The following is a 288,358-nucleotide window of genomic DNA, read 5'->3' as shown; positions in this document are numbered from 1 at the left end:
CAAGAGAGAGAGAGAGAGAAATCTCTATAAACTTGATGGTCTACATATATATTGCTGTCTAACAAATTGTCAAGAATGAGGATAGATGGTTGAAAATAGTAGATTTTTCTTAAACAAAATAATTATTAATATTGCTTATGAATCTTCAGTTTGGCCAAGTCTCAGCAGGGACAGCTTATCTGTGTTCTACGTCAACTGGAATAGCTCTACTAAGGATGGAAGAGCCACGATGTCTGGCAATTCAGTGTTGAATTGGGACAACTAAGTCAGTCATGGCTGAGGGCTGGGGGGCTTAGCTCCTTTCCACATGGGCCCATCCATAGGAGCAGCTCTATGGGCCGCTTGGGCTTCCTTGAGACTGACGATTTGGTTTCAAGTGTGAACATCCCAAGAAAGCCGGAAAAAGCTGTGTGAAGCTTCATGACCATCTTCAGAAGTCACATACTGTCACTTCTCTTATATATTGTAGTTATGAGAGCACTCAGATTCAAGGGGAGGAAGGTAGGGAGACACCACTTCTCAAAACGATGTCTCAAAATCACCTTGTAGGAAGAATATTGGGGCCACCTTTAGAAAATATCTTCAACAATTGGTGTTGGCAATTTTCTTTATTCAGAAAGGTAATTTGTGCTTTGTGTTTGCTGGTTATGGTGATGCCAGTTGGGCAGCAGAAAGTACAAGTAAGTAAAATTAAATAACAGCTTTTGCCACCCATTTGGACTGAGCTTTAAATAAGGAAATGAAAGCAGCAGTTGCCAAAGATAATCTAAGATTGACTTTTTGTTCATTGTGAACATTCTGTTTTAAAATCAAGTTTTTCCTGGGTGCAGTCTTGCTGTATATACATTTTAAAAGCATCTAGTTGAAGGTTGCAAGTTTTTATATTCCCAACAGTACGTGTGTTACTTCTTTCAGGAACATGCCTAGTGGACAATATGAATATTATTTCTGCCAAGGTTTCTTTAAATCATAAATTTTCTTTTTGGGATAGCATTGAACTGATTTTAAACTGATTTCATTATGCTCCACTTAGGACCCTGGACACTGCCTTGCACACCTGGGTGCTTAATAATGTGATTCGGTGATGAACTTCTATTAAAAAACCTTTCTAGAAGTCAAAATATTTCACTGTATTGTTTGGGTTACAGCATTTGACTAAAGTATTTTTTCTCTTTTATTCATTTAATAAATATTTATTAAGTATCCCCAAGGTCACAGTTTTTAATTATAGGCTTTAGGGGTGGAATAGAGGGAATCTCATAAATATATGATCTTTTTTTATTTTTGGAATTATGTAAGGTCCAGGGCAGATGATATCATTTAAATCTAGCTATTCAACTTAAAAATATACAAGGCTGGGCATAAAAGCCATACCCTTGGACTTTGAGAAAAGGGGCAGTATGTTGATGTCACGTTGGAATATAAGACAATTACACAAATGGTCAGTTCAGCAAGCACTGCTTCACAAATATCAATGTCTCCTATGAATATCCTCCTGTCTTCATGTCAGGGAGTCTGTTCTGTTACTCTGGTCAGAATCATGTTTTCTGCGTGTATTTTTTTTGTTTGTTTTGGAATGAAATTTCTCTCGTTGCACAGGCTGGAGCGCAATGGCGCAATCTCAGCTCACTGCAACCTTTGCCTCCCGGGTTCAAACGATTCTCCTGCCTCAGCCTCCTGAGTAGCTGGGATTACAGGCGCCTGCCACCACGCCTGGCTAATTTTTGTATATTTAGTAGAGACAGGGTTTCACCATGTTGACCAGGCTGGTCTTGAACTTCTGACCTCAGGTGATCCACCCACCTCGGCCTCCCACAGTGTTGGGATTACAGGCGTAAGCCACCACGCCCGGCTTCTGTGTCTGTTTTTAAAATTCAAAACACATTTTTACAATTGAAAAGTATTGTGATCACTTTAATGTTCCTTTCATTTATCTATTAAAATTGGATTTGGGCAACAAACTAAGATTACTTACGAGAGAAGCTTTTGTGTATTTAAAACACCACTTGCCTCACTGTTTGAAATAATCATATTCCCAGGTATCCCATAGAGACCAATCCTGCTTAGGCCCCTGCGAGTGACATGACCATTATAAATTATTCTTTCTTTAATGGGTAATTTTCTAGAATGCATTTCTAAATCCATGTAGAGTATCGACCTGAAAGCAATAAGGTTGCATTTCTGTAGCTATAAATTAAATAATTCAATTTTCACCATATCAGTCAGACACTGAGTCTTTTCTCCAGTCTCCAAGTCAGATATTTTGAATTTCTAATGATATTATAGTGTCTATGTTACCCCCTCCCCCAAGGGTCTCCTTTAATTTTGAAGAGAAAGAGTGTGTGGCTTGTCTATCCCTAATCCTTGTCCTGCCAGTGGTTTGCCTGTGTTTATGGCCAGTGCTCACACGCACCAACTGGGCACATCTCGATTCTGCTCCCCGTGAAGGTGGCATGCTACTTTAGTGGTGTAAGGTGAACTGGCCATTTATTTTACCTCAGCTGATATGCTAAGAAAGAACTTTATTTCTCCTACAAGCAAATGCTTTTTTTCTTCAACTAAAAAAATGGTAATAAGCTATATTTAATTGCTTGTTTTCTTTTTAATTTATTGTACTAAATAAACATTGTCATACATATCCGGGCAGTGCAGGTACTGCCTTGGCACCGTCCCTTAAATATGGATTATGTTTCTAATGGCCTCTAAATCTTTCAGTGGGAGAACACTTACTCAGCTGGAGGTTAGGTGAGATTAATGTTCTTTTGCCTACATTAATTTCTCTTATTAATCCAAATATGCATTTTTTTCCTTGCAACTTACTTGAATTGCTATTTGGATACAAGTGAAGTTAGAAACTTGATTTTGTAGTGACCCACATCAACCTGAAATGATAAGATGAGAGCCAAGATGTTATAGTTTCATTAATTTGCTCATAAAATGTGTTACTGAAGCTTGTGTTGTTGTTGCCATATGTTGAATTGTTTACTGCTGTAGTGAACAATCTACATGAACCAATGAAGTCTCCTGCCTATGATGGAAAAACAAGGTCTCTGGAGAAATTTATGTGGATAAAGGGATTGTTATTGGGGTGATGATTAGATCAGAGGGCAAAAGTGGGTGTATTGGCATTTAAGATGTAAAAAAAATAGAGATCCTTTGTGAAGTTTATTCCTTGTACTTAATAAATTATCATTATACTAAAATTCACTTGTAGAACAGGGATTTGTTCATCCCGTTCTCCATTCTCCATTTTCTGAGTTCACCTGTCCCTGTATCTTCTCTAATCCCATTGGATACAGCCTTTCTCACTCTCTGGCAGTAAGTATACAGCACCAACACACACACTGACTCTTTACAATCATCACGGATTATTTTGAAATAATTGGCAATAAATACACCAGATGTCTAAATTACTTACTAATAATTTAGAATAGAAATGGAAACTGTATTGACTCACTGACCTTGTAAAACTCCTGGAGATCGTTAAAGTGAAATAGGTGAAAACGATTAATTCACTGTTACCAGGTAACATCAGACAGAGTAAGTCATCTATCCCTAGAAGAACTGAGTTAAAATAAAAAATTATATTTAAAATCCTACTCTTCTCTCCAAATAATTAACGTGGTAGGGTGTAAACTGATATTTATTTTCACACAAGCTGTTTTCCTTAAACTGCATAATATTTTCTTATAAATAGTTACAAATCTCAGGAAATATGACTATTTTCTTTGTTTATAAATTCTGTGTAAATAACTTATTTAGCTAATTTTTAAATTTCTAACTTTCATACAACAATTTTGTTTCTTATTTCTCTAAAAGGTAGCAAACAATCCAATAACCTGAAAATTGTCCTGCTCCTTTCGAATTAGCTTTTGCTTCCATGTGTGAGAAAGCAACTTGTTTGTGCTTAGGGAATACTGTTGAGCAACAGTTGTTTCTTTCGTCCCTGTCAAATCAATCAGCAAATTCCGTAAAAGATGCAGCCTAGTCAATTGCATCAATTAGGGTTGTCATGAGGTGTGAAGTTGGAGGCAATGTTCACATTTGAACAGAAACAGTGAAAAATACACATTATTTCAGAATGTTACGATTTCATCATTGTATTTCTAACTTGAATTTCAAATAGAAACTACAAAACACTGTAGTCCCAGCTACTTGGGAGGCTGAGTCTGTAATGCACTATGCTTGTGCCCGTGAATAGCCATGGCACTCCAGCCTGGGCAACATAGCAAGGCCCTGTCTCTAAAAAAATTTTTAAAGAAACTACAAGACAAAAGCAGAAAAAGTATGGTCAATAGCTTTGCTTTCTACCATTACAAAGTATATTTTTAACTTTTCCTAAGAAATATTAATTGGATAAAATAAGGCTACCACAGGATGAATGAATGATTTTATTCTTTGTTAGGGTTTTGCACTAATATCTTAAATCAGATATAAAACCATATAGCAAAATGAATTTTAGCAAGAAGTGGCATGTGTTTTAGAAGAGTATTGTAACATCTTTGAAGTAATGTGCTTCTTCATCCTGACTTGGGAGTTGTCTTTTCAGTTTGGTTTATATTTATATTTAAAATAAAATATTAATGTTATACATAACATTTACATTTTAGCCACAATTGCATTCATTAATTTTGTTTTATTAAAAGTTGCGAACACTGAACTTAACGTTAAAAATGTATTTCAACTTGACCTGCAATTGTGAAGAGATTTTCTACCTGCTTCCTTTTAGTTACTTTATGCCAGGTGTGGTTTGGAGCACCTCATATGTTAACTCCTTTAATCCCAATGAGCATTGTGAGAAACTAACTATAGAAATCACTGCATTAGGTAAGGAGAAGCAGAGAAGGCTCCTCGGTCACCAAGTGAGTGGCAAAAATGAGATTTGAAACCAGGCAGCCCCATTCTGGAATCTCTGTTTAATGCTAAATAGGGCCACCTCTCAGGGTGCAGAATAATTATAGCTACAATTTTGTACTTCCTATCACTTGGCCAGAAAATGTAATTTCTCTGCAATAGTTCGCTTAATCCTCACAGCAGACCCGCTAAGGAAATTAGTTTTCCTTAAAGACAAGAAAATGTTGGTTCAGAATGCTGCATGACTTTACCACTTGCCCTAAATTATGTCATCAAGTGCCAAACATAGAATAGAAATTTGAGCTACACTACCCTTAGCCCTTAGATGCTTCGATCAATTATTCCAAAAGTTTCAAATGTTACTATTATTATTTTCCCTTTTAAAAAGTTACAGTGCATGTGAAATACAGATTGTGAGCAGACATCAGCAAGAAGAGGATGAAGGAGCAATGGAAGCTATTGTTGCAAACCACATGAAGGGCGCCATTTTGAGTAACTGCAGATTGATGCCAGGAACAACACCCACAAAATGAAAGTAATTCAGTAAATTCTTATAATTTTTTGTTGCCTTGACGTTCGTTTTGAATGTGGTTTGGCTTTCTCATATCAGAAGCAAGACTCAGTTACCCTTTTTTTTATACTACACCCAAATGGCTCAAGCTGGTGGCCAGAGATGAAAACTTACAGGTTCCCCATTTCCTCTAGTCTCGATGGATTACCTGGTAGCCTGACCAGGCCCTCATTTCTGAGGGGTCTGAGCCCTGGTCACCATGCCATGGTTGCCACATTAGCCAATTCATCAGCAGCAGCAGTTAAAGAGAAGTAAGAAAGGCTCCAGTGGGTCATCTGTCCCTAACCCATGACTATTTTCCTGATTGTAATACAGCAGCAGTATTTCCTTCCGATGATGAGGATCAACCACTCTTACCATGATAGTGTCTCATTTTCTTGTCTGTTATTCACAAGACACAAAGACTCCAACTGTTTGCAACCTGGTAATGTAGTTTTCTTGTAACTTTAGGTTCAATCCTGGATATAACATTCAGACTTACAATAGATTATGGCAGGGTTCACCTAACCTGTAAGCTTACTAGAAGTCAGCTCATGATGGGCAGCTCTGGCTGTTTGGTCATTTGGTGCCCCCTGTTCGAGAGCTCCATTTCAACCAGGGCCTACTAGTATACCAGGTATAGGTTGTCAAAGGTGTTTAACCATTTGCTGCAGCTGTATGGCTAGTGCATCAGATACTTACGAGGCTGTGTTGTTAGTTTCCCATTAGAGATTTGAATAAATACCACATGGCGCTATTCTCCCACCATCAATACCTCTAAAGCATTGGTTTTCAACCGGGATAAGTTGCCATTTATGGGAAATTGGAGAATGTCTAAAGATACTTTAGATTGTTACAACTTGGGAGGAGAGTGATATACTGGGATAAGTTGCCATTTATGGGAAATTGGAGAATGTCTAAAGATACTTTAGATTGTTACAACTTGGGAGGAGAGTGATATCACCACATAATGGGTGGAGGCCAAGAATGCCACTAACCATGTGACAATGCTCAGGCCAGCCCACCCAGGACTATAAATCAGCCAGCCTGAAATGTTGGTAGTGCCAAGGTTGAAAAACCCTGCTCTTATGCCATAGGAACTACCAGCTTTTGTGACTGAAGTGTCACTTTTACTCTGGACAAGTCAGGATTTGTGGCAGAGACCTTTCTGCTCTGGGTCCCACACAAAGCTGGCAGCCCTTCACGCTGTCTGGCTAGTGAGCAATGGCAGTGCCCCCGGGTTCTGGATTTGCTGCTTTACTGACCCTAAGAGGCCTGCCACATGCCGTGAGTCTTTCCTTGTGGTGGGAGTTGCCTGAGCCAGCAATGATTGGACTTTTATTTAAGGTAAACGTCAATATGCTCTTAAAAATTTATAAAATGAGAAAAATATATTTTATTATTTTCCTATATATTTATCTATTTGGCTTTCTTCATTCCTTTAAATAGACTCAAACTTCCATCTGGTATCATTTTCCTTCTGCCTGAAAAGTTTCTTTTGACATTACCTATAGAATAAGTCAGCCGGCAATGAACTCTCTGAATTTCTGTTTATTCAAATATACTTTTAATTGCCTTGATTACTGAAGGAGACTTTTTCTGCATGTGTAATCCTAAGTTAATTTTTTTCTAGCACCTTAAAGATGTGATTTAGTATCTAATATTTTTTGGCTTGAGTATATTCTAATAAAAGATCCGCAGTAAATATTGTCTTTGTTTAGCTGGATATGTTTCTGTTTTTCTTCCAAATGACCTTAAGGGTTTCTATCTTATTCTGTGTTTTTAGGCATTTAAAGTGTTTTAGGCAATATAAAAGTTGCCTAAAGCCATTGTGGAGAGCATGATCGTTATGAGCAAAAACAAAAGTGATCCAATGATGATATTGAACTTTCAAGCCTTAAAAAAATGCAATTAAATAAATATTCTACCTATAATGGAACTTTCTTGAGGTAAAGATAGATTTGAATCTGAAGATCAAATAGTCATATCACATGGCAGGAGATACAGGTTGGTGGTGAGGATTCCAAGACAGACCTGGCAACAAAGAGACATGTCTTGGTTAGATGATAAGGATTCACATATTGAGGGAAATATTAGTGTGGCCCCCAAAATAGCTCCACATTCTGAAAAAGGAGAAAGGCATCTATTTTATTTTTACTTTTATTTTAAGTTCGGGGGGTACATGTGTAGGTTTGTTACAGAGGTAAACATGTGTCACAGGGGTTTGTTATACAGATTATTTCATCACTTAGGTATTAAGTCTAGAACCCAATAGTTATCTTTCCTGATCCTCTCCCTCCTCTCACCCTCCAGCCTCCAATAGGCCCCAGGGTGTGTTGTTCCTCTCTGTGTGTCCATGCGTTCTCATAGCTTCCACTTCTAAGTGGGAACATGCGGTATTTGGTTTTCTGTTCCTGCATTCGTTTGCTAAGGATAATGATCTACAAATTTCTGAGGAAAGTGCATCCAAGGAGTTTTATATTCATCCCAATTATCCTTCAAATGTTAATTCAAAAGACATTCCCTGTCAGTGTTTTATGATTTTAGGGATACTTGATAATCAATATGGAATATAATAATGTGATGACTGATAAAAAATGTTACATGCTTTCAAAGAGAGAGCTAAGGCTAAATAATTGTATTTTTATATAGTACAATGTACACAGTATAGATAATGAGAGCAAGATAATTATATAAATAAAATTGGTTTCAATGTAACAAAAGGTTGAAATAAGTATAAATGCAATTGTTTCTCCGTTTATCATAGCAGGGAGCTAGGCACTAAGTAGTGCCTAAAATTAAAAATTTTGATCCCTTGATTTTTTTTGTCAATCTTTTTTTTAACTCTAAGGAGATCCCCTAGTAACTAATATTTTACTTAATAAAAAATAATAGACATTTAATTATGAGGTGCACCTTTGCCACTAAACAACAACAACAACAACAAAACTACAAGAAAACCAGGACATATTATCAAAACACCTGTGACTGTAAGAGGTACTCTCATCTCAAAGAGCATAAAATGTGAGTAATCGGAAGTCTTTAACGGATGGAAAAGTCCTTTTGGTGAAGAAATATTTAGCCGAAGTTCAGAAATTCCTTTAATTCTACATTAACATCTACATATTATATTTGAGTAACCTTAAGTGTACACTTAAGTGTAAGCTCTTTATTTACATTAATATTGTATAATGCTGTGCATATTTATTCATTTACTCCTATGTGTTAAATGGGTCTATCTGTCTTCCGACCTCTCTGTCTATACATTCATCTAGCTTTCTATCTCTCTATATATTTCTAGTCATAGAAAAACGTGTGCTAATTGCCTTTATCACATAATAACAAAGATTGTCTTGTGTGGTTGTCTCTAATGCAGTGTAATGCAATTTTTGTTTCCTTTGATTTTTTTCCTTGCCTTGAAATTTTTGTGATAAACAGCTACCAAATTTGCAAAAACATCATTATTCCTTGAAAAATTTCTTTCTATACAAGAATAACAATATAAAAAGATGTGTCACCATTTTTTCTCACAAGGCATTAGTGCATTAAGTACCAATTGCAGAGATTTGTTCTGATTTGAATAGGTGTGACACTTGCATATCTAATTTGGTGTTCAGACAATTTCTTTACTGTTTTTGCCTCATAACATTTTGAGATATGTTCACATGTGTGTGGACAAACACATACTCTTTTTTTCCACTGTTCTATATCTGGAAAATCACTGTGAAACAATTCTCAGAAAGCTGCAAAGAAGTGGCTGAATATAGAGTATAGTGTTTTCAGGCTGCTGAAATGCTGACGGACATTTTTATTGCTTTATCTTCTTGCTGATAGATTGATTGCTCAGTCTAAGGCAAATTATAAGAATCTCTGATCCCAGTTAGTCAGTCAATGTACTGCCTCAGAGAAATAACTGTCAAATGAAGGTTATCATTGATAAATGACTTCTGTGAGTAATAATCAAACTTTAATCACAAGTACATAAACCAATGAACAAATAATTATTGGTCTACCTAATTAACTTTAAATTTCAGCCAAATCAGGGGGGACATGAGAAACAGAATTCTCGTGTTGCCACTTATTAAAAATGCATTCCTGGGGAATTTCATTATAGAGAACATACTTTATATGATTTCTATTTTTAAAATATGTTTAATGTCTCAAAATATTGTCTATCTTGGTGAATGTTCCATGTGAGCTTGGGAAGAATGATTAACCTCTGTTGTTGGATGAATTATTTTATAAATGCAAATTAGGTTCAACTGATTAATGGTGCTGTTCAGTTCAACTATATCCTTACTGGTTTTCTATCTGCTGGATCTTTCAATGACTGTTGGAGGGATGTTTAAGTGTCCAAGTGTAATAGTGCATTTGTCTATTTATCTTTGAATTTCTATCCATTTTTGTCTCACTTATTTTGACATTCTTTTATTAAGTGCATAAACATTAAAAATAGTTATATCTTCCTAAAGAACAGATCTCTTTACATTCTGTAATTTTCCTCTTTATCTTTGTTAATTCTTCTTGTTTTAAAGTCTGCTTTGCATAAAATTAATATAGCTACCCCAACTTGCTTTTGATAAGTGTTAGCGTGGTAGATCTTTCTTTATCGATTTACTTTTAATCTGTTTGCTTCTTTATATTTTAAAAAATGTAGACAAGATAGGGCTGAGTCTTGATTTAATATATACTCTGACAATCTCCATCTTTTAATTGTTGTACTTAGACCGTTAATTTAACATTATTATTTATATTTTTGAATTAATATCTCCATCTTTATAACTGTTTTGTATTCATTGAGCTTATTATTTTTCTTTTCTGCTTTCACCTTTTAAAAAATACTTTTTCTAGTTTTAATTGGTCAATTGATGATTTTATTTTCTCTCCCCTCTTAGCAATATTATTTATAATTCTTGTAAGAAGTTTTTATAGAGTTGTCCTAGTGTTTGTGATATACATTTACAACTAATCTAAATTAAAGTCCATTTTAAACAACACATACCACTTCACGGGTGGCACAGATAACTCTTAACAAAACATCCCAATTTTCTCCATTGGGTCTCTTATAACATTCACTTATTTATCTCTAGGTCAGTTAAGAACAGGAAAAATAAAGTATTTTTTAACCTAATTTATTTCTCCTTTGATATTCTCCCTTTAGTTTTTAAAGCTTTATTCAATTATAACAGATATACAAAAGCTTCACATACTTAATGCATACATGTGATGAGTGTGAACATAGGTATATACCTAATATACCATCACTACAATCAAGGCACTAAACATATCCTTCACCTTTAAAATATTTTCTTGTGTTCTTTTGTGTGTGTGCGTGTTGCTGGTGATGGTGGGAACACTTAACATGAGATCTATTCTTTTAATGTCTTTTAAAATACACAATACCATGTTGTTAACTATAGGTACTATGTTGTAAAGCAGATCTATAAAACTAATTTATCTTGCATAAATTGAAACTTCATAACAACTGAACAAAAATTCCTCTTCCTCCTTCCTCTCTGCTCCTGGCAACTACAGTTCAATTCTCTGCTTCTATGAATTTGATTGCTTGAAATACCTCATATAAGTAGTTTCATACAGTATTTGTCCTTCTGGAATTGCTTATTTGACTTAGCATAACTTCCTCTAGGTTCATCCATGTTGTTGCTAATGTCAGGATTTCCTTTTTTTAAAGAGTGAATAATATTGTATTGTATGTAAATACCTTGTTTTCTTTATCCAGTTATCTATTGACGGACATTTATCCAGAGAAGACATAAATGGTCACCAGGTGTATGAAAATGTGCTCCATATCACTAGTCATTAGGGAAATGCAGATCAAAACCACAATAAGATATCATCTCACTTCTGTTAAGATGGGTATTATAAAAATAAAACTCACAAACACAGCAAGTACTGGTGAGGATGTGGAGAAACTGGAACTCTCATACAGTGTTGAAGGGAATGTGAATTGGCGCAGCCACTATGAAAAACAAGATGGAAATTCTAATTTTAAAATATTAAAATTAGGACTGCCAGGTGATCCAACCATCTTATTTCTGAGTATTTATCCCACATAACTGAAATCAGGATTTTAAAAAGACATCTGCTCCCCCATATTCATTAAAGTACTTTTTACAATAGCCAAGATACGTTCTTCTTTGCTTTATGTAGATTTAAGTTTCTGACACATACCATTTTACTCCTCTCTGAAGAACTTCTTTTAACATTTCTTGCTGGGCAGGGATACTGGTGACAAATTTCCACAATTTTCATTAGGTTGATAATGGACCAGGCAGAATATTAATCAGAAAAATAGCAACAACTTTATTTATTTGAAATAAGATCATTTAAAGCAATAATTTGTAAAATATATGATGGAAAATTGAGAAGCCAAATGAGGGCAAGTGTTGCCACCAGAGAGAGCAGTGAGCCTCTGTGACCGCGGGACTGGTCTTTGGAACTCAGAGGACTGTTAAACAGGGGGCGAATCCAAGGAGCATATGCTACTCCTGACAGAGACACGGTTTGGATAAAGAGGGAGGGGAAGAGACATGCTAGTTTCTCCCCCCACCTACTCTGCATTTTTTTATCGGACACTTACAAAAGTCCCTGGCAAAAGACCAGGGAAACATGCCCTTTCAGCAGCCAGGCATCTGTTTTACAGAGCAGCGTGGGCAAAGCACGCTGAGGAATCAATCTAAGGGCAAATGGCCCAGAGGCACTTAAATGTTATATTTGTTTATATTTCAGATACATTTACTCCTTCAGAAAAACATCTTTGAACACGATACTATGCCAGATGCAACTGTGTCCGGAATTGGTGGGTTCTTGGTCTCACTGACTTCAAGAATGAAGCCGAGGACCCTCGCAGTGAGTGTTACAGCTCTTAAGGTGGCGCGTCTGGAGTTGTTTGTTCCTTCTGATGTTCGGATGTGTTCGGAGTTTCTTCCTTCTGGTGGGTTCGTGGTCTTGCTGGTTCAGGAGTGAAGCTGCAGACCTTCGCGGTCAGTGTTACAGCTCTTAAGGTGGCGCGTCTGGAGTTGTTCGTTTCCTCCCGGTGGGCTCGTGGTCTCGCTGGCTTCAGGAGTGAAGCCGCAGACCTTCGCGGTGAGTGTTACAGCTCATAAAAGCAGTGTGGACCCAGAGAGTGGGCAGTAGCAAGATTTATTGCAAAGAGCGAAAGAACAAACCTTCCACAGTGTGGAAGCGGACTCGAGCAGGTTGCCGCTGCTGGCTTGGGCAGCCTGCTTTTATTCTCTTATCTGGCCCCACATCCTGCTGGTTGGTAGAGCTGAGTGGTCTGTTTTGACAGGGTGCTGATTGGTGCGTTTACAATCCCTGAGCTAGACATAAAGGTTCTCCACGTCCCCATCAGATCAGTTAGATACTGAGTATGGACACAAAGGTTCACCAAGGCCCCACCAGAGCAGCTAGATACGGAGTGTCGATTGGTGCACTCACAAACCCTGAGCTAGACGCAGGGTGCTGATTGGTGTGTTTACAAACTTGAGCTAGACAGAGTGCCCACTGGTGTATCTACAATCCCTGAGCTAGACATAAAGGCTCTCCAAGGCCCCACCAGACTCAGGAGCCCAGCTGGCTTCACCCAGTGGATCCCGCACCGGGGCTGCAGGTGGAGCTGCCTGCCAGTCCCACGCCGTGCGCGCCCGCACTCCTCAGCCCTTGGGTGGTCGATGGGACTGGGCGCCGTGGAGCAGGGGGCGGCGCTCATTGGGGAGGCTCGGGCCGCACAGGAGCCCACAGAGCGGGTGGGAGGCTCAGGCATGGCGGGCTGCAGGTCCGGAGCCCTGCCCCGCGGGAAGGCAGCTAAGGCCCGGTGAGAAATCGAGCGCAGCACCGGTAGGCTGACACTGCTGGAGGACCCAGTACACCCTCCGCAGCCGCTGGCCCGGGTGCTAAGTCCCTCATTGCCCGGGGCCTGCAGGGCTGGCCGGCTGCTCCGAGTGCGGGGCACCAAGCCCACGCCCACCCGGAAGTCCAGCTGGCCCGCAAGCGCCGCGCGCAGCCCCGGTTCCCGCTCGCGCCGCTCCCTCCACACCTCCCTGCAAACTGAGGGAGCCGGCTCCGGCCTTGGCCAGCCCAGAAAGGCACTTCCACAGTGCAGCGGTGGGCTGAAGGGCTCCTCAATTGCCGCCAAAGTGGGAGCCCAGGCAGAGGAGGCGCCAAGAGCCAGGGCTGTGAGGACTGCCAGCATGCTGTCACCTCTCACAATCAAGGTAGGTGCTGGGGAATAAAAGGACTAAGGAAATTAAGCAAATGCTTGTAAGAGTGTTGGATTGTTACAAAAGTGGAGAGCCTGTGTTGTGTGGCTCTATATCAGGGGAGTTAATTCTAGAATCTGGTCAGGGAGTTAACATATTTTGCTCCTTCCTACCCTCCCAAAGAAGTGAACTTTATTCTTCCATGTGTAGGTTAGCTAGGAGAAAATGAGGAAAACTGAGTGAGGAAGAAAGTCCTAAGTAGAAGGAAAACCACATGTGAATGAAAGAAGGTCAGAGAGTATAATCCATTAGGAGGTTAAAGTAATAAAACTATGGCTTAAGTCTCTTGAGAGAATGAGAGAGAATTTCCTAGAACATCAGTGGTATGCGGAGGCCAGGTTGTGCAACTCTTTGAAACCTTTGTCTCAAAGGTTTGAATATTCTCAGATGAGTAAAGCAAGGAAAAAAAATGAAGTTATGACGATATAGATTTGTAAGGGATTTCGCTTACTGCAGGTGGTAACCTGACCACAAAACTTCTGAAAGCAATATAGAAAACATGGCAGTGGTTTGTGAAGAAGGGAGTGGTTCATGAAAGAGGCAGTGGCTCAGAAGAGATGATGGGAGCCTGGACTTTGGAGACTGACGTAAGAAAAACAGTCTGAATGAATTCCAGAAATATTTATTCAGAAAAATAAACAAGGGTTAGTGATGTCTGCTTATTCAGTTATTTAGCTATTCAACAATATTTGTTGAACAATGGCTGCGTGAAGTGTACAAGATAAGCTGAAGGGAACGAGATAAGCAGGAGTTTATAGAGTAGTTTAGATATGTTAAAATATGCTACTATTATATATAATTATAAATAGATATCGTTATTTTTGTGTTGCTATAAAGGCCAAATATATATTTTTTGGAAAGTGTTTTAATAGAGAATAGTGAAAGAGAGGAGATTAAGATTGTCATGTGGCATTAATTAGAATTCAAATAGATGCACAGATTTCTGGAAGAATTGCATTAAAATGATCATCAAAACCACGAAAGTGGATAAAATGCCTCTGGAGAGAAAGGGTTCCCGAGTGAGAGAAGAGGAGGCCCTAAAAAGATGAAAGTGAAAGAGGATAAATGGTTCCTCTCCTCCCCCAATGTTCCCACGCCTCACTAGCAAATCAAGACAAGATTTCAGAGAAATCTTTTCATTTTCCTGTCAATGAAAGAAATTTAGACCCTCATTTGCTATAATAATTTCTTCAATAACAAAAGAATGCTAGGACCATGGTCCAAAGGGTGGAGAGAACCAGTACATGATCAAGGGTGCCGCCGAAAGGAGACCTAGTTCAGAGTGCAAATGCCTTATGGATTTCAGCCAGGTCTCTCTTGCTCTGGTGACTTCCACACCACCTTTTCTCTGCCCTAATCTTCCTGGATAGGCCCAAATTTGCTTTTTATGGTGCTGTGTTCACTCATGGAAATCTTATGATATATGTATCCTAAAAACTGTGTTGAAATGCTCTAATGTAACAAATAGGATTCCTGGACCAGGAATCATAAGTTATTTTCCTTTACTTTGATGGCACTGAAAATATTGCATTAGCCTCACTATATTAAAAAAAAAAGTTACTCAAAACATCAGTATTGCTACGGAGCCTGGAGAAGCACTGTTTGCCAAATATTAAATATCATCATGCATAAACTGCTATGAAGGTAGAAAATATTTATTTAAAGGAAAATGTTTTAGATCTCAAATAAGAGAAATACAAAATATTGTGGAAAATTCAATTTTTTTTTTTTTTTCTCGGCTGAAGCCATTGGGGGATTGTGGAAAGAAGACAGATTCAACTCCCTGCCTGGCAGCCCCCACTGATTGTGTGAACTATTGCAAGTTGCCGAACTTGTTTAACCTAAAGTAATGTTGATAAGAATCCACTTTCCTCATTTAATGTAGATGAGAATCAGCTTTTTCAACTATGTAACCCATAGCAGTGCTATGAGGATGAGGAAGATGAAACATAATATACTTAAACAATGATGGTGATTATTATTGTATGAATAGGAACTGTTATTTCAGGCATGGCATGGTTATTTTTAATATAAAATGATATTACAACTATAAAACCCAGTTGGCCAATGTTTTATGAAATTTTCTATGGCGTTAACAGTATCTTGACATATCAAGATTCGTTCATTTAAAAAGTCACATATTTGTGAGAGTATTAATTGAGGATATTGATTTAGCATAAGGTTGTGGAAAGAAAGCAAAATACAGCTGGTTTATAAAAAGATACGTTTGAACATTCTGCCATTGCCTTTATCTAGTGAGCTTACCTCATTTAGTCGATGTAAGAATATGATCCAACTTTAAGCAGTTAATATCAATGACTATCATATATTAAATATACAATTAGTAAAGAAATTTTACAATCAGAAACAACTGTATTTCTTTAATACCTAAAATAGACCTTATGAAGACTTTCTAGTTTCAAATGGCATGAATAATAGCTATCTAAGGCTGGACTTTTATATGTCATAGGAAAGATGATGCTAGCTAGCTATAGACTTATTTTCTGTTAAAACGTGATCACAGTAACAACGCCCCTAGACTTCCAAAAATACACTTAGTGATATATCTAAATGCTGCAATAAAAAATAAAATTCGTAAGTTTGAAAATATAAAATCAGACTTTTCATCTATAAATATTAAGCAAAAAAGTGACGAGTTATACAATTACAAACATTGCCTTCAATATTGTAAAAAGTAAAACATGAATGAATAATCTAGGATTCCTCATTCCAAGTTCTGTTGATTAAAATGTAATTCCATATCCAGTAGTACATCCACTGTAGAAATAAATGCTTCTTCAATAAATTCCTGCTGGACAATTGCAAATTTGATGGCTAAATTACTATCGGGAGAAATGACACATTTACAATGTGATTGCCACATATTTTGGCAGATAAGTGAAAAATTTATCATAAATATGAAGTACTTAGAGCTAGAAATATATTTTTATGTCTTAGACATAAGGTAATAATAGATAATTATATTCATGCAAGTGATATTTTCTTTTTCTCTATTCTGATTAGTAAATTCCTCTAATAATTCTGAGTTTACCCAATGTCCTGTTAGCTGGATGGATTTGAGCGATGCCTTCTGGTAGGTCTTCTAGGTATTCCCAATAGGCTCAAATCAGTCTGTTTCTGCACAAGAAATGCTTGCCTAACTTTCAGGTGGTAGATAATTATGGGCTTCAGAATAAAGACAACAATTCTTAAAACTTAGCTGTGTTACTTACTAGCTTTTCCAAGTTCATACAATGTGTCACTCATAAGCCACCATTTTTAAATATAAAATGATTTGATGGTAATTATATCTCTGAAGATTAACTAACATAGTATATGTGACTAGTCCTACAAAATATAAACTGTATTTTCTTCCTTCTTCTTTGTTAAAAATTTGCATCAGATATTGTGTGAAGCTCTGAGGATTCAAATGCACAACTCTAATACCTTTTGCCCAATATTTTATTATGAATATTTTCAAATATACAGAAATAGTTGGGCAAGGAGCACCATATACTCCCTGTCTAGATTCTACAATAAACATTTTGCTTTGGTTGCATTACTTATCTATACGTCTGTCGATTTCTCAATCTATCTTATTTTGTATTCATTTCCAAATAAATTTTAGAAAATATGTTTCACCCCTGAACTCTTGAGCATGCATAACATTACCTAGAGTTCAAATATCTATTTACTATTTTTCTAAAATTTACCCAAATGAAATGTACACATTTTAAATATATTATTTGATAATTTTTGACAAATGTCTTTCTGAACCCCAAATCCTGTTAAGGTACAGAATATTACTGTCACCCCAGGAAGCTTTCAGTCTTTCATGTAACCCTTCCTAGTCAATTTACGGCCACATCCTTCCTACAGGTAAACACTGTTCTGACTTTCTTTCACTATAGATTGAATTGCACAACTCTAATTCTCACGAAGCTCACATCCTATATACACAAAGAACAGGTACATACCTGGTATGTTATATGGATACCACATTTTTAATCCATGTCATCTGTTGATGGACACTTAGATTGTCTCCATACCTTGGTTACTGTGAGTAATACTCAGTGGAATATTATTCAGCCTTAAAAAAGAAGGAGAACCCAAGTCCCTGCTAGTTCATCCCCCTTGCTCCTCTCTCCATTGAGTTTTGTGTTCCTCAGAGCTCACTTAGTCTGTGGCTCATCCCTCTCTGCACTTTCACAGGACTTTACATTCCCAAGGCTTTAATTATCCAGAAAATATTTAATAGATCTTAATTTCTATTTATATTGCAGACTTTCATTCCAAAATCTGGAGTTATATAGCTAATGTGCTATTTGACATTTGAATTTAAGGAGATGACAGGTATCACAGACTAACATTTCTGATAAGAGCCTTGATATCTCCTCCCAAATCAGGTTTTCCCTCATTAGTCACCATTTCAGTAAACAGTACCACCATCTACCATGTGACTTGATCTAGAAACTTGACCCTTCCTCATCTGTTCTCTTTCTATTAGCATCCACATTACAACCACCAAGCAGATCAGATAACCTTGTCTTGAAATTATACCTGGAATTTTTTCATTTATTACCTTCTCTGCTGCTACAACTTAATCCAAATCAGTGTCATATCTTGCCTTCAGTATTTATGCAACTTTCTGCTTTTATTCTTTTATTGTTCCTCACAACTCCCAAATCCTCAAAATAATATGAGTCAAGAGTCAACTCTTGAAAATGTAAGCTATTAAAATGGCTTTCCATTGAATTTAGAATGAAATGCAAAATATATCACTTGGCATGCACAAATGTATATACTCCATTCCTATTTTCCTCTGTAACTTTATTTTTCACCACCTATTCATGTAATGAGTATTCTTTAGTTACCTAGGTCTTAATACAGCAAGCTTGTTCTAACTTTAGGACATTTGCCCTCTGGCCTCTACCTTTGCAAGTGTATGGCTCTTTCTCATTCATCTGGTTTTACCACAAACACTTCCTTAGGGAGACCTTCTACAAATATCTGAGGTAGCTCTCAGTGCATGATTGGTAGATGAGGGTTCAGCATTCCTTTCAACTTTCTTCTAATGTCCATTTAAATAAGGCAGAGGGTTGGGCATGGTGGCTCATGCGTGTAATCCCAGCACTCTGGGAGGCTGAGGCAGGTGGCTCACCTGAGGTCACGAGTTTGAGATCAGCCTGACTAACATGATGAAACCCCGTCTCTACTAAAATACAAAATTAACCAGGTGTGGTGGCACATGCCTCTAGTCCCAGCTACTTGGGAGGCTGAGACAGGAGAATCACTTGAACCTGGGAGGTGGAGGTTGCATTGAGCAAAGATAGCAACACTGCACTCCAGCCTGGGCGAGACAGAGCGAGACTTCATCTCAAAAAAAAAAAAAAAAAAAAAAAAAGGCAGAGAAAAGAAAGCCAAAAATAGCATTTTTGAGATAAATCTTAGGTAATAGGATCATAGTGGGAGGAGTGTTTGCAACTTTCGGGTGGTTTACATACAAGAGAAAAGGTGCAGGCTAGTATGAGGAGGTTCTGGCATACCATTTCAGAAAATGTGGATGAGTAAATCCCTTAGGAATGATGGAGCTGTTTACTGCTGTTTTGTGAACCACACACACACACACACACACACACACATATTCTTATATATACACACATATATTCACACACACACATGTTCTTAATAAAACCAGTGTTATCTAGGTATCTCTAGAGTAGCATTTGATCCTACACCTTACTAATATAGCCCTGCCATTCTTTTCTGTCTCTGAGCTCTGTTTACTTCCCTCCCATTTTACAGTTATTAGCTTGTTTGCTTGTCAAATATATATTATCACTGCTAGACAAGATAAAGACAGGAACTTTTGTTGCTATGCTGATTACTGGATATCCAATGTCTATTTCAATCATTAGTTAACAATAGACCTGCAATACATATTTGTGAATGTATGGATGAAGGGGAATGGAAGAATAATTTAATTGGGTAAATACTTTGAAATTATTATTTTTACAATTCCTTCAGGTTAAAACTCCAGAAATTAACAAAGGAGATTTAATTCTGATGAAATTGACTGGGCCAGGGTCTCTGCAACTGAACATCAGGAGGTCCCCAGATGATTCCAAAGTGCAGCCAAAGTAGAAAATCTCTATCATGGAAGATTCCCAGAAAAACACAATTTTTCATCAAAACTGATAAAACATTGACTACTGAGGTATTTGGGGATTTAGCATGCAACCATCTGTCATATTTTGACAAGATAATTGATCCTATGCATGGACAGTAGAACCATGTAGAAAGAAGTTTTGAATGTCAAATAGTTATCAAAGCAATAAGAATATTGGGCAAAATTTAAAACACAAATAAAAATTTATATTTAGTATATACATATTTTAGTTATATGTTAACATATACTAAGCCATTTATTCAAATACAATCACGGGATGGTTGAGATCATCCAATAGAAATGTATAATCTTAAATTCACTGAGTTTACTCCATTTCTTTATGTAAAATAATGTGAAGTACATGGGCCTTGGAATTCTAATGATAAGCCAAATCCAGACATTGCTTTTGGGGATTTCAAGGATAAAGTACATAAACATAATGTATGAGAATGCATTGGCCCCCTCAACAAAATATCCTGCTATTTTTACATAGAAAGAAAAAATTACCAATTCTCCAGTTGGATGGACAAGTGAAATATATGTAATTCCACATATACGTAGCACAATTGTATACAATTGTATACATATAATTATTATATTAACAAAGATACATAAAATTATTGACCATATAATAATTTTATATAATGACATATATATATATATATATATATATATATAAAATAACCACGCCTACTTAACATTTTATCCAGCTATGTGAAAACATTTACTATGTTGAGTTGTAGGGTGACAAGTTGAGGGTAATGAGTGGATCTGTAGTATCAAGATTAAATTTAATAAGTACTCTGCATGCAACCAAATAAACAAATGAAAACAAGTAGATAGAAGCTGATTGTGTGCCTTGATATCACTGATCCAGGCTATAGGATATAGATATAACATCAACTTTTGGTAAACCTTTCATTTTCAACACCTTGCAGATGAATTATCACATACATTTCGAAAGAAATCCCAATGGCACTCCTTAAAACATTTCTGGGTTTTCAAAAGTGAGGCTTTTGCAAAAATTCTCACCTCTCAATATGTGTAATTACTCTCTTTGTGCATTGAGACCTACCAGGCTCTTTCAAGATTCAAAGCTAAAGTTAGAAACTCAATTTCAAATGATATCAAAGCCTGTTCTGATCAGCACTTTGGTTTTTAATATACAATGAAATGCTTGAAAATCTAGGCAAATTATCATGTTAAATCATAGGCACCTGTCAATGTTTCAGCCTTTTAATCACATTTTATTGCAACTTACTGAGATTATAGCAGTTAACTGTGAATTTTCAGTTTTACATTTGTATGAAAATTAGAAACAAATTAAATACTAGAGACAAAATGTGTTGGTTTGTTTTTATGAGATATAAGTATTATTTGGTATCTTATACTCAGTAGTGTATCTGCATTTCATCACTTACAGCATTTTTACTTTGATTCGTCTGAAACACAAACACAAACACTCACACACACAGTGAAACTATGAATGGTGATATGACTGGTAAAAAAAATCTCTGATTATGCCTTGGAATCAAATCTGTCATTTACTCAAAAGAATCTTGTTCTTGTACATAATTGCATTCATTTATGACTAGCAAAACGCTATTAACATATTTGTACGTTCTTTTAATTTCAGAAAAAAAATATTGTGTGGGACATACTTTTACTAAAATTTCTTCTTTGTTAATCTCAAGTTCTAATTTAACAAGAATCCTGTATGTTATTTGCTAAATCTGACAAACCTACTAATGGTAGAGAAACTTTGGAAGCCACTTAGATATTCATCGATGGAATATTTTAATACAGCAAACACATATATAGAACTTAAAACATGTCAGACACCATTCCAATCACTTTGCACATTTCTCTAGTAAATTTCTTACACCTTGAATCCTATTTTGGTGTGTGCTTCTCAGAAGATCCAAACTAACACGGAAAATCTCTTTGTCCAGCTCGTCTAGAATGTTGCTCGTAATGTTAGTTATACTTCTTATGCTATGAATTAATTACAGCTCTATAACCATGCCTTGAAAACTTTGGACAATACTGGAGGTTAGTGGTGTATGTTATTCTTTTCCCCTCTTCTAATGAGTTCTCCACCTGGGAAATAAGCCGGAATTAGCAAAGCATATTTCCACCTGACTTGGGTATTATACTAGTGATTTTTGCCTTATATATCATATGCCTCGATATTTATTGTCATGAGATTTTATGCATTTCATCACTACCAATCATCCCAGATGTAAAATAAAAGAGTGTGGTGGAACACCTGGCAAAGGGTAACAGCGATCATGTTTCCTTAACTCTACTGGGATATCCATAAACTTCAAACACTAGGGGGCAGTAAGGCAGTGTTATTCATTTCTACAGATTTGAAACAATTCAGGGGAAGAGATTTTACAAGCAGGTGGTCAAGAGAGCTATTTTGATGAGGTTTAATTTAATTATTATTTGACACTATTTCGTGTGAAAGGTACAAAAATTTTTTTTTTTATTATTATACTTTAAGTTTTAGGGTACATGTGCACAATGTGCAGGTTTGTTACATATGTATCCATGTGCCATGTTGGTTTGCTGCACCCATTAACTCGTCATTTAGCATTAGGTATATCTCCTAATGCTGTCCCTCCCCCCTCCAACAGTCCCTGGAGTGTGATGTTCCCCTTCCTGTGTCCATGTGTTCTCATTGTTCAATTTCCACCTATGAGTGAGAACGTGTGGTGTTTGGTTTTTTGTCCTTGCGATAGTTTACTGAGAATGATGGTTTCCAGTTTCATCCATGTCCCTACAAAGGACATGAACCCATAATTTTTTATGGCTGCATAGTATTCCATGGTGTATATGTGCCACATTTTCTTAATCTGGTCTATTGTTGTTGGACATTTGGGTTGGTTCCAAGTCTTTGCTATTGTGAATAGTGCCGCAATAAAAATACATGTGCATGAGTCTTTATAGCAGCATGATTTATAGTCCTTTGGGTATATACCCAGTAATGAGATGGCTGGGTCAAATGGTATTTCTAGTTCGAGATCCCTGAGGAATCGCCACACTGACTTCCACAATGGTTGAACTAGTTTACAGTCCCACCAACAGTGTAGAAGTGTTCCTATTTCTCCACATCCTCTCCAGCACCTGTTGTTTCCTGACTTTTTAATGATCGCCATTCTAACTGGTGTGAGATGGTATCTCATTGTGGTTTTGATTTGCATTTCTCTGATGGCCAGTGATGATGAGCATTTTTTCATGTGTTTTTTGGCTGCATAAATGTCTTCTTTTGAGAAGTGTCTGTTCATGTCCTTTGCCCACTTTTTGATGGGGTTGTTTGTTTTTTTATTGTAAATTTGTTTGAGTTCATTGTAGATTCTGGATATTAGCCCTTTGTCAGATGAGTAGGTTGCGAAAATTTTCTCCCATTTTGTAGGTTGCCTGTTCACTCTGATGGTAGTTTCTTTTGCTGTGCAGAAGCTCTTTAGTTTAATTAGATCCCATTTGTCAATTTTGGCTTTTGTTGCCATTGCTTTTGGTGTTTTAGACATGAAGTCTTTGCCCATGCCTATGTCCTGAATGGTATTGCCTAGGTTTTCTTCTAGGGTTTTTATGGTTTTAGGTCTAACATTTAAGTCTTTAACCCATCTTGAATTAATTTTTGTACAAAGTGTAAGGAAGGGATCCAGTTTCAGCTTTCTACATATGGCTAGCCAGTTTTCCCAGCACCATCAATGCCATCCCCATCAAGCTACCGATGACTTTCTTCACAGAATTGGAAAAAACTACTTTAAAGTTCATATGGAACCAAAAAAAAGCCCCCATCGCCAAGTCAATCCTAAGCCAAAAGAACAAAGCTGGAGGCATCACACTACCTGACTTCAAACTATACTACAAGGCTACAGTAACCAAAACAGCATGGTACTGGTACCACAACAGAGACATAGATCAATGGATCAGAACAGAGCCCTCAGAAATAATGCCGCATATCTACAACTATCTGATCTTTGACAAACCTGACAAAAAAATTTTTACAAGCACCCTTCTAAATGGTTCTATCATTTGGAATTCTGTAATTTCATTTGTTAATAAAAAATAATGTATTGATTAATTTGAAGACGTGAGGAGAAATTCATCTTTAATTTTCAAAGAAAAAAGTACTTGTTTTTTTTTCAAAAAATCATCTTTTAAAAGTCATGTAGAGTTATTCCAATAATATAGCATTCTGGAAAAGCAAACTAATTGGTACTGAGAACAGATTTGGTGTCTAGAGGATGGAAGTGGAAGGAAAGAAACTTTGGAGATAATGAAACGTCTGTATTCTAATTGTGGTGGTGAGTATACAACTATAGTTTCGTCTAAACCTACAGAATGTACACTTGAAAGGGTAATTTTACTGTATATATGTAAAAAATAAATTAATAGACGCATATATGTTGTTTGTTGCCCAACAATTGTATATTTTGATATTTATTGAAATAGTGCTACAAGATTGCTACTAGAAGAATTTACCAGCAATTAAAGCACAGTTAGCCCTGTATATATCAAAAGAGGGAATTTCATATCCAAGAAAGAAGATACAATTGTGCAATATGAAAAGTCTATGAAATAATTAAATCATCATTTGAATAAGATGAGTTTATTTATAAAATAAAAGAAAGAAAACTTGAAAATAATTATATGAAAATCCTGGAAATGATAGTATAATATTTAAAGTAAGAAATATCTTTTCCTAACTGATTGTTGTGTGTTGAAATATTACTTCTAAGTTACTAAAGATTGTTTTAAATTGAATCCCACTTTCTAGCCAAAACAAAATATAACAATTACTGAACAAAAACAAAAACAAAACAAAACTCAGCTTGGTAAGCTTGTGGACTTGGTCAGAGTTCATTGCAAATCTAATTCATAGGGATTATACCACGAGAGAGACAAGTGCAATTACCATGGATGCTCTTGCTGAAAGTATAAAGCATCTGAAAGAATCCACAGCTGTGACATATAGAAAGCAACAGCCTAGGATATTTCATGCCTCAAAAATAAGATGAAATAATATGAAAAGCATTGAAATAGGTCTAAGCATGATTTGTATAAGAAAATATTATTAAAAGGAAAGAAATTGAAAGTCATACAGTTATCCCTGGATGTGAGAATTTAATATTTGAAATAAATATATTGTATGAATCAACTAATAAACACGGTTAAATATACACTCAGTGAATTGGAAAACTGATGTGAAGAAATCACACAAAACGCTGAAATATAAAAAGAAAACATTAGAGATATTAAGTTGTAAGAGATATGAAAAGATAAAAAATATATTCCAAAATTAATAATTCAGAATGTTGGTGTGTGCTGCTCACTGTGGATGTTAGCAACTACTCCAGTTCTCTTGCTTCCAGGATGCTCGTAACACTTGCTTATATTGACTTGCTTTGGCTCATTATGTGAGAAACATTTTGTACTTCTGTTTGTAGCTATGACAGAATACTTTGCATCAGAACAATTTTGAAAGGAGAACAAGAAGCAAAGCTGGGTGGGTGTGAAAGCTGTGTAAAATCTTAAGTTATCTAGGGCTTGAGGAACTATAACCTTGGAGTGCACAGAGTTTGAGCCTCAAATTTAGCTCTAATTTGCTTCTTGAAACATGAATGGATCCCTAGCAGTAACTGAAAGACTGAGAATCTGAGCATAGTTCTTGAGAGTATCATGTATTTGGGAAGAAAAATCCGTAAGGTCAGGGCAAGCAAATAAAGGATGTACCTGGTAAACATGCCAGATTTTTAGTTGGAAATTGTGTAGGTTTACCTCATAAAGGAAGAAATACCAAAAGTAGAACACCTTTACAAAAAGTAAATTCCAGTTACCAATCAGCTCAATCTCTGATCAAAACCACAGGAAAAACAACAACAACAACAAATTTTCCAATTAGAAAATGGGCAAAAGATATAAACATATTTTACAAAACAGGATATGCAGATGGAAAATAAGCACGGGTCAGAAGAAAAAATAATAATTTCTCTTTATAGAAAGGTAATATCTATAAATTAATATGTCTTTACTATTTTTAAGTTAAATGTTTTATTTTGAGATATAAGTTTACATTTTACTGTAAGAAATAAAATGGAGACATCCTATACACATTTTACTCAGTTTCCCCAGAAGTAACATCTTGTGAACCTATAGTACAAGATCACAAATAAAATATTTACATCACAACAAGTATTTCTTATTTGCCCTGAAATAACCATAAATATGTCCCTCTTGTTCCTCCCTACAACTTAACCTGACAACTTCTCTGTTTTCTATTTCCATAACTTTGTTACTCAAGAATATGACATAAATGGAATCATATAGTAGGCACATTTTGGTATTGGCTTTTTTCACCATAATTCTTTGGAGATACATGCAGGTTGGTTGCATTTACCAATAGTTTGTTCATTTGTATAGCTTAGTTTATCAATCCATGTTATGGATGTACCACTATTTGTAACACATTGAAGGATATCTAGGTTATTTTCAGAATTTGGCTATTATGGATAAAGATACTATAAATATTCAGATACAGAATTTTGTGTGAATGTAAGTATTAATTTCTCTGGATAAAGTGCTGAAAATTTATCCATTTAATTGCTTGGTCACATGGTCATTACATGTTGAGTTAGTTAAGAAACTGCAAAACTATTTTCTACATGGAGCGGTACCATTTTATAGTCCCACAAGAAGTGTAGGAATAATCCAATTATACACATCTTTGCAGGCATTTGTTTTAATAAATTGTTTATTATAGCCAAACAAATATGTGTGTGGTTGGTATCAAATTGTGATTTTAATTAGTATTTTTCTAATTTCTAATGACCCTGGGTATTTTTTCATGTGGTTATTTGCCATATGCATATCCTGTTTTGTAAAATATGTTTATAACTTGTGTCCATTTTCTAATTGGACCGTTTGATTTTTCCTATTGAGTTTTGCGAGGAAAAGGTAGCAGATATATATGTAAAGATGAAACACTATATATGTGTATAGCTACAACTACCACACCAAAAGGAGAGATGAGAAAGATGATTTGAGATGGAAAATGTTTTGAAGACAATATTGATTATTTTTCCAAAATTGAAAATATAATCAGAATACACTTACAGGGAACACTATGTAACACATGCAAGATGGATACAAACACAACCATCATACGTATATTTTTATTTATAACTTATAAATAATAATTGCATGTATTTTGCGGTCACAGTATGGTGTTCCAATACATGTATACAATGTGTAATGATCAAATTATGGTAATTAGCATATTCATCAGCTCAAAGATTTATCATTTATTTGTGGTGAGAATATTCAAAATAATCTCTTCTAGCAATTTTGGAATATACAATATATTATGGTTAACTATAGTTATCCTACTGTGCAATGGAATACTACAGCTTGTTCCTCTTATCTAACTGTAACTTTGTACCCATTGAGCAATCTCTCCTCATTCTTCCTCCTCCCTACTCTCCCCAGCCTCTGATAACCACTATTCTGTAGGGAGACCCCCTGAAACTATTGCTACAGAATAAAAGATGAAATGCTCCTGATTATTGTAAATACAAAATTGCGTGCAGGATTGTGTAAAGACAATGCCAGGTTTGACTGCCAGAATAAGCCAACAGCGCTTGATGTGCTTCCCCTTGCAGAGAACCTATGAATGGACATGCAGTCAAGGAGGTTTCACATCACCAAGATTCCTATCCCAGAAAAGCAGATGTTCATAGCTCTGGGAATGGAATGCGACCCTTGTGGAGAGCCTATAAATGGACGCATGAGGGGCGCCTGTCCATATGGATAAGATAGGGCTATAGATGCCCTCATCTTGCCACGGCTCTTCTAGGCCTCTTTAGGGTTACGGCATACTCCCTTCTGAGAGTTTCTGGTCTAACCAGTTGTCTAACTTCACGTCCTGTTTCTATGGATTGTTTGTAACCAGCTTTTGCTGCAACTGTTACTGCTGATTAATATCCTGCTAATCATAGGTTATGGAAAGACTGTGTTTCTGTTTTAAGGCTCTGTTAGAAATTACTGATGCACACACTATATTGTAAATTCTTACCTCTGTATACTGTACTTCTGCATACAGATGTTATGTTAAAGAATTACTTCATCCCTGTGTGACCATCTCACCTCATAATCAGATGATCCTAAATCCCTCACTAACCTACCCCTGCCCTCACTAAATAATAATAAATGCTGGTATATCCAGTGCATCGTTGGCACTGCGGGACCAGAAGGCAGTGACCCCCCTGGACCTAGATTTCACTATCTTGTGTGTGTCTATTATTTCTCGACCTGCCAATCCACCTGGGAACAAAGAGAGCCCCATTGCATTGTGGGCTGCTGGCCAGATCCTGCAATACTATTCTACTCTTTAGTTTTATGAGATAAACTGTTTTAGATTTCATGTATGAGTGAGGTAATGCAGTATTTATCCTTCTGTGCTTGGCTTATTTCACTTAACATAATGTCCTCCAGACTCATCTAACCTGTAAAAAATGACAAGATTTCATTCTTTTTTACAGCTGAACAGTATTTCATTGTGTAAATATACCACATTTTCTTTATTTATTCATCCATTCATGGACACTTAGGTTAATTCCCTATCTTGGATATTTTGAATAGTGTTGCAATAACATGACAGTGTACACATCTCTTTGAAAAACTGATATCAGTTCCTTTGGTTATATACCCAGTAGTGGGATTACTGGATGCTATGGTAGTCCTATTTTTACTTTTTGAAGAACATCTATACTGTTTTCCATAATGGCTACACAAGTTTGCATTCCCAACAATAGCGGGTAGGTTTCCTTTAATTCATATCTTTGCCAGCATTTGTTACCATTTTTCTTTTTGACAATAGCTTTTCTACCTAGGATGAGATGCTGTTTCACTGAGGTCTTGATTTATATTTTCCTGATGATTAGTGGTACGGAGCATTTTTTTCATATACCTCTTGGCCAGTTATATGTCTTCTTCTGAGAAATGTCTATTCAGATCATTTACCCATTTTTAAATTAGATTATAGTTTTTATATTGAGTTGTTTGAGTTCCTTACATATTCTGAATGTTAACCCCTTGTCAGATGTGTAGTTTGCAGATTTTTTTTTTTTTTTATTCTCTAGGTCATCTCTTCACTCCGTTGCTTGGTTCCTTTACTGTGCAGAAACATTTTTATGTATTTTCATTTGTCTGTTTTTTATTTTGTTGCCTGTGCCTTTGAGTTCTTATTAAAAAATTCTTTGCCAAGACCAATGCCATGAAGCCTTTCCTCTAGGTTTTCTTCTGGTAGTTTTAGGAATGTAATCAATTTTAAGTTAATTTTTGTCACTGGTGAGAGATAAGGGTCTAGTTCCACTCTTTTTATGTGGATATCCAGTTTACCCCAGAACCACTTATTGAAAAGACTGACGTTTCCCTATGTGTGTTTTTGGTGCCTTTTTTGAAATGCTGTTGTCTGTGAATGTGTGGATTTATTTCTGGCTTCTCTATTCTGTTCCATTAGTCTGTGTGTCTGTTTTTATGCCAATACCATGATGTTTTAGTTGAAATAGTTATGTAGTATATTTTCAAGTCAGGTAGCTTGATGCCTCCAACTTTGTGCTTTTTGATCAGGATGGCTTTGGTTATTTGTGGGACTTTTGTTGTTCCATACAAATTTTAAGATTTTTTTTTCTGTATATCTAAAGATTAGCTTTGGTAATTTGATAGAGTTTGCGCTGAATCTGTAGGTAACTTTGGATCATATGGACATTTTAACAATATTAATTCTTCCAATACATAAACATGAAATATGTTCATATTTATTTGTGTTTTCTTCAATTTGTTTTATCAATGTTTTATAGTTTTCATTGTAGAGATGTTCTCATTGGTTAAATTATTCCAGGATATTTTGTATTTTTGTAGCTATTATAAAAGAAGTTGCTTTCTTGATTTCTTATTCAGGTAGTTCATACTGGTGTATAGAAATGCTAATGATTTCCATATGTTGATTTTGTATCCTGTGAGTTTATTGACTTTATTTCTTAATTCAAACACTTTTTTGGTAGTGTCATTAGACTTTTCTGTATATACAATCATGCTCTTTGCAAATAGAGACAATTTTACCTCCTCCTATCCAATATAAATATCCTTTATTTATTTCTCTTACCTAATTGCTCTGGCTAGGACTTCCAGTAGTATGTCAAATAGTAGCAGTAGACATCCTTGTTGTGTTTCAGAATTTAGAAGAAAAGCTTTCAACTGTTTCCCATTCAGTATGATGTTAACTGTGGGTTTGCCACATATGGCCTTTGTTGTGTTGAGGTAAATTCCTTCTATATCTAATTTGTTGAAAATTTTTCTAATAAAAGCATGTTAAATTGTATCAAACACTTTTCCTACATCTATTGAGATTACAATATGTTTTTTTTTCTCATTCTATTGATGAAATGTATCTCATGTATTGATTTGCATATGTTGAGGTATCTTTGGAATGCTGGAATAAGTCCTACTTGATTATGGGTAAATAATATTTTTGATGTGCTGTTTTATTTGCTTTGCTGTATGTTTTGGTGTCAGGGTAATGCACGTCTTGAAGAATGAGTTTGAAAGAATTTTCTCCCATTTCATTTTTTTGGAATAGTTTGAGAAAAATTGACATTGGTACTTCTTTAAATGTTTGGTAGAATTCAGCAGTGAAGACATCAGGTCTTGGGCTTTGCTTTGATGCGAGATTTTTAAATTTTTAACTCAATTCTATTACGTGATATTGGTCTTTCCAGATTTTCTGTTTCTCTGATATTCAATATTGGTAGGTTTTATGTGTCCCAGAATTATCCATTTTTCTAGGTATTCTGGTTTGTTGGGTTATAGTTGCTCACAATGTTTTCTAATAGCAAAAATATGGAACAGTTTACAAATTTTTATGTTATCCTTGCAGAGGGGCCACACTATTCGTCTCTGTATCAGTCCAATTTAATATACGTGCTGCTAAAGGAAGCAAGCATCATACATACATTTTAGATGATAGAAACCTAAAAGAAATGGAAAACTCAAAAATTATCCAAGAAAAAGCTTATTCATTAACTTCAAAGATTAAAAATAAGATTGATTGCTGACTTCTCAAAAATGATTAAAGCCAGGACAAAATACATTTAAAGTGATAAAAGAAAATATTGGCTAACCTAAAATTCTAAACCCTTTAAAAAAGTATAAAAATGAAGACAAATATTGTGTAAAATAATAGATTACATCCTTTATAAAAGGCAAAGACAGACTGAATATCTAGTTTATATTAACAGATTAAAAAATGTGAGAACTGAGTGCAATATGAAATCCTGTTGTGGATACTTCACAAAAATAAATGTGAAAATCCAACAAGAGGCTATAGCAGTCATGAATTCATATGTATCTGCAGTTAGAATACAAAAGATATAAAGCAAAATTCAACATATTTACAAGCCATAATAATAGTGCACTATCTCATTTCTTTCAGAAAATTTTGTAATAGTAAATGAAAAACAAATTAGATTACATGATATTTTGAATATTATGTTAAATTATTTGAATTTTTGTAACTGTATTATTTGAACACAGTTAAAATAAGCAATCTCCATTGCATTTGCTAGAAGGGATTCCTCTGGCTACTATATCCCTCCTTCATATATTTTCATTTTCTGAGGCAGAGAGACATACAAGTTTAAGAGATTGGGAGGGAAAACTGAGTAGGCTTCTTCACCTTTTAAGGATTCATCTGCATTTAGAGATTCTACACTCTGCTCCATTGCCCTCCTTTATGCCAAATTGGTTTAGTGAAGCCCCCACAGTAAAGCAGCATTGCCAGTGATTCTACCTGTGTAAGTCTGCCTAATTCAGAAGTCATATACTAATAAGCCATTGCCAAGGACAACTAAGTCATATTTCTCATGGTCAATTTAACAATTATAAACTAGCTTTTTGTCTCTACTTGCCTGTCTGTCGTGACTAACTCTTAACTGGCTGAAATTATGGTAGAGGGAAAAAGAAGTGCTATTGTGTATGGGATACTTATGATCCCTTTTTGCATTTATAATTATATCATTCTACATAAAAATTTAAAATTCATTTTTAAGCAGACAAAACTCATGCACTATAATAGAAATATTAAAATTTTAATGAATTTACTAATATTGAATATGCCATTGGATCAATGAATTTGAAAATACCAATAAAATGATTGCAAAACCATGGTAAAAGAAAAATTTCACTGATGAGTAAATCAAAATTATTTCGAAAAAACTTCCACAAATCTTATGTATTAAAGAAGAAATTACAAGAGAGATTATGCAATATTTAAAGCACAATAATAATACTGCAGATTAAAATGTATGAAGATCAAGATGCCTGAGTAGAGTTATTCAATGCTTCTCTTTTACTCAAAAAAGGACCCCAAACAGGAAATACATACTGCACTTCAAGTAGAGTGGCTAAAAGCAGAGTAAATTGCAGAATACAAGAATTCAGCAAGAAAGTGACAAGATTCTCTGGGGTACACTAACTTAGGATAACAGCATAGAGAGGGAAGTGAAGCACCCAGCCAGATTGTCCCAGAGCCAGGATGAGCTACCCATTGTGGGAAAAAGGTAAGCAAGAGACCCCTAGCAGTCCTGGTTACCACTCTGAATGCCTCCAATACTAGCTACATGAAAGACTCATAGTCCTCACAGGCCAAGCTCAGGATAAGGAGCTGTCTAGAGTTCAGATGGCTGTATTGTTCCAGAGAGGGAACTCATGCTGGGTGTATCTCACTCCTTAGGATCTAATCTGCTGTGGTACATCATTTTGAAAGCAGAGTCACTGCTGAAGAACATTCTCTCCTAGGGCTCATTAGCCCCTACATCTCCACATCCCTAGAGTCCTACTGTTTTCCCATTATGCCTACAAAAATGGATGTAATACCATGACTCCAGCTTGACCCAGCAATTGTGACCCTGTCACCTGAGCACATGCAGCATCATTTGCCCCAAGGAGAAGTACCATGCCTGCCTACTTACCTGGGGAACCAACAGCCTCTAATGGTGTCAACCACAATCCCTCAATTGGTACAGTAGCTAAGCACTGTGTGTGCTCCCTGAGAGACTGAGGAGAGACCCATAGGTGTTCACTGCTGCTGGTGACCCTAACCCTGTGACTGGCAGCACCACAGCTGCTGAGGGTGGTATATATGCTCCCCTGGGTCTGATGACAGGCCCACCTGGTGGCTGCTGGTGGCAGTGACCATTCCCTTGCTATTGATAGAGCTGTGGAATGCTACATGTAACCTGTTCCCCTAGAAACTAATGACTATCCCTCTTGTTGACTAGTGCTGCTGATGACCCCAACTCAGCAAAGACACACTAATGCCTTCACAAATGCTCACAGTCTAGGCCACTGAGGAACCTGATGACACTGACGACTGGATTACAACCAATAAAATCACAGAGACTACACTACTGCACCTCCTAAGCACTCTACCCAAATGCAACAATAGTCACATGTTTGGAAAAAATCTTCTCTTATGAAAGCTGTGCTGTAAAATTGCAAAGGCAATTGTATGACAAGGTGTGTAGATATCAACATAGGACCACAGAAATATAAAAAGCAAGAAGGTATGACACCTCCAAAAGAAAACAGTAATTCTCTAGTAAACAACCCCAAAGGAAAGGAAGTAAATGAAATGCCTGCAAAAGAATTCAAAATAATGATACTAAGGAAACTCAGGAAGATACAAGAGAATAAAGAGAGAAAATCCAACAAAACCAGGATAGCAATTTATATTATGAATGATAAATTCAACAAAAAGATAAATATCATAAAAAAGAATCACACAGAAATCTTGGAGCTGAAAATTTAATGAATGAAATAAAAAATGATCAAAAGCATCAACAATAAAGTAGATCAAGCAGAAGAAAGACGTTCTAAACTTGAAGACATGTCTTATGAAATAACCAAGTCAGCTAAAACAAAACAAAACTAAACTAAAAAGAAAACTAAAAAGAAAAAACTAAAAAGAAAACCTAAACTAAAACTAAAAAGAAAAAATGGTAAAGAAAGTCTATAGGATGTATGGGACACCATTATGATAAGAAATATTCATATTATGGGTATTCCAGAAAGAGACATGGGAAAAGGCATAGAAAACCTATGTAATAAAATAATAGCTGAAAAATTCCCACATCTTGGGAGAAACATGGACATTCAGATCAAGGTAGATGAAAGATTTCTAAACAGATTCAACCTAAAGTACCCTCTAAGACACATTCTTGTCAAAATGTCAAAAGTCAAAGACAAAGAAAGAATCTTTAACTAGCAAGAGATAAGCAACAAGAGATACAAGGGAATCCTCATTAGCATATTTCACAGGGAAACACTTGTAGGCCAGGAGAAAATGAAATTATATATTCATAATACTAAAAGAAAAGCAAAATTCTGCCATTCAAGAATACTAGACCCAACAAAGGTGTTCTTCAGAAATGAAGAAATAAAGGCTTTCCCAGAAAAGCAAAAACTGAGGAAACTTATTACCACTGGGCTGGCAGAAGAAATGCTTAAAAAGTCTTACATCTGGAAGCAAATGGGCAGTAACTATCACCATAAAAGCACACAAAAGTATAAAATGCACTGATAGAGCAGAAATAGAAATGAGAATGGGATGAGAATCAAACCTTATCAACATAACACAAAATCACAGAACTGCAAAGATGAACAATAAGAGAGGAGGAAAATAACAAAGAATATACAAAAAAAGTCAGATAACAATTAACAAAATGACAGGAATAAATCCACAGCTATTAATAGTCTTGAATGTAAATGGATTAAATTCCCTAAATATGAGATATAAACCAGTAGAGTGGATTAAAAAAGCAAGATCCAACTCTATGCTGCCTACCGGAAACTCACTCCATCTTTAAAAACATACATAGGCTGAAAGTAGTGGGATAAAAAAGATATTTGATATGGTTTGAATTTGTCCTTGCCCAAATCTCATGTCAAATTTTAATCCCCAATGTTGGAGGAGGGGCCTTATGGGACGTGATTGGGTCATGGGGGCAGATTTTCCCCTTACTGTTCTCATGATAATGAGCTCTTATGAGACCTGGGTGTTTAAAGGTGTGTAGCACCTCCCCCTTTCTTCTCTTCCTCCTGTTCTGGCCATGTAACATGTGCCTCCTTCCTCTTTGCCTACTGCTATGATTGTAAGTCTCCTGAGGCCTCCCCAACAATGCTCCCTGTACAGCATATGGAACTGTGAGCAAATTAAACCTCTTTTCTTTATAAAGCGTATTTCTTTATAGCAGTGTGACAATGGACAAATGAAATACTTCATGCCAATGGAAAGGCAAAATGAGCAGGATTAGCTATTAGATAAAATAGGCCTTAAGTCAAAAAGCATAAAAAAAGACAAAGAAGGTCATTAAAGAGATGATTTTAGCAGGAGTACATAATACTTGTAAATATATATGCACCAAACACTGGAACACACAACAAAAAAGGAAAATATTATTATATCTGAAAAGAGTGATAGATTGTAGCACAGAAATATTTGGGGACTTCAACACTTTATTCATAGCATTGGTCAGTTCATTTAGAAAGAAAGTCAACATGGAAACATCAGTTGAAACTACAGTATAGACCAAATGGACCAAACATTTCCTTCAATAGTTGCAGAAAACACATTCTTCCCATCAGCACATGTAACATTCTCCAGGATAGATGGTATATTATGCCATTACCCAACTTTCAAATAATTTGGAAAATCTGAAATAATATTAAGTACCTTTTCTGGCCAGAATGAAATATAAGTAGAAATTAGTAACAAGGGAAACCTAAGAAAGTGTGTAAATACATAGAAACTAAAGAACATGCTCCTGAATGACAAATGGGTCAATAAAAAAAATTAAGAAGAAAATTTTAAAAAAACTGAAACACATTAAAATAGAAAGACAACATACAAAATCTTATGGGATATAGAAAGAGCAGCACTAAGAGGGAAATTTATACCAATGAACACCTACAACAGAAAATAGAAAGATTTCAAATAAGATAACAATATACCTCAATTACCTAGAATGAACTAAATTCAACATTACTAGAAGGAAATAAATAATAAAGACAAATATCTCCCAAATGGAGACTAGAAAAAATACAAAAGATCAATAAAATGAAAAGTTGGTTCCTTGAAAGATAAATACAATTGGCAAACCTGTATCTATTGTAATAGTTCATTCTTGCATTGGCACAATGACATACCTCAGACTGGGTAATTTATACAGAAAAGAGGTTTAATTGGCTTATAGTTCTGTAGGCTGAGGCCTGATGCTGGTATCTGCCTGGGTACTCGAGAGGTGCAGGAAACTTATAATGATGGCAGAGGGCAAAAGGGAAGCTGGCACACACATGGTGGCAAGAGGAATAAGAAAGAGAGAGTGAGGGGGAAGGTGGCACACACTTTTAAATGGCCAGATCTCATGAGAACTCACTGTCTTGAGGACCGTGCCAAGAGGGATGTTGCTAAACCATTCATGAGAAATCCACCCCCATGATCCAATCACCTTCCATCAGGCTCCACTTCCAACACTGGAAATTACAACTGGACAAGAGATTTAGTGGGATCACAGATCCAAATCATATCAGGTAAGATAACTACAAAAAAAGAGGAGCCAAATAAGCAAAAACAGAAAAAACAGAGACATTACATCTGATAATACAGAAATACAAAGGATCATTGGTAACTATTATGAACAACTATATGCAAACAAATTAGAAAACCAAGAAGAAATAGATAAGTTCCTAGATACATGAAACCTACCAAAATATAAGGTCTCCCGTCAAAAAACGCCAAGAAATGGATGGGTTCATTGCTGAATTTTACTAAGTTCTTAGATAAGAACTAACATCAATTCTTTTCAAACTATTTCAGAAAGTTAAATGGGGGAAAATTCTAAGTCTATTCTATGAAGCCAGCATTATTCTGATGACACAACCAGAGAAGCGCACAAGAGAAGAAGACAGCCGGGCGTGGTGGCTCATGCTTGTAATCCCAGCACTTTGGGAGGCCGAGGCAGGCGGATCACGAGGTCAGGAGATTGAGACCACGGTGAAACCCTGTCTCTACTAAAAATACAAAAAAGTTAGCCGGGCGTGGTGGCGGGTGCCTGTAGTCCCAGCTACTCGGAGAGGCTGAGGCAGGAGAGTGGCGTGAACCTGGGAGGCGGAGCTTGCAGTGAGCCGAGATTGCGCCACTGCACTCCAGCCTGGGTGACAGAGCGAGACTCCGTCTCAAAAAAAAAAAAAAAAAAAAAAAAGAGAAGAAGACAACTGCAGACAAAAATTCCTTATGAACATAGATGCAAAAATCCTCCACAAAATACTAGCAAACTAAGTCCAACAGCACAATAAAAAATGTATACACTGTGATCAGTAGGGACATATCCTAGGGAGCCAAGGATGATTCATAATATGAAAATCAAAAAAAATGAGCTACATTACACAGCAGAATGAAAGACAAAATCATTATGATCATCTTAACAGACACAGAAAAAGTGTTTGATAAAATTTAACATCTTTCCGTGATAAACACTCTCAACAAATTAGGTATAGAAGAAACCTTCCTCAACACAGCAAAGGCCATAGATGAAAAACTCACAGCTAATATTACACTGAATGCGAACAAGCTGAAAGACTCTAAGAACTGGAATAAGAAGAGGGTGCCCATTTTTTTACCACTCGTTCCACATAGTATTGGAACTATGTTGCCGGAGCAACTAGGCAAGAGAAAAAAATAAAGGGCATCCAGATTGGAAAGGAGGAAGTTAAATTGTTCCTGTTTGCAAATGACATGGTTTATTTATAGAAAATCCTGAAGATTCCAGCAGAAAACTCTTACAATTGATAAACAAATTCAGTAAACTGGCTGGATACAAAATCAGCTTACAAAAACATGTAGTATTTCTGTACACTAATAACAAATTATCTGAAAAAGAAATCAAAAGAAGCAATCCCATTCACAAGAACTACAAAAAATCTCTTAACAGTAAATTTAACCAAAGAGGTAAAAGATCACAACCATGAAAACTACAAAATAGTGATTAAAAAAAAATGGGGGAGGACACACAAAAATTGGGAAGGCATCCTATATTCGTAGATTGGAAGAATTAATTTGTTAAAATAAGCATACTACCCAAAGTTATCTATTTGAAAACTACCACTTTCAAATTACCAATGCCATTTTTGTCACAGAAATAGAAAAAGAATCCTAAAATTTTTATAGAACCACATAAATCTCTAAATAGCCAAAGCAATCTTAAGCTCTGCTCCCCCGCAAAAAATGCAAAGCTGGAAGGAGGGATCACAGTACTTGACTTCAAAATATACTAGAAAGCTATTTTAACTGAAAGAGTATGAGACTTGCATAAAAACAGATAACAGACCAATGGAATAGAATAGAGAGCCCAGAAACAAATCCATATATATGGAACCAACTGATTATCAATGAATGCTCAAAAAACAAACACTGGGGAAAAGGCTGTCTCATCAATAAATGGTGGTGGGAAAATTGGATGTTCTTATGTAGAATATTAAACTAGACAACTTCTCTCCCTGTATATAAAAGTGAACCCGAAATGCATTGGTTATTTAAATGTAAATAATTAAAACTGAATTATTTACATTTAAATATGTAGCTATGAAACTAAGAGAAGAAAGCAGGGGACATGCTTCAGGACATTGATCTGAGCAAATACTTTACGGATAAGACCTTGAAAGCACAGACAACAAAGAAAAAAATAGACAAATGGGGATATATAAAACTAAAAAGCTTTCACACAGAGAAGGAAACAACAGAATATAAAGACAACCTGCAAAATGAGAGAAAATATTTACACACTATTGATCCAACATGGATTCATATTTGGAGCATACAAGGAACTCAGACTACTCAGCAGCAAAAACAAAATAATTTCATTAAAAATTGGGCAATTGATCTATTCAGATTTCTTAACCCATTAATGCCAGAAGTTACAATTTTGTGTGTGTGTGAAAAATTAGACCTTGGCGATGACCTTGAGCAGTAGGATATAAATAACTCCCGCTAGCTTAGCGTTCCAATAATGAAATACTAGGCATTAAGAGAAGATTTAGAAATGATCATTGAGTATATAAGGAAATGCTCAGCTTCACTAATCATCAGGGAAATGCAAATAAAAATGACAATAAGATCATCTCACCCCAGGTAAAATGGCTATTACCAAAAAGATTAAAAAGTAACAAATGCTAGTCATGGTGTGGAGAAAAGGAAACTCTTATACACTGTTGGTAAAAATATAAATTAGGTCCGCTATTATGAAAACCACGTGGAGGGTCCTCAAAATGTTAAAAAGAGAACTCCCACGTGGTTCAGCAGTCTCACTACTCGGTGTACATCCAAAGCAAATGAAATAAGTACATCAAACAGATATGTGCAGTCTCATGTTTATTGCAGCACTACTCCCAACAGCTAGGATTTGAAAGCAGCCTGTGTCCATCAAGAAATGAATGGGTAAAGAAAATATAGTATACATACACGATGGAAATACTTAAGCCATAAGAAAATAATGAAATTCCGTCATTTTTGGTAATATAGGTGAGCCTGGAGGACATGTTAAGTGGAATAAGCCAGGCACAGAAAAGACAAATACTGCATTTTCTTACTTATGTGTGGAATCTAAATAAGTTAATCTCACGGAAGTAGAACGTAGACCAGTGGTTACCAGAGGCTGGAAAGGGGACTAGAGGATAGAGAGAGCTGGCTTAACAGGTATAAAATTATAGCTAGATATGAAAAATAATTTCTAGTGTTCTATAGCATTGTAGGGTAAGTATAATTAATAATTTGTTGTATATTTTCAAATAACTAGAAGAGAGGATTTTTATTCCCAAAACAAAGAAATAATAAATGTTTGAGGTGATGGATACAATAATTACCCTGATTTGATCATTATACATTGTATACATGTATTGAAATGTCACTCTGTACCACACAAATATATACAGTTATATGTCAATTAAGAAGAATAAAATGTGTGGTTGCAGAAGCTGGATTCATCTACTACTCTATGATGGATAGCTTTCTACTTAGATCAAGCCACATTTTGTACTTTTGATCATTTCCTTCATTTTTTTCTTGTAGAAAAAGTGATAGCAATTTATATGAAGAGGAATAACTTTACAGTTGATTGGTGCCAGTTGTAGATCACTAATCAGCTGCTTCAAATAGGAAACCAGTTCAGTCTAATGTTTAATTTTTTCCATCCAGTTTATGAAATCAAAGTAAAACTGTTGAAATGTATCCTCCTGAAGGTTAAATACAAAAAATTCTGAGTATTATTCTATAATAAATTTAAAATGTCAACACTGAAGAGAAACGATTAATTTTCTGGTGACATTATGAATACATCTACAGTTGGAGATCTGCTTGCATTTGGATGTGGTGCACACGTCATTCATAATTACATTCATACTGTCAGAAAGCAAAATGTGTTTATCGCAAAAAATTATAATTGCCAAAATTTGTAAATGCTTGTTCATATGTACAGAATACTAAATTACAAAATCTTATGATAATGCTGATGTTGAATATAAAAAAATACTTCAGAATGGCATTAGGTGTTTTCCCTCTTTGTTGCTTGTCATCAATCTGATGCTGAAAAAAGTCTGAGCCTTCGATATCTATTTTGTAAACCAATATAAGTATTTTATCACACTGAACTCTTTATAAACAAATACTCTAAATTTTGGCTGTACATTGTTCACAACTAGTTGGAATTTGTTTGCTCTCTTTTGTTTATCAAGATAATATGTATATTAATTTTAAGTGTCCAGATTGGTGAATTTCGGTAATTGTGTGAAGTCATTTAGCCACCATGATTGAAGTAGAGCAATTTATCACCACTTCCTCATACCTGTATGCTCATACCTGAATGCTTCCTCATACCTGTATGTATTCCATAATCTTTCTTCACCCTCACTCCAGGCAACCTTTGGTTTGCTGTCGGTCATAGTTTTACATATTATAGAATTTCATACAAGTGGACTTACAGAGTATGGAGTCTTTTATGATTGACTTATTTCTCTTAATGTAATGTTTTTGAGATGAATCTGTGTTACTGTCTATATTAATATTTCTTGTCTTTTTATTGCTGAGTTTTCCACAGTATGAATTTACCACACTTTGTTTATTCATTTAATAGTGATGGCCACTTGTGTTGTTGCCAGGGGGCTAATATGAATAATGCTACTATGAACATTTATGTACTTGTTTTTGTTTGAATGTATGTTTTCAATTCTCTTGGGTAAATACCTGGAAGTAGAATTTCTGAATTACATAGTAATGAATCTAACTTTATAATGTAATGCCATACTCATCACCAGTTACTGTACTATTTTGCATTCCTACAAGCAATGTATATGAGTTCTGAATGCATCACATCCTTGTCAACACTTGGTAGTGTCAGTCTTTATGACTTTATCTATTCTGGTATGTAGTGATATCTCACTGTGATTTTAATTGACATTTTTCTGCTAATAAAGTTGAACACCTTTTGCTAAAATTTGTAAAAAAAGATAAAATTTTTCATAAACATTAAAATAGCATTTAAACCTAAGTGCTAAGTGAACTTTTTAAAATATGAGCAAAAAACAAAAAAAAAAAGAAAAGAAAAAAAGAAAAAAGTTTGAAAATAAGTATCTGAAAATAGGGAAAATAAATCATCATAACCTAAAAAAAAAAGTAAAAGAATGGGTATAATGAACAGGAGAAATTAATACAATAGACCAGGCTGGGAAACATAGTGAGACCCCATCTCTCCAGAAAAAAATGAAATTAGCCAGGTATAGTGGTGTGCACTTGTCACAGCTACTCCAGGGTGCTGAGTTGGGAGGATCATTTGAGCCTGGGAGATTGAAGCTGTGGTGAGCCGTGATCATGCCACTGCACTCCAGCCTGGATGGCAGAGCAAGACCCTGTCTCAAAAAAAATAAATAAAATTAAATTAAAAGATAAAGGAACACAGGAAATAATATAATAATAGAGAAAATTGTAAACCTCTAAAAACATGAAAAGAATAATGCAAGAGACCAACTTTAGGAAGATGTAACAAGTTAAAATGAGAGAGAAAAATAACACAATGAAGTGACAGGAAGACTGACACACACAGGAAGTGAAAATAATGATATGAGCAGCTACATGCATTACAATTTAAATTTTTAAAATGAGAAAATTTCTAAAATATTATAATTAAAAATTACTCAAATTACCCAGAATTAAGACAACATGATTAGACCAGTAAACATAAGAAATTTGATTGCTACTCAAGTCTCATCACTCTCAAGACAGGAGACCTAGATAATTTACAGGAAAATTTAACCAAAACATGAAGAAAACATAATATATCATTTCAAATCTCTTACAGAAATTAGAAAAGGCAATAATCCTCCCTAACTCAATTTCTATAGCTAGTATATTATCAATATCAAAACCACACAATTAAAATTCAATTAAGATGAGCACTATAAGGCAGCAGTATCTTTGCTTATTTATATGAAAATTCTAACTATGTGAGATGATGGAAATGCTAGTTAGCCTGATTGCCTGTGATGATCATTTCACAATATATATGTATATAAATCTATCAAGTTGTATACCTTACTTTACACATTTTTTGTCAAATATACCTCAATAAAGCTACAAAAATCTTAAGTAAATTATGAATGACTTAACATAACATTTAACCCAATACAATGATTATTGTGGTTTATTATAGCCATGCAAGTTTGTTTTAGTGTTAGATAGTCACAATAGCTTCAGGCTAAAGTAGAAAAACAAAATGATTATCTCTGCAGAGCCATAAAAAAGTATTTCATGAATTCATATTTAAGAAAATTTGGCTAAGTGGAACAGAATGAAATGCCATTAAATTGATTTTAAAATCTTAGCTAACTAGTAACAGAATGAAACTCCATTAGTAAGGTTCTCTCAAAATCCTACAACAAGCAATGTGCCCATTTATGAAATTTATTCAAATCTTTGGACATAAAGCCAAAGGTGGCTATAAATGTGTATTAGTTCATTTTCACACTGCTATAAAGACACACGTGAGACTGGGTAATCTATGAAGAAAAAAGGCTTGACTCACAGTTCCACAGGTTGTACAGGAAGCGTGGCTGTCGAGGCCTTAGGAAATTTATAATTACGGCAGAAGGCGAAGGAGAAACAGTCACTGTCTTCACATGGACAGTGGGAGACAGACAGTGGTGGGGGAAGTACTCCACACTTTTAAACAACCAGATCTTGTGAGAACCCACTATCATGAGAACAGCAAGGAGGAAATCTGCCCCCATGACCAAATCACCTCCCAGTAGTTCCCTCCCCCAACATTGGGAATTACAATTTGACATGAGATTTGGGTGGGGACACAAAGCTAAACTATATCAAAATTCTTTCAATTTCATTGGCTTATTCAAGGACTATTTTATTATTAAGAAGAATGCAACTATATTTGTCTCGTTTTCCACTAACTGATTAGAGCTCAGAAACTGAAATTACGTGTGCACTCATAGATTACTGTCTGTAGAAAAGGCCATCCCCAAAGTAAAAATTTTCTGCTGGTAGGGCATTGACTAGCTTTGTTTCTATGGGTAAATTCATTTTAGGCTTACTTCATTATATATATATATATATGAATTTACTTATGAACCTAACTTACCATTTGGCAGGTTTTGTCACTAATTAATGAATTGAATAAAATTTTGACACATGTTATTTTACATTTGTGTAGAAGCCATGGTTTTAATTTTAAAAATTGTACCTTATCAGTAGTTAAAATAGAAACTTTAGAGACATTTATACTTAAGTTGGGAATAGTACATACATGCTAGCGTCACCTTTATTATACAAGATTAAACTGTAAATTTATAGTTCGGTTCATTTATAAACATTTGTATAAAATAAATAAATGAACAATTAGATAAAGGATTTGATATGTAGGTGTTCATTTTGAAATATACTGGGCCCACTATCCTCCTGGCACAAATAAAAACATTCCATTAGTCCAATGGCTATTATGTCTTCATAATACACAAACCACAACCATGGAGTTTCATCCAAAGTGTATTCTTCTATTAGCAGTGACTTTAAAAAATGGAATAGCTTACATATTTTATAATATCTTGAAACCATGGATAATTTAAGTTGAAAAAATTTACATCTTTAATAGAAATTTTGTCATCACTTAATTCATTTTACAGATATTTATCAAACGGTCTTTCTGCATCAGGCACTTGCTATTAGGATGATGGCCAGCTGTAAGTACCTCCTTTAAAAGGAACATAGTCTGATCCAGCTGGTTGTCTAGGGAAAGCTGACAGATTGATTACAACTACAAGAAGATTTGAAAACCACTAAGTGTCTGTCTTCCAATAACTTGACTTCTAATATTTCTTATTCAGAAAAATGGTAAAACCACCAACACAAATGCTCAGACCTGAAACCTAGAGCTCATGCTGACATTCCCTTCATGATCCTTTCAAGTCATCAACATTTCCCACATTTTACCACTTCTCTATCAACCTTGTAGAAGGCTCCATCAATTCTAGCCAGGAAAACCAAATGGGTTTTCTCAAGAAGCTGAACACACAGCCATAGGAAGATCTTTTAAAAGTAAATGTCTTGTGCTATTATCTAACTGAAATACTAATCCCAATAAAACAAAATAAGCACAAAAAAAACTCTAGAATGTGTCAACGTGTACAATGGTAATAATAAATTAAAACATCTAGTTTTCTCATAATGATATCTATCTTATTCTGCTCAAGGTGTAGACGATGCACTACTCCTTGTCCTTAAAATATTCGTTAATGGTCCAAACTAGACAGGTATACAGAATTTAAGAGTAATATTTTAGAAATTGTATAGCAATTTGATATTGTTGTGATTATTTCTCTTATTTTACAAAAGTATCTTGCTGGAGAGAGTGAAAAAGATTTTTTTTAAAACAAAACAGTATTTCACCAAATATATTTTAAGAAGCATAATCTAGCTTATAAAACTACCAAAATTTTGTTAGACGATGGCAAAAATTGCCAGTTTAATATGTTTTACAAGCTAGAAATTCAATAAATATTTATTTTGACTCACATTCTCATATTATATGTAGAAATATTAACAGCCTTGAGTGTTCTATCTTTGGAAATAGTCAGGGAAACACTTCATAACCACCAGTCCAGTAAGGATTCCAAAGTATATTGGAGATAGGCTTATATAATCTTACATGTCTTCCAGTTTTACCCTTGTATGTACCAAACGATAACGTCTAAGCAGTATTTTCATTTATTTTCCTTACATTTCTTCCCAAGTAATAAAATTTGCTTCAATTTATGTATGTAACAGCTGCATATTTAAGCTTTGGTGGTAGCATACAAATTGGGTTTCTTTGCCAAAAAGGGCAAATGTGGTTTATCAACATTTCTGTGAGTTCTTATTATGATGAACCAATTGTTTTCACCTTTCTAATGAGAAAACTCACATGTGAATTTGTTAGGTTAGCTTGATTTGTAACATAGACATCTGTTAACCAGAAACAAAAATCTGTCTGGGTCAGGAACCCAATTATTTTCACACTTTCTTCTTCAGAACTGCCAAACAATGAACATTTTTTACTTCTAATAAGAAAATAGACATTTAACCAATGTTTATTTAGTTTGTAATAAGTTTCACCTTTGCCTTGTTTTCCAGCTTATATCTTGCCATTTCATTCTACTAATTTGAATTGCCGTTGTTGCTTCAAGCTTGAATGCATTTACTTTTTCTTACTGTTGGAAAATGAATCCTCCTAGTCCTGGCACTGTGTACTAGGAACGGTAATGCAATATATAATCAGGGTATTGCTTTTTATTGCCCCAAAGGGATTTATTTCCTTATTAAAAATTAGAGGTAGCAATACGATTTGTTTCCTTTTAAGTAAAAATATTTTTATCTCAGATCTCAGTCATACTGAGTACCTATGGCCATTATTTATTATAAATCAGTTACCATATAGTAATTGAAATAAAAGTGAGGTTAAGAAGTCTAAATTCATGTCACACATTCCAAGGAGAGTCAAGTTTTAGATGCAAAGTGAAGATTTTTTATATGGACTTATACTGTATATCTGTGAATTAGTCAAGACACTTTCATGGCATTCCTTGCATGCACAGTACTGTGGAAGGCACACTGGAAGATATAAAGTTACTAAAGGTGTTACCAGCCATTCAATTTGTAAAATGAGAAATATTTTTATTCAAATGAAAATGGATTTTGCAGGGAGTCTCCTAGGTCCATGCATAGAAAATGTATGGTATCAGACTCGGTAAAAGAGAGAAATCAAGGTGGGAATGGTTAAGTAACTTTTTGCAGTGGAGAAGACTTTGAAGAAAGAGTAAAATTTATAAAGAATTTTTAGTCAAATGAAACATTTGTTATGACTCTATCAAAAAAAAGAAATGTCTAACTTCTAATGGGATAATATCAAGTATCCTTGAGGACATAGATACACATATAGATGCCTGAAGATTTTTTCATTCAACCACCTACCTTTCCTGTATAGACTCTGCATTCCTTAAGTGAAACACAACATAGACAAGTAAAAATATGACAATAAAAGGTACCAAATTTAGCCCTGAAAAGTATACAACTTAACTTCAAATTTTGATGCTACAATTTGTCCAAACAATAACATAACCTTCTAGCATGTTTGCTAGAAGCTTGAAGCAATGTATTATTTGATCCACCCCAATCTTGAGGTTTGATGTTGTTATATATATTTTGAACTTTCCTTCGTATCACTTATTTTATATAGGTGGGAAGACTATCTGTTTTTTTTTTCACATGTATGGTGTGAAAAGTGGGCATTGAGAGTAGATTTTTAAATAGTTTCAAAATACTAAGTATTTTTAAAAACAGCTTTATGAAGATATAATTGATATAAAATCTGCCCATTTAAAGGATATAATTCAATGATAGCAATCCAGCATAATCTAATTTTCAAGCATTTTCATTGCCCCTAAAGAAATCCTGTACCCTCTAGCAGTTGCTTTCCCTTTGTGGCCAGCCCTTCTAGCCCTACGCAATCACGTCTCCTTTCTATATACATAGACTTTTCTGTTCTGAACATTTTGTATGAGTGAAATAATACAAGCACGATCTTTTATGACTGATTTGTTTGCTTAGCATGATATTTTTAAGGTTCATCCATGTCATAGCATGTGTCAGCACTTCATTCCTTGTTATGACTGAATTTCTTATGATGTATCCAAGGTGTGGATACATCACATCTTGTTTATCCTCTTTCATCAGTTAATGAACATTTGGATTGTTTCCACTTTTTGACTATTATGAATAATGCTGTGGGTTAACCCTGAGGACATTATACTAATTGGAAGAAGCCAGTCACAGAAAGACAAATACTGCATGAGTTCATGTACGTGAAGTATTATAACAGTCAAACTCATAAAGTCAAAGTGTGGAATAGTGGTTGTCAGGGGGTGGAGGAGAGGAAGAAGTGGGGAGTTAATAATCAATGGGTATGAAGTTTTAGTTAAGCAAGGTGAATAAGCTCGAAAGATCTGCTGTATAATATGGTACCTATAGTCATCAGTAATGTATTATACAATTAAAAATTTAACAGGGCATATCTCTTGTTAAAAGTTCTTACCAAAGTAAAATATCTTTTAGAAAGAAAACAGATCCATACAAACGCTTTTACATGAATGATCATTACTGCTTAGGTTTTTTTTTTTTTTTTTTTTTGACACAATATGCTGAAATAGTGACCGAGTCAATATGAATGGTACTGTAGGGTTGAGGGAAATTTTTAAAGAAAAGGTTAACAGGAAAATCCTTGAATGAACCCAGAGAAATTTTCTTTTGTGTATTCTTGCCTCTGAGAATCTGTTTCTTCAATGAGAAATAATGGTGGAGGGAGCCCACTTAGCACAGCCGACGGTCTGTCAGTCTCATAATCTTAAATAATAGTGAAAAACAGATAATTTTTTAAATAAATAATATGGAAAACAGATTCTAGAGAATCCACTAATGTCAATGATTAAATATTAGCCCAGAGGTTAGACATTTATTTTTCATCTAGAATAATGTCATGTAACTTTTATAAGTGAAAATATTATTCAGTGACTTAGTATGTATTGAGTTATGATGAATAGGATTGTTAGAACTTCTTGTCATTTGAAATTAGCAGAAAAGTACTACTTTTTAAAATCTCACAGAAAATAATATCCAGATGAATATAGGCTCATAGTGTCTACTTACATTAATAAAATCCATTAAGAAGTCCCTAAATTTTTCATGTTTTTTGTGTTAGATTTTTAAATTATGAGCATGTAAGAATATTTATCTGTTTCAAATCTTTCCAAGGGTAAGACCAGATAATAAAATTACAGTTTTCCAAATGTGAGGGAGGTATTGAAACCTGTATATTAATATAATATACAAAAAGAATATCAGAGCTAAGGAAAGGGTCTGATAATAGTGGTCTGATGAGACAAGTGTAATGAAATTGGTCAACTCTCCTAAACTATGGTGCTGGCTTTTTCAATAAAAAGTACCATTATTTGCTCTAAAATCACAAAATTGTATTTGAATTAACTAACTTAAAAATTGTCTTATTTCTCATGGTCTTGGTTATTGTCTGGATTCCTTCTAACTCTAAATTTTTATAATGTAATGTCATATAGTTCATGTATAAATACTAAGACTAGGTATAATATTTAATATGCCTAATACATCTATATGTGTTGTATAACATGTAGTTTAGTAATTAAAGAATTTAACCACGTAATTTTGCTTTGGGTTCTATTCATGAGTTGTTCTGCATGAAATACATTGTGGTTAAAGGAAAGGTAACACGTGCGGATTTGATTATGCCTCATCTGTCAGTAATCAAATGCCTGCACTGGCAATGCCAACATTTTTGAATGACTCCAGGGCACATGTTTCCACAAAACTGAAGTCCTGTGTTCCCAATTTGCATCTGATATACCAGTCAGGAACCTAATTACGAGCAGCACACATAGTTTGTGCTTTTATGCTGTAAGTATTCCAAACATCAGGCTAATGAAGGTGAATAAGTACATAAAGAGGGAGATGCATTTTGTTTGTCTTTGGAAATCACTTTATAAGATTTTGGCAGCAGATTTGCCTACCGCTTCATTTTTTGGATAATGTTTAACATACTTTACATTTTCTTTCTATTTATTGATATGAGGAGGCCAAGAAGTACTCTGAGAGGCTAAAAGAATCCAAATTTGGATTCAAATTTTGCTACAGAAAATGGGAAGTGGGAAAAATGCGTAGACAAGTAATTGGAGAAGTGAGAATTTACTCCCTGTGTGTTAATATAATGCATGATCTGTCAGAGATTCATCTTCTAGTTTTGTAGATGAGCCAAAAATTCTTTTTGAATTCTCATACACTCCTCAGCTTTGCATTCTGTTTGATTTTTCTCCCTGCAAATAGTTCAATAATTTTAATATTTAATATTAAGTTTTCAGAATGGTTTCATTGGCATTCCAGTCACTTATGGGCAAGGTAATAGGGTAAATCTTTCATTCTCCAAAGAGCACTGCATGCAATTGCTGCTGTTAGAAATTTAGTTCCTTTGAAAGCTATCACTTGGTGTTGCAATAATATTTTAGAAATACAGTCTTTTAAATGTGGTCTTCTTTACTGCCAGGCAAACATGGCTCCAAGAGTATTATTTATCAGGGGCATGACTCCAATTAATAGAATTGTGGTTCTTGCCTTTTTTAGAAACTATAATAATATTGCTTTTAATGTTTATAGTATTAATCTTACTTTGTAATATTTTAATGCTGTTTTGGCTTATAATGAAGTTACAGAAAAATAAACTCTATTTGGGGCCTGATGACTTCAATTCAAGTCTGTTCCCCACTACTTAAAAACTATGTAACTTTTGGTAAGGTATTTGGGTTCTCAGAATGAATGTTAAACTGTTTATCAAATGAGATTAAAATGACCTTTGATAATCTCTTATGACTGTAAACTAGATCACAATAGACAATGAATGTGCAATTCTACTCAAACTTACAAGCTATATTACAAATTTAACTTCACTTCCAATTAACACATATGAAGTTTACAGAATGTGTAATAATAATTATAATTAAATCCATAGTTCCCACTCTAAAGTAACGTGTTCATTAGAATTCATCGATCATATTATATAATCTTGATAATTTTATAGATGCTTTAGGGGATTCAATATAAAACACCCATATTAGTGCACATTCATGACTGTATGTGTGCACACAACACACACATGCTCTACAACTGCCATAAGAAATTTACAATCCAGCTGCAAGTGAAAAATCAACATTCACATAAGATCTCTACAGAATCCCATATATTTAAATGTTAACTTGTGTAGTGCACCTAGATCATATGCAGTATAAAATTTCAAGGTAGAGGAAAGTTCTGTGGGTAGTAGTGTCTCAGGTAATTTTATAGAAATTTTTGAGTAATAGAATAATTTAGGTTTGTAATTCAACCTGGGCCTTTCTGTACATACCTCCCACCAATCTCTTCCTTGTTTTCTGATCTCCAAACTCTGGAATCTCAAGGTTACTCTTGCCTGGGGCACCTTCTCTCTGCCTCAACCATTCTTTCTCAAGAGAGTCACATTACTCACTTCCTCCCATTATGCAGGTCTCTGTTCCTATGCCTGTTGTGTACAGGACCTTTCTAGACCACCTTAAATAAATATCTGCTCCTCCCTGACCAAGCCTACTCTCTGGTTTTTACCCTACACTGTCTTAGCACTGATCACTCAGTATGTGCTACATACTCCAGGCATTTGAGGTAGTGCTATGACCTGCAGATCAAGTTACTGAGACACAGAATAATTAAGTGAATTCTCGAGGTGACATATTTGACATCAGAGCCAAAATGTGAGCCCCTTCAGACAGATTCCATATTTTTACAATTTATCCAGCTTTTCTAGCTGACGTTAATGGACACAGGCCTTGCTGGACATACTCTCATCCACAGACAGACATTTCTAATTTCCCATTACATTTATGTAAGTGAAATGGCTTCTGAGTTAACAATTCTATTTCTTTAAAACTAATGTTTGGGAAGAATACCTCCAAATTTTATCTGACATTTCAACTTTTATGTTCCTGCCTGTATTGAATTGCTCAAACCTGTCACTTCAGAAGAGTAAGAAGAAAAATGTGACACTTGAAAGAAGGAACTGTGGAGCCAGCAGCGAAGGTGAAAACTTTTGCTGTTCAGCTTAGGGAGGGCATCTTGGGAAATTCATTTTCTTTCTGGGCCTAAATTTCATCTGTGAAAGAATATCTAGTCCATTGAATTGTTGTGAGGGTATGGTTAATTGATACATTTAATTACTTAGTCTAGTTTTTCATAAGCACTATATACTTGCTGGTGTAAAAATAAGAGTACATTGCTTTGTACCGTATATATTTGACATATTTTAAAAATTATGTTTATTTGGGGATAATTTTAGATTTACATAAAAGTGGCAAAGATAGTAAAGAGATTCTCTGTGTATCCATGACCCAGTTTCCCTTAGTGTTAACATCTCACATAAACATGGCTCTTTTACTGGAGATTGGCAGTTAGAGATCAGTATCTGTGTGTCATCTCTCTGGTTTCTTTTGAAGTTTCATTTCATCTAAGCTTTCTCCCAGTGGACCAAGTTAGGAAATACATGTATATATACTGATATCTATATGCAGCATATCTATGTTGATTTCTATATTTATCTGTATGCATATATGTATATCTATCTATCCACCTCATCTATCCATTTCAAAATTAACATTAGTTCACACCAATATCTCTTAATCTAAATATAAGTTTTAAAAGAGACACTATCTATATACTTTTGTGACTTTAATAGAAGTGAAATTAATATTTTCATTTAAAATATTATTTGCTCTAAAGTTTTGCTGCTTTGTATACTTGACTATGTGGTTTTTAAAATCTCCCTGCACTATGAACAATATAAAATCTCCCTGCTTTATGAACAATAGTATAAGATTTCCTAAAAGAAATAAAAATGAAATTACCACAGGATTAAAAAATCCCCACTACTGCATATATATCCAAAGAAATGAAATCGGCATGTCAAAGAAATATCTCCACTCCCGTGTTATTGCAGCTCTATTCACAATAGTCAAGGTGTAAAATCAGTTTAAGTATTCATCAGTGGATGAATAGATAAAAAATGTGGTGTGTATACACAATGTAATACAATTCCGCCATAAAAATGAATAAAATCCTGTTATTTGTATGACCTGAATGAACCTAGAGGTCATTATGTTAAGTGAAATAAACCAAGCACAGAAGGACAAATACCACTCATAGGTAGAATCTGAAAAGGCTGATCTTATGGAAATAGGCTGGGGAAGGTGTGGGAGGGTGAGATTATGGTGAGAGGTTGGGTAATGGTACAAAGTTACAGTTAGGTAGAAGGAATATGTTCCACTGTTCTATTGCACAGTAGGGTGATTATAATTAACAATAATACATTGTATATTTCAAAAGATCTAGAAGAGAGAATTTGGAATGTTCTCACCTAAAAGACAGGTGTTTGAGGTGATGTATATGCTAATTATCCTGATTTGATTATTATATAATATACACATATATTGAAACATCACACTGTCTCATAAATATCAACAAATATGTAATTAATAACAAAATAAAATATTTTAAAATCCAAATTTAATTAAAATAATGCCTTTCTCACTTTTTTCTTTTTTTTTTTTTTGAGACAGGGTCCCTCTGTCACCCAGGCTGGAGTCCAGTGGTGCAATCTTGGCTCACTACAGCCTTGAGCTCCTGGGCTCAAGCAAAATGTCCTCCCACCTCAGCCTCCGAAGTAACCAGGGTTACGAGAACATGCCACCAGGACTGGATAATTTGAAAATGTTCCTTATTTATTTTATTTTATTTTTTGTAGAGACAGGGATTAGCTATGTTGACCAGGTTGGTCTCAAACTCCTGACCTTAAGTGATCCTCCCACCTTGGCCTCCCAAAGTGCTAGGATTACCGGGGTGACACACCACACATGGCCACTTTTATCATTTTTAATAGCAACATTTGTTTACAAAGTGAGTTGGAAAGTGCTATACTAAAATATATATGCTGAATAAAAATACACATTTACAGACATACATATACATATGCATTGACTCTTGACAACATGGATGTCAATTCTGTATGTCTATTTATTTAACTTTCATTTTAAGTTCAGGGGTACATGTGCAGGTTTGTTATATAGGTAAACTCATGTAATAGGGGTTTGTTGTACAGATTATTTCATCACTCAGGTATTAAGATTAGCATCCATTAGTTATTTTTCCTGATCCTCCCCCTCCTCCCACCCTCCATCCTCCACCCTCCAATAGACGCCTCCAACAGAAAGCCACTGTGTGTTGCTCCTCTCTATGTGTCCATGTGTTCTCATCATTTAGCTCCCACTTATAAGTGAGAAGATGCAATATTTGGTTTTCTGTTCCCATGTTAGTTTGCTAAGAATGATGGTCTCCAGCTCCATCTGTGTTCCTACAAAGGACATGATCATGTTCTTTTTTACGGCTGCATAGTATTCCATGGTATGTATGTACTACATTTTATTTATCCAGTCTGAGTCTCGCTCTGTCACCCAGGCTCGAGTGCAGTGGCGCAATCTTGACTCAGTGAAACCTCCGCCTCCCATATTCAAGCAATTCTCCCGCCTCAGCTTCCTGACTAGATGGGATTACAGGCACCCCCCCACCCCATCAGGCTAATTTTTGTATTTTTAGTAGAGACAGGGTTTCACCATGTTGATCAAGCTGGTCTCGAACTCCTGACATCGTGGTCCCCCTACCTGGGACTCCCCAAGTGCTGGGATTACATGCCTGAGCCACGACACCTGGCCTGTGTGCCTATTTTTTATACCAGTACCATCCTGTTTTGGAGACTACAGCCATGTAATATAGTTTGAAGTCAGGTAATGGGATGCCTCCAGATTTGTCCTTTTCGCTTTTTTAAGGAAAATGTGTAAATATATTACTAAACCTCCTGAGAACCTCTTTGGAAAAAAACAGCCATAGATGTGTCTGTAACTTCTGTTTTTCCTGGGTACATCCTCAGGCTCGCTCAAGAAAACTCAATGAGTTGGGAATGATGCCTCAGTCACTCATTTTGATTGCCACACACAATGCGATATTTTTTGGCTGTGCAAAGGAATGAAGTATTAATATCTACAATAACATGGATAAACCTAAAAATGCTATGCTAAATAAAAGAAGCTAGTCAAAAAAGACCACATATTTCATTCCAGTGCAATGCTTAGAACAGGAAACTATACAGAGACAGAAAGTAGATTAGTAATTGCTAGGGGCTGGTATATATATGTGGGGATGGGGATAATAGCTGAAGTGCACAAAGTTTCTTTTTGCAATGAGGAAGATATTCTAACATTAACTGTGGCGGTATTTTTCCTTATCTGTGAATATACTAAAAAGATCCTTAACATTTAAATGTACACTTTATATTGTTGAAAATTATCTCAATAATGCTATTTAAAAATAAGAAGTTAGTTACCCCTAAAATGAATTTAAATGCTGATATGTATGATCAGATCAGGTGAATCAGATTTTGCAATCAGACAGAGTAACATGGCTATTGAGTTACAGAAAGGACTGAAGAAATCGATGTGAAGTGACCAAAAGAGAAAATACTTAGGAAATACGGGTTTTTAAATATGTATTCATAATTTAGGAAAGTGATTAATGTAATGTTCCCCAATAGTAGTGACACATTATTATAATAGAAAGCAGGAGATAGTAAAGGGGAATATGGCATGATGGGTTCTCTGAATCCATAAGCACCAGGCAGGGGATGGCTAGAAGTCTGTTTATGTGTAGGCCTTCCACAGCCAGAAGTTCAAGAAAGAAATTTTATCTTCAGGCAGAAAAAGAAGAAAAGACAAAGCTGGGGAATTCTTTTTTGCAGGAAATACTTAGTTTTGCAGTGTATTAAAATGAAAAATGAAAAGTCAGTCCTCAGGCTAAAATCGAGTTATGCTAATCAAGGGTTTTGTCAGGGGAGAAAAAACCTTAACATTTACTGAGTGCTCACTTTGCTGCCTATTGTGCTTACAGAAGAGAAAGGTCAGGCACAGTGTTACCAGGTTCCAGAAACTTTGCATCACAACTTGGTAATGATAGAGGAAAGAGGGCAAGGAATTAAACAGTGTGAGATCTTCTTATTATAATTAGACGTAAACTAATTAAGATTTACTAGAGGCTAGGGGAAGACTATTAGGGAGAGAAAGGGATTAGTCAAAGTGGCTTGCTTGTAAACCCACTTAAAATATTAGGAATGTATTTTTTTTTAAGAAATCACTTTTAAATCATTTATTTCTCGTTATTATCTCACTATTAAAGTGGTGTTTCTTAATCACTTAATTATAGCTATGTAATTTTTGTATATTTTAGTACTTAAAAACCCTATTGACAATAGTGAATTGTCCTCAATAATATACAAATGTTTAAATAAATCTGAAATTAAATTTTTGAATCACATTATTGTTGGGAGGAATATATTCATATGACTGATGTATTATCTGGTGGAAAATAGAATTATTAGTTAGAGAATAAGATTTAGTATAGAATTAAAAGTTGTTTTTATTATTTTAATGCAAATAAAATAGCGCTCTGGAACCTGAAAATAACCAGTAACTAATCAGGTTTTTTCATTTACAGCTATTTAACGTAATATTTTCCACAAAGATTGAGTCAACTAAATGCATCCAGAAGGATGAAACATTACCGCTTTAATAATTATTTAGCAGTGTATTTTAGGTCCCACAAAGATCAATTTATATTCAAATAAAACCATGACCCTGATTGTTAGTATGATTTATTAGAAATCTTCCTGATTGTTAGTATGATTTATTTTTTCTCACTTACTTAAAGCAAGATAATTCCTCTTGAAAAAACTCAAGTAATAATTTTGTGCTAAAATTCTCACCTAATTTAGGTATTCAGAATTTTGCAAAGATGGTTAGAAAAATGAAAAGTAAAGTTTGCTTCATTTTCAATTGCTTTAATGTCCTAAAGTGTCATCTATAAAAAACATGATTATTTTCTGTGTGTTGTATAAGATAATGATACTTGTGATCTAATATTGTAAAATTTTTTTAGATGTTTTACCTTTCCGTATCTGAATGACCTTAACTGTTTCTCTGATTGGCTGGGTGACATAAGACAATTTGATCTTAATTAGGGGTTAGAGCTTTCTTCTTATTCATGTCAGTTGTAAACATTATAATTATAAAATTGGTATAGTGGGGAAGGAAAAATAAAAGCTCATTGGTATGATTTAAGGAAAGTAATTTATTCTGGGTTGCTTAAGGTTAGTGTAAAAAAAGACAGAGACATAGGATACATGGTAATGTAGATACATGAATATGCAGGGCTAAAAATATTGCTTTGGTATAATTTAAAATAGTGTATTTGAAACATATTTTCTGTTAATAAGAACAAAAGGGAAGATTAAAATATATCCCATAGGATATATGATGTAGGCTATTTTAATAAAAATATTGTATCTGAAGGTAGTTATATCTCTATCTTGTAAAATTGACTTTCCATGTTTTTACATATTTACATGGATAAGTTTAAAAATAACGTAAGACTTCATTGGCGTTTGCATCCTTTTTTTGTATTGTCTAATATATCCATGCTAATTCTGGTTGGGGTATTGGCAATATAGTATTATTTTTCCTTCTTTCTATTTTTTGGATTCTTTAAAAACTAATCACGTATAAAATATTATACTTTATTACAATCTGTTGGGTACAAACTGTGCAAAATTTTATATTTGTTCACTGCTATCTGCCCTATCTCCATTGACATGTGCTCCTTTACAAGCATTATATTGAGTAGCGTTTTACTTAGTTCAAATGTACAAAAAAGCACAGAGTGAATCATCAGTACGTGAACACAACTATGTATCCTCCACTCAAGTTGCCTAAGGTTAGATTCCCCAGAAACAGAGATGGGCACAGGGATGTGAGTACCCATGGTTATGGGTGAAGTGCTCTTTGGGCAAATCTGTGAGCAAAAGGGTGAAGCTTGAGAGGGAGTTAAATAAGGACATACCCTCAAGAAAAGTTTAGGCATGGCTGCATCAATAGGAAAAGGCCCCTGGAACATCAACTGCAGGTGTTTTCCTCTTTGAAGCAGGGTAACTGGCCGTGAATAATGTGAAAAGCCTTCTTGGTAGGATGGCTCCTTTCATATAAAGGTAGGTTTCTGGAGAAGAGTTGAAGCTGGCAGCAATAGGAAGTCAATATTTCCAGCAACTGAGTAACGAGTGGACCAGGATCTGGGCAGGGCCCTACAATGTCCTCTCCAGAGGTAAATAAGTAGAATTATTTGAGGGAGCTGTATTGGGCTTCCTTATATTATGGTGATCTCAGGGTGTGGGACTACTTATGTTGCAGTTGCCTCCACTTAGGGGAGGTGGAAGCCTCACATTTCTTAAAGACTTGGTCCTTTATTGGCACAGTATCACTTTCAATACATTGTATTAATCAAATAATGTCACAAGGCCTGCCTTAAATCAAGGCAGGAATTATTGCAACTATTTTAGATACTGTCAGAAATATTAAGTACAGTGTTTATTGCAAATGTTTTGTAGATGACCTTTTATTTCCAGGTGAAAAAGCAAGCACTGATTTGGGTCAAAGAGACCTAGCCCAACCCAAGGTAATATTATCTTCCCTTCCTAATTGTGAATCTTAGCCAACCCCCATGGATTGAATCAAAGGCCTCCGTCCTTCTTAGGGCTGGGTAGGATAGTGAGCTAAACACCTGTATTCAATGTAGGGATAGAAATTCGATTCTGATTCCTTGCCAAGATTCCCCAGCATACTCATACAGATGCATGTGGCGTTTAGTCCCTTCTCTCCTTAAGGAAGCTCATGTTAGGGTAGGGAAGGGTAGAGGGATCAGGAAATGTACAAGTAAGTGAACTCTTTCAGATTCGAATGTCATGGAGGCTGCACGTAGCTTGAACAAATGAAATTCATTCATCCCACCAGAAACTCTGTATCAGGTAGAAATATAATCATTACTGAACTCATCTATTTCAGCTTTGTGGACCCTTTTATTCAATAGTAACACCCACTTTGTTCTCTGGTTGGCTCCTGTATACCCGTTAGCTAACTCAGGCTCAGCTCATACAGAAGGAGGCATTTTTTAATGACCACAATTAAAGAAATACACTTTAATTGGGGTTTTTGCTGCCCATTTTTCATACATCTCTTATCTTTTTCCCAGTTTTATTATGAGGATGAGAGGAGTTTTCCAAAGCAGTAGAGACGACTACAAATATTTATACAGATATCTTGACTCAATTTCTCCTTCTCCAGTAGGTAACCTCATCAATATTGTAATTCTAATCTAGGTCAGTAAGAGCCAGCTATTAGTGTCTCATCTTCCTGTGGGAGTTTGTCTGTCTCATGGAAATCTCCCTGAGAAGGTCAATGTTCCTTCACATCTCAGTGCTTTTTGTTTGTTTGTTTGTTTTTTGTTTTTTTGAGACGGAGTCAGAGTCTCCCTCTGTCGCCCAGGCTGCGCGATATCGGCTCATTGCAACCTCCACCTCCCAGGTTCAAGTGATTCTCCTGCCTCAGCCTCTCGAGTATCTGGGATTGCAGGCGCCCGCCACCACACCTGGCTAATTTTTGTATTTTTCGTAGAGACGGGGTTTCTCCATGTTGGCCAGGCTGGTCTTGAACCCCTGACCTCAGGTGATCTGCCCTCCTCAGCCTCCCAAAGTGCTGGGACTACAGGCGTGAGCCACCTCACCTGGCCATATCTCAGGTCTTTAATGAAATAAAAGTGTTTTTCTTGTTCTTAAAACCATCCACTATGAAATATGTTGGTTAGGTGTTATCTTTCAAATGTTGATTCAGAAATGGGGTCTCTTCTATCTTAATTCCTGTGGCTTAAACAACTGTAAATATTATTTCTACCAAGGTAACTGCTACCAAAGTTTGAATATGTTTTCCTTCCAAAACTCATGTTGAAATTTAATTGCCATTGTAACAATATTAAGAGGCAGGACCTTTAAGAGGTGATTAAGCCATAAGAACTTCACTATTAAGGGTGGGATTGGTGCCGTTATTAGAGTGAGTTCAGCCTTTCTTACTCTCTCTTGTCCTTCTGTCTTCTCTCATGGGGTGATTCAGCAGGAAGACCCTCATCATATGTCAGCTCCTTTATCTTCCACTTCTGAGGCCTGGGAGACAATAAATTTCTGTTCATTATAAATTATCCAGTCTCAGGTAATCTGTGAGACCAGCAAAAACAAACAAAGACAGTAACCTTGGAAGTCATGTCCATTTTAAGGATGATAAACACGGAGAATCACACATGGGAGATTTTGATGTGATGAGTCTGCAAGTAGCTGACATAACTTTTACCTTTATTTATTGGCCTAGACTCAGTCATTTTCCCAAACTATAATTGCAAAGGAGACTGGTAAACATAGTCTAGCTCTGTGCACAGGAAGAATAAGCAAATTTGGTTGATCACACATTGATAGTCAAAGTCTGGTAACAAATAGCATTTCACCCTTCCCAATCCCAGTGACAACACCTATGTCCTTTGTCCAATCAAAAGAATAGATTTTGAATGATGCAGGTTGTCTCTATTTTCAGATACAGAGCTTCTAAGTCTGGTGACCTAAATAATTGAAGAGTTAAATTATGTGCACTCCCCTACATTTATTCATATACACCCTATTAAATCAGGGACAGTGTATTTGAACTAAATTTCTTTTTTATTTCTTTTGTTCCATGACCTCTTGGTTTTTCTTTCAATTTAATGGCAGCTCCCTTGAGTCTATTAGAAATAATTCCATCAGGTGAGAAGAAAATATTCATGTCTGAGGGTGAATATTAATATCTTTATCACTTAAAGTGCCTTGTGTTTTATTTTATACCTCTGAACTATAGAGGCAATCAGGTTTTCCAACCTTTTAAATACCTAAATTATTATTTGTATTTACTTTCATTTCTTCATGTAAATAGGCTAATTCTTTCCTGAATTTTTTTTCATGATGAGAGGAAAAGCCAAAACACATTAGTACTCCAAATCTTTGAAGTCTTTTCACGTAGATGTAGGCTGAGTGATCTCATTTCTGTAGGTACTCATTTCTTCTGCCATTACATAACATTGTTCCCTATCTTTCCATCCACTGATATCCAGATGTCACTTGGTAAAAAGGGGCCTCTTAAAGAGAGATTAGATTTGATGGAAATTTCAACATATCTTCAGTCTTGGAAACTTCCTTGTTAAAATATGTCTTACCATCACCTTTTCTACATACCTGATTTATTATCATATCAATGATTACTGAAGGCATACAGAGGAGGCCACAACTCAGTGAAAGACCTGTCTTCTAATCCTAGAAGTCTGATCATTGTTTATAGTCAGTTTCCCTCAGATAGCTGAGAGAGAAGTCAAAACCTCTCTGCTTGGAGTCCTGCAGGTCAGAATGTGTTGGAATACCTTTCTGTTACTGATATCCAGTGTACTGAAAAGACAGATTGGGCAGAGACTTCCCAGAGGTAACCCATCACATGTATTAGCATCCTATTTTAATTATTTTTTATTATCCAGTTTGGTCACCATCATCAACAGAAACAGTCCAGTAATCTGGACATTTTCCTTTGTCTTAGAGAAAACATTTTTCAACTTCTGGTGGTATTACTCCAAGATTGCACTCTTAAACATGGTAATTAAAAAATAAATACATATAATCTATGTATGATGACAGTAATTAAAATTTGATCGATTATTTCATTTTTTGGTGTTGCCTAGTCCAGCCTTAACTCCCAAGAAAAGTTAACCGATGCATGTTGTTATGACTCCATGAAGGTTATTTCAAGTTTTCGGTTGGATTTAATATGGTGACCAACTTCCAGCCCTGCTTACTTAAGTGCTTTCTCTTATTTCATGAAGTTAGTTATTAACGCAGAGAAAACATCACTGAGTACTGAATATGGTGCATTTATAGACCTTGCCAACTTGCTTGGCAACAGCCACCATGCCTGGAATAATTAGGACCATCAACCTCTGTACCATTGCCCATAAATCTCATCAACCTTTGCATAAATTCCACTTCAGTACCCTTCTTTGTTATTCTTACATTCTTATGACTATGACAATCACTTCATTTATTCATTCTACATTATGCCTACATTCTAGCTTACTAGCCAAGACGTATTCTTCCTGTTGAGCAAAAAATGGCCATCTACTATTTTACTAATGAAATGCATTTCTTTTTAGCCATTGAAATATTATAATAAATATAAATATATTAATGAATACAGATATTTTACAAGGCACATTTCCAACCTGCAAAGATGGAGCTAAAGGTGCAGCTATAAAAATACCTCAATACATTCTTACAATTTTATAAGATTAATATTTCTCCTGATAAGTCTTAACAATTAACATTATGTTGAAAGAGATGCAGTATAAACGTCCCACTGAAAACATTGAATGTTGTTCATGTGTAAATGTGTTTGATTTTACTCTTGAAAACCAATTACAAATACGTAGACATACATATATAAAGAGCCAGAACTTACAATAGCTTAATTCCATAATACATAATAAGATACAACTAAGACTAATAATTTTGTTCATAAATGTTTCTCATATTTATGGCTGCCTTTTTTATTATATGACAAGCAAACTAGCCTCCCCCTGCATTATATCGAAAAATAAAACAACTCTGCAAAGAAAACAAAGCAAAAATTTCCCATAATTGGGAACAATTATTCTTTAAATTACTCTATAAAAGTAAATAAATGTTACATACCTGCTAAACTGATATTTACAAATAACTTTGAATTGCAAACCTAAAAATATCATGACACAAAAATTTCTATGTATATTTTTATTTGTTATTTAATGAATGGTAAAATTATTTTATTATTTTTTATTCCATACATTCCTGATATAGCTATAGAAACATATACATTATACTCATAACCAACAAATCTTAATAAAATAATGTATTTGTATTTATATTATAGTTTCCTGAATTTAAAAAAAAGCAGGGGATTAATAAGCCGCTTTCTTAAATCCCAAATATCCGTTTTCCACAGATTGACTCAACAGGAGCATGATATAGCATATATTTTATTTTCTTCTGTCATTGGATAGGCAAGAAAATTACTGTGAAATGACAGTAGCTTTCCTGTCTTCTTCTCACATAGGCCAGAGCTCATCTGCAGGTCTCTGAACTCACTGGGCACTCCCGGTACAGAGCATAGAGAAATGCCTCTGGCCCCAATAGAGAGTTCGACCCTGGCAAAATCCCTGCCTCAGCCAACTGAGCTTGCAGACCTGTGGGTTACTGGGCACAGATTGCCTGTCTTGAACTGCATTATCCCCTACACTCCTTCTGCTTAATGTCTTCTGGAAGTCGTGATCCTTTGGGTCATGCCTGACATAAGACCTTAAATCCTGTAACTGAAATATGCAGTGAAATCTTCTGGGGATATATAGCTGAAAGCAAAATAAGTAACATTTAAAATAACCAGAAAATAATATTGACCTTCTTTTTTGATTGACACAAGATTGTCATGACGAGTAAAATATGTATTTGACTTCAGAAATAGTATATCTTTCTTATTTATATAGTTTGATAATTTTGATCATTAAGTATATCTCTGTTCCTTTCTATATAACACTCTAGAGTCATTTTTTTTTAATGTACAATCAAGAGGGAAAGCTTTACAATCCAAGTAGCAATAGTAGGCATCGTCTTAACATCTTTAGTCAGGTTTGGTTACATTTATTGTCCAAAAGAATAGGATGCAATGTGTAATTAGTGACAAGGAAATGTGGCAACTTTGTATTACGGCATTCTTCTCCCAGGCATTTAATAGTTGTTAAAAGTCTCCAAGGCGATTGGTCTCCAATGTAATTAGTTCTTAAGTTTAAGAAAAATAAACTTCATAATTTACGTCTCAAAACTGTAATTTAGAATAAGAATGATGTTAACGAATTATGCACATAATTGGAATAAGTTTGATTTTGTAGCGAGGCATGTGGAAAGAAGAATCTAGACAATCACTGGAGGGAAAACAACATTTTTGGAGAGAAATAGGTAGACAGCATTTGAAAAAGCACACGTCTAAACAACAGTGAATTGAAATCATGCTGTGTATTTTTATAATCTAGTTTTATATTGAGTATTAAAAGTAATACAGAAAGTTACTCTGACACATAATTTTATTGTTTCTTATGGAAGATAAGAATCCTGTTTATCAAGGAATACCTCAAGTAATACCAATCACTATCCAAAATGAACGGCAAAATCACAATCTAAATTCAGGGCTATGGACAAAACTCAATACCTCAGTATTTAAAACAATTTTACTCCCAATTTGTCCAGCAAGTGCTAGAAAACAATAAAAATAACAGAATTGTTCTCCTTATGAAATCCCTGAAGACATTAGATTCATAAATCAATTATTTCCTATGCACCAGAACATTTTGTTTCTGCCACTGGAGACACTAATGTGGTGCGAAAGGGAACTGAATTATTAAATTACAAGTGCAAATTAATAATAACCTGCCTGTTAGTCTGTTTTCAGTGTTTCTTCTCCCATCTCTTTTCTTAGCCCATGTACTTTTTTTTGATGCCTGCTATTTTTTACCTGTGTTTTGGGCATTGTGATTTGGTGCTCTGTATGATGTTTCTGTTTTTCAGAGATTATTTATTTTTGCACTGGGTTGTCTATTATGTAGTGACAGATCCCTCTAATCCAAGCAAAGATTGAGCAGATCTGTGGGGGCTAATTTATGTTTAGTTCCCCTTTACTTCTAGTATATATCCCTTGTTATTCCTAAATAATTACCCTGGAGTTTGTACGGGTCCTGAATTCCAAATTTGTCCCTTTATTCCTTGGAGCCAGCCAAAAGCCTCAGGTGAAAAATGATATTAAATACTGATCTTGTGTCCCTGTATGCCTCTCCCCTCTCAGACTTTGGTCTTTCAAAACTTTTGTCACTTGCAGCCTTACCAATACTTTTAAATAGGTGTGTGTGTGTGTGTGTGTGTGTTCACGTGTGTGTTCATATGTGTGTGTTCATGCATATGTACAAGGATATGTGTATGTTCTATCCACCTTCTCTTCTTCTTCTCTTTGGGAAGTTTAGCTGAAATTAAAATAGTCTGCAATTTTGAGAAGACATTCCTTGTTAGGAAGTAAGTTGTAGTAGAGCAGTGTGCCTGGAATTGTGCATAAACCTAAGAGAACTGGCAGGCAATTAGTCACATAGCTATGACAAGTTCTATGCACATGCATAGAAATGCATCACTAGGCAATTTTGTCATGCGAACATTATAAAGTGTACTTACACAAACCTAAATTGTATGGCCTATTGCACACCGAAACTATACATTGTAGCCTATTGCTCCTATGCTTTCGGAAGCTCAATAAGGAATGATGTCAAGAAGGAGAGACACCTCTGCCAAAGCTGATGGTAGATCCAGAAAGATGACTGCCTAAAATTGACCACTAAATTTATAATATAAAGAAATAAATATTTCTGTGCTCCTATGCCACAAACTGGTACAGCATGTAACTGTACTAAATGCTGTAGGCAACTGTAACACAATGATAAATAATTGCGTATTTAAACATACCTAAGTGTAGAAAAGGTACAGTAAAATTATAGTATAAAAGATAAAGAATGGTATACCTGTATAAGACATTTACCATGAATGGAGCTTGCATGACTGGAGATTGCTCTGGGTGAGTCAATGAGAGAGAATTGAGTGAATGAGAAGGCCTAGGACGTGACACACACTATTGTAGATTTTATAAACACTGAATATTCAGGCTACACTAAATTTATTAAAAACTTTTTTCTTTCTTCAATAATATATTTACCTTAGCTTATTGTAACATCTTTATTCTATGAACTTTTATATTTTTTAACTTTTGGGCTTTTTGTAAGAATATTTAGCTTAAAACACATATACATTGTGCAGTTGTACAAGAATATTTATATTTTGATTTTATAAGATTTTTTTTCCGTTTTTAAAATTTTTTATATTTATTTTTAAAATTTTAAGCTTTCTTTTTGTCTGTTTGTTTGTTTTTTTAAAAACTATGACATAAACAGATTTGCCTAGAACTACACAGGGTCAGGAGAATCTGTATCACTGTCTTCCATTTGTACATCTTGTCCTGCTGGAAGGTCTTCTAGGTCAATAACACGCATGGAGCTGACATCTGCTATGACAACAATGCTTTCCCCTGGAATATCTCCTGAAGGACCTGCCTGAGGTTGTTTTACAGTTAACTTTTTTTCTTCTTTTTTTGTAGAGACGGAGTCTTGTTCTGTTGCCCAGGCTGGAGCACAGTGGCATCATCTCTGCTCACTGCAACCTCCACCTCCCAGGTTCAAGCAATTCTCCTGCCACAGCCTCCCAAGTAGCTGGGACTACAGGTGCACGCCGCCCTGCCTGGCTAATTTCTTTTGTATTTTAGTAGAGACGGGATTTCACTGTGTTGCCCAGGCTGGTCTCGAACTCCTGAGCCCAGGCAATTTGCCCGCCTCAGCCTCCCAAAGTGCTAGGATTACATGCATGAGCCACCAAGCCCTGCCTTTTTTTTTTTTTTTTTTTGTATGTGTGTAAGTAGAAGGAACACACTCTAAAATAATGATAAAAAGTATAACAAAGTAAATACATAAACCAGCAACATTGTCATTTATTATCATTTTCAAGTATTATTTACTGTACATAATTGTATGTGCTACACTTTTATATGACTGGAAGTGTAGTAGGTTTGTTTACATCAGCATTACCACGAGCCCATGAGTAATGAGTGCCACAACATTATGATGTCACTAGGCAATAGGAATTTTTCAGCTTCCTTAGACTTTGTGGGACCACTCCCATTTTATACACAGTCTGTTGTTGACTGAAACATAGCTGTGCATCACACGGCTGTATATTTTACCTGTACTTTCCTCTACATTGTTTGCTTACCCAAGCCACGCTATTTTTTCATTTCATTATAGATGTGAGCAGAGACCATATTCTCCTTGTCATAGAGAATGGGGCATTATACACACACACACACACACACACACACACACACACACATATATTTCAGAGATAATGTATGTGAGAGAGAAAATATACCATTTTCTCATCCATCTTGTGATTTCACAAAATTACTTTGTGCAAGATTACATTAAATTGGGGGACAACCCTATTAAGTGTAAAATTAAAATACATTTCTATTTTATGTCTGTGACTAGGTAAACATTTATGAAGATTTTAAGTTAAAGTTTGTCGTTGGACCTCTTGTTTTTCTACTGTTAAAGATTAGGACTCTGGACCGGGCACTGTGTCTCATGCCTGTAATCCCAGCAGTTTTTGAGAGGCTGAGGCGGGCGGATCACAAGGTCAGGAGATCGAGACCATCCTAGCTAACACGGCGAAACCCCGTCTCTACTAAAAATACAAAAAATTAGCCGGGCGTGGTGGTGGGCGCCTGTAGTCCCAGCTACTCGGGAGGCTGAGGCAGAAGAATGGTGTGAACCCAGGAGAAGGAGCTTGCAGTGCGCCGAGATCGCGCGCCGCTGCACTCCAGACTGGGCGACAGAGCCAGACTCCATCTCAACAACAACAACAAAAAGATTAGGAGTGGTTAATTGGTCATAAATGAGCATTGATTTACAAAAGGAAATAAACGGAGTAAGAAAGTAGACAGTGTGATATTAGAAACAGCTTTGGCAGTGGGAGCAACAGCTGCAGTGAAGATTATTGGGTAGTACACAACACAGGCAGCCTAAATTCCTAAGAGAGTTCTCACAACAGATTGTCTTTTGTTTCTGGAAGTGCCTGGAAATGAGCTGAGGGCAGGAGAAGAGAGAGGTACACTATCCAGACACACAGGAGTGATGTTAGGTCAGAATCCCCGGCTGTTTGTATTGCACTCTTCCAGAAAATAAAAACCTCACGGGTGTGAGCATACCAGGACACCCTGTCTGCTAAGAGTAATAACTACTACTTCTTACCCCAGGGTCTCCACAGTTGACCGTCCTGGAGGAGAAGAGGTTAATTGCTCTAAGAGATGTGGCTGACCCTATCCTACAGGCTTGTCTGAAAACCTTTCCGGTGTATTGAGGACCTTATAAATCCCAAAGTATCCTTGGAACTTCTTTTACAGTTTCCCAAATTGAGCAAGTTTGGATTTCTAAGAGAATTGACATGCAATTTCAAATGGATGAATTTATCAGGAAAATGCAAAGATAAAGGAGGAAAGCTACCTGCATAGTATATATTTATATATACTGCATGTTAGTATAATCTGTGAATATTTCCCTATGTGACCCAATACTTATCATAAAATTAGAGAAGCAAATGAACAAATTAATGATTGTATTAGTGCTAAAATTTATAATCTTTCTATTTTGTCATTTAAACAATAAAACAGCTCATTCTGATTTATCAATAATAAGTACCTGTGTGTATAGTTTATTATTACCAGTGGAGAGCTGGCCTATAATAAAATTATAACAATTTATAAAGCTATAGTTAACTATGTAGAAAAGAATGGTTTAAGCTCAATAAAAATCCAATTTAATTACTGCCTCAGCACTGTAATAGTAAGCAACAAATGCACTCTAGTGAGTGCATATAGCGATTTAAAAAGCTATTCAATCTATATAAAACCAGGTTTTTCATTTGTCTTCTTTTAAATATTTACAAGTATTATTAAAACACATTAGAAACTTTGTTCTTAGAGCAATATCCTTGTATGGCTCTTCAGTCATATTCATCCATACCTTATAGAATCAACAATTCTATTTTTCCTAAATCATTTCATAGGCAAAACAAACTGGCTTGTCTATTCAAATAAAACAAGGATAAACAAGAAAGGGAGAAGGGTAGAAGGAATATATTGCAACTGATATAGAAGTGAGCTTAAGTTTTGAGCCTGGACTCTCTTTAAATTCATGGTCATTGTATTAGTTTGTTTTCACACTGCCGATAAAGACATACCCGAGACTAAGTAATTTATAAAGAAAAAGAGGTTTAATGCACTCACAGTTCCATGTGACTGGGAAGCCTCACAATCATAGTGGAGGCCAAAAGCATGTCTTACATGGTGGCAGGCAAGAGAGAATGAGAGCCAAGAGAAAAGGGAAACTCTTTATAAAACCATCAGATCTCGTGAGACTTATTCACTACCATGAAAACAGTATGGGGGGAACCCATAATTCAATTATCTCCCACTGGGTCCCTCCCACAACACTTGGGAATCATGCGAGCTACAATTCAAGATGAAATTTAGGTGGGGACACAGCCAAACCCTATCAGTCACTAACCTCAAGAGTACCCTTCATTCTACTTAGCAAATGTGCCTCTTTTTTTTACGTTCCCATATTCTTTGGAAATTTCATACTTTGACTTTTTCATAAACCTTCAGCATCTTTCCCCAACATCCTCACATTTAACTTTCTATCATTTCCTCTTCTCCATGTAAATTGAAGTTCTTAGAAAATAGATTTCATAAACTCTCATGATCACAACTCTTGACTCCACATTTCCCGGCACTTGCATCTACGTATTCTACCTGCCTGCCTAAAATTTCTTATAGGCCTATGCTTTCCAATACAATAGCTGCTGTCCACATGCGGCTGTGGAACATAGGAAGTGAATGAGGCTAGTTCAAAGTGAGATGTGCTGTCAGGTAAAAAACACATTAGATTCACAGAGAGTATAAAATTAAATGTAAAATATCTCATTCAATTTGTTATATTAAGAAGCTATCCTTCAAAAATGAAGCAGAAATAAAATCTTTCCCACACAAATAGAAACCGAGGTAATTCATCACCACTAGATCAGCCCTACAAGATATGCTTAAGGGAGTCCTACATCTGGCAGCAAAAGGACAATATCTATCTTCATAAAACACAGAAAAATAGAAAACTCACTAGCACAGAAGAAACAAAAGAATAACATTTTAGATATATTGGGTTAAATCACATATTAGAGTGAATTCCACATGCTTCTTTTACCTTTTTTTTTAGTGCAGCTGTTAGAAAATTTAAAATGACCTACGCTGTTCATATTATAGTTCTATTAGGCAACATTTCTGTTAGAACTCTTCAAACTTCAATCTTAAGCCAATCTCTCCAATTTTGTAGATTTTTTAAAAGCCGACTTTAGTTAGGAACATTGTTCTAGCACATTTCCTATCTCCTACATTGCCAGTTTATTTTCTCTCCCACATCTTTTCCGATTGTATGTAGATATGTTATTCTCCAGTTTTTAAAAAGACATTCACATAATTCTTCTTTCCAATGAGAATCCCATTTCTCCAGTTTCCTTTTTAGTAAAACTTTTCAAGAGTGTCCCAAATTCTTAGTGTTTGCATTCTCCTTTTCTCATTCTTTCTTAAGCTTACTTTTATTTGGCTTTTGCCCTTTCCTGGTCGTTCTCTGCTTCTCAACAACAAAAAACTTCGATGACAACAAGCTGTTTTTCTTATGGTCACTATTGGCTCTCATATGGTATAAATTTAGTGGTCAATTTTAGGCAGTCATCTTTCTGGACCTACCATCAGCTTTGGCAGAGGTATCTCTCCTTGACATCATTCCTTATTGAGCTTCCAAAACACCACATACTCTTGGCTTCCCTTCAGTGTTCTGCTGTTACTCCTTCTCGGTCTCTGTTTCTGGAATATTCTTTTCCCCCTGAGCACTTATGTTTTACATATTCTCTTTTAGTCTTTTCTTTATGCATATTTCTTGGTGATCTCATAAAACCCCAAGAATTCTCAACTTTTATCTTCTGCCAGACCTCTGCAAGAACTCCAGACTAATACATACAAATGCCTGTTAGATATCTCTTTTTATGTTTCTAATTAGCCAATCAAACGTACACTTCTAAAACTGATATTCTGATCTCCCTTACTCCAAAACTGCTCCAGTGGCAGTTACTTCATCATCTCAGCTGATAAAATCTCTTTTCCTATTGCTGAGACTGAAAATCTCTGTGGAGTCAATTTTAAGCCTCTGGGTCTCCTCTTACCGATCGTATTCTATTGGGCACCAAAACTTGTCTTTCATTTCGAAACACAATACAAATTCCAGCCATTTCCCACCACCACCATTTCTACCACTGGGAATGTACCTCGCTGGCCCCAATTCTTGCATAGCTCTTTAACTGTGCTCTCTGGTTCTACACTTGCTCACCTTATTGTGTTCGTATCATAGAAAGTGGAGTGACCCTTTTAGGACACAAATTAGATCATGTCGAACTTCTCCTTAAAGCTCTGCAATGGTTCTCCATCACACCAAAATAAAAGCCCAAAGTGCTTGCAGTGGTGTGGCTGTAAAACCCACATCATCTCTTTTCCTCCAACACTCTCCTGCTGTTTTCTTTTACACGTTTTTTACTAACCTTTCTTTGTTCTAAGTTGGCTGAAGCTACACTGGTTTCATTTTTGTTCTTGGATAAAAGAAAGTTCATGCTTTAAAAGTTGGCACTGGTCGTTTGCTCTCCCTGAAACGTTTCTCCTCTGGTTATGACATAAGAATAACATTGTTACCTACTACCAGTCTTTGTTCACGTGTCAACTTCCTGATAAGGCCCCTGAGACAATTAATCAGAATCCCCTTGCCATTCCCATGTCTTTGTCCCATGCCGTTGTAATAAACTATTCTTTAATTAAAATATGGAAAACTTGATCTTTCAAAATTCAAATATGTGCATTAAAACACTTAGATTAATCATTCGCCCACTCCCCACTTCTCTGATGAGTGACAAGATTTCCTCTTTGCTTGACTGCCAACTTTATCCCAGGAATCTAGAATAAATAATGAATATTTTCAGTCATAATGTTCATTTGAACTTCTCAGGGAAGAATCTGAGGTAAGAGAGAAAAGCAGAAAGAAAAATTGGGTATTTAATTAACAATGGCATGTGAAGAGAGAAAGAAGATTGATTACACTGTAGAAAGGCTTCTATTGGATTTTGTATATTTTTCTGTTGCCTGAAATGCCAGAAGCAAAATCTGTATCTCCTGGTGGATGCTGCACTAAATAATGAGGTGCAGACACTTGTGGACACAGAGACTCAGGCCAAAATCACAGAGGATTTTATTTCCTTGTTACTTAAAAAAAAAAAAAGAATGTTTTTGAACACACAGTATCCCTAATAGTACAGGCTATTGTTTTTTTCTTTAACTAATTATTATTATTACTATTATTATTATTGTTTGCAGACAGGGTCTAGCTCTGTTGCTCCGGCTGGAGAGCAATGGCACAGTCATAGCTCACTGCAGCCTCGGACTCCTGAGCTCTAGTGATTCTTCTATCTCAGCCTCCAGAATAACTGAGACTTACAGGTGTGCCCACTGTGCCTGGACTGGTGGTTTTTGTAGAGTCAATTTTATTCCCATTAGGTTAAAGAAGTCGCTAAAAGAAAATATTTTAAAAATACAAATGAGAAGAGACTGAGTCAGTCTCTTCTCATTTTGTCTGTGATTAGCAGAAGTAACCTTTGGAGTATTTTGTGTTTCCTTAGTGAAACACAATTATTTCACCTATAAATAACACTCATAACTTGCCTTTTTACCCTCTCTTTTTGTCCCATTGATTCTTCTGTTGCTCATATCATTGGTTTGTGGTTTATTTGTTTCTTTTGGTAATGTTTGATCTCTTTCCAAGTCTATAGTAAAAGTGAATTAAGTATCATTCAGAGCTTTTCTTGAATCAAGGACAAGGTAAGAGTAATTTCTTGTAACTCCATTAAATTAATTGGACCAGACATACTGGGATCTTTAGGGAACTATAATGTTTGATCAGATCAAAGACTGTATACCAAAGGCATGCTCTTAAAATTCTCTAAATCTAAACACGGTGAGCTGGCTTTCTGTGGTATTATTTACTATTTTAAAAAGTTGGCTATGTTAGTTCTTCCTATACTAGAATAATTTTTAAAAACCATAAAATGGTAGACCTAGCTTATTCTATATAATTTGATCATTTCTGCTGGTTATCTGTACTTTTTCAGATAAGGCTTCTACCATCTCCAATCTCATATGTACATTCTGCATATACTTAGTATTTTTTCTAATCATTTTATGGACCAATGTGGATATACAAAATAGGATTTCAGACATACACTGGCCATTGTACTTCTTTCTTTGATTGCTAAGTGGAATAGGGCTCTCTCAAAATAATTTACATTGCTGTGTTTATTCCAGGAATAGCTTCAGCAGTTTTGGTGTGGATTGCCTTTAAATCTGTATCACAATGCTGTTGCTACAGATAATCATAATTGAAATTAATTGTAGCCTGAAAACAATTTCTATTAAAATAATAGTCTACATCAGCAATTTCTTTGATGCATAAAACCAATAATAATTTATGTAATTTCATTTGTTTCATTCTAAATGGAAATTTTATTGTTAGGTTGAACAAGGGGATATATTTGCCTATATTATCACAGTTTTTTAGAATAAAATAAATGGTTCTAGAGACTTTCCCTAAATGATCAAAAATGTATCAAAAATTGATATTTATCATTTTGTGCTTTTATGATAATCATTCAACTATGAAGATGCAGCTATATTGTGACCAGCAGTGAAGAGTTTTTAAAAAGATAAGGTTAAAAATTTGTATACATAGGAAAGATTCATAGCAGTGTCTGCTTTTAAAGCTCTCAGGATGGCATCAAGTATCATTAACATCCCTGACAGTATTTCTTTATATATGTCATGGACAAGTATAGATTTTGATATGTAGTCACCTTCTGGATCAATATTTAATAAGAAATTAAATAGCTTTAATGATAGAAAACTACTCTGGACAGTTTCATCTTTTTGTAATGAAGTTTTTAAATTATAAAAGTAATTATTTATTGTAATTAGAAATTACAGTGCTAAGAAATTTAATTTTTGTTAATTTCATTACTCATATTTTTCACTTTTTTGTGACAATGCAGTGCACTGCAATTTGGCATTTTATGTCAGTATATATTATGGGAAGGTTTGCACATTCTTAAAACATTGAGATCTTATCTTTGGAAATTTTGAGTCCAGGTTTTGTCTTGTTTACTAAATCCTTTCTGATACTGAAATCACTAGGACATTTTTCTGTTTTTTTTTCTAACACTTTTAAGTTTATTCTCCTAAATTTCATCCTTTAATTAGTCTGGAGTATATTTTTGCACAATGCACAATATGGATTCTCTTAAATATATGCCATCTAATTTATATTTTCCAATAGTATATTGTAAACATTTTTAATTTTTAAAAAAATGAATGAATTTGCATGCCCTCAGGGTTCTATAATTAAGATTTTATCATATTGTTTTGTCAGACACTTTTAATTTATTGATCTTTCATCCATTAACACATTTCATTTTTGAATAAATTTCAATGTATATTGAAGATCTCAATACATTTCCCCTTGAATACTTTGCATATTATTAACTTGAGTCTGCAATATGATTATAGACTATAGCTTTTATGTAAAATTGCATACAATGAAATAAATAAATATTACATGTATTAAATGTATGTATTAATCCTAGTCCTGACTCAGAGCCACGTCTTTAGGTCTAGTTATGTTGCTTGTTTTATCTACTGAGAACAGGTTGTTTTCTTCTTGCCTTTTTGTGTATCCCATGTTTGGTTGAAAGCCAGACACTATTTGTAGAAGAATGCTAGGAACTGAGGTAAATGATAATTACACAGAGAAATGAGCACACATTTTCATCTGTCAGTCAGTCAGCGTGAGGAATTCTGTCTTGTCATGAGTCGAACTAGGTTTGGGTTGTTTTGTTTTTGTCATTTTCAGTGCTCCACAGACATCAAATTCCCAGTGTCTGTGTGTGCATGTGTGTGTGTGTTTTTTTTTTTTTTTTTGAGACAGAGTCTGGCTCTGTCGCCCAGGCTGGAGTGCAGTGGCACGATCTCGGCTCACTGCAAGCTCCACCTCCCAGGTTCACGCCATTCTCCTGCCTCAGCCTCCCGAGTAGCTGGGACCACAGGCGCCTGCCGCCACGCCCGGCTAATTTTTTGTATTTTTCGTAGAGACGGAGTTTCACCGTGTCAGCCAGGATGATCTCAATCTCCTGACCTTGTGATCTGCCCACCTTGGCCTCCCAAAGTGCTGGGATTACAGGCATGAGCCACCGCGCCCGGCCCCCAGTGTGGTTTTAATCAAAGATGGGCTGCTGTTGCTTTGGGCTTAGAGTGATGCTTAGATCTTTCTTCTGAGTTCCTGCTTTGTCCCTAATTTTCTTCCGTCCCTGGACACTTGGTGCAAAAGTAGGGATCTTATCTTTATTCTTGACTCTTCCCCAGCAGCAAGCTTCTCTTGCTTCTTTCTCTGAGTTAGGCTGCTGAGTGGTGGTGGTGGGGATCTAATTCTACTGTCTGGACCACTGGAACTCTGCACCTGGGATTTAAAACTAGGCTTTCTCAGCAACCCCCACTCCCCAGCAGCAAACCTTTGTTCTGCATTAGCTCAGAATGTGCTGGCAGATAATGGTTTTGTATCTTTTGCTGCCAGGCAAAGCACTTTTGTTTCTACTTTCCATCAGGATAAATGGATCTTATCTCAATGGTTATATTTGAAAATAAAGGTATGAATTTTACATTACTAAAGAGAATTAAAACTAAATTTAACAGAAATCATTGCAATATTTATATTTAAGTTTCTTGAGGACACACTTAAATATTACATTTGTAATTTGCCATGTTGACTTTTAATTTATAAGAACTATATTGCTGGATTAAAGATAGTTTGAAATGCTCTGCATCCTAATTCTAATAATTCCATATATATATATTTCTTTCTTCTGGATCAAATATTCTTGTACAAATTTTAATTTTTAAGTAGTTTTAAAAAATATTTGGAGTTATGACTTACCTTCCCACACAAAACTTTTAGGTGATTATGATGATACTAAATTTACCAGGTCTTCTACTTGTGCATTGCTTTTCTTTTTCTTTGGATAAGAAAAAATAATGCTCACTCTATCTTACTGGCTCATCTATCTAGAATATATGTACACAAACACACAGACACTTGCATTTTCTTTCAGAAACCAAATTCTAGAAATTTTTGAAACTATAATTTTCTTCTTCATGCAGTTTTTTTTTTTTTTTTTTTTTTTTGCCATAAACACGTTGATAAGTTGTGGACATTAGTAACAAATCAGGTATGTCATGGCATTATGAAGTTTAAAAGTATCTGTATGAAATAAACTCTGTACCTCATTGACTCACTTCAGCTATTTCCTCATTAATTAACTGAAAAGTTCTACCCAAATCATACAGTCATAAAGCCTCTCTTTTCATCTTTCACCATCATGCAATACTAAATTTCCTTCTCTACTACCAGAAATCCAGTGTTTACTAGTATTAAAGCTCAGACTCAGAAGCTAAGGTATTTTTCCAGCAATCCTTAGGGACCCTTTCTCAAGTATTCCAGATGCACATTACAAAAAGTAGGAAAGGTAGGAAAAGTCTTTCTAAAAAATTTTCCATTTGGAATCTTGAAGACAGAATATTTACTGCCCAGGCTTTAGTTTATTGTTTCATCATTCTTTTTTTGAATAACATTTCATACCTTATGCTTTTTCTTGTTTTATTTTTGTTATGTGTTCAGAATGGCAAACCTGAGGTCAGAAGCAGTCTATAGCTTGACAGAGGATGTTTTGGTCAGAAGCAGGCTCCAGTGTGACAGTTGGTGTCTCTGGTAGCTGAAAGACAAGATATGAATTAATACCTGACAAGGTTCGCAGGGAGTTGGGAAACCCTCCTCATGAAGAGCTTCTTGTTCTGCTTCAAGCAGCCACCACGTACATGGCCAATCTTGCGTGTGGACAAGGCTCTCAGGATTGTTAGTCACCATGTGCCCACTACATAACAGGAAGAGAGAGCTTGATTTTAAGCAGTGTTAGGATGCTAGACTAAAAGCCAGTCTGCTAGATTTCCATACGTGCACTTAGTCAAGTACCAGCCCTTTCTAGAAGACTGGCTGCTAAGATTACTGCCATATCCTTGTGGAACAGTCTCAGGCTAGGAACAGCAAGGATAAGTCCTCAGATGTTATGGGACCGTTTTCCTAATTCAATTGGCATGCCCTAAGGAATTCCATAACATAAAAACAACCTATCTCAGAGAAGTTCAAAGCTTTGAGAATTTGGACCCACCAACATTTAATGTTATTTTAAAAATTTTAACTATTAGAAGCAATAAAGTTTTCACATATGAGATCATCTAAAATCTCAGTAAAACCAGGCTGTTTCCTTACTCTTGAACACCTTACCCACTGTTCTAAGGTTTTAATTAGTAACAATATCATTGGTTATTCTAATGACATTTATAAATGGTTAAAATAAACTAATATCAGTCATGAATACTTAAAACAGAACAAAACAGACAACACTGTCAAGTTTTATAAAATATTCATTACCTGCAAAGTTGTTATTAATGCTACTAGTGTCAAACAAATACAATTTGGAGGAAAAAAGTAATACAAGTGACTTTATTACCAGAATCCTCACTGCTTCCTTAAAAAAGAAACATTATATTCTATGTTCAGGCTCTTGAAATAAATACACCAAAAGTCATAGATATATTGTTATTTTATGGATATTAATTTTAATGTAGATGATATTATAAATTTATTTCCTATTACACATAACTGATGAGTAACTTCATTGGTTATTTAAAAGACACGTTGTCTCATTTATTTACACAGCAGCTAGAGGTTTCATTAATTAAACTCCTAGCTTAATTTTTAGATATGATTGCAGTCATAAAAATAAGTAAATTTTATATATACCCTACACAAGATTAGGTTTACATTTTCTGTTTGCACAGTTACCTAAGCCTTTTTATTTTTAGAATGTGTCACAACTGCATCAAGGAGATGCTTCCAGATCAAAAACCCTGAAAATAAAAACTTTGCCTTTTCTGGTTTAATGTAAGAGCCAGGTATTAACTTTAGATGTAAACAATCCACTACTGAAAGTTACTTAAGTACACTAGCCAGACAATAACATCATCATCTAGGTGATAAGTTGATATCATCAATGAAAATTCGGATGTTATAATTCTCAACACAACAATGTCAGATAAAGCTACACAAAATCTGAGTTGGATACAAATCCCTCCCTTCTTGAGAAGCGGAGATTTCAAAGTTGTTTTCATGACTACATCACGGATAATTGACTAATTGCATTCTACGGTCAAAACATTCTGATTTGAAAGTATACTAACAAAAAAGTTCAACAAGTTTTCCAAGCTAACCTAGATTTCAAAGTTGATTTAACTCTTTTGTTGATTGATCACATTTTATTTTGTTAATATATTTGTCTTCCAAAGGTATATTTTTAAAGCTAAATTAATACTTTCAGTAATATTCAAAACCTAAGCCCAAACTACATTTAATGAGAAGATACTTTTAATTTCAAATGTTACAATGTGTTTCTACTTACAATAGTTTATTTAAATTGCGTCTTTAGACAAGTGGTGTTATCAATAGTATCTCTCTACTTTTGCTCTAAGGTATTGGTTCCAATGGAGAGGAACAGTGCAAAATAATCATTCATATTCTGACCTGGATCAAGAATAGCTTGTGTCTTTAATGTCATCAGATAGAAACTTTATTACCTTTCCTTTTCTTATTAAATAGTTATTTAAAGGAAATTTCCACCGACTAGTTAAACATATTTATATTTATGTACTGGTTAATTACTGCTTATCGGAAATGCATAGATCAAAAGTGTTTCTGATTTCAGATTTTTTTTTATTTTTGGAATACTTGAAATATGCATAATGAGATATGTTGGAAATGGAACTAAAGATGAAACAAAATTCATGCATGCTTCATATATACCTCATACCCATAGACTGAAGGAAATTTTGTGCCATATTATACAATATAGAGTGTACTTACACAAACCTAGATAGTATAGCCTACTACAAACCTAGGCTATGTGATGTAATCTCTTGCCCCTACACTACAGACCTGTATAATATGTTACTGAGTGAATAGTGTAGGCAGTTGTAACATAATGCTATTCGTGTATCTAAACAAATTTAAACATATAAAAAAGATACAGTAAAAATAAGATACTATAATGTGGGAACACTGTCATGTATGAAGCCTGTCATTAACTAAAGCACTATGTGGTATGTGTTTTCCTTTATGATTTGTATTTTCCCACTAACAAGTATTAGGTTTTCAACATCACTTTTAGTTCTTTGAAATGTCAGCTAAATTTATCTAGGTGTCATTTTATTTTCTTTTGTTATTTTTATATGTCCCTTTAGGGATTTATTGTACTTTCAAAATACATGGTTTCTAAACTGTCTAGCTCTAGAAAATTCTCGGGTATTTTTAAGTTTAACCTCTTAAACTCGCTTCCATTTTTTCCATTCCTTCTACTGTCAGTAATGTTTTCTGAATAACTAACTGTTTTTTTTTTCTTTAGTAATTTTCCTTTCAGCTTTTAAAATATACTTTGTCTCATCCATGGATTGAAAAATTTTAGGTTTTATAATTTACCCTTCTATACTTTTATGAAGTTTCATTTATTCAAATATGTTTATTAGTGTTTATAGTATCTACTTCCATACTTATACCTTCAGTTTCATCTTATTTTCTTAATGCTCTTAGAGATATTTATTTATTTTATTAATAATATATTTATAATTAATAATATCAATAAGTCTTTATTTTTCTAATTGTTCTGCTACTTTTGTTTGGATTTTTGTTAATGGGCTTTATTATTTCATGTGTCTTGTAATTTTATGTTTTGGGTGTGTTCATTTGAGATTTATGTTTAAAATTATTTGGGGAATGATTTGAGGCATTTTCTTTGAAATGGAGACAAAAAGAAAAGTCCTATTTTCTTCTGTAGTAAACAAAACAAATCTCAGTAAGTTCATTTTTAGTTTTTGTTTGTTTGTTTGTTTTAAATTTTGTGGTTAGTGAATCATCTGGGTCCAAACCTATATGCAAGGTAGTTCATGGTCACTGATACTCAGACGAGACCCTCTCCTCTGTCTAGTGCCAAGATCAGGTCAGATGAAATCTCTTTTTATTTGCGTGTCTACCGGTGAGTTTGTGTTGGGGGTATAAATGGGGGTGTTTGGGTATTTATAGTTCACCCATACTGTGCACTGAGTCTCTTCATGAAGACTTTGATCTGACATCCCTGATTGAGAAGGTTCTTTAACATTTTTGACATGGTTAAAGAGAACAACCTTGGCAATAGTCAACTTTATCTTGCTTTTTCTTGATTTACACCCCTCACTGTTTCTTATTTACTTACTTATTATAGTTCTACCTCTGATTATTATCCATAACTTATTGGACACTCCACCATTCATTAATGAGATTTATAATTATGTAGGTATATGTATTTTTTCTAACTTTTTGGTCATTTTTCCTTTTTAAATAAAGCCAATAATTTGTGCATATATGTAAAGAAACTCATGAATCATATATGGTATCATGCATTTATACCCTAGAGTTTGCTACTATAGTGCATTATACAGTTCATCCTGTCTTGTTTATTTCAGAGCTTTTTTCAACAAACCTGTTGCTTATTACAAATATATTAGCAATGTGGCCTGGCCAATTTCCTTTCACAGTAGTTTTCATAGAAATATAATATACATATACATTATTAGGATTTCCAAATTTTTAAGTAAAGGAATAGGTATAACTATAAATATAATTTCAAACATATGTAATCTTAATCAAAATATATTGTATAAAAATGTGAAAACCTGACTTTCACCACTGGGCAATACATCCATAAAACAAAACTGCATCTGTACCCTCTAAATGTATATATGTATAGAATAGAAAAGCAAACAACCTAAATTCCTTACTTTGAGCCTTATTATAATATTGCAACATAAGAACAACTCTAAGGTGGGAATTCTGTGGAGGGAAGAAATATAAAGGTTTTATAAAATAGACTGAGGAATACAGTCAATTTTAAATTTTGTTCTAAGAATCATTCACTGTTTGAATTCTTGGAAGCGGTGGAAAAACTTGGGTTACCATAGACATGAGGCAGATTGTAGTGGGAAGCAAAGACTGTAGTCACAGTTTGGCAACTGTTGCCCAGGCAATTTGGGTTTAGCCAGATGGGTGGTGTTATGGACTGAACTGTGTCCCCACCAAATTATTGTATCAAAGCTCTGAAACCAAATATATTTGGAGATAAAGTCTTTAAGGAGATAAATAAAGCAAAATCAGGTCATGGGGTGGGACCAGAATCCACTAGAACTGCAGTCCTTATAAAGAGAAGAGGACACAAAAGCACTTTCTCCATGCCCAGAGAAAAGGCCACATGAGGATGCAGCAAGAAAGTAAGCCAGGAAGGAAGTCCCCATCAGAAGTCATCCGGGTTGACACCTGGATGCTGGACTTTTAGCCTCCAGAACTGTGAGAAAATCCATTTTTGTTGTTTAAGACCTTAGTCTGTAGTATTTTGTCATGGCAGCATGAGGAGACTAACATAGGAAAAGAAGGATGATCATGAGCTAAAGTCCTACTAGGATTAGTAAAAACTAGTCTTTCATCCATCTTTCATAATGCTATGTATGGTTCTAACGATGTTCTACAATAACGTATACTTTCTTGAATTATAGGCAACAATGAATATTTCCAAGCTGGATGTGGGGATGGAAATGCAAATTAATGTCTTTGAGACTTGGAACAGCAATCTCTGTCTGCTGTCCATGCTATCTGGAACATTGTCATGGTAGCTAATGAATGTACCCCCTTTTGGTAGACAATTGACCTGTTTGCCTTTTGGAAGTACTTGTTAGGAGAAGAGAGCAATTTGAATTGTGAGAAGGGAACACGAATGAAAAGTTTCTGTTGAGGAGATAAAACTTGACTAATTATTCTTTAAAAATATAATTTAGTAGAGTTGAAATATCATTATTCTAAACAAATTTGTAGTAAGTATGTTTTCAAATTATAGGATAAAGTATTTCAAAGGCAAAATTTTAACATTATTTTATTTATATTAAGTACTCTAAGCACCTGTGAGATTAAAGAGTTCTGTAGACCATGACTTAAAAGATCAAATCTACAGATAATTATGTTAACTCTAATTAGTATATTTAGAAATACAGGGGTGTGAAGAGTCTTTCTTTTTTTATTCTATGAATTACCAGAAATCTCTGTCTCCTTTATGATAAACCTGAATGGAATCAATTTCAAAGTGCATGTATGTGTTTAATTTACTAATCAAGATAAATTAAATAACAGGCTTTTTAAAGGAGATTGGATACCTCAGATTTGATAAAAACTAGAAACTTAAAAAGGAAAGTAGCAATGAAATACTCATAAAATTCAACACTGGAAGATATTGAGTATTATTCTCAAAGTATTATATTCCTGTACCCACATTCTTTCAATTTAAGTTTTTGCTTTAATCTCTTTTGCCTTTTGTTTTTAAAGTGATGCTTTTATTTATCTACTTATGCTATGAAATTGTCTACATGGATATTTTTGTGCTCAGAATTTTAAAATAATGCATTTATTCAAATTTGTCTAACTATTTTTTGATCGAAGTCTTATTTACTTCAAAGGAAATTCATCTTTTAAAGGACATCACTTTGAAAACTCTTTAAATGCTTTCCCTTGTTTGGGGGTTGTGGGAGGTGAATAGGAGTACTACATTTTCCTCTCCCTCCAAGCTTAACCTTGGTAAGCCTTGACTCAGTACCAGATAAATTAATTCCATATAAAACACCACCTAGTACTATATTTCTAAAATTTAATAAAGCCTTCTACTTGAGACATTATTTTATCGGTAGAAAATTTGGATTGAGTGTTTTTGAGACTGAATATATATATATTTTTAATAGCACTTCATAAATTCACTGTAGTCACTCCTTCCTATGGATGGGACTGAGAAGGTAATGTATCTTCCAGAACCAGAAAAGGTAACGTGGGCACCAGGAGTACATACCTTCTATATTACACTGATGACACCATATGGAAATCCAGTGTTGTCACAACCATCTACATTTTGAGTATTTAAGCAATATATTGATTTGTACTCCAGCTGCTTTAGATTTTGACATGTCTTAGCTGGCATTGTGTGTGTGTGTTTGTGTGTGTGTGTATGTGAGCATGTGTGTGAAAATGTCAATTATATAAAACATATCTTTGGGGTTGTGTATTTTGGTTGTTGTGTTGTTTTAATTCCATTCATTTTGGTCATGTGTGCATGACTGTATCTGTTTGATGGTGGGGTTATTTGAAAATGTTCCACAGGAGGATGTAGGATGTGATATATAATCTTTAATAGCTGTTAAATATCCATGGCCTTGAATCTCCAGTAAGTTCATCTGCCTTTTATACCTTTGTTTTCTTCTTGTAATATGTGAACCAACTGCAATACCTCCTCCTGCTTGATTCTCGGAAATAAACTATTCTTTTGCAAAGCATTTAGCCTCTTTTAAAAAGCATTAAAACGTAGCTTCCTGATAACTCTATTGCTACCTTTCTCATCTTGATTATGGATCATTTTTATGTGATGTTAGTATGTTACAAAAGGGAAGATTGTTTTCTTTACCATAAGGTACTAATTACTAGATGACACTTTACAAGTGATAGGTAGCTATTTGGTGGAGGAGGCAGCTGGTTTCAAAGGACCTGTGCATCTTACATTTTAAGACATGGCACTTGAGTATTATTTTCTAGGTTAAAAAATTACACATTTGATGATGATGCTCTTTCACAAGTACTGACATCTTTTAAGAAAAGACAAATTATAAGACAAGTCTGCAGCAGCAAATGAGTCAAATGAAGCTAACCTAATTAGCACTAATAGGACAGTAAATTTTATTATACTATTTATTGACTCCTTGCATTTACTAAAAATGTTAACCAGGCTTCAGCCATGTTATACAGCATCGAGTCTGTAGTACATCTCTAAATCTGTAGTGCAATAAAGTAGACTATCAGCATTATTTGGTGAAGTAACATATTACCCCTAGATTAGTCAGCCACTGTGGTATAGAAAAGAGAAAAAAAATTCAGGTAATTAAAGAAATCGTAAGTACTTGACATTTTACATCCAAGTTCTTTTGTTGCAATTGAGATGTTCCTACAAAATGTAATACATATTTTATCAAATTTTACTTTAAAATGAATTTTTATTAGTTTTATGAGATTAACATGTGAAAAAGCATTTTATCAAAATTTCATGGGTTCTGATTGAGAGATTATACTTATACAGCCCTCACGGTTTTAAACCTTTTGAAGAAAATTAACCAAAATCTTGGTTAATATTTTTCACGGTTATTAAACTGATTTGCTTGGGCCGTGTGTGTGTGTATCTGTGTGTATAAAACTTTGTTAGCAATAATAGAAATATGATAGATGTAATTAAATAGAATATTAAAATCTATATATTTGTGATTCTGGAAAGAGAGCAGATCCTCTCTGTCTGATTCAAAAACCAGTTATCATACTCAGTTAAAATGTTTGTCCACTTGCAGATTGATTTGGAAAGAGAGGGACAAAGAGGCATAGTGAAAGGGAGAGAAAAAAGAAAAGAGAGAAAAGAAGGGAGAGTAGAAGAAGAAGACAGAGAGAGGGCAAGAGAAGAGGTCCCTTTTTCTTGCTAGGAGTGTTTGCTGGGAACCAGGACTGGGGAAGCTATACTTGCTCACTTCCACCACTCGTCCTATCACTGCTTTCTTTGTGACCTTGATTTAGTAACTCAATTTTATGCATCTCATCTGTAGAACAGAAATGTTAACAATTACTTAATATTTGATCACTGTGATATTTGATTATGCTAAGATAGTAAATGCTACTTAAAGGTCATCATTAGTAGGGGCATTATTCTCCATCATGTTGCTGTGGGGAGGATTCGGTGAGTTAACATGTATCAAATGCTAAATGTCTCAGTCAGTTCAAGCTGCTGTAACAAACATACCTCAGACTGGCTGGCTTGAACAACATTTACTTCACATAGTTCTGGAGGGAGTAGCAGATCTGGTGTCTGAAGAGAGTTTGCTTCTTGACTTATAGATGGCCATCTTCTGGTGGTGTCAGGTGGCAGAGAATAGAGACAGAGAGGCAAGTCTCTCCAGTCTCTTCTTATGAAAGCACTAATCTCATTAATGAGGGCTCTGCCCTAATGACTTAATCTCCTCCCAAAGGCCCCATGTCCAAATACCAACCCCTTGGGAATTCCAAGTTGTTGACTGAATGCTGATAAGCTAGTGTGTTTGCAACATTTTTCTATAACACAACTCTCTGGTGTTATTTTGGAATTTTGTAATTAAAATAGAAAAAACACTTTTTAATTTAATATTTTAAAAATTCATTTGAAAGAGAAAACTTATTTCATTAGTTGCTGCCATATAAATTTCTGATTCAGTAAAGAAGAGCGAATTGTACACACCGCATATGACGTACTGGCTATGTAATAGTTTCCCAATTGTGACATGAAAATATTAGGTGCATATGTTTTTAAAAAAATTGGATTCATAGAATTTCCCTCCTCAAACATTAGTACACACTTTAAAAAAGTTGTCTGTGGAAATAAATCACAACCATAGAAGACCAGAATGCTTCAACTATATCCATTTTAATTATGCCAGTATTGATGGGAGAAAACAAATCTTTCCCTCAGCAATGTTATTTTACTTCAGCAGTGACAAAAATTTTGTCATAGAAGAAAGACAGTACTACTTCTCCTTTTATATGCTAAACAATATCTCTGACACATTTTTTGAAAGTTTGTGGTGTTGCCAGTCTCAGAATTTATATGATTCATTTTGGTTCTGATTAAAATACATATAAAGAAATAAAGAATACAATAAGACTGAAATTTATACTTAGTGACAAATTTATATGGAAGTAAAATCTATTGTAAGGAAGATAAAGAGTGATCTTCTCTGGGGAAACGACACTTACTTCTAGCTTCATTCTTTTGTTATTAGGTGCCAAGCACCATATGTAATAAAATTGTTTTAAGAATTATTTGGAGGCCTAAGACAACATTAACTTCTTTCAGAGGAGATTTGCATTTACTTCTGCCAGGCACCTCTCAGAGACACTAGCAGTCCGTGGTCTCCTACCCCAGTTTCAGAGACTGAGATTGGAGGTTGGAAGTAGGGTTGCTTCACCCTTATTTCTAAGGTACAGCTTTTCATGGCTCCTTGCCAAATTCAGGCAGCTTAGCAGAGCCCCAAACTGGTTGGCTGTGAATTTCAACTTTTATCCTTCTCACAAAACCCTCAAACATCCTGCTCATATTCATAGAGTGTCAGATACCTATTTCAGAACTGAAGAGAAGAATCCTCTTTGAATTTCCGTCTCCTACCAAGATTGTGGCCTCATAAGCTTCAGAGCCTTGTAAGGCCCCAGTCCGGTTTATGCTTTGTCTATGGTTCTTAGTAGGAGGGTTGTTCTGGATTTTCTAGTTCACTTTAAGGGGACAAATGTTCCACATTTTCTGTAATTTTAAATAATTTTCCATTCCTAACGCTGAAAAAATTCCTTCTAAAATTTTGAATCTGTGAGTGAAGGTCTAGCAAGTCAAAGTTACCCACATCAAATCAGCAAAGAAAACCAAACTTTTGTGCTTTTAAAATTCATTATACTTGCTTGATAAGCATTCTGATTCTAATGACAATAACTGGAATAACATTAGACAATGAAAAGTAATCACCAGGCAAGATCATTTCATGACAAGAAAAGTATTAACTTGGGAGAAAATATTCATGCATTCATTCATGTGTTCATTTACTCAGCAAATTTCTATGAGTGCTTTGCGTATGGATGCATACAGCACTGAGCTGGGTACTGGGGGTTTATGGGATGACAGTATGGATATGGGCCCTTCCCTCCTTAGAGGGCTTCGAATCCAGTGTGTGCTGAAATGTATTTCGTGTTGATGAGCAGTAAAGAGTCATCAGTGATCAAGTTTCTATGTTTAAAGTAAAGTAGGCCTTAGAAATAATGTAATCATTCTCAGCAAACTATCGCAAGGACAGAAAACCAAATACTGCATGTTCTCACTCATAGGTGGGCACTGAACAATGAGAACACTTGGACACAGAGAGGGGAACATCACACACCGGGGCCTGTCGTGGGGTGGAGGGATGGGGGAGGGATAACATTAAGAGAAATCCCTAATGTAAATGATGAATTAATTAGTGCAACACACCAACATGGCACGTGTGTACATAGTAACAAACCTGCACGTTGTGCACATGTATCTTAGAAATTAAAGTATAATAAAAAATAGAAATAATGTAGTCAAATTTTCTTTTCTTATTGAAAAGTGAGAACTTGCCAATTAAGCTCCATTGAATTTCCCAAGGTCTCAAAGTTAGTTAGTGGATGAACGTAGAGTAAAACTCTTTCTTCCGACTCTCAGAAGAGTTCTTTTTTGTGGTAATACAGTGGCCTCTTTCATCCTCTGGGTGCTTTGAACAATCTTCACAAATACATTTTAGACATTGGAAATAATGATACAGGCTCGGAATTCATAGACATAATGACGGGAAGGCCATTTTTGTCTATGTAATTTCAAAAATTAATTATAATTTAAAAATAAAATATTTAGACTAAGTTGGTCCACTGTGTCAATCTACTATACTCATATACAATTGAACTTGAAATGGCTGGCATCAAACATGCATGAGAACTTGAAACATAATATTAGTTAAATATTACCTAAAAATCTGTTACAGTTTTTAATCAAAAGTTTATTTACTAGAAAACTCAGTTCTGCTAGTACTTTTACATTATTCTCATTATTTTATTGGTTATAATACAATCATAGTTTTATATCTGTTTTCATAACAAATTAGAGATTTATGGCACTTAAGGTAAATAAAATATTAACACATATATAGCATGCAATTAAAATGTCGTGTGTGTTTCACATTAGGTGCAATCTATGACTTTTTTTCTTCAGTATTTCTTTGCTACATGATTAAGTTCTATTATCATAGTTCAAGCTGAATTCTAATTTTTTCCTTTTAAATAAATTAAAAATTTTAAACTTTTCATGACAAATGATCATTTTATAATATGTAAAGGAAATAAAACAGACGTAATTTGCCTACAACACCAAAAGCCATTTTTTATTTTAACATTTGCAGAAGGTTGATGTGCCAAATTGCGCTTGACCCAAAGTTTGTTATTTTTAACAGTAAAAAAATTTCTAGTGTTTTTACAGAAATTAATAATGCAACACGGAGGAAAAAGTGAAGTCTTACGATGCCTATAAACTATATGCCAAATATTTGGAACAATAAGTACTCTAACTCCAGCAGCAAAATTATCTTCCTGGTACATATTCAAGTGAGGAGTTGTAATGATGTGTACATTTTATTTCTTAATGTACATTCACAGTTTGCTAAACATTCAGTTTGCAAAAATATGGAAAAATAACAAACCATTCTCATTTCTAACAAGAGAACCTAGAAGTTGCAATTTTTGTCCTGCATGCATATTCCAAGCAGCACATTAAAAAAAGGTAAGGGTCCAAAATTAACTGGCTTTTATACTAGGGTGATAGCTGCTAAGGGCATTTTAAATAGTGAGAAAGATAAATGATCTTTGAATTGCAATCCCTAGTGAAATTGAAATAAAATACAGGTTCTATTATAATAAATAAAATAGAAAACATGGTCTATGCTTCCCAGAATGCCATATTGGCAGGACAAAATTAAATAATTAGAAACTAGGACTTTAGCTCAAAATACAAAATTTATGTCAGTAGCTATCACAAACTATTTATTATTTTCCTTTGATGTATCAATAAGTAATTCATTCTTTGCTTACCTCCTTATGACCTTCATTTATCTTGGAAAAAAATGTGTTTTTCTTCTAGGGACTTTATTGTGAGAAAAATAAAGGAAAATATTACAATGTTATTATGCTTGGTGAAAAAAATTGAACTATGCATTATTAAGAATTATCACTTTGCAAATCTGTCATAAGCCACATGGGATTTCTAGCATCTTCATCTTTATCTGTTTGTTCTGTTTTGGCATATCCAGAAACCTGCGAGCAATTCTTAGAGAAACTTTTTTCTGTATACACATCAAAGTGGCAACTTTTTAATGATCCCTAAGCTAGAGAAGGCCAGATAGTATCTCCTGCCTTTGTGAAACTATAAAAAGAAAGCAGGGGATATTTTACTTCTTTTCTTAATTGCCTTCCAAATTTCTCAAGGTAAACAAAATAAATTATGTACAAAAAATGAAGATCTTCAAAGGTTGTTTGTTACGGTCTAGATATTTTTTACTTTCTAACATATATTTATAGAATTGTTATACTACAGAAAGCTTTAGGTAACAATGAATAGAGCAAGTAAGTTTTTTTTTTTTAAGTACAGTAGTAATTTAGGTGGAAGTTAGTATGATAGAGTAGAAAAACATGAAGATTTTACTGGAAGAGAGATTCTTAGCTTTTGGAATGTAGGTTTCCTTTTAAAATGGAACATTGCAAACTCAAGCTACTTTGTGTATAGGATCTGCTAATTTAATTTGGCGATTATCTAAAAATGCTGTCTCATTCTGATTGATTTTATTTATTAGCTATTAATTTCTTGTCACTAAAGAAGCTGTGTGGGTGTGTGTGTGTGTTTATGTGGAGCTAAGCATAATCAGGGGAAGGGAGATCATCTCAAATAATGTTTTCCACTAAAAATTTATCCTGGACTCTAAATTATTTTCACACAAGGAGGAGGCAGAAGGGTGCAGCAGAAAAATAATGGACACTAGAGTCTTGAGTTCGAGTTTCACATGTAACCCCTTATAGGAAGGTAATCTAAGACAATTTACTTAGATTCTCTAAATTCTTCTTGTGAGAATATGATAAACCCTATGAAATCCCTACTCTGGTGCCTGGTACGTAGATGATTGATGTTTCTCAGTAAAAGTTCCAACCATTTTTCATGAGTAGCAAAATAGATTGTAACAAGTATGTGAGTTATATTTTGCCCTGTGCTGCATGATAAACCAAAAACATAGGGGCTTAAAACCATCACCATGGGTCTAGGGTTCTGTGAATCTGGGCCAGCCGTGGCTCTTTCAGCTGGTTTTTCTCATTGCCTGGTGAGCTGCTGGGTCAGCAAGGGTTAGACTGGTTAGAATGGCTATAGCTTGGAAAACTTAATTTTTGCTCCACATGATCTCTTCTCAGTAGGCTAGCACAGTCTTTTTTCTCAGAGTGGGGACCAAATTCCAAGAAACTGAGGTGCTGCACATCAGGCTTCATGGATCAAAATGAGCAGCCAGTGATGTAGACACCAGAGTGGACCTGTATAAAGATGGCTGACTGAGAAATCTGTAGATAGCTATCAGCCTCCCCTCACTGTGAGTCTGCACACAAAGTTCTGGTGACAGGTCTGATTCTTGGTCATTATGGGCAAGACTCAGGAATAAGAAATGGGTGTGGTATTTAATAGAGCAAGAACAAGCTGGAATTTGCTGGTTACTCTGCCTCTGCCGCCACAAGAGCCTTTCAATGGGGTTCATACAGTGATAGCTATTGTTTACATCCTCATGCCAAATCACATGCAAAGCCTTTTAAATCAACCCTAACCCCAAATCATACTGGGGAGGGGACTCTGGGAAACATAGCTCTACATAAACCAAATCCACTCCTTGTCAACTTTTCATCCATTCACATATCTCTTAATTGTGTTTTTTATACCTCTAAAGTAAGTACATAAAACATTTAATTTATTTGTTGTACAGTTCTATAAACTTTACCATCTGTACAGATTTGTGTAACTATCACAAATTAAAAAACTGGATGGTTTTATCATCCTAGAAAACATCTTCATAGTTATATAATCCCCCAACCGTATACTTTCCTAACAGTGAGCCTCTGACAAACAGGAGAATCATTCCAAGACTGAATTCCTTCACTCAGTATCATAACTTTGAGATTCAGACAACTTACTGGGGGTATCAATAACTGGTTCATTTTTATTGCTGATTCATACTCCATTTTGTATACATCTACCAGTTGAAAATATTTTGGTTTGAAAAACATGGGCTCTTATGAATAGAGCTACTATGTACATTGGTGTATAGGTTTCTGTTTGGACTCAACTTTTTATTTATCTAGTATAATTCTTAGAAGTACGTTGCTGGACCATACTGTAAGTGTAAATAGAAAATTATAAGACATTGCTAAAGTGATTTCCTAAGGGCAGTACCGTTTCGCATTCCCACCAGCCTTGTCTGAGGTTGCCACTAGCTCTGCATTGTCTCCTGCTTCTGGTATTGGTATTATTTTAACCATTCTAATAAGTGTATAGTGATATCTAATTGAAGTTTTAATTTGCAGCTCCCCATAGTCTAATAATGTACATTTTTATTTGTCTATTTTCTATCTGTATATCCTATTTGACAAAGTATCTTTTCAAATTATTTGTCCATTATTAATTGTGTTTTCAGTTTCCTTTTACTTAGATTTTGAGAGGTCTTTTTATATTCTGGATACAAGTCCTTTACAGATGTAATTTTAAAAGATTTATGCAGGTGTAAAAATCTGTCCTTTCATGATTTTAATAGGGTCTTTGCAAGAAAATTTTTAAAAATACGAACTCCATTTTGTCCTTTTTATAGCTTTGATCAGGTATAAGAAACTTTTGTCTAACCACAGGACAGGAAGATTTTCTCTTTAAAACTCTGATTTTATAACTTTAGGTTTCAGACTTGGATCCGTAAAAAATTTAAGATAACTTTTTGTAAAGTTTAAGATTTGTGTCAAATTTCTTTTTTTTTTTTTTGTGTAGTGTTGGCCAATTATTCTAACTGCTGTTGAAAAAAATCACAGTTTCTGATGATAAATCTGAGGTCATTAGAATTTTTAGGCATTTCTCTGAATTTTCAGAGTGAATATTCCCTTAAAGCATTTTTTTGTTAACTTTTATTTTGCTTTCAGGAATACATGTATAGATTTGTTATATAGGTAAACTGTGCATCCTGGGGTTTGATGTACAGATTATTTCTTCACCCAGGTAATAAGCATAGACTCCAATAGGTAGTTTTTTGATCTTCTCCCTCCTCCTAACCTTTGCCCTCAAGTAGGCCCCGGTGTCTGTTGTTCTCTTCTTTGTGTCCGTGTGTACTCAATGTTTAGCTCCTACTTATAAGTGAGAACATGTAATATTTGGTTTTCTGTTCCTGTGTTAGTTCACTTAGAATAACAGCCTCAAGCTCCATCCATGTTGCTGCAAAGGACAGGATCTCATTATTTTTATGACGGTGTAGTATTCCATAATGTCTATGTACCAAATTTTCTTTATGCAATCAATGGTTAATGGACAGTTAGATTAATGCCATGTCTTTGCTACTGTAAAAAGTGCTGCAGTGAACATATGTGTACATGTGTGTTTATGCTAGAATGATTTATATTCCTTTGGGTATGTACCCAATAATGGGATTGCTGAGTCGAATGGTATGGTACTTCTGTTTTAAGCTCTTTAAGGAACCACCACACTGCTTTTCACAATGGCTGAACTAAATTAGATTTCTACCAGCCATGTATAAGTGTCCCCTTTTGTCGTCAAATTCACCATCGTCTGTGTTATAAAAATCTGTTAATCATTTTGCAAAATTTTTCTCCCATCTTGTAGGTTGTCTGTTTACTCTGTTTATAGTTTCTTTTGCTGGGTAGAAGCTCTTTAGTTTAATTAGAACCCATTTGTCAATTTTTGCTTTTCTTGCCATTGCTTTTGGCATCTTCGTTATAAAATCTTTGCCAGGGTCTATGTCCAGAATGGTATTTCCTAGGTTATCTCTTAAGGTTTTATAGTTTTTGGGTTTTACATTAAGTCTTTAGCCCATTTTGAGTTTATTTTTGTATATAGTGTGAGGATGGGGTCCAGTCTCAATCTTCTGCATATGACTATCCAGTTATCTCAGCACCATTTATTGAAAAGGGTGTCCTTTCCCCACTGCTTGTTATTGTCAACTTTGTCAAAGATAAGATGGTTTTAAATGTGTGGCTCTAAATTCTATTCCATTGGTCTTCGTACCAGTACCATGCGGTTTTGCTTATGTAGACTTGTAGCATAGTTTGAAGTCAGGTAACGTGATTTCTCCAACTTTGTTATTTTGCTTATAATTGCCTTGGCTATTCAAGCTGTTTATTTGTTCCATATGAATTTTAAGTTTTTTTTTTTTCTAATTCTGTGAAGAATGTCACTGATAGATAGGAATTGAATCTAGCACTGAATCTAAATTGCTTTGGGCAATATGATCATTTTAACCTTATTGATTATTCCTATCCATGAGCATGTAATATTTTTCCATTTGTTTATTCCATCTGTTATTTCTTTAAGCACTGTTTTGTAATTCTCATTATAGAGATCTTTCACCTCCCTGGTTAGCTGTATTTCTAGGTATTTTATTCTTTTTGTGGCTATTGTGAATGCAACAATTTGGCTCTCAGCTTGGACATTGTTGGGGTATAGAAATACTACTGATTTTCGTATATTAATTTTTGTATTCTGAAACTTTGCTGAAGCTGTTTATTAGATCTAGGAGTTTGGGGGCCAAAACTGTGGGGTTTTCTAGGTATAGAATCCTATTGTCTACAAATAGAGATAGTTTGACTTCCTCAATTCCTATTTTGATGGACTGTTTTTCTTTCTCTTCTCTGATTGCTGTAGCTAGGACTTCTAGTGCTATGTCAAAATAAGAGTAGTGAGAATGGGTATCCTTGTTTTCTTCTGTTTATTAAAAAGAATGCTTCCAGCTTTTGGCCCTTCAGTACAATGTTGGTTGTGAGTTTGTCATAGATAGGTGTCATTATTTTGAGATATGTTCCTTCAGTGCCTAGCTTGTTGTGGGTTTTACATATAAAGAGAGGTTGAATTTTATTGAAAGACTTTTCTGCAAATATTGAGAAGATCATGTGTTTTTTGTTCTAGTTCTCTTGATATGGTGAATCACATTTACTGATTTATGTATGTTGAACCAACCTTATATCCCAGGGATTAAGCCTACTTGATTGTGGTATGTACACTTTTTTCATGTGCTGCTGGATTTGGTTTGCCAGCATTTTGTTTACAATTTTATCATCAAGAATATCTGCCTAAAGTTTTCTTTTTTGTTGTTGGGTCTCTGCCACATTTTGGTATCAGAATGTTGCTGACCTTGTAGAATTAGTCCGATTGGAGCCCCTCCTTCTTAATTTTTTGAAGTAGTTTCAGTAGGAATGGTACCACCTCTTGTTTATACACTTGGTAGCATTTGGCTGTGAATCTGTCTGGTCCTAGGTTTTTTCTAGAGGGTAGGCTTTTCTTTATTTCCTGATTCAATTTCAGAACTTGTTACTGGTATGTTAAGGGAATTAGTTTCTTCCTGGTTCAATCATGGGAGGCTGTATGTCTCCAGGAATTTATCTCTTTCTTGTAGGATTCCTTGTTTGTGTGCATACAGGTGTTCATAGTAGTCTCTGAAGTTTTTTTTTTTTTTGTATTTCTGTGGGGTTGGTTGTAATGTCCCGTTTGTCAACTCTGATTGTGTTTATTTGGATCTTCTCTTTTTTCTCTTTATTAGTCTGGCTAGCAGTCTATCTGTCTTATTAATTCTTAAAAAAAAACAAAGCCTTGGATTTGTTGATCTTTAATAATTTTTTTCTCAACTTCATTCAATTTAGCCCTGATTTTGGATATTTCTTGTCTTCTGATATCACTGGGGTTGGTTTGCTCTTGTTTTCAGGGGCTCCCAAGGGAAATAATACAGTCATGGTTTCTTAGTTTCTGTTTCTGATTGGGCCAGTAAAGATCCTTCCTTAGCCCACTTTTCTGCATATCACTAGAGACAGAAACTAAAATCCATGGCTTCAAGCTGCTAAAAGCCTAAAACAACAACAAAATAATGTGAGTTGGATAAGATTGTATTTCTTTAGTTTTGATGCAAGGTTGTAAATTTGGAATCTTTCTGAGTTTCTCACGTGTGCATTTAGCACTACAGCCTTCGCTTTTAACACTGCTTTAGCTGTGTCTCACGGATTCTTGCATGTTGTATCTTTGTTCCTATTAGTTCCAAATAATTTCTTGATTTCTGCCTTAATTTCACTGTTTTATCCAAAAGTCATTCAGGAGCAGGTTGTTAAATTTCCATGTAATTATATGGTTTTGAATGATTATTTTAGTATTGATTTCTATATTTACTGCACTACTGTCCAAGGCTGTGTTCAGTATGATTTCAGTTTTTTTTTTTTTTTTGGAATTTTTGGAGGATTGTTTTCTGGTTGATTTTAGAATATGTGCCATGTTCAGATGAGGAGAATGTATATTCTGTTGTTTTTGGGTGTAGACTTTCATAGATGTCTATTACTCCCATTGTTCAAGTGTCTTTGCTAGTTTTCTGTCTCAGTGATCCATGCCTTTCTTTGTCTTTTTTGATCATTGAATGTTTAAAGTCTATTCTGTCTGGAATTAGAATAGCAGCCTCTGCTTTTTTCCTGTTTTCCATTTGCTTAGTAGATTATTCTCTATCTCTTCACTTTGAGCCTATGGGTGTTACTACATGTGAGATAGATCTCTTGAAGACAACATATAGTTGGGCATTGCCTCTTTATCCAACTTGCCACTCTGTGCCTTTTAAATGGGGGCATTTAGCTCATTTAATTTCAAGGTTAATATTGATATGTATGAGTTTGATTCTGTCATCGTGTTGTTAGCTGTTTATTATATACACTTCATTGTGTGGTTGATTTATAGTGTTAATGGTCTATAGATTTGAGTGTATTTTTGTGATGGTCAGTAACAATCTTTCGTTTACATATTTAGCACTCCCCTAATAACCTCTTATATGGCAGGTCTGGTGGTAACAAATGCGCTTGGCATTTGCTTGTCTCATAAGGATCTTACTTCTCCTCTTGTGAAGCTTATTCTGGCTGCATAAGAAATTCTTGGTTGGCATTTCTTTTCTTTAAGACTGGTTAGTATAGGCACTGAATCTCTTCTAGCTCTTGGACATTTTGCTGAAAGGTCCACTGTTGGCCTTATGGAGCTCCTTTTGCAGATAACCTGCCCCTTCTCTCTAAACCATGTTTAACAATTTTTCTTTCCTTTTGAACTTGGAGAATGACAACTATGTTTTGGGGATGATCATCTTGAATAGTACCTCACAGGGGTTCTCTGCATTTCCTGGATTTGAATATTGCCCTCTCTAGCAAGGTTGGGAATATTTTCATGGATGACATCCTCAAATATGTTTTCCAAGTTGCTTGCTTTCTCTCTCTCTCTTTAAAGGATGCCAGTGAGTGTAAGATTTGTTCTCTTTACATTATTCCATGCTTCTCAGAGGTCTTCTTCACTTTTGTTTCACTGAGTTATTTTGGAGAGCTGGTCTTCAAGCTCTAAGATTCTTTCATCAGCTTGGTTGAGTCTGCTCTTAATACTTGTGATTGTATTATGAAATTCTTGAAGTGAGTTTTTCAGTTTTATCAGGTCATTTTGGTTCTTTCTTAAAATGGCCATTTTGTCTTTTAGCTCCTGTTTCATTTTATTGGATTACTTAGATTCCTTGAGTTGTGTTTTGGACTTTTTTCTGAAAGTTGATGATATTTGTTCCTATCCCTACTCTGAATTCTATTTCTGTCATTTCCACCATTTCAACCTGCTTAAGAGCTATTACTGGGGATCTAGTGTAGTTGTTTGGAGGTAAGAAGACACGGTGGCTTTCTGAGTTGCCAGAGTTCTTGCATTAGCTCTTTCTCATTCGTGTGGGTGGCTGTTCCTTTCATCTTTGGAGTTGCTGTCCTTTGGAGAGATATTTTGGGGGGCTTTTATCTTCTCTGATGTCCTTCAGGGTTTTATTTTGGTATAAGATGGGTTCAGTCAACTTCCTTTGCTTCTGGAAGATTTCAGGTAGCCAAGCTTCAGTTCTGTGCTTCCACATGCTGTAACTCTAGGGGACTGGGACCAAGACCCTGGTTTTGTTCTCTGAACCCTTGAGGATAACCTGCTGTGTTGCAGCGATTGAGGTGTTCCTGGTCTTCTGGACACAACACTATGATGGATGTTGCTGGTCAAAGTGCTTCATCAAGGTGGTGGCAGTGGCAACTGTGCTTGCTTGCATGTGCCAGCAGGTATGGTGGTGCAGCAGGGTGCACACACATTGACTGGTGTGGGGCACTGATGGGAGACTTTGCTTTCATTTTCACAAGTGCTTCATACTGGCAATATATTTTGGTATTGTATTTTGGACTATGATCCAGTAGGTGGTGCTTAAGAGTGTTAGCCATCAGATATGCTCTTACTCGGCTGCATGGCTTTTTTGTGTGTTTCAGTGTAGTTGGCAGTAGTGTTCTGTGGTGGATGGGGAAAGAGAAGACTCCTTTACATAGTCCACTCCTGTGTCTTGGAGGAGCCCCACTGATGACTGTCTCTGTGCTCACATTTCTTTTGTTGGCTGTTCTGGTCCATGGGGCTCCCTCAGTCAGGGGCTGCAGTTTGCAGCCAGGCTGTATCCTTCCTGGGTCACCCTACACCTCCACTGATCTGTAAACCCGAGCATCTCACTTCTCTCAGTAATTCGAGAGTGAGGGCTCCTCCCTGCTTAGACACTGCCCAAACCAGTAAGTCCTGCTGAGCTAGAAGATGTGGGTGTGGGTGGGGTCACCTAATTTGTTATCTGAGTGCTTCCCAGGAAAACATGGGGTTGTGCCTGCCCAGAGACCAGGTAGTAGTGGGACCACCGGGCTGGAAGCTTTGGAAGGTGCGGCCCATCTAACTAAGAGAGGTGGGGTGGGTGGTGTACTCTCTGCTATCTAGGTGTTTTCCAGGGCAACAGGAGGCTGTGCTCCTTGGCAGAATTCAGAAAGAAGTGAGTCCTCTTGGCCAAAAGCTCCTGCAGGCATTGCTCACCTGGGTACCAGTGGCAGGGATGGGTGCAGTCGCCTGCCCTGCCATCCAGGTGTTTCCCAGGATGAAAGGATGCTGTACCCATCAACATAGTCCACACAGAAGTGGGATTGCTGGGCTATTAGCTCTAGGATGTATTGACTACCTAATTAACAGTGGCAGTGGTGGATGAATCACTCACCATCTCTGGTGTCTGGTTGCTTCTGGGGACAATAGAAGGCTGCACCTGACTGATTGAATTCACATAAAAGTGGGATGGCTGGGCTGGAAGCTCTAGCATGCATTGCCTTCCTGGCTACCAGTCGCAGGGGTGGAGGCTGGGGGATTGCTGGCCCTGTCGTCTGGGTACCTCCTAGGACAACAGGAGGCTGCAGCTGCTGGCCAAGTTCAGGCAAAGCAGGACCACTGGGCTGGATGCTGGTACTGAGCCGTGTCTGGTGAAGTGGGGTGGAGCCATCTTACTGCTCCCATGAACCACAACTGTGGCTTCTATTGGAGCTATAGTGCTCATGCTCATCTGTTTCAGGGTCCAAGGCTTGTAGAGGACCCCTTGGACTTGACAGTTGCCTCCATAAAAGGGAGACTTTCTGCCTCAGTTTAGAAGTGCAGTGGAGGGGGCCAAGGGGATCCTCTCATTCCCAAGTCTTGCAAGGGTCCCTGTGGAATGTATAGATCCCCCAAGGGGCTCTCATTCTTTTACACTTTCCTGAGTTGGGGAGCTTCTCCTGGCTCCACATTGGGCACTGTTAGGCTAGTGCTCAGTTTTGCCCCCTCTCTGTTCTCTGTGTCCCCCTGATGCCTTGATGGGTCTTAGCATGGCTTCATACATGATCAGCCTGAAGGGTCAGTGTTCACCAGCCCTATGTTTTGCTTTCCATGAGAGTGGAACACATGGGCTGCTCTAGTCTGCCATCCTGACCCAACATTTAGAGCATTTCTCTATAAAAATAGATTATATTTTATTTTAATTTATGCCTTTTCAGACATTCTTTTTTAATTTTCATAGATCCACTGTTCTGACCTATGTCATATTCCTTCTACTTGGATAATTTATTTTAACATATCTTGTGGACAGTTCTGCTGGTAATAAATTTCTTGTTTTCCATTATCTGAGAAAATTTTTACTTCTTCACTTCTTAAGAATATTTTCTCTGGACATGCAATTTCTGATTGTCAACATTTTCTTTCAAAATTTCAGCCATTTCAGTCCAGTGTCTTCTTACTTGCCTGGTTTCTGATGAGAAGTCTGTTGTAATTGTTGGTCTTGTTCATCCACAAGTGACATGCCCTCTCTCCCCACCCCAAGCTGCCTTCTTGGTTTTCTCTGTGGATTTTTGTCTTCAGTGGTTTGAATATAGTATGCCTGGTTTGATTTATTTTTGCTCGTTAGTTTTATCTTTATATTTATTCTGTTATGGTGCAGTCTGTGCTTCTTGGATCTGTGTGATTTGTTGTCTGTAACTAGTTTTGCAAAGTTTTGGGTAATTGATTATTTAAAAATTTCTGCTGCTCTAAATATCTTCTCAGTGTGGGATTGCAATGATGATGTATATCTTACATTGTTTGTTACCCCAGAGTTCCTGTTTGTCATATTCTATGTTTTTGACTTTTTGCTCTTTGCATTTCAGTGTTCTATTGAACCATCTTCAATTTCATAGATAATTTGGCTGTCCTAAGTCTACTCATGGGCTTATTGAAAATATTTTCAGTTTTTGCTACTGTTTCTATTTATAAGATTTCCTTTGGATTCTTTCTTATAATTTCCATCTCTCTGATGATATTACTCATCAAATATCGCAGATTTTCTGCCTTTAATTATTTTAAATTCCTCTCCAATAACTTCATTGTCTCTGTTTTATCTGAGTATGGTTTTCATCATTACTTTGTTTTCTCACATTGTGCTTTTTCTTGCCTGTGGGCATGCCTTCTACTTTTTTCTTCTGAAAATTGATTATCTTTTCATAAGGCAATGGATACTTTAGTAGATAGGACTTTACTGTGAGAATTTTAATTAATTTACTCTGTACTCAAGCTATATTTGAAGTGTGTTGTTGGTGTGGGAACCAGAGGCTTCAAACTCCTCTAGTGACCTTGTTTCTAATCACCCTTCTGATTTGGGGGCTTCCGTTTCAGCTGTATCTCAGAGAAAGTCTATCTGTTGCCACTCTGTAAGCTGCAGCCCACTGTTGTATTATTAATGGGGGCTTCCTAGCATGGTTAGAGCATGGGAAGAGCCTTATCTAATCTTCTGATTAAGTCTTTGTCTTTGGAGTACACAATAGGCCTGTGTCTCAGGGGTGTGAACTTCAGAAGCATTTCTATTTCTCCTTCAGGGCTAGAGACTTTTCCCTCTGTCCTCTTAATCCATTTCCTGGTTGCTATTGGGCAGTTTTCCTAATGTCCCTTAGGCCATTGTTATTGCAGATTATGGCTTTTTCTGTGTCCTAAGCAAGACTGGGAGGCTGGAGCTGCACTTAGTTTGCTTCCCATAACTGTAATGGAATTTCACTACTCAGGAGGCGTTACTGATTTTCTACCCCTTGTGGACTGAGACTTTGTTCTATAAGGGAAAGGATGTTTGCACATCTCACTTGTGCCTTCCCACAACTGGCACTGGTGGGGTGTGTGGGGGGGGACTTTTTGCAGATCCACACTTTGAGAGACTTTGGGGGTTCTTGAAGGAAAAGCCGACAAAAGCTTGGTGGTATCCCTATGACTACTGATCCCAAGCATTTCTCACTCTCATCCTAGCCCATATTTGGCTTCCAGCAATTTGTCAGAATTATCGGTTTGATCTTACAATTGGTTTCTGTGGATTCCAGTGGCTTCTGTCCAGGTAAGAAAATTCTCAAATCCTGTATCGCCTTGTAGGTGCCTTGGGGATAGCAGTTTGTCCCGAGACCTCAAGATTCATGAAAAATCACTGGTTTTCAATTTGTCTAGTTTTCTCTATCTGAACTGAAATTGTGTCAATTTATTTTTGTATATATCAATTTATAATCTCACTGACTAAGCAAATTGCTTGATATTTTATTTACTAAAATAAATAAAAAGTGGATTGAAGAAATTAAGAGTTTCCTGGTTACAAACATAGAACATATAATATGTATTAAAACCTTTTTTTTTTTTTTTTTGCCTTTGAAATAATACTGGGATATTTCAGAGTTCTGTAATTTTTTTTTTTTTTTTTTTTTTTTTTTTGAGACGATGTCTCGCTCTGTCACCCAGGCTGGAGTGCAGTGGCACGATCTTGGCTCACTGCAACCTCTGCCTCCTAGGTTCAAGCGATTCTCCTGCCTCAGCCTCCCAAGTAGCTGGGACTACAGGCCTGTGCCACTACGCCCAGCTATTTTTGTATTTTTAGTATAGATGGGGTTTCACCATGTTAGCCAGGATGATCTCGATCTCCTGACCTCATGATCCACCAGCCTCAGCCTCCCAAAGTGCTGGGATTACAGGCGTGAGCCACTGTGCCCGGCCCTGTGAATATTTGAATAAAGAAAACAAATGTGAATCTTTACAAACATAGTTTCTTATATAAAGTTCTAGAAATGACAGTTAATTTGAGAATTCTTAAAGAAAAAATTAGATTGTTTATAACAACACTAGCAACCTTAATTTTTTGAGCAGTAATCAGAGTTTCTGTAAAAACTTGTCATTAAAGAAAATAATTGTTTTTTAAGATTTACTAAACTTTTTTAGAAACTTAGACAATTTTTTAAAAAACCACTAAATCAGAGATTCTTTGGAAACTCTAATTTTCACTCTACTGTTTTTGTATATTTCTCTTTAGTTATAGAGAATTTTCAGTGATGGTAGAAACATAATATTTTGCTCACATATATTATTGGTGAGAAATTATTTTTGAATAGGTTTCTTATTTCTCAATTGTTTCTTTTACAGAGATTTATAGGTTTAAATGGTGAACTGGTGGATATCTTACTTACCTCTTGTACCAGAGGTTTCTGCCTTCATAATTTTTGTATATAATTTGGTACCATCAATAATATGCTTTTGCAAAAGCATAGTAATTGGTGCGTTAACAAAAGCACATCTTATGCACTCACAAATGAATCTTATTGGAGAAGAAAGCCAAATATTTTTCTGTGATAAAACAGTATCACTTACTATTCTTAACGTCAAGTAGAATAAAAGAGTGCTGAAAACATAACCATACTGTATAACAGTAGGACAAGTCTGTGCTTTGGATGATGCTGTGGGGTGAATTGTGCCCCCTCCCCGAAGTTTGTATGTTGAAGTAATTACCAGTACCTCAGGCTATGGCTGTATTTGGGAATAGCGTCTTTTAAAAGGTATTTAAGGCCCTTAGTATGGGCTTTCATCCGGTACGATTTGTCTCCTCATTAGAAGAGATTAAGATACAGACACACACAGTGGAAAGATCATGTGAAGGCAGAGGGGGAAGATAACCATCTACGAGTCAAGGAGAGAGGACTCAGGAGAAATCAACACTATCAACCCTTTGATCTTAGACTTCCAGCCTCCAGACCATGAGGAAATAAATTTCTGTTGTTTTAAGCACCCAGCCTGTGATACCTTGTTATGGAAGCCCTGGCAAGCAAATATAGGTGATTGAAGATATTCATTTTTGGATTACAATATAGATCTGGATGAAGGCCACATGTCTCACTGAAAACAATCATCAGTCCCATTAAGTTCTTGAAGATAATTAATAACAAACCAAAGAATAGAAATAATGAAATAGCCTTATGACAGTACAGTGGGAAATCTGGACAAAGCTAAGAATTCATGACTTCAAAAACTATCATCTTTTTCTAAATTTTTTATTTTGAAAATTGTTAAATTATAGGTGTTGACATTAGGGCACTAACTCATTTTTATTAGTTATTCCTTTTCAAAGAAGACTATGGTCTATTTAAAAGAGCTCCAGAGAAGAATGTGTGGACATCGGGCTGTCACGATTCTCTCCTATGCTCATATGTTAAGACATTGCAACAATATCATGTTCTATTATTTCACAGGGGTCTAGGTGGAATCTCCATATTCTTTCTGAACACAGTGTTCCACAACTGCAATGGCTATTGGTAATACTTACTCAACTTAGTCACTAAGAAAATGATTTTTCAGGCTACTATGTGCCCGACACTGCTATAGGCACAAGAGAAATAGGAGATAAAAAAGGAGTCAAGCAGCCGGTCTGGAATCCATTGATTTCCCTCTACCAGGAGGATGCTCAGACAGAAGGCAGGTGGCTTTCAATGGCATCATAAACTCATTGGCAACTGACCTTCTGATTGCTAGACTAATGGTATGTGTTATTTCATTACCAAAATAAAAATATTTTTGGTAGTTTGTTTCTGGTTTAGCATTTCTTTTGGCAGACAAACTTAATTCCTGTGGGCATGAATCCCTGGAAATTTTCATGTAAATTCTAACTAAGTAAGAAAAAATAGATGTTTTATGACCTAAAATATTGCTTGATGTTTCGGGGTGACTGTGTTCTGCATTTGGAGACTTCATCCTTCAATCTGGGACAGAAAGCACATTTCCAGCAGAAAGAACCTGAGGAGTCACATTCTGTCCCAGCTTTCTCTAACCTTTGCTTGTGTTTCTTGATTCTTGTGTATTGAAAATGATGAGCAAACCTTGATTCTGTGCACTGCTTTGCCATTCCAGAACAACAGCATGGTTTTAATAAGGAGATGCGATCTTCCCGACCATTGCTTCTGAAGTTTATAGAAATTAGAGTTATTTCTTAAAGTATAAAATCTGTAAAACTGAATACAGTCTTCTGAGCTATTATTACAATTGCAGTTCATCAATTTCTCTTCTGAGAACCTTGGGCAAAATACAATTTGAAATTTGGTTATTTTTTACATGTTAGGAGATACCAGTCAGGTATTATAAATTATATAACAGCTGCAGTAGATTTGAAGGCATAGCTCCATACTCAAAAATGTTAATGTTTCTGAAATTAAACATATGAATATTTATACAAAATATCACACATACAGATTATAATATGTTGTTTCCTGTCAGTTCAGACTATGCCACCAAAGGAGTTAGAAAAAACTTAGTTTTCAGATAATTTTGGTTTATAATATTATAAAAAAGTAATTATGCAACTGAATTATCATTATTAATTTCTACATTTTTAACAAAAACATTTTTCAAAGCATTTTTGACTTCCTGTTTTAGATTAAACTGATTTCTTTTTCTGCCTGCTGTGGGCTGGGTATTTTTATACTACCTTGTGTATTTAATTAAATGCATTGATTCTTGCATCCCATGACTTCCTTACTGCTTTTTTATTTTCAGTTTAGCTAAAACATGCTCAAGCAGTTTTATTTTCAAATGGATATGTGGGGGAAATTTATATGCTTTTGCAAGAACAAAAAATATGTTTAATTTTTTGTACACATAATTTATAATTTGGTTGGGTAAAAAGTTCTAAATTCCAAATTCTTTTCCCTCAGAACATTGAAGATATTGCTCTGTTGAGCTTTGAACTCAGTGCTGTTAATGGATTCTTTGATGACGGTCTGGTTTGCGTTTATTTGCCAATAACCTGATCATTTTTTAAAGCCATTAGTATCCTCCATCTTTTATTCTTTGAAATTTCAACATGTTGTTCGAAGGTGATGGTCCTTTTTAAATTTATCCTGGTGGTTACCTGGCAGAGCCTTTTATTACAAATGCTTTTATCTACTTTTTAAGCTTAGATATTTTTATTAGTCGTTTGTTTTCATTCTTCATCTATATATTCTGTTCCTTTTGCCATCCTAGTTTAATTCTATGTATTTCCTAACATTTTACGCATCTTTTTATTTTTATATGTTTTCTTTGTATTATGGGAAATTCTTTTAATTTTAATATTTTTGCATAATTTCAGGGCTTTTAACAAAGCAAACTTGTTCTTATATTCTTCAACTTCTTTATATGACCCTATAATTTTTTAAAAATATAATATCATCTCATATATCTTTGTGAATAAAAATTAAAGTATTTTGAAAGTTGTTCTCTTCCCTTAAATATGCCTGTTTTCAGTAGTAACTTTTTTGTTTATTAATCTTTCTCTTTCATGCTGTGCACTTAACCACAGTGTCATGATTTGTGTTCTTAGACATGATTGGTAAGGCCACTACCTGCTACCAGGCATCTCTTGTAATGCTCAGATCCTCAGACTCCACATTTGCTATGTCATGACCTGTCAAGATCCTTCACATGATAGCTGCTTGTATTTTAAAAATTAATAGAAACACAGTAAGTACAACAGAACAAGCTGCAGCTCTCGACACCATGGTTGTTCCCATAGCCATAATTGCTATTCATCATTTCCTTTCTCTACCACGAATTCTAGATTCCTCTCATTCTTAGCCAGTACGTCTGCTGGCCCATGACCTTGCCCAGCATCCTGTTGTGATCTTCAGTCATAAAACTATTGCTTACCAGTTTTATATTCAGCACCTTCTCCAGTTCAGCACCCATAAGACCCATTCCCAAGCATGTTTTCTGAGTTACTTACTGTGTCTATTGACCACATCTCATAGCTCCTTTTGTGAATAACCTCCTTAGTCTTGAAAGGAGAACAGGACTTTTTTGATCAAGTCATGCTTAAATGCACCTCTAGTTTTAGTCAAGTAGCAATGAAGTGAGTTTGATGCAGATTTGAAGAAAAATATCATCTTGCAAAGCATCCACTAGAGAATAGGACTTTCCATGGTCTTTAAGGGAGTGGAGGCTGCTTTCCACCAGCAAAGTGGAGAACATAATTTCAGAAGCTGGAGGCCTTGAACCTTTATATCTGTGTTTGAAACACATCCAACAGGATGTTCCTACTCCGGGTCTCCTGGGACCACACCTTCTCTGTCAAAGCCTGAATTGTAGTGTAGGAATGCACTATTTTTTTATTGCTGCAAACAAAATACTATATCCTTGTCAACTTCAAACAATACCATTAACATCAAACAAAATTCTACAAACTTATAAGCCTTGAACAACACCATTAATTTATTAACTCTGAAAATCTGAAAACGTTCATGGCCAGGATAGATTCTTTGTTCAAGTTCTCACAGATTGAATTCAAAGTATTGGCTTATCTAAGTTTTCAGTTGAAGATTAACATCCTCTTCCAAGCTCCGGTGCTTGTGACACAATTCAGTTCCTTTTCATTGTGGGACTAAAGTATTTTTTTCTTGCTAGATGACAGCTAGATGCAGCACAAAGAGGCTGCCCACATTTCTTGCCATGTGGCAGCTTCTATATTCAAAGCCGGCAATGGAGAATCTCTCTTGTGTTGAATCTGTCTCATGAATAAATTTCTTTTGCCAGGAAGACTTCAATCTTATTAAAAGACTGACTGATTTGGCCAGGTTCCTTATGTTCATGTCACCTGGTTAGAATATTAAATACGTCTGTAAAATTCCTTTACAGCAGCACTTAGATTAGTGTTTGATTGAATACCTGGAAGAGTTGTGTATCTACCAGGGATGGGAATCTTGAGGGCCACCTCAGAATTCTGTCTACCACAAGGAGACTTGCTAAGGCTGTGAATTCAGCTTTCTGTTCACTTCCCTTCCCTCACAATGCATTCCTTGAATTGATTTTCAGCACAGTCATCTTTCTAGACACAAGAAATGGGGTCTTTAATACTATCCATAGAGACTGTACTGGGTTGACTAGTGTTCCTCCAAAAGTCATATCCACATGGAACCTCATAATGTGACCCAATTCAGAAAAAGAGTCTTTGCTGATGTCATTAGTTAAGATTAGGTCATACTGGATTAAGTGGGTCTCAATTTAATGACTGGTGTCCCTATTAGAACACCACAGAAGCTAGGAAGGGACAAGACAGGATCCTTCCCTAGAGTTTTCCAAGAGAGTGTATAGCCTTGCCAACACCTCAGATTTACAGCCTCTAGAACAGGAGAAAATAAATTTCTACTGTTTTAAACATACAGTTTAAACATACAGTTTAAAACAGTATGTGTTACTATCAAACTAATGCTGAGGAAACTAAGTTAGAGACTTTCTGACTTTCTGACCATGTCCTGAGTTTGTAGTTGTTTAACCAACACTGTTATTTTCTTCGATTAGTACTGCAAAGATACTAAAAATTAATAAACCAATATGATAGTCCTTAAGATTAGCATTGCCACTGTGGAGACACTGCAAAAACCAGTGTATACTTTTCTACCTATGTCCCGTCCCACATGACCATGGGTGAGAATCCCTTAGCTCTGAGCTACAGCAAACAGGTGCACAGGTTTTCTCTCTATATGTATATGTATATCTATATACATATCATTCTTGGCTCTATATCTCTTTTTATTCCTACATCAATCTATCTACAGATTTATTTTAAGGAATTGGCAGACATGATATTTCAGCTCCCATCTGAAGAAAGTCTGGAGACACAATTCCTTCTTTCTCAGGGGAAATCAGTCATTTTCTCTTAAGGCCTTCAATGGATTGGATAAGGCATATTCACCTTCTGAGGAGTAATCTCCTTTACTCAGATTCTACTGATATAAATTTCAATTTCATCTAAACATGCCTTCACAGTGACATGTGAACTTGTATTTAGTCAAATATATGGGTATTGTGGACCAGAGAAATGGGCACATAAAATTAACCATAACCAGCCGGGCGCAGTGGCTCACGCCTGTAATCCCAGCACTTTGAGAGGCAGAGGCGGGCAGATCATGAGGTTAAGAGGTCGAGACCATCCTGGCTAACATGGTGAAACTCTGTCTCTTCTAAAAATACCAAAAATTAGCCAGATATGGTGGCATGCACCTGTAGTCCCAGCTACTCAGGAAGCTAAGGCAGGAGAATCGCTTGAACCCAGGAGGCGGAGGTTGCAGTGAGCCAAGACTGCGCCACTGCACTCCAGCCTGGGAGACAGAGCAAGACTCCGTCTCAGAAACAAAACAAAAAACAAAACAAAACAAAAAAACTATAACCACTAGCAATTGAGTTCTCTTTGCTATATGTCTATTAAGTCAAGAAACCCATATTTCTAGGTACCAATCATGTTACTTAAATAACAGTAGGTAAAAATACTGTATACTGGTTATACTTAAAAATCACTTTATTGAAAGTTTCTGATAAAAATTTTAATGTTTCTTTTTAACTTTTAAATTATGAGTGAAGAATAAAAAAAGTATTATGGTAAAATACTATCAATCTTGGAAGGGACCTCACAGCTGTGTATTTTAGTCCTCATTTCACAGATGAGGATGTTTTGATAAAGAAAAAGATAAGATTTCAATAAGTGATTGTTAGTTTCATCATGGCTTCCTTATTGTCCAATCATTTTCCCAACATGACAATTAGTGGAATCAGTGGCTCATTACTGGGGACATGTGGCTAGGTTTGCTTTGTTTTATACATGTATTATATTTGTTATGGCATTTATTCCAGTTAAAAGATATATAATATATGCGTGGATCGTAAGACATGTGCTAATAATTCCCTGACTGATTCTAATGATTTTCTTGGTACTTTTCTTCTTGTTTCAGCTCTGTATGTTGACTGAGAATTTCTGAATATCACAAATTATAATTGGTGGAAAGCTTTTGTTTTTACCACCTCGATTGAATTTGGCCACATGGCAGGAGATTTTTACAATGCCAAATATTCAACCAAGATTTACTGAGCCCTTAATTTATATTTGGCAGAAAGAAGAATATTGATTGTTTAAAGCATTGATCTTGTCAAAAAGTAGATAGGAAAAACACATTACTATTTTTAATAATAATAATAAAATAATAATTATTTTTGAATTAGACTTTAATATAATAAGTTTCAAAATATAACAAATATAAATTTCCAATAAAAATTATTAAATTCAACAATAAGCAAATAACTTTAAATTAAGTCCACAATCATGAATTGTTCTTCTCCTATCACGCCTGTCAAATAAATTTTTTTTTTTTTTTTTGAGATGGAGTTTCACTCTGTCACCCAGGCTGGAGTGCAGTGGTGTGATCTTGGCTTACTGCAACCTCCGCCTCCCAGGTTCAAGCAATTCTCCTGCCTCAACCTCCCGTGTAGCTGGGACTACAGGTGTGTGCCACCACACCCGGCTAATTTTTTGTATTTTTAGTAGAGACAGGGTTTCACCATGTTAGCCAGGATGGTCTCGATCTCCTGACCTTGTGATCCGCCTGCCTCAGCCTCCCAAAGTGCTGGGATTACAGGTGTGAGCCACTGCGCCTGGCCTCAAATACAATTTTTAATGTGAAAATAATCACTTAAATGCATTTTTCCTGTATGGCAGATTATTGCACAGTTAATTAGCAGTTTTACTATATTTATGTTGCTCAAAGCTTCACAAGAGTCACTTCATTTCAACTTACTATTACCCAAATAATTTTATTAATATGCACTTATCTTAAAGTCTATGCCTTAATAAAATTTTATGTATAATTATGTTAAATATTACATGCTGTGTATATGCCAAGCTATATTATTTATGAATATTGGCTCTAATGGCAGCATTTGGTTTGAAGCATCAAACATTTATTTTATATTTTATAATAAACTATAATTATTAGTTTGGAGAAAAAAATGAAAGCATACATTGATTTAAAGAGCTAAATGTCACACATGTTACGTAATAGAATGGTTTTAAGCCAGCATCAGATGTTTTACAGAATGCTTTAAGGAAATAAAATTTACAGCTAATGGAACTTTGGGAAATAAAATTATAAGAAATAATTACCTGTGAAACATTTGTAAAGGAATAAGGATTTGAACAATATTTGAGGCAGGATTAGCATCTTGACTCACATTTAAAAAATTAGCCAACAACCTGATTTCATTCAAGAAATGATTGTTCTTTTCATCTGAGATTATTAAAAGGGAAGTATTATTATTCTGTCTGAAAGAGGTTTGAAGACCAAAATTCCCCAAGTTGGGTTTATTTTAAAAACTGTTGGTGGGACTGTAAACTAGTTCAAACATTGTGGAAGACAGTGTGGTGATTCCTCAAGATCTAGAACTAGAAATACCATTTGACCCAGCCATCCCATTACTGGGTATATACCCAAAGGATTGTAAATCATGCTGCTATAAAGACACATGCACATGTATGTTTATTGCAGCACTATTCACAATAACAAAGACTTGGAACCAACCCAAATGTCCATCAATGATAGACTGGATTAAGAAAATGTGGCCCATATACACCATGGAATACTATGCAGCCACAAAAAATAATGAGTTCTTGTCCATTGTAGGAACATGGATGAAGCTGGAAACCATCATTCTGAGCAAACTACCACAAGGACAGAAAACCAAACACTGCATGTTCTCACTCATAGATGGGAATTGAACAATGAGAACACTTGGACACAGGGTGGGGAACATCACACACTGGGGCCTGTCTTGGGGTGGAGGGAGGGGGGAGGGATAGCATTAGGAGATATACCTAATGTAAATGACAAGTTAATGGGTGCAGCAAACCAACATGGCACATGTATACATATGTAACAAAACTGCACGTTGTGCACGTGTCCTAGAACTTAAAGTATAATAAAAAAAAATTTAAAAAGCTAGCTCAATATTCAGAGATCAATGTCATCCACCATATTAGCGGTCAAAAGAAGAAAAACCACATTATTACATCAATTTATGTAGTTAAAGCATTTGACAGAACCCAACACCTACTCTTAACAAACTAGTATTAGAGAGAAACTTGAACTCCATAAAGAGCATCTACAAAAATTCCTACAGTTAGCACATACATAACATTGCAAAGGTGAAAGCTGTCCTACTATATAGAAAAAACAGTAAGGATGCCCACTCTCATCACTCTTATTCAGCATAGGACTAGCCAGTGACATAAGGCAAGATAAGAAAATGAAATGCACACAGATGAGAAGAAATAAAACTACCCTATGTGTGCATATGACAGGATTGTTCGTGTAGAAAATCCCAAGGTACCCAAAGAATCTCCTAGAACTAATAAGTGAGTTTTACAACACATAGAAGGTCAAAACAAGTAAGTCAATATTTTGATATATTATCACAGAATATTTTGAAACTAAAAAAATATGATTTACAATAGCTTTAAATAAATCTGACAAAACACGTAGATGATCTGTAAGCTGAAAACTTCAAAATGCTGATGAAAAACCTAAATACATGAAATGCTGGGTTTAACTCATTTTCCTTCAATAATCTGGCATGAATTTTTATAGATATGGTTAAATCTAAAATTATATGGAAATGAAGAAAGAACTAGAATAACGTAATTTTAAAGAAGAAAAATATCGAAAGACCATACAACCAGATTTTAAAATTTAGTATATTTCTACAGTGATGGAAAGGCTGTGGTTTTGCACAGAAATAGACACACAGATCAGTGGAACCAATGAAAATTGAGAAATAGAACCACAAATGTAGAATCAACTGAATTTTGAGATAGGCGCAAAGAAAGAGGAGTGTTTTCAAAAGTGATGTTGGTACAATTATACATCCATATGCAAAAGAATGATTCTTGACATAAGCCTTATACCTTTCAAAAAATTGAATCAAAATACATAATTGGTACCAATTAAAAATATACAGTTGTAAAACGTTTAGAAGACAATAAAAGAAAAAAATCTATGTGACCTATTAATAAGCAAGCAGTTTGTGGACTCATAAAATAAAAAAGTAATAAATTGAAGTTTTTCAAAATTAAAACTATTTGCTCTGCAAAAGACACTATAAGATAACCACACAATGGGCAAAAATATTTTCCAATAATATATCCAGCGAAGAACTTGTATTCAGGATATAAAAAGGGTTCTTTAAACTTAACATTAAGAAAACAAATAATCCAATCAGAAAATTAAATACACTTCACCAAAGGGTATGTATAGCTGACAAATTACTACATGAACGAATATTTAACATCAGTAGGCATTAGAATAATGCAAATTAAAGCAAAAATTAGATATCATTATATACCTACTAGAATGGGATAAATAAATAAATAAATAAATAAACAAATTTGCTCCACCAAGTACAGATAAGGCTGTGAAACTCTAGAATATCTTACATCTTGCTGATGAAGACACAGATGTGTAGTAACTTGGAAAAAAATGTTGGCAGTTTCTTGGAAAGCTAAATATACAGTTACCACGTGCCTCAGCCATCCCATTTCAGCATATTTACCCTGGAGAACCGAAAACGTATATTCAGGAAATGAACCTGTACACATATTTCATATCACCTTTATTTGCAGTAGCCCCAAAATGAAAAACATCCTTGATGTCCTTCAGTAGCAGAATGAATAAACAAACTGTGATTCATCCATGTAATAGCATATCATTCAGCAATAATAAGGAACAATTCACTGATGTGCACAATTTTAATGAATATAAAAAACGTTATAAGAGAAAATAATCTGTCTCAATGGGTTGCATCGTATATGGTTCCATTTATATAAAATCAAAGTAACAAGTGGTGTTGCCCGAGTTAAAGAGTGGAGTCATGACATGACTATGACAGAGTAATACAGGAGTTTCTTTGGGGTGATGCAATGCTGCCTATTCTGATTGTGGTGGTGGTTGCAAGAATCTATACATGTGATAAAATTTTGTGAACTTCTACAAACACTAACGAGTGCATAAAAAATAATAAATTCTGTATAAGGTCTGCAGCTAACAGTATTGTACCAATGTCTATTTTCTGGATTTGATAATTATGCTATGGTTATGTAAGATACTATCATTTGGGGAAGTCAGGTGAAAGGAAGATGAGAACCTTCTCATTATTTCTGCAACTTCTATGATCATCTAAAATTATTTAAAAATGAAAGTTTACAAATAATATGTTCAGATATTATATGTGTGTGTGTGTGTGTGTGTTTACATACACACACACACACACACACACCATGGCATACATAATAATGGGGTACATGCTAGTGTATATTTCCAAGATTTCCATTTTTTTGCATAGGTGGTGCCATGTTGTAATACATTTTTTTTTTTTAATTTAATACTGTCTTGCTCTGGTTATGAGGTCTTGGCTAGAGGCCAGTCAGTTCTCTTCTTGAGCAGCTGATTAAGTCCACACCCAAACCACTTCCTTTATGGGGCTTTCACACCTTTCATATGCCAGGCCTCTGTCAACCTGTCCTAATTGTTCTAGGACCAAGTATGACAACTAGAGACAGAGCTTTTGTCATGGAGCCCATGACATTATTCAAATTATCCAAGTGTTATGGGCTGATTTCCATCCCCATTGTGTCCCCCTCAATTTAATATGTTGAATCCTTAACCCTTCGTACCTGAGAATCAACTATGTTTGGTAATAGGGTCTTTAAGGGGTAACTAAGTTATGATGAGGTAATTAGGGTGTGTCCTAATTCGATATCACTGGTGTCCTTGTAAAGCAGAGGAAATCAGGCTATATAAACATACAGAGGAAAGATTATGTCAGGGCAGTGGGAAAAGAAGCCAAAAAGAAACTCTCAGAAGAAACCAACGTTGCCAACACTTTAATCTTGGACTTCAAGACTCCAAAATTGTGAAAAAATAAATTTCCATTGTTTAAGTCACCTAGTCTATGTTAGTTTGTTATGGCAGTCCTAGCAAACTAATGCATCTATCTTCAGAGAGCGCAAACATCTAGCTACTAACCCCATTCCACTCAACATATGTGAACTGCCTCTAGCAGCTCCAGCTTGCTGTAACCGTGTCCCTGCATGTGACACCTTGCGTGAACCTACCTGGCAGCCTTCTCTCACTTGGAGCTATAAGCAGCAAAGACTTCTTCCTTTCATCTCTTCAAGCACCAATGTACCATCAATGAATCTCTAAATTTCAAAAAAATATATTAATTGTAGGGTATCCTGTGAAAAGTTAAGAATGTATATTGTAGTACCTAAACAAGCCACTAAAAATGATGCACAGAAGTATCAGTAGTAAGCTGACAGGCATATTACAATAAGATCCTAGAGAGATATTCAAGTTATCCAAGGAAAACAGGGAATAAACAGCACCTAAATTGTTTAATATTAATGGACAAAACACCCAGTTAAAAGACGGATCCAGCTAATTGGTGTATACATGAGATGCACTCACAATATACAGACACAAAACAGTAAGAGTAAAAATGGTTGTAAAAATGTACCTACAAACAGTGACTGTAAGAGGCCTGAAATAGCTATATTAATAGAAAACAAAGTGCAAAACAGCAAGTACTACTTGTGATAAAAAGTGATATTTCACAATGATAAAAGTGTCAAGTCTATAGGAAGACATAATAAACTTAAATGTGTATGTACCTAATAACAGCTCCTCAAGGTAAAGTTGACAGGATCCAAGGGGACAATAAATTTTTCTTCAATGTTATTTGGAAAAATATGAAACAATGTCTTAGCAATTGATAGAACTACTAAAAAATTGAGGACAAAGGTGATCTGAACTAAACCTTATGAAGAATTCCACGCTGCCAATTTAGAATACACATTTTTTTTTTCATATTTGTGTGGTGGTGTATTTACTAATATAGAACATATGTTGTATGACAAAATAGTATCAAATAATTTAAAAGAACTGAAATAACATAGGGTGTGCTGACCACAATAGCACTTAGTTAGCTATCAATAAAATACCTTGTTTGAACCTAACTATTTGGGCATTATCATAAAGCTTAATAACCAACGGGTAAAAAGTAAATTGTAAAGAGAATGAGCTTTTCATTGATTAGTGTTTGCATGGTATGTCTTTCTCCAACCCTTTCACTATAACCAATCTAAGTCTTTATAGTGGGTTTCTTATAAATACAACATAATAGGTTATTTTTTAATCCACTCTGGCAATCTGTCTTTTAATTGGTGCATTTAAAATGATTATTAATATAGTTGGATTAATATAGACCACATATGTGAATGTTTTCTATTCATTCCATTTGTTCTTTGTTTCCTTTTTATCTTTTTCTGCCTTCTATGGTTTTAACTGCACATTTTATATAATTCCATTGTATCTCCTCTTAGCATAGTAACTATACTTCTTGTTTTAATATTTTTAATAGTTGCCTTAGAATTTCCAGTATCCATTTTAACTAATATAAATTCATCTTCAGATAACACTATAGTGCTTCATGTATAATGCAGGTACTTTATAAAAAAGTATTCCCAATTTTTCCCTTTTGCTCCTTATAATATTGCTGTTATTTATTTTGCTTATTCCTATGCTAAAAACACCCAATATATTTTTACCTTTATTTCAAACAAAGTTATTTTCAAATTAATTAAGAAAAAGAAAAATTGATCTCTTCTTTATTTATTCCTTCTATAACACTCTTCCTTTATGTAGATTTGAGACTTGTAAAACCTAAATTGCGCCAGACACTAGTTAAAAACAGCAGGGAATACTTTATTTAACTATTACAATAAGGGAGAGAGCTTGAACTCAACTCAGCTGAAGCAAAAGGTGAGGCCATCTGTGTTTGCTAATAGCCACTTATGAAATTTAGGCTCCTATTCTTCCACAGATCTGAGAAAGTCTATTTCTCCTTCACTTTTGAAACAGTTTCACTGGATATAGATTATGGGTTACTGGGCCTTTTTTTTTTTTTTTTACGACTTTAAATATTTAACTATCCTTTTTTTCTGCATTGATAGTTTCTGACAGGAGATCCACTGAATTTCTTAGGCGTATGCCTCTGTGAGTATGGTGTTTTCCCTCTCTCTCCTTTGAGTTATTTTAAGACCTTTGTCTTTGGTGTGTTACAGTTTGAATACAATATGTCAAAATGTAATTATTTTCCCTTTGCTTGTGTTCTTTGAGTTTTCTAGATCCATGTTTAGAGTCTGACATTAGTTCTGGAAATTTCTCAGCCAATATTACATCAAATATTTCTTTTACTCCATTCTCTCTTTCTTCTCTTCCTGGTGTTCCCACTATGCATATATTACAGCTATTGAAATTGTTCCACAGTACGTGGCTGTTCTATTCTATCCGCCCCCCATTCAGTTTCTCTTTTTATTTCAGTTTGGAAAGTTTCTATGCATTTGTTCACATTTTTCAAAACACAATGAATGTACGGTCAAGATTTGTGCATTTCATTTTACATTGAAGACATGAATTCAGCCAGGCACTGTGGCTCATTCTTGTAATCCCAGCACTTTGGGAGGCTGAGGCAGGAGGATCACTTGAGCCTAGGAGTTCAATACTAGCTTGGACAATATGGTGAGACGTCTCTGCAAAAAAAAAAAAGTTAAACATTTTTTGAAATAAGAAATTAGCTGGGTGTGGTTGTACATGCCTGTGGTCCTAGCTACTTGAGAGACTGAGGTGGGAGAATTGCTTGAGCCCGGGAGGTTGAGGCAGCAGTGAGCCATGATTATGCTACTGTAATTCAGTCTGGGCCACAGAGCAAGATGCTGTAAACCCCATTTCTACTAAAAATACAAAATTAGCCAAGCATAGTGGTGCATGCCTGTAATCCCAGCTCCTTGGGAGGCTGAGGCAGGAGAATCGCTTGAACTCAGGAGGTGGAGGTTGCAGTGAGCCGAGATCGTGCCACTGCACTCCAGCCTGGGTGATAGAATGAGACTCAGTCTCCAAAAAAAAAAAAAAAAAGAAAGAAAGACAAAAATTTATGATAAATAAATTGTGAACTCTGATTAATAATATAATGTTGGAGTATTTAAGAGTAAGTAAGTTAATTTCTGCTACTATTTGTGTAATTCACTGAAAGAGTTGGATGATTGATAGATTGGCAGTGGCAGATGGATGGAAGGATATGGGATAAAACAAGTCGAGTAGAATTCTATTTGTAGAATCTCCATGGTGAGTAGATGGGCATTCACTATAAAATTATTTTAACTTTTTGTATAATTGAGATATTCCTAATAAAATATTTGAAAAAAATACAATTGCTCAAAATCTCCTGAGGACCATAATTGAACAAAATGAGGCAATAAAATAATGAGGAAAATGTTGACTAGAGAACCCATATCAATCTGCCCCTAGATAGGCCGCACTTATTTTTGTACAAAGAGTATTATTTGTTATTAACCTAAACTCTGGTTTTGTTATTGACTTAAACATTAATTTAAGGTCAGACTCAATAAAGCTGCTCACATTTGAAATAAAATAATTTTAACTTAATACAGTAGTAGACCTTTAAATCACCAGTGAGTAGGGTTAAACATACTGTGTCAAAGATATCAATGAGGATAAAAATATTACATGGTGATATTTAAAAAACAGAAATTAATTGTATGACTGTTGAAGTTAATGACTTCATACTAGAGGGAACTCAATGATTTAACAGACTATTTTGTGTTCTTTATCACATTATATAGGGTGATAAACCACAAACTTGAAAGGATTCTCTTTTATTTTCTCTCCTTATCAGTGCCATAAACATGCATTCTAATAGTATTTTCCTTTTGATAAAGTGGCAAATGAAAAGTTTTGTATTAAGTCCAGAGATAGATCAGCACATATCAAATTAGTTAATCTGCATCTGTGCTGCTTCGCTTTGATATATTATCTAGCCATCCTGACCTCAAGCAGACATGTTCCTGCTGATCCTTCTGGTTGTCTGATGCTCAGGACTTTTTTCTCTGCTATTTCTTTAGATTCCTCTAGCATTGGGTGCAAATAATCACAGATTTCCTTGTGGCTATTTTTGGTTTCTAATCTATCTTTCAGTTTGGGCACAGCTTTATTCTTTGATATTCTATTTACAGCTGCCTAGAGACCATCACCCTTTGAATGTCACCAGGTAACCTGTGATTCAAAATTTTTTTACACCAACTCTACTACACAGCCTTGATACCACTTTTTAAATCAGATAGACTAGAAATCTTACAGCCCTTTTCACTATTCTCTCTGTTCCTTGTTTTCTTCTATTCTTTTATTCTCTCTATGACATATTCTTGTTTTTCTTCAAGTTTCTCAGGTGTGTGGATTTTTCCTCATGTTACAATCGTCATGAGGTCAATTCCATGCCCCTAGAACAATCAACTATTGAATTCATCTAACAAAAAGAGCATATAATTTTGAAAGTATATCCAAATAACTTCTCTAAGATTCAGAACAACTTTTTATAAAGTAGGAACAATACTGATATTAGTGAAAGCAAAAATATACATGTATGACAATGGAGCCTGAAGTATATTGTTTATAAAGAGTTATAATGGCAAAGTCTTCAATCATGGCCCCCAGGTAGGCATTTTTGTTGGATGGCAAGAATGTCTTGTCAAGTATGTTTCTGGATCATGAGAACTGGCAATATTTATATATGAATGTAATCAAACTTTTCTGGGTTTAAACCATCTTTCTTTCATTTCACCATAGAAAAAACACAGAAAGATGCTAATTATGTGACAATTCTTAGATAAAAAAGGTAAAGCCAAGAGCCAGATTACTTTATTTTCAGAGAATATAAAAAGGAACAAATCTCTGTATGAAATTTTTAAAGTTCATTATAGAAGATATGAGTAAAAGGAAATCTTCTCATACTTCTAGTGCAGATAAAAGTCCTCTTTGTATGTACTTGTGTGATTTAATAAAATTAGCACATTACTGGATAGTTAATTTGCTATCTTTCAAGTTCTTTCAAAATTAACATCATGTACTAAGCATTTTTCCATCCATTAACTAATCCTCATGAGCATAATATAATGCATTTTATATGATAAATTATGCTTCATGATCTAATTGATCTTGTTAATATATTTTTATTTGAGTTTTTTCAATTTTGTAATATTGTTTAAAAAGTTTTTATTTAATTTTTAGTTTTGTGGGCACATAATAGATGTATGTATTTATGAGGTACATGAGATGTTTTGATATAGGCATGCAATTCACAATAATCACATCCTGGAGAATGGGGTATCCATACCCTCGAGAATTTATCCTTAGTGTTGCAAACAATTCAATTAGTTATTTTGAAATGTACAATTATAGTATTGTTGACTATAGTGACCCTGTTGTGCTACTTTTTGTAGGTCTTATTCATTCTTCTTTTTTTTTTCTTGAGACGGAGTCTCGCTCTGTCGCCCAGGCTGGAGTGCAGTGGTGCAATCTCGGCTCACTGCAAGCTCTGCCTCCCAGGTTCACGCCATTCTCCTGCCTCAGCCTCTCCGAGAAGCTGGGACTACAGGCGCCCGCCACCACGCCTGGCTAATTTTTTTTTGTACTTTTTTTAGTAGAGACGGGGTTTCACCATGGTCTTGATCTCCTGACCTCGTGATCCGCCCGCCTCGGCCTCCCAAAGTGCTGGGATTACAAGCGTGAGCCACCGCGCCCGGCCAGTCTTATTCATTCTTCTACTTTTTTTTTGTACCCATTAATCATCCCCATTTTCCCCCTACCCTCACACTACCCTTCCCAGCCTCTGATAATCATTATTCTACTCTTTATCTCCAAGGGTTTAATTGCTTTGGCTTTCAGATCTCACAAATAAGTGAGACCATGCAATGCTTGTCTTTCTGTGCCTGGTTTATTTCATTTAGCATAGTGATCTTCATTTCCATCCATGTTGTTGCAAATGACAGGGTCTCATTCTTTTTTAAATGGCTGAATAGTACTCCATTGTATATATATACCACATTTTCTTTAACCACTTATCTGTTTATGAACACTTACATTGCTTCACAATCTTGGCTATTGTGAAGAGTGCTGCAACAAACATGGGAATGCAGGTATCTCTTCAATATACTGATTTTCCTTCTTTTGGGTATATAGCCAGCAGTAAGATTGCTGGCTTATGTGATAGTTCTAATTTCATTTTTTTGAGGAACCTTCAAATTGTTCTCCATGGTGGTTTTAATAACTTAAATTCCCACCAACAGGGTATGAGGGTTCCCTTTCTACACATGCTCACCAGGATTTTTGACTTCCTGTCTTTTAGATATGAGCCATTTTAACTGGGGTAAGATGATAGTTCATGGTAGTTTTTACGTGCATTTCTGATGATCAATGATGCTGAGAACCTTTTCATATGCCTGTTTGCCATTCTGTATGTCTTCTTTTGAGAAATGTCTATTTAAATGTTTTGTCCATTTTATAATCAGATTATTAGATATTTTCCTATAGGGTTGTTTGAGCTCCTTATATATTCTGATTATTAATCTCTTTCCAGATGGGTAGTTTGCAGATAATTTCTCCCAGTGTGTGCATTGTCTCTTCACTTTGTTAATTCTTTTCTTTGCTGAGCAGAAAATTTTTTCTCAATGTGATCTTATTTGTCCATTTTTGCTTTGGTTGCCCATGCTTGTGAGCAAAGTTACTCAAGAAATTTTGCCCAGACCAAGGTCCTTGAGATTTTCCATAAGGTTTTCTTGTAGTGATTTCATAGTTCATGGTCTTAGATTTAAATCTTTAATCCATTTTGATTTTATTTTTGTATGTGGTGAGAGGCAGGGTTTAGTTTTATTCTTCTTCATATGGATCATATAGATATCCAGTTTTCCCAGCACCATTTATCAAAAAGACTGTCTCGGTTCCAGTGTATGTTCTTGGCACCTTTTTTGAAAATGAGTTCACTGTAGGTGTTTGATTTGTTTCTGGGTTTGCTACTCTTTCCCTTGGTTTATGTGTCTACTTTTATGCCAGTACCATGCTATTTTGGTTACTATAGATTTGTAGTATGATTTGGCATCAGATTATGTAATTCCTCCTTTCCTTTTTTTTTTTAGGATAGCTTTGACTATTCTGAGCCTTTGTGATTCCATGTAAATTTTAGGATGTTTTTTATTTCTGTGAAGAATGTCATTCATAATTTGATAAAGATTAGATTGAATCTGTATATTGTTTTGAATAGTATGGACATTGTAATAGTATTGATTCTTCCAATCCATGAACATGAAATATTTTTACATTTTTTGTGTGTCCTCTTAAATTTCTTTAATCAGTGTTGTATAGATTTCATTATACTAAGATCTTTTACTTCTTTGATCACATTAATGCCTAGGTTGTTTATTTTATTTTTTGCTACTTAAATGCAATCACTTTTTAAATTTCTTTTCAGATTGTTTGCTGTTGTCATATAGACAGGCTACTGATTTTTGAATGTTTATTTTGTGTCCTACAACTTTACTGAATTTGTTTATAAGTTCTAATAGTTTTTTTTTTTTCTTTTTTGAGACAGTCTCACTCTGTTGCCTAGGCTACAGTGCAGTGGCTCAATCTCGGCTCACTGCAACCTCCTCCTCCCAGGTTCAAGCAATTCTCCTTCCTCAGCCTCCCAAGTAGCTGGGACTACAGGTGTGCAGCACCACCATGTCTGGCTACTTTTTTTGTATTTTTAGTAGAGATGGGGTTTCCCCATATTGTCCATGCTCGTCTCAAACCCCTGACCTCAAGCAATCCACCCACCTTGGCCTCTGAAAGTGCTGGGATTACAGGCGTGAGCCACTGAGCCCGGCCCTAATAGTTTTTTTAATGAAGTCTCTAGTTATTTATTTTTTTCCAAATATAAGATCATATCTGCAAAAAGGATACTTTGATTTCTCACTTTCCAGCTTGGATGCCCTTTATTCTTTCTCTTATCTGATTGCTCTAGTTAGAACTTTCAGTATTATGTTGAATAACAGTGGTGAAAGTGGGCATTCCTGTTGTGTTTCAGATGTTAGAGGAAAGGCTTTCAGCTTTTCCCCATTCAGTATAATAATAGATGTGGGTCTGTTATATGTGGCTTTCATTATGTTTAGATATGTTCCTTCTATACCCAGTTATTTTAGAGTTTTTATCATGATGGGATGTTGAGCTTTATCAAATGTTTTTTAAGCATCAATTTAAATGATGATATGGTTGTTGTCCTTCATTCTGTTCATATGATGTATCACATTGATTGTTTTGCATATGTTGAAACATCCTCGCATCCCAGGGATAAACCCCACTTGGTCATGAGGAATGATCTTTTAAATATATTACTGAATTTGATTTGCTAGTATTTTGTTGAGGACATTTGCATCAATATTTATCAGGTATATTGTCCTGTCGTTTTCTTTTTATGATAAGTACTTGTATTGTTTTGGTATCAGGGCAATACTGGCCTCATAGAATGAGCTTGGAAGTTATTCCTCCTCCTCTTTTTCAGAACAGTTTGAATAGGATGGGTATTAGTTCCTATTAAAAACGTTTTGTAGAGTTCAGCAGTGAGGCTGTTGGGTCCCAGGCTTTCCTTTACTGGAAGACATTTTATTAAGATTTCAATCTTGTTACTTGTTATTGATATGTGCAGGTTTTGGATTTCTTCCTTGTTCAGTGTTAGTAGGTTAGATGTGTCTAGAATTTTGTCCATTTTTTCTAGATTTTCCAGTTTATTGTCATTTAGTTGCTCATAGTAGCAGCTAATGTTTCTTTGAATTTTTGTAGTAACAGTTTGTAATGGCTCCTTTTCCATGTGTGATTTTATTTATGTGGATCTTCTCTCTTCTCTCCTTTTTTCTTTTTTTTCTTTTTTTTGAGGTGGAGTCTCGCTCTGTCACCCAGGCTGGAGCACAGTGGTGTGATCTCGGCTCACTGCAAGCTCCACCTCCTGGGTTCACACCATTCTCCTGCCGCAGCCGCTGAGTAGCTGGGACTACAGGCAACTGCCACCACGCCTGGCCAATTTTTTTTTTTTTTTTTGTATTTTTAGTAGAGATGAGGTTTCACCCTGTTAGCCAGGATGGTCTCAATCTTCTGACCTCGTGATCTGCCTGCCTCGGCCTCTCAAAGTACTGGGATTACAGGCGTGAGCCACCACGCCCAGCCTCCGTTTTTCTTAGCCAGTCTGGCTAAAGGTTTGTCAATTTTGTTTAACTTTTCAAAAAAAACCCTTTTTATTTAATTGATATTTTGTATCATTTTCTTCATTTCAATTTCATTTATTTCTGCTTTGATTTTTATTATTTCTTTTGTTTTAGTAATTCCGGGTTTGGTTTGCTCTTGCTTTTCTAGTTCTTTAAGCTTCATTGTTAGGGCATTGATTTGAATTTTTCTTCTTTTCTGATGTGGGCTATTACAGCCATAAACTTCTCTCCTAGTACTGCTTTTCTTATCTCCCATAGATTTTGATATGTTGTGTTTTTCTTATTTTTTTCAAGAAATTTTTTAATCTCCTTCAAATTTTCTGCATAGACCCACTGGTCAGAAAGAAGCATAGTAGGCCGGGCGCGGTGGCTCACGCTTGTAATCCCAGCACTTTGGGAGGCCGAGGCGGGCGGATCACGAGGTCAGGAGATCGAGACCATGGTGAAACCCCGTCTCTACTAAAAATAAAAAAATTAGCCAGGCGTGGTGGCGGGCACCTGTAGTCCCAGCTACTTGGAGAGGCTGAGGCAGGAGAATGGCGTGAACCCGGGAGGCGGAGCTTGCAGTGAGCCGAGATTGCGCCACTGCACTCCAGCCTGGGCGACAGAGCGAGACTCTGTCTCAAAAAAAAAAAAAAAAGAAAGAGGCATAGTGTTTAATTTTCATGTATTTGCATAATTTCCATAATTCCTCTGGTTCTTGCTTTGCAGTTTTATTCCATTGTGGTCAGAGGATGTGCTTGGTATTATTTAAATTATTTAAAATGTCTCAAGACTTGTTTCATGACCTATCATATAGTCTATCTTTGAGAATGATCCATGTGCTGAGACAAAGTATGTATATTCTGAAGCTGTTGGATGAAATATCTTGTAAATATCTATTGGATCCATTTGGTCTATAGTGCAGATTAAGTCCGATATTTGTTGATTTTCTATTTAGAAGTTCTGCCCAATGCTGAAAGTGAGGTGTTGAATTCTCCAGCTATTATTGTATTGGAGTCTATCACTCTCTTTAGCTGTAATAATATTTATATGCCTGAGGGCTTCAGTGTTGGGTGCATATATATTTATAGTTATATCCTCTTGTTAAATTCACCCCTTTATCATTTTATAGCATCCTTCTTTGTCTCTTCTTATACTCTTTGTCTTTCATCTAAGTATAGCTATTCCTGCTTCTTCTGGGTTTGCATTGACACAGAATATCTTTTTCCATCTTTTTTTTTTTCAGGGTACGTGTTTCTTCATAGGCGAAGTGTGCTTCTTTTAGGCAACAGATCAATGGTTCTTGTCTTTTTTTTTTTTTTTTTTTTTTTGCCATTCAGCTACTCCATTGGAGACTTTAGTCCATTTACAGTCAATGTTATTATTAATAAATGGACTTTCTCCTACCATTTTGATATTTGTTTTCTGGTTGTTTTGTAGTCTAATCATCCATCTTTCCTTCCTGTCTGCTTTTTGTGAAGGTAGTTTTCTCTGGTGATATGATTTAGTTTCTTGCCTTTTATTTTTTGTGTATCCATTGTGTGGTTTTTGGTTTGAGATTACCATGAGGCTTGCAAATTCTATTTTATAACCCATTATTTTAAGTCGATAACAACTTAGTTTGCATAAAAAACCTAAAAAGCAAAAAGAAAACTAATAAAAACTCTACACCTTAACTTCATTCACCACTTTTAAATTTTTTGTTGTTTCTATTTATATATTGTACTGTTTATATCTTGAAAAGTTGTTGCAGTTATTATTTTTATTGGTTCTTCATTTAGCCTTTCTACTTAGCATAAGGTGAGTAATAACTAACCACAGTTACAGTGCTATAATGTTCTGTGTTTTCTGCATACTTATTATTACCAGTGAGTTGTGTGCCTTCAGGTGATTACTTATTGATCATTAATGTCTGTTTCTTTCTGATTAAAGTACTCCCTTTAGAATTTATTGTAGGACAGGTGTAGTGTTGATGAAATCCCTCACCTTTTGTTTGTCTGGCAAATCTTTATTTCTTCTTCATGTTTGAAGGATATATACCAGTATATCTGGAGTATTCACCAGATGTACTATTCTAGGGTAAAGGTTTGTTTTTTCCTTCTTCAGCACTTTAAATATGTCATGCCACTCTCTTCAGGTCTGTAACATTTCCACTAAGAAGTCTGCTGCCAGACATATTGGAGCTTCATTGTATGTTATCTGTTTGTTTTCTCTTGCTGCTTTTAGAATAGTTTCTTTATCCTTGATACTTGGGAGTTTGATTATTAACTGCCTTGAGGTACTCTTTGTGTTAAATCTGCTTGGTGTTTTATAACATTCTTGTACTTGGACATTGATATCTGTCTAGATTTGGGAGGTTCTCTGTTATTATCCCTTTGAATAAACTTTTCTTCCCCTGTCTCTTTCTCTACTTCCTCTTTAAGTCAAACTCTTAGATTTGCCCTGTTGAGGCTGTTTTTTAGATCCTGTAGCCATGCTTCATTGTTTTTTATTCTTTTTTTTGTGTTTGTCTCTTCTGACTGTGTATTTTAAAAGACAGTGTCATCAAGCTCAGTAATTCTTCCTCTGTTTGGTCAAATCTGTACTTACAAACTCTGGCGCACTCTTCAGTATGTCTATTGCAATTTTCAGCTTCAGAATTTCTCCTTGAGTCTTTTTAATTACTTCGATCTCTTTGTTAAATTTATCTGATAGAATTCTGAGTTCTTTCTTGGTGATACCTTGAATTTCTTCAAATTTCCTCAAGACAGCTATTTTGAATTCTATGTTTGAAAGGTCAGATATCTCTTTTTCTCCAGGATTGCTCCCTGGCACTTTATTTAGTTCTCTTGATGAAGTCGTGTATTCCTGGATTGTTTTGATACTTGTAGATGTTCATCTGTGTCTGGACATTGAATAGTTAAGTATTTATTTCTTGTAGTCTTCACTGTCTGGGCTTGTTTGTAACCATCCTTGGAAAGGCTTTCCAGGTGTTCATAAAGACTTGGGTATTGTGATCCAAGCTGCATCTGCTTCAGGAGGCACCCCAAGCCCAATAATGCTGTGGTTCCTGAAGACTCGGAAAAGTACTGCCTTGATGATCTCGGACAAGATCTGGCATTCTCTGGATTGCCAGGCAGAGACTTGCTCTCTTCACTCAGTTTCTCCCAAACAAATGGAGAAACTCTCTCTAGTTTCTGAACCACCTGAAGCTGGGGGTGGAATGACACAATCACCCTGGTGGCCATCACCACTATGACTGTGCTGAGTCAGACCCAAAGCCAATACGTCACTGGGTCTCACACAAAGCCTGCTGTAAGTACTCCCTGGCTACTGCCTATGTTCACTCAAAGCCTTGGGGTTCTATCGTCAGCAGGTAGCAAAGCCAGCCATGCCTGTGTCCTTCTTTTCAGGGTGGTGAGTTTGCCGGGAACCTGGAGGGTCCACAGGTGCTGTCAGGGAGCCAGAGTCTATATTCGAATACCTTAAAAGTCTACCTGGTGTTCTATTGTACTGCCGCTGAGCTTGTACTCAAACCACTAGATGCTGACCTTCCCACTCTTCCGTTCCCTTTCCAAAGGCAGAGGAGCCTCATCCTATGGCCACCACCACTGCAGGCCCATGGAGAATACCTCCATACTAATGCTGATGTTCCCTTGAGGCTCAAGGGCTCTTCAGTCAGCTTGCAGTGAATGCTGCCTGGCCCAGGACTCACCCTCCAGGGCATTGGGTCCGCTTTTGCCCAGGGCAGGTCGAGACATGCCATCCAATGGCCAAATTCTGGAATCAGGGACCCCAAGAGCCCACATGGTGCTCTACAACTCTGTGGCCGAGATGGTACCTAAAGTGCAAGACAATGTTCCCTTTACTTTTTCCTCAACTTTTCTTAAGCAGATAGTGTTTTGCCTCATAGCCGCCACAGCTAGGAATATGCTGAGTCTCACTTGAAGCCAGCCCATCTCAGATTCTCACCCAAAGCCATTATTGCAGTTCCTGGGTATCACTGCTTGTTTTTCAGGGCCAAGGGCTCTTCAGTTAGCAGGTGATAAATGCTGCCAGGACTGGGTCCTTTCCTTCAAGGCAGTTGTTTCCCTTCTGACCCAAGGTGTACCTAGTATTGTTGTCTCAGAGCGATGCCCAAGGGCTAGGAAAAGGGATATCAGGACTCTGACAGGGGCCCTATCCTGCTGTGGCTTAGCTGGTAGGCAAAATGCAAAACAATGTCCTCCCCACTCTTTTGATTTCCTCTCCTCAGGGAGAAGGAAGGGGTTTCTTTTTAATTTGTAAACTGTGCAGCCTCGGCTTAGGAGTAGGGTGATGGCAGCATTACCTTAGCAACCCTGGCTTGTGTCTCAGTAAGTCATATGCCCACCCCACTGTAGTATCTCTGGGCCCAGTTCAGCACTAGGACTCACCTAGTTGTTATAGTCCTTGTGGCACAGACCGCCTTTCCAGTTTATTTTATTTAGATCCTCGGAGAACTTTAGCCCAGTGACGAGGCTTGCAGAATTCAAATTTGAACTGCTGGGATTGACAGTTTCTCTCTGGTGAGGGCTGCTTAAAAGCTCCCTCTGTGGGCTGGCATCAGCTGAGTTTGTTCTGGTTTTCTTTTCTGCTGTAAGAGGACAGCATTGAGTTTAATGCCTCACAATTACCGGGCTCTCCCTCCCCCAGCCCAGTTAAAGGCTCTCTGTGCCATTCTGCTGCGGCCAGGTGGTGTCAGCAATTCAAAACTGTTTTTCTTCCCTCCTCAGTGCCTCTTTCAGTGATATGACAGTAAAACCAGGTACTGTGAGTGCTCAACTGATTTTTCATACGTACGAAGGTGTTTTCTTTTGTGTGTGTAGATAGATGTTAAATTACTGCCCTTTTGGTGAGGGAAACAATTGCTGGAGCCTTCTATTCTACCATCTTGCTCCACCTCCACCACGCGTTAAAAAGTTATTTTATTTCAATAATTATATGTTATATCTGACAAAGTCTTGCGGTGCTTTATCACTCAGAACTTTGTGAAAACAACACAAGCCTTTAATGACAATGAAGAGACCCACATCATGACATGAATATGATACCTTAAAGATTTGTTACAAACTCCCTCTTTCTGTGACACCAATACGCTTATGAAAAGGTTTAGCTCCTTTAGGTGGTAGGCAAAGTAATGGACCTCCAGTGCTTTTACTCTCTAATCTTTGGAACCTGTGAATATGTTACCTTACAGGGTAGACAGAAACTTTGCAGGAGCAATAAAGGATAAACTGGAAATGAGATATTATTCTGAATTATCCCGGTGGGTCCCACCTAATCATATGGGTTCCTAAAAGTGGAAGAGGAAGGCAGAAGTTTGGGTTGGAGAGATGCAACAGAAGAGGAAAAAAGGTGGGAGTTGAGAGGGATTCAAAGGGTAAATGAGACTCAACTGTCAATGCTGGCTTTGGAGAGGGAGGAAGGTAGCCATAAGCCAAGGAAGTTGATGGTTTCTATAAGCTGGGTTCAGGCCTCAGCTTAAAGTCAGTGAGAAAATAGGGATCACAGTCTTAAAATCCAAGGAACTAAATTCTGGAAACCACCTAAATAAACGAGGAACTAGATTTTCCCTTAGAGCCTCCAGAATGAAGCATTACCAACATTACCAATGTCTTGATTTTAATCTGTTGAAATTATTATCTTTCAACATACAGAACTATAGATAATAAATTTATGTTGTTTTAGCCCACTAAGTTTGTGGTAATTTGTTGTGGGACTAATAGAAAACTAATATATTACACCTAGTATATTAACAACAATAATGGTATAATTACAGTAATCACAATAGTTTACTATTTTTATTGAGCACTTACTATGCCCCAGTCTGTATATACCTATTGTAATTATATTAATTCAATTCATATTTAGACTCTATGAGTTAGAGTTAAATATCAAAGATGTGAGGAAACTGAGGTGCTAAATGGTTAAGTAACTCATTCAAAGGCATTTCATTAAAAGCACCATTAAAAGCAGCAATGTCAGGATTTGTTTTTAATTTTAGTTTGGATGTAGTTATCATAATCTTTATTTGTAAACAATTGATAATATGACATAGCATATTTAAAGCTTTGAAACATAGCTATTAAACACAAAATCAATGAGTTATTGAAATGCATCATTGAGATAGAACTTTTAAAACTCGATTTATATACTGTTTTTATTTTAATTTACTTATTTCTAAAATCAGCCTGCATTTAGTATCTATTCTATTTTTTGTATGTTCATTTCTGATTTATTTAAAAATATATGTATAAAAATGCTTGTAACAATTAATAGATTAAAATGAAAAACATTTTTTGGCAATATTTATTAATTCTTTGAACTTCTGGGTGTCATGTGCTCTAAATCACATAGTAAACTCTCACCACAAAAATTATTTTTAGAGGTATATTCCTTGATCATAAGGTAAGATCTTCCAATTTAGTTGAGTTAAAATGATCTTGCAAAAAAAAAAATTGCCAACACATTTGTAGTATCTACAGATTTACTTCATTTGAATTATGGGATATAATCTCCATAGAAACTCATTGCCTGAAGCCCTACTTCTCAAAACAAAAGCACAATCACATACTCTTTCTCAGAAAAGTCTCCCCTATGACAGCCGGGATGGCTTTTTGGGAGGGAGAGGACACTAGAAAGGAAGAGATCAGAAAAGCCAACCCTTCTCCATGTTTCTTGGGTTTGGAGGAGTGACTATGCATACCCTCTGACCCTACACAGTCAGAGGCTTGGAAAAAGGAGAGGTAAGTATTGGATAAGTAGCTCACCTTAAGAAATTGGGGTACAGTTGCTCTACCCACCTGGGGAGCTTCCACAGAAAAATGCTATGTGACCAGGAGAAAGAGGCCTGCCAAATACCTTTGCCTAAATGTCCTTGAAATTAGAGTGCCAGGACCAGTGGGCAAGGGTGGCCCGCAGCAGTGGCAGAGGTAGGAGGTCAGAGTGCTGGATGAGTAGAGGATGAAGGATGTGATCAATGCCCAGGCGGGCACTTCGCAGGCAAAAACAACATTAAGCTCTGAGTTACAGCAACTAACACTTCAGCCCAAACAGCCAACAGGGCAAACAATACTCAGTGGGGTGAGAGACACAGCTCTGGAGACCAATATAAGGAGGAACTAGCACAAAGTCAGCTGGTTCTTCTTAACACAATGCAGCTGACATTGAATTCCATTTTAGGAATAGGGAGGAGGAGGCTGGAGGACAAATTAACACGTTTCTAAAGATCATCTTTAAATAATCTTATAAGACTAACTTCAAACTAATTTGGTTAATATTTATTTTGTTTCCTCTTATCAGTAAGAGTCAGGTCAGAGGAAAGTTCAGACTAGTCAGCGATACAAGTAGCTCCATTTTTTTCAGACATCCGTCCTGTACTGGGAGTTAAATTTGAAACTCTATTATATGATATCTGGAAGTTTGCATTTTATTAACTTAAGCTTTGTGTACCTACAATGATACTTGCTCTGTTCATGGAGGAAAATATCTTTTGGGAAAATAATAATTGCTGGAATTCTTTTTATCATTTACTAGATGCCATACACTATTCTAGTACATATATTGTCTTTTTAAAAAATCCTTATAACAACCCTGCAAAATCACTCTTCACCTGTTGCAAATGAGAAAACTCTGGAACAGAGGATGTAAATAATCTGACCAGTGCCAGCATTTTAATAGAAGGTGGAATCAGGATTCTGGACCAAGAAGTCTGAATCTAGAAGCTGAACTCTGAATTCATAAGTTGTACTTACATCCCAGGATGTAAAATGACATAGATCATTTGTGAGTGGAAAATATGGAAAGAAGAAAAACACGTTTAAATATAATTCCCCCTTTTTAACCTGCCATTGGAAAAAGAAAGACAGCTGTTGATTGATTGGTTCCCTTTTCTCACTCAAGGTATTTTATCAAAAAATAGCTCAGCTGGCTGGATATATAAAAGTCAGTTCCAAAATACGTTCTATCTTTTCCTATTCACAGGAAGCTACTTACACTGCTTTACTGCTAACAAATCAAAAATTGGTCTCAGACAAACAGTCAGCCAGAAAACATCCTTCTTCCTTTTTAGCCAGAGAGTGAGGTATGGAGTATTGATTCTTCCATACAATCCAACTAAATCTTATAGTCAAATCTTATGTGATATAGCAAAATTTAAAGATACCTTCTTTATATACAACGATTGTGGCTCAGCAGGTGATAAAAAGTCATTTTCATTAGTGATTACGGAAAGGGATGTTTGTGCAGTACTGTAATAATACCTTAACTGTCAGCAGGATAATTATTAGTGTGGACCCATCATTTTCTCTTTCACAACAATTAATGGTCCGTGAGGCCGGCAGCTTAGACCTGCCACAGACAACTGCAGTTGCCGAATATTTCCTCCTCTGACGTCTTCAGATGGCGAAGTTGGGATGGTGGGTGGGGGAAGAAAAGGAATATAAAACAAAGGAAAATCAGAAAACATGAGATATTCTTTCCCAAATATCCTCTTTTAGGTTTCAGAAATAGTTTGTGCCTAGTCTGGGTCTTCTGTCTGTCACTATTTTGTTAAACTTACTTATTCAAGGTAAAGAGTCAGGCCTCTAAGACACCTCATGAGTTTCGTAATTAAATTCAGGCAGTGCATTGAGACCCTACTGAAAATATGCAGCCGTGGGAGTGTCTTATTCTATGATATCCACCTTATTTTTTTTTATAAGGACACCATCTGGTTCCTACTAAAGTGGGAGCAAAGCTTTGAGCACACATGGACATAAATATGGGAATAATAGACACTGTGGACTAGTAGAGAGGGGAGAGGAAAAGCTGGGTTAAAAAACTACCTATGAGGTGCTGTGCTCACTGCCAGGGTGACAGGATCCCTTCTCCAAACTCCAGCATCATGTGATATTCCCATGCATCAAGTCTACACATGTGCCCCCTCTATCTAAAAGTTACAACTAAAAACAAATAAAATTTCAGTAAAAGAAATAAAATGCTTAGGCAAAGCTTAATTTCCATTTTTAAAACACATTATTTTTTATTATTAAATTTAATGTTATATTTCAAATATGTACTTTGTGGCTCCTCAAAGATTCTTGTTTGTTAGATCTTTCAACTCTTGACCTCCAGTGTCTCATGGACAGGAATAAGCAGAGAGTCCAAGACCTTGAATTATTTCTGGAAGGACCACCACCCACTTCTCCCAACCACATTCACCTCTCACCCCCTTTTCTATCTTGATGCCACCAGGATTAGTTTCATTGTGGATATTAACTTTGTTTATCTTAGTCATCAAAGAAGCCCAGGACTACTGGATCTTCTTCACCCCAAACTCCTTACTTGTCAATATAACCCAATATAACCCCTTTGGTGATCCCCTACAACCATTTCCCAGCCTTTAACCAACTCCTCAGATCCTTCCTATTGCTCATGAAACCCCTGGCCTGTCAGCAGCAAAATCTCCAGAGGATTCATCTGTTCTCTGAGTATGCCCTTCCCTTTCTGGCTCTACAACGAAAACAAAACTTTATGCAAGGAGTCACTGACCCCTGCAGTGCTCTCCAGTGGGAACTTTTTCACTCCTGTAGATCTTATAACTTTGGTCTGGAGATGGAGTGTCTTCCTTACTCCCCGTGTCCACTTCCAGACAGTTTACACCTCTCATTCCTTTAAACACCAGCTATGAATTTAGTTAACATCACATTGCACCACAAACATTATCTCCTTCTTGGAGTCATGTACCTAACCTTTATCACCGTCCTATACTCTGAACATTTTCCCTTCTGATGTGTGGTCACATTATGACACTTCTTGATGCGATACTCACGATTCAATGTCCTGAGCTTCTCAGTGTCTGGATCTTCTATTTGCTAATACTCCTAGTTCTTAAGTCTATCTCAGCCCTTCACTGCCAAGGTCTTTACTAATAATTCTATCTTCTCATAAAGAAGTGGCCAGAAAGAACTTAGGCAAATTCCTACCACAATGTCTATTCACTACCTGCATTTATGCCTGAATTCATATCTTTATAGTTTGAGTAAACTGCCCTTTCACAGAGCAATGCCTCTGCCATTGTTCTCAAACCATTTTCCTCACCTACTCATGCACATAGTGCCATCAGTTCTCCCAGCTGTTTCTTACATCATCATTTTTTCCTCTCTGCTAGATAATTTCAATCAACATGGAAAATGCTTTCATTTTCCAATCTGCCTTCATTGTTACACATATGACATCATTCGTCCTTTCCAGTGCCAGACCATAGCAGCTTGGTGCTTTAACAGAGTCAACTGAAAAATCTCTAGTTACAGTCATGGGAAAAATGAAGTGCACTCCTGTATTTCCATCATCTGTGTCATTCCGGGGATTGTACTCTGGTTACTTCACACCTTACTACTACTACAATTTGCTAGAAAGATACCCAGAATTTTACTCAAGACAAAGATAAATGACTGGATTAGTAAATCTGTAAAAGTTGATCAATAACAACAGAATAATAAGCAAGAAAATCTTTAAAAAAGAAAAAAATGGTATTATAATTAACCATCCCAATGTTTGCTTGGTCAATTGCAAGTTGTTATTCCCCAAATTGACTAACTCTGTCTCCAGTCAACAAACTGGCCAGGAAAGAAAAACTGACACCAAAACGCAGACAAAGGTTAGTCACCCCTGGGTCTCCTGTTAGATTTCATTCATCTTCCCTAAGTTTAATTTAGTCTGTGAAATAAGTATTTTTTGCTGTTTATAAAAGAGTGATGGATCTCGAGAGCGTTATGCTAAATAAGGGAAACCAGATGTAAAAGACTTTATGATTGCGTTTACATAAAATATTAGAAAAAGCAAAATGATAGTGACAGCTAGCAGATCAGTGGATGCCAGGTTTTGAGTGCGAGAAAGGAGACTGTAAGTGTAAGAAGTGGACTTTCTGGAAGGTGGAAATATTCTACATCATGATTGTGGTGGTTGTTTTACAACTGCATACATTTTTTTGAAAACATTGAATTGTAAAAATAAGTGAATTTTATTGTGTGTAAATTATAATTCAATAAAAAACTAAAAAAGTATTTTGTGAATTATATGGCCTCTGTAGAGAGTTTATCTGAAAGGATTAATTTCACCCCAACATTAAAAAGTTTCCAAGAATCAGTGCACTATACAACAACAAAAACAGTTGTCTGTTTGTCGAATATCAGATATATGTACATTCACTCCAAAATAAATTATAATAATTTCATCTTTTACAATAGAAATTATATAATCAACACTTGATAAATTTATTTTATAAATATACATTTAAATTTTTAGTTTTTAATACATTTCATATTTTTATTGGTTGCTAATAAAGTGTCCTAAAAAAGTAACAAGGCATTCTTGTATTTTCTAAAACTCAAGATAAAATATTTATACCAATAATTTCTATTCAAATTTCTAAAATTCAGCTCTACTTGTGATACAGTTTGGCACTATGTCCCCACCCAAATCTCATCCTGAATTGTAATCCCCATGTCAAGGGAGGGACCTGGTGGGAGGTGATTGGATCATTGGGGTGGTTTTCCCCATGCTGTTCTCATGACAGTGAGTAAATTCTCAAAGGATCTGATGGGTTAAAAGTGTTTGTCAATTTTCCCGCCCCTCCTGCCACCAGTTTTCCTGCCCTTCCTGCCACCATGTAAAATAAGCCTTGCTTGCCTTTCACCTTCCACCATGATTATAAGTTTCCTGAGGCCTCCCAAGACATGTGGAACTGTGAGTCAATTAAATTTATCTTCTGGATAAACTACCCAGTCTCAGGCGGTTCTTTATAGCAGTGTGAAACAGTCAAATACAGAAAACTGGTACCAGGATAGTGGGGCACTGCTATAAAGATAACCTGAAAATGTGGAAGCAACTTTGGGACTGGGTAACAGGCAGAGATTTGAACATTTTGGAGGGCTCAGAAGAAGACAGGAAGATGTAGGAAAGTTTGGAACTCCCTAGAGACTTCTTGAATGATTTTTATCAAAATGCTGATAGTGATATGGACAATGAAGTTCAGGCTGAGGTAGTATCCAATGGAGATGTGGAACTTCTTGGGAACTGGAGCAAAGGTGACTCTTGTTACACTTTAGCAAAGAGACTGGTGGTATTTTGCTTCTGCCCTAGAGATCTGTGGAACTTTGAACTTGAGAAAAATGATTTAGGGTATCTGGCAGAATAAATTCCTAAGCAGCAAAGCATTCAAGATGTCAGTTGGCTTTTTCTGAAAGCACGTAGTCATATGCGTTCACAAAGAGATGATCTGATATTGGAACTTTTGTTAAAAAGAGAAGCAGAGTATAAAAGTTTGGAAAATTTGCATCCTGACCATGCAGTAGAATAGAAAAATCCATTTTAGGGAGAGAAAATCCAGCTTTCATCTGCAGAATTTGCATAAATAAAGGGAAGTGGAATGTTAATAGCCAAGACAATGGGGAAAATGTCTCCAGGACATTTCAGAGACCTTCATGGCAGCCCTTCCCATCAAAGGCCTGCAGACATAGGAGGGAAAAATGGTATCCCAGGCCCAGGGCCTCCCTGCTGTATGCAGCCTTAGGTCATGGTGCCCTGCATCCCAGCTGCTTCAGCTCCCATTGTGGCTAGGGGACAAAGGTGCAGCTCAGGCCATTGCTTCAGAGAGTGCAAGCACTAAGATGTAGCAGTTTCAACATGGTGTTCAGCCTATGAGTGTGCAGAAGACAAGAGTTGAGGTTTAGAAGCCTCCACCTAGATTTCAGAGGATGTATGAAAACACCTGGATGTCCAGGCAGAAGTCTGCTGCAGAGGTGGAGCCCTCATGAAAAACCTCTACTATGGCAGTACTGAAGGGAAATGTGGGATTAGAGCCCCCACACAGAGTCTCCACTGGGTCACTCTCTAGTGGTGCTGTGAAAAGAGGGCAGCCATCCTCCAGACTTCAGAATGATAGATCCCATCACAGCTTGCACCATGAGCCTGGAAAAGCCCCAGACATAAAACACCAGCCCGTGAAAGCCACTGCATGGGGCTGTACCCTGAAGAGCCACAAGGGTACAGCTATCCAAGGCCTTAGAAGCCCACTCCTTTCTTCAGCATGCCCTGAGTGTGTGACACGAAGTCAAAAGAGATCATTTTGAAGCTTTAAAATTTAATGAGTGCCCTGCTGGGTTTTGGACTTGCATTGGGCCTGTATCCCCTTTGTTTTGGCCTATTTCTCCCATTTGGAATGGGAACATTTATCCAATGCCTGTATCCCCATTGTGTCTTGGAAGTAACTAACTTGTTTTTTATTTTACAGGCTCATAGCTGGAAGGGACTTGCCTTGCTTGTCTCAAATTAGACTTTGGACTTGGACTTTTGAGTTAGTGCTGGCATGAGTTAATACTTTGGGGGACTGTTGGAAAGGCTTGATTGTGTTTTGAAATGTGAGAAGGACATGAGATTTGGGAGGGATCGGGGCAGAATGATATAGTTTGGCACTGTGTCTCCACCCAAATCTCATCTCAAGTATAATTCCCGCGTGTTGAGGAAGGGACTTGGTGGAAGGTAATTGGATCATGGGGGTGATTTCCCCTATGCTGTTTTCATAATAGTGATTGAGTTCTCACAAGATCTCATGGTTTAAAAGTGTTTGGCAGTCTCCCACTCCCTCCTACTGCCAGGTAAGATATGCCTTGCTGCCACTTTGCCTTCTGCCATGATTGTGAGATTCCCGAGGCCTCTCAAGTCATGTGAAATTTTGAGTCAATTAAACCTCTTTTCTTTATAACTACCCAGTCTCAGGTAGTTCTTTATAGCAGTGTAAAAATGGACTAATACAACTTGTCAAATGCAGAAAATGCATTTGACAAAATTAAACACCAATCATGATATAAACACTCAGTAATCCAGAAATAGAGGGAATTTCCTCAATTAGATAAAGGGAATCTATGTAAACCAACAGCTAACATCACACTTAATGGTGAGAAACTAGATACTTTGATCCTAAGACCAGGAATGAGACAAGATATCCCCCTCACTATTTCTATATAACAACATATTGTATGTCATGGTTAATGAAATAAGGAAATAAATGGTACATTAATTGGAAAGGAAGAAATAATACTGTATGTTCACAAGTAACGTGATTGTTTATGTGTAATATTCTAAAGAATTAACAAAATAAATTCCTGGAACTAATAGTGATAGCAAGGTTGTAGAAAAGAAGACTTCTATATAAAAGTCAATTGCTTTCTTATACCAGCAATGAATAATTGTTAGTTAAAATTAAAAATGTAAAATTAAATTTACATTAACAATAAAAAATTAAATAAATAGATATGAGCATAACAAAAATGTACAGAATAAATGTTAAGAAAATTATAAAACTCTAATGAAATAAGTCAAAGAACAATTAAATGAAGGAGATATATTCTTTGTTCCTAGATTGGAAAACTCAATATTGTTAAGATTTTAATTATTCCCATGTAGATGTATAGATTCCATACAATCTCAATTGCAATCCCAGTAAGCTATTTTATGGATACCAACAAATTAAATCTAAAGTCTATATAGAAAGATGAAAAAAAAAAAAAACCCAAGATTAGTTAACACTGTATTTAAGAAGAGCAAAGTTGGAAGACTATCACTACCCAATTTTAAGACTCACCATAAACCGACAGTATCAAGTGTTGAATTGGCAAAAGAATAGACAAATAATTAAATGGAACAGAATAGAGAGCTTAAAACTAGCCCCAGTCACACATTGTCAACTCATCTTTAACAAAGGGGCAAAAACTATTCAAAGGTGAAAGATAATTTATAAGTGGTACTAGAAAAATTGAAAATAAGTAGGCAAAAAGAATAAATTTAGACACTTATTTTACATCTTTCACAAAAATTAACTCATAGTGGATTGATCCTTGACCAGAAATATGAAAGGTAAAACTATACTACTTCTAGAACCCAATATAGGAGAAGATCTAAGAGACCCTGAGTTTAGTGTTAAGTTTTTAGATATAATACAAAAAGTACAATCCATTCAAGAAAAACCTTGATAGGTTGGGCTTTACTAACTTTGAAAACTTTTCCTCTGTGAAAGACCCTGTTAGAATGAAAAGAGAAACCCAGATAGGAAAAAAGTATTTGAAAAACACAAGTCTGATAAATGAAGTGTATCTAAATATGGACAGGATATTATATATCTCAAAATAGCTGAGAATAAATTTCAAATTTTCAAACCTCCAAAATGATCAGTTTTCAAGGTAGTGGATGTTTTTCTAAGCTTCATTTAATTTTTCCACATTATATTCATAAATTTTAACATTACTTAATACCCCATGAATATATGCAACTGTAACTTCTCAATTTGTAATAAAATAAATAAAACTGCCAAAGTCATGAATTAAAAACTGAGAAACTGAAAACTGGATTGGATCCTGGAACATAAAAAGAACATCCATGTAAAAACTGGTGAAGGAAAGGAGATTGTAAGGTTGTTACAAATACACTCTTGAGACAAACTCTAGACGCGTCTAATCCCTGCAAGCCTCGGCATTTGCATTCATACTTGAGGGGCCTATATTGCTCAGTTGTAGCAAGCATCCTTCTAAGTCAATTTGGAGAGAAACCATCACCCTTGATATCGAACACCTGACTTGCTTTCAACACGAATTCTGTCAAGTCAGTTTAGCCAGAATCCCCCATCCTCACTCCTGATATTCCCTGTGAGTACTTTTCCATCCACTACTCCATACCCTGCTCCTTGGGTATCCAGCCCCATCTGCCCATGGTGTATTCAGAATTGATCTAAGTTCTATACTGAAGTTTCTTTTCCAATATTGCAATAGTTCTGGTATAAAATATATTTTTACTTCTTTACTGTCTGGCTCTGGTTTTCTTTAGCAGTTAGTAAACTATTCTGTATGACACTTAATGGTGAACCCATGACATTATGTATCCCATAGAATTGCAGAACACAAAAAGTGAACTTTTATGTAAACTATGGGATTTAGTTACCAAAAAAGTATCAATATTGGTTCATTAATTGTATTAAAGGTCCCACTCAAGTGCAAGACATTAATAATAGAGAAATATGTGTGCATGTGAGAGAGGGATAGATATAATAAATCTCTGTACTATCCATTTAATTTTTTGGTAAGTTTAAAGCTGTTCTAAAAAATGGTGATGCCATTGACTTATCTGGAAAAAGGTCTTATCTTTTGATCAAGAGCTGAATTATGTATGTATGTACCCCTAATATGCAGATGTTGCATTGGCAGTTGTAGCTGGATTTCAGAGGAGGGCACTTAGTTAGAGATAGAGATATAAGGGTTATTTAGAGCAATGACAATACATAATCTCCAAGTCTGAAATTATAGAATGAAAGAAAACAATAGCAAGATTATTTCTGAAGAACCCCAACATTTAGAAATTGGGAACGTGAGTAGATGTAGGCAGAGTGTAAATAACATTGACTTGAGAAATAAGAGGAAAATAAGAAGAATGAGATATTAAAGTGCAGAATTGCTTATGCAAGACTTAGACTCAAGATATTTTTCTCAGTTGAAACAGGAAAAGTCATATTATGCTATGCAGCCAGGAAAACTTCCATCAGTGTATTAGTATGTAAAATACTGTCAAATGTATGTGAAAGACAAGTAGAAATTTTCGTCTTTTCCCAAAATAATCCAACCCTAGTAAATAATTTTACCTAAGAGAAGACACACCAATTAACAATTGTGTGTGTGTATATATTTTATATATATATATATATATATATATATATATATATATATATATATATAGTGACAGATTCTCACTCTGTTGCCCAGGCTGGACTACAGTGGCATGATCTCAGCTCACTGCAATTTCCGTTTCCCAGCTCAAGTGATCCTCCCATCTTAGCCTCCCAAGTAGCTGGGATTACAAGGGTGTGCCACCAAGCCCAGCTAATTTTTGTATTTTTAGTAGAGATGGGGTTTTTCTGTGTTGACCAGGCTGGTCTCGAACCCCTGACCTCAAGTGATCTGTCTGCCTCAGCCTCCCAAAGTGCCAGGATTACAGCGGGGAGCCACCGCACCAGGCCTGTCTTAATAGTTTCTTATTTTATTCCATAAAACTCACTATTCTTTCAAGTCCTTCAATTTTCTACCTGAAAGAAAGTGTTGGTAACTGACCTACTTACCATAGTAAGCTCTCAATTAGTGGCTTTTCATTAACTCTATTAGTCCTTTAGACATGAACAACAAAGAAAGAGTGTGTGAAATTCTTTTGAGCTGTGTGCAATGTGTTTTAAAAATAATCTGATGAGTTCACTCATTTATCAGTATATCACATAATAGAATACCCTTATATCTATTCCTAATTTTAAGAGTGTATGTTATATATTTTATTTGGGTTAACTTCTTTGTGTTTAGATCTTGTGACCTCTATAGTAATAACATTAATTGAAAAAAATTTGCATAAATTTATATACTGTAGATGCATCTACACACATTAATATGTGTGTATTTTCAACATAAATTAAAATAGCCTGTATGGTTTAGCATCTGACTTTTCTCTCTCTTAATATATTGATTATATGATTTACAGTTGTCTTCTTTTCCATGTTTTAACACTCTTCTTTCTCACTTTTTCGTCTAGCTTAGGTTCCATATTGCTTTGATCTTTGAAATCATCATCAAATACCCTGCGCAGGCCAATAATGGCCCCCAGATTCCAAGACTTAACTCCTGGAAACTGTAACTATTAGCTTATTTGGAAAAGGTGTTAAATATATATTCTATTAAACCAGTTTCTTCAAGCAAACATTAGTAATTTGAGGTTTAAGACAATAGCTCCTTAAATTATTAAGAAGTGTTTAATACTATAGTAAGTTATCTTTGTCCTCTTTTTGTTAACAGACAAATAGGAACTTACATTTATGGCAAGACAAAATACTATATATATATATATATATATATGTATAATAAAGCTTAAATGTGTTTGTTAAACTGGTAAACAATACATAAAAGATTTACTTCTTATTTTTCCCCTTTAAATAAAGTAAAATATTGAATGTAGTATGTAGTGCAGTCTTCACAAAACCAACTGCAATGATATCTTCAAATCCTCAGGTTTCCTGAAAACCAAAAGCAGAGAAATTATGTTTTGTCTGTATTCAACTATAATTTTAATGAAAATAAAATGAAAGATATTTAGAATTAATGAAAAATTATATCTACATCCCTGAGAAAAAGTCTTTAAATTCTCTTTTGATGTAGCAGTATGGATATCATTGGAGTGTCATTTTCAGTAAAAAATTCAATGAAATCAAAGAAAGAAGATTGACATATGAAGAAGACCCAGTAGGAAGTGAGAGAGTGAAGCCTGCATGATGTTTTTTTCCCTAAACATTTCTGCCTTAGACTTGAATAACAGACTGTCTTACATCTGGAAAGAATGCGATAGAAAACAAGAGTAGTGCTAAAGATGAAAGCCCCCTGAGCTGTGTGAGGACAAAGATTCATCTAAAAAATGACAGGGCAGAGAAGGTGGAAGATGCACTGTGATTGGGCAGCATTGGCTTTAGTAACAACAGCCATTTCTACTGCAGGCTTTCTCTAGCAGTATTTGGCTATTTAGAGTCTGCCTGTGACATGTAGGTGGTTGGGTAAGTTCAGACTGGATTTTTAATGAGAAGGTGATGAAAGAAGAAAAACATGTTGGGAATATGTGTTAGTTTATTGTGGCTGCTGTAACAATGAGCACACGTTTGGTGGCTTAAAACAATGCACATTTATTCTTTTACAGTTATGGAGGTCAGAGTCCAAAACCAGTCTGAATTGGGCTGAAATCAAAGTATCCGCAGGTCCACTCTCCTTTTGGAGGCTCCAGGGAAACCTGTTCCTTATTTCTTCCTGCATCTGGTGGCGGTAGGCATTCCTTGGATTTTGGCCACATCACTCTAATGTCTGCCTCTGCTGTCACATTGCCTTCTCGTCTATGTGTGTCAAATCTCCCTCTCCTTTTCTTAGAATACATGCTATTGCATTTAAGGACCGCTTGGAAAATCTGGGATAAACTTCCCACCTTTAGATCCTTGACTTTATTGTACCAGAAAAGACACCTTTTCCAAATAAGCTAATAGTTACAGTTTCCAGGAGTTAAGTCTTGGAATCTGGGGGCCATTGTTGGCCTGCGCAGGGTATTTGATGATGATTTCAAAGATCAAAGCAATATGGAACCTAAGCTAGACGAAAAAGTGAGAAAGAAGAGTGTTAAAACATGGAAAAGAAGACAACTGTAAATCATATAATCAATATATTAAGAGAGAGAAAAGTCAGATGCTAAACCATACAGGCTATTTTAATTTATGTTGAAAATACATACATATTAATGTGTGTAGATGCATCTACAGTATATAAATTTATGCAAATATGTTAATAGTGATTTTTTTCCTGGTGGTGCTATTGGACTGGCCTTTGTATCTATTTAGTTTGTATTGTCTCCATGGTAGCATAGCCAAAATCTAAACTTAAAAAAAATTCCTGCACCGTTTTATCTCATATATGAAGTCTTTTTGATGGTCTTTGCAATATAACCATATTTCACTTGAAACATTTGGAGGAAAATCTGACATTGTGAATCGAACAATGTTATAGAGCCAGCAACATGGTCTCCATTAAACCGAGACAATATCTTAAGTTAGAGCAACACAAACTTCTTAAACATAAAAATGTGTCATTTAGGATAAAGACCATGTAATTCTGACGACCTGTGGAGTTGAACATCAATAATCAATTATTTTGATTTGGCAATTTATTTTCCCTAACTTCAATCCTCATTCATTTGCTGGTAAATATAATTCTTCAGCTCTCCCTTGATCTCAGTGAGGGTCTCTCACTTGAGGCTTACTTGGTGGTTATAAAATACCTTAAGCTCTTCAGATAAAAGGGATATTAGTGCAAAATACTAATAAGCATTATCATTATAAGTGGTCTGAACACTAAGGTGTTTGCTTAGTACTGGAAGCTGGGAAATACGTAGTTTGAATGTAAAAGTGTCGAAAACGTAGTTTGGGAAGTATTTTAGGAAAGTTGATGAAAAGGCATTAGTTTGAAGTGATGTTTTCTAGTTCTTTCAGAAAAATAATGCAAGAAATTAGGCAATGACTCGATGCAAGCCAACAGATAAAAATAGTAATTTAAAAAAATAAATTTTTCTAAAAAGAAAAGTCAAGCTATAAAAAAAAGAAGAGTAATTTAGAGCAATATTGATCCAAGGGAATGAAACTGAATGACAAAGCTCTATTCCAGGTAAAAGACAATGTAATGAAATTGGTTTTATTGGAGACACCTAGCAAGATAGATTTTAGTGAAGATCATTATTGACATGTTATATTTGGGAAATAGACAACTGAATTAGTGCGTTCCTCCATCATTATTATGCATTGATGGTATTAATATGTTTGTTCTGCAAAGATGGTACATATATGCTTAATGTCTGCCATTTAGTTTTCTAACTACAAAAATATTTGCACTACTGATTTTTATGAGCATTATGTGGTCATGACACAATAGTTGCTATGAATATGAATAGTTGCTGTAAATGCTCACACTTTTTTCTCACTGTGTGATTGCCCTTAGAGGGTCTTATTTGTTGTCTTACAAAATGTTAACAGAACCTCAAAGTGACAATATTCTCTTATTTTTAAATAAAATGAAGAGCATGTTCTGATTGCTCACAAGCTCTTGTCTCTGAATTTACTGACATTTTAAATTCAAATGTAAAACTTAATAGTGATTCAAGAGAATGTTTTTATAATGAATTGAATAGACGAACTTCTGAAAGAAGATTATTATGGTCAGTGGGTTAACAAAATGCAAGAAATTCAGGATGACTTTGGAAAATATAATTTTGTATAATTATATGTAGAATAAATAGTTTTTAACATAGAGAGTAACTTATTCTCAATTAATCCCACTCAAATATATTTTCTCTAAAGTGTTGTGGCTGCATGAGAATTTATTAATGGGCAACATATAAACATCCTAACTCCTCAAATATTTCAAGAAGGATGAGGATTTTTATGCACATTTATGCCTAGGGCTGCTTAACTCCTTAAACATTAATGTATATAGGAATAGCCTGGAGGTTCTGTCTCTGATTCAGTAAGTCTCATTTGGGCTGCACGATTCTGCATTTCTAGACAGCTCCCAGGTGAGATTGCTGCTGCTGATTCACAGACTACAGTTTTGAGTAGCCCAAGGCCTCACCCCACAGTGCATCACACACAGCTCTCTGTGTTGAACAAAATTATCATCAGATGTAAAAAAAGCATGGCAATAAAAGCTTATTATTCAAGTGGAAAGCAAGTTATTTCATGTATGTATTACTTATTTACATTATTATTAAAGTAGACTGCAAGTCAGAAAGAAGCTTATAGTCAGACAGCAGGTTTTGTAGATAAAGTTCACAAAAGTGATTTAATGGTCAGACTAAATTTTCCACTCTTTTTAGTCATAATTTCTTATAAATTGATGTGTTGTCCCCTGTATCCCTGTAGAACAATACCATTGGTAGAAATAAGCGTTGTCCAATTTTTTAAAGGTAGATGTGCTTTTTGTTGCTTGTAAAGTGCATCTGTTTAGATGTGAAAAGATAGACGGTCTCCACTTTATACCTGCCAGCTATAGGCAGTGATGCAAGGAATAAATTTAATGATTTTTTTCCCTAGAAATTGGAATAAAACAAATTAAATTTAGCTTTAATAAGGTGGTTTAATCCATTTTCTAAAATTGTACCAGTACAATAAATATAAGCATCTTTAGCATTTAAAAATATGTTGTGGAAATCAATCCTTAAAACTAAAAACAGATTGTGAAAATCAATCATTAGAAGCAATTTTAAAATGTTTCTGAAAGTACACAAAGAAAATATACTAAATTGGTAATATGTTGCGTGCCAGTAATCAAATAGTATATAATACATATGTGTGAGAGGGCAGATTGGAAGTGAAAGAACAAAAATCATCCACACAGAGACAGCATAGTACAGTTTTTAGAAGTGTCCAGTAGTTCTGTAGCCTGCAGTAAATTACTTCAATTCTGTGTCTATCAGTTTTCTCATCTATACAACAGAGGTCATTGTAACTGCCTCAAAGTGTTGTTCTATACATGAATATGTGTAAAATCTAAGAACAATGCCTGGAAGATAGTACATTCTGAGTAAATGTCAGTGTCTTAGTTCTTTTAGGCTGCTCTAACAAAGTACCATAGACAGGGTAGCTTATAAACAACAGAAACTTATCAAAAATCTGGTGGCTGGGAAGTCCAAGAACAAGGTGTCAGAAGACTCAATGTCTGGTGAGGGCCTCTTTCCTGGTTCATAGATTGCAGTCTCTCTCTGTCCTCACCTAGTGGAAAAGGGTAAGTTAGCTCTTCTCTCTGGGGCCTCTTATAAAGAGGGTTCTGCCCTCATGACCTGATCATTTTCCAAAGGCCTCACCTCCCAATACCATTACTTAATGGGTTAATATTTCAACATATGAACTTTGGGGAGACATAACTATTCAGGTCATAGCATTTAGCTATAATTATCTAAATTTTTGCTAATTTTAAAAGTTTCTTTGTGAAGAATCAGTATTTCTAAGTGATATTTGGGAATGTCTATAGGGATATTTTATCAGCCCTTTAAAATCAATGTCTTCAAATCTGTACTTATCAGGTTCAGCATTAATACTCTGTCTGCCTATTTACTGTCAACTCCTCCCCCCAACAAATACATAATCAATAAAATCTTTGACCAAGGAAAGCCGAGTTTATTAGACCTAATGTAAAAACGGAGAACACCGTTTAGGTAGAAACTCAATACAATCTGCGGATAGAGACTTTGGGGAAAAATACTGATATTGATTGAAAGGTGGGAAGCTGATTGGGATTGGACAAAGTTCATGGCATGATAATTTGGGGTTGGCAGGTACAGATGGCAGGAGGGTGGTTAAAGTGAGCCACAATAAATAAATAGCTGCCTGTTAGGGGAGTTATTTGCCAAGTGGGCAATCTATTGTCCAGAAAAGGAGAGCTGCTGTCTCAGAAGAAATACTGTCTGTATAAATTAATTTTGTGGGATTTTATGGAACCAACAGTAAAAATATTTGTGGATTATAGCTTTATATTCCTAACTGAGAGTTTCACTAAAGAAGTGGTTAAGTCATGCTGACACAGGTTGTGTCATTTCAGGTCCAATAGTTTGTGAAGGTAATCTTAATTCTGATGCCTAAAGTTCTCATGCCTTAATGATTGTCATGCCTAAAGTTCAGATATAGACCCCTAAGTGACAACAACAAAAACATATTATATTCCCCAATTTTGCTCCTTTTCTCATTCATATCCCTAGTTTACATCAACCATCTACTAGATATTTTTGGAAGACTCTGTCTTCTCTATTGATGTCAGATTTCATGTCAGAACTACCAAAATGTCTTTTTAGCTTTATCCTCACTGTCAACACTCATTGTCCTTCATACCACATCTATAATCTTTAGAATATAATCCCAGTATTATCATTCCACTGCTTAATATCCTCTTTGTCTATAGGATGAAATACATTCTGTTTCTCAAGACATAAGACTCCTTATAGCTTGCGGGTTGACCAGTTTCGTAGGCTTAACTTCTTCCTTGCTTATTAGAACCCAAGCCTTGCCCTGCCTCGCCTTTCCTTTCCCTTCCCTTCCCTTCCCTTCCCTTCCCTTCCTTTCCCTTTCCCTTTCCCTTTCCCTTCCCTTCCCTTCCCTTCCTCCCCTCCCCTTCCCTCTTGTTCCCTTTCCTTTCTCTCCTTCTCCTTCCCTTCCTTTTCCTTCCTTCCTTTCTTCCTTCCTTTCTTTCTTTCTTTTTCTTTCTTTCTTTCTTTCCTTTCTTCTTTTTTATCTCTCTGTTTTTCTTTCTTTCTTTCCTCTTTTTCTTCTTGTTCTTTTCCTTGCCTCCTCCTCCTACTTCCTCCTCCTCCTTCTCTTCTTCTTCCTCTTCCTCCTCCTCCTCTTCTTCTTCTTCTTCTTCTTCTTCTTCTTCTTCTTCTTCTTCTTCTTCTTCTTCTTCTTCTTCTTCTTCTTCTTCTCTTTCTTCTTCTTCCTGTTCCTCTTCTTCTTCTTCCTCTCCTTCTTCTCTCTCTCTCTCTCTCTCCTTGCTTTCATATCTCTGTTCTTAGTCTTGTTCCTAGTGAGCTAGGATATCTTCCGTGATGTGCTCAGACCAATAACTTCAAAATACCCTTGCTATATAAATAGCAATGTCAAAATAAACTGTTCATTTATCATGGTGTCTTGGCTAAGTGGAAAGTAAGAGTTGGCTTCTACAGGTGAGAAAAATTAGATGACTCTTTAGCCTTACGTATCCACTTGGACAAGTAATTGAATAGGAGTTGTTGGAATAGGGGTCATTTGCATTTGCCACTGGTGCCATATCTGATGGACTGTGGTCACACTGGCAGAGGCTTGGCTGTGGAGAGCAATGGGGGGACATGGAAATGAATGATCTTAAAGGAATAGTCTGACTGGTTAATAACAATATCCAGCTTTGACATGAATTTAGGAATTCCCGTCTCTTCGTATAAGTATTGATATCCTGGACCACTACGACATGGAGATGTCTCTAGTGTAGGCAAGTGTTATAGCAAAGATAATGGGGACATATGTGTAATACTTTCAGATTCAGAGCTATTTGTCTGTACACCCATCTCCTACAATATTTCTACCTACCTAACAATCATTAAAAGAATTGAAAGGATTTTTCTTTCTGCATTTGATCAGGAGGGGACTGTATGACATAGACATTTGAATGGTAGTCTATTTCTACCAGCTAATGAAGCCCGATAAAATGCTAGGCAGTAGATTCTAGTTCTATGAACAAAGCCCATTTAGTGTCGTATTATTACTGTTAACACAGTCTCTAGGAATGAATGGGTACTTGATGAATATTTACTACAGAATGGAAGGAAAAAAGAAAGAAGGAGAGAGAGAGGAACAGAAGTAGAGGTAGATAAGGAAAAAGAGTAGGAGAAAGAAACGAAGGAAAGAAATATTTGAGGAGAATAGAGGAAGAAAATAAAATTGAAGGAAAGAAAAGCAAAAAGGGAACTAGCATACTTAAAGGCCAACTGCATTCCTGTGTCTTAGATATAAAAAGTCCCTACACATAATGTAAGATAAGGGGAAGATCTTCACTCTTTCACTATGTGAAATATATTCAAATATATGTTTTTTTTGGTGAGAAAAATCACAAATATAATACTACATTTTACTATTTGCTATGGCCTCTTTTAAAATGTTATTTATAATTGCTAGGTGAGAATGTTTCAGAGAAGCATAGCTACATAAGGAAATATATATATTTATATGTTCTATATTACACTGTATATAATTTATATATTATATAATATACAATTTAATATATAATTTTATATATCATATAAGATATAGTTATATCTATTTGTATTAGTCTGTTCTCATGCTGCTGATAAAGACTTACCTGAGACTGAGTAATTTATTAAAAAAGAGAGGTTTAATGGACTCACAGTCCTACGTGTATGGGAAGGCCTCACAATCATGGCGTAAAGTGAAAGGGACATCTTACTTGGTTGCAGGCAAAGAGAGAATGAGAGCCAAGCAAAAAGGGCAACCCCTTATAAAACCATCAGATCTCAGGTGACTTATTGACTACCATGAGAGCAGTATGTGGGAAATGGTCCCCATAATTCAATTATTTCCCACTGGGGAATAATTACTGTGTTAACATATTATTACTGTGTTAACAGTAATAGTATGACACTAAATAGACATTGTTGATAGAACTAGAGTCTACTTCCTAGCATTTTATCAGGTTTCATTAGCTGGTAGAAATAGACTACCATTCAAATGTCCCTCCCACAACACAGGGGAATTATGGGAGCTATGAGTCAAGATGAGATTTGGGTGGGGCCACAGCTAAACCATATCATTATTCTATATATATATAAATACCCCTCTCTCTCTATTTTATTTATGTATATATATATATATACACATATATATATATGTATACTTAATTTTTCCTCATAGGGAAAACGGAAGTTATAAAAGTTAGATTAACTGGTTTGTATTCTTTTTCTTTCACACCTTCCTTTTCCTCTTTTTTCATTCTGACTCATTATTAAATTCTGCTTTCATTTAATATATATAAATGGAATTCTGCTTTAATTATATATAATTGTAATATTTTATATTTATTATAAATATTATAATAAATAAAAAATATTATTACAAAGATTCAGCATAAAGTAAAATAAATCCTAACCTTTTTGATAATTTATCTAAGGTATGTCTACTTAGTCAGAAAAATAACCCCTAACCTGTAATTTTTCATGGTCCTTTTGGGAAGTTTGTTTGATGCAAAAGGGATAATTTTGGAAATTATAAAACTTCAATTTCTTTCTTTTTCCATATATATTGAGTTAGTGATCATCCACCCAAAGAATTTCTTATTAGGGTCATTGTCTATGGTCCTAATATTTTTTTTTTTTTTTATAAACACCAACATGTCTGAGTGACATTACAGAAGTGAAAGGAAAGATGAAATTCTCTAACTTCAAATTCCTTACAACTCAGCAATTTGTTTCCTAGGGTATCTTAACATTTTAGGCTGAATAATTCTTAGTTATGAGGGGGGTGTAGGCTGACATGCACATTGTGTGATGTTTAGTAGCATCCCATTCATTAGATGCCAGTAAGCACCTCTTCCCAGTTATGACCATCAAAAATGTTCCAGGTACTGCCAAATGTCCCTTGGGGGACAAAACTTCCCCAGTTAACCATTGAAAGGCTGCATACATATATGTTAGTATACTAGTAACATTTTTTTTAACTGTGTGTTAATATGGGTACTCAGTTTTCAGTAGTAAGATCAAATACATATTTTTGAAAAAATCTATTTTGTAGTTTGCACTGTTGCATATTAACTTCATCTTTCCCTTAGATCTTTCTACATCAAAATATAAGTATGTTGTTATGCTTCTTGTTGGGACATTTAGGTAATATCAGTTGTTGATAATAAAAAATAAATGTTTTATAATAATAGAATTTGATTAAGACAAAAGCTGTACCTTTAAGTACTAACTGGAATTTATAATCTAATTCTGTCAGGTTGCATTGGCATGAAGCTTTTAAGCTTGTGTTACAGAGTAATTGGGCATCTTGTATATAGAGTGGTGAGAAATAACATTTGGTACCTGGATACCATATCTTATTATAGACACTTGAAACATATGGTATCCCAACTTATGTTTAGGAAGTTAGAATGGCACAGTCACTTTCATAAACAAAAGACTCAATGGCAATCTTCTTTCTCTCATTCCGAATCCCTTATGTGAAATGATGTTCAACTCAATTGAAAGTAACTATAGAAAATTTCGTGTTTTAGAAGGTAAAGTGGTTTTGTGACTCCTAATTGTTCCTCACAGGGAAAACAGGAGTTATAAAAGTCAGATTAACTGGTTTTTGTTCTTTTTCCCTAAAACCTTCCTTTTCCTTTTTCTTTTCTGACCTATTACTAAATTCTGCTTTAATTTCCTATCTTCTAAGTAGTATCGCAATTATGAGTATGTTACACATGAGATCATCTGTAATCTCAAGCTTACCCTAAATTTCCTCTTGCTGAGATAAAAAATTCCTATGTATCTCTCTGTCGGAACTTGAAGTTGGAAGCCCTTTAATGGAATGAAACAAACTCCTGTTAATCTAGGGGTTCTCTAAGTGTGGTTTCCCAGTAGCGGCATGAGCTGCTAGATGTTTGTTAGAAATGAAATTTCACAGTCTCTGCTCCAGATCTACTGGATCAGATTCTGGTAGTAGGGCCCAGTAATCTACTTTATGAAGCCTGCCAAGTGGTAGTGATGACTGCCTGCATTTAAGAACCAGTGGGCTCATACATCTATATCATCAAACTTTCAATGGAACAGGGATTCAGAATTTGCAAAATGACATTTGTTATGTCTATCTTCTTGGAAAGATGGAGTAGAATGTTAAAATAACAAACCACATAGGATGCAATTTAATAAAATCCACTGAGATTGTTTGAGTAACCTGTCACCATAGCAATTTCTTATCCTCATAACATGTTCTTCCTTCTCTTCTCTTCTCTTCTCTTCTCTTCTCTTCTCTTCTCTTCTCTTCTCTTCTCTTCTCTTCTCTTCTCCTCTCCTCTCCTCTCCTCTCCTCTCCTCTCCTCTCCTCTCCTCTTCTTCTCTTTTCCTCTCTTCTCTTCTCCTAGTGGTGCATATGGGGCTCCACATAAGTAGGCAATCAGACCTTAAACCATCAACTTATCAGCATATTCATCCAGTAAAAGCCAACCTTTTCCTAAGGAGGGACTAGGTGCTGGAATTTCATAGCAGCTTCTGGAAGAATTATATTTATCTCTAGTTAGATAGCCATGTAAAATCAGCCACAGCTAAATGTTAGAAGAAACTTCAGTAATATTCTACAGTTGAGGTGATGATGAAGAGGATCAGGAGACATACAGTGATGGCTGGATGAGAAGAGAGAATTTAGGAGATTAAATTGGTTTTGGTAGACAAAGAATTTAGGCACTTAGAGCCTGGGACTTAGGAAAATTGTGTTCCTGTAAATTGACTTTCATATCAACTTCCCGACAAGCCATTCAAGAATGTCCTCCATCTGTTCCCAGGGATGGGTTTGCAGATCACTGTCCCTAGAAATATCAGGAGGTGTTCAGAGGGTAAAGAATCTGCCCAGTTTGAATAATAAAAGGACAATGATGATCTGAGGTTAAAAACTCAGTGAAATTTGCTATCCTAGAGAGAAGGCTGTGGTGTGTCCTGCCCTGTATAGCTCTATGTAGAAACCTCTGTCATCTAAAATCATTACCTCAATTGAGAGAATTAGACTATGTCCCTGTGTTTATCACTAGGTGATAAAATGATTGGGGTGTGTGTGTGTGTGTGTGTGTTTGAGATTGGTGGATGGATAAGATAAAAAAGGAAAATGGGACCAAGATTGAACCCCTAGGATTTGTCTTGGGAAACAAGATCTTTAATCATGTTGTTCACAAGATAATATAAAAATAATAAAGGGAATCTCATTTAGTCATATTCGCATTAGGCATATAAATCTTGGACAGTTTTAGATCACATGATGCTGAAAAAATAGCTAAGATTACTCATGTCTTTCTAAATTAGCATGCATGAAAAAAATTGGTTAAAATGTATCCACTGTTTAACTAATTTGTACAAAAATTCTCTAGTCACCATTAGGTTCTATAAGGAAACGTGTAATACATGCCAGCTTCATCATTTTGCTCTTTTATAATATTTTTTCTTGTGTGTAAAATCGTAGAGAAAAGTAGGTCATCCATTTGACTCCTGGCAAAATACCTTAGGGAGACACGGATAAAATGCGGTATTTGTAGCTTGCAATAGGACCATGTTAACGATTTTTTAGTGGTTTGAACTTTGTGCTGTGATTAATATCATTTGGCTGTGTCATATCATCTTTGTCTGACTATTTCCGAGCATCTAATACAGGTGCGTTTAAATCGATATTAGGAAAAGCTGTTTTGAACTGTGGACAAAAGAAGAATGATTCTGAGTTTGGGTTCTCTTTAAAACTGTGCAATGCTGTTTAATAATGCAGACATGCTAATGTTAGGACATTGAAAATACTGCTCCCAGTATCATTGGAAATTTGATGACACAGCATACACAGCAAACATATGATTTAGGAAGCCAACTGTACTGTATTTCATATAACTATATATAAATTGTTGTTAGAGACATTTTCTTGCGAATTATAATTCTGCTTTTTTGAGACGGAGTCTGGCTCTGTTGCCCAGGCTGGAGTGCAGTGGCTCGACCTCCGCTCATTGCAAGCTCTGCCTCGCGGGTTCACGCCATTCTCCTGCCTCAGCCTCCTGAGTAACTGGGACTACAGGCTCCCGCTACCACGCCCAGCTAATTTTTTGTATTTTTTAGTAGAAATGGGGTTTCACTGTGTTAGCCAGGATGGTCTCGATCTCCTGACATCGTGATCCGCCTGCTTCGGCCTCCCAAAGTGCTGGGATTATAGGCGTGAGCCACCGCGCCCGGCCGGGAATCATAATTCTAAAATTTGGTGAATGGACACATACATTCTTAACCACAATATTTTTGTTCATTTTTTCACATATATTTGTTAAAAGGAGAAAACATTATTCTGCATCTAATTCAGTCCTCCAAACTACAGGTTTTTGTAGGTTGCCTAAACCATGTTGCCACATTACATTTTCAAGATTGCAATGAACTCTGCTGACTCATAACCCCAGATCTGTTTTCAACTATCTTTTTTTGTTTGTTTTTGGAGACAGGGTCTCTCAGTCCATCACCCAGGATGGAGTGCAGTGGCTCCATGTGAGCTCACTGCAACCTCCATTTCCTGGGCTGAAGCGATTCTCTATTCTTAGCCTCCCGTGTAGCTGGACTACAGGCATGAGCTACCAATTCCCGGCTAGTTTTTGTATTTTTTTTTTTGTAGTAACAGGGTTTCGCCACGTTGCCCAGGCTGTTCTCCAACTCCTGAGCTCAAAACAATCTGCCCGCCTTGGCCTCCCAAAGTGCTGGGATTATAAGCTTGAGCGACCATGCCTATTCTCAACTATCTTATATTGAACAAGGATACAATTATTAAAGGTGCGACAACTAGCAAATGGCTATAAGAAATATTCCAAGTGAATCACAACTTGGCCAGCCTGATAGTGTAAGCAGCTGAATCACCTGTAGGGGTCATATTTAGAATCAGTATCTGGACAAATGAACTCCTAACTCTTTTGGACCACTTTTAGGGGGGTCTTCTTTGTCGTGCCTTTTGCCTTTATGATTGTAATGTGATTGAAATTACTTATAACTCTTAAAAATATCTTTAGTAGGGGGCAAATGCTTTTTGTCATTTAATACAAAATAAAAATTTATTTGGTATTAAGTCTAACGAATATTAACATTCACGTAAGAGAAAATCTTGTTTGGAAGATAAGTATAATTTTTGACTGGGAAAGCAAAGAATCTTCAATATCTTTTAAACTATCTGAAGTTTTTAAAAGTAGAAGTTCTGGAAATGTTTCCATTGGATTACATATGCAGATTCCTAAAGCTGGTTGCTCCTCAGGTAACCCTTCTCATTTGAGATTTCAATTCCCAAGGATGTATTGAGTGAGGGAGATGAAAAAATAGATGCCTCAATAAGATAGAAATGGATAGAGGTAGAGATACAGATAGTACAAGAGTGAGAAAGTGAGATACAGAAAGAAAAAGAGACAGAGAGACAGAAATTAAAGTGCCATATTTTCAGTGATTTTGAAAATGTTATAGAAAATTGGTGTCTAGTTTACTGTTCTCATTTCCTTTCACGTGATAATCTTTAACTCCTGCTCTTTTTATTTCCCTTCTTATGGGAGGAAAACCGTCCCTTACCTTAGCCCATTAAAGTATGTGGGCAGAATAAATTGTTAACTCCAACAACTGGCAAATATACTGAGACCCAAAGTTTTCCCACTGAAAAGAAGAAAAATATTGCTACACTCACTATTATTGAAATATGCCCTATTATAAATAATTTCTTGTCCTAAATTCTCATCATAAGGCACAAATAACATTCACCTGGAAAATGCAAAGAACCACATAACTGATGCACAAGACAGATAACCTGAAATGAAAATAAACAATTTACAAATTTGTACCTCAGCATTTTTCAATATTTGGATAGAAAATGTCAATAGTACAATATATTCCATACTGTATAAATTCTTTCTGTGAGAAAGAGTGTCTTTAATCCTTCCATATGTTTTAGCTTTATTACAATCACTAATCCATATGCATTTTCTCCACACAAACTTTCACATCCTTCTCTTGGGATCTACTCCACTTTCTACACAGAGTTAAAATATCACAACAGTTTCAAAACTACTCTCTGGTGTTTTGTATTCATCTTTCACAAAACCTAACTGAGTTAGCTATCTATAGTCTAGATTCTTCATAAACTCTTACTTCTGCTACTTCTTTAAAAGCCAATACAAGTTCTGGAATCATTGCTTTTTCCCACTGTGTTCTTCAATTTCCTGTTTCTGAGTTTACTTGTCTTCCCTAAAATGTCTTAGTTTCATTAAAACAACAGTCATGTCAATCATACTTATCATTTTCTCTCTGTGCCAGTTACAAATAAGTTATTTCATAAATTTTTTAAATCTTTTTATGTGTTAATTAATTTAGAAAGTGACAAATGGCGAGAATCCTAAGAATCACCTAAATCTTTTAATAGTGGCTGATAATATCCTCCTAAATTACATTTTAACTTCAATTTCCAGAGTTAAGTGTCATCAAATATTTACATTTTTGAAATATTTTGTCTAGATGGACTTATAAATGTATGTATAAGATATGTTTCCTTATTCTGCATAATTTAGACAACATGATGTTTATCTAACAATATATTATGTACTTCAGTTTTTAAAGGGCTTTATAGTATTCCAGAGAGCACAGTAATTCACTTTCACTAAACACTTTATAGTCTCCCAGAGAAACAAAATCAAGAGAGGATACATGGATACATATACACACACACACACACACACACACACACACACACACACACGTATATACATAGAGAAAGAGATAGTGGGGCAGGGGGAGAAAGAAAGGAGCAGAGGGAGGTTTTAAGACACTGTTTCACATGATTGTGCGAGGTAGCAAGTTCAAACTCTGAAGGGAAGATAGCGGACTGGAAATGCAATTAAGGTTTCTATGGCGCATTTTTGATGAGAATTCCTTCTTCTTTGGGAAATCTTAGTCTTTGCTTTTTATACTTTTACTTAAATGAATGAGGCCAATCTTCATTATAGAGGACAATATGCTTTACACAAAGTCTACTGATTTAATCATGTCTAAAAAATACTTTCACAGCAATATTTTACTGGTGCTTCACCACACAATTGGACTCTGTAGCCTAGTCAAATGGACATGTAAAATTAACCATCACAGCAATCTATCCATTGCTCAGGGCCAAAATTAGAGTTATTTTTGACTGATCTCCTTTATATGGCACAACCACTCCATAACTAAGTCATACAGGCTTCTTGATCCAAACATGTCTACCTCTCTCCATATCTAATCCACTATACCATCATAGCCCAGTCACATTTTTTGTGTGGATTACTGCAATGGTACCTTAACTGCTCTCCTGCCTTCCACACTTGGCCTCCCTCACACATATATATTCTCCATAAAACAATTAGAGTAATTTCATTTAAGGAAACTCCTCTACTGAGAACACCCCAATGGCTTCCCATCTAGGGCCAAGTAAAATTAACACTCCTTACTTCTTAGAACGCTCCAGACTCTGGGCACTTGCCTCATTTCCTACCACAGCTCCATCATATGCCACTTCAGAAGCATTAGCCTACTTGACGTCCTGTGAACATATCAAGCATGGCCTCTCTCAGAACGTTTTCTTTCTGTCCCATCTGTTCATAACCACTTTTCTCCAGGTATCTGTATTGCATTGTTTCTCACTATATTTAGGTTTCTGCTTCGAAATCACTATAACACAGAGTACTATCCTTATCAGTGTTTTTAAAGTACCCCAATCAAACACTGAAAGTCTTCATGCCTATAATTCTCCTTTGTTTTTCTTTATTATAACTATCATATTTGGATGTAAAGTGTATATATTGTAAACTTGTAAACTTGTCTGTTGGCTTACTCCTTCACTCCCTGTGCACAGGAATAAAAGTGCCATGAAATTGGAGACCACACCAAAATCTTTCACTGTGGTTTTCACAAGCAATTGAAGTTAATTTTGGCATATAGTACCTCCATTTAAAAATGTGAAGATTTGTTACTCAATTTGCAATATTTGTTCAATTCGAATGCCTCTTTTTCTACTTACTGAATTATGAATTATTGAATACTTATTAATACTCGACTAAATATTCAAAGTATTTTATTTCATGCTTTAAAAATCATTTTATGTGTGTCTATTATACTCCTTTTATAAATAACGACACTGATATTCAAATTGTTTAACTCTCTGTCAGAGATAAAGAGATTTATCTCTTACAAGAGATAAAACAAGAATTAAGATGCTGGATTTTGTAACTCAAAAGGCTATGATACCATAAATGAGTTACATATTAATAAAATAATGTTTAATTAATAAAATAATGAATAAAAGTGTCAGAGGACTAACACACATACACACAAATCATCAGATAAATTCAGAAGTATGCTGTCTAAATGTGAGTATAGAATGGGTAAAAGTATCTTGACTGAATACCATTGAAATAGTGAAATAGACTAGCATAAAATGGCTCTAAAATGTGGCAAGAAGAAAATAAATGGACTAGAGACCTCATGACTTGAAGAATGAGAATGGATTGAGTTTCTGTAGCTTTATTTTTATTCCTCATGTATCTCATACTGGGTGCCAGAGAGCTCTGCACACTCAGACTGCCAGCAGAGATAAGTAAAAAATAAGACAAAAAGAAAGAAAAGTGTACTCTGTCTGACCAAAGACTGCTAAAGGAGAATCCCAGTAGGGATTTAGTGTGGAGTCCCATGCCCAGTGGGAATGGTCACCCAATCTGCCTGATGAATCATTGCCAGTAGATCCTGAATGAGCCAAGTTATCCCTTGTTTTACACCCACTGGTAGTAGCAGCTCCTTCTGACTCCAATGGTGATGTCGATACAGTGAGGGCTGTCAGAACCTACATTATAAACCTAAACATTTTGATAGCTAGTTAAATTAGAAGATTTAAATAGAATCAAGAGTGTCTTAACATAATATCAAATATAACCAGAATATAATTGAATATCACTCACCATACCAAGAACCAGAAAAATCTCAGCTTAAATAAGAAAAAGACAATAAAGTTATGCTAAGGCTGAGATGAAATGGTTATTAGAGCTATCTGGCAAAGAGTTCATATCAGCCATTATTAAGTAGATTTCTTAAATTGTTACAAATTTCATTAACACAAGTAAAAATAAGAAGCCTCAAAAATAGAAGTATAAACTATAAAAAATCCAAATGGACATGGTAAAATAACAAAATGCAATAACAAATATGCACTCTTTGGAATGCATCAATAGTAAAGGTAACAAAACCCAGGACGTTAGTATAGATAATTGGAATTTACTTTACCTGAACAACAGAGATAAAATAGAATCGAAAATAAAAAAGCCTCATGAACAAGTGGGATGACAAAAGGATCTCAATTTATGTCACTGAAATATCAGAAGGAAAGGAGAATGAATGAGGTGATTAAAAAGAATTCTAAGAAATAGTGAACAAAAATGTCACAAACTTGGCCAAAGATAGAAACCTAGAATTTCAAGAAACCATGTGAATACCAAATAGGTAACTTCAAAGAAATCTATGCCAAGACAGACCATAACTAAATTTCTCAAAACTAAAGACAAGGGAAAAATATTAAAAGCAACCAGAGTGACATTCAGAATCTAGGTTTAAGGAAAGATATGTTAGCCTTGACTACAAAAGCATGTTTTATATAAGGAAAATTGACAAATTGGACTTTATTAAAAGTAATAAGTTGGCTCTGTGGAAAGGATGCAAAGGTAAACTATAGACTTGGAAAAAACATTTTAAAATACTTATATGCCAGAAGTCTAATATCTAGAATCAATATAGAAGTTTTTAAATGTCAAAAGTTAAAATTAAATAATTAAATCAGAAGATGGCAGGTGATATTAAACAGATAGTCTGGCATCCTCAACCTCAGTGGGGTACATAGAGGTTGGGGAGAGATACTTGAACAGCTGCACAAATTCCTGCAGTATAGGCCACTGAGGAATTACGGATGTTGACAACAGCTGAAAACTGTATGAAGACGATACTACAGCGCCCACCCAGAATCAAATCCAATACACCCCACCTAACCAAAATCCTATCACACATCTGGAGTTGAAAATCTTTCCCCACAAAAACCACTTTATAAAATTGAAAGAGGCAGTTGTTCTGCTAGATACACAGATATCAATGCAAGGACACAAGAAACATGAAACAGTAAAAAGAAATGACACAGTAACTGATTACTTGGAAATGGAAATGTACAAATTGTCTGAAAAAGAAATCAAAATAATGGTCTTAAGGAAACTCAGTAAGATACAAAAGAATCCAGATAGAAAATACAATGCAACCAGGAAAAAATTCATAATCTGAATTAGAAATTCAGCAAAAATATAGATATCATAAAAAATCTCAGAAATTTTGAAGCTGAAAACTTCAATAAATGAGATAAATATACAACCGAGAGCTTGAAACGCAGACTAGATCAAATGAGAAGAAATTGTTTATTTAAGAAACAAAGTAAATTTATATTTAGAATCAGAAAAAAATCACAAAAAAGTGTAATTTTGGAAAAAAAATCAATGAATGCCAAACACATGAGATAATCCAAAAAGCATAGTTTTTTCTTAGCTACTTTCATCACACATCTCTATAGTACCTTTGTTCCTTTGTTTTCCTTTTTGGTTGGCTGCACACTCTTTGATCACCTATTCAAGTGACAAAGATTTTATAATATTTCTAATAGCTAAGATAGAGTGATTATTTATTTCTATCACTTATTGTTTCTTCTAAATTTTATCTTAGCCTCAGAGATTACGTGAGCGGGTTTGTTACATGGGTAAATTGTGTGTCACTGGGGTTTGGTGTGCAAGTAATTTTCATTACCCAGGTAGTAAGCATAGTACCTGATAGGTGTTTTTTTATCCTCACCTTTCTTCCACACTGCACCCTCAAGTAAGTACCAGTGTTTCTTGTTTCCCTCTTTGTGTCCGTGTATACCTTTTGTTCTCATCTTTGTGTCCATATATTCTTAATGTTTAGCTCCCACTTATAAGTGAGAACATGTGGTATTTAGTTTTCTGGGACTGCATTAATTTTCTTAGAATAATCGCCTCCAGCTGCATTCATTTTGCAGCAGAGGACCTAGTTTCATTCTTTTTTTATGGTGGCATAGTACTCCATGGTGTATATGTACCACATTTTCTTTATTCAGTTCACCCTCGGTGAGCATGTAGTTTGACTTCATATCTTTGTTATTGTGAAAAGTGCTGTGATGAACATATGTATGCATGTGTCTTAAGGGTAGAATAATTTATATTCCTTTGAGTATACATCCAGTAATGGGATTTCTGGGTTGAATTATAATTCTGTTTTAAGTTCTTTGGTAAATCTCCAAACTGCTTTCCACAGTGGCTAAACAAATTTACATTTCCTCCAGCAGTGTGTAAGTTTCCTTTTCTCTGCATCCTCACCAGCATCAGTTATTTTTTTTACTTTTTAATAATAATCTTTCTGACTGATGTGAAATGGCATTTCATTGTGGTTTTGATTTACATTTCTCTAATAATTAGTCATGTTGAGCATTTTTCCTTATGTTTGTTGGCTATTGGTGTGTCTTCTTTTAAAAAATATTTGTTCATGTCCTTTGCAAATTTTTCAATGGGGTTGTTCGTTTTTTTACTTGTTGATTGGTTTAAATTCCTTACAGACTCTAGATATTAGACTTTTGTCAGATGGATACTTTGCAAATATTTTCTTCCATTATGTAAGTTGTGTGTTAACTCTGTTGATAGTTTCTTTTCTGTAGAAAGAATTTCTAAACTTGAAGATAGGTCTTTTGAAATAACCTAGAGAAAAAAGAAAGTTAAAAAGAAAGAAGAAAAATAGCAAAGAAAGCCTATGAAACTTCTGGGACATCATTAAACAAACAAATATTTGCTTATTTTAGGAGTTTGAGTGGGAGAAAAAAATAAACAAAGGTTCAAAAAGCTTACTTAATAAAATAATGACTGAAAACTTCTCAAGTATTTGAAAATACATGGACATTTATATTTGAGAACCTCAAAGAATTTCAATTAGATATTATCCAAAGAAGGTCACTCTAAGGCACATTAAAATTAAGCTATAAAAAAGTCAAAGACAATGAGAGAATTCTAAAAGCATCAAGGCACATATAAGAAAATAGCCAATAGACAGAATATTTCTCAGGAGAAATCTTGCGGGCCAGGACAGAATGGGATGATATATTCAAAGTGATGAAGAAATGAAACAACCTGACAATTCAGAATACTATATATCCAGCAAAGAGATCCTTCAGAAATCAAGGAGAAATAACATATTTTTCAGACAAGTAAAAGCTGAAGGAATTAATCATCACTAGACTGGCCTTACAAGAAATGCTTAAGGGATTGCCTTAACCAGAGGTAAAAGGATATTAATTACTACCATGAAATCACATGAAAGTGTAAAACTTGTGGTGGTGTGTGCCTGTAATTCCAGCTACTGGGAAGGCTCAGGCACAAGAATCGCTTGAACCTGGGAGGTGGAGGTTGAGTGAGGTGAGCTGAGATAGTGCCACTGAACTCCAGCCTGGGTGACAGAGTCAGAATCTGTCAAAAAAAAAAAAAAAAAAAAGAAAAGAAAAGAGAAGAAAGTGTAAAACTTACTTGTAGAAATAAACTCATAACCAAGTTTGTAATACTCCATTACTGTAATGGTGTTATATAATCTTTCACATCTCTAATGTGAAGGTTAAAAGTCAAAATGATCAACTATAATCATGGCTGCAACAAGCTGTTAAGGAATGCACAATATAAAAACATATACATTAAGGTAACAAAATTATAAATTCTGGGGAAGGATTAAAAAATCAAAAGTATTTTCATGCAACCAAATTTAAATTATTATCAGCTTGAAATAGACAACTATAAGATTTTTTTTTTTTTGAGACAGGGCCAGACCCAGGGCTACCCTGCTGTGTGCAGCCTAGGGACTTGGGGACCTGCATCCCAGCCACCCCAGCAATGGATACAAGGGGCCAAGGTACAGCTTGGGCCATGGCTTCAGAGGGTGCAAATCCCAAGCCTTGGCAGTTTCCACATGGTGTTGGCCCTGTGGGTGTGCAGAAAACAAGAATTGAGGTTTGTTAACCTCCACCTTGACTTCAGAGGATGTATGAAACACCTAGATGTCAAGGCAGAGGTGTGCTTCAGGGGCGGAGCCCTCATGGAGAACCTCTACTAGGACAGTGCATAAGGGAATTGTGGGGTTGGAGCCCCCACAGAGAGTTCCCCCTGGGCCACTGCTAGTAGATCTGTGAGAAGAGGGCCAACATCTTCCAGACCCCAGAATGGTAGATCCATCAACAGCTTGCACTGTGTGCCTGGAAAAGCCACAGATACACAAGGCCAGCCAGTGAAAGCAGCCAGGAGGAGGGTGGTACCCTCCAAAGCCACAGGGGCCGAGCTGCCCAAGGTTGTGGGAGCCCATCGCTTATATCAGTGTGACCTGGATGTAAGACATGGAGTCAAAGGAGATCATTTTGGAGCTTTAAGATTTGACTGCCCTTTTCAAACCCTTGCTACATTTCAAACTTGCATGGGGCCTTTTGCCCCTTTGTTTTGGCCAATTTCTGTCATTTGAAACAGATGTATTTACCCAATGCCTGTACCCAAGTTGTATGTAGGAAGTAAGTTAACTTGCTTTTGATTTTACAGGATCGTAGGGAGAAGGACTTGCCTCGTCTCAGATGAGACTTTGGACTGTGGACTTCTGATTTAATGCTGAAATGAGTTAGGACTTTGGGGGACTGTTGGGCTTTGAAATGTGAGGACATGAGATTTAGGAAGGGTCAGGGGTGGAATAACATGGTTTATCTGAGTCCTCACCCAAATCTCATCTTGAATTTTAGCTCCCATAATTCACACATGTCATGGTAGGGACCTCATGAGAGGTAATTGAATCATGGGGGTGAGTTTTTCCCATGCTGTCCTCTTGACAGTGAATAAGTCTCATGAGATCTGATGGCTATTTAAGGGCAGTTTCCCTGCACGTGCTCTCTTGCCTTCTGCCATGTAAGACATGCCTTTTCTCCTCACCAACAAAACTTTAGATTAAAAAAAGAGACGTAAAATAAAACAAGAGATGAAAAATGAGAAATTGTAAATGACACCTAAAACTGACTGAAATTGCATCATAAAGAAATAAAAAATCTGACCATACCAATCATGAGTAAAAAGATTGAATGGGTAATAAAAAGTCTCCCTTCAAAGAAACACTCAGGACCTGATGGTTTCAGTGCTGTATTCTACCAAACATTGGAAGAAAAATGAATACCAATTCTTTTTTTTTTTTTTTTTTTTTGAGACGGAGTCTCGCTCTGTCGCCCAGGCTGGAGTGCAGTGGCGCCCTCTCGGCTCACTGCAAGCTCGGCCTCCCGGGTTCACGCCATTCTCCTGCCTCAGCCTCTCCGAGTAGCTGGGACTACAGGCGCCCGCCACTACGCCCGGCTAATTTTTTTGTATTTTTAGTAGAGACGGGGTTTCACCGTGGTCTCGATCTCCTGACCTCGTGATCCGCCCGCCTCGGCCTCCCAAAGTGCTGGGACCAATTCTTTTTAAATAATTCCAAAACATTTTAAAGAAGGGAATTCTTTCAAACTCATTCTGCCAGCCCAGCATCACCCTGATAACAAAACCAGAGAAAACACAAAAATGATTAGAAAACCACAAAAACCCACAAATCTTCAGACCAATATCCATGAAGAAAAAATTTCCCCAAATCCTCGATTAAATACTAGCAAATAGAATTCAACAGCATATTAAAACAATCTTTTAACATGATCAAGTAAAATTCATCCCAGTATATGAGAGTGGTTTAGCATATGGAAATCAATAAATGTGATACCTCACATCAACAGCATCAAAGTAAAAAAAAAACATAATTTCAATAGATGCAAAAACTCATTTGATAAAATTCAATATCCTTTCATGATGGAAGCTCTCAACAAATTAGGTATAGAAGGAAAGTACCTCAACATAATAAACACCCACAGCCATTACCAGACTGAACAGAAAAAGTAAAAAAAAAATTTCCTTTAAGATCTGGAACAAGACAAGGATGCTCACTTTCACCACTTTTATTCAGTATATACCAGAAGTTATAATCACCACAATTAGTAAGAAAAAAAAATGAAGGACATCCAAATTGAAAAAGAGAAGGTAAAATTATCTTTGTTTGCAGACATGAACTGTTATACAGAAAAACCTAAAGACTCCTCCAAAAACTGTTATAACTAATAAAACAATTCGGTAAAGTTAAAGGATATAAAGTGATCATACAAAAATCAGTAACGTTTTTACACACCAATAGTCATATAGTTTATCTCAAAAAAGAAATTAAGATAGTAATTCAATTTATAATAGCTACAGAAAAGAAAAAAAAACTGAGGGTTATGTTTAACCAAAGAATGAAAGATCTCTACAATGGAAACTATAAAATATTGATAAAAAATTGAAGTGGATGCAGAAAATGAAAAAATAATCTGTATTCATGGATTGGAAGAAATAATATTGTTAAAGTGTTTATCACACCCAAGGAGATATACAGAATGAGCGCAGTCCCTATCAACAAAACAATGTGAAAACACAGAGAAAAACATTCTTAAAATATATATGGAATCACATAATACTCACAATAACAAAAGCAATCTTGAGGAAAGAGAACAAAGCTGTAGGCATCACTCTACCTGACTTTAAAATATACTACAAAACCATAGTAACCAAAAGAGCATTTTATTGGCATAAAGATAGAAACATAGATCAAAGTAACAGAATAGAGAACACAGAAAAAAGTCCTGATACTTACAGCCAACTGATTTTCAACAAAGGCACCAAAAACACACACTAAAGAAAGGAGAGTCTCTTCAATAAATGGTCCTGAGAAAATTGAATATCCACATGCAGAAGAATGAGACTAGACACCCACCTCTCTCCCCATACAAAGATTTATTAAAAATGGGTTAAAGAGTTAAATGGAAGACTCAAAATGAGAAATGTACTAGAAGAAAACACAAGGGACACACCTCATGACACTTTTCTTGGAAAGGATTTTTTTAGACATAAAAGCACAGGCAACAAAAGCAAAAACAGAAAATGAAGTAACATCAAACTAAAAAGCTTCTGCACAACAAAAGAAACAATCAACAGAATGAAGAGATAACCTACAGAATGGGGAAAAACTACATGCAAACCATGGATCTGACAAGGGATGAGACACACATACAATAAGGGGTTTATATCCAAAATATATATGAAACCCAATCAGCTCTATAGAAAAAAAAAACAAATAATCTGATATTATTAAGCACAGTAGATGTTGTTGAGGGTGCAGAGGAAAGGGAACACTCACATATTTTTGGTAAGAATGTAAATTATTACAACCTCTAGTGACCTATACTTGTGTGTGTATCACAGAACTATTCATAATAGCAAATATATGGAGACAATCTAAGTGTCCATAAACAGATGATTGGAAAAAGAAAATGTGAGATTTATATGTATCTCACATATTTAGGTGATACGTATAACATATAACAAATTATAAACAATTTGTTATTGTGAATAACATGTCCACCCACAGATGAATGGATGAAGACAATGTGGTATGTGGTACACGATAAAATATTATTCAGTCTTAGAAAATGAAGAAATTTTGTTATTGTGACAACATGGATGGAACTGGAGAACATGATGCTACATGAAATAAGCCAGGCACAGATAGACCAATACCATATGTTGTAACTTTATGTGGAATCTAAAACACTGAACTCAAAGCAGCAGAGAGTAGAATGGTGGTTACTACAGGCCGGAGAGTGGGGGAAATGTGGAAATTATGGTAAAGAGATACAAAGCCACAGTTATATACATGTGTGTACACATTTATATATACACAATATATATCCATTATATATACATATATATATATAATCTATAATTAGACAGAAGGAATGTATATATGTATGGAAGTATATATAATATAATCTATATTATGTATATATACTATATATACATAATACAGCCTTTTTCCTCATCACTTTCAGCTAACCCAGGTAGAAAGCTAGTTTAAAGTCATGGGAGAGAGATTACCATTGCTGCTGCAAACCTGACACCGGCTCTGGAGGAAGTATATATACTCATATATGTTAGATATATTGCACAGCATGGTGAATAAATAATAATGCATTGTACAATCAAAAATCTCTGAGATTAAATTTCAAATTATCTCACCAGAAAAATAAGTGTTTGAGGTGATGGACATATTAGTTAGCTTGATTTAATTACTCCACATTGTATTCATGAATCATAACATCACTTTGTATCCCATAAATACACAATGCTATAATTTGTTAATTTACCATTAAAAACATATAACAGCTAATAACATACAACAAATGTAAATATGTATTAAAATTGAATAGAACTAAATACACATACATAAATGCAAATAAGCGCATGGAAAATAGATATGGTTGATGGATTCTATCAATGTTAATTTCTTGATTGTGATATTATAATAGAGTTATTCAGTATATTACTACTGGGAGAAACTTTGTGAAGTGTATAAAGGATCTCTATACTGGTTCTTTAACTGCATGTGAATATTTTCTCTAAATACAAAATATTAAAAAATATCCACTTAAAGCTTTCAGTTTACACCTTTATAGTCCAGTTCGCATACCTCTCAGTCTTAATGAATTTTCTGAATTGAGTGCTTATCATTTCATACATTTATGCTTCTTCTACATGAGAATGTACACATTAACAATGCATGGTGTTGATTCTTATATTTTCCAACTTTAAGTGAAAATGCAATATGGTGTAGTCTTCATATTCAATTTTGCTAAGCATGTTTGTTATATTTGTGCATTTATATTTGTTATTTAATTATAAATTAATTTATTTATATGTACATTTAATTTACATATGTGTTCAGTTTGTTGCTGATTTTTGAAATATTACAAATAATGTTACAATAGAAAGTTGAGATTTTCTCCATGCAGAAGGCAATAACAGTCAAAGTGTCAATAATTTTATGTGTGAGGTTATAGTTGACTTTCCATAATGCTTATACCTATTTTAACCTTGGAATTTTCAGTGTAAAAGTAATAATCTGCCATTATATTTCTTGAATACTTTTGTATCTACTATCCTGTGGAACACTGATGTCTTACATATTTATTCAGCAGAAAGGTAGAGACTAGCTCCTGTGTGTACATCTAAAATGGAATTTCATTTCAAGGCATGAAACTGTGATACTCTGATTTCAGAGTCAGCCAGGATAGTACCAGGACTACTAAATTGCCAGAATTTAATACTGCAGTTGTTAAACCTTCTGTTATAGAAGGACAGATTTAATCATTTTGGGTAAGCCTCGTCTTTCTCGAGAGACTGGCATGCAGGAAATATCAACTCACTCAAGTGAAGAGACAGCTATTGAGGTAAAGTACCTAGAGAACTATTCTTATAAAAGTGCACACTACATTAAGTATAGCTCTGGCTATAAACAATCCTGAAATTAGAAAGCAGATTGAAGAAGGTGCAAGCTTGACTATATTCTCTTGTATTATTAGGTAAGCTGAGGTTGAGTTAATGCCATTTAATACAGATTCTTTTTTTTATTATTATACTTTAAGTTCTAGGGTACATGTGCACAATGTGCAGGTTTGTTACATATGTATACATGCACCATGTTGGTGTGCTGCACCCATTAACTCGTCTTTTACATTAGGTATATCTCCTAATGCTATCCCTCCCCCATCACCCCATCCCATGACAGGCCCCGGTGTGTGATATTCCCCTTACACGGATGAAGCTGGAAACCATCATTCTCAGCAAACTATCACAAGGACAAAATACTAATTCTTAATAATCGTACACATAATGTACTGAAAGGGCAGCCTTTATCCTCATCACTTTCAGCTCACCCAGGTAGAAAGCTTGTTTAAACTCATGGGAGAGAGATTACCATTGCTGCTGCAAACCTGACACCGGCTCCAAAGGAAGTGCATGAGTACAGGTATCCTGCTCTCTTTTGTTAAAGGGATATTTACTTCCTCAAAGGAAGGTACACATTCCCCTGGAATATCAAACTTCTCACTGGATAGGATGGCGAGAGATTATAGTTAAATAAAAACTCAAATTCAGAATTAGATGTTCAAATTAAATTTAGCTAGAATTTCTTTTTATTTTGAAAACCATTAGAATTTCCTTAATGCAGATTTCATGTTTAGTAGTACCCTCAGGTGTTTGAAGGCTCAGGAAAATAACCTACCCAAATATTCATATATTCCTTAATTTAGCATCTAGAAAATAAAACTCTTTCACATCTAAATAAAACTAAATAAATTTCCAAAACCAGTTTTCATAGAATGTGGAAGAGAATTTAGCCATGTGGCTGTGTTAATATACATTTGGGAAATAATGTAGAATTTGGCAGGTTAGGGTTTGATATGCTATCACAACAAACAAACTCTGACAATCCCATAAATCTACAAGTTTGTTTACTAACCATACAAATTTCCCACTGGGTGCAGAATTCCCTTCCAAATCATTAATCAGGGTTTCTTTGTCTCGGCTCCACCTTTTTAATAATTGGCATCTGGGGTCAGAGAGAACTGGAGGGATGTACACAGGACCTTAACTACTTGGCTACTTCAGCCTGGGAGTAATGCATGGCGTTACAGTCAACAGCTATAGGTTGCAGTTAGTCAAGCAGCTTTGCCTCAATGCAATGGAGCGAAAAGATGTGGTCTTTCCGTTGTGTCTATAATGAAGAGAAGAGTTGAATATCATAAAGGCAATACTTACCTCAATCATTTCCTGGATATCAATTATTTTGTTTGCTTTTTCCCCCTAGCCAGAGTCAGAGCACACCCTCTTCAAAGAAGACATTCCAGAACTTTATCCAATCCATTGTGTCCAGCTCATAGTTTAAGATACCCAGGGCCCTTGCTGTAGCCTCCCATCATCTCAATTAACAACTTCTGCTGTATACAACTATTAATTGAAAAGATACGTCCCCTAAATACACACATACAGACATACACATACATACGAATGTTATAAGTGTAACAGATAACAAATTAAGGTCTTTCTTTTGGAGTGAAGAAATAAAGAAAACACAAACAGTTGCTTGCATGTATGAATTTTGCAATCTCACAGAGCAGAGACTTAGAAGGCTTTCTACCCTGAAGGCGGCTAGCCCTCCTTATGATTTACCTTTGAGATTCTTTTAGTCTTACTCTCTTTCCCTTCTGGGAGCATGTTTCCCTCAGGAAGGTTCTATTTCCTTCCCTTTGTTTTCCTTTGCAAAATTTGTTGTGGTTGTTGGTGAATGTGTTTCTTAGCCACCTTACTTTAGTAAAATGGGATCTAATTTTGTTTTGATTCTTGAGCAAAGCGATATTGAAATTTCTTGGGTGATACATTTCTATCAAATGAATGGTAGTCTTCTTATCTATTTGACACTATTAAATTCCATGTACAAGCACGTAAGTAAAATTTATTTTTAGACTAAATTAGCTATTTATTTGTTTGTTTTCTCATTTCCATTTTATCATATTTTGGCATTGTCTATTTTGCAACTATATTGAGCAAGAAACGGGAAGAAGATATGTCTTTAATATGAGCCTTGCTCTGAGTCATTTTACCCACCATAGAGGTTCTGATAAACACCATATTCTTCATTTAGCTTTTTGGTTCAATTTCAATCTAATGAAATATCTTACTGGGTTTTTAATCACTCAAAGTCTTTAACAACATCCCACCTGTAGTCATTTGGGGCCCAGGACAGTCAATGTCAGCATCCTTCACGACTCTCAAATTCTAGTATATGTTGTATACATTACATACTTTGTACATTTTTTTTTAATGACAGAAAGCTAGATCTGACAGTGGCAATTCATTGGGACACAACAAATCACCAGCTACTTGGGATATAATAGAAACCTTTTATCACCACATGGATGACTGGAATAGGTGAAACTAATGGTCCTAACACAGGGAAATGATCAATGCTTGAGGTGACAGATACTCCCATTATCCTGATTTGATGATTAAACATTGTATGCTTATATCAAAATGCCACATGTATCCCATAAATATGTAAAACTGTTATGTATCTGTAATAATTAAAAATTAAAAAATAAAGATCCTTTAGAAAGCCAATGTTTATTAGAATACATTTGAATATTTATTTAACAATAAATTAATTTTAATTTCCCAATGAAATACAAAATACAAAATTATAAATAATATATTCAAAATTAAACTTGAAACTTATTTGAGGGGTTGACAACAGGTAAAATAAACTCTTTCCCGATCATAATTCAACTTCCATTTTTATAATTATTTATATTTAAATTGCCTGGAGGACAGGCTTGCATATCATGATAGTGTTGTTTTGTTTCCCTGCACTGATTTGATGCTGCTTATTTAAGGAACTCTGGTAGTGGCACTCAAATAGTTCACAGATTGATAATTTTTCTTGTATATATGACAAGCAACAGGCAGTGATTTCTGTGAACTGCTTATCAACTTATTATAGAGGAAAAGCTTAAATATGCATATGTCCATGTGATTCCTCTGTGCATATTTGAATTTCAAAAATTCAAAATTATTCAAACTATTTTATCTTTGTTAGTGTGTGTCATCAGCTACTTAGACCCTTGTGATATGGCCCTGAAGGAAAAATGCTTTTTTATTGATTTACTCACTCACAGAAAGTAATGTCATCTCTAACTCTGCTCACTTGCTATTACTGTAAAAGAAGGTCAACAAGCAATATTTGGGATCTTTACTTTCTTTATTAGTGAGTTGAAATATAATCAGTGCAACCAATGTAATTTTCTGTTCCCCAAAATATATAAAAGCTCAAATTTCAAAGAGGTATATTTGTCAATAACAATTGATTTAATAGCTCAAAATATACATAATTTAAACAGAAACCAGGTTGTCAAGAGACATTTTTACCTTATATATGTTTGACGTTCTTATTTTTTGACCAATTTAACAATAATAGCATTGCAAATTACCATTATTTTTCAACATAAATAAGAATTTTTGCTGAAAATAGTTGTGGATAATATGAAAATTTAAGTAATTCTCAGTAAAATATATTTTTTAAAGGGCTTGAGGACAAATAATTAACTGAGTAATAATCAGTTTGATTTTCCCTAAAATTCTTACCAAAAGGAATCACAATCTCCCTAGGTTTTTCTCCAGCATAACTTCTCGTAGCAGGTCACACATGTGGATGCAACAGAGAGCCTGCATATGCTGCTACTGCTTTGAGATCCTTGTCACCAAATAACCACTCTGTGAAGGACCTCTTCAAGGAGAACTACAATCCACTGCTCAACAAAATAAAAGAGGACACAAACAAAAGGAAAAACTTTCCATGCTCATGGATAGGAAGAATCAATATCATGAAAATGGCCATACTGCCTAGAGTAATTTATGGATTCAATGCTATCCCCGTTAAGCTACCACTGACTTTCTTCACAGAATTGGAAAACTCTACTTTAAATTTCATATGGAACCAAAAAAGAGCCTGCATAGCCAAGACAATCCTAAGCAAAAAGAATAAAGCTGGAGGCATCATGCTACCTGACTTCAAACTATACTACAAGACTACAGTAATAAAAAAAGCATGGTACTGGTACCAAAACAGATATGTAGACCAATGGAACAGAACAGAGGCCTCAGAAATAATGCCACACATCTACAACCATCTGATCTTTGACAAACCTGACAAAAAACAAGCAATGGGGAAAGGATTCCCTATTTAATAAATGGTGTTGGGAAAACTGGCTAGCCATATGCAGCAAGCTAAAACTGGATCCCTTCCTTACACCTTATACAAAAATTAGCTCAAGATAGATTAAAGACTTAAATGTAAGACCTAAACCATAAAAACTCTAGAAGAAAACCTAGGCAATACCATTCAGGACATAGGCATGGGCAAAGACTTCATGGCTAAAACACCAAATGCAATGGCAACAAAAGCCAAAATTGACAAATGGGATCTAATTAAACTCAAGAGCTTCTGCACAGCAAAAGAAACTATCATCAGAGCGAACAGGCAACCTACAGAATGGGAGAAAATGTTTGTAATCTATCCATCTGACAAAGAACTAATATCCAGAATCTACAAATTTACAAGAAAAAAATCAAAAAGTGGGTGAAGGATATGAACAGACAGTTCTCAAAAGAAGACATTTATGCAGCCAACAAACATGTGAAAAAAAGCTCATCATCACTGGTCATTAGAGAAATGCAAATCAAAACCACAATGAGATACCATCTCACGCCAGTTAGAATGGCGATGATTAAAAAGTCAGGAAACAACAGATGCTGTAGAGGATGTGGAGAAATAGGAATGCTTTAACACTGTTGGTGGGAGTATAAATTAGTTCAACTATTGTGGAAGACACTGTGGCGATTCCACAAGGATCTGGAACTGGAAATACTATTTGACCCAGCAATCCCATTACTGGGTATATACCCAAAGGATTATAAATCATTCTACTATAAAGACACATGCACATGTATGTTTATTGTGGCACTGTTCACAATAGCAAAGACTTGGAACCAACCCAAATGCCCATCAATAATAGACTGGATAAATGTGGAACATATACACCATGGAATACTATGCAGCCATAAAAAGGATGAGTTTATGTCCTTTGCAGGGACATGGATGAAGCAGGAAGCCATCATTCTCAGCAAACTAACACAAGAACAGAAAACCAAATAGTGCATGTTCTCACTCATAAGTGGGAGTTGAACAATGAGAACACAAAGACACAGGGAAGGAAATATCACACACCGGGGCCTGTTGGGGGATGGGGCCTAGGGGAGGGATAGAATTAGGAGAAATACCTAATGTAGATGATGGGTTGATGGGTGCAACAATCCACCATGGCACGTGTATACCTATGTAACAAACTTGCATGTTCTGCACATGTACCCCAGAACATAAAGTATAATAATAATAATAATTAAAGAAAACCTCTCTGTGAAGAAGCTGGAATGAGATTGAAGAAACTATTTGGCGAAGACAAGTTCTGTAACAGAAGACCTCTGTATATTATTCCAGCCAATAGAGTTTAATATCTGCATTAAAAGAATTGGTAACATACTCAAATCTTCCCTAGCTGATTAGTATGCTGAATTGACATTGATGGGAACCAGATGACTCAACTGAGCAAAGCTTGAGCAATACTGAAATGTGAAACCCTGGCAATATGACTCTGAGATTTTGTCCTACGTGCGATTTAACATTTCATCACAATAATAATTTGAGACACTTTTATAGATTAGTGATTATAATATGATGGAATTTAGCTTACTTTTTGTAATACTGCTTAAAGAGAAAAATTAAAGGGTTTTGTAGATAATGTAATACATTGTCTAATTTTATTAGAAACTTCAGGTGTGTTATGGAAGGAATTCTGTATCTCCTCAAAGTTCATATGCTGAAGCTTTAATTCCTAGTATTTCAGAGTCTCTGTCTCCCAGTACCTCAGAATGTGACTGTTCGGAGATAAGGCCTTTAAAGAGGTGAGTAGGGTGAAGTGAGATAATAGGAGTTGGGTTCTAATCCAACAGGACTGGTGTCCTTAGTAAAAGAGAAGAAACACTAGGAATGCTGGTGCACAGAGGAAAGGCCAGGTGAGGACGGACAGAGAAGGCGGCCATCTTCAAGGCAGGGAGTGAGGCCTCAGGAGAAACCAATCTCGCTGGAACGTTGATCTTGGACTTCCTGTGTCCAGAACTATGATAAAATAAATTGCTCTTGTTTAAGTCACCCAGTTCGTGATATTTTGTTATGGCAGCCCTAGCAAACCAATGCAAGAGGACTTAACGTTTTCCTTAAACTCCTAAAAATTCACTTTGTTTTTAATTTCATTTACTATATGTAAACATGCTTTCAGAATTTCAGACTTCCTCAGAATGTTTAATTCCTTTCCACAAAACATGTGACTCTTTTAATTGTAGTATATTTTTCTATACTTACTGAAGCAATGTTTTTTTTATTGTTCCCAATTTAGTTTCCACATTTCAAAGCTGGTTATGTACAGCAAGTCATACTTTTATGTATAAAAAAAATACCTTGCCAGTAAACTTCTCCAAGGTTATCTTCAGGTTTCTTAATGAAAGGGAGGATTTCAATTCTTTTCTTTATTGTGTTTCATAGATTTCAATTAATTGAAGTAGTGGCTTTGACAGAAAGACTAGCATCTCTCTTTTTTTTTGGTAAAAATGAGTGTAATTTTAAAATACGTACGTGTTAAATATTTTAATGTTTGATCTCTTTGAAATTATCATTACAAGGAAGACAATTAAAATAAAGACACCCAAATGTAGAATTATTTTACATTTTGCATCCCTTACTGGAGAGGATTTAAAGAAAGTCGGCACAGTCACAAGGCATTACTTCAGAGAATTGATTTTTTTAAAGGTTTATATATGATAGGCTACAAATTATCTCCTGGCCAGAAAGTGAAAACCAGTCAAGGTTGGTTATTATAGTTTTAATCATAAACCCCTCCAATGTTCAATATTTTGAAATTAGTTAAAAGAAGAATTATTATTGTCTTTGAAAATAGCTGTTATTGGAAATGTATGTGTATGCATATGTATTATATACATGATTCTGATGTTTCTGTATCCCTTAACCTTATCCTATGCATTTCACTCAAACTTCATATTCGAGCTACTACTCAAAAGTGTGCTTTCTTTTCTTATGAAATTTCTCAGTGAGGCTATGAAGAATGCTGGGACTTTTTATGATGTTGCTGTTGCTGTTAATACTTGTGTCATTTTATTCCTCTAGAACACTGCAACTGTGTGCCTGTTGAGAGATTTCACTCTGTAATTTCAGCAATCCCTAGAGAATAAAGTAATCTAAACTTCGAAGTACAAGTTTTGAAATATTTCTGAGGCCAGTTCTTTCTGTACGGAAAGAATAAACACACTAAATATTCTCCCACTTGGTGAGATAAAAGAGAAATTCAGCCTAATCACAAGAATATCATTTTGATGTAATAATAGTGATAATTATAATAACATCTTTATCTTGTGTATAGAGTATTTTCTTATTGTAAAAATCATTTCATCTATGCAGCCATAAAAAATGATGAGTTCGTGTCCTTTGTAGGGACATGGATGAAACTGGAAAACATCATTCTCAGTAAACTATCGCAAGGACAAAAAACCAAACACCGCATGTTCTCACTCATAGGTGGGAATTGAACAATGAGAACTCATGGACACAGGAAGGGGAACATCACACTCCGGGGACTGTTGTGGGGTGGGGGGAGGGGGGAGGGACAGCATTAGGAGATACACCTAATGCTAAATGACGAGTTAATGGGTGCAGGAAATCAACATGGCACATGGATACATATGTAACAAAACTGCACATTGTGCACATGTACCCTAAAACCCTAAAGTATAATAAAAAAAAAGAAAGAAAAAAAAAAAAAAAAATCATTTCAAATAACTTTAATGATTATTCATAGTAACTCCATCAACATGTTAAATAATATTCTGCAATATTGTAGAAATGGAATATAGTTTAGGTTTCTTTGCATTCTTAAAATATTCTTTCATATATTCATATATTTCAGCCACAGATGTTTCACATCTGTACATATAAATGATAGAGCTACATTTTATTATTATTGTATCTTTTGAGCTGAGTTTCACTCTTGTCGCCCAGGCTGGAGTGCAGTGGCACGACCTTGGCTCACTGCAACCTCCGCCTCCCGGGTTCAAGAGATTCTCCTGCCTCAGCCTCCCGAGTAGCTGGGATTACAAGTGTGAGCCACCAGGCCTGGCTAATTTTTGTATTTTTAGTAGAGACGGGGTTTCACCAACTTGGCCAGGCTGGTCTCGAACTCCTGACCTCAGGTGATCCACCCGCCTCTGCCTCCCAAAGTGCTGGGATTTACAGGTGTGAGCCACTGTGCTCAGCGGAAAATCAACCCATTTCTAAGAACTACCTTCCTATTTACTTTGATTTAGCTTATTCTTAAAAATGTTTTTATCATATACTCAATAAAATACACACTAGTAAAAATAAAAAATCAACTTTTTAGAAAATAAAAAAGTTAAGGATATTTGATATTCACACTTTTTTCTTATCAAGCAATTTATCTCTCTTATGAATTTCAAAAATCCTATGAGATTTATAGTGTTCTAAAATTACCATATAAACAGGATTTTTATCAGTGTTTTGAATATGCATTAAACATGGTTTATTTCTTTAAGTTTCTAAGTGATAATATATAAAATGCAAACTAAATCTAAGACAAGAATGATCATATTTTCTAACTGCATGGTTATAAAAATACAAGAGTTTTATCAAAATCTGATTCATAGGAACCAATCCCAATAAAAATCTAAGTAAAGCCAATAAGCATTTAGAAATTACCTAGTGGATATCCAGCATTGTGCTGAACTTGCTGTTGAATTCAGAAAGAGTGTAGGTGTAGATTCTCCACTTAAACTATTAATAATCTAAGATATATATCTAATTAATTGTTTAGAAGATATGTAAAATGATGTGTATCAGCATATAATATACTAAATATGTGTATTTTAATATACACTCATATTTTATACATTCTTCAGTGTAAAGCAAATGATTTCTTGCTTTTCTTTACATGTTTCATCAGAGGTGAAAATAATATTTCCGTAAATGCATAAGGAATGAGGTAACTGGAACTGAACAGGTCCTCATGAAATAGATATCATGTTTGTAAAATGTTTCTGGTATAATTATGGGTACCCATATCACAACTGAACAACTAAATTGCAAGGCCTGAGATTGTGGGGCTATGTTTTAACATCCTCTGTCCTCCATCTTGCTTTGAACCATGCTTTGGTTTTATCAGACATTGACTATGTTTCAGAGAAGGAATAAAAGATAGGAAGAAAAAAAAGAAAAGGCAGAAATTGGAAATGAAGGATGGAAGCAGAGGTCCAGGAAGAAAGGACGATGGTCAGATTGAAGTCTGCAACAGTCAACAAATTAAAACAAAGATGACTGGAATCGAATACAAATGTGGTTGATATAAAAGTAAAGATAGAAATGGGGCATGACACTTGATTTGGTTATCCTCTTTCTCTCCATATCTGCACTCCACTTTATATTTCTTTCTCTGCCCTCTACTTTATTCTGGGAGACTCATTCCTACAGATTGCAAGACCTAGGCCCTTGTACTTTCTGGCTTTCAGTTGAGTGGTATCAATGGGGCACAAACAAAAGATAGGAAGGCAAGAAGAGATGTATAATTCCCCGCCTTCTCATTATTTCACTGTGGATTGGAAAAAACTTTGTTTTCTCACTTATGGCTTTAGCTTCTCTAAGGTAGCTTTGTCCCTAGAATTAGGACAATTACTGGTTTCCAATAGCATTGTTCTCTCCCAAATCATCTACAGATCTAGGGCTATTAATGACTCCTTGCTTTTGCTAGTTTCTGGAAGCTGTACCATCCCCTCTTAGTTTCCTTAATCTTTTCCATACCTTTGTAAACAGGCCTTTATTATTTTTTAAATTACTCTTTTATATGTACCATCTCTTTTTCTACCAAAATTATCTGACAATTAGTACTAGGGTGGCCTCAAGAAAAAACCCACAAAACTAGATTATGGAATAAAAATGTTCATCTAATGACTCCTCAAAAAATCTCCACGTTGAAGGAAATGGGATTTAACAGAATATGGCGTAGAGTGGTGTATCACAATCACACACATTATCACTGACACTGCCATGGGCTTGAATGCAATAGGAGGTCAAGGCATTGGGAGACAAGAATAAATGACACTCAATGGCTATGCTAAAAAGATTGGTTATTGATTATGTTTTGCACTGAATGATGTTGATTGTATTACTATGATACAATCATTAAGCAATGATAGAAAACTTTGAGCAATGATAGAAAGAGCAGTGATAGAAAACTTTGAATTTATATCTCAAGGTACAAGTCAACCTGTATCCTGTATCTGGCCACCTCTTTGGCAGATACAGATTCAGGGCATATATGGCTGAAGATTGATCATAAGAATCAGTTGTAAGAGTTGCAGAGTTGGAAGCAAATAAATACTTCATAAAGCACTGGTTGAGAAGAAATGGGAAATCTTTCAGGAACAACACATGTAAGGAAATGAGGGGGCACAACAGGCAAAGGGAGAAACTGAAATGTGATACATGGCTACAGATGTTTCAGCTGACCTTATGGGGCACCATGAAGCTAGGTTGATCCTTCAGAGAGTGTTTAATTGACAAAAAGGAACCAGGGTTTCTACCCCTCTATCCACGACCCAGTGGATGTAGGCCTTCCCTGAGAGGGATCATTTCTCAGTTAATATATTATTGCATTAAAAACCATTCCCAAATTTAGAAACCTAAATAAAAAATAATCATTTTTTCATCATTCTCTGTATTACCTTGTGATTCTTCTTTTGGTCTCACTTGAAATCACTGATGTGGTTGCTCTCAGTTGGTCATTTCATTGTGGCCAGAATTCAGCCACATTTCTGCCATTTTCCTCCTCATGTTTAGGTTGAGCCCTAAACAGATTGTTTTGTTTGTTTGTTTTTAAACTAAAAGCCCACTTAAAGCCTAGCCTTAGAAATCACTGATTCTCTTCTACCACACACTATTGGTCAAAGAAAATTGTAGAGTCAGTTCAGTTCAAGAGGAGAGAAAATACATTTCAAGAGGAGAGAAAATACATTTTGCAATGAGCAAATTCTCATTGCAAAAGGCAGGCAGGATGGGGAATGCAGTTGCATCCATCTTTAGAAACAAACCACCGCAGGCTGCAACCTTGTGTGAGGCAGTTCTTTTTGGTTCATGAGAATTCTTGAAGAGAGACTCATTAGTGAGCCATAGCAGACAAAGTTTCCTGCATTTGTGTCAGTGAGTGCCTTGATCTTGTGAAGAGAGGCTCATTAGTGAGCCATAGCAGACAAAGTTTCCTGCATTTGTGTCAGTGAGTGCCTTGATCTTGTAAAGATCTAGGCAGTGTACCAGAACCTCCACTACCTTGACTGCACTTCATTTCTTCCAAGTTCTTAACTGGTTGGATCTCAGCAACTCCCAGATGGAAAAGTGCAAAGCATGATCTTCTTGGAAGAGAGTTGACACTCTTACATCTTGACACCATTTTTGGCACAAGTGTGGAGAACATATGGGAATACATTCTGAGGGTGTTAGACCAAAGAAGGCAGAATATAAGATTTAATATTTCTGGATTTATCACTATGAATATACACATAGTGTTAGAAGGTTGATAAGTTAACTTAAAGGATATTAACAGTCTGCTAGGTTATTTAAGTGAAGCCTGTATGCAAGGCTTGTCAAAACATAGATTGCTAGGTCCCACTTTCAGAATTTCTAACTAATACAACATGGGCCAGAACTTTGGGCCTAGCTTAGGTGGATCCTCTGCTCAGTGTGTTCAAGGGCTCATCTTGTGATATGTGGTCCTCATTTTGAACTTGGGATGCTTTTTCAAGTCTGTCCTGGTGATTGGAAGAATTTAACTCTTTGAGATTGTAACACTGAGACCCTCAGTCACTAGATGCTACCTCTCTCTATAGTTTTGAAAATCACTGTTTGGTTCTCTTCTTTGAGGCTAAAATGAGAATCTCTTTGATGTTTTAATATCTTTTAAGAGCTCACCTTATTAGGCCAGAATTACCCAGGATAATTTTATTTTATATTAACTCAATGTAAATATATTAATTATTAAACTGAGACAACCATATCCAATACAAGGACATCTACACCAGGGACTGGGAATCTTGACAATCATCTTAGAATTCTGCACATCAGAGATGGAAACTGAATATTTCCATTTCTACAAGGTTCCCCTTTACACTGGTGGTGTCGGCCTGGATGGCATACCTAGGAAAAAATCAAACAGAGTAGATGAGTTTTGGATACCATACCTTCCTTGGCATAATGTATAAGAAGGGATTTGAAGGTTCAAGGAGGTGAAGCTGTTGGAGAAAGTATGTTGTTTATAGCCTTCTCAATCAATGCCTACTCATACCTTAATCCAATAAGACCTAGAAGGTTCTCTCTTCACCAAAGAATTTAGCAATATTTTTGTAAATGGGACGCTTTGTACTTGAACATTTCTGCTGCGGCTGACCACTCCAGAGTTCATAGTTGGAGATGCAAGAATTAGATGGGTGGAAATGCCTAATTGATCACAAAGGCCCTAGGATTGAAGAATAAGGGGTATAATGAGATGATACATGACATACATAAGTAAAACACTTCTAGGTCAAGTCATAGCGAGTAATCTTGGCCTGTTTCCCAGTTCACAGACACAAACAAATTCAAAAGACAGTACATTAACTGGTTGAGGGAAGAATATAAATCCCTTAACAAATGTCCCAAACACATTGTGCAACGTTTCCCCCAAACTTTCTCACAGAGACTGTTAATCATTTGTGTGGAAATAAAACAGTTTGTCTTCAAAGTCCCTTGTTAAAGAATAAATTATAAGTGTTAGAAATAATAGTTTCTTTTAAAGACTAACTTCCTTCACGCCTACTTGCTTTATGCTAATACTCTTTGTAAAGCCCTATCCTATGTAGCTGTTAGATATAAGAGAACAAGTACAAGTGTCCTTGTACTTTAACCAAGATATTTGTTCTAGACATGCTCAGGCATGTCCCAGCTCACAGCGTATTCCCCTTCCTTATTTGGAAATGTCATTACTTCTCTAAGTCTTTTTGTAAGCAACTTCCTCTTTTCCTTTGTTCTCCCTTGTCTTTACCTATTTCAGAAAGTTTTAAGTTATTAGCCAGTTGGGTTTAGCTTCGATTGTGCGGTCCAGCTCCAACCAATGGAGACAGGACACAGTAGCAGGGAAAAGCTGCATAAGGGATAAAAATTGCTTCCCTCCTTTGTTCAGGTGTGCTCTCACCATTGTTCTATCTGCGAGGAGCCCCCTTTCTGCAGAAAGTAAAATTTACTTGCTGAGAAAACTTTTTGTCTGAATGCTGATTCTTACTGGTGGTACGGAGGAATAAGCATTTTACTTATAACAATTTCTCAACGAAAATGTGAACTGGGGAAATGAAAATACCCGGAGCTTCCACAGACAAATAAAATACTCAATTTAAACCAGTGTTAATAATATGTAAATAAAATGATATTAAAGACATTTAGTGCTTTGGAAGGTTGGGTCATAAATGTAGCTATAGCCATTTTGGTTGCTTTCCTAGTATGTTCAATGTGCATAGGAATCCTGACTTTGATTTTTATTCCATTCCGGTGGGAATGGACACACATTATCTGTAAAACTCTGCTTTTGAGTTCTTGACTCATGAAGACTATTATTTATGAAAGTCCAAGAAGGCCCTAAAACTAATTACCCAACTCTTAACTTGGCAAAACTATACATTTAAAGGAATACCACAACCCAAAGAAATAGAAGAAATTAGCACTACCATCAAACACTTGAAAAATTCAGGATGGTGACTTTTTTCTATATACCAAGTTAGTGCACCTGGTTGGCTATGTCAAGATGTGGATCAATTTTGGATAAAGTATTAATATTAAGGTTTGTTGTCAATTGCTGATGCTTTTCCAGATGTGCTGTTTTAATTGAAGTGAATCAGTGTCAGCTCTGGCATTTGGCATGTAATTATTGACCTATGAAATATTTTTTTTCATATTTTCTTCAACTAAGCAAACTAGAACCAATTTGCCTTCATTTCATAGAAATGGCAGAATGTTTAGGTTTTCTTATATCAAGAATACAATATTCCTCTTATCTCTCTCATCATAGTCTGGAGAGATCTTGATGAGCTTGACATCATAGAAAGCCTAGTAATGGCTCATATGCTTGACAGATTAAGCTAACTGGATTGTCGAACAGCATAAAGCAAATGCACAAGAGGTTATAATGGCATGTGCGCCAGAGGGTGGGAAATAACATTGAAAGTTCAGATATATGTTAAATCAGTAAATATTCTAGGGTTTCCATGGCCTTTGGCACACCCAGGTCTTTTGAGGAGGAGACAATTTGGTGGACCTTATGCTGTCCACAAAAGGCACAATGATTGACAGGCTTTTTGGATGATTGAGGTAATATGAGTTATATTTGTGTGTGCTGTCCCCACATATTTACTGGGTATCCCCTACATTTTCCAGTTTTGAATGTGCCTACTGCTAAGGCATGCTTCATGCCAGGTCCAAGTTGCAGGGATCTAGATGCTGTTGCGTTAGATATTAGGAACTATGAGAACTATGATATTGGAAGAGTCTGTGTCAAATTGGATTCCTTGATGAAACCTCTCATGAGACCCAGAGCAGAGAAAATTAATAGAGATTTGGGGTAAAAACATTTTTTTATCAACCAATAACTATTTTCTATTTGAGAGAAGGTAGGCTTACTCTTGGAGTTCAGTAAAGAAGGAAGGTCTGACAGTGGCAACCAAGTGACAATTCTCCTTCAGTTTCCATCATGAACTGGTTGTTATCTGGCACACTAAATCATAAATTAAACTGTGCTCAGCAACATTGCATTTCAAAATATACCATCTTCACTTAAAGCAATAGGGCCCCAATCATAAGTGATAACACGTAAACACGCAAAACAGATTCCCATGTAACCTGTTTTACAGCCTCTCTGCTTGTCCTCTAGCCAAATCTATGGCCCCAAAGGTTATTCTCCATATTTATTTAACAGAAAATGAAGTTATACATATCTTCCTGGTATGCTTGGATCCACCAGAAGTGGTCCCTATTAAGGGGTAGCCTAAAAACAACAATAAGAAAAATTTCCAACTGTGGATAGCACTGTTGGAAAACACATTTGATTTTTCAAATTTTAATGGAAAAAGAGATGGCCAGAGATTACCATAGGTTGTAATTATTGGATTGGCCAGCTCATCACAGACTCAGTAAAGGCCCCAAAAGAGCATCCATAAAAGAGGTGTTCTCAATAAACATAGCAATAAGTGAAATCTTCCTGTGGATGAAAATCAGCCACCTTTCTAAATTGACGTGGGCTTGTTCAATGGGCCCATGTACACAGATGTTAAGGACATCAGATATGAGATAATAGTGGGCTAAACAAATTTTATTTTACATTATCAAGACCAATTGGGTCACTGAATCTGACAAAGGATCAAAATTTCAAGAGCAAAGGTATGAATGCTAATATATGTTTAAATAAATAAATATTTCAGAGTCCAGGAGAAATATGAACGTAATTATTGATATATTAAGAATGAGAGCCAAACTACTAACAATAACAAAGACATGGAATCAGCCTAGGTACCATTCAGTGGTGGATTGGATAAAGAAACTGTGGTACATATACACCATGGAGTACTACACAGCCATAAAAAAATGAAATAATATCCTTTGCAGCAACATGGATGCAGCTGAAGGCCACTATCCTAAGTGCATAAACCCAGGAACATAAAACCAATTACTGCATGTTCTCATTTATAAGTGAGAACTAAACATTGAGTACATGTGGACACAAAGAAAGGAACAATAGACACCGAGGACTACATGAGGATAGAGACCAGGAGGAGGGCTAGGGTTGAAAAACTAACTGTTGCGTATCATGCTCACTACCTGGGTGACAGGATCAATCGTATTCCAAAAGTCAATATCACGCAATATACCCATGTAATAAAGCTGTACATGTACTCTGAATCTAAAATAAAATTTGAAATTACAAAGAAAAACAAAGGGAGAAAAGAATGAGGGCTAAATTATCTCTTCCTATTTTTAGCTCACCATACCAATGAAATAATAAAGAAGAATGTTGCTATGGTAGCCAAGGTAATTGATTTCAATTACCAAAGGCAGTTTTGATTGCTGCTACTGAATGAATGCAATTCAAGAGACATACTGGAGTGCCTCTTAGATTTATCATATTCCATAAAAACAGAATGGGAAATTAGAAAAAGATGGGAATGCTATTAACTTAGATCAGTTAGTTTGGTTTATCCAATTAGGCTTGAAAAAGAAAGAAAAAAAGAAAACAGCTGAGGTACTAGAAAATGTTTGAAGGAAAATAGATTGAGTGTTATTCAATTCGGCCTTCTTAACATCTACAGATGGAGAGATTGTGGCAGCTCTTGTATAATAATTAAATATATGTCATCCTCTCATTTTTCAAATACCTTATGTAAAGAGTGCTAGGAGTACATTTAGTAATTACCGAAAGGATCTGTGTATCTTTGGTACTTAAAGTGTTTGTGAGATGATCAAGCTTACAAAATTACAGTTGGTGATTTAAATTAGAATTGGGTAATTTATTTTACTATTGTGATTTTACTCTGAGCTATGTGAGAAAAATGTCTTACTTGTAAAAACTGTAAATTGTTCAAATGAATTGGACTTAAATTAATAATTTTAGTATACTAGATTCATAAGGGCTGTTAAGTCATTTGGAATATTTTGCTGCTTAAACTTTAAATCTTGCCCACTTTGGCTTTGAAAAGCTTTAAATGACTGTCAAATAGATTACATTCAAAAGTACTTTTTAAAATGATTAATGAAATTGCATTAACTAAGTCCTAAATGTTTTTGAGAACTGAGTCTGTTCAACTAAAGTTGATAGAACATTAATCAGATTTCCCTAGGAAATGTTCTAGAATTATAAATAGAATATTTTAATTTGTATGTCAAATGAATATAAGTTTAAAAATATTATTGCAATAAATTAACATTAACTTTAAATCTAGGACACTACTGGCGGACTTTTTTGTGTGGAAAATCCCTGGATGTTAAGATATAAACATTAATTCTTCAGATACCGATCATATTTTTTTATATGCGGAAAGAAATTAGAAACTCATGACTATGTCCTAAAAGACATCGTGATACAAAGTTGACTACTGTTCAACATTTATGCCTCCCAGCCTTCTTGTTCTCTTGACATGTAACCCAGTGTCTTTGACCTTTCTTCAAATGACTTAATCTATCCTTTTATTTAGGTCTCAACCCAAAAGTCATCTTCTAAGAGAGGCTTTCCCTGAACCCTTGACTGAAGTAGTCTCTGTATCATGATGGTTTCCCCGTCTATAAGAACACCAACCCCTGGATAATCTTCTCTGTTTGTTTTTTCATTTATTGTATGTTTCTCTCTATCGGAAGATAAATTTTGTGACAGGTCCTTGTCTGCCTGTTTCAGAGCTATATTTCTAAAAGTTAGCCCTGTGATCTTGGATTATTGTGTATGCATAGTTAACACTTGTTAAATGAGGTTAACTTTCTCCTTCCTTTTCTCCTTTATTGGTATCAGTCTTCTGACTCTGAAGTCTGCAATGTCAGCCAGAAGGATATGCTGTGTCAGGTTCTAAAATATAAATATTAATTGAGGTTATTAAGTAATACAATTTTATAAACCAGGTAGCTCAACTTTAGTTCAAAAAAGTTTTTTAAAGAACCATTCAGGAAATTAGAGTATAGATATAAACAAGCTTAACAGTCTCCCAGGCATCATGAAGTTTAAAATCTCTATATTGAACTAATTTCAAACTATTAAGCATCTATCTGTTTATACTTTTGTAGGTCTACCAATGCTCTTAATACAAGAATCGTATTATTTAATCTATGAAACATAGGTAATGAAATAAAACTTTGCTCTGGCACTCATTGTACAATGCACAATGAAATAAGGAGATAGAATTTTTATTCTTCAAAAATGCCATTTAGTTTTTACATGTGCATTGTAACAAAGAAGCTCATGCTCTTTCAATGTTTTATTCATTTTTTAAATCTTATTTAGTGACAGGCCATGCACAAGTTCCTGTCAATAAGTAATTGCTTTAATTATGGTCATTTTTAAACTGTCATTTTTTATTTAAAGGATGAATAATTATCAACAACTGTTAAATAAAGGATTAAAAAATTATATAAAACCCTGATTCCTGAAAAAGTACAAAATCCAAGCCAAATATAATTGTCTTTGATGGTAAAACACAGGAAAGCATAAAGAAATAACTTTGATAAGGATCAAGTGCTGTATCCCTTGTCATTGTTGAGGATCAAGTGTCATGTCCCTTGTCCACTGAAATTCTTATATTGGGAGTTTCTACAAGTGCTTTTTCATATAAACCTTGTGAAGTACTTTTACCTCATTCCATAGCATCAACCACTCACATCTCAAATATTAACATGATGGTTGTGTTTGGTATTGTAAAGACTAAACTGAGAATACTGAATAACACTTACAAATAATACATCATTACATAGGAGAATGTTGAAAGTATTGAAGTCAAAGCACTACCCCTTCTTCCCTTATAAATTTTAGCTACTTTGTAAAAGAACATAGGCAGCAAAGTCGGATTTAGTCATAAAATAGAGTCAACCCTCCATTACTCCACAGGTTCCTGGTAAAGTCTGTTGGAGGACAAATTTTAATCCTGAAGAGAAATTGAGGTTACCAATGAGCTTATCCTTCCTACTCTTCTTACCCAATTTGTATGTTAGGGTCTGTCCAGTTGAACCCATAAAATTCCTATAGTTTGTGGTTTACATATTTGTAGACTGTTCATATATTTTGGATTACAAGAGGTGTGTGTGTGTGTGTGTGTGTGACAGAGAGAGAGAGAGAGAGGTGTGTCTGATTATATGAGATATGAAGAAATAAAGAAGCGAAGACCAAGTCAGAAAGGTCCTTACCATTTTCCTCTTTCAGTCCCTAAAGAAGGTGGCCTAGTAGATTTCAAGTATCCATCTTTTCAATCAGATATAAAGCACAGATTTGGTCTTGCTCCAAAATAGCCAACTAGACACAGCCAGAAAGAACACCTCCCACAGAGGGACAAGGACATCAAGAAGACTGGCACACTCCTAGCAGATTCAGAGGGAAGGCATTGAGAGCAGACAGAGGAAAAACACAGATGCTGGGCTGAAGTGGGAGGAAGCTGGGAATCTTGCACAAGGATATTATGCTATCATATTCCAAAGCATTAAGGATAAGAGAGGGATCTCCAAGGAAGTCAATCAGTGTGATGGCTTAGCTAACTCAGTTAATCTTTACATATCAAGTTTAAGCCTGAAAACAAGTACTTTAAGCAACTTTATTAAATTAGACTAAAATTAGATTTCCCTATGTGTGAACCAATATGTAATTTCTTAGATAGTTTTGAAAATACTTTCTAAACCTAACATTAGAGATTAAAATAGCAATTAGAAATAATTATTTAACTATGAAAAACACAGGCACTGGATACCATATGTATAATACAAAGACAAAGAGGCTGTAAACATGTTTTCAGCAAATAACATAACCTTATGTTTGGTACCTTTAATATGGACACTTGTCATATAATTAGATAAGAGGAATATTAAATTCCAGTTCCAGAGGGGAAATCCATGCTTAAAAATCAGAAGATGTGTAATTAAAAGACGCACTAAAATAACAGATAAAATGTCAACCACTCCCATACAAATTAACTGAGATTATAACTTGGCAATACTTACTACTGGTAAACTGGGAGGAGGTGAATGTGAAAATGGTACTCTTTGTCTCAGTCATCAAAAAGTAATGGGTGCAAGGTCTGTTCCCATTACCTATTCTTATTCTAGTTTACTTTGTCTCCTTTCACTCTCCTCATTACTCACTTTGCATCAGCCTGCCTGAACTCTGTCTCCCTGAACAGGCCTAGCACAGATACTTGTAGATCTTTAACTATTCTTCTTTATCTGTCTAAATTTATTTGCCCTATGGGTTGCTCACCTGATTCATACATGAAGCTCATATTAGAAATAATTTCCTTAACCACCAAATATTAAAGAGCTCCCCCATATAAAGTCTGTTCCCATATTTGATATATATTTTTATGTGTTTGTTGATTTGCTTTTTGACTGTCTTCCCCACCTTAATATTCATGAATATAGATGTATGCGTGTGTGTGTGCGTGTGTTCATTACTGCAGGTTCCAAGAACAATCCGTGGCACAAACTGTTTTGTAAATACATGTTGAATGAATCAATGAACAATTAATCTCTCCCTCAATTTAGCAATCTATCCTAAAAAGTGATTACAATGTAGCCAAATATATATTAAAAAACAATGTTCATTGCAATATTTTCAGTCATAATGAATTATTGAAATGACCCAATATCCTATAATGTACAAATTTTTAGTCAACTTTTAACATAGAAACATGAACAGATATTATACACAGTGAGGTGTTTTAATAATGTTGGAAAATATGCATTGTATAATGTTACCTATATTGTACAAAAGGTATCACTGTAATTGCAAGAGTAAACAAGAAAACAAATTGGGAAGAAATCCATAAAAAATATGAACAGAATCATGGAGAAATTGATGCCGAGTTTTTCTTTAAACTCTTCTAATTAAAAAATGTTTAAAAATAATTATTACTAAGCAAATACCATTAATGAAAGTAGTCTGAGGATAAAAAAAATGAGGTTTTTTTGTTTTTTTCTTTTTAGAAAATGAAAATGATAAAGTCACTTGACAAAATCCCTACAAGCTTCAATTTTCTATAACCTTTTGGAATTATTTTATGACCACAGACTTTATTTTTTATGCCAAATGCACAACACATAAATTTGTTCTTTTAGTTATGAGATAAACAAAGCTCTAAACTGTGGATGGAAGAGCCTAATTCTAGCACCCCCAGTAGAAATAAGAACACTGTCATGCCAAACTTTATCAGAGGAATTAAATAGAAGTCTTAGGATCTTTAAATCACTGTATCTCCATGTGTTTGCAGTAGACATCTAATTCATAAGATGACTTACTAGAAACATTTTCAAAACATCATATACCAAATACAGTTTATGTCTCATGTATGTATGTGCATGTATGTATGTCTCACGTATGAGTGTGCATGTATGTCTCATGTATGTGTGTACACATACACACACAAATACATATCTGAAGTTAAGAACGTTCTTCCACTTCATTTAAAATGGTGTAACTGCTATGGAAAACAGTATGGAGGCCACTCAAAAAGTTAAAAATAGAAATACCATATAATCCTACAATCTCATTTCTGGGTGTATATAAAAAAGTTGAAATCAGAATTTCAAAGAGACATCTTCACTCTCATGTTTGTTGCAGCATTATTCATAGCCAATATATGGAAACAACCCCAATGTGCATTGACAGATTAATGGGTAAAGAAGATGTATATAAATACATTTACATAAATGTAGAGAAATACATGGACTATTATTAAGCCTTTAATAATAGGAAATCCTACCATGTAGTACAATATGGATAGACCTGTAAAACTAATTGTGTTACATATACTAAGTTAGTAACAGATGAATACTGCATGATTCCACTTAATGTGAGGTATTAAAAATAATGAAACCTATAGGAGTAGGAAATAGAATGATGTATGCCAGGATCTGGGGAGAGGGGGAAATAGGGAATTGTTGTTCAGTGGGTATAGAGTTAACATTATACAGGATGGAGAAGTTCTAGAGAGAGGCTGTACAACATAGTGCCTACAGTTAATATGGTATTGTGCATCTGCAGGCTGTACAGGAAGTAGAATGCTTGCATATGCTTCTCAAGGAGGCTCTGGGAGTTTTTACGCAAGACAGAAGGTGAAGTAGGAACTTGTGCACCACATGGTGAAAGCGGGAATGAGAGAGAGAGAAAGAGAGAGAGAGTGGTGGAGAGGGATCACATACTTCTAAATGATCAGATCTTGTGAGAACCCAGATAACTCACTTATCACCAAGAAGATGGCCCAAGCCATCTGCCCCCATGATTCAAAACCTTCCACCAGGCTCCCCCTCCAACATTGGGGATTACAATTCAACATGAGATTTGGGCAGGGATAAATACCTAAACTACATCATTCTGCTCCTGGGCCCTCCCAAATCTCCTGTCTTTCTCACATTACAAAATACAGTTATGCCTTCCCAATAGTTTCCCAGATTCCAACTCATTCCAACATTAACACAGAAGTTCAAAGGCTCACCTGGGAAAAGGCAAGTCCCTTCCACCTAGGAACCTGTAAAAAGAAAAACAAGTTATTTACTTCCAAGTTGCAATGGGGATATAACATTGGATAAATATTCTCATTCCAAAAAAAAGAAATCAGCCAAACAAAAGGTACTACAGGTCCCATGCAAGTTCAAAACTCAACAGGCAGTCATTAAATCTTAAAGCTCCAAAATAATTTCCTTTTGCTCCATGTCCCACATCCAGTGTACACTGTTGCTAGGGGTGGACTCCCAAGGCTATGGCAACTCCACCCCTGTGTCTTTGCAGGATTCAGCATCAATGGCTGCTCTCACAGGTTGTTGAGTGCTTACAGCTTGTCTAGGTGCAAGGTGCAAGCTGCCAGTGAAGCTATCAGGAGGCCAGTGGCCTCCTACTCACAGCTCCACTAGGCAAAATCATGTTGGGGCTGTGCATGGGGACTCCAATTCCACATTTTTCCTCTTCACTGCCCTAGTAGAGGTTCTCTGTTAGGGTTCTGCCCTTGCTGCAGGCTTCTGCCTGAACACCCAGACTTTCCCCTACATCCTCTGAAATGCAGGCAGAGGGCCCCCCAAGCCTCATTCACTTTTGCATTTTGTATGCCTGCAAGCTTAACACCACATGGAAGCCACCTCCTTTTTTTAAAGGAGGAAACTCACATTTACTGAGGCAATCAGTGAGCAGTTTTTCATTCCTGTATATTTTCCATAAAAACTATTTTAATTGCTATTTAATATGGTTTGGATTTGTGGCCATGCCCAAATCTCATATTGAATTCTAATACCCAAAGTTGGAGGAGGGGCCTGATAGGAGGTGTTTGGATCATGGGGAGTGAACATCCCCCTTGCTGTTCTTGATAGTGAGTGACTTGACATCTCGCTGCTTAAAAGTGTGCATCATCTCCTGCTTCTCCCTCTTCCTCTTGCTCCAGCCGTGTAAGAGGTACCACTTTCCTCTTTGCCTTCTGCCATGATTGTAAGTTTCCTAAGATCTCCCCAGCCATGCTTCTTGTGGAGCCATGAGCCAATTAAACCTCTTTTCTTTATAAGTGACCCAGTCTCAGGTAGTTTATTACAGCAATATGAGAACAGACTAATACATTATTATTTCTGACAGATAAAATTTGCATATATTCATGCAGTACAATGTGATGTTTTGATATATGTAAACAATGTGGAATAATTAAATCAAATTAATTAACATACCTATCACCTCACTTTAAAACAGACAAGAAAATAATTACTATTACCTGGAATTTTATGATTTTTAAAACTGTTAATTGTTTGTGTAAAGATCTTGGTGCAGTGTCCGAAAGTAGCATTATATATGTTTTGTTCTTATTGTTCATGTTTAACCCAGTCTTTTTACTAAATTGCTTATTCTTTCAGGTTTTTTCTAACTTCTCTTCATCATGGCTAATAGATAAATTATGATGCTACTTACTTGTTCTTGGCGTGATGGGGCTCTGGGGTCTATGTTGGTCCTTGTATGTGCACTTCCTCTCATCCTCTGACTTAGGGTCAATTGGTCACCTGTGGACTCACTCCTGCAGTTGGTGGCCTCTTGGTACCATAAGTATCTCTGAGGCACATCTGCTGTGTGACAGTAGCCTAGGCTGACCTCACTGCAGCCTCTGTCACATTCTTGCCACCCAGTGCCCATCACCCATACTTCCAAAAGGGAGAGAATAAAATCTATTTTATTTTATTTTATTATTTTATTTTATTTTTTAGAGACAGAGTCTCACTCTGTTGCCCAGGCTGCAGTGCAGTGGCACGATCTCGGCTCACTGCAAGCTCTGCCTCCTGCGTTCATGCCATTCTCCTACCTCAACCTCCCGAGTAGCTGGGACTACAGGCACCTGCCACGACGCCCGGCTAATTTTTTGTATTTTTAGTAGAGATGGGGTTTCAACGTGTTAACCAGGATGGTCTTGATCTCCTGACCTCATGATCCACCCTCCTAGGCCTCCCAAAGTGCTGGGATTACAGGCGTGAGCCATTGCGCCTGGCCTAAAATTTATTTTGAATTTGCTATTCCTTTTACCCACACAATTCAGCAAATGCTTGACCACATTTGTGGAGCTCTGGAGCAGGGAGATTGGAACACACATTTCTACCAGTCTTCCTTTACATCCCATAATGTAGTGGTTCAGAAGAGGTTTTTTTCCTTACTTTCTACTCTGTCGCCTCTCCACTTTATCTAAAGCTTAATGGTTGGGATGTGACAGGGTGTGAAGAGAGAGAAGTTGTCCTACTAATAAAAATTATACATAAGAAGTAATGATGGACACCATATATCTATTGTTCTTATGTTCATATCATATAAAGCCACTGCTCACTCCTCCTTTACCCTGCCCAGCTGAAGTTGATATGTATCAGCCCTTTTCCACATGTTTGAATGAAATTCTCTATTCACACCATGCCTCAGTTTATCCTTCTAACACTGAAAATTTTGTGTATAAGTTAGATTATGGAAAATAGAATGTCAATTCAAATGTCAGTTATCAATGTTTAAATCAAATGTCTCCCATTTTCAATGAAGATTTTTGTATCTACCTTTTGAAAATAAGGATGTATTTAAAATTCTGGTCAAACAGCAAAATTCACATTTCTGGCTCTGTATTAAATTGCATGTCTCATTAGGCAGTAACTTCCTTGACAGTACTTTTCACCTTAAGTCTTGCATTTTCAGTTCCTTACATAGTCACAGATGCATAGCACATATTTTTAAAATGCCAAATGAATGTTTGTTTAATGAATTGATAGTAGCTAATTCATATTCTTGAATTTAGTAAAAACCTTTTTTCCACAGCAAATAATTGTTGGATGAAAAAATTTGGTTAATACATTTAGAGGAATTGTCATTGTGCTCAAAAAATAACCATGGAGAGTGAAAAGACAGCCACTAGAATTGTTTGGCCTTTGTCCCCCAATAAAAGGAGACCAAATCAACAAATAAACAACTATAATTTGACTGGAATGACTGAAGATGTATGCTGGAGAGGACCAGGAAAACAGAAAAGTTTGTGGAGGTTGTAAGCCCAGGATAGCACTATACAGAGGGGAGCAAGGCATCCTGCCTCTGCCACACTGTTTTCCCCAACAGGATCAGCTCAGAGCCAGGGGAGACATCTTACAGGATAAAGGTGAGCTGGTGGCCCTATGAGATCCCCATCACCCTGTAGATGCCAGCAGTTATTGCTACAGAGGATCCCCTAGTTCTCACAGGTCTTGAATTCAACATGGACAATTCCTGGGAGTTTGCCAGTTGTTTTGCCTGAGAGCAGTAACTCCCTTGAGACGCCCACCTCACCCCTCCAACATAAGCTGCTATGGCCCAGTGCCAACTGAAGTAGATTTTTGCCCTTGGAGCCAGTACCCACTGACCCCCTCTATCTCTGAGTCCCCACTGTCAGCCCAGTACATTTACGTAGGTGCCTGTAGCACCAACACCCTGGCTGCCTAGAGCCTAGACATGAAACGAGGACCAAAATCCCAAATCTGAATCCATGAAGAACCTGATTTACCAGGAAAATATGTGGGTCTGCACAATGGAGAAGCCCTGTGTGACCTCCCGCTCAGCATGTGCCAGCCACTTGAAGGACAGCAAGCCCAGAGGTGGCCACCATACCCTCTTTACCCACCTGGTATGCATACTTGCACTCAGTCCAACATCCAGCCTGACAGCAGTACCACCTTTTTGGAGAGCCTGCCACACAAGCTGCTGACTTGCTACACCCACATGCACCTGGCCTGAAAAACAACCTGGTGCCCCTTCCCCTAGAAAATCTACACCATTGCCATCATAAACTTCCACAGCTTATGCCACCAAAACAGTTGCAGACATTACAGATCTGGATTACAGCTAAAGCATCTGTATGGAAACCACGTTACCACATCTACCTAGAATCAAAGCCAATACAACATTCCCAACAATTAACGAAATAGCAGGAGTAGATACTCACATATGAACAATAACTTTGTAAATGCATTAAATTCTCCAATTAAAGGATACAAATTCACTGCAGAGATAAAAAAAAAGACTCAACCAAATTCTGTCTACAGGAGACATACTCCATTTTTTAAAAAATGTAGAGTGAAAATGAAAGGATGAAAAATATATTCCATACAGATGGAAACCACAAGAAAGCAGGAGTAGCCATACTTTGATAAAATATACTGTAATTCAAACAGTATAAAAAGAGAGAAAATTGTAAAAATATATGCATCTAGCCCTGGAAGACTCGAATAGATAAAGCAAATATTTGATACAAAGGAAGAGATAAATTGCAGTCAACACTTCTCTTTCAACAAAGGTCAGATCATCTATACAGAAAATCAACAAATAAACCATTGAATTTGAACTAAACCTTAGACCAAAAGGACCTAGCAGACATTTAGAGAACAATCCATCCGACAGCAGCAGAATACACATTCTTCCTAACTACTCATGGAACATTCTCCAGGATACATCATATGTTAGGCCACAACATAAGTCTTAACAAATTTAAGAAAACAGAGATCATATTAAGTGTCTTTTCAGACCACAATGGTATAAAACTAGAAATCAACAATAAGAGAACTTTGGAAAGCTTATGAATACAAGGAAATGAAAAATGTTCTTAAATAAACAATAAATCAATGAAAAATTAAAAGGGAAATTTAAAAAACTTTTCAGACAAATGAAAATGGAAACATACCATACCAAAACCTATGGGACACAGCAAAAGATTTCTAAGAGGGAAGTTTGCAATAATATATGCCTACATCAATAAAGAAGAAAGCTATTTCATAAATAACCTAATCATGCACCTCAAGGAACAAACTGAACCCCAAATTCTTAGAAAAAGGGGAATAATGGAGCTCATAGAAGAAATGAGTAATGTAAATACTAAAACAATTCAAAAGATCAATAAAACAAAGGGTTGGTCTTTTGGAAAGATAAACAAAATTAACAAACCTCCAGTCAGGCTAAGTGAAAATGAAAAGTCCCACACAAAATCAGAGAAGAAAAAGGAATCATATGTAACAAACCTGCACATTGTGCACATGTACCCTAAAACCCTAAAGTATAATAAAAAAAAAAAAATAAAAATAAAAATTTCTGGAGGAAAAAAAAAAAAAAGAAAAGAAAAAAAAAGAAAAAAGAAAAAAAGAAAAAGGAATCATTAAACTGATATCACAGAAATAGAAAGGATCATGAGACTATTTTAAACAACTCTATATCAACAAATTTGAGAACATAGAAAAAACAGATAAATTCCTGGACACATACAATCTACCAAGATTAAATTATGAAGAAACAAAATCTGACCAGAGTAATATAACAAGTGAGAAAATTGAATCAGTGATAAAAAGTATTCTTTTAGAAAAACAAAAAAAAAGAGCCTAGGATCTAATTATTTCACTCCTGCCTTCTATCATACATTTAAGGAAAACCTAATACCATTCAGACTATTTCAGAAAATTGAAGAGAAGGAGATATTTACAAACCAATTTTATGAAGCCAGCATTACCTTTATTTCAAAATCAGGCAAGAACACAACAAAAAAAGGAAACTACTGGCCAATATTTCTGATAAACCTAGATACAAAACATCTCAACAATATACTAGCAAACCAAATAAACCAGCACATTACAAAGATCATTCATTATGATCAAGTGAAATTCATCCCTGAGATGCAACCATAGTTCAACATGTGCAAATTAATAAACATGATATACTACATTAACAATAAAAGTCAAAAAAATCGTCACTTCAATAGATACAGGAAAAGTATTTGACAAAATTCAACATTCCTCTGAAAAAATTAGTTATAGAAAGAATGTACCTCAATATAATAAAGACCACGTATGACAGAACCACAGCTAACATCACAAGAAATGAGGCAAAGCTGAATTTACTCCAACATCAGGAAGAAGACACGTATTCTCATTTTTGCTATTTTTATTCAACACAGTGCTGGAAGTCTTAGCCAGAAAAACTGGACGAGAGAAAGAAATAAAAGGCATCCAAATTGGATAGGAGGAAGTCACAATGTTTCTGTTTGCAGTGACATGATTGCACATACAGACAACTCTAAAGAACAGTTCCGCAAAAGAAATGTTATAACTAATACACAAATTCAGTAAAGAAGCAGAACACAAAATCAGCATACACAAATTAGTAGCATTAAAAACAACTATCTTTAATTTTTGTGAGTACATAGTAAGTGTATACATTTGTGGTGTGCATGAGATGATTTGATACAAGCATGCAAAGCACTGTAATCACATCATGGAAAATAGGGTATCTATGCCCCCAAGAATTTATCCTTTGTGTTACAAATAATCTAATTATACTATTTTTCATTATTTTAAACTGTACAATTAAATTATCATTGACTTTAGTAGCATTTTTATATCCTCATAGTGAACTATCTGAAAAAATAAAAAAATCTATATCCAATAGCCACAAAACAAAAATAGATACCTATGAATAAACATGACCAAGTAGATGAAAGAGATCTACACTAAAAGCCATAAAATATTAGCGAAAAAAAATTGAAGGAATAAATAAATGAAAAGATAGCCCATTTGCATGGATTGGAAGAATTAATATTGTTAAAATTAGAATTTGGGGATTCTAGAATTTGGGGAACATAAAATATCAAGCACTTTTGTTTGGGCTTTACTTATTGCAAAACAGTTCCCATTGCAAATGACACTGATACACAAGTATTTTTTATGAGATTCATTTCCTCATACTTGGCAATTACGAATAATCTTTGGAGGAAAAAGAAAACACTTATAGCTTGACAAGTCATGTGTACCATTTCAGAAATGTCCCTTAAGTTGATAGAATAAGTAAATAACACGTACACCATCAGATTTAAAGTTCTCTGCCAAAAAAAAAAAAAAAAAAAATGATGAAAGGAGTTTGCTCCTGTTTCCATATCAAGGATTGTTTTAAAAGCGTTTCTTAAGGAGAATAGAAAAATTTATGGCCTTAAATTTTTAGAATCTTGAGAATTTACTGAGCCTCAGCCATCAGTTTTATGTCTTATGGAAGTAGTTGTTCATATTTTTCAAATGGATCAAATCACTTTGAAGAAACCCAAACCATTCTACTGGTGCGACTAAAGCTAACAGCGATGGTCGAGGTCACTGGAAATTGAAAAATGCAAGTCCAAAAGAGGAAACAGTGACAAAAAGCTATCACCTATTTGTGACATTAGAGTGAAGCTGAAAAGGGCATTAAAGGGAAACATATTCTGTTCTTATTTTAAAATATACTTTGTATCTTATAATTCCAAATGAATACATATAAAAATACATGTTTTTCAAGCTCAACCACAGCATGGAAAAGACAAATTTAATAGATAAAGTCATCTGATATGTCAGAAACACAAATAATTTTAGAAAATTGAAGGAGTAGCAAAATAAAGACCCATAATAGAAGGGCATCCATCAAATATATGATATGGAGAGAAATCCATTCCACTGACTTTCCAGTTTTGTTCTTTATCAGGCTTATCCTCAGGCTTACCTTGGTATAATACAGTATATCTTTCTCAGTATAGCCCATAGTTAAGAATACAAAGAGGTAAATCAGAAGCTGTAAAAACATACTGTGTTGGTACAAAGGGAGAGATGTCAGTAATTTCAGCTCTTAACATAAAGGATAAAAGGTGCTTACATCCTGATAAAAGACAAATATTTAGGGAACTGAAATTGTCCATTTCAAACCATTAGACCTGAAACCAGTTTACTTATAAACTTTACTTATAAATTTTGTGTCAATATGGCTAGAACAACACACAAAACCTAGCGTGTGGTCTGTCAGCCAATATACTATGATTTAGGAAATGTAAAGAGAGAAAAATGATCTATTGACAAAAGTATATCACTATATACACAGACAAATTTGTATAATTACAATGCAAATTTTATGCTTTTACTTATTTGCCTAAGCAGGAGATTTTCTCTCTAAGTGTTCTTTCCTTTACACATCTTATATATTTTGTCATGAGAGGGTGACGATATAAAAATGCAATGCCACTAGTAATTTATTCAAATGGTAAAGACCATTTATTTTAGGTTTGTCTGAACATTTTAACCTATCTTTTTCTTAATACAACATTATATTGAATATATTATATAAGAATACACTATTGGCTGGGTGTGGTGTCTCACACCTGTAATCCAAACACTTTGGGAGGCCAAGGTGGGCGAATCACAAGGTCACGAGTTCGAGACCAGCCTGGCCTACATGGTGAAACCGCATCTTTACTAAATATACAAAAAATTGGCTGGCATGGTGGCAGGTGCCTATAATCCCAGCTAGTCGGGAGGCTGAGGCAGGAGAATTGTTTGAACTCGGGAGGCAGAGGTTGTGGTGAGCTGAGATTGTGCCACTGTACTCCAGTCTGGGCAACAGTGCGAGACTCTGTCTCCCCTGCCAAAAAAAAAAAGAATACACCATTAATAGTAATATATATTGGCAAAATTGGTTTATGCACACCTCTATAACATTTTCCATGTGTGTCGGTGTGTGTGTCTGTGTGTGTGTGTGTGTGTGTGTGTTAGTGAGAGACAGAGAGAGAGAGGTATACTAATGTTTTCATGTCCTAATGGTTTCATGTCTTAATGGCACAATATGTTATATTCAAGAAATTGCAACAGACAAGTAAATGACTAAAGAAGCATCTGGCACTACCAAAATACTTTGGAAATAATAATAATTTCTTCATTTAGAAAAGTAATTTTAAGCTCATTTATGTTTATATATTTTGTATATATACATATATATAGTGATAACGTAATACTATGAGAAATTTTAAGGCGTAGCAGACCAGGCTTATTCACCATTTAGTTCTATGTGTGTGCATTTGCATCCTACCAGTGCAATGATAGAGCATAGGTTATGTAATAAGACTCTGGAGTTCCAGTGTGAACTTTGCCGTATGTTACCTGTGTGGAGTGAATTACCAAATCTCTCTGTGCCATAGTTTTCTTATCTATAAATTGGGTTAATAACAGTGTCTGTCTCCCAGGGTTGCTGTGAGGATTAAATGAGTTGATATATGAAATATGCTTAGATGATTGGTGCATATGTTCTATTAGCTATAGTAATAACGATAAAAATAATTTCATATAATATATTAATTTTAATGATATTATTATTGATTTTAAGTTTAAAAGACAAGCTGATTGATAATTTATTTTATCATTAAATATATATAATCGATGTGGAAGAACCAACTAAAGTTTTCTAATAGTAAAAACTTATGGAATTCCATTGGAACAGTTTTTTTATTCAAAATATCATATTCATATGCTTATTTGCCATCTTCTTTTCTCATTTGAAACTTTTTGATGACATTATCTCCAGGTCACTAACGTATATAGTAAAATATATTTAGTTACCCTGTTCCTTTTCTTGGTCTTTCTCCATAAACAAGGTTATCTACAACTGTAGCCTTCATTACCATCTATAGTTTGATCATTTCCAGAACTACAAATGCAGCTAAGAATATGACTAGATAGATAGATAGATAGATAGATAGATAGATAGATAGATAGACAGACAGATAGATGATAGATAGATACACACATACATACGTATTACATAGGTGATAGATAGATAGATTTATAGATAGATGGCTAGATGATTTTGAAAGCCCATCTTTATGCTAATATGTCCCAAATTGAACTGATCATCTTCCACTCACAATGTGCTCTTCTTATTTGACCCCAGGTGTAAACGACGTCATGTTTCTGCCCTGTCCTGGAACTCAGTCAATATTTTTGCCTACTCATCTCTCTTGTGGTCCGTGTCTCTCATCAGGTCCTCCTGGCTCTGCCTCCTAAAGAAGTTTCAATTATCCCCCTTCCCTCTACACTGATGTTGCTGTAAGTTAGGGGATGATCACCTCTCACCTGCCTTGCTAAAGAAACTTATAACTATTTTTCTTCCGTTTATAAGATTAAAAACTACTCGTAGATCTGTGTTTTCTTCAATATAATAATGACTTTAAAAATATTGAGCAATTATAATGTGATAGGCACCTTTAAATTAGTTTACATATCTTTTTAATTATCAGGAAAAATCTTATGAGAAAGATAATGATTGTTATATCAATTTATCGTGAAGGAAACTGAGACAGAAAATTTAAGTAATAGCACTATTTCATATAGTTAGAAGGTGCTAGGCCAAATCAAAATTGCCTAATCATACTTACAAGGCCATTATTTATGCCCTTGATTCACTCCACTGTGTTGCTCCGCTAAATCTCCTTGCCTCTGGCAAGCCTCTCTTGTCCGCCCAACACTGGGCTAAATCTCATAGAATTCTCAACTTCAGAAAACACAGTATTCATCCAAATTTTTAAAATACTTATAGCTATTATTTCCATATCTACTTGTCTCCCTATTACTATAGGCTTTGTGAGAGAGAGGACGCGGTATCTGTGTTCATGTTTATCATTGCATGTCTCTGTCACATGTCAGGGAGGTCAATTAATAATTTTTGTTAAAATAGTGAGTCACTTGAGGTTACCCATGTCTCTTTTCATGGTGGTTTACCAAATTTCTAACACACTTTTCTATAACCATAACACCTATGTCATTTAAAAACTGAGCTATTAAAACATAGTAATTGTATGCACATTTGGTAGGTGTGGGTGAATGGAATGAGGAAAACAATGATCTAACATAAAAGGGTTCTGAGTCTCTTTGTATAGATTTCAGGGGGATGACCGCTTATCACAGGCCTGAGATTAATTCATGGGCATAATCTGTTGTTACCTTCAGTTTCTCCTTCTGGCTTTTGTTGTTATCAGGCCAGATTTCTGTATTTGAAAACAGATATCTTTGCTTTGCAATAGCTTTCTCTTTTTACCTATTCAGAATTGTTTAGCCCTTAAGCAAACTTTCACACACTTATTTTATTGCCACATCTGAAAAGGGAAATGGCTCTCTCTGTTATTCCTGGGTGTTAACCTTTTCCGAATAAAATTGTTAGTTGTGAAGATTTTACGCATGTATCTTGATTTGTTAATGATGGTTTCATGCAACATGCTCTATGGGCTAAAATGTATATATGTGTGAGAGTAATACATGGCATATTGGAACAAGTCTATGCTATTTATATTGAAAGGAAGGAAAAAATCATATAAAGCTAATTTGTGTCAAGTGCTAGATATCAGCCTATGTGTTTTCATTTGCCCTTTAGAAAACCCTATATTGCAGGTAAGAAAATTGTGACTTAGACAGGAGGTGCTTTATGTAAGACCATGCAGGCAATAAGAAAAATTTTAATGTTCAACACATAGTGATAAACTATGCTATGAAGAACTGCAATTAAATGTAAGGTCTAATGTTCACACTCAAAGATATAAACATTAGTTGAGAAGAAAAATGATATTCATTAAAATCAAAGGCAGCAATCAGAAGAGGTAAATTACAAAGGTTATAGAAGGAGAGTATCTTAGTCCATTAGTACAGCTATAACAAAATACTTGTAACTGGGTTCTTTATACAAAACAGAAATTTATTTCTCAGTTCTGTAGGCTTGGAAGTTCAAGATCAAGGTGCCAGCAGGTGATGTTTGGTAATGGCTTGGTTTCTGTTTCCAAGATGGGACCTTGTTGCTGCCTCTTCTGGACAGGAAGAACTCCGTGTTCTCACGTGACAGAAGGGCAAAAAGGGGTGAATACTATGTGAAGCCTTTTTTATTTTTTTTTAGCTTTTATTTTAAGTTCAGTAGTATATGTGCAGGTTCGTTATGTAAGCAAACCTGTATTGTGGGGGTTGGTTGTATAGATTATTTCATCACCCATGTATCAAGCCTAGTATCCATTAGTTATTTTTTTCTGATCCTCTCCCTCTGCCCATCTTCTGCCTTTAGAAAAGCCCCATACATATGGTTCACCTCTATCTCTCCATGTGTTCTCATCATTTAGCACACACTTATAAGTGAGAACATGTGGTATTTGGTTTTCTGTTCTTGCATTAGTTTGCTAAAGATGATGGCCTACCGTTCCAACCACGTTCCTGCAAAGGACATGATCTCATTCTTGTTTATGGCTCCATAGTATTCTGTGGCGTACTTGTACCGCATTTTCTTTATCCACTCTACCATTGTTGGGCATTTAGGTTGATTCCATATCTTTGCTATTGTGAATAGTGATGAACATATGCATACATGTGTCTTTACAATAGAATTATTTATATTCCTTTGGGTATATATCCAGTGATGGGATTGCTGGGTCAAATGTTAGTTCTGTCTTTAGGTTTTGAGGACTCACCACACTGTCTTTCACAATGGCTGAACTAATTTACTCTTCCACCAATGGTGCATAAGTGCTCTTTACTATCCACAGCCTAGCCAGCATCTGCTGGGTTTTGACTTTTTATGATAACCATTCTGACTGGTATGAGATAGTATCGCATTGTAGTTTTGATTTGCATTTCTCTAACGATCAGTGATGTTGAGCTGTTTTTCATATGATCGCTGGACACATGTATGTCTTCTTTTGAAAAATGTCTGTTCATGTCTTTGCCCACTTTTTAATGAGGTTGTGATATGGTTTGGCTGTGTCCCCACCCAAGTTTCATCTTGAATTGCAGTTCCCATAATCCCCATGTGTTGAGGGAGGGACCCAGTGGGAGGTAATCCAATCATGAGGGCCATTACCTTCCTGCTGTTCTAGTAACAGTGAGTGAGTTCTCACGGGATTTGATGGTTTTGTAAGGGGATTTCCCCCACTTCACTCTGCACTTCTCCTTCCTACTACCATGTGAAGAAGGACATGTTTGCTTCCCCTTCCACCATGATTGTAATTTTCCTGAGGTCTCCCCAGCCATGCTGAACTGTGAATCAATTAAACCTGTTTCCTTTATAACTTACCGAGTCTTGGGTGTGTCTTTATTAACAGCATGACAATAGACTAATAAAGGTTGTTTTTTCTTGTAAATTTGTCTAAATTCTTTATAGATGCTGGATATTAGACCTTTGTCAGATGCATAGTTTGCAAAATTTTTCTCCCATTCTGTAAAATGTCTTTTTATTCTGTTGATAGTCTTTTCTGTGTAGAAGCTCTTTCATTCAACTAGATCCCATTTGTCAATTTTTGCTTTCATTGCAGTTGCTTTTGGCATCTTTGTTATGAAATTTTTGCCATGACTATGTCCTGAATGGTATTGCCTGGTTGTCTTCCAGGGTTTTTGTAGTTTTGGGTTTTGTATTTAAGTCTTTAATCTTGGTTTAATTTTTGTATATGGTGTAAGGAAAAGGTCCAGTTTAAATCTGCATAAGACTAGCCAGTTATCCCAAGAACATTTATTGAATAGGGAATCCTTCCCTCATTGCTTGTTTTTGTCAGGTTTGTCAAAGATCAGGTAGTTATAGGTGTGCAGCCTTATTTCTGGGTTCTCTATTCCATTCCACTGGTCTATGTGTCTGTTTCTGTACCAGCACTGTGGTGTTTTGGTAACTGTAGCCCCATGCTATAGTTTGAAGTCAGGTAGTGTGATGCCTCCAGCTTTGTTCTTTTTGTTTAGGGATGCCTTGCCTATTTGGGCTCTTTTTTGGTTCCATATGAATCTTAAAATAGTTTTCTCTAGTTCTGTGAAGAATGTCATTAATGGTTTCATAGGAATAGCATTAAATCTCTAAATTGTTTCAGGCAGTGTGGCCATTTTCATGATATTGATTCTTCCTATCCATTCGAATGGAATGTTTTTCTATTTGTTAGTGTCATCTCTGATTTCTTTGAGCAGCGATTTGCAGTTCTCCTTGAAGAAGTCATTCGCCTTCCTCGTTAGCTATATTCCTAGGTAATTTATACTATTTTTGGCAATTGTGAATGGTAGTTTGTTCTTGATTTTACTCTCAGATTAACTGTTCTATAGAAATGCTTGTGATTTTTGCACACTGATTTTGTATCCTGAGACTTGCTGAAGTTATCAGCTTAACAAGCTTGTGGGCTGAGACTATGGGGTTTTCTAGATATTGGATCATGTCATCTGCAAACAGGGGTAGTTTGACTTCCTCTCTTCCCATTTGGATGTGCTTTATTTCTTGTCTTGCCTAATTGCCCTAGCCAGAACTTCCAATGTTATGTTGAATAGGAGTGGTGAGAGAGGGCTCCTTTGTCTTGTGATGGTTTTCAGGGGAAATGCTTCCAGCTTTTGCCCATTCAGTATGATGTTGGCTGTGGGTTTGTTACAGATGGTTGTTATAATTTTGATGGATGTTCCTTCAATACCTAGTTTACTGAGAGTTTTTAAGATGAATGGATGCCGAATTTTATCAAAAGCCCTTTTCTGTATCTATTGATATAATCCTATGGTGTTTGTCTTTAGTTCTGTTTGTGTGATGAACCATTTGGTATGCTGAATGAAACTTGCATCACAGGGATGAAGCCTACTTGATTGTGGTGAATAAGCTTTTTGATGTGCTGTTAGGTTTAGTTTGTCAGTGTTTTGTTGAGGATTTTCACATCAACACTCATAAAAAACATTGGCCTGAAGTGTTCTATTTTTTGTTGTATCTTTGCCAGGTTTGCGGATTAGGATGATCCTGGTCTCATAGAATGAGTTAGGGAGGAGTCTCTTTTTTTCAGTTTTTTTGGAATAGTTTCAGTAGAAATGATACCAGCTCTTCTTTGTATTTCTGGTAGAATTCAGCTGTGAATCCATGTGTTGCTGGGCTTTCTTTGGTTTGAAGGCTATTTATTACTGCCTCAATAACAAAACTTGTTGTTGATCTGTTTAGGGACCCAATTTCTTTCTGTGTCAGTCTTGGGAGAGTGTATTCGTACAGGAATTTATCCATTTTTCTAGCTTTTCTAGTTTATGTGCATAGAGGTGTTCATAATCTCTGATGATTGTCTGTTTTTCTGGGGGTCAATGGTAATATCTGCCTTGTTGTTTCTGATTGTGTTTATCTGAACCTTCTCTCTTTTCTTCTTTATTTGTCTAACTAGTGGTCTATCTTATTAATATTTTTCAAAAAAAACAGCTCCTAGATTTGTTGATCTTTTGAATTTTTTTTTCTGTCTTTATCTCCTTTAGTTCAGCTCTGATTTTGTTTATTTCCTATCTTATGCTAGCTTTGGGATTTGTTTTCTCTTGGTTCTCTAGTTCTTTTAGTTGTAATGTTGCATGATTAAGTTTAGATTTTTCTGACTTTTTATGTGTCATTTAGTGCTATAAATTTCCTTCTTAACACTACCTTAGCTGTGTCCCAGGGATTCTGGTACATTGTATCTTTGTTAGTTTCAAAAAACCTCTTGATTTCTGCCTCAATTTCATTATTTACCCAAAAGTCATTCAAAAACAGGTTATTCAATTTCCATGTAATTGTATGATTTTGAGTGAATTTTTTAGTCTTCATTTCAAACTTGTTTGTGTTGTGGTCTGAGACAGTGTTTCTTATTATTTCAGTTCTTTTGCATTTGCTGCGGAGTGTTTTAGCTTCAATTGTATGACAGATTTTGGAATAAAGGTCATGTATTGATCAAAATAATATATGGTCTGTTGTTTTTTGAGTGGTGAGTTCTGTAGATATCCATAAGATCAATTTGATTCAATGCTGAGTTCAGGTCCTGAATATCTTTGTTAGTTGGCTGTCTCAATAATCTGCCTAATATTGTTAGTGGAATGTTAAAGTCTCCTATTATTACTGTGAGGGAATCTGAATCTCTTTGATGGTCTCTACAAACTTGCTTTATAAATCTGCGTGCTCCTGTATTGGGTGCATATAAATTTAAGACAGTTAGATCTTCTTGTAGAGGTAAACCCTTTACCATTATGTAATGGCTTTTTTTTGTTGAAGCCTCCTTTATAAAATCCTGAATTCCACTCACTAAGGCTCTGCCTTCATAACTTAATCACCTTCTAAAGAGCCTGCCTCTTAATACTGTCATATTGACTTTAAATTTCAACACATGATATTTGGAAATAATATTATTCAAACCATAGCAGAAGAGAGAACTTTAAATGTAGGTAGTGATGAAACTCCTTTTCAGAAACAATAAAGCCTGAAGTATTCTTACTTGAAAACAATCAATGAGTAGATTGTGATTACTTATCTTTATTTTAAGAAAGGCTTGTAGTGGGACTCTAGCAAGCATGCTTGGAAGTTTGAGGTTTTCTTAACTGGACAGTATTTTTTTTCCTTCAGCTTTTATTTTAAGTTTCTGGGTACATGTGAAGTACGTGCAGGTTCATTGCATAGGTAAATGTGTGCCAAGATGGTTTGCTGCAAAGATCAGCCCATCACCTAGGTATTAAGCCCAGCATCTATTAACTATTCTTCCTGATGCTCTCCTTGCTCCCTCCCACCTCCCTTCAACAGGCCTCAGTGTGTGTTCCTCCCCAAAATTTTCTATTTGTTATCATTGTTCAGCTCACACTTATAAGTGAGAACATGCAGTTTTTGGTTTTCTGTTCCTGTATTAGTTAGCTGAGGATAACAGCTTCCATCTTTATCCACGTTCCTGCAAAGAACATGATCTTGCTCTTTTTATATCTGCATAGTATTCCATGACGTATATGTACTACATTTTCTTTGCCCAGTCTATTATTGATGGGCATTTGGGTTGATTACATGTCTTTGCTATTGTGAATAGCGCTGCAGTGAACAGACACATTCATGGATCTTTATAATAGAATTATTTATATTCCTTTGGGTATATACCCAGTAATGAGTTTGCTGGATAAAATGGTATTTCTGATTCTAGATCTTTGAGGAATTGTCACACTGTCTTCCACAATGGTTGAACTAAATTACACTCCTACCAGAAATGTAAAAGCATTCCTTTTTCTCTGCAAATTCACCAGCATCTGTTGTTTCTTGACTTTTTCATAATCGTCATTCAAACTGGAGTGAGATGATATCTCACTGTGGTTTTGATTTGCATTTCTGTAATGATCAGTGATGTGGAGCTTTTTTTATATATATTTGCTGGTTGCATGAATGTCTTCTTTTGAGAAGGCTCTATTCATGTCCTTTGCCCATTTTTTAATGGAGTTGTTTTGTTCTTGTAAATTTGTTTAAGTTCCTCGTGGACTCTGAATATTAGACCTTTGTCAGATAGATAGATTGCAAAAATGTTCTCCCAATCTGTAGGTTGTCTGTTCAATCAGATGATAGTTTATTTTGCTGTGAAGAAGATTTTTAGTTTAATTAGATCCCATTTGTCAATTTTGGCTTTCAGTGTTTTTGTCATGAAATCTTTGACTGTGCCTATGTCCTGAAAGGTATTGCCTAGATTTTATTCTAGGGTTTTTATAGTTTGGGTTTTTACATTTAAGTGTTGAATCTATCTTGAGTTAATTTTTGTATAAGGTGTAAAGAAGGGGTCCAGCTTCAGTTTTCTACATATGGCTAGCCAGTTCTTCCAGCACCGTTTATTAAATATGGAATTCTTTCTCCATTGCTTGTTTTTGTCAGATTTGTAAAAGATCAGATGGTTTTAGGTTTGCAGTCTTAACTCTGAATTCTCTATTCTGTTGCATTTGTCTATGTGTCTGTATTTGTACCACTACCATGCTGTTCGGGTTATGGTAGCTTTGTAGTATAGTTTGAAGTCAGTTAGCCTAATGTCTCCAGTTTTGTTCTTTTTGCTCAGGATTGTCTTGGCTATACAAGCTTTTTTTTCCCATATGAATTTAAAAATAGTTTTTTCTAATTCTGTGAAAAAATATAAGTGATAGTTTAACAGAAATAGCATTGAATCTGTAAATTGCTTTGGGGAGTATGGCCAATTTCATCATACTGATTCCTCCTATTCGTGAGCATGGAATGTTTTTCTGTTTGTTTGTGTCCTCTCTGATTTCCTTGAGTAGTGGTTTGTAGTTCTCCTTGAAGATGTCCATTAATTCCCTTGTTAGCTGTATTCCTAAGTATTTTATTCTCTTTTTAGAAATTGTGAATGGGGGTTCATTCATGATTTGGCTTACTGCTTGCCTGATGCTGATGTATAGAAATGCTAGCAATTTTGCACATTTATTTTGTACCCTGAGACTTTGTTGGAGTTGCTTATCAGCTTAAGAAGCTTTGAGCATGAGAAACTTTGGGGTTTTCTAGATATAGGATTTGCCATCTGCAAAATAAACAAACAAAAAAATATGGCTTGCTCTCTTCCTATTTGAATACCCTTTATTTCTTTCTCTTGAGTGATTGCCCTGGCCAGAACCTCCAGTATTATGTTAAAAAAGAGGGGTGACAGAGGGCATCCTTGTATTGTGCTGGTTTTCAAGGGGAGTATTTCCAGCTTTTGCCCATTCAGTGTGATACTAGCTATGGGTTTATCATATATGAATCTTATTTTGAGGTACATTCCTTCAATACTTAGTTTATTGAGAATTTTTAGCATGAAGGGATATTGAACTGTATCGAAGGTCTTTTCTGCATCCGTTGAGATAATAATGTGGTTTTAGTCTTACATTCACTTAATGTGTTGAATTACATATACTGATTTGCATATGTTGAACCAACATTGAATGCTTGGGATGAATCCTATTTGATGTTGTTGGATAAGCTTTTTGATGATTCTGTTTGCTAGTGTTTTACTGAGGATTTTTGCATCAGTGTTCTTCAGGGATATTGGCCTGAAGTGTTCTTTTTTGTTGTTCTATTTCTGCCAGATTTTGGTGTCAGAATGATGGTGGCCTCATAAAATAAGTTAGGAAGGAGTCCCTCCTTTTCCATTGTTTGGAATAGTTTCAGAAGAAATGGTACCAGCTCTTCTTTATACCTCTGGTGGAATTCAGCTGTAAATCTATCTGGTCCTGGGCTTTTTTTTTTGTGGTTGGCAGGTGATATGGGTTTAGCTGTGCCCCCACCCAAAATCTCATCTTGAATTGTAGTTCCCATAATACCCACATGTTGTGGGAGGAACCCGGTGGGAAGTTATTGAATCATGGAGGTGGTTTTCCCCATGCTGTTCTCATGATATTGAGTGAGTTCTCACAAGATCTGATGATTTCGTAAGCATCTGGCATTTCCCCTGCTTGCACTTCTCCCTCCTGCCACCTTGTGAAGAAGGTGGCTGCTTCCCCTTGCCTTCCACCATGATTGTACATTTTCTGAGGCTTCTCCAGCAAGGCAGAACTGTGGGTCAATTAAACTATTTTCTTTACAAATTACCCAGTCCTAGGTATTTCTTCATAGCAGCATGAGAATAGACGAATACAGCAGGCTATTTATTACTGCTTCAATTTCAGAACTTGTTATTGGTCTACTCAGGGATTCAGTTTCTTCCTGGTTCAATCTTTGGAGGGAATATGAGTCCAGGAATTTATCCCTTTCTTCTAGATTTTCTAGTTTATGTGCATAGGAGTTTTTATACTATTCTCTGATGGGTTTTTTTGTATTTTTCTGGGGTCAGTGGTGATATCTTCCATATAATTTCTGATTGTATCTATTTGATTTTCTCTCTTCTCATATTAGTCTAGCTAGCAGTGTACTTTATTATTGTTTTAAAAAAAACACAGCTCCTTGATTTATTGATTTTTGAACGGTTTTTGTGTCTGTATCTCTGTCACTTGTGCCCTGATCTTCGTTATTTCTTGTCTTTTGCTAGTTTTGGGTTTCGTTTGCTCTTGGTTCACTAGTTCCTGTAGTTATAATGTTAGGTGGTTAAGTTTAGATCTCCCTAATTTTTTGATGTGGGCATTAAGTGGTTACATTTCCCTCTTAATACTGCTTTAGCTGTGTTGCAGAGATTCTGGTACATTGTCTGTTCTCATTAGTTTCAAAGGACATTTTTATTTCTACTTTAATTTGATTATTTATGGGGGCATCATTCAGGGACAGACTGTTAAATTTTCAGGTATTTGTGTGTTTTGAGAGAGTTTCTTAATCTTTAGTTCTAATTTAATTGTGCTTTGTTTATTTTGATTTCAGTACTTTTGCATTTGCTGAGGAGTGTTTTACTTCCTACTATGCAATCAATTTTAGAGTAAGTGTCATATGGTGATGAGAAGAATGTATATTCTGTCGGTTTTAGGTGGAGTGTTCTGTAGATATGCAACACGTCCACTTGATCCAGAGCTGAGTTCAGGTCCTGAATATCTTTGTTAATTTTCTGTCTCAATAATCTACCTAATATTGGCAGTGGGGTGTTAAAGTCTCCCATTATTATTGTGTGGAAGTCTAAGTCTATTTGTAGGTATCTAAGAACTTGCTTTGTGAATCTGGGTGCTCCTGTATTGGGTGCATATATATTTAAAATAGTTAGCTTTTTTGTTGTCATTGAATTAAACCCTTTTCCAGTATGTAATGGCCTTCTTTGTCTTTTTAAATCTTTGTTGGTTTAAAGTCTGTTTTGTCAGAAACTAGGATTGTAACCCCTGGTTCTTTTATGTTTGCCATTTGCTTGGTAAATTTTCCTCCATCCCTTTATTTTGAGCCTATGTGTATATTTGCACGAGATGGGTTCTTGAAGACAGCATACCATTGGATCTTGACTCTTTATTCACCTTACCATTCTGTGTCTTTTAACTGGGGCTCTTGGCCCATTAACTTTTAAGGCTTATTTTGTTATGTGTGAATTTGATCCTGTCATCATGATGTTAGCTGGTCATTTTTCACACTTGTTTATATAGTTGCTTTTTGGTATCATTGGTCTGTGTACTTCAGTGTGTTTTTGTTGAGGCTAGTAACAGCTTTTTCTTTCCATATTTAGTGCTTCCTTCAGGATCTCTTTCAAGGCAGGCCTTGTGGTGAAGAATTTCCTCAGCATTTGCTTGTCTTAAAAATAGCTTTTTTCTTCTTCAATTATGATGCCTAGTTTGGCCAGATATGAAGTCCTGGGTTGGAAGTTCTTTTTTAAAAGAATGTTGAATATTGTTCTTCAATCTCTTCTGGCTTGTAGGGTTTCTAGTGAGAGATCCATTGTTAGTCTGAGGGGCTCCCCTTTGTAGGTTACCTGGCCTTTCTCTCCGGCTGCCCTTAACATTTTTCCTTTCAATTTCATTTTGGATAATTTGATGCTAATGTGTCTTGGGGTTGATCTGCTCATGGAGTATCTTCCTGGAGTTTTCTGAATTTCCTGAATTTGAACGTTGGCCTGTCTTGCTAGGTTGTGTAATTTTTCTTGATAATATCCTGAAATACATTTTCCAACTTGGTTTTATTCTTGTCTCTTTCAGGTACTCCAATTAGTAAGAGGTTCAGTCACATATAAAAAATATGTGTTTTTTTTTTCTATCACGTTGTCAGGCTGCTTCCACATTCTCAGGTATCTTACAGCAATGCCTCACTACCTTGGTACCAATTTATTGTTTTAATCCATCTCACACTGCTATAAAGAAATACCTGAGACTGAGTAACTTATAAAGAAAAGAGGTTTAATTGATTCACAGTTCTGCATGGCTTAGGAGGCCTCAGGAAACTTATAATCATGGTGGAAGGCACATCTTCACAGGGCGGCAGGACAGAGAATGAGTGCAAGTGGGGGAAATGTCAGATACTTATAAAACCATCAGGTCTTGTGAGACTCACTCATTACTATGAGAACAGCATGGGGGAAATCATTCCCATGATCCAAGTATCTCTACCTGGTCCTGCCCTTGACATGTAGAGATTATTATAATTTAAGGTGAGATTATGGTGAGGACACAGAGGCAATCCATATCAAGCAGGCACCTTCTTTACAGGTGGCAAGAAGAAGAAGTGCAGACAGGTCAGAAGAACCTCTTATAAAACCATCAGATCTTGTGAGAACTCACTCACTATGATGAGAACAGCATGGGGAAAGCTGGCTCCAAGATTCAATTACCTACACCTGGTTCCCCCTTGACAAATGGGGATCATGCAGATTAAAATTCAAGGTGATAGTTGGGAGGGGACAAAAAGCCAAATCATACCATCCCTAAAAAAGTAACTTGCTAAAAAGACCCTCTAAAAATTATGTCATATAACCCTGTGAGACACTAGCTAGTTTTGTATCCAACCTAGAAAATTTATCCTAAGATTTACTTTTTAACTTGTATGTGCACGTGCACACACATATAAATTTGCCTGAGAATCATGATTTTGAGCATTTCCAAATTATAATTTAACATGAAGTATGGCTGTTTACAATAATATTAAGTGAAAAAAAGCAGAAGGAAAGAAATCTAAGAAGCTAGAAGAAAATTTAGTGATTATTAGTTTATAAGTGTGGGGACCAAGCTTACGAGAGATTAGATAAAGGAAAACTACATATTGAAATCAGTCTCTTGTATTCCAGAGAAGAATCTCATTTAACAGTTAGTTTCACAGCTTAATTATTAAGTTCCTGGGCCTATAACGTTCATTTATTTTATCTTTCCTCTCTGTTCTCCATATTGCCAGCAGGATTCTGACTGTGGGTACCAATGGTAGGAAACTGCAGGATTGGGAGAGACAATGGGAAATATGTCTCTTTATTTTCTAATGAACTCTTTGAACTTTCTGATTGCAAGTCTAGATTTTCCCTGGGGATTGCACCTCCAACTCCAACTGAACCACTGCCTCCGTCTCTCTGGCCTAAGTGTAAAAGAGGCTCTCTCTTTTTTTTTTTCCTAGTGTCTGGGATGCTTTATTGCCTCCTTAGATCTCTAACTATTTTATTAGCTTTGCAGCTAATCACCTGCATTAATTTACCATGATTGTAAAATATACTCAAGTGGGGTAATTTTCTTATTGGACATTAATGGTCTATTTGATTTCCATTTTATTGAGTAAAGTCAGATATTTTTCAGGGTTCCAACCAACAAATCTATTGTTGAATTTTGATTGGCCTTAAATATTAAATGAGAAGCCAGTGAACATATTTGATTTAATTGGGGCTTGAGAGTGTTAGAACAGATGACAATATGCATAAACTTAAAGAATAATGAGATCAAATATTGAAATTAACAGACCTGGGATAAAGGAGTTGGCAAAGAAAAGGGAAAGTAATTAAAATGACAACAACCGAGGTAAAAAGGGGAATTTTTTTTGTAGGCAAACAGAATTTGATGCAAAATTCTGGCTAATTAAATCCTTGCAAGCATAAACATATTAATTAAACTTATACATAAACAATTTATTTATTTGCTGTGTAGAACTAGTACTACCTAAATTCTAGCTTTTAAAAAAATTAATATTATTTGTAATGCACATAGTATAGCTTTTGATACATGGTGTAGGCCAAAATTTTGGGTTAGTTTGGTGGTTAGTACTGCTGCTACTACAACAAATGCTACTGTTATGTGTAATGTGAAATATATTTTGTAGAAGAATCAGTAGTTTTGATAACTAAATATATAGGAGAAGAATGAGAGAAAACAGTCAAATAGTTCTTGAAAAAGTTAAACCAACTTTATTGGGCTAATCATGGAGCTGATTTTAGAAATAGGGACACCTCAAGCAAATAAAGAACATATACTTTTATCTGGTAAAACATGATGTGACTTAAAAAACTATGTCTTCATTATTATAGTTTCTAGGATATCACAATTGAAATACAAAGGGGAGGAATATATGTTTATTATATTTCCTGTCTGATTTCTCCTCCAAATCTTTTGGTCAACTAGTTACTTCTGAATAACCAGTGTGTCAGAAAGACTGTAGTGCAGTTTAAGTAGCATCACAAAACTAAAAGCTGGTAAGAGGAGAATAATTAATATAATAAAAGATGTGAAATTACATCATATAAACAAAAATTGAAGAATACAGGAGACATCCAGAATATAAATCTAGACCAGAATTTCTCAAGTTCAGCATTTTTGACATTATGGGCTAAATAAACTTTATTTGGGGGTTGGAGGTAGCTTTCCTGTACACTACTGGATGTGTAGCAGCATTCCTGGCCTCTACCTACTAGATGCCAGTAGTAACACCCTCCTTCTTCAGTGTGACAAGAAAATATTAGACATTTTGTTACCTATGCCATAGGGGTCAGAATTGCCTCTAGTTGAAAACCACTGGTTATGTTGACATTTTAAATATGTTTTCTTAATATAAATATGTATTTTTCTTGCTAAGAATCTCATGTTTTAGGAGCAGCCATTATTTCTTCTGAAAACTGTTCCTTCTTCTCCCTCCACCATCTCCATTTGCTTCTCCAACTATGGAGTCCTGAGGGACTTGAAATTTTTAATATATTATATCTTATTCTTCTCACTTGATTGGTTCAGATATGTACATCTGATCCAAGCTGGACCAATCCTAATTTTTTCTTCCTTCTGGATCCAGTTGACTTTTCTGAGGGTTAGGATTTTATTTAAAATAAACTAATAAGATAGTCAGGAGTTTTAAACTTAGCATGAATAAATTTAAAAAAAAGTCTAGGGTTTCTTAGGAGGTGAGAGTAGAGTGATGTCTGTACCTTACCATAAATTATTATTTAAACTGAAGCTAGGTCTCTTATTTCTTCTATCTCATAATACTTAAAATATGCTATTATTTTGTCATAAGATGTCCTATATAAGCTGCCAGTGAAAAGACTCATATTGAATAACTTATGACACTACAATCTTATTCCACAGTATTTAATTCTGAGTCATTGCTGTAATAAGGCAAGTTTAGCTCCATAACTGAAAAGGTACTTACATATGATTTCTAAAGATGGAGTTATCTGGACGTATCATTCTAATAGCAGCCAGGAATGCTGGCCAAAATTCTTAATGTAGATACCATGCTGTAAATCCAATGAGATTAGCAAGTTTGGTACCATAAGCATGTGGTAGCCTAAAGAGAAAGGTCATCCTGAGAATTTTTAAATTATTGTTGAAATGCGTGTCACATTTTTTTTGAAAGGTGACTTCTGACATCTGATGGTTGTCAAAGTAAAAACTGGACTGGATGAACTTAAACAAGTGATGTGGTTAGGCTTTGTGTCTCTACCCAAATCTCAACTTGAATTGTAGTTTTCATAATCCCCACATGTGGGAGGGAGCTGGTGGAGATAATTGAATCATGGGGGCCGTTTCTCTCCTCCTGTTCTCATGATAGTGAATAAATCTCATGAGATCTGATGTTTTTATAAAGGGCAGTTCCCCTGCACACTCTCTCTTGCCTGTCACCATGTAAGATATGCCTTTGTTCCTCCTTCACCTTCCACCATAATTGTGAGGTCTCCCTAGCCATGTCAAACTGTGAGTTTATTAAACCTTTTTCTTTTTAAATTAGTCTCAGGTATGTCTTTATTAGCAGCAAAAGAACAGACTAATACAACAGGCAAGGAAGACTTTATACAAGACTACTGCAATAGGGGAGACAGACTATGCTGAACTCTGCTGAAACAAAAGAAGTCTCTGTGTGAGCTTGCAGAAGAGTACTGGAAGACATTAAAGGGTAGGTTGATCAAGGAGATGTGTGGCATGTTGAGTTATTTCCAAGTTTGTAAAGGTTTTTCCATGTGATTGGGCCATCTATACTTGTTAATTAGTGCCCATCAAAGTGGAAAAGTGCCTACCTTCCCATAGAGACTGGAAGATAGACATGCTATCTTTCTCGATGATTGCATTTCAAACGGATGGCTCTGAAATTCTTGAGAAAGATATTGCTGAGTTGTAAAACTGGCAAGAGGCTTTTAAGGAGATTTATATGCTCTAAATTGGGCAGAGAACGAATTTGCAATTACAAGTATTTGTAAATCCTCTAAGAAAAAGGAGATCAGGGACCTATAGTCATCAAGAAAACTGTCTGAATTAAGTCAACATAAAGAAAATATTATGGCAATCTTGTTGATGACTTCGGGAAACAAAAAAAGGAATCCCAAATTTCAACTGGTTATTTGCTTTTTTAAGTGTTCTAATGGTTCATTTAAATTTTAAAATTATATGATATCTTTTGATATGCACAGTATACAAATTAAAATCCATTATTATATCATACATTTATTTTTAAAATATAAAGTTTAATTTATTTCTTAGAGTATAGTTTTATTGATATTCTTAATTACCATCCTTAGCTATAACAGTAAATGACTGTTTATACTAAAATTAGATTCTAGTAGTTAGACAAGTTCTTAAATCTTCAAGGATAGTTAACATAATAATTGACAAATGTGTTGATTATTAAAACACATTTATATAATAGCTTTGAAAACACTCTATAATGAAGAGTAGAGTGAGTTAGTAAAGTAATTTAATTGCTACTGTAGTTACCTTTTGGTATCCACTGCAATATTTTCATAACCATATTAATTGGTCTTGTCACATACATAGGCCAATCCTCAGTTGCTAGGTATTTACATTACTAAAACTTGGAAAAACAGAAAAATTTTGAATAAAAGAAAACATTAAATCAATCTTTTAAAATAATCTTAAGATATATTAAAAATAATTTTAAAAGTACTTGTTTAATTCCATGTTCTTTGATGTTTATTTATTTAACATTTTCCCCCAATGAATTTATATTTTATTTTATACTCTCTTTCTTATGCTAATTTCAGTAAAATGCTAATATATGCCATTGTCACAAGTTTTTTTACTTTTAGTTCAGCTGCTTGATATGAGACAATTTTTAAATTATACCTATTTGATATACCTGGATAATCTTTTATTAGATCATAGGTAGTACAATCACCAAAAACAATGATTTAAAAATTACCATATTATCATCACAAGTCAATAATGCATTAGTCATTTTATAGTCTTTGTATTAGGACAATGCATTCTACCTTTGCTTAATATATGATTGGAAAATAAATTATTTTAGGGAAGCACTAATATTTTTGATTTGTTGGTGACCTTCAAATCTCCTACATTTGTAGTGTTATGACTATCAAATGAACAAAGACGCCCATATTCTGAGAATAAGCCTCATTACGATCATCAGCAACATTTTACAAACAGGGAATATTGCTTTTGCAAATTGGCTTTTCATATCAGGAAGAAAGTGTTTCTGTTTTGTGTTTAATTACTTAGTCTCCAAAATGCAACAGTATGACTAAAAGAATTTTTAAAAATCTAATAACATTATTTCTTCTTTCATATATTGTGTTAGTCCATTTTCACATTGCGGGTAAAGACATACCCAAGACTGGGAAGAAAAAGTAATTTAATTTGACTTACAGTTTCACATGGCTGGGGAGGCCTCAGATTCATGGTGGGAGGTGAAAGGCACTTCTTACATGGCAGCAAGAGAAAATGATAAAGAAGTAAAACTGGAAACCCCTGAAAATCCCATCAGATCTTGTGAGACTTATTCACTATCATGAGAATAGCTGGGAAAGACCAGACCTCATGATTCAATTACATCCCCCTGGGCCCCTCCCACAACACGTGGGAATTCCAGGAGATACAAATGAAGTTGAGATTTGGGTGGGGACACAGCCACCCAAATATCATTCCAACCCTGGCCATTCCAAATCTCCTGTCCTCATATTTCAAAACCAGTCATGCCTGTACAACAGTCCCCCAAAGTCTTAACTCATTTCAGCATTAACCCAAAAGTCCACAGTCCAAAGTCTCATCTGAGACAAAGAAAGTTCCTTCCACCTATGAGCCCGTAAAATCAAAAACAAGCTAGTTACTTCCTAGATATAATGAGGGTACAGGTATTGGGTAAATACAGTCATCCCAAATGGGAGAAATTGACCAAAACGAAGGGGTAACAGGGCCCATGTAAGTCTGAAATCCAGTGGAACAGTCGAATTTTAAAGCTCCTAAATGATCTCCCTTGACTCCAGCTCTCACATCCAGGTCATGCTGATGCAAGAGATGAGTTTCCATATTCTTGGGCAGCTCTGCCCCTGCATGGTACAGCCTCCCTCCCAGCTGCTTTCAAGGGCTGGCATTGAGTGTCTGTGGTTTTTCCAGGCACACATCCATGAGGGCACCACCCCTGCAGCAAAATCCAGACATTTCCATATATTTTCTGAAATCTAGGCAGAGGTTCCCAAACCTTATTTATTTATTTATTTTTTTGAGATGGAGTTTTGCTCTTGTCCCCCAGATTGGAGTGCAATGGCATGATCTCAGCTCACTTCAACCTCTGCCTTTCAGGTTCAAGCGATTCTCCTTCTTCAGCCTCCCGAGTAGCTGGGATTACAGGCACCCACCACCATGGCCAGCTAATTTTTCTTTTTTTGTATTTTTAGTAGAGATGAGATTTCACCATGTTGGCCAGGACAGTCTTGAACTCCTGACCTCAGGTGATCTGCCTAACTTCATCTCCCAGAGTGCTGGGATTACAGGCATGAGCCACCCCACCCAGCCCCAAACCTTAATTCTTGACTCAATACCACATGGAAGCTGGCAAGGCTTGGGGCTTGCACTCTCTGAAGCCACAGCCTGAGCTCTACATTGGCCCCCTTTAGCTATGACTAGAGTGGCTGGGACACAGGACACCAAGTCCCTAGGCTGCACACAGCCTGGGCCCGGCCCACGAAACCACTTTTTCCTCCTGGGTCTCCAGGCCTGTGATGGGAGGGGTTGCCATGAATGTCTCTGATATGGCCTGGAGGCATTTTCCCCATGGTCTTGGGGACAAACATTAGGCTCCTTGCTACTTACGCAAATTTCTGCAGCCAGCTTGAATTTCTCCCCAGAAAAATGGGTTCTTCCTTTCTATCATACAGTCAGGCTGCAAATTTTCCAAACTTTTATGCTCTGCTTCTCTTTTAAAACTGAATGCCTTAACAGTACCCAAGTCACCTCTTGAATGCTTTGCTGCTTAGAAATGTTTTCCATCAGACACCCCAAATCATCTCTCTCAAGTTCAAAGTTCCAGAAATCTCTCAGGCAGGGGTAAAATGCCGTCAGTCTCTTTGCTAAAACACAACAAGAGTCATCTTTGCTCCAGTTCCCATCAAGTTCCTCATCTCCATCTGAGACCACCTCAGCCTGGTTTTCATTGTCCATATCATTATCAATGTTTTTGTCAAAGCCATTCAACAAGTCTCTACGAAGTTCCAAACTTTCCCACATTTTCCTGTCTTCTTCTGAGCCCTCCAAACTGTTGCAATCTCTGTCTGTTACCCAGTTCCAAATTCCCTTCCACATTTTCAGGTATCTTTTCAGCAATGCCCCACTCTACCTGTACCAATATATTGTATTAGTTCGTTTTCATGCTGCAGATAAAGACATACCCAAGACTGAGAAGAAAAAGAGGTTAAATTTGACTGACAGTTCCACATGGCTGTGGAAACCTCAGAATCATGGTGGGAGGGGAAAGGCACTTTCTATATGGTGGCGGCAAGAGAAAATGAGGAAGAAGCAAAAGAGAAACCCCTGATAAACCCATCAGATCTCCTGAAACTTATTCACTATCATGAGAATAGCATGGGAAAGACTTGCCCCCATGATTCAGTTACTTCCCAAGGTGTGATATGCTTTGGATATTTGTGCCCTCCAAATCTCATGTTGACATGTACTCTCCAATGCTGAAGGTGGCCCTGGTGTGAAGTGTTTGGGTCATGGGGGTAGATCCCTCATGAATGGCTTGGTGCCTTCCTTGTGGTAACCAGTGAGTTCTTGCTCTGCATTTACAGGAGATCTGGTAGTTTAAAAGAGTGTGACATCTTCCTTCTTTCTTCCTTGCTCCCATTCTCACCACGTGACATGCATGTCTGCTTTCCTTTCACCTTCTGTCATGATTGGAAGCTTCCTGAAGCCCTCACTGGAAGCAGATACCAGTGCCATTCTGCCTGTATGGCCTGCAGAACCACAAGCCAAATAAACCTTTCTTTATAAGTCACCCGGCCTCAGGTATTTCTTTATGGCAACCCAAACAGATTATCACAGTGTGGATACAACATTACTGTCTGGTAAGCAAGCATATTTTAGAATTGTCGTGCTCATTACAGTAGTCACTAATCCTTATATGGCTTTACATTTAAATGTAAGTGCTCTATACCCATCTGTGATTAGTCTCTACTGTCATAAAAAGCTCAGAAATAGTATATTTCCATAATTACAGAAGGTTATGTTGAACCAATGTATTGTAGAAAGAACTGAGAATCTCACTAGATATAGCAAGAGTAGTAAAGATACTCACCTTTAGTCAAACCAGAGTAGATTGACTTCATATTTAATTAATATGGCAGAGGGTGCAGCCAATTCCTCAGACAAGGAATAAAATCTACAAAAAGTGATTCAGAGAATAGGAGCATCAAACACACATATGTGCATGCATGTACACATGTGTACACGTGGGCACACACACAAGTCCTGATTATGTTTGAGATAAGAACAAACAAGGTTAAACTGTATATTTGTTGGTGTAATGGTATTTTTAACATATATTAATGGTTTTAAAAATTGAGACAGAAATCCAGAAAAAAGTTAATAGTTTCCTCTAAATTAAAATTGCTCTTCAGGGACTAAAATATTCACTAGTTACAAAAAAAAAAAAGAACAGAGATATGATCAAATATTGAATTACAGTAGCTGGTCTTGAACAAGGAATTATCATCTACATTATAGTCCACTTGATAAAGAAATGCATGGAGGTCGTCAATATTTGTGAGTGATTGCTATGGTTTGGATATTTGACCCCTCCAAACCTCATGTTAAAATTTGATCCCCAGTGCAGAGCCAAAAGGTAGGTGTTTGGGTTATGGGGGCAGATCCTTCAGGAATAGGCTTATGTCCTCCCTGGAATGCAGAGGTAGTGGGTGAGTTCTCAGCTGTTAGTTCCAGTGAGAGCTGGGTGTTCAGAAAAGCCTGTCATCTTTCCTCCCCATCTCTCTTGCTTTCTCTCATCACATGATCCCTGTACATGCTGGCCCCATTCACCTTTAGTGGAAGCAGCTTGAGGCCCTCAGCAGATGCAGATGCTAGGCTGATGCCAGGTTTTTTGTACAGTCGGCAGAACCCTAAGCCAAATAATCCTCTTTTCTTCATAAATCACTTAGTCTCAGGAATTCCTTTATAGTAACACGAATAGGCTAAGACAGTGATCCATGAGCAAATGAGATGTATTCTCAATATAAGGAAGTAAAGTAGAAAAAAAGAAAGAAATATATTTTAAAAAGAAGAAGAATTTGGAGGACTTTCATGAGAGTGAACGTATTTATATCACATCTATCATAATGTCCAGTGAGCTCAACTTTAAAAACGTTAAATTCCACCTACTGCTTTCTAACTGTTGATAAAGGAACTGTTTTGGTGGGGTTGGGGTGGGGTGGGCGGGGCCTAAAGAAGGTGAATAATTTCTGTTTTGACATGTTAAGAGTGAGATGCCAAGTGGATATGTAAGTGTAAATGTCAAATACTAATTCTGATGACTCATAAGCCTGGACTTCAGAAGAGAGGTCAGTGATGGAGGTTCAGTGTTAGAGTCCTTCATTAATACATGATGTCAAAGCTCTGGAACTAGATGAGAACACAGGGATTAAATATGGATATAAAGAAGAAAGGTCAGGCCCAAGCCTGGGGAACCTCCAACATTTAGAGCTGTGAAAAAATATAGGAGCTAACCAGAAAACTATGAACAAAAACTCATGAACGGGGAGGTAGTCTGGGATTACACATTTCCTTAGAAGCTTACAGAAAAAAGAGATTAAAGAAGGGGGAGTAGTCTAGGTTGAATTAGCTGCTGAGTGTTCAGGTAAAGGGAAGAAGAGAGGTGACCCCTGGATTTGGCAAAAGAGAAATTATTATTTACCTTGACAAAGTAGGTGCAATGGATTACAGGGAACAGCAATGTAACTAACTTGCACAGAGGGGATAATTCAAAGGTAATAAGTAAAGGCAATGCCAAAATGTGCCTTGTGTGGCAAAAATTAAAACATAGAGATGATTTTAACTCTGTCACAGGATTTCTCAACATAATAGCTTTACTCAGATATTTAAATTGTTAGTTAATTCTGAATCAAGTTTGTAATAATAAGCAGTACTTTGGGGTAATCTTTATTTGAATGTAATGCATACACTTGAAATAATTTTCTTTATTCATGAAATGTTTTATCATATTTATTGATCTCTTGAAAGAGTTAATTGACACTCATTTATGAAACATGTCTGCATACCTCTAAAGTAAATGCTTCCAGAGACACCAAGATGAGAAGACAATAAGAATATCTTCAGCCAGTAAATTCTAATAGATGTAAAGCAGCTAAAACTGATATTTATATTACTATTAATTTACGCAGAGATATAATTTATAGTGATTAAATTACATAGTGACATAGTTTATGTCACTATTAATATTAAATTAAATATAAATAATTTGAGGAAGGCAAAATAAAGACCTTTTGGAAATTAATGGTGATCTAAGGAGATATCTGGTGGTAAATTCAGTAAAAAAGGAGATGAACTTACAGTTGAGTTCCAAAATATATTTAAGATTTGTAGGCAGTTAGAGTCAAAAGGGAGCAGTATAGGCAGTAAGAATTGTTTAGTGTGCCTGGAAGATGACTTCTCATTTATTCTGACTAGACTATGAGGTACATCAAGGGAAGTGAGAAAATTGCTTGTGTGATTAATTTGAGGACAGGGTGGGATGTTAAGCTTTGCTAGTTTATACTCTCTTCTATGTTGTGACTATTTTATACTACCTTTTAATTAACTTTGTTTTGCAATAATTATTTAAATAGAATTACATATTATAACAATAAAAGTTATTCTTAATTTCTCATATTCTGATGGTTTTGTTTTGTTGCAATACATGATTTCAGAGTAATACTTGAAAGTGTGTCTTCAGTGATAGATGCTCTCAGACATAACACACATTCCTATATATTAGTTAATTTGACTTCAAAAATTAAATTAGGTCAAAATAATTTTATCTTAGAAACTTAAAGATATTTTTCTACAATGTTTTTCTAAAAATAAGCTTTTCTCGTTTGCAGGAGTTGTAATTATTGCAGAGTTTCTATGCACCTCTCAACTAGTTTTCCCTGTTATTGGCATCTTATATTAGAACAGCACATTTGTTATAATTGTAAGCGAATATTTACACATTATTATTACCAAAGTTCCTATTTTTTATCAGATGCTCAGTTTTCCTCTCATATCTATTTTCTGTTTTCCATCTCCCATCTAGTATACATCACATTGACTCAGCACATCTCTTTACACTTCTGTTGGTTTCAACAATTCCTTGAATATTTTCTGGTTTTGATGAATACTGGTTAGACATTTTATATAATGTCTTTCAATTGGCCTGAGGCTTATATGCTTTGAGTAGGAAGACCAGAGAGGTAATATGCCATTTCATCACACCATATTAAGGGTAAATCATTTCAACCTGACTTATAATTGTTGAGGCTGAGTTTGCTCACCTGGGTGAGGAAGTGTTTATCAGGTTTCTCCACTGCCATGTCACTCTATTTTCCCTATTTATTATACTCTTTAGAAGAAGTCTGTTTTTTCAGACTACATTTACTATGCAAGGAGTTATGCTCCACCTTCTAGAGAGTATTTATATAAATTATTTGGAAATCTGACCTATGAAAGATTTCTCTATTGTCCTTATTTATTTACGTATTCAGTCATTTATTTATATCAGTATGAACTTATGAATATTGATTTCATATTTTGGGTTATAATTCAGTGCCACTTCATTTATTTTTTTGCTCAAATGTTTTCAGTTTTGGCCACTGAACATTCTTTCATTTGGCTTTTGTGTCCATTTGTTACATCCCCACACCCATAATTTTATTTTTTTTTCTTTAAGTACTTTCTTACTCCCAGCTTTATGCTTGAGTGTTTTTATTGGAAAAGGGTATGAGAAAACAAGATCTGGTGAAAGAGGTGCTTGTTGCTGTTGGGGTGTTATGTTTTCTAGTCCCTCTAAGCCGACACTGTTATCTTTGCATTTCCATTTGGGAAATTTCTATTGACCTGTCTTCAGCAAATTCTTCAATTCTTGATAAGCATTTTTGACAGTCCATTTTTTTGTTGTTTATAGCAGAATACATGAAACTAGATAATTTATAAAGAAAAGGAATTTATTTCTTACACTTATGAAGGTGGAGAAATCCAAAGTTGACAACCCACATCTTGTGAGAGCCTTCTTGCTGGTGGAGACCATCAGAAAGTCCAGAGGCAGCACAGGCATCGCCTACCAAGGAGGCTGAATGTGCTAGTTCAGGATTCTCTTCCTCTTTTTGTAAAGCCACCAGTCTCACTTCCATAACTTCTTAATTCATTAAACTATTAATCTATTAATTCATTAATGGATTAGTCCATTTATGAAGGGAGAGGCCTCATGACCCAGTCACCTCTTTAATGTCATACCTCATAATGCTGCTACATTGGGGATTAAATTTCAATATGAATTCTAAAGGGAACAATTATTCAAGCCACAGAAGTTTCCATTTTTCCACTTATGTTACCTATCTTCCTTGTATGTTGCCTACTTTCTCAATTAGAGCCCATCACAAATTTCATTGGAAACTTCCAACATCTGTGTCTTATCTTTGTCTGGTTCTTATGCTTCACGTGGTTCTTCAGGCTGTGGTTTTTTCTTTCCCTTTACTATGCTTGCAATTTTTTGTGTGTGTCAAAAACTGGGCATGTTAAATCAGGTAATAGGAGAGATAAATAGGAATTTAATGTGAAAATTTAGACTATTCTGGCTAAGAGTTAGGCTGTATCTAACATTTGCTGTATCTGTTTATGTAAAAGGTTTAGATTTCTTAAGTATATTTGTTTCTGTTTTACTCCTTGAGCTTGGGCTTCCCTAAATACTCCTCCTCAGAGAGAGTCTATGTCTTGTGGATGGCTTATCTGTACTTTCCTTTTACTACAGTGAAGCCCTGTTGCTGTGGAGGTATGTGGTGAAAGGTGTAGCATTCTATTATCTTCTAAGTCCCAGTATTTTAGTGGGTCTGAGTCTTTTTTCTGTGACCTCTACATGTGTTTCTTAGTGGTATAATTCTTCTCACCTTCTTAACCAACCCTATGACTCAGGGAGGTTAGAAATACTTAAAGTATGAGGAATGTCTTTCCTCAAAGGGATAGAGTTCTTGTATATTCTTTTCCCTTAGAGAGTAAGCCTTTGTAGTTCAAGATACTCAGTGTACATTTTACAATGATAATCTTTCCCTCCTTCTGCCAGAGCCATCAGGGGATCTTTGTAGGATTTCCACCTTGACAATCTGGTGTTGATCCTGCAAATAGAATCCAAAAAGTGTTAAGGTTTCTCGAAGACTGTGGCCCCCTGGAATTTCTCACAGTCAGGCTAGTTAGTCTACACTTGACCTCTGGAAATTTGTCAAAAATTATCATATATATGTTCCTGCCTGTTTATGATATCAGTGGCTTCTGCTCCAGGTAAATATATCTCATCTGTGACTCTGTTATATATTCACCTCTCCAGATTTTGGAGTGCTGTTTGCCCTGTAACCTTAGATCTCTAATGGGTACAAGAAAAGTGGCTGATTTACAGTTTGTCAAGCTTTTTCTTATTATGTGTACAGAAGTGATGACTTCCACTCTTTTTATATGTTGAAGCCAAAACTAGCAGTTCCTCTTCATTATTTTTTTACTTCTTATTCTCTCATAATCATCATTTTTTCTCTCTCTGAGAATATAACAAATTTTATTAAAAATTTGTGTTTAGAAATGTTACATAATGTTTGTGTTTTTAGGTCTGTTTTTATTTGTCTTACTGGACATACAGAAATCATATTTAATCTAATTTTTGCTTACCATTTAGCTGTGTAAAATTTTCCAACGCTATGTTTTTTAGTATATTTTTCTTCATTCTCCCTCTTCTAATGTTTTGGAGCCCTTATGAAGGATTAAAGATCATTTAAAATATTCCCCTCTCTAATTTTTTGTGGCTTGTAGATGCTATTTATTTAGTGCAAACTGATGACAGAACTTCTAGAAAAGAGAGACATTGTCTAGACAGGTAAAGTAGGTCTCCAGCTTTTCTAGTTCCAGTGGAGCCTCTGCTTCTCTTGGTGTTCATAACTTAAATGAACCTAGCCCTGCTTCCATAGCCCAAGTACGTGTAGGTCAAGCACCTCTTCTTTGAGCCTCTCTGAAAGCTTTCATATTTTCCATTTGTTTTCCCCTGAATTGGTTTCACATTATGGCTTTCTTTCCTGGCCATTAATTGTCTGCCTGTCTTTCAGGTATTCATTATATTCTGGTGTCCTGACGGGAATTCCTTTATACTCCAGTGATATTCTTTTTTTCTTTAAACATTTATTTTAGGCTCCAGAGATACATACACAGGTTTGTTACATGGGCAAATTATGTGTCGTAAGGGTTTGGTGTACAGATAATTTTGTAACCCAGGTAATCAGCATAATATCCAATAGGTAGTTTTTCAATCCTTGCCCTCCTCCCACCCTCCACCTTCAAACAGGCCCCAACGTCTTTTGTTTCCTTCCTTGTGTCAAAGACATTCTAAATCTTCTATTTTTTAAAGATTAAATTAGTTTTACTCAATTTTTACCTACAAATTTAAATGGTAGATAATTGTAGAAGTCTTTTTTTTTTAAGACAGCATAGTAAAACTATGCAGTGAAATAGCTTTAGTGGCTTGCATTAATTGTTTAATTTAATCAGTCTTGTTGTTTAATGATGAAATACTTTGCAATATACAAAAACAATGACCAAGAAGTGTACCATTTATGAATCTAAACATTATTTCCCATTGCTCCTGGTATCTTTGTGACAAATTATGTTAAACTTATTAGTCACCTCAGATACTTGATACTTTGTGGTATAATCTATACTTATTAGGGCTGGAGAGCACTCTTCCTGAGGTGCCAACACTGAATTTATCACAGCTAAATCACAATGTGTCAGTTGTATTATGATAATTAATTTCTTTATCTAGAATGCATTCCTGACCCAGACAATTAGTTAGTCAATCAGCAATGTTTCTTGACCCCTAAGTATAAGGAGGATTAATTCTAGTTTGCATAGTGGGGAGTTAGAAGTAGATTTTCTTTCAAGTAGCAATGTACTCCAATTATTAGGAAAATTATGCTCAGATGATAAGTTTAAGTTGAGGAAATGATATTCCTCTTCTGAAATCCTATGTCTGTGTGAACAATTCATTGAATTTACAGAGGGAACATAGCCAAAACATTTAAAACTGTTACAGCATAAGAGCCAGCCAATCGAAACAAGTGCCTCTGATGCACCATACACAGGCAGAAACATGGCTAAATATCATTCATGTTTAGCAATAAAAGGAAAAAAGTCATACATATATAGGTAATAGGAATGGTAATAGTGTTTCAGTATCTACTCGGGCACACACAATTTGCAGGCATTGGAAAAAATTCTAAACCTACCTATGTAACTAAGTGAAAACACAAAGATTACTTTTTCCCAAACTTCCCAAACTCTTGAAAATAAAATTCATCCAAAAATAATTATTGAGCACTGTCTACTTTTGTAATGTGTCAAACACCATGAAATATGTTTATAAGAGAATTCTAAATAGAATCTGTAGCAGTTTTCTAGGAGCTAACATTCTCTTAGATGGAGATAGGCTAGGCAAATTTATAAAATAAAAAAATTATCAGATTGTATTAAATTCCATTTAAAAATTAAACAAAGTGATGTGATCTTGCAGAAATAATTTTAAGATATGTGTCCAGTAAAGTCACTTGCAAGTGAGAGTTGAGTAGTCACCATGTGAAGTTCTGTACATTTATTAAACAATGTAATTCTCATATAAATCCAGTCAGCTAAGCAATATTTTTATTCCCATCTTTCAGATAATGGAACAGAGGCACAAAAAATGTCAAGTAATGTGCCCCAGGTCAGGGCACTCGGATCGTAGGTCTATGACCTTTATCACTATACCAAACTGCACCTCCTGGTGAGAACTCATGAAAGTCTAAGATGATGAGACAGTTGACCGCCTGAAAACATAATAGAATAAGTTTCTCTTCAGAGATGACCATTCCTACAAAGCTAGAGGAAGACATGGATGAGGAGTTGAAGTTGGAAAGGGGTCCTGGTCCAAATCATGGAGAGCTTGCAGGGAATATTTTAAAAATATATATATATATATATATATACAATTTACATTTACATATATGTGTATTTGTATATGTAAATATATATGACCAGATAATATGTTTTAAGAATCTTTTGAAAAGTGATAACTTCAAAATAAAGATCATTACTGCAATTTATATATACAAAGAGATTCTTAAATCATAAAAACTTGTCACATTATCATACAAAAGTATTGACTATTATACAGCAAATGAGATACTCTTCTTCTAAAGCAGTAAAAATATTGTTTATAATAATAGCTAACATTTTTGAGTACTTACTCCAAGCCAAGCATTGCTCTGCTAGATGTTCTACAAGAAATATCTCACTTAATTCCATAAAACACCAGGAAGCAATACAATAATTTACAGAACAAGATCTAATTTTGTCTCGATTAAAAGCCTCTGTTGTAGGAGTTTTTTTTTGTCCCCTGACAGTAGTGATTTTTATGTAGAATATCAATAAGTTCTGCTACTGTGATTCCTGTTCAGAAGTTTAAAATTATTTTTAAAATAAAAATGTTACTTGTGTTACACATACTGGATAGAAAAACAGAATTCCTGATATGACTTAATTGAGATAGTTAGTTTTATGGATTGGGATTTTGTTAAGAAAAAAATTAGATGCATCACCTTTAGCCCATATCATCACCTTTTTGTTTCAACATTGTTAATTATTTATATAAGAAGAGGACATCTGCTTTTGATTGGAAAACCTATTCTAAGCCTTTCTCATGTTTAGATTTTGACACTGGTTGTTCCTTATCTCTTTTTCTCAGTTTTTAATCTATACAACTCACTGATCATTGCATCAGGTGATCTTATAAGGAAGCAGGAGGCAGGATGGGGAATCTTATCACAGACTGTTGCTTCCTCATGCAAGATCCACTCTCTCAGGAAGACGTGATGAGAAAAATATAATTCATTTTCCTGGCAAACATCTGGCCTCTGAGAAACCCTTGAGACAACCGAAGCCTACTTCTATAAGTGAGGCAGTCAGGAACACAGTTGCCTTATAAAGCAGATGGTGGTCAGCTTGGTTATGAAACGATAAACTAAGGTGACAAGTCTCAGCGATGTTTTACACTTACCTGTATCTGACTTTGCTCTTGGACAGTCAATACCAATCCTGCCTGTTCCATTTTAGAAATCAGTGGAACTACTCTAGTCAGTTGTACAGGTGGCCTCAGGTGAAAACTCAGGGCAGGACAAATATTCAGGAGATGAAAACTGGGGAAAACAGATGACAATGGACAAGTTACAGTCATTCCTTTATCTATCAGCCTTCAATAAATGCCTGGTTAGTGAACTGTGACTTAGCCAGCGCTTCCTCCCAATGCATCTCCAGAGGTTTTGAAGTTGAAGCCCCAAGCTTTGGAAAGGCATAAGTTCTTAAATTTTATTAAGTACTATTACTGCTTTTTCTTTTATTATATTTTAATGTCATATCTAAGAAATCATTATCTAATGCTAAATCACACACATGATTAACGCTAAATCATGCTAAATCCTGCTATGTTACCTTCTAGAAATTTTATAGTATTAGGTTTTACATTTAGGTCTATAATGCACTTTGAGTTATTTATATGATGTGACTTATGAATTGATATATATATATATTTTGCATATGGATGCCAACTTGTTCTGACAACACGTTCCAAAAATCTATTCTTTATTCATTGACTAGGCTTTGCATCATTGTGAATAATTAGTTGACCACATATAAGTGTATCTGTTCTGATTTTTTATTTTGATCTAATGTATTTGCTTATTATTAGATCAATACCATCCAGTCTTTATTAACTAGTACTAGTTATACTATGTTTTGAAGTAGGAGACTGAAACTTCAGTAACATTTTTTGTGAAAGTTGTTTTGGCTATTCTAAGTTATTTGCACTCGTATATAGTCTGTTTTACACAGGTTTTTTTTTTTTAAATCAAAATTCCCTTTTACACCCATGTTTATTTAAAATATCGTTGGTTTTAAGTTTACTGTCCTGTAATTTGTGATTTTACCATCTGTACTTTGTTCCTTTTTCTTCTTATTTATTTTTTTATTTTTTATTTTAATTTTTTTTTTTTTTGAGAGGGTGTCTCGCTCTGTTGCCCAGGCTGGAGTGCAGTGGCACGATCTCGGCTCACTGCAAGCTCCGCCTCCTGGGTTCACACCATTCTCCTGCCTCAGCCTCCCGAGTAGCTGGGACTACAGGTGCCCGCCACTACGCCCGGCTAATTTTTTGTATTTTTAGTAGAGACGGGGTTTCACCATGTTAGCCAAGATGCTCTCGATCTCCTGACCTTGTGATCCACCCGCCTCGGCCTCCCAAAGTGCTGGGATTACAGGCATGAGCCACTGCACCCGGCCTCTTCTTATTTTTTAATACATTGACTAGGTTTCCTCAGTATATTTTTATTGTTGGCTTTAACTATATGTCTTGTTTTTTAATGGTTGCTTTCAAGTTTATACATCTTCCGTTTATGTGATTACCTATTTACCTTCAGGCACTATTATGTAATTTCACATATAAGAATCTCTAAACATTATACTTTATTTCTCACTTACCAGAATTCTTGCTATCCTTGACAGAGATTTTAATTTATATATGTTATATGTACCCAAATATATTATGTATTAACTTGCCTTAAATTGAAAATTATCTTTTAAAAATAATTAAATAAAAAGCAAAATATCTTTGTTTCTAACATTTAGTTATATTTTCAATTTTTGTCACTCTTCCTTTCTCTGTGTAGATGTAGAATTTTCACATTTGAAAAGGACCTTTCTCAATACTTATTGTATTACAGGTCTGCTAATGTTACATCTTTTATTTTTAAATGTCTGGAGCCAAGATGGCCACCTAGACCTAGCCAGGAAGAGCTTCTTCCACTGAGAGGGACTAGACCATCAATTAGACTGGCACATTCCAAAGAGACCTTCAGAAAGAAAGCATTGAGAGTGGACAGGGGGAGGATGCAGACTCTGGGATGAAAGGGGATGAATCTAGGAACCCTGCATGAGGTTGTCAAGCACAAGGACTAGTTCCTCACCCTGAGCGGCTGCTGGGGAAAGGGTGAGTGGAATAGATATGGTTCACTCTGCCATAGACCTCTGGTAACCTAGGTACAGGAGACCCTGTGATCCCCATGGAAATTTCAGCCGACAGGGGAAACTGCCTAGAGAGTTGGCAGAGACAGAACCCCAGCCTTCATGGAGGCCATAGAACTTGGCCTGGGAACAGCTGCAGTGGAGCATGGCCATGAGTACTCATTCCAGAAGGCTTGCCATCATCCTCTAGGTGGCTTTAACCTTTACTAGCTGTCTGACCAAAACAGAGCAGGGCTATCTTACCTATTGGACGGACCCAGGCTGATTTGAGCACCCCTTGACTGCTGGTTTATCCCAGGGTTCCTGCCTGGCCACACCTGCTTGCAGCACAGCATCAGCTGCCAGCTGAAGTGCTTGCTGGTGGCCCCCACTGGCAACCACATGTCCACAGCTCTTGCACTACCAGTATGCACTTGCCTGCAGCCTCCCATCCACTGCTTCAGCACCACTCTCACATGCACGTGGAGAAGCACACCTGCTTCTCCATGTTGCTGCCGGCATATGTGAACACAGGGGCTCCCCACTGCCCACTGCCTCCCCATCAAAGTGCTTTTTGCCAGAACCCCTCATCCAAATGTTTTTGCCAATGGACTGGGAACAGCTCTGTCCCCCAAGTACAGCAGGTACTTAACTTTAAGGGGCCAGAGAAAAAAAAGCTATGGGCCTGGACCAGCCCCCAGGATAGAGCACACAGCCTAGGAGTGCTGAACTAAGCCTTGGCTCCCTGAAATTATTCAGAAATGAAGCCAATTGACTAAATCCAAATTAGACTACAGTCAAATCCTCAAGGGAATCAAAGAATATAAAAGCAAAACATTCCATTCAAAAGACAGCCACTTCAAAGATTAAAGTAACATTAACCCCAACATATGAGAAAGAACCGTGTAAGATATCTGGCAGTTCTAAAAACCAGAGTATCTTCTTACCTCCAAAAGATTGCACTAGCTCTTCAGCAATGACTTGTAATCAAAATGAAATGACTGATGTCTGGATGGCAATGAAGATCATCAAGATTATGAGAAAGTTGAAAACTAACGCAAATAATCTAAGGAATTCAATAAAATGATACAAGAGCTGAAAGATGAAATAGTCATTTTAAGATAGAACCGAAGTAATCCTCTAGAGTTGAAAAACTCACTATGAGAATTTTGTAATACAATCAGAATTATTCACACCAGAAGAGACCAAGCTGAAAAAAGAATCTAAGATCTCAAAGACTGTTTATTCAAATCAACTCAGTCAGACAAAAAATAAAGAAAAAAGAATTTTAATAATTAACAAAACTTCTGAAAAATATGAGATTATGTAAAGAGATCAAATCTACAACTGGTTTGTGTCCTAGAAAGAAAAGGGGAAGAGCAAGACACTTGGCAAATATATTGAGAATATTGTCCATGAAAATTTTCCCAATATTGCTAGAGGAGTCAAGATGAAACTATAGGAAATTCGAAGAAGTCCGGTGAGATACTATACAGGATGACCACTCCCAAGACACACAGTCATCAGATTTTCTAAAGTCAATGTGTAACCAGGCCACATTTAAAGGAAACCCCATCGGGCTAACAGCAGAACTTTCATTCAGCTGAAACTTTTTTGTTTTTTTGAGATGAAGCCTTGCTCTGTCGCCCAGACTGGAGTGCAGTGGCGTGATCTCAGCTCACTGCAATGTCCACCTCCGGGGTTCAAGCGATTCTCCTGTGTCAGCCTCCTGAGTAGCTGGGGCTGACTACAGGCATGTGCCACCATGCCCAGCTAATTTTTGTATTTTTAGTAGAGATGGGGTTTCACCAAGTTGACCAGGCTGGTCTCAAACTCCTGACCTCAAGTGATCCACCCACCTCGACCACTCAAAGTGCTTGGATTACAGGCGTGAGCCACTATGTCTAGCCCAGCTGAAACCTTTTAAGCCAGAAGAGATTGGGAGCTTATATTCAGTATCCTTAAAGAAAAGAAATTCCCGCTAAGAATTTTATATTCAGCCAAACTAAGCTTCATAAATGAAGTAGAAATGATATCCTATTAGACAAGAAAATGCTAAGGGAATTTATTACCACCAGACTGCCTTACAAGAGTAATTGAGGGAATGCTAAACATTAAAACAGAAGATTGTAACCTGCCACCATGAAAACATGCTTAATACATAGCACACTGACAGTATAAAGCAACAATCAAGTCTCCATAATAACCAGCTAACAACACAATGACGTGATCAAATCCTCACATATAAATATTAACCTTGAACATAAAGCAGCTAAACACCCCACTTAAAAGACACAGAGTAGCAATTTGAATAAAGAAGCAAGATAAATCTGTATGCTGTCTTCAAAAGACCTATCTCACATGCAATTACACCTATAGGCTCAAAGTAAAAGAGTGAAGAAAGATCTATCTATCTAATGTAAAACAAAGAGAAAAGTGGTTGCTGATACATTTGGGATATATGTTTCTACTCAAACCTCATGTTGAAATGGAATCCCTGTAGTTGGAGTTGGGGCCTGGAAGGTGATTGGAAGGTGATTGGATAATGGGGCAGATTTCTCATGGATGGTTTGGCACCATCTGCTTGGTGATGTCCTCATGATAGTAAGTGAGATATCATGAGATCTGACAATTTAAAAGTGTGTTGCACCTCCCCTTACCCTTGTTCCTGCTGTGGCCACATGAGGTGCCTGTTTTTCATTCACCTCCTGCCATGATTGTAATTCTCCTGAGGCCTCTCCAGAAACTGAGCAGATGCCAGCATCATCCTTTCTGTATAGCCTGCAGAAACATGAGCCAATTTAACCTCTTTTTTTTTTTTTGAGATAGAGTCTCACTCTGTTTCGCAGATTGGAGTGCAGTGGCATGATAACAGTTCACTGCAGCCTTGACTTCCAGGCTCAAGTGATCCTCCCACCTCAGCCTCCTGGGTAGCTGGGACAATAGATGCATGTTACCACTTTCATCTATTTTTGTATTTTTTTGTAGAGAAGGGATTTTTTCATGTTGCCCAGGCTGGTCTTGAACTCCTGAGCTCAAGTGATCCCGCCCTAGCCTCCCAAAATACTGGGATTACTGGCATAATACACCACACCTCACCTCTCTTTTCTTTATAAATTACCCAGTCACAGGATTTTTTTTATAACAATGTGAGAACAGCCTAATACAGACTGTTATTCTTATTTTAGACTAAACATACTTTAAACCAACCAGTATCAGAAAGTAAAAGAAAGTCATTACATAATGATAAAGAGTTCCATTTAATAAGACTTACCTATCCAAAATATGTATGCACCCAACACTTTAGCACCCAGATTAAAGTTTTTAGAGATGTACAAATAGACTTAGATAACCACACAATAATAGTGAGAGAATTCAACACCCCATTGACAATGTTAGACAGATCATTGAGGCAGAAAACTAATAAAGATATTCAAAATGTGCAGCCAACACTTGACCAAATGGACCTAATAGGCATCTATGGAACACTGAACACAACAGCAACAGAGCATACATTCTATCCATGTGTACATGGTGCATACTCTTAGACTGACCACACACCTGGACATAAAGCAATTCTCAAAAAATTCGTAAAAAGAAAAATCATACCAACCACACTCTTGGACCACAGTGCAATAAAGATAAATAATTATGCCAAGAAGATCTCTCAAAACTGTAAAATTACAAAGAAATTAACCCTTTTCTGGTTGGCCCCAAGAATACTTGCCTGCAGTGCTTGTGGCTTGGTGTTTGCCCTGAGATAACTTTGCCATGAAATATTTCGCTTTTCTTCTTATTTTTGCATCACTGTAGTATATTGACCTTGGAAACAGAAGACATTGTTCTATTTTATAGCATTCTGGTTTTAGTGGTGGTATTTCCATATATAAAATATGGTAATTCTTGATAGCTGAAAATATCAAATCCTAGAAAACGTAGCATCCCTACACATGATGTTAACATTGTTCTCAAACAATTGGCCAAAGATTCGTTTGATGAATCTAGCTGTCAATCAAGTAAGAGAAAGAAATAAAATACATACCAGTAGAAAGAGCAATCAAATTACCTCTCTTTGCAGATGATATGATTCTATACTTAGAAAATCCCATAGTCTCTGCACAAAGGCCCCTAGGACTGATAAACAACCTCAGTAGTTTTACAATACAAAATCAATGTTCAAAAATCAGTAGCATTTTCATATACCAGGAACATCCAAGCTGAGAGCCAAATCAAGAATTCAATCTTATTAACAATAGCCACAAAAAGAACAAAATACCTAGGAATGCAAATAACCAGGATGGTCAAAGATGTTTAGAATGAGAATTAGAAACATGGCTGAAAGAAATAAGAGACAACACAAATAAATGGAAAAACCTTCCATGCTCATGGATAGGAAGAGTCAATATTGTTAAATGGACATCTACCCAAAGCAATATACAGATTTGAAGCAATTCCTATCAAATTATCAACATTATTTTTACATAATTAGAACAAGCAATTCTAAAATTTATATATAACCCCGAAAAGAGTCCAAATATCCAAAGCAATCCTAAGCGAAAAGAAAAAGCTGGAGGCATCACCTTATCTGATTTCAGATTTTAATTATAAGTCTATAGTAACCCAAACAGCATGGTGCTGGTACAAAAATGGGCACGTAGATCAATGGAAGAGAATAGAGAATCCAGAAATAATAAAGAAACATACCTATAACCTACTGATCTTCAACAAAGTTGACAAAAACATACTATTGGTAAAGAAGACCCTATTCAATAAATAGTGCTGGGAAAATTGAATTGCTGTATGCAGAATAATGAAACTGGAACCCTATCACTCATTAAATACAAAAATTAACTCAATCTGCATTAAAGACTTAAATGTAAGACCTGAAACTATCTTAATTATCAAAGAAAACCTATGAAAATCTCATTTAGGCATTGGACTAGGAAATGAATTTATGACTAAGACCTCAAAAGCAAATGCAACAACAATAAAGCTAAACAAAAAAATGAGAACATTCTTAAATTAAAAAAATCTTTTGTACAGTAAAAGAAATAATCAACAGAGTAAATATATAACCTCCAGAATGAGGGAGAATATTTTCAAACTATGCTTCCAATAAAGGACTAATATCCAGAGTCTATAAGGAACTAAAACAACTTAGCACCAACAACAAAAACAATAACGTCATTAAAAAGTGGGCAAAGGACATGAAGAGACATTCCTGAAAAGAAGACATAGAAGCAGCCAGAAAACATATGAAAAAATGTGGAATATTATTAATCATCAGAGAAATGCAAATTAAAGCCAAAAAGAGATACTATCTCAAAGCAGTCAGAATGGTCATTAAAAAGTCAAAAAACAACATGTTGGCAAGAATGCAGAGAAAAGGGAATGCTTTATACACAGTTGATGAGAATGTAAATTAGTACAACTTCTATGAAAAATAGTATGGAGATTTCTCAAACAATTAAAAATAGACTCACCATTTGATCTGGCAATCTCATAACTAGATGTTACCCTCCGCAAAATAAATTGTGATATCAAAAAGACACCTGTACTCCTATGTTTTCTGCAGCACTATTCACAAGAGCTAAGTCATGGAATCAACCTAAGTTTTGATCAACAAATTGTTGGCTAAAGAAAATGTGGCATATATACACCATGGAACAGTACTCCGAGATAATAAAAATTAAAATCATGTCTTTGCAGCAACATGCATGTTGCTTGAGGCCATTATACTAAATGTTTTTTACTCAGAAATAGAAAAGCAACTACCACATGTTCTCATTTATAAGTGGATGTTAAACAATAGATACCTATGGCCATACAGAGGGGAATGATAGCAACTGGGGACTCCAAAAGTGGGGAGGGTGCTTGTGGGTGAATTTTGAATAATTATGTATTTTGCACAATACTATTTGACTGTCCAGGTGATGGATACACTAGAAACCCAGACCTCGCCACTATGCAATATATCCATATCACAAAACTGTTCATGTACCCCCCGAATCTATAAAAATTTAAAAAAATACATTTTAACATAATAAAATGTTGATAGAATTGTAAATTTAAATTAAATAAGTTTTATTCAAAAGCTACTTCTTAGAGACTGCCAATAGACTCTACATACTTGGCAAAGATTCTTGAAATACAGAAAATAGGCAAAAGACAGACCCAGGCATGTAACGCAGTTGTACAAATTAGAAATAAAAGGACAGGTAATGAGTAGGAAAAAAAGGCAAATGATACAAAAGACATGTCACGAAATAGGAAATACATGTCACAGGAACATTATTAAAGATGCTGAGAAATCACTTAACAGGTACAACATACAGTGTTTGGGTGATGGTTACACTAAAAGCTCAGACTTCACCACTATGCAATATATCCATGTAACATAATTGCACTGGAACCTCTAAAATTTTGTTTAAAAGATACTCAAAACTATTTATAGGTAAATTCCAATGAAGCCCACATTCATTCAGTTGGTAAACAGTAAGAATGTTGCAATATCGTATTCTGTAGAGCACCTGTGTCAGTCAGATGACTTGTATACTATGCTCCTGAGTTTAACATATTGCAATCCATTTTGTTAAATGGCTTGGCATTATATTGTGAAGATCAGTTTCTATATACACTAAGTCAATAAATACACACACTTGTCTACATTCATGAGGATTTTTAGTCCTTGTATCCCAGGAGAGAGTTACAACAATACTTAAAATTGCACTGCACCAGATGTTAAAAAACAAAAGGGAGAAGACGAAATATAATCTGCCTTGATAGAGAAAATGAATAAATTGTAACACATTGCCACAAAGTAATCCACACATTACAGAAATAAATAAATGATAGCTACACTTAGCAATATGAATGTCCTGTCCTAATCTCTAATCTCTAGTGAGGAAAAAGACAGTTACAGAAAAATATATACTCTCTAATTTTTTTTTTGGAATTCAGCAACAATTTTGTGTGTATGTGTTTTTGTGTGTGTATGTTTAAGCACATTTATATGAAGCACTCACATAAATATTTTAATAAGTGATAAAATGATATTTAAAATTTTATAAAAGGGACAACAAAAAAATGCTGTAAGGGAGGGCGTAAGTAGATGAACATGACTGTTGAAGTTCTAGAGCACCGAGCAATGGCTGTTCTTTGTATTATGAGAAACCCATATGGAGAAGCATATGTAAATCTCTTACTGCACCAATAAAATCTAAATTGTTTCTCTTCTCATATCAATTAATAAAATAATATGAATATTACTAGCTGTTGCCTATTTTTATGTCTCTTTTTCTTCTATTTTATTTCTTGCAACACCTAGAATCTGATTCTTCTAAATCTCAAAGTGAAGCTGAAATAAACTTAGTTCCTTATATGGTAAGATAGAGCCCTTTAGGGAACAAGGAAATGGATTTCTTTGGCTACAACAATAAAAAGGAAATAAATATTTTACTACATGTTGTTCACAGGGCTAACCCTGTCCTGGGCCAAACTGTCCTCAGGGAATAATCCAGTGCTATGTTGAGGAAATCCAGTTTCCCTCTCAGATTCTTTTTGAGTTCTTTTTTACTAAGTGAATAAATTATGCTGTTTTCTGGAAGAATAATGAAGTCCTAACGAAATAATCCTCAGAAAAATCACCTACTTAAAATGTGTATGTTACATATGTTACACATATCATAAATGTATATCAATGAATTTCTAATAGGTAAATATAAATAAGAAAAATTACAATATCTACAAATGTCTTCTAAATGACTTTAGACTTGACAAATCAGTGTCAATTGAGATTCTTTTTCTGTTGCTTGAGGGACACTTTAGCAAAATAGATAAACAATCAGACCCTGGATTTAGCACTGAAGTCTCGTTTGAGATCTAAATCTGTCATGTACAAGACTTGTAACACAAATCAAGTTATATGTTCACTTGTGCCTCAGTATCCTCAACTATAAAATAGTAGTTCTTCTCTCACTGTATTGTTGTAAGGATTAATTAAATTAATAAATAAGGGACATTTAAAAAAATCCTGACAAAATAATACTATACATTGATTTGCTATTTTTTCCATAGCAAATCTTTTTTCACCCATCAAAAATTTGCATGCATTGTAATATATGCCAGACATATTAATGACTATGCCAGACATATTCATTTCTTCCTGGATGGCTGTTATAATCTAGCAAGGATGACACTGTGAATAGTAAACATAAAAAGGCATTTATTTCTCATGAAGGAAGATGGTATGGGTGAATAAGTACATTTGGGAATTGAGGTGGAGCTTTCTTGAGGAAACAATATTTTAGATTGTACCTAAAGAATAAAATGGACACTTGGGGAGGCCGAGGTGGGCGGATCACGAGGTCAGGAGATTGAGACCATCCTGGCCAACATGGAGAAACCCCATCTCTACTAAAAATACAAAAATTAGCCAGGCATGCACGCCTGTAATCCCAGCTACTCAGGAGGCTGACGCAGGAGAATCGCTTGAACCAGGGAGTCGGAGGTTGCAGTGAGCCGAGATATCGCCATCGCACTCCAGCCTGGTGATAGAAGGGAGACTCCATCTCAAAAAAATAAATAAATAAAATAAAATAAAATAAAATAAATAAAATAAGATAAAATAAAATAAAATAAAATGGAGTAAGTAAGAGGGGCAAGATAATTCCAGTGAGAATTAACCAAATGGGCCGAGATCTGAGGCAAGAAAGGGGATAGTGGGGAAGATTAAGTTAAGAGAAGAGCAAGGACTAACATAAAAATGAAAGGAGATGCACTAAATATTAGCGATTTTAGAGGGAATAAAATAGGAAGCCATGAATTAGTTTCTGGAAAATGATCCGATTTATGTATTTTTTAAAAATCTGTTAACATTTGGAGAAAGGGTTTGGAGAAGAAATAGCAAGAGCAGAAGTAAGGAGACTAGTTCACATGCCTTTGCATGATATTGTGTTGGGCTGAGCTACAGTGGTGGAGGTATGAGAAAGAATTTAAATGACTTCAGAAACCAGTTAGGTGCAGAATCTATAAAACATGGCATGAGCATAGATGGGAGGAAAAGGAAGGTGTTAAGAATACATTGAGAAAAAAGATGGATTATTATCCCTTTTTAAATATGGAGAACACTTTGGATTTAGGAAAAAATATAGATATCGGGTATGAGTTGTTGAGTTTCTGAATAAAATGAGACAATAAAGTAAACATGTCAGCCTGGGATTCAAAACAGTATGTAAGTGTGTGTATGTTTGCACATTCTATGTTTGTAGATACATATATATTTACATATACAAGGCAGATGCAAAATATGACATTTCAAAGCATGAGAATGAGTAAAGTTGCCCAGAGATAAAACTGAGAGAGATAATGTGTCCAAGACTTGATTTCTATAAAATTGGGGAAATTAAAATAGAAATTAGGGCCATGTGTTAATATTAAATAAAAAAGCCAACGTTTCTACAAGAAATGAAGAATCAACTATATTGAACATATCTGCAGTTCCGGGAAAGATGTGGACTCAAAAGTTCCAACTGCCTTGGAAATGGGTAATAAGTCTAACATTAGCAATAGCCAATTTCCTGGATATTAAAAACTGCAAGACTAAAAAGACTTGGTTGCAGAGTGTGGGGAAAATGTGAGTGGGGAGAGGTATCATGAGAACGTGAATGTTTTGAGCCATGTGAAAGAGACATGAGTACAGTCATTGAGTGGATAGAGTGTAGGGTAGATTGGGGCACTGTGGTACATTTTCACGTAGAGGTGCATGATCTAGGAGAGGGATGTGAGGAAGGTTCAGGAAAATAATAAAGAAAGTTGCTGAGAAAATGAGCAGGGATGGTGCAGTAGCACTGCAACACTGCTAATAAAGACATACCAGAGACTGGGTAATTTATAAAGGGAAGAGGTTTAATTGACTCACAGTTCCATATTGCTGGAGGGGGCTCACAAACATGGTGGAAGGTTAATGGGGAGCAAAGTCATATCTTTAAAGGTGGTAGGCAAGAGAGCGTGTGAAGGGGAACTCTCCTTTATAAAGCCATCAGATCTTGTGAGACGTATTCACTACCAGGAGAACAACGTGGGAAAGACCCACCCCCATGATTCAATTACCTCCCACTTGTTCCCTCCCATGACACGTGGGAATTATGGGAGATAAAATTCAAGATGAGATTTGGGTGGGGACACAACCAAACCATATCACTTGGGTTCCAAAGCTCATACGGAGAAATGGTCTTAAGTAAGTGAAGAGCAGACACCTTAGGAAGGAAAAATTCTACTCTCTGCTTTTTAATTTATTGCTTATTCTGGAAATATCTCACGTTGTACTATAGTTTTTTCTAATAATATCTGTGTTATTACATGAAGTTTTTCCCAAGCATGCTTGCATAAATGTAGCCTATTTTGTTAGTTTTTATAATGTAGTCTGAATATTGGTAGAAAAGTTGATAGAAAAGTTTTGTTTCCTTCATTCAACAATGTATAGTTTCAACATAAATGACTATATTTTAGGAAGAAAATATATTAATGTATTGTCACATGACATATCAATTATAAATGACTATTAACATTCAACATTTTTAAGTTAGTTTTTTAACATTATTGCATTGTGAAACTCCTCAACTATCTTGAGGGAGAAAGATTATACAGTTTGACCCTAAACTACATTATCATTATTATTATTATTTGAGATGGAGTCTCACACTGTCACAGGGGCTTGTGGCAGTGGCACAATCTTGGCTCACTGCAACCTCCACCGCCCATGTTCAAGCGATTCTCCTGCCTCAGCCTCCTGAGTAGCTAGGATTACAGGTGCCCGCCACCCTGCCTGGCTAACTTTTTGTATTTTTAGTAGAGACAGGGTTTCACTCTGATGGCCAGGCTGGTCTTGAACTCCTGACCTCGTGATCTGCCCGCCTCGGCCTCCCAAAGTGCTGGGATTTCAGCCACCATGCCCAGCCTATTATTTTTGTTTTTTTAAATCATTATTTATTATTACATATATACAATGTTTTATGAGTCTCACATCTTTAAAGGACGATTGTTGACCAAATACATCTTTTAAAAGTTCTGTAATTCCCAGACAATATTATGCAAGTTAATAAAAATTTGTTGTGATTAGGCTACACAGATTTTTTGAAGATGGACATGATTTCTTCCTTTTTATTATGAAATTAAGAATTTCAATTTATAACATACATTCAGAGCTAATTATAAGATACCAAGCATTTTGAACAAAATTGGAGATCTATATTTGCAGATATCTGTGACTTTTATTCATTTCCAAGAGGGTACACTGTGTTTCTGGACATGAGTGAAAGTTACAAGTGCATGGGTGTTTCATTGAACAGCAGAAGGAGGATGAAAAGTACTGGTGAACTGTAGGGAGGCTAAAGAAATACTCTTCTTGGAGACCAGTCCCATAAAACCTTACTGCATTCCCTCACTTCTTCATTCATTCATTTATTCTACAATTCTTTTGAGATTTTAATACATTCCAAGAATTACATTAGCTGTTATGGGTTGCATAAGTATTCTCATCCTGATCCTTCAAGTACAAATTGAAGTATGAGAAAGACATACGATAATAAAACCCCCCAAACAATAGCATTGGCTCATGGAGCATCAAGGACAGTGTCCTGGGAGAATTATGTGGAAAATATTTTGCCTGCCCCCTGCCCTTGTAGGGGGATATTTTCTTCAAAATCCTGGGAGATTTGGGAGAAAACACATAGATCCACATAGATCCCAAATCCTGGGATTCTATGTGGATAAAATTAATGTAAATATAGACCTCTCTCTCTCTGTTCTTTAATTCGTCTATCCTACTTTAATGATTTATCTGATTGGAAAACTAAAATGAGAGAAATTGAAAAAAGAGAGTGAGTGAAACTAAGTAAGCTTGGCTCAGTTTTGCATTTCTTCCTTTCAGGAGAATACTGCACACTTGGGTTGGCAAGCTGCTCTGCCGTACTGTCAACGGGCATCCTCCTGAGGACAAGAAGTCTGGCATTTCTAGGATTGTGTCTAGGAAAAGGTAATAACTTGCCCTTCATCTTCTATTCTCTGCATCATTTTAAAACTTGTTTAGAACCTGGGAAGAGAAGAGGACCATTAGTTTTTTGATTCCCCTCAGAGTATCCCCGAGCAACTTCAGCATCCTTCTGGTTGGTTATTATCAGTAAACTGAAATCTGAACCTAAAATATGTATCTTCAGAGAATTTTAAGAATTTAGCCAAGAGTGTTTTAGTAGTGATTTGAGGAAAGAAGAAAGAGGAAAAGCTAGGTTGAATTAGCTGACTCAGCTGACTCAGATAGATATATATATATACATATATATATATACACATATATATATATACACACATATATGTATATATATGATCTATATATATCTGAGAATATATATTATATGTAACATAATCTTATAATATATTTATGTGAACAATGGAGAAAATTTTACTTATGAAAAAGCTACTAACAAGATATTTTGAAAAATTACTCTAGGAAACAGGACATTTTTACGGTACAAAATTTTGAGGAATTAAAGGTTTAAAACAAAACATGAACAACCTGAGATAAAATCAAATTTAGAATAAGTTAAAGACATGCTTGGTAGAGTTTAAAAAAGGAATCAAAAAAGGAAACTGTCATTGAGTGATTTATTACTATTTACAGGGAAAAATAAAACCCTACAAAATAAATTCTTCAGATAAAAAAACAACAGCAGCAATAATGGGGACATATTGGAGAATATCATAGAGTAGTCAGCGAAGGCAAATAGATAAAAATGAGTTCCAAGAATATTATTCCTCTGGACACAGACACTATGATATAAAATGCCCATAATTGATGTATTTGAAAGGAGATGAGGAAAAATGAAACAAAATATTCAGAATAAATATAGGAACATTTTCTGTAATAAAAGAAACCTGAATAGGTAGATTCAAAACACTCAATGTATTTCAGTGACTCAAAAAGCATCAATAATGATCAAAAAGACTGAGACGGATTCTGGTAAACTTACTGATCTTCAGGTTTAAAGAAGGAAACTTGCACACATCCAGGCAAAAAAGACAGGAGGTCATTTAAAAAGGGAAATACAAAGATGATTTTATATTTCTCAGTAACTTTAGGTGACAGATGACAACAGAGAAACCTCTACAATGCATGAAAAAGAAATGAATAGACCCAGCAATCTGATGACCAGCTGGCATGTTATCCATTGTATAGCACAAAATGAAGATGAATTTGACAAATCCAAGGTTCAGGAAATAAAGCATTCACGAACTCACTGTTAAAGAATATGTCGGTGAATGTGTCCATTCATCAGAACTATAGCTAAATAACCATAAAAAGTACAAATAGAAAATGGAATGTAAAAGCTACACATAAAAAGATGCTTAACATGAAAAATAATATATTTCTTGTACACTGATTGAGAATGTATCCAGATATTTTCCCCAGTCTCTTTTGAGAAAAAAATGACTATTTATGAAAGCATATTCATTTACTTATGCCTAAATAAAACAAACTATTTGTTGAATGCATACAATGTGTCAGCCACCTCTCTGCATGCTAAGGATACTACAAAGAAAAACAAAAATTCCTTCCTTCCTAACAGATCCTTCCTAACAGAGTATATGTTCTAGAGCAGGGGTCCCCAACCCCTGGGCCATCCAGTAGTGGTCTGTGGCCTGTCAGGCATGAGGCCACACAGCAGGGGGTGAGTGGTGGCAAGTGAGCATTATCACCTGAGCTCTACCTCCTGTCAGATCAGCAGCAGCATTAGATTCTCATAGGAGCACAAACCCTACGGTAAACTGTGCATGCGAGGCCTCTGGGTTGCATGCTTCTTATGCGAATCTAATGCCTGATGATCTGAGGTGGAGCAGTTTTAGCCCAAAACCATCTCCCCCCAACTGTCTGCGAAAAAATTGTCTTCCACAAAACCGGTTCCTGATGCCAAAAAGGTTGGGTACCACTGCTCTACAGCGATAGACATAAATTTAAAAGGTAAATATATATGTTAGATAATCAGTGTTATATAGAACAAAAGCAAAGAAGGAGCACAGGGAATGACTTATTAATCACCTTCCTTATTTAGGTGAGGTTGCAATTTTAAACTGGATAGTAAATGAAGACAAATAAGAAAGAAGATTTTATTTAAGCCTTCTAAAAGAAGATGTGTATGGCCTTCAGACTCCCTTGGGGAGAGGTCACCTAGATCCCACATGTAATCATTATTCTCCTTAAAATAGCTGAGATTGAGGTGGAGAGGAAGGGTGAGATCAGGGAGCTTGGAGGGAGAGAGCAACTCCCTGTCAGGAAGCAAGGATTTACATTTCTTTTTCAGTTTTGAATGACAGCCCCCTGAGGCAACATTTTGTTGACTCTGGACAAATTCAAGCATCGTAATGCGAAAGTATGTCACCTCATCTTCCTGCCTTACACCCTTTAACTTCTGCACTAGATCTCTGCTGTTGACCCTGAAGCTGGAGAAGCCACAGGACTATGTACAACAAGCTTGTCCAACCTCCAAGGCCCACTGGGCTGCATGGGCCACGAGCAGCCCAGGACGGTTTTGAATGCCACCTAACACAGATTCGTAAGCTTTCTTAAAACATTATGAGATTTTTTAATTTTTTTTTTCTTTTTAGCTATCATTAGTGTTAGCGTATTTTATGTGTAACCCGAGACAATTCTTCTTCAAATGTGGCCCAGGGAAGCAAAATGATTTGACGCTGCTGCTGATGAATTCTGACTGAATGTCCTATAAGGCAAAACACTGACAAATAACAGATAAGCAATGGTGAATACAATTTTCTTTCTTCCACTTTCCAACAGGCTTGTCTTAGTTCATTTGTGCTGTAATAACAGAACACACAGACTGAATAATTTATTTAAAAAAATAAGAAATTCATTTTTTACAATTCTGCAGGCTGGAAGTCCAAGATCCAGGCACAGGTAAGGTTGGTGTCCAGTGAGGGCTACTCTCTGCTTTAAAGATGGTGCCTTGTGGCTACATCCTCCCGTGGTGGAAAGTGAAAGGGCAAAGTGGGAGAACCCTATGTGAAGCCTCTTTTATAAGAGCCTTAATTCACGCATGGGGGTGGAGTCCTCAGGACTTAATCACTTCTCAAAAGGCCTCACCTCTTAATATAACTGCATTAGAAATTAAGTTAACAACATGGATTTTCGAGGGGACACAAACGTTCAAACCCTAGCAAGGCTATATTGACGAATTATCATTTACGTGGCTTCTTAGAAGAGGGTCCTGCAAAATGGAACAATCAGTAGTGCTTGATATCTCGTTTCCCTTTCCCTGCCCTTTTATCCTGGGGTTGCACTCTCAAAAATATAGTAGAATGTAAACATATGCTACAGGATCTGCCTCTGGAGAAGCTTAGGGTAAAACAATATTTATAACTTTACAAATTACAACATCTATAAATTCTAGAATCACTAACTGTTTCACTTTGGTCTCAGATGGTTTATTGGACATGGCTTTCATTAATGGCATCCTAATTGTCAAAGGGGTCAAAACTGCCCCAACTTCTCTCAGGGAATAAGCCTATACAGGTATTTTGGAAAATGAATTGCCCCATAGAGATATGTCCTGGAAGTAAGGGTGTCAGGGTTTTGTCAGACCTTCTGGGACAGTAACCAGCATCTCACAAAACCAGATGCTCCACGAATGACAGGCGGTCTCTGAGGAAACTGGTGGTCTTGTCCATTATACAGCCGTAGAGGGAGTTGAAATGTCTCCAGTTGCTTTATTTTGGTTCATGTGACTCTATTTTCTCTGGAGAAAACAACAACAGCAACAACAAAACCAACAATAAGAACGCCTAATTTGTCATGAAGTATTTCTTCTACTATTTATTTATTTATTATTGTGTGTATCTTTGTTTTGTTTTTATAGATAGAATCTCACTCTGTTGCCCATGGTGGAGTACAGGGTGTTACCATAACTCACTGTAACACTGAACTTCTGGGATCTAGTAATTCTCCCACCTTGGCCTCCCAAAACACTTGGATTATAGGTGTGAGCCACCATGCTCGACCTTATGCTAGCATTTATTTTGTATCCACAGACTTTCTTTGCTAGATTGAGTAAATCTTCTATATTTGATAGAAGGGAAAAGAGAAAGTCATAAGGGAATGTAGAGTTAAGAAAATTTGATGAGCTTCGGTGTATAGAAAAGGGTAATACCTGTGCATTAAGTATGTAATTATTTAAGTATATAAATATGTTACAAATGAGTGCATAATAATATCATTGTTATTTGGTAGGGAAGTGGTGACACAGAGGACATTAATACTTCATGCCTCATCTTCTTAGAACACCTCTGATTTCCATGGATAATTCTGTGCAATATCAGCCTCTGCCCATGAATCCCTTCTTATGCCTGGACTGAGAGTCTTACCATTTCCTATCCAGTGCCATTTCTAGGTCTTTTCTAAGATATGTACGTGGTAACCATAATGTAGAAGGGTTGAGGTACCCAGGGTCATTCCCTAACCATATGAATTAATAAAAGCTTCCTTGTGTTTCAGGAGGAAAATTCAGACAGGCATTTTATACATTGGTTGGGAAGTATCAGCAGAATTAATTCTGGTAGCCACAATCGTGATCTTGACAAAACACTCTCCATATTGGCTTTTCCAACTTCTTTCCCTTCATCGTATCCTCCCGAACTGTCCATTTCTGCCATCATCTCCCCGGTAAAATATGTCCACCTGTTCTATTGACCTCAAGCTCTGCCTTGGGGAGGGAGTTATTAACTGTATGAGAGTTTTTATTTCACAGGGAGAACACTATGTTTGCCAGTTGCTACGTTTATATGCAGAAAAAGGGAAAGTCCAGTGGGTAGTAAGAAGCAATTAAAAGAGAACAAAATGTTTTGCAAGGGAAGGGGATACAAGTTGAACTATTAAAGAAAAGACTGAATTTTACATAGTTTTATATCAGGGTGACTCTACTTATAATCAAGGAATCTCATAGATATTCCAATTTTTTTCTAAGTAAACATTCGTTTTCATGACAGATGATTTAAAATCTCTTTCCTTATGCTAAACAAAAGTCACTCTTTGGGGACAAATTTATAAATAGATTTATAGGGAATATAATTTGGAGAATGTGATAAGTAGGGACCTCAAGATATTCCACATAATCTGGAGGTAAAGAAAATAAAAGTTTAATAAGAAGTGCCTCAGGATATTGGAAATCAGAAGTAACAGTTTTTTTTTTTTTGCACAAAGTTATTTTAAGATGTAATGACACCCAAAGGAACACGATGTTAACACAGCCAGATTGAAGGAACTGCACATAAAGTAATTCATTGACGTTTACTCAGGAAAGAAACATAGAAAGAATCCTGGAATCAAATCCCAGGAGAAATAAACCCAAGTCCCAATTATAATTTTAATCACATTGTGTGAATGGACACATTAGGTCATTTCTAATCTTTTTTATTTTGACTTTATGCTCAAAACAGCTATAGCTTTGGGAATGGAGAAAAGAACCAATTTTCTCCAAGAATTAGCAGAAAAGAACTATTTTCTTACTATATTAAAAGATTATGGAAATTTTAAACATTCATAAAAGCAAGGATATAAATTTGTCACACACAGGGAATCATTTCATATACTTAGAAACAACTTTAAAGTTTTTATCCATTATATATCAATGTGAGATAGTTAATATCAAAGAGCAGCAACTATTGCTTAAAAAGAATTGCTTGAGTTTAAGTGAATCATAGTTTATCAAGGTTATATATTTAAGAAACTTATTTTTCTTTTTCTTTTAATTTCAAGTTAAAAAAGTAAGTTTTATGTAAAATAAAATCAATACATTTATAAGTGTGATTAACGTTTGCGTGTATACACTTCTTATAAATAAATTAGTTCCATTTTTAGACTCATTTCATGATTTTCCTTTAAATGTTTCAAACTGTATTTACTAATTTTCTAGGTCTGATTTTATTTTAAGCAGTTAATTGCTTCCTGATTGAACAAGTTTATGAGTTTACCAAGAAAATATTCCTAAGTATTTAAACAACATATGCAAATCCAGTAAATTAAAGCTGTAAATATAGTAAAAATAGTTTGCTTAAATATTCAAACATTCTTTATGTATTTTCTAAAATATATGTTATATCTTTTAAATTAAAATAATAAATTTGAAATCAATTTTATATTGTTAGATTGAGATTTTAGGGCTGATCTGTCAGGTTCTCTAATGAACCAACGTTTTTCAAACATAACAACACTTTAAACGTTATTCAAATTTTTCCTAATAAAAAATTGCTCTTGTGATATATCTGATCTACTGTTGTAAACCACCTCTATATATTTATCTTTTTTTTAACACAAAGTTGGAAAATCACTTATCTCTTGATAAAGCAGATTTTATGTTTCAAATAGTTGTAGTCTGCAGATCAATTATGTAGGACCAGGTAATGGTGAAGGTGTCAGGTAGATTGAGGTCACAATGAAGTCCTGGAGGCTGTGTTCATTTAACTGAATTATTTCCTCATGTACATAAGCATACTGAGGACTTTTGTCATTTCGATGACATGAGGAATCTTCACTAAGAAGGTTTCTGCAACTACATTGAGGTTGATTTCAGGGCTGGGTGTGGCGGTTCACATCTGTAATCCTAGCACTTTGGGAGGCTGAGGGAGGAGGATATCTCCAGCCCAAAATTTGAGATCAGGCTGGGCAACAAGGTGAAACTCTGTCTCTACAATAAATACAAAAATTAGCTAGGCATGGTGTTGCACGTCTCTAGTCCCAGTTACTCAGGAGGCTGAGGTGGGAGGATGGCTTGAGCTTGGCAAGTGGAGGTTGCAGTGAGCTAAGATCAAGCCACTGAACTCCAGCCTGGATGACAGGGTGAGACTTTGTCTCAAAAATATTTAAAAATGGATTTCAACATATTAATTTTTTACCTCAAATACTTCACATGTACTGCATTCATCTAATTAGAATAGATATATATTTGCATACACTCTAATAGATAACAATTTTACAACTTATTTTTACTCTGCATTACAATAAAACAATATGTTTTCCAATATTTTAAAATATATTGTAATTCTTAATTCTCATACATAACTTTATCTGACTGGTAACAATTTGAATATTACTATGCATTACAATAAAACTATGTTTTCCAATATTTTAAAATATATTGTAATTCTTAATTCTCATATATAACTTTATCTGACTGGTAATAATTTGAATGTCAGGAAAATGAAAAGACAGATAGACACAGAATTAGAAAATCAAGTTCTCTTCCTGAATTAAGTAAAGCCATCTCTCAATCACTGTAGATATGCTGTATCTATGTTCCCTAAGAAAAAATAACAATAATCAACATTCTCATGTCTTTCATGCTTTCAGAAGGAAAAAACAGAGGTCTACTAGTTGTCAAAAGAAAATGTAAACAGCCATTCCACTGTATATACCTTAAACTATTTGGTCTTGTGCAGCATCCCTGAAGATTAATTACGCAATTACAAGTGTAGAACAGAAAGGTAATTCCTAAAGTGATGTGGAGATAGGTGGAACTTCCTGGGAGAAGGGAGATGCCTTAGGACTCTCCTTCAGAGGAGTAGGCATAACATCAAGCTGTGAACTGGATTTGGAAGGAGACCGTCTTGGCAGATGTTGAGGAAATCCAGTTGTTAGAAAATGTTTGTGAAAAATAGTTGGTTGTCTAGTACAGCTGTGAGATTTTTGGCTTGAGCTGATGGAGACAGTGTCAAAGAATGCCATCTTAATTTTGTGTTTCTCCTGACGTTTGGTGAAAGGAATTGGGAGGAAGCCAGGAATGAAGGAAGGAAGGAAAGAAAGATGGAAAGCAGGAAGGCAGGCAGGCCAGGCTCTAGGGAGGCTGAATGGAACATTCTGTAACCATAACCATCCAGGAAAAGGTATTGAAGCTGTTAACGCTGTGATTTTGGAGCTCAGAAATAAGTCGTCGACTAAGGAAAATGATTAAGGAATCACCAGCCCTGCGTGTCCATGCAATTTCTGAACAAATCTCCTATATTTTCATGGGAATACAGATAAGTGGAAACATTATTTAAGATAAAAACGTGAATCTGTTTAAATAAACTGACATAAGAGACTCTACATAGGAGGAGAACGTTCCAGCAATGAGCGATTTTATAGAAACCAAGAGGGAATCATTTGCTATTGCCACTAAATCTATGTCACTATTTCTCATTTCACAAGAAAACTAGTGAATGACTTTGAAAATGCCCATTCTCTGTCCATCCACATTACACAAAGAAAATAAAGGCAATGTATATTCATTCCACTCATTCACAAACCTACACATCACTCTGTATTTGCTGCCTTTTCCTCTTTCTTGCCTTCTGTGTAGTGAAGGAATCAATACTCCTATTTATCTTCTACTTTTATCAACCCCCTAGTGTCTGGGAGTTTGACCTCTTGCAACTCTGTCATGGATCATGATTCTCTCCCTTTCTGGGTTGGATATATTAAATATATTATAATAGAATTTCCTTTAGTTGCCCCTTCAAAAAAATCTAGACTTAAAATGGTTTTAAAAATTGCATAGTATTTTTCTATCACATCAGGAGGTCTGGAGATGAACTGTGATTGCCACTGTTTCATAGTTACACAAGTTCAGGACCATTAGCTCTGCAATTCTTTTGTACATTAATTAATCCTTGTACTCCTGTGATCACGAGATGCATCACGCAGCCCCAGAAATCACTTTTAGGTATAAGACATGAAGAAGGGTAATTGTTTGATATAGAAAACTAACCTGTCAGATGAAGTTGTTAGGAGGATTTGATGTGAAAAATTTGTAAAGCACTTGCAACAGTGCTTGGTATAGAGTAACCACCATAGATCATAGTTAAACAAATGAAAAACAACAAACAAATAAACATAGAAGCAGCAATCTCTATTCCATTTATCTTTTGAAATGATTTCTGACTCCATTCCTCTGCTCTTTTTCAGACTTCAAAAGTAATTGCATAATTATCTTCTCTCAATTGTATCACCTCCCTTTCCTTCGTTCAATTATTTTTAATCTACCTCATGTTATAACCACTGAATCAAAACTAATTTATCAAGGTTTCTGGTGGACGTGGTTCCCTTCTGATTTTGCTCAACTCCTCATTAGTAGACCATGTGCTTTCCTCTGAAACACCTATGTCTTGAATTCCTTGAGACCGCAGTTTTCTGCCTCACAAGGCACTCCTTTGCCATCTCCTGTGAGTGTATATTTGTCCTCTAATTATAGACAATCTTCAGACTATTTGGTTCTATACTCATTCAGTTCTCTCACTGCAAGGTCATATACAACCTCCAAGAGAAACTTGAGATCTGTGTAATTTTCTGTATCTCCACTCAGTTATGAACACTAACAGGATGATCAGAACTTGTGCTTGCCCTTCTTTAACCACCAAATCATGCTAAACATACACACAATCAATGGCTTCCTTTATATTCTCTGAACATGGTTAAGTCCTTGTAATTCAGGGCCTTTTTTTTGCATTGCAGCTCTTCAAAACACATTCAGCCTTAGCTCAAATGTGCTTTACACCCTGTTTTGTTCATTTTGAGGTTGGCATCCTGTTTGTTTCCTTCGCGGTATGTGTCACAATTTTATTTGTGTATTTCCTTTTCCTACCCCCTCTAGACTTTATGCTCCATGAGCTTAACATAGCCTAAATTCTAATTTGGCTTTAGACAATGAATTCAGATGTGATTTTCCTAGAATCACGATGCTAGTTAGTGGCAGAGTAGGGCTAAGTGAAAGGTTTCTATTGCTGCTGGCCACTCTCCTTACTCTTTCTTCTCTACCCACAGGTACTGAATATTTAGGGGAGTGGGCACTGCAAGACATCAATAGATTATTCTTACTGTTCTAAATTTAACATCAGAACATTTAGATTTCCACAGGTGGATCTATTTGTAATTTCAACGTAGTAAGGAGGGGAGGCAATAATATATTTGAGAAACACATGAAAGCTCCTCACATTTATCCAGCATTTTTAGCCCTGGCTGCATTGCATTTCTCATTTGATTTTATTGATATGTAACCTCTCAAAACAACCCCACTCTTAACTCACAACACTGATCATATTTTAAATTTGATTTATTCTTTTTTTTTTTTTTTTTTTTTTGAGACGGAGTCTCGCTGTCGCCCAGGCTGGAGTGCAGTGGCGCGATCTCGGCTCACTGCAGGCTCAGCCCCCCGGGGTTCACGCCATTCTCCTGCCTCAGCCTCCTGAGTAGCTGGGACTACAGGTGCCCACGAACACGCCCGGCTAATTTTTTGTATTTTTAGTAGAGACAGGGTTTCACCGTGTAAGCCAGGATGGTCTCGATCTCCTGACCTCGTGATCCGCCCGCCTGGGCCTCACAAAGTGCTGGGATTACAGGCGTGACCCGCCGCACCCAGCCTGATTTATTCTTTCATAACAGCTTCTGAAATCTCAAGTCCCTACAGAGAGGAGCATTAATAAACAAGTGGTTATGGGAAAGCAAAACTTTACAGTTTATGTTCATAGCTATTATTTATGTTCTACAACTTTATTTTATGTAAGAAAAAGAAAAACTACTGTAAATGTTAAAGAATAACAATACAAGAAATTTTTAAGTCACTATCTTATATCAGTCTATTTACTTGTGTTATTTTACATGTTGATTCAGAAAAATAAAAGAGAAGATTTTCATTTAAAAATGTGTGTATAAACTAAATCATATGGTGGCCATGGAGGAAGTTGTCTAGTAAGTTATTTATGCATCTGTTTTTTCAAGAAAATATATTTTATTTTACTGCTTGGCTGTTTTGGTTATATATTTCATTATGTGAATGTGAGGATTATAATGTTAGGTTTTATGAATTCCATAGAGACTGACATTTGAATTTCAAGATTATTTAATAGAAATTTACGTTTATATTTATATATTAAATACTTTGTAAGATTAAAACATCTGATAAAGGGAAATGATAGTATGTAAACCTATTTTTTAAAGAGAAATTTAATCTGAATTAACAATAGTGCTTTTGTGCAACTAAACTCGTTATATTGCTATGCAGCTTTGTTGACATGGAACACTACTGTCAATTCCAGGCCTTAAGGGCCTCTGATAAAATGCAACACTGCTATTTGCCAGAAAAGGCGCTTATTTATTATGGATTTTACATCTTGGATATAAATAAAAATTGTAATAATGGTATCATCATCATTATCATCATTGTCATCATCATTTGAGCCTCATACCTGGCCATTACCATGGATGTTTTATATATGCCATTTTCTTTGTTTCTTATTTAACTTAATTTGAGTTGGGTACCTGTAGCATGTAAGCAACAATACCACATCGAAACTCATCTAAGACATGCATATTATACTTCACAGAAACCACTTTGGAGTTGTATAAATGGGAAGATAAATGTATGTCTGGCAGCTAACATACAAAAAACAACCATGGAGAAAGATTCCCAAAGGTGTTCCACTATCTCAGCAGAGCACTTAAGTTCCTTTGAATGTCTTTTCAAAGTGTCTTAAGTAAAACTTCTCTCATTCTATAAAATAATCTATTATTCTTTGTGGAAATTTTCCTTTTCTGTGTTAGGTAATGCTAAGTTTATGTTCTTGACAACCAAAACACCCCTGATGAATTCAAAAAGGTTGTTAAATATTTTGTCAAGATAATAGTATAAGTCCATGTGAATGAATTGGATATAATAAGTGCCCTTATAAATAAACAGAAGAAAACAGGAATTAGGAAAGTTGTGACTGTAAAGTAACATAATAGAACACGATGTGTAAAATACATTTAAAAATAACATTTTTTAAATGTTAAATTTCAAAGTAGAAAAACATAATAAAATATCTTTAAGGACACTTATGATGAATTAATGAAAATTGGTGTTAATTCAAGTTGAAACACAAAACAAGGAGAAAAGATCAAGTTTTTCAGACCACAGAATGTAAACATATGTGACTGTAATCTTAGAAAACAGATAAAATTATGGAATAATAGTATTTTAGGGTTGTATAAGCTAATATAACCTCACCTGCTTACATTACAAATAAGGATATTAAAATTCTGTAATGTAACATGACTATTACTATTATTATTTTAGACACATGCATATTTAGCACCAAATGTTTAATAATATAAATTCTTTGAGAAAAACTTAATTAGTTCTTTTTCTGATGTAGTGATCACCAAACCACACTCTAATGACAAATTCAGTATGTAGGGTTAACATGCATATGGCAAGGAAATGTCTAAGATGCTTCTATATGTGTTAAATTATTTAATAACTGAGGGTCATGTAAACCTTCAGTCTTTGACAAGTCATTCCAGTTACAAGTATTAATTAAAAAGTTATGGAGTAAGTAGTTGACGTGCAATAGCATCTATCTAAAATATCTACACTGTCACTTTTTAGAATGGAAATGAAAAATACACATAGATGTAAATTTCAAATTTTATTGACTTTGTTTTATTGTAATCTAGAAGAAAGACTTTTTAAAATTTAATGAAGTTTCTCCTCAAACCTATTTTGACATGATCTTTGAGAGACCATAATTCCATAATATTCTTTTAGACAGTAGATAATGTATCAATTATTCATACAACTGTTATATTGCAGATAAATGTAAAGGGCACAATAACACTCTTAATAATGCCAGCTAGAAATACATTTCTTATAATTGAAGATTTATATAAAAATATTTAAAAAGTAGCTGATACTTTGCCTAGGATACATAAGTACATAATTTTTATTTAGACTTAGGCTAATTTGAATGACTATATTTGACTATATTTGAATGACTCTTTAATTTGAATGACTTTAATTATTAATTACAATAGATTGTCAAAATGTATGTAAAAATTCACACAAAAACTAGTGTCTTAGTTAATATGTGAAACAAAACTTCAATATGAAAGTTTTATCTCAAATTAATATTTATTATTATGATACTGTTTGCGTATCTCAAAGACAATGGTGTGTTGAATAACACAATAGAAAATTATCTCAATAAAGAATACTACTTCTGGGCCGGGCGCGGTGGCTCACACCTGTAATCCTAGCACTTTGGGAGGTCGAGACAGGTGGATCACGAGGTCAGGAGTTCAAGACCAGCCTGGCCAAGATGGTGAACTCCCATCTCTACTAAAAATAAAAAATTAGCTGGGCATGGTGGTGGGTGCCTGTAATCCCACCTACTCGGGAGGCTGAGACAGAGAATTGCTTGAACCTGGGAGATAGAGGTTGCAGTGAGCAGAGATCGCACCACTGCACTCCAGCCTGGGTGACAGAGAGAGACTCCATGCCAAAAAAAAAAAGAAAAAAAAACTACTACTTCTGAATACTGCTAAAATTTTCAAAATAATTCTAGCTATTGAGGTGCATTTTGATCCTTTAAGAAAGATACAGGAAGCAGTTATGTCTCCCCTGATTTAAAGAGTCTTCTAATGTAAAGATGAAGTAGGCTATGCATGTTTTCATGTAATAACTATCATTAAATTTGTTGTCACAAACACAAAAGGCATTGGTGACAATATACATTTCTTATTTTTGATTTTCCATGTTAATTAATTTTCAGTTATGTGTGTATTTGTGTGAATTTTAATGTTCTTTTCTTTCCAAATATTAGACATCTTCTTTCATGAAAAGTACTTTATATAGCTTTAAGTGTTCTCAAATATTGCATATTGACTTGTAATATCTAAATTACACAGACACTTTTCCTGCATATTTACATTAAGCTGTCTAATGTTGTTATTATGTTCTTTTTTTTTTTTTTCTTAGACGAAGTATCTCTCTGTCGTCCAGGCTGGAGTGCAGTGGTGTGATCTCGGCTCACCACAACCTCTGCCTCCCAGGTTCAAGCAACTCTCCTGCCTCAGCCTCCCAAGTACCTGGGATTATAAGAACACACCACTGCACCTGGCTAATTTTTTGTATTTTTAGTAGAGACTGGGTTTCACCATGCTGGTCAGGCTGGGTTTGAACTCCTGATCTCAGGTAATCTGCCCACCTTGGTCTCCCAAAGTCTTATGATATGATTATAGGCGTGAGCCACAGTTCCCAGCCCATGTTGCTTTTTACATAACAGAAAGAGTTGTGCTAATAGTCTTCTGAGAAGGAAAGTAGGAAACTACAAATCTTGAAGTAAACCAAAAGTCAAATGCCACCTTATATGGATATTGAGTAATTGATTTTGTGATTTAGTATTTTGTTTGGTTTATCATTCAAAGGCATAGGTTAATTGTTACTCAATTTCATTTTTGGTACATTAGGAAACTGAAAAACCTGACATGCATGTGTTGATTTGTGTTTGTAAGCCATGGACTTTGTGTGTGATCGTTATATTAGCTGGGCTAATGAAAATTGTTACACTTTCAATGCTCTTTCAACCTGCAGTTTCTAATCTGTCACAAATCACTGTGGGTTCTCCTACTGTAGCTAGATCACCTCGTCAGTGTTAAGACAGTTGCAAGGCACAGCCAGTATCTGGAATTTTGTTTTCACCTTCTGCCCATAAGCATTATTTTCATATTATCTACTCTCTTCACAGTCAGAGCCAAAACTTTGTCTTAATTCTAAAGTACTACATTACAAAAATTTTAAATATCTTAATTTCTGACTATATTGACAAATATATCCAGCCTGCTTACTCACCTTGCTTGTTCAGTCGATCTCTCTATTTGTCCTGTCCTAGTTCTACTTATATTTCTATCCAACTTAGATCTCTTGGGCCATTATTTCAATATTTTTATTGGCATTTCCAGAAGGAATTCTGTTGACTTTCTTCTAACAAAACTATAATTCAACATGGTTATGATTTCTGAAAAGTACCTAGGGCTCTGAGTAATAAGCATTGCCTAGTATTCACAGTAATATACATTCGCTAGACTCAAGAGTCTAGCATAGCTCCTGTAAATAGCATTTCTTCCCTTCAAAGAAAGAGTTACCATGCTGTATGACAATCATGTGATCCTTTAACTTCTCTCTGCATTTAAGTAATTAAGATCGATTTGAGAGTGAGCATGGTGACATGCCGGACTTGCATGGTTATTCACTGGATATTGCTAGAGCAAAGCCTGTAAGGCATCTTTTAAGGACAAGGAGATCCACATAGGCAGCCGACCTATTTTTATGGTTCATTCTTTTACTTTCTTTTTTTTTGTTGTTTTTTTGAGACAGAGTCTCGCTCTGTCGCCCAGGCTGGAGTGCAGTGGCGCGATCTCGGCTCACTGCAAGCTCCGCCTCCCGGGTTCACGCCATTCTCCTACCTCAGCCTCTCGGAGTAGCTGGGACTACAGGGGCCCGCCACCACGCCCGGCTAATTTTTTATATTTTTAGTAGAGACAGAGTTTCACTGTGGTCTCGATCTCCTGACCTCGTGATCTGCCCGCCTCGGCCTCCCAAAGTGCTGGGATTACAAGCGTGAGCCACCGCGCCTGGCCCATTCTTTTACTTTCTAAAGTCAAGAGAAATATTTTAAGAAATTGACATTTTGTTTCCCTCTTGAGCACTTATGTTCAATGAAATAAACTACTGTTCGTTTCTATTGCTTACCATCTTTCTATAAGTTCTTGCATGAAAAAGAGCTGAGATTTGCCTAGTTTGAAATTTTAATTGTGATTATAATTGTTTTCGTACTCTGCTAATTCTAACTAAATTTTGACGAGTCAAAATCATTTTAAATAGAGAATATGGAGGTTGCATTATTTTTTGTAGAAAATAAATCCACAGAGGACATGTAAATCCCATGAATTCCAGCTTGTTATGAATTGCTTATAAAGTGGAAAGACTGTAGAGTCAGTAATAGTTAGCAATGATTACAAATTTCAGATGGTTTATGCTAATTTCCATTATTTGTATAAATGTCTCTATCCAGGCACAGGTACAATTGGAATCCTTGTAAGCCATAATTATTTGCTGCAATTCATAGGTGGGTGTTCACATCAAGTGTTTTTTTCCTGCGTCAGTGAACTTCCTCAGAACTTATCTATGTGATTAAAAATAATCTGGTTCTGAGTTCTCTTGAAATGGTTTATTGTTTTTCTCTCCAATGTAAGTGCAATATACAACCATCAGCCATTCCTAAGAAACTAAAATTGTTTCATTTTTTTATGTGCTAAGAGAGGACAAAGGCAGCATAGGCCACATTTGTCTTCAATTGGATGTTCATTTGGTAGGGTGGCAATAGACTGCTCTTGAGGTAAGCAGTAAGAACAAGAAATGAAATCAAGTCATTTTGCTTAATGTACTACAACAATTGAGAACATTTTATTTTTAATAAAAGGTTATTTAATTTTCCAGAGTAACTCTATTGTATCCAGTGGTGTAATTCTCAATTCATAAGGATGAAGAGAAGTTACCTGTGACCTGTTACATAATTTATAAACCTCTTCTTACAGAGAATGATGTGTCTTAGAGGAATAAAAGTGAGGCGTTTCATTTTATTTTCTTCAAAATTAAATATTAACAATTGTCTTATACTGATCATGGGAAAAGTAAGCTGCTACCACCAATTCCAATCTATATGAGCTACTTTTATTTAAGAATTATAACTAATGATTCAAGAACTAACTTAAGTCCTATTTTATTTACAATGATTCCTGAATGTAAGAACACCTACTGCATTTGCTCTATATCCATGTAGCACCTAATTAGAAAGCTGGCCTCCATATAGAAAAACCAATGAATATTTTTTGATTGATAACTAGCCAAAATGACAGAGTTTTCCATCTGTAACCATACAAACATGATTTTATTTTGAACTTTCATTTTGTTGTAATTTTTTATGATTTTATTGGCAAAACCAACAAAATAATACATTGTTCTTAAAGGAACACATGCTAAAACAGAGGTACATTATACATGTTTACTTAAAGTACTGTAGGATTGTTTTTACATTGAAAAACGCATTTGTCTGTATCCTTTGGAAAATCAAATTGATCTAATGTAATTTCATTAAGTCTTTAAACAAAATTTCTTTAGAAATGTATGCAACTAACAAAGGGAAGAACATTCCATGCTCATGGATAGGAAGAATCAATTTCATGAAAATGGCCATACTGCCCAAGGTAATTTATAGATTCAATGTCATCCCCATCAAGCTACTAATGACTTTCTTCACAGAATGGGAAAAAACTACTTAAAGTTCAAAAAAGAGCCCACATTGCCAAGACAATCCTAAGCCAAAAGAACAAAGCTGGAGGCATCATGCTACCTGACTTCAAACTATACTGCAATGCTACAGGAAGCAAAACACAGGTATAGACCAATGGAACAGAACCGAGCCCTCAGAAATAATACCACACATCTACAACCATCTGATCTTTGACAAACCTGGCAAAAACAAGAAATGGGGAAACGATTCCCTATTTAATAAATGGTGCTGGGAAAACTGGCTAGCCGTATGTAGAAAGCTGAAACTGGATCCCTTCCTTACACCTTACACAAAAATTAATTCAAGATGGATTAAAGACTTAAATGTTAGACCTCAAACCATAAAAACCCTAGAAGAAAACCTAGGCAATACCATTCAGGACATAGGCATGGGCAAGGACTTCATAACTAAAACACCAAAAGCAATGGCAACAAAAGCCAAAATAGACAAATGGGATCTAATTAAACTAAAGAGCTTCTGCATAGCAAAAGAAACTACCATCAGAATGAACAGGCAACCTACAGAATGGGAGAACATTTTTGCAATCTATCCATCTGACAAAGGGCTAATATCCAGAATCTACAAAGAACTTAAACAAATTTACAAGAAAAAGTCAAACAACCCCATCAAAATGTGGGCAAAGTATATGAACAGACACTTCTCAAAAGAAGATATTTATGCAGCCAACAGACACATGAAAAAATGCTCATCATCACTGGCCATCAGAGAAATGCAAATCAAAACCACAATGAGATACCATCTCACACCAGTTAGAATGGCGATCATTAAAAAGTCAGGAAACAACAGGTGCTGGAGAGGATGTGGAGTAATAGGAACACTTTTACACTGTTGGTGGGACTGTAAACTAGTTCAAACATTGTGGAAGACAGTGTGGTGATACCTCAAGGATCTAGAACTAGAAATACCATTTGATCCAGCCATCCCATTACTGGGTATATACCCAAAGGATTATAAATCATGCTGCTATAAAGACACATGCACACGTATGTTTACTGTGGCACTATTCACAATAGCAAAGACTTGGAACCAACCCACAAGTCCATCAATGATAGACTGAATTAAGAAAATGTGGCACATAGACACCGTGGAATACTATGCAGCCATAAAAAAGGATGAGTTTATGTCCTTTGTAGAGACATGGATGAAGCTGGAAACCATCATTCTCAGCAAACGATCACAGGGACAAAAAACCAAACACCACATGTTGTCACTCATAGGTGGGAATTGAACACAGGAAGGGGAACATCACACACTGGGGCCTGTTGTAGGGTGGAGGGAGTGGGGAGGGATAGCCTTAGGAGATATACCTAATGTAAATGATGAGTTAACAGATGCAGCACACCAACATGGCACATGTATACATATGTAACAAACCTGCACATTGTGCACGTGTACCCTAGAACTTAGAGTATAATTAAAAAAAAAAAGATTTTAATGGAGTTTTGTTGAATCTATATATCAATATAAGAAAAACAAATATTTAGACATTAGTATTTATATATAAGATGATGCATATGAAGATATCAAAATATGTATCTAATATGTGCCTACAAATAGATAAATGCATGAAGAGTTAACATTTATTAAAAAATAGACACAACATTGATTCATTAAACATTATAAACATTGACAAACATCTATTATGAGTCTGAACAAGAAAAAAGAAAATTTAAAATATAAAGATAGTATGAAGGACTCTTTGAATTTTAAAAAGTAGGTGAAATGAAAGCATTCCTAAAAAATACAACTTACCAAAGCTAATATGTGCCTACAAATAGATGAATGCATGGAGAGTTAACATTTATTAAAAAATAGACACAAAATTGATGCATTAAACATTATAAATATTGACAAACATCTATTATGAGTCTGAACAAGACAAAAGAAAATTTAAAATATAAAGATAGTATGAAGGACTTTTGAATTTTAAAAATTAGGTGAAATGAAAGCATTCCTAAAAAATACAACGTACCAAAGCTTTCTAAAGAAAAATTGGAAAATTTCTGTCTGTCATCTACCACAGAGTGACTATGTAATTAAAAATATGTCTACAAAAAAACCCAGAGGTTTGAAAACCTCCACCAATATATGTTTTCAAATGTTTATGAAAAAAATAGTAACAACTTTATGCAATGTATTTGAAGAATATAACAGTAAAAATTTCACAACTCACCTCATGAAGCCAGCATACTTTGCCACCAAAACTTGACAAGATGCGACCACAAAAAAATTATAGTCCTATTTTTTCATGAACATAATGGATAAATCATTGCTGTAATATTATGAAATTTATCCAGATATATGTACGTATGTATAACAAATTAAATTTAATATATGCAAGTTTATTTATTTAATATTTACAATTAATGGGTGTATTCTACTGTATTAATAGGGTGTATTAGTTCATTCTCATGCTGCTAATAAAGACATATCCGAGACTGAGTAATTTATGAAGGAAAGAGGTTTAATTGACTCATTGTTCAGCATGGCTGGTGAAGTCTCAGGAAACTTACAATCAGTGGAAGGCACCTCTTCACCGGGCAGCAGGAGAGAGAAGAGTAAGAGCCCCGCAAATAGAAAGGCCCCTTATGAAACCATCAGATCTCCCGAGAGGTTAGTCACCATCAGGAGAATAGCATGGGGAAAACCGCCCCATGATTCAGTTACTTACACCAGATCCCTCCCACAACATGTGGAGATTATGGGAACTACAATTCAAGAAGAGATCTGGGTGGGAACACAGCCAAACTGATAGGAACAGGAGGCACGGAAATACTGGGTAGAAGAGGGTGGTTCCCCAGCAAAGGTCCCACCCTCAACTCTGGATACCCGCGGTCCTAAATGAGGACAGGCATTCCTGCTTTCCTGCCCGAAATGTTGCCTTTTGGCCCACCATGCCCCCTCTCCTGTACCCATATAAACCCTAACCCCAGGCTCCAGACAAAGACAAGGAGACTAGGAGATACAGAGACAAGCAGATGGACGGCAGAACGACGCGGCAGAGAAAGAGAGGAGGAACGTTTGAACGCAGAGAGGAGTTTGGCTTGGGTGTTCAGAGAGGAGTTCTGCCACCGGATGGCCAGGCTCCAGGGGGACGATTATCTTCCCACTCCATCCCCTCCCTTCTGGCTCCCCATCCATCCTGCTGAGAGCCACCTCCACCACTCAGTAAAACTCCCGCATTCATCCTTCCAGTACATGTGTGAGCCGATTTTTCTGGGACACTGAACAAGAGCTTGGGATACAGAAAGCTGTCACACTGGCCCTCTGTCCTTGCAGAAAGACAGAGGGTCCACAGGGTTAACACAAGCTGGTTAACATTCAAGCCGTCCACGGAGGGCAAGGCCGAAAGGGCACACTGTAACACATGCCAGCTTGGGCTCCTTCACCTGTCTGAGGCGTGCTCCCCATCCCCTAAGAGATTGGAGCAGCAGCGGTGACAACAGGCAAGCCACACCCATGTCGCATTGCCTGTGAGGGGGATCAGGGAAATCTCTAGTTTCAAAACCAAATCACAGTCAATAAAAAAGACATGTGACATATCAATAGATATATTTAAAAACTGTAATGTTTATTCACAATAAATGCACAAAAAACAGGAAAGAAAATGACTTTCTTGGTCAGATGAAGTGTTTCCTCAATATGCCAGTGGTCAACATTATAATTAATATTGTAAGCTTTGACCCTGTTAGTTCAAGGGCATAATGAAGACTTACATTTCTGAGTTATAATAAACATTGTTTTAAATGTCCTAACCAGTTCAATAAGAAGTGAATAGAAATAAAAGGCAAACATTTTCGGAAAGAACAACATAAAATTTTCGTCGTTTGCAGACTCCTAGTTTTCTACCAAGAAAATGCAAAAGAAAGCACTAGTTGTCATTTAGATTTAATAAGTGCATTTGTTAAAAGTCTTTGGATACAAGACAATTACATAAAAGTCAAGTTCGTACCTAGTAACAAGCAATAAAAATTAGAAAGTTTAATTTAGATTATTCCAATTTAAATAGCATGCAATATATTTAAGAAAACAGTAATAAACAGAATAAGTTGTACAAGTATTCTCAGAAAATGAAGTATTACTTTTGTACATACTAGTTATACTGATTTTTAAATACTGTCTATGATAACTCTAAAATATGGAGGCCACCCTATGGCCTCTTCTTTACTTGTACTAAAAGGAAGAAGCCCTTCTCAGATATAAAGCACAAGTCTCGAAAATTAAAAGATTTTTCAAAGAAATTCAACATAAAATTGGTAGGGAGAAAATGTTAAAACCTTTTGGTATAAAGCATAAAAAACAAAATAGATCATTATCAGTAAGATAAAAGTTTAAATTGGCAGAATACTTCTTATCAAAAACCCTGGCTCCCCGTAGAAACACAAGTCAAACTTTCAACATCTTTATTACACATACAATTCTATTTATAGCAAAAATACACATACAATACATGTCTGCATGTGTGTTTGTGTATGTTTGTGAGACAAAGAGAAACAGAGAGGGATGGAGAGAGAGAGAAAGAAACAGAGTAGCATATTATCCAACGTTTTGTGGTTCCAGTCAAATTTGAACTTGTCAAAATTAAACACACACTCTCTCAGACACAGAAACACACACATTAAATAACAGTGCATAAAGATGGAAATTGTAGTTGTTAACATATTTGGTTAACAAAATTTGAACACATCATAATATTCTATGTTGATAAGGGTGTGTTGAAATCAGGAAATCTCAACTTGACAAGCATTTGAGAAATACAAATTGTTAAATATATGTATGTTTGATTACACCTTTCTTTTACCCAAGTTCCATTTGCTTAGAAATTTATCTTATTGAAATAGTCATATGTTCTAATCATTTGATCAGCTCTCTTCATTCATAGCTATCCATCAAAAACATGCCATCCATATTTGATTCAATGGTCAAAATACAGACATGGTTTTGGTTGGTGTATTGTGTATATTTTACTAATAAGTATAGGGAGAATAAAAGCAAATCGGTAATATTAAGTAGTAGTAAATAAGAAGAAACTAATCTAACTAGGAAGTAGTAGAGATTTAGCTAAAGCAACAGTCTTAAGTGGAAACCTAAATTAAAGAGTCATTTTGGCCATGTAATAATACCATGTTAACATGTGGTGATGGGGTGGGAGAAAGAAGGCATGAGTGGCTTATCTCAGGTCCAGAAGAAGCAGGGTGGCTGGGTGTGAGGGGCTATGAGAGAGAATGATATGGTTTGGCTATGTCCCCACCCAAATCTCATCTTGAATTGTAGCTCCCACAATTCCCATGTGTAGTGAGAGAAACCTGGTGGGAGATTATTGAATCATGGGGCAGTTTGCCCCACACTGTTCTCATGGGAGTGACTAAGTCTCACCCCATCTGATAGTTTCCCCTTTCTCTTGGCTGTCATTCTCTCTTGCCTGCTACCATGTAAGACATGCCTTTCACCTTCCGCCATGATTGTGAGGCCTCCCCAGCCACGTGGAACATGAACACCAGTCCATTAAATCTCTCTTTCTTTCCTTTTCTCCTTTCTTTCTCTCTCTGTCTCTCTCTCTCTCTTGCTCTTTCTTTCTTTCTTTCTTTCTCTTTCTTTATTTCTCTCTCTTTCTTTCTCTCTCTTTCTCTTTCTTTCTTTCTTTCTTTTTTTCTTTCTTTCTTTCCTTTCTTTCTTCAGATGGAGTCTCGCTCTGTCACCTAAGCTGGAGCGCAGTGGCGCCATCTAGGCTCACTGCAACCTCTGCCTCCCAGGTTCAAGTGATTCTCTTGCCTCAGCCTCCTAAGTAACTGGGACTGCAGGTGCCCGCCACCATGCCCGGCTAAATTTTTGTATTTTTAGTAGAGATAAGTTTCACTGTGTTAGCCAGGATTGTCTCCATCTCCTGACTCCATGATCCACCTGTCTTGGCCTCCTAAAGTGCTAAGATTACAGGCGTGAGCCACCGTGCCCGGCCTAAACCTCTTTTTCTTTAAAAATTACCCAGTCTCGGGTATATCTTTATCAACAGCATCAAAACCGGCTAATACAGAGAATAACGGAAGCTGACGCTAGACAGCAGGCATGGCAAGGAGAGAAATGCCTGGTCACCGTCACAAGAAAGGGCTCTATTAGTTTCCTAGGGCTGCCAAAGCAAAATTCTACAAACTGGCTAGGTTGCATAAGCAGAAATTCATTCTTTCACGGTTCTATGTGCTAGATTTCTGAAATTAAGCTGCTTGCAGGGTTTGTTTCTACTGGAAACTTTGAGGAAAATCTATTCTATGTTCTGCCCTTTGCTTCTGGAGATTGCAGTCAATCCTTGGCACGTAGATGCATGGCTCAAAATTCTTTCTTTCTCTTCACATGGCCTTTGTGTGTCCCTTTGTGCCTCTCTTTCCAAATTTATCTCTTATAAGGACATCAGTCATTGGATTAAGACACATTGCACATAACCAATACATGATTACAACTATACAAACCCAAATTCCAACATACCCTTTTGGGACACAACATTCAATGAGAGATCCTGCATGAGTTTTAAGTCAGAAAGTAATTTTCAAATATTTATATTATTTATTTAGAGCTGAATTGTATTGAGCTGGAATAGAAAAGCAAGACTGAAAGAGACAAGGCCAACTAGATTACTTCTGAGGCAAATGATAGAATTGGAGAAAATAAAATAAGGTAGATAAGTAGATGTGTAGAAAAGAAGAAAAAGTTAAGATATATTTGGAGAAGAAATTCAAAAGACTAAGGAGATTAAGAGAGTAAGGAAATTAAGGAATAATAACATGTGTATCTATGTATATATAACTATATTGTTCACTGCACAGTCTTTAGCATAATGTGATTACTATTAATATAGATGTCTATCCACGGAAGAATAGTTAAATTTATTAGTATATAATCCAACTAGAGAACACTGCGCACTCTCTAAAAAGAACAAAATGTCCTACAGATAATGGCATAAACATAGTATATCTTCCATATTAGTTACTAGCTGATAAAAGAAAAATAAAATGGACATAAAATATAATATTTATATACATGTGTATTTTAATTAAAGGACATCATTAGAAAATCTTAACAACGCTTTCTTTTGAGTATGGAACTGGATTAAGATAAAAAGAGAAGTCTTTGAAATTTCTGTTTACATATTTCTTTATTTTGTCGGCATGTTAAATGATGTATACGTGTATTATGCTTGGAATAACAAACCGATGCTGCTTTTGTTATTTTTATAACATGATCATTTGCCCAACTTTATGGTTTAACCCTAAAGAGTTCAGTTCAGTATATTTCTTAATTCCATAAAATTATACCATGTGATTCATTTTACTTGATTTAACAAATAAAAATATAAATACATTGTAATTCATTTTTGGTAAATCATTTCACAAAAGTGTGGGGAAATTAATTTGGGAATTACTCTCCTCATTGAAAAACATCTCATTTGCTAAAATAAGACAGTAAAACAGTACAGTTTAAATATTTATAAAAATAGGAAAATTTGGCAAGTAGAGAGGAGTACACACCTGTGACTACTGAGTTGCTGTGAAAGTTTCATTTCCTGATACAAAATTGTCTAAAGCACTTGGCTTTTGTTCAGGCACAATCCAAAGAACAAAACCAGCCAAGTTTTATATAACAAACGTCTACTTCCCTGGAGCCTTGTATCAGAAAACCTACACAACTTTTTGAATTTTCTAGTTAAATTTGCAATAAAGTTTTTAAATGTTTTTGGGTATATAGCCCTCAAATTCTGAGTGCTACAACATTCAATTCTGAACACTATTACCATTGCTATTAACCCTTGATTTTCAGAAATCTTTATGTAAATCTATAAACATTACAAAGACCCTAACATGGTCTCCTCCCTTCAGTTTTCTTTGAAGTTCAAATAAGAACTGTCTTGTAATAGTTTTTATTATTTTGAAGTATACTCATGCAACCAGAAATATGAGGTGTGACATTTAGTATGAGTGCGAGTTAATATATATGGTGGTTTAATTTACTTCATATATTGCATTGGGGTTAAAATTCATAGTGTCAGAATCAGCTCCTTTCTTACATGTGGTGTAAAATTCTGTCTGATGTTTGTCTGTCTAGCTCTCTATCTTATCTAACACCTACCTTACTTGACTAGATCCTTTACAGGTACCAATAATTACATTATATTTTTAAGAAAATTTTAAATTCACTGAAGAGAGCTGAAAGACGGACAAAAGCAGAAAGGGAGAAACATGTTATTTTACATTGAGGACATATTTTGAAATGCTTTAGTTAATAGGCAGCAGGAAGGTATAATAACAGCTGTAACTTCCTTGGTTGGTGAAATGTCACTCCATAATACAAGTTTATTTACTTTTCAATTAATTGAAAAGTCTTGTCATTATTTCATCCTATTACTGATGAAACCAATTACTAAACCTATTACTAAAACCAATACTAATCTAACATCAAACTGATGGTGAATTCTATAACCTTATTTGTGGTTCCAAATCTTCACTTTTTAAAATTCTATTTTGCATCGTGGCCACTTCCTTTCCCCTTATACCCAGGACAATCATGGAAATTATTTCATTTCTAGGCCTATGACAGGAAACATAAATTTTATTAAACAAGAATGTCCAAAAATAATTAGAAAGTTTCATGTTATTGATCTCAGTGATGAGTACACGGTTGTTATCATGTTGTGAAAAATTTCTGCTGCAATATATTTATGATTTAAGCTTTGTTTTTCATATATGTTGTATATCAATAAAACCTTTACAGAAAATTTTCAACCAATTAGATACCTTATGAAATTAGAAAATCACACAAGACTAATGGACTAAGATTTAAGGGTGAAAACCACAGGAAGGCTTGATGATTTGAAGCTTTCTTTTCCCTATCATATTTGTCATCGGAGACACTGAGAATTGAGACTTAGCCAAGGCAGCTGGTCAATGCTGGAATAGAAGGATGAACAGAGTATATGGCTTTCTGTCTTCCAAAAATTCACTAATATTTTTCTCTAGATAGGAAACCATCTTATCTTTACAACTTTCTTGTGAATTTATTATCTTGATATATCATTCTTGATATTTCAGTGATGTTTCTAGATCATTGTAATTGCTGCATATCTACTAAGTTTTATATTTCTTTAGGTTCGTTTGTATTTTATTCTTGAAAATTTTCTATTAGAATTGTGTATTTTACTCCTTAGAGTGTTTTCTCTTATGGAAGGTGTTCTTTAGCTTATTTTTCAATGCTTTTTTATTTTACCCACTTACCTATTTCTATGCTTATTTTTCTTGCTGGTTATTATATTAATACAATTTAATTCCACAAATTAGACACTAATATTTTATGATTTGTAACAAACTGAATACTTTTCCACCATAAAATCACCCTTTTTCTTATGATTCGCAGTCTGTCTAATAAATGGCACAATGTGAAGACAAACATTCCCCTAAGTCCTTTTGGATCCTTAAAATAATTTATATAAATGTTATATCGTTATAGAAAATATGACATCTGATTTTTTCAAAGTCTTCAAATATCTTCTTATATGTTACTTTTCTCATTTTTATACTTGATTCTACATGAGTTATTGGAAATTACCAAATATCTTGTGTACTGCAAGTTCATCACCTAGGATTGAAACAAATGTTGGGGCTTATAGACATACTGTTTAGAAGACTGTGTGTGTTTGCATGCGTGCACGTGTGTGTGCATACTTGTATGTGAGTGTGTGTTTAAACCTCATTTTCATCTGCAATTACAGAAACATTTTTCAGTGAGAGGCTTAAAGTGTTTTTCTGCATATAATCCACAGAAATGTTTTTCTTCTTACTTGGTAACTTACAGTATTGCTAGTATTTCTGTCAAAGGGGAGGATGGAGAATAAACATAGAATCATCAGTGTGTTCTACATGATTGTATTGCTGGTATATCTACCTTATAAAAATGAGAGACAAATTTAGCTTCTGGCTCTGAGTGTGTGTAGAGTTCAGAATAACATTTCTATTAAAATATCTTCAAAATTGAACAAAATATTGGAAACATTTTTCTTATATCAGACAATAGGCAGTGTAGGGTTATGATTCTTAAGAGACAGGAAGCTAACAAAGTAAGCTCAACATTTTCCCCAGACGTTTTGGCCAAGGACAGTTCTACACAGTAGCTGAAGGAGGAGGGACTGGAATAAAAACCAGCAATCTTGCTGAGTAGAGAAGACAGAACACAAAGTTAAGGGAAAAGAAGAAAATGCGGAGAAGAAGTGTTCCAAAAATCTTCATAAGTTTGGCCTTGAGCCTTTGGCATGCATAGAGTGAAATTCTACAAGGGAAGACTAAGAAAATGTTCCTAGAAAATAATTATGAGGGAGTTATAATTCAGACAATTTCCAGAGCTCATGGATGGCAACAAACTTTTGTGCCCTCACTAGCTAGAGAATAGAAGGTGGACTAAATACAAGCAATATTGAGTAGAGACCACTATGCTTGAAAAAATAAATTAATATAAAATAAAATATTATCTCTTAAAAAATAAGACATTTAAAATTTATTGTCTTTCCTATGACCTTTGCCAGATTTTGAAATTAATATGCCATCTTTCATAAAGTTGGAGAAATATTTGTTTATTATTGAGAACATTTTTCCAAAATTAATTTTTATTTCTGGAATTTTTAAATTATTCATACACAAAATTTTCTGCAACTGTACATTTTAAAGCCATATTTTTTTCTTCAACTTTAATTTAAAACAAATTTACTTTTAAAATTCTTGGCTGGCCATGGTGGCTCACAAATGTAATCTTAGCACTTTGAAATGCCGAGGTGGGAGTATTGCTTGAGCTCAGGAGTTCATAACCAGCCTGGGCAACAGGGTGAGACCTCATCTCTTACAAAAATTAAAAAATAAAATAAAATTCTAGTATGTGGCTTCAATATGTTCACTTTAATTACATTAAGTAAAAGATGAGAATATGCCCACATTTATGCTTTCTTCTTTAAAAGTTTCCATTTCTGAATAACCACACAAGAGATCATTTTCCCCACATGTTAACATGCTCTAAGACATAAGTCTAGACTGTTATAGTCTAAATTGCATTTGTATATTCTCGCTCTGAAAATATTGACTGATTTCTGCTTTAAAATTATTATCATTATAATTATCATGTCATGTATTATTACCAAATTCGTTTGATGGTATCACCAAATTCATTTGTTGATAATCATTCTTTTTAAGCAGTTAAACCATTCTTTTAGTCGTTATTCGAAAAAGATACTTGCACACACATGTTTATAGAAGCACAATTCACAATAGCAAAATCGTGGAACCAACTCCAATGCTCATTGATCAACGAGTGGATAAAGACACTGTGATATATATATATGTGATATATATATTTCATATTTCAAATATATATATGAAATATATAATATATATGTGATGGAATACTACTCAGCCATAAAAAGGGATGAACTAACAGCATTTGCAATGACCTGGATGAGATTAGAGACTATTATTCTAAGTGAAATAACTCAGCAACGGAAAACCAAACATTGTATGTTCTCACTAATATATGGGACTTAAACTATGAGGACCCAAAGGCACAAGAATGATACAATATACTTCAGGGAAGAGTGGGAGGGGTCAAGGCATAAAAGACAACAAGTATGGTTCAGTGTGTACTTGTCGGGTGACAGGTGCACCAGGATCTCACAAATCTCCACTAAAGAAGTTACTCATGTAACCAAATACCACCTGTACACCAATAACTTAAGGAAAAATAAAATTTTAAAAAGAACTTTTTACACCAAGTAAACCCAGGAAAAAAAGGTAATAGTACCTTTTTTTTGTCAGAAAAAAACAAAAAACACTCTTTTAAAATAGCTAAACCATTCTTCTTAAATAGCAGTTACATTGTGAGAAAGAGGTGATGAATAATGACAGCATATCTCATTCTGTGCCCATTTGTAAAGTTGTTGCTTTTGATCCTAAGGATGATACCTTACTTTTATTTTTAGTTTTTTTTTTTTCTGATTCTGCTGAGATGTGTGCATTTGTTCTTTTTCATGTTAATTTGAAAAAAGTTTTAATTCCCCATAGTGAGGGTGAAATTATAACAAACACTCATGTATATTCTAGCTAGAATTAAAAATAACATTAAAATTTAACATGTTTAACTAAATCTGCTTTCTTTAATAAAAATTGCAAATTTTACAGACACAGTCAAAATACTTTTAAAAATTCTTCCCACATTCTGTTCCACTCCCTTTCACACTCTCCCAAGTATCACTATTCTTAACTTAGGATGTTTATTTCTAAATGTTAATTTTAAATTCTATTCCTTATATGTTCATTAATAATACATGTGTATATCTTATATAAAAGTGTTTTTATTAAATTTATTTTGAAACTGTGGTATTTAAAGTATAATCTGGTGACTTGTTTCTTGAGCAACACTTGACTTTGAAATCTATCCATATAAAATTGTCAGTTCATTAATTTCGACTGTTGTATGACATTAATGATAATGCGATTTATTCACTCATTCTCCTAGGGATGGCTACTTTTGTTACTTCTGAATTCTACTACAAAAGAGTGCTGCAATAAAAATCTTTGAACAAGTTCTAATGTCGTTAAACTGGAATTGAAGTTTTCAATCGTTGGATATCTCAGAATTTAATTAGATTGTATATTGCTCAATTACTTTCAAATTATGTACACCAAGTCATGCTTGCTCTGGCAAAATAAGAATATTTTCGTTAATATATCATTCAACTTGAAATTGCCCAGCTTTTCCTTCTCATTTCCCCCCAGTCAAATGAGTTGAATTAATACTGTCTAAAAACATATATTCATTTGCTTACCTGTTAGTATTTGTTCCATGTATTAAGAAGCTTTGCTAGTATATGAAAATATATGTATTACCATGTCTTGTGAATTAGTACTTTTATCATTTTGAAATGTTTGTTTTCATTTGTGCTGACCGTTCTAACCTGGGTATCTATTTTGACTGGTTTTTAATGTAACTACTAACATCTTTTTATGTTCAACACTTTTTCACCATTTTACCGTCAATGTCTTTATTTTTAAAATGTATCTTCTGTAGATAGTGTACAGGTGGTCTTGTTTTATTGTAAATCAAGTGACAATCTCTATTTCATAATTGACATATTTAATCCATATATATTTAATTGTTGTTATTTTGAGACTTAATATCCAGTTTTACTATTTTGGCCCATTTATTTTTGGTTTGTTTGTTTTAGATGTCTTGCCTTATCTTAGATTGATTGATATTTTTAGTATTTAATTACATTTCTTTTATTGGCTAAATTTCTTGAATATTCGTTTTTATTTTAGCAGTTGCTCTGGGAATATAAAAATCATCTTTAAAATCTATTTAGAGTTAATGGTACTACTTTATCCAGTAGGTAAAAACATTTCACTAGCACAATTTCATTTGCAGGCACCTAACCTTCTGTGATAGTATTGTCTTATATTGTTACATTTATGAGATACAATCGTCACAGTAAAGTACTATTTTCTATTATTGTGCCACCTTATAAATAAACAGATGAATAAGCAGATATTTTTGAACAACCTTTGCTTGCCAAGATAAAGTAACAGGGGCCGGAATTTCCTTTCCAATAGAAATCAAAAAACAAAAGTTTGAATAACATAAATGTCAACTGTTTTCAACATCCACAAGACATCAGGCATAGAGGGGCAGTGATTCCTGATAGATGGAGAACAAACAAGACGAATCTGAAAGGGCTTCTTCAACTTATTGCCTTTGAGCAAGTTTCTAGACCTCAGCATTGGGAAGAGAACTTAGAGAGAGCCCTGAAGACTTCTGAGTTGAGGAGATGGAGCTAAGATTGCAGGAAGACCATGGCAACTAGATCTAGACTAGAGTATCCCATAACTTTTGGGATATACTGTCTCCCCTCCTGTGGGCATTTGAAAGATTACTGATTGATATATTCATGTGATAAAAGCACCTGGAAGAATTAAAGGTAACAACACCCAGGGCTATACAGGATATGGAATACTTCTTGTTTCCAATATCAAGTCTAGAAAACTTCTTTAATTATGTACCATTGGTAGAATATTTAGAAGATTCCAATTGCAGTCATGAGCAACAAGTAAGCCTTAGACGAAGCACAGATCAAATCATACCTAAAAATTTTAAAAGCAAGATGAACAGTGATCAAGTAACTTAACTTCATGCCAGAGAAAAGCAAAGGTATCTATCACTTATCTATCATCTATCTATCTCTATCTATCTATCTATCTGTCTATCTACACACACACATATATATGCACACAAACATATTTATTACTCAACAAGATAAAATGTGCCACCTGTGACAAGCAATCAAACTTTACAAGGCAGGCAAAGAAGTAGGAAAATATGATCCATGCCAATGAATCAATAACAATCTGTTGAAACAGTCCTTCAAATGACACAGATGTGAAAAGTGGAAAACAAAGAATTTAAAAGTTATTATAATTCATTTTTTATGTCCTTAAATTAAATAGAGTCATTTTCATTAGAAATAAACAAGAATAAAACTAGGAAAAAAATTACAATATTTGAAATAAATAAACTGGATAGGGCAAATGCAGATTCAACATTGAAAAAAAAAAAAAGATTAATGAATATGAACACATAGCAGAAGCCAAGGGGAAACAATACAAAGCAAAAAAGTAGAGAAGCAGGGAAAACATTATTAAATATAATGAAAAATAATTGGCATACCCAAAGGGAGAATAAGAAAAAACAGTTGGAGAAATGACAAGTGAAAATTCCCCCAATTTGAAGAATTTGTAAATGCTTAGATCCAAGCAGTTCAATGAACCCTAAGCACAGAAGGAGAAGGAAGAGGAGGAGGAGGACAGTGAAAAGGACAGGGTGACAACTACATCAAGGGGGATGATATGATTTTTCAAATCCAGTGATAAAAAAATCTTAAAGAAAATCGATGATAGAAGACACACTTTTAAGATACTGTGAAATGAAAACAAGAATGTTAGCAGATTATGCATCAAAAGCAATGGAAGTGAGAAGAAGGTAGAGCAACACTTTCAACTCACAGAAAAAAAGGAAAAAAAAGTCTGTTTTAGATATCTGTATCCAGGAAGTATTATCTTTTAAAATAAGGATAAAATAAAAGATTTATTCAGGTTTACAAAACTTTGTTCTGACGAAAACAAAAAGGATTCACCACCCGCAGACCCACAGTGTGGGAAATGTCAAAGGAAGCTCTTCAAGTGGAAGGCAAATGATATAAGATGAATTCAGATTTCCATAAAGAAATGAAAAGCACAGGAAAAGAGAACAATGTAGATACATGCATAAGAATGTTTTCCAAACATTTAAATATCTTTATGATTTAACTTACTTTTCAAGCAAAAGTAGTATTATTGATTAACTATACTCATTATAGCCTTAGAAAAATAAGACCTACAAATGTAAACACAGAGATACACAACTTAGTACAGTAACTATTTGTAAAGAGATACCTCACTTTGCAAATACATACTAAATATTCCTTTAAATAAATTATTTTATTTTATTATCACCTCTAATACTTTTCTACAAATAAGAATACTTAAAGATTAGAATCTCAATGATAATCTCTCTTGCTATCGATAATAAGCAACATATGTAGTCTCCTAAATTATCCTTAAAGTCAAAGTTGAAAATATAATTTTTGCAAATTTTTGCTGAACACTAGACTATTCAGTAATTTAACTAATTTGCCAAAAAATTATGTTTATAGTTATCTGTGATTTTACTGTAGAGTATTTTTTTAAACTTTTATTTTAGGTTCAGGGGAATATGTGTAGGTGTGTTATATAGGTGAACTCATGCATGGGGGTTTGTTCTACAGATTATTTTGTCACCCTCGTACTAAGCCTGGTACCCAATAGTTAATTTTTTGGATCCCCTTTCTCCTCCCACACTCTACCCTCAAGCATGTCCCACTGTCTGTTATTCCCCTCTTTGTGGCCATCTGATATTATTTAGCTCCCACTTGTAAGTGAGAACATGCAGTATTTGGTTTTCTGTTCCTGAGTTAGTTTGCTAAGAATAATGGTCTCCAGCTCGATCCATGTTGCTGCAAAGGACATGGTCTTGTTCCTTTTTATGACTGCATAGTATTCCATGGTATATATGCACCACATTTTCTTTATCCAGTGTACTATTGATGGGCATTTAGGTTGATTTCATATCTTTGCTGTTGTTAATAGTGCTGCCGATCATTAGAGAAATGCAAATGAAAACCACAATGAGATACCATCTCACATCAGTTAGAATGGCTATTATTAAAAAGTCAAAAAACAACAGATGCTGGTGAGGCTGCAGAGAAAAAGGAACACACACTGTTGGTTGGAATGTAAATTAAATCAACTCTTGTGGAAAGTAGTGTGACTATTCCTCAAATAAGCATTCTTCTTTGTAGAAAAGATCTAGAAGCAGAAATAGCATTTGACCCAATAATCCCATTACTGAGTATATAACCAAAGTAATATAAATCATTCTGTCATAAAGATACATGCATGTGTATGTTCATTGCAACACTGTAAGGCATTTTAATTTTCATTCTGACTTGTTTCTTGATCTCCTCTATATTAAGTAATTTTTTCCTTTACTGATTAAAAATATCATAAGTGAACTGTGTTAACAGTGATTTACAGTTTTTTTCTTTGAGGCACACATTGCCCATATTTCTCACACTTATTCTTTTCTCAACACTATCACTAACATTATTTTTCCCAAAATGAATTTTTTTACATCACTTTTCCCCATCAGAGGTTTTTTGGAGTCTTTTTCTAAGAAATATTACAATCTGTTCCCAACTCAATGAGTTGTCATACAAAGTGCATTGAGCGAATCTAACCACAATAGGTGCTTAATACATCCACTTAAACAACTTTATTCCCTGCCACTCCACCTCACATGTCATTTATTCCAAACATGGCGAGCTCTTCATAATTATCTGAACATAACTCAAGGTCATCCCTTTTAACAGTTTCATGCTTTTTCACCTATTATTTTCTGTCTTCACTCCTACTTTGATTTTTTCAATAGCATCAGAAGAAGTGCTCATGGCCTTCCTAATTAGCAGTAGTTATCACCGTCTCTGGACTCCCTAGTCCTTTGCTTGAACAGTACCAAAACTGTGGTTTATTGGATCTTCCTAGTTGCATATTTTCAACCCTAAAATCATTGTACATGCTTAGGAATAAGTCATTTCTGTAATTACAGCATGAGAATAACGAAGAATGTTATTTACAGAACTCAGTAGATCCTGGTTAGCCTTTAGAAGTGATCCCAGTGGGCTCCTTTATAAAATATATTTTTATCCATTAAATATTGACATCCCTACATCTGGCATTGCAAACTATTCAACTGCAAGAGAAATATGGTCCTGTCAGTGAAAACAAAAAATGACTTTAAGATGTAATTTTGATAGATTTTGGTACACTAAGGTGTCATGTGGCAGGCATTTAGAAAGTCTTTGCATTGATATTTTACTAAAAATTTGAGTAGCTTATAAATGACTTTAGATAGTGTTTTTCCTAAGACATTTTTTTAGAGCATGTTTTAGAAAGAGCGGATGGATAATCCTCCAACCCAGGTGACGCACAAGGGCCCAGGAGATCACAAGAGTTACAGGAAAACAGGATGTGAAGAGATGCCTCAGGTGTGTTTGAATTGTAAACACTTCAGCATTATTTAGGAGCACTCTAATCCACCCTTCTCAGAGAATTGCTAACACACTTCAGGTTAACCCTAAGTCCTATTTTTAGCTTATTGAGAAATGTAACTTCCAGATGTGCTTTTGGTTATACCAAAATTTTGCAGTGAATATATTTTCAGGCGATAAAATTGCAGAAACGTGACTAACAATTTAAATGTCAAAGAAAGTTCTGTCTCGAGTGCACTGATTTTTTAAAAATCATATAGTACTGAAAGTCATATCAAAACCAAGTCCCTTTTGAAACCCATATTCTCAGGCCACAGTCTGTTCTCCAAAGTTAGTGACTTTCACTGCTTTATTTTTATCCTTATATTTTAAACAATATGTTTATAATTTAATTCCTTATAGTACCCACTTTAGATTATATGCATTTATTTATTGGCCTTTAGTGGTGAAGGATCCATCTTGTTTACACAGCCATTTCTCACCTTTACTTTCCTCATCCATCTAAAATTCAGCCCTATTACAATATTTGGTTTCACATTATTATTGCATGCATTATTGTTACCTGGGGTCCTTGCTCCCAGAGCTCACAAGATGGCAGTGGGCCGCTCCCAAGATGGTGGCAAGCCTCGTATTCTCTGACAGGGGGTTCTTGGCCTCACGGATTCCAAAGAATGGAATCTTGGGCCATGCAGTGAGTGTTACAGCTCTATAAGAAGCTGTGGGTCACGGAAGAGAACTGTGGAACCCAGTGACTAGTGTTCAGCTCACTTAGGATGAACCCGGGCACTTAGCCATGCCAGAACAATGGCAAGCCTTTGGCCCGATCAGGAGCGGCAATAGGCACCTTGCTGGATCAGGAGCACAGTGGACACCCTGCTGGATCCGGAAGGATGGAACTCAGTAGCGGGTTTGTGAAGGCGGAAAACAGCAGTGATGGACAGCCAGCGAAAGCTCAGCTCAAGCTGTAACAAACACGGACCAGAAGAGTGCGCGGTTGCAAGATTTAATAGAGTAAAAACAGAGCTCCCATACAAAGGAGGGGACCCAAAGAGGGTAGCTGTTGCTGGCTTCAGTGCCTGGGTTTATATCCTGATCATTGTCCCTCCTGCTGTGCTCTCAGGCAATAAATGATTGGCTATTTCTTTACCTCCTGTTTTTGTCTAATTAGCTTTTTAGTGAGCTCTCTTTACTACCTAATTGGTTGGGTGTGAGCTAAGTTGCAAGCTCCTGTTTAAAGGTGAATGCGGTCACCTTCCCAGCTAGGCTTAGGGATTCTTAGTCGGCCTAGAAAATCCACCTAGTCCTGTCTCTCATTATCATGTTCTGTTTGACCATGTGGTCTACTGTGATTGTTCCTTTACTTAACAAATTATATTGTTTACTTAAATTAATAATAACTTTGATTTTTGATTTTTCGTTAGTTTAACATATATCTGCTGCTAAAATACTTTGCAAGAATTGATAATCACTTAGAAATTACTGTCCAAATGAAACAGCTCCATTGTTTGGGGTATATTCGCTGGTTCTTGGTTTGGGTAGAGAAAGAATTCGGGACATGGACACACATGAGGATTTAGCAGCAGATGAGGAGTAGATTTAGGAGTGGCAAGTTTGATGGAAAATAATAGGAGAGAGAGAAAAAGCTTCCCTGTGCTGAGAAAGAGCATTGCCCAAAAGAGGGCCTCCAGTTTGCGGAGGAAGGCAGACTGTTTTGTATAGAGACTAGAGGAAGAGGTAATTGATTTACATAGGGTCCAGGGAATTGTTTTGACCCAGTGTACCATCCACATAGCACACGAAAAGATTGGCCCTCTAACCCTTATCTTTTATTATGCAAATGTGGCCTCCATTCAGCTGCGGCCCTGATGCCTGTACACGTGGTTTTGAGAAGTGACAACGTGCTAGCAGCCCTCGCTTGCTCTCGGCACCTCCTTGGCCTCAGCGTCCACTCTGGCTGTGCCTGAGAAGCCCTTCAGCCTGCTGCTGCACTATGGGAGCCCTTCTCTGGGCTGGCCGAGGCCGGAGCCGGCTCCTTCTGCTTGTGGGGAGGTGTGGAGGGAGAGGCACGGGCGGGAACCGGGGCTGCGTGCAGCACTCGTGGGCCAGTGTGAGTTCCCAGTGGCCCCGGGCTTGGCGGGCCCTGCACTTGGAATGGCTGGCCAGCGCCACCAGCCCCAGGCAGTGAAGGGCTTAGCACCCAGGCCAGCAGCTGCAGAAGGTGCGCTGGGTCTCCCAGCACTGCTGGCCCACCCACGCTGCGCTCGAATTCTTGCCGGGCCTCAGCCGCCTCCCCACGTGGCAGGGCTTAGGACCTGTAGCCCGCCATGCCCAAGTGCCCCGTGGTGGGCTCCCGCGTGGCCCGAGCCTCCCTGACCAGCGCTGCCCCCTGCTCCCTGGCGCCCAGTCCCATCTACCACCCAAGGGCTGAGGAGTGCAGGCGCGTGGTGCAGGACTGGTGGGCAGCTCCGCCCATGGCCCTGGCACAGGATCCACTAGGTGAAGCCAGCTAGGGTCCTGAGTTGGGTGGGGACTTGGAGAACTTTTGTGTCCATCTAAAGGATTGTAAATGCACCAATCAGCACTCTCTGTCTAGCTCAAGGTTTGTAAACGCACTCTGTCAAAACGGACCAATCAGCTCTCGGTAAAACGGACCAATCAGCTCTCTGTAAAATGGACCAATTCGCTCTCTGTAAAATAGGCCAATCAGCAGGATGCGGGTGGAGTCAGATAAGGAAATAAAAGCAGGCTGCCCAAACCAGCTGCGGCAACTCGCTCGGGTCCGTTTCTGTGCTGTGGGAGGTTTGTTGTTTCGCTCTTTGCAATAAATTTTGTTACTGCTCACTCTTTGGGTCTGCAGTGCCTTTGTGAGCGGTAACATTCACTGCGAAGGTCTGCAGCTTCACTCCTGAAGCCAGTGAGACCGCGAACCCACCAGAAGGAAAAAAACTCCAAACACGGCCGAACATCAGAAGGAACAAACTCCAGACACGCCATCTTTAAGAACTGTAACACCGCGCGTGTCCGCGGCTTCGTTCTTGAAGTCAGTGAGACCAAGAACCCACCAATTCCGGACACAGTTTTACCTGGAGGCTGCCATGATACCGGTAAATGTTGTGACAAGAAAGAGGGAGGGGGAGATACCATATTGAATGTACCTGGCTTCCAGGTACAGCTGCCAGTATTTACATATAAAGGCTCCTAGTTTGCATATCTATGCCTGTCTTGTCAGGCTGCTTTCTGTTAGGGAAGAAATGGTTTGGGGGCTGATGTTTATTAAAGGAAAATTCCACAAGAACTTTCACCCTTTCTAGCTGCCTAAAAATTATTTTTTAACTCATGTATTACAAATATTTAAACATTTTAAATGATCTGTCAGTGCTGGTTGGTTTTGTTTCATGATTTGTGGCAACTCTTTCACCACAGTCACACCGTTTTCAATATAACATGCTCACTAGAGCTGCCATTTGCTGTTACGATCTTTGGCTGGATGTTCTGTTTCATGGATTGCATATCTTTTTTATTTACACCCTTATTTCACTGGTGCATATTCCTTGGTAGCTTCCTGCTGGCTGTGGTTGTGCATAAAAGGAAGAACTGAACACTACCTATGATGGGCCAAGTTACATGGTAGTATGTATGGTTCAGTAGTCAAGACAGTGTGTTATTTGGAAAAGGCAAAAAAAAAAAAAAAAAAAAAAAACTTACATTGATCAATGAAAGGGAATAGAGAGTCCAGAAACAGATCTCCATAAATATTGGCAACTGATGTTTGACAGAAGAGCTAACACAAAACAGTAGACCAAAGATAGTTTTATCAACAAATGGTGTTGTACTCACTGGACATCCACATGCAAAAATATGAGTGTAGATGTTGATTTTATACTTTTCATAAAAATTAACTCAAAGTGGATCACAGGTCTAAATTTAAAACTCAATACTAAAACTCCTAGGAAATAACGGGGATAACCCAGATGACTTTGAGTTGGATCATGGCTTTTTAGTTTCAATACCATAGGTATGATTCACGAAAAAAAGTTAATAAGCTGGACTTCATTAAAATTGAAATTTTCTGTTCTGTAAAAGAAACTGTCAAGAGAAGAAAAAGGCACGTCACAGAGTAGGAGAAAATATTTGCAAAAGAAATATCTGACAAATGGCTGTTATTAAACATATACAAAGAACTCATAGAACCCAGCAGTAAGAAGTCATCCAAGTATAAAATGGGATAGAAATCTTTACAAACATCTCATCAAAAAGATATACAGATGGAAAATGAGCATATGACAAAATAGTTAACATCATATATTATTGGAAAAGCCAGTGTAGGTAGGGTGTGGTAGGGTCAGGTGTTAGTCTTTGAATCTCACAGGCTTAACAAAGAAGAGACCCTTTTTAACTTAGGCTGCCTTCACAACAGACAGCAGGGGCTTCTGCTAATTGCAGCTAACCAGAGGCCCAGGCTGCTTTTTCAACAGGTTTCCACTTCTCTAGAGCAGTAGAAACGGGAGGAGGGTGTGGCCAACCTCACACTGACTTTTAAAGCCCTGATAAAAAAGTAGCACACCTTATTTTCATGCACATTTCTTTGATTAACGTGAAGGAAGGGAAATACTTGGGGAAACTGTAATACAGATAAAAGCTATACTCCACCTCAGTGAAGTTCATTTGACACCACCGGCGTCATGACACTAATCAGACCGCCAAAGACAGAACTAGCTTTTATTTTGATGATTTCATTTTCCTAATTCCTTTCATGCATAGCCCTCCTTCTTCAGTGCCATATGCAGAGAATGACATTAGCTTGTCTCCCTGATCGTGCTGCTGAGGACATCCAGTCTCTCATGGGCAACACACAACACACAGCACACTCAGTTTATTTCTTCATCTCTGTTTTCTAATACCAGAGTTCAACAACCGAGGACATTTTCCCTTGCACATACCGCATCAGTGATAATCTGTTACTACTTCCCTATTTTTATGAGCTTTAATAACAAATACAATCATGATCACATTAAAAGATCATTGATATGCAGTTTCAGTAAGATGACATGTGTTGATAAGATCAGACCGTGCCTTTCATGATGAACATGTCTCTAAATTGCCAGAACTGTTCCCGTAATCACTTGTTCCACCAAAGTGTCTTGCCTGTGATCTGAATGGGAATGTGGGTGGGCATCAGCTCTCCTAGTGAATAGCACCACACTGCTAATGGGCCTAATTTGTAGACTTTATTCAGGCTGCTGAGTGTGTCTACAGGAATTTCCCCAGAATCCTGGAATAGGGGTGCCCGTCTAAAAACTAGTGGAAGTCATGTCCTTATTGAAGAAAGAATTCAGTTCTATTATCAAGCTATGTATAAAAATGCCAAAAGTCTTTTATGTGACATTTATAACTCCTCATTAGCATAATCTTTCTAATATTTGGAAATCCTCAAATCTGCATCAGAGCTTACCTAATTTTAAACTTGATGGGTGAGTAGATTATTTTAGACAAGAGTCAACCTTTTTTACTGTCAGTTTCATTATCATTTATTGATTATTGTCAGTAATATGGAACTTGCTAAAAATGTTCACAATTTAGTGGATACTTTTCACAATAATGCAAATCCATTCCAAGAATCATGATCAAGTTATCAAATGTTAGACATTTTGAAACATTCCTTCATAAATACAGTCTGGAAAAACATCTAGTACATGTAAGAAAATGAGGATATAATTTTCTTTAATATTTAGTAAGTTTGAAATATGCTTGAAATTCAAAAGCAAAAATGAACCAATATCTCACTCCAGTGAGAGCCTAGATTTAAAATAACACAGATTTTTAATAACACAAGTATTGTGTAATCTTAAAATGTCTAGCGACGTGATACTTGCAGAACCTCCTGTTTTTCAAAAGCACAGGGCTGAGTTTTTCTATTGATACTTAAGGCTGCATGATAGCCCTTCAGAATGTAGAGTAGTATAGAAGATTGCTGAAACTTGTAGCTTATTCCATTTTAACATATGCCTCTTTAGTTAAAGTTAACATTTCCTTTTATTTTCATTACATATGATTGAAATATTAATTTTGATTTATTTGAAAACTAGTTTCTTTAATAAATTCTCAGCCCCTACTGTATGGTCATGATGAGAAAAACCTTGAGTGTCCATAGGCAATATTTAGTCATGACATTATATGACAATATTTCCCAGAACACATCATATTTTGTGTAATAATGAAATAGAAGTGGATTTTAGTTATTTGTATTGTGATCGCATTTTCTGCAGGAACCATTTGTCTTTGTTTAGGTAGGAGTCTTCTGCCTTCCAATTTGTGAAAGTTTTTCATAGATGGTTCAAAATCCCTGGGATTTTACTAATCTAGAGCTGTTACTATATTTGTGCCACATATATGAATTTAGGCACCACACTGAAATATACCAGCGCTTTATCAACTCCATTTATAATACTTATTTTCATCCATTTGTTCATTTACTTGAAGATCATTTTTCCCAACCCAGTGCTTTGGATGACAGAGGAGTAAACTTTCTTGGTACTTCCCTAGGTCAGAGAATAGTGTTTCCTAGTCATATTTAAGAAAAAGGACCACTTCCTTCTAAACTTCTATCTTGCAAAAGCTAAGGTTAATTCTCCTTATCTTCTTTACTTTCTGCCCCATGCCTCTGAGGAGAGACTCTTCCCAATTCTCTGCCGTGCTCTCTGAACTCCAAAAATTGACCTGTTTGGATGACATCCAGGCTCTTCCTTACCTTCTGTCTTTTTGTGTCTGGGCAGTAGGAAGCCCTATCAAGACACTGAAAGAGAAAAGCGAGGTTAGTGTGGTTGGTTGGAGCCTGGGGTCCCCTCTGCTTGGTCACCTACCTCCTGGTGGCTGCATCTGCTGCAGAGTATCTCAGCTCCTGTAAGGTGGGCCTCCCGACGGCCCTTTCTATTTCCAGTTCAGATAGCACAGCCTTTCTTCTGCCCGTCGAGCATAGGTTTACTATCAGCCCATCTCATAGCCCAGGAATCACCCCCATCTTGTATGATTTCCCAGTCGCCTTCCTATATCTATAAAATCTGCCTTTTTAGTAAAATCTTCTCAGTGTCTTAATCTGATTATGCTGTTTTCTGCTTAGACTGTGACTGATTATCAGTCACAGAATAAAGTTCAGAATCCTGTTAATTCCTAATGTCTGTAGTTTATCAATACAGAAGTGCGTTTTTTCCTTATTTGGTTTTATCTGGCCAAGCATTTCTCTCTTTCTCTCTCTCCCTCCTCAGCCCTTGTGTGTGTATGTGTCGGGGGTGGGATGGGGGTGTATGTCCATGTGTATGTGTGTCTGTGTGTGGTGGTGTGAGAGAATGAGGCCAGTTCCTACCATCATACTGACAGAAATTTACTACCATTATATACAATCTAAACTTGGATTCTACTTCTGGGAAGATAACTCTCGGACAATGCCTGAAATGTGACTTCTACAATTTTCTTCAGAGACTTAAATAATGCAGGAAAGTAGAAATATTGGAAAGAAGCAAAGAGATATCTCTGGATGAGTTCCATTAAACCAATAGTAATACAATAGTAGGAAGTTTTACTTTGTGGGTTATTAATCAAATTTACAATGCAAAATGATCTCTCACGTTAATAGTCATTAACATATAAGCTAGGCATTTTTTTTTTGTCTGAAGCTTTGGTTTTTTAATTAAATACACATTGAACTGTGCTTGCAACTAAAAAAAAAAAATCGGAGAAAACCACATCACCTGGATTCCTGAGTGCCAGTGGCAACATGAGAGGCTGGAGCTTAGAAAAAAGAGGTTGTCTTATGTTTTTCCTGACCAAGAACACATAGAGCACAACCAGAGTCCATTTGTCAAGGGCTACTTTAGATAAGTAATAAGAACATGTTGAGTGGCCAAGGCAGGCAGATGCTTGAGCCCAGGAGTTGGAGACCATCCTAGGCAACACGATGAAACCCCATCTCTACAAAAATGTAGTCAGGCTTGGTGATTCACACCTGTAGCTCCAGCTACTCAGGATGCTGAGGTGGGAGGATCACATGAGCCTGGGAGTTTGAGGCAGCAGTGAGCTGTGATCACGTCACTGTACTCTAGCCTGGAAGAAAGAGATCCTATCTCAAAATTATAAAAATAAAAATAAAAATGAAAGATCATGGCGAAATCTATTTTAAATTTTGAGAACTGACCAATTCCAAGGTAGGAAATGAGATTACTCAGAAAACTTATTAAAATTGTTGAAGTGCTATAAGTTAGTTGAAGTTATAATGAAGCATTTTAATTATCAATGGCCAGGCACGTAAAATATTTGATGCACAATTTCTCACATAGGTTGTAATTCGTAGAAATAAAATGCATAAGGAGAGTAATCGTTAAGAGGAGATTAGTCAGGCAATTAAAAGAAAAGGCAGGAACGTGAAAACAGACATGAACAAATGGGGCAATGGTTGGTCAAATCATCTTCTCACAACTCACAACACCTTTATGAGAGAGCTCTGTAATTTGTGGATGTCAGTGTACAGTTAGGCTGCAGGAGGTCCAAATTTATATTAATAAGTCTATTAATCATCCTGAAGTCTAAATTTTCCTGAGGCAGATCAGAATGACCTTTTACAGACAGAAATAGCTTCTTCATGAGGTGTAGATAAACCAAACTATTTTCTCCAATCCCTGCCTTAACCTCAGTGTACTACTTTTTTTTTTTTTTTTTTTTTTTTTTGAGACAGAGTCTTGCTCTTTTGCCCAGGCCGGAGTGCAGTAGTGCTATCTTGGCTCACTGCAAGCTCCGCCTCCTGGGTTCACGCCATTCTCCTGCCTCAGCCTCCCCAGTAGCTGGGACTACAGGTGCCCGCCACTGCACCCAGCTAATTTTTAGTATTTTTTTAGTAGAGACGGGGGTTTCACCGTGTTAGCCAGGATGGTCTCGATCTCCTGACCTCGTGATCCGCCTGCCTTGGCCTCCCAAAGTGCTGGGATTACAGGCGTGAGCCACCGTGCCCTGCCGTACTACTTCTTAATATCAAATATTTTAACATCTATCTGTTTTCTTCCAGAAAAAAATTTACTACAGTAGCAATTATATTTATGTAGGTAAAACTTTTCTATTTTTCTTTTTCACAATTGTAAAGGAAATTTCAGAATTTATTTTATAGAGGTAAATATACAAAAGAATTACATTGATGGTTTTAAGGTCCAATATATAAGTTAGAGAAATATGGCCACACAGTGGAAGCATTAACAGTATCTTTTGATTCTCAGGAGTAACACTTAGTGACGGGTCAAGCTGAATTGTAAAGTATCTTTCTGCTCAAACCTGTGTATTAAAATTCACAGTAAGTAATCATAGCCAAAATGAATTAAATGCTTGTATGGGATAGAGATTGTTCAAAGACCTTTCTATGTACCAATGAATATTTTGTTCTTTTACATATTCCATTCTTTATGACATAACAAACAATATTACATCATTTAAAAAAATCAAAATGGGGAAAATAAAATTTCCTTCGATGCTATACTAATCTTACTTTTTTCCATGGAGGTAATAATTGTCATCATGGAGGTAATAATTGGATATGTGCCAATACTGCTATTTTAGACATTTTTTATATCATATACACACATACCTCTGTAAATTCAGATGTATGACATTTCTTTGGGCATGTCACCATAGTTTCTTTTTGTTTACAAAGTCATGTTTGCTTTTTTTTGACATTTCTACTCAATTTCAGTAAAAACTCTACCTGAGATTAAATCCTTTTTTCTGGAGATAGATAATTATTTTCAAGTAGAGAACTTCAGAATTTCTATTTGATTTGTAAAAGCATATAAACAAATTTTTAGAAAACTCTCTTTTATTCTGAGACAGAATCACATATTAGTTTAGAATTTGTGATTGAAGAGAAAATACTCCTAAATTCAGGTCTTAATTCTGCCTCCAATTCACTGTTAATTAATGTCTAAGCCCCAGTAACTGCAATATAAAATAAGGATGTATATGATATCTAAGTCAATGTCATAGTGTGAACATAATAGGTCATAATGTAGTTTAATATTTCTATTTTATAATAACTTATGAATATCATGATTATTTTACTACCATTTCTGAAAAAAGTAAGTTTAGGAAACATCTCATTCTGAATAAAACTAAGTGGATAGACATCTATAATAAATAATCATTTAAACTTTTCAGTTAAACACAGAGAACTTTCTATTGTACTTACAAAATATTCTAGGAATATAAAACCATATCAATAAAAAAGTAACATCTTGAATGAAAATGATATTAAAAACATCTATCCCAGATAGTTTCACTTACCCATAAAAGTAGCTAAGAGATGCAAGAATGAAACTTTGCCACTGTTGAAAGGATATTTTATAAATAGACAATGCAGGATGTGTAAAAGAAACCATATCAGGCAGTTCTTGCATTGCTATAAAGGAATACCTTAGATGGGGTAATTTATAAAGAAAAGAGGTTTAATTGACCCACAGTTCTACAGACTTTACAGGAAGCATACTTCCAGAATATGCTTGGTTTCTGGGGAGGCTTCAGGAAGTTTACAACCACGGCAGAAAGTGAAAGGGGAGCAGAGAGATCACATAGAGCAGGAGCAAGAAAGAGAGAACGAGGTGCCACACACATTTAAATAACCAGATCTCATGAGAATTTAATCACTATCAGGAGGATAGTATGAAGGTGATGGTGATACATATACATATATATATATGTATACACACACACACACATACATTATCAGGAGAATAGTAAGAAGATGAAGAAGCTAAATATATATATATATATATATATATATATATATATACACACATTGAAATTTTGCAGTAATGTTTTTTTTTTTATTATACGTTAAGTTCTGGGATACATGTGCAGAATATGCAGGTTTTTTCTTACGTAGGTTTACATGTGCCATGGTGGTTTGCTGCACCCATCAACCTGTCATCTACATTAGATATTTCTCCTAATGCTATCCCTCCCCTTGCCCCCCAGCCCCCTGACAGACCCCAGTGTGTGATGTTCCCCTCCCTGTGCCCATGTGTTCTCATTGTTCAACTCCTACTTATGAGTGAGACCATGCAGTGTTTGGTTTTCTGTTCCTGTGTTATTTTGCTGAGAATGATGGTTTCCAGCTTCATCCATGTCCCTGCAAAGGACATGAACTCATTCTATTTTATGGATGCATAGTATTCCAATGGTGTATATGTGCCACATTTTCCTTATCCACTCTATCATTGCTGGGCATTTGGGTTGGTTCCTAGTCTTTGCTATTGTGAACAGTGCTGCAGTAAACGTATGTGTGCATGTGTCTTTATAGTAGAATGATTTAAAATCTTTTGGGTTTATAGCCAGTAATGGCATTACTGGGTCAAATATTATTTCTGGGTCTAGAGCCCTGAGTAATAACCACACTGTCTTCCACAGTGATTGAACTAATTTATGTTCCCACCAACAGTGTAAAAGTGTTCCTGTTTCTCCACATCCTCTTCAGCATCTGTTGTTTCCTGACTTTTTAATGATTGCCATTCTAACTGGTGTGAGATGATATCTCATTGTGGTTTCGATTTGCATTTCTCTAATGATCAGTGATGATGAGCTTTATTTCCGATGTTTTTTGGCCGCATAAATGTCTTCTTTTCAGAAGTGTCTGTTTATATCCTTCACCCACTTGTTAATAGTGCTGGGAGATCCGCTGCTTTCTTTAGAGCCGACAGGCAGGAACATTTAAGTCTGCTGAAGCTGCACCCACAGACGGCCCTTCCCTCAGGTGCTCTGTCCCAGGGTGATGGGAGTTTTATCTATAAGCCCCTGACTGGGACTGCTGCCTTTCTTTCAGAGATGCTCTGCCCAGAGAGGAGAAATCTAGAGGGGCAGTCTGGCTACAGCGGCTTTGCGGAGCTGGAGTGGGCTCTGCCAAGTTCAAACTTCCCAGT

At 35.7% G+C, this 288,358-nt stretch overlaps 1 long non-coding RNA gene and 1 other non-coding gene across 2 annotated transcripts; both read right to left on the bottom strand.

Annotated features, from left to right (window-relative positions):
* Nucleotides 1-30,760: 30,760 nt before the first annotated feature.
* LOC129465133 (U6 spliceosomal RNA) lies at nt 30,761-30,865 on the bottom strand. The gene has a single exon (XR_008651901.1). It is a non-coding gene; the product is annotated as a U6 spliceosomal RNA (small nuclear RNA).
* Nucleotides 30,866-73,361: 42,496 nt separating this feature from the next.
* Nucleotides 73,362-227,647, bottom strand: LOC134732703 (uncharacterized). Its single transcript, XR_010116125.1, has 3 exons — nt 227,505-227,647; nt 79,940-79,991; nt 73,362-75,789 (listed from the first exon to the last, which is right to left on the bottom strand). It is a non-coding gene; the product is annotated as an uncharacterized lncRNA (long non-coding RNA).
* Nucleotides 227,648-288,358: the final 60,711 nt, after the last annotated feature.

Source organism: Symphalangus syndactylus, chromosome 16, assembly GCF_028878055.3.
Source record: "Symphalangus syndactylus isolate Jambi chromosome 16, NHGRI_mSymSyn1-v2.1_pri, whole genome shotgun sequence".
NCBI classification, from domain to species: Eukaryota; Metazoa; Chordata; class Mammalia; order Primates; family Hylobatidae; genus Symphalangus; species Symphalangus syndactylus.
The sequence above is the reverse complement of the archived record's forward strand: the minus strand, read 5'-3'. Positions and strand labels throughout refer to the sequence as shown.